The 288358-nt window shown below is 41.2% G+C and overlaps 1 protein-coding gene and 1 pseudogene across 1 annotated transcript; one reads left to right on the top strand and one right to left on the bottom strand.

The window, feature by feature from the left end:
* Nucleotides 1–46490: 46490 nt before the first annotated feature.
* On the bottom strand, nucleotides 46491–281635 carry TMEM232 (transmembrane protein 232). Its single transcript, XM_055430649.2, has 12 exons — nucleotides 281553–281635; nucleotides 274958–275063; nucleotides 272892–273049; nucleotides 267959–268058; nucleotides 265676–265830; nucleotides 255916–256070; nucleotides 240540–240663; nucleotides 239016–239268; nucleotides 196336–196514; nucleotides 174346–174593; nucleotides 49901–49994; nucleotides 46491–47788 (listed from the first exon to the last, which is right to left on the bottom strand). The coding sequence occupies exons 2-12, from the start codon at nucleotides 275034–275036 to the stop codon at nucleotides 47522–47524; spliced, it is 1812 nt and encodes a 603-aa protein (XP_055286624.2). The 5' UTR covers nucleotides 275037–275063; nucleotides 281553–281635; the 3' UTR covers nucleotides 46491–47521.
* On the top strand, nucleotides 275878–277321 carry LOC148777009 (solute carrier family 38 member 6 pseudogene; annotated as a pseudogene).
* Nucleotides 281636–288358: the final 6723 nt, after the last annotated feature.

The following is a 288358-nucleotide window of genomic DNA, read 5'->3' as shown; positions in this document are numbered from 1 at the left end:
CTTTGACACATTGTGTACTTGATTTGTATTTCCAGTCTTATATTTTTCTTCATAAAAATCCCCCAAATTGAATAAGCTTTATGACTCACATCCCGAGATCCCTCTTGAAAGAATTAAAACACTTCAGAGGGCAATTCTTTTAGATCAAGGAATCATTTGGGCAGACACAAGGTCAATCCTACATGGAGTCTGTATCAGACGTGCTTTCTTACTCATCTCTCATCTTCTCTGCTCGCTTCCATCCCTCTTTTTTCACTCAAGAGAAAGAAATAGCGAGAAGGGGAAGAGATCATATAGCAAAGCAGAGCAGAGTCAGAAAGCCAGGGAGAAGCGCGTTGGGGGAGAAGACTTGGGGAGGATAGTAGAGAAAGAGAAACAGTTGCGAGGTGTAAGTTAGGCCTCTAGCAGATGCAGACTAAAGTCATCTCTTAGGTTCGCTGTGTTCCTTGTTGGAAACATAAAGATGGCACGGTGGCAGAGGGGTGGGGAGGGAGGCAGCCCGCAGGGAGTGTGATAGAGCGGGCTGGGGAGAGGACGCTGAGGGCGTGGACACCGGGCGAAATCAGCCGGAAAGCTGACTGAGAAGCACTTCCCCCAGCCCACAGCCCACACACCTTTCGGTCTTGTAACTGAATCTTCCTTGCCCTCCTAGCTCCCAGGCAGAGGACTTGCTTAAAGGGATAGCCCTGCCCCGGATCAACACACTCCCCACCGCTCACACTTTTTTCCTTCACCCCCACCCTGCCTCACACACAACTGCAAGTCTGTTTAGAGATCTCTTCAGCTCCCCCAGGCTGCCCGTGGAATATTTCCCACCCACCAGAGGATCTGCTCATTACAATCTAGCAGATGACATCCACGGTCTTTAAATTCTGCAGCCTTTTGATAAAGAAACATGAGTGGACTCACTGTGTGCTTCTGACACCTTCTCCACAGATTGCCTTCGTGGATATAAAGACATATACTGACAGCCTGATTTCTCACATAGGTTCTGACACCCCCGTGTGAATAGAAAAGGATCAGTCTTGGTATTTCAGTCCCGGAGAAAATTGTAGGCAATAAATCTCTTAGATTGTGAGCAGAATTAGAACGCCTACTTAAACTACTATAAGGTAGAGAAATGAATCTAAGTGTTAAAATATTTTTGACAGTTTTGCCTCAATATGAATGGCCCTCTTTACTATTACCCTCAGCTAGATAAAACCTGCTAATCTATGGTGGCCTGGGGACAGAACACTCGTTTTCCCCATAGGATTTTCTGGGATAACTAAGGATGCCCCATATTCTTGTTTTGATCGGTAGCTTCAGCTATCCACAGATTGTCAGAAGCTAAAACGATTGCTTGGCAGAGAGCTGCCAGGGACCATTCACAGCTCAGGAGATTTAAAACTGATATCAGAGGATATCTAAAGCTTGTGAGCTGCAGACTTGCTACAAAGACTTGATAAAAGCAGAGGAATTATTTATGCTGGAGGGAAGAATTACAATAGGAACACATAGGGATTTGAGCTAATGAATTCAAAACCGAGTTGAATTTTGTATATTCTAGGAACCTCTATTTCTTAATGTAATCCAAAAGCCTTTGAAAACAGTAAACTGGAACCATTCCATGTGCAGCTTGGGCCTGTCAAGGGGAGCTGACAGGATCTCTAAACTGACTCTCCGTGGTGGGTGAAGCGGGAAGGGAGTGAGGGTTAGCTGGAAGGAGGGAGTGTGCTGATCAGAATGGACCTTCAAGCGGGCCTCACAGATTCACCTTATGTCTGTCTTCTGTGGAGGGTTAGTTCCCGGACCAGAGATCAAACCCACAGCCCCTGTTTTGGAAGTGAAGAATCAAGAGAAATCAAAGTATGAGGCAGAAAGCATGTTTTATGGCCAAAAATTCAAAAAAAAAATTACAAAAAATATCCATCCACAGACCACAAAGTTTAACAAGTGCCAAGTAACAGGTTCCAAGTAAAATAAAGAAATTGATACCTAGGCATATCAGAGTCAAGTTGCTGAAAGCCGAAAAGAAAGATACAATCTTAAATCACGGGGAGGAAGACACATTCTGTACAAAAGAATAACTGTAAAAATGATAGCTGCCTTCTCATCAAAAACGCTGCGGGGCAAACGACGGTGTGGGGACTGAACCATCCAGACACTGGTGAGGCTGTGTAGCAAATGGAGCCTTTATACACTGCTGGGGTAGGTGTCAAACGACACACCAACTGTGAAAACCTTCAAGTTATTTGTACACAGTGCAACTTTTATTTATCTTTGACCTAGACAATATACAAGGGCTTCCCAGGTGGCTCTATGGGTAAAGAACCCACCTCCATTGCAGGAGACGCCACAGATATGGGTTTGATCCCTGGGTCAGGCAGATCCCCTGGAGGAGGGCATAGCAACCCACTCCAGTATTCTTACCTGGAGAGTCCCGTGGACAGAGGAGCCTGGTGGGCTGCACTCCATGGGTCGCACAGAGCTGGATATACTGAAGGGACTGAGCACACATGCAATATGCTACCAGCTATCTAGCTGGAGAAATGAAAATATTTGTCCACAAAACGTCTTGTACGGTGATGTCCATTGCCAAAGCTGGGAGCAGTGATCAATAGGGGGATGGATAAACAAACGCTTGTTATAATCTCATAACAAGTAGAGCAGAAACTTGAGAAACTGAGACATCTAAGTAAGTCCCCCTGAGCCAGCTGAACCCCGGATGACCTTCAGCTACAAGCACATGACAAATGAGTTGTTTCAAACCACAGAGCTCTGTGACAATGCCCTGCAACCTTATTGTAGCAACAGCTAACCAATAAACTAGGTAACAGAATGTTGCCCTCGCTTCTACTCGTGCATCTTCCTGTTAAGATCTATAATTCACTTTGTTGTTACTTTGCAAACAAACGCGAAGCTGTAGATATTCCTCCAATAATGAACACTTGCTTCACCAACATCCAATTTATGCCCTGCTGTTCTGTTTCCACGTCTTCCCGCATACAATGCTAACCTGTTTCAGTGCCAAATCAGAGCGGAATCTTTTTGAAGAGATTTTACCTAGCAGTGAAAGCCGGTTTACACAGAGCCAGCAACGCACACCGAGAGCAGCCGGCGGGGGCAGCTGATGAGCGCGCAGGCACCGGGAGTCGACCACAGCCGCCGCTGGGCCAACGCCACCGAGAAGTGCCACCAGCCAGAGGACGCGGTCTCATCGCACGACGCTGCAGCGCCAGGCGCGCCTTAGAGTCAGTGGCCAATGACGCGCCTCCGGTCACCGCATTCACAGTCCGAGGTGCTGATGCTGGAGTGGTCCATCCTTGTCAAAGTGCCTGGTTTTAAGAGAGCTTTGAGAGATGATAAATACAAATAGCTGTGAAAAGAAGAGAAGCGAAAAGCAAAGGAGAAAAGAAAAGATATAAGCATCTGAATGCAGAGTTCCAAAGAATAGCAAGGAGAGATAAGAAAGCCTTCCTCAGTGATCAATACAAAGAAATAGAGGAAAACAACAGAATAGGAAAAACAAGAGATCTCTTCAAGAAAATTAGAGATTCCAAGGGAACATTTCATGCAAAGATGGACTCGATAAAGGACAGAAATGGTATGGACCTAACAGAAGCAGACGATATTAAGAAGAGGTGGCAAGAATACACAGAAGAATTGTACAAAAAAGATCTTCACAACTAAGATAGTCACGACAACGTGATCACTGACCTAGAGCCAGACATCTTGGAATGTGAAGTCTAGTGGGCCTTAGAAAGCATCACTACGAACAAAGCTAGTGGAGGTGATGGAATTCCAGTTGAGCTATTTCAAATCTTGAAAGATGATGCTGTGAAAGTGCTGCACTCAATATGCCAGCAGATTTGGAAAACTCAGCGCTGGCCACAGGACTGGAAAAGGTCAGTCTTCATTCCAATCCCAAAGAAAGGCAATGCCAAAGAATGCTCAAACTACCGCACAATTGCACTCATCTCACACGCTAGTAAAGTCATGCTCAAAATTCTCCAAGCCAGGCTTCAGCAGTATGTAAACCGTGAACTCCCAGATGTTCAAGCAGGTTTTAGAAAAGGCAGAGGCACCAGAGATCAAATTGCCAACATCCACTGGATCATGGAGAAAGCAAGAGAGTTCCAGAAAAACATCTATTTCTGCTTCATTGACTATGCCAAAGCCTTTGACTGTGTGGATCACAATAAACTGTGCAACATTCTTCAAGAGATGGGAATCCCAGACCACCTGACCTGCCTCTTGAGAAACCTGTATGCAGGTCAGGAAGCAACAGTTAGAACATGGAACAACAGACTGGTTCCAAATAGGAAAAGGTGTACGTCAAGGCTGTATATTGTCACCCTGCTTATTTAACTTATATGCAGAGTACATCATGAGGAATGCTGGGCTGGAAGAAGCACAAGCTGGAATCAAGATTGCTGGGAGAAATATCAATAACCTCAGATATGCAGATGACACTACCCTTATGGCAGAAAGTGAAGAGGAACTCAAAAGCCTCTTGATGAAAGTGAAAGAGGAAAGTGAAAAGGTTGGCTTGAAGCTCAACATTCAGAAAACAAAGATCATGGCATCTGGTCCCATCACTTCACGGGAAATAGATGGAAAAACAGTGGAAACAGTGTCACACTTTATTTTTTGGGGCTCCAAAATCACCGCAGATGCTGATTTCAGCCATGAAATTAAAAGATGCTTACTCCTTGGAAGGAAAGTTATGACCAACCTAGATAGTACATTAAAAAGCAGAGACATTACTTTGCCAACCAAGGTCCGTCTAGTCAAAGCTATGGTTTTTCCCATGGTCATGTATGGATGTGAGAGTTGGACTGTGAAGAAAGCTGATCGCCGAAGAATCGATGCTTTTGAACTGTGGTGTTGGAGAAGACTCTTGAGAGTCCCTTGTACTGCAAGGAGATCCAACCAGTCCATTCTAGAGGAGATCAATCCTGGGTGTTCATTGGAGGGACTGATGCTAAAGCTGAAACTGCAATACTTTGGCCACCTCATGCAACGAGTTGACTCACTGGAAAAGACTGTGATGCTGGGAAAGGTTGGGGGCGGGAGGAGAAGGGGACGACCGAGAATGAGATGGCTGCATGGCATCTTCGACTCTGTGGACATGAGTTTGAGTGTACTCCGGGAGTTGGTGATGGACAGGGAGGCCTGGCGTGCTGTGATTTATGGGGTCGCGGAGAGTCAGACACGACTGAGCGACTGAACTGAACTGAGAGACGATCTTCTCTGGCACTTTTCATTCCTCTGTCTGCTGAATATCTTTCAGATCCTACTGTGCACTTTCTCTTTCAGGCTTTTGCTCTCTGGTTGTAGCTGAACGATTTGGAGTCAATTTCTGGTGCTGCTGCCATTTATGAACGAGGCAAGAAGACCCCGCACTTACGCTGCACGAGCAAATGCCGCTCTGGTCCTCAGGCCAAGGGCTTCTCTACGGGGCAAGGAGTTGACTGGACTGAAGGGCAGTGGCCGCCTGAAACCCAGACCCCTTCCCCAATTACATGATGCTTCAGGCCTGGGGAGGGTGGCCCATGTCTGCAGCTGTTGGCCTGAGGAGTCAGCAAGGGGGGTCAGTTTGCAGGGTGCAGACACACGGAGCTCCGTGGTGTGACTGACAAAATGTACATGCATTAGAGGCTCCTGGCAGCGCCAGTCAGCGCAAGTGCAAGGCAAGAAAGCAAGAGCGTTCCAGAAAAACGTCTGCCTCTGCTCTGTTGACTACACCAAAGCCTTTAACTGTGTGGCCCACCACTAACTGGAAATGCTTAAAGAGATGGAAATACCAGACCACCTCATCTGCTTCTTGAGAAACCTGTATGCAGGTCAGGAAGCAAGAGTTAGAACTGGACACAGAACAACAGACTGGTTCCAGATAGGAAAAGGAGTACATCAAGTTTGTATATTGTCACCCTGCTTATTTAACTTATATGCAGAGTACATCACGAGGAATGCTGGACTGGAAGAAGCACAAGCTGGAGTCAAGATTGCCAGGAGAAGTATCAAAAACCTCAGATATGCAGATGACACCACCCTTATGCCAGAAAGTGAAGAGGAACTAAAGAGCCTCTTATTGAAAGTGAAACAGGAGAGTGAAAAAGTTGGCTTGAAGCTCAACATTCAGAAAACTAAGATCATGGCATCCAGTCCCATCACTTCATGGCGAATAGATGGGGAAACAGTGGAAACAGTGTCAGACTTTATTTTTGGAGCTCCAAAATCACTGCAGATGTTGACTGCAGCCATGAAATTAAAAGACGCTTACTCCTTGGAAGGAAAGTTATGACTAACCTAGATAGCATATTAAAAAGCAGAGACGTTACTCTGCCAACAAAGGTCCATCTAGTCAAGGCTATGGTTTTTCCAGTGGTCATGTATGGATGTGAGCTGGGACTCCGATAAGGAACACTCGAGGCCCCTAAAAATGATGGAATCAAAAATTTATTCACACTACAATGTACAAAAAATTAACTTTTTAATTTTCTTATAACTAATCTTGTTTTCCCTAGCCTGTATTCACTTAGGTGGCAAAAGATGGAAGCTTTAGAATGTCCATGTGAAGGTGGGTGACGTGGTTTCTTCAGGCAGTGTTGACAAATATATGTTTGAGCCCTCTCTTCCCAATCCCTTTCCAATAATAATAATCACTGACAATTTTGAGGACTGTGTGTCAAGTGCTGTGTTAGGATTGTCATGAGTTCAAAACCATTTAATCCTCAGTGTGAGGTGGGCATTACTATTATTACATCTGAAGTACAGAGCAGTTAATTAACTCGTTCAGATTTGCATAGCTAGAAAGTAGAGAAACCAAAAATAAAAACCAATGTAGACTGAGTTCAGAATTCACAGACTTTCCTTATCATGGTGCTGTTCTGCTTCTCAGGTGACATCTGCAGATACGGTTTCTTGGGACATCAGGTTAGCATCCTTTCTGAAAGCCTCCCAGCCTATAGGAACCCTTCCACCCCTCGCCAGCCCCACACAGGAAAGAGGAAGGAGGTGTCCATCCAGCCCCTTCCATGCAGAAGCTGCAATGGCATCCCTGGCCATGCTGGATAAAGAGGATGAGGCATCTTCCTGAGGGCCCACATCCTTCCCGTCCGCCCCAGGGCAGCTCGCCCTGGTGTGCAGGGCTCTTTCCGTACCCTTCCTACACGTTCTTGTCAGGACACACCCCCAAAGAGGAAACAAGAACACCTGGATTGACCTCTTTTCATATCAGTGCTTCTCTTTTTCTTTTCCAACTTTTCCAGGGGTCGTGGCAAAATGTCTACTTTCTTCCTTTTTCTATCAATAGGAGGCATCCCCTTTCTTTCTCCTTCTTGATTTGATATTCAGCACGCTGTATACAGTGGTAGACATTTGGAGTCCAGAAGGGGCTTCCCGGGTAGCTAAAAGGGTAAAGAACCCGCCTGCAATGCAGGAGAGCTGGGTTTAATCCCTGGGTTGGGAAGATCCCCTGCAGAAGGGACTGGCAACCCACTCCAGGATGCTTGCCTGGAGAATCCCATGGACAGAGGAGCCTGGTCGGCTATAGTCATTTATACATGTAGCCCAGAATTTGCCATCTTCATCATTTTAAGCATACAGTACAGGAATGTTAAGTATATTCACACTGTTGTTCAACAAATCTCAGGGATTTTTTTCATCTAACGAAATCTCTGTACACACGAAACAACTCCCTATCTTTCCCGCCCCTCGGGCCTTGGCAAAAACCATCCTGCTGTTTCTATGACTCTAACTACATTTTTTGTCTCATATGTGCGGCCGTGAGGAGCTACCCCACGTCCAACAGGCGGTGGCTGCGCGGGCGCAGGAGGGCCGAGAGGAGCTACTCCGCGTTCAAGGTCAGGAGGGGTGGCCTTGAGGAGATACCCCTCGTCCAAGGTAAGGTACAGCGGCTGCACTTTGCTGGAGCGGCTGTGAAGAGATTTTCCACGACCAAGGTAAGAGAAACCCAAATAAGACGGTAGGTATTGCTAGGGGGCACCAGAGGGCAGACAAACTGAAATCATAATCACAGGAAACTAGCTGATCTAATCACATGGACCACAGCCGAATGTGGTCCCCTGGAGAAGGGAATGGCAAACCACTTCAGTATACTTGCCTTGAGAACCCCATGAACAGTAACAAAGGGCAAAATGATAGGATACTGAATGAGGAATTCCCCAGGTCGGTAGGTGCCCAGTATGCTACTGGAGCTCAGTGGAGAAATAACTCTAGAAGGAATAAAGGGATGGAGCAAAAGCAAAACCAATACCCAGTTGTGGATGTGACCAATGATGGAAACAAGGTCCGGTGCTGTAAAGAGCAATATTGCATAGGAACCTGGAATGTTAGGTCCATGAATCAAGGCAAATTGGATGTGGTCAAACAGGAGATGGCAAGAGTGAACGTCGACATTCTAGGAATCAGTGAATTAAAATGGACTGGAACGGGTGAATTTAACTCGGATGACCATTATATCTACTACTGTGGGCAGGAATCCCTTAGAAGAAATGGAGTAGCCATCATGGTCAACAAAAGAGTCCGAAATGCAGTACTTGGATGCAATCTTAAAAATGACAGGATGATTTCTGTTCGTTTCCAAGGCAAACCATTCAATATTACAGTAATCCAGGCCTATGCCCCAACCAGTACTGCTGAAGAAGCCGAAGTTAATCGGTTCTATGAAGACCTACAAGACCTTTTAGAACTAACACCCAAAAAAGATGTCCTTTTCATTCTAGGGGACTGGAATGCAAAAGTAGGAAGTCAAGAAACACCTGGAGTAACTGGCAAATTTGGCCTTGGAGCACGGAATGAAGCAGGGCAAAGGCTAATAGAGTTTTGTCAAGAGAATGCACTGGTCATAGCAAACACCCTCTTCCAACAACACAAGAGAAGACTCTACACATGGACATCACCAGATGGTCAACACCGAAATCAGATTGATTATATTCTTTGCAACCAAAGATGGAGAAGCTGTATACAGTTAGCGAAAACAAGACCAGGAGCTGACTGTGGCTCAGATCATGAACTCCTTATTGCGAAGTTCAGACTTAAATTGAAGAAAGTAGGGAAAACCACTAGACCATTCAGATATGACCTCAATCAAATCCCTTATGATTATGCAGTGGAAGTGAGAAATAGATTTAAGGGACTAGATCTGATTGATAGAGTGCCTGATGAACTCTGGACGGAGGTTCGTGACATTGTACAGGAGACAGGGACCAAGACCATCCCCATGGAAAAGAAATGCAAAAGAGCGAAATGGCTGTCTGAGGAGGCCTTACAAATAGCTGTAAAAAGAAGAGAGGCGAAAAGCAAAGGAGAAAAGGAAAGATACAAGCATCTGAATGCAGAGTTCCAAAGAATAGCAAGGAGAGATAAGAAAGCCTTCCTCAGTGATCAATGCAAAGAAATAGAGGAAAACAACAGAATAGGAAAAACAAGAGAGCTCTTCAAGAAAATTAGAGATTCCAAGGGAACTTTTCATGCAAAGATGGGCTCGATAAAGGACAGAAATGGTATGGACCTAACAGAAGCAGAAGATATTAAGAAGAGGTGGCAGGAATACACAGAAGAACTGTACAAAAAAGATCTTCCCGACCAAGATAGTCACGATAATGTGATCACTGACCTAGAGCCAGACATCTTGGAATGTGAAGTCAAGTGGGCCTTAGAAAGCATCACTACGAACAAAGCTAGTGGAGGTGATGGAATTCCAGTTGAGCTATTTCAAGTCTTGAAAGATGATGCTGTGAAAGTGCTGCACTCAATATGCCAGCAGATTTGGAAAACTCAGCAGTGGCCACAGGACTGGAAGAGGTCAGTCTTCATTCCAATCCCAAAGAAAGGCAATGCCAAAGAATGCTCAAACTACCGCACAATTGCACTCATCTCACACGCTAGTAAAGTCATGCTCAAAATTCTCCAAGCCAGGCTTCAGCAGTATGTAAACCGTGAACTCCCAGATGTTCAAGCAGGTTTTAGAAAAGGCAGAGGCACCAGAGATCAAATTGCCAACATCCGCTGGATCATGGAGAAAGCAAGAGAGTTCCAGAAAAACATCTATTTCTGCTTCATTGACTATGCCAAAGCCTTTGACTGTGTGGATCACAATAAACTGTGGAACATTCTGAAAGAGATGGGAATCCCAGACCACCTGACCTGCCTCTTGAGAAACCTGTATGCAGGTCAGGAAGCAACAGTTAGAACCGGTCATGGAACAACAGACTGGTTCCAAATAGGAAAAGGTGTACGTCAAGGTTGTATATTGTCACCTTGCTTATTTAACTTATATGCAGAGTACATCATGAGGAACGCTGGGCTGGAAGAAGCACAAGCTGGAATCAAGATTGCTGGGAGAAATAGCAATAACCTTAGATATGCAGATGACACTACCCTTATGGCAGAAAGTGAAGAGGAACTCAAAAGCCTCTTGATGAAAGTGAAAGAGGAGAGTGAAAAGGTTGGCTTGAAGCTCAACATTCAGAAAACAAAGATCATGGCATCTGGTCCCATCACTTCATGGGAAATAGATGGAAAAACAATGGAAACAGTGTCAGACTTTGTTTTTTTGGGCTCCAAAATCACTGCAGATGCTGATTGCAGCCATGAAATTAAAAGACGCTTGCTCCTTGGCAGGAAAGTTATGACCAACCTTGATAGTATATTAAAAAGCAGAGACATTACTTTGCCGACCAAGGTCCGTCTAGTCAAGGCAATGGTTTTTCCCGTGGTCATGTATGGATGTGAGAGTTGGACTGTGAAGAAAGCTGATCGCCGAAGAATTGATGCTTTTGAACTGTGGTGTTGGAGAAGACTCTTGAGAGTCCCTTATACTGCAAGGAGATCCAACCAGTCCATTCTAAAGGAGATCAATCCTGGATGTTCATTGGAGGGACTGATGCTAAAGCTGAAACTCCAATACTTTGGCCACCTCATGAGACGAGTTGACTCACTGGAAAAGACTCTGATGCTGGGAAAGGTTGGGGGCGGGAGGAGAAGGGGACGACGGAGAATGAGATGGCTGGATGGCATCACCGACTCTGTGGACATGAGTTTGAGTGTACTCCGGGAGTTGGTGATGGACAGGGAGGCCTGGCGTGCTGTGATTCATGGGGTCGCGGAGAGTCGGACACGACTGAGCGACTGAACTGAACTGAACTGATGTGAAATCGTACAGCATTCCTCTTCTGGGTCTGACTTCTCACTGAGCATAGCGTCTTCGAGGTTCATCCGCGCTGCAGCATCTGACGGAATTCCTCCCCTTTTCAATCCTGAATGCTCTTGCATCAGACGCATAGACCTCAGCCGTTCATTCATCATCGACAGACAGCTGGGCTGCTTTCGCCTTCCGGCCGTGTGAATAGCGCAGGTGTAAACGAGCGCGCTCCCTCTTCTCTTTGGGTGTCACACCACTGAAATGATGGTAAAGGAGCATGGCGTGGAGGGGAGAGTAAAACCCACAATCTGTATTGTTCAAAACGGTCGAAATATTATTCTTGCTACATCTTGGGTCCCAGCTCCTTCGTGCTTTGATCTCAGAGCTCTTCAGAGCTTTGATCTCAGAGACACAGAAAGAAGTTGTCAAAAACATATACTCAGTTTTCAAGGATATTCGTGCCTACATGAGAAAGAATGGTATCTGTCAGTTCCTCCCACAGAGGAATATAATTTTAACATTAAAAACACAAGTCAATAGAAGTACTAATTACATTAGATGCTGGAGACATTGTTTTATACTTCTTCTTACAGCAGAAATAATTGGGAATTCAACCCTGAACAATCCCATCTCTTGAAAACATTATAAGAGGAAAATTGATGCCAAATCTAATCAAACCTATTTTCCTTGCCATTGACACGGCAGCTACAAATAAGTGGAAACCCCTGAAACCCCTACATGGGCGCACTGTGAGAGCTCCACTGGGCCCGAGTTCAATTTCCACGTCTCTGCTTGGTTGAAGCAATCATGGCCATTGACATGTCGAAAAGATGCTTTTTTTATTGAGAAGAAAAAAAATCAAGGCTTCTGTATCAGATTCAAAATAAAAATAAAGTGGCCAAACTTTTTTCTGAACAGAAGAATAAGAGTATCTTTCTGTAGCATAAAGCTATGCACATTTCTATTTATAATGCACCCTTTTCTAACAAAATTTTAGCACAGCTGAGGAAATTCTAATAAGTTTTATTAAAGTTTTTTAATTTTACTTTTGACAAGTTAGCTTCATACATTCCATAAATTCCTGAATTTTTCCAATGGAAAGATACTCAAATCCGTTCTTGTTTTATGTTGTAAAGTACTCAAGGCGTAAAGCTGAAACCCTTTCAGCTCCGAAATCATAGTGGAAAGATACTCAGATCCGTTCTTGTTTTATGGTGTAAAGTACTCAAGGCGTAAAGCTGAAACCCTTTCAGCTCCGAAATCATAGTGGAAAGATACTCAGATCCGTTCTTGTTTTATGGTGTAAAGTACTCAAGGCGTAAAGCTGAAACCCTTTCAGCCACTAAATCATAGTGGAAAGATACTCAGATCCGTTCTTGTTTTATGTTGTAAAGTACTCAAGGCGTAAAGCTGAAATCCTTTCAGCTCCGAAATCATAGTGGAAAGATACTTAGATCCGTTCTTCTTTTATGTTGTAAAGTACTCAAGGCGTAAAGCTGAAACCCTTCAGCTCCGAAATCATAGTGGAAAGATACTCAGATCCGTTCTTGTTTTATGTTGTAAAGTATTCAAGGCGTAAAGCTGAAACCCTATCAGCTCCTAAATCATAGTGGAAAGATACTCAGATCCGTTCTTGTTTTATGTTGTAAAGTATTCAAGGCGAACAGCTGAAACCCTTTCAGCTCCTAAATCATAGTGGAAAGATACTCAGATCCGTTCTTGTTTTATGTTGTAAAGTACTCAAGGCGTAGAGCTGAAACCCTTTCAGCTCCTAAATCATAGTGGAAAGATACTCAGATCCGTTCTTGTTTTATGTTGTAAAGTACTCAAGGCGTAGAGCTGAAACCCTTTCAGCTCCTAAATCATAGTGGAAAGATGCGCAGATCCGTTCTTGTTTTATGTTGTAAAGTACTCAAGGCGTAGAGCTGAAACCCTTTCAGCTCCTAAATCATAGTGGAAAGATACTCAGATCCGTTCTTGTTTTATGTTGTAAAGTACTCAAGGCGTAGAGCTGAAACCCTTTCAGCTCCTAAATCATAGTGGAAAGATACTCAGATCCGTTCTTGTTTTATGTTGTAAAGTACTCAAGGCGTAGAGCTGAAACCCTTTCAGCTCCTAAATCATAGTGGAAAGATACTCAGATCCGTTCTTGTTTTATGTTGTAAAGTACTCAAGGCGTAGAGCTGAAACCCTTTCAGCTCCTAAATCATAGTGGAAAGATACTCAGATCCGTTCTTGTTTTATGTTGTAAAGTACTCAAGGCGCAGAGCTGAAACCCTTTCAGCTCCTAAATCATAGTGGAAAGATACTCAGATCCGTTCTTGTTTTATGGTGTAAAGTACTCAAGGCGCAGAGCTGAAACCCTTTCAGCTCCGAAATCATACTGGAAAGATACTCAGATCCGTTCTTGTTTTATGTTGTAAAGTACTCAAGGCGTAGAGCTGAAACCCTTTCAGCTCCGAAATCATACTGGAAAGATACCCAGATCCGTTCTTGTTTTATGTTGTAAAGTACTCAAGGCGTAGAGCTGAAACCCTTTCAGCTCCGAAATCATACTGGAAAGATACCCAGATCCGTTCTTGTTTTATGGTGTAAAGCACTCAAGGCGTAAAGCTGAAACCCTTTCAGCTCCGAAATCATAGTGGAAAGATACCCAGATCCGTTCTTGTTTTATGGTGTAAAGCACTCAAGGCGTAAAGCTGAAACCCTTTCAGCTCCGAAATCATAGTGGAAAGATACTCAGATCCGTTCTTGTTTTATGGTGTAAAGCACTCAAGGCGTACAGCTGAAACCCTTTCAGCTCCGAAATCATAGTGGAAAGATACTCAGATCCGTTCTTGTTTTATGTTGTAAAGCACTCAAGGCGTACAGCTGAAACCCTTTCAGCTCCGAAATCATAGTGGAAAGATACTCAGATCCGTTCTTGTTTTATGTTGTAAAGCACTCAAGGCGTACAGCTGAAACCCTTTCAGTTCCGAAATCATAGTGGAAAGATACTCAGATCCGTTCTTGTTTTACGGTGTAAAGTACTCAAGGCGTAGAGCTGAAACCCTTTCAGCTCCGAAATCATAGTGGAAAGATACTCAGATCCGTTCTTGTTTTATGTTGTAAAGTACTCAAGGCGTAGAGCTGAAACCCTTTCAGCCACTAAATCATAGTGGAAAGATACTCAGATCCGTTCTTGTTTTATGTTGTAAAGTACTCAAGGCGTAAAGCTGAAACCCTTTCAGCTCCGAAATCATAGTGGAAAGATGCTCAGATCCGTTCTTGTTTTATGTTGTAAAGTACTCAAGGCGTAGAGCTGAAACCCTTTCAGCTCCGAAATCATAGTGGAAAGATGCTCAGATCCGTTCTTGTTTTACGGTGTAAAGTACTCAAGGCGTAGAGCTGAAACCCTTTCAGCTCCGAAATCATAGTGGAAAGATGCTCAGATCCGTTCTTGTTTTACGGTGTAAAGTACTCTAGGATTAAAGCTGAAACCCTGTCAGCTCCGAAATCATAGTGGAAAGATGCTCAGATCCGTTCTTGTTTTACGGTGTAAAGTACTCAAGGCGTAGAGCTGAAACCCTTTCAGCTCCGAAATCATAGTGGAAAGATGCTCAGATCCGTTCCTGTTTTACGGTGTAAAGTACTCAAGGCGTAGAGCTGAAACCCTTTCAGCTCCGAAATCATAGTGGAAAGATGCTCAGATCCGTTCCTGTTTTACGGTGTAAAGTACTCAAGGCGTAGAGCTGAAACCCTTTCAGCTCCGAAATCATAGTGGAAAGATGCTCAGATCCATTCCTGTTTTACGGTGTAAAGTACTCAAGGCGTAGAGCTGAAACCCTTTCAGCTCCGAAATCATAGTGGAAAGATGCTCAGATCCGTTCCTGTTTTACGGTGTAAAGTACTCAAGGCGTAGAGCTGAAACCCTTTCTGCTCCGAAATCATAGTGGAAAGATGCTCAGATCCGTTCCTGTTTTACGGTGTAAAGTACTCAAGGCGTAGAGCTGAAACCCTGTCAGCTCCGAAATCATAGTGGAAAGATGCTCAGATCCGTTCCTGTTTTACGGTGTAAAGTACTCAAGGCGTAGAGCTGAAACCCTTTCAGCTCCGAAATCATAGTGGAAAGATGCTCAGATCCGTTCTTGTTTTACGGTGTAAAGTACTCAAGGCGTAAAGCTGAAACCCTTTCAGCTCCGAAATCATAGTGGAAAGATGCTCAGATCCGTTCTTGTTTTACGGTGTAAAGTACTCAAGGCGTAAAGCTGAAACCCTTTCAGCTCCGAAATCATAGTGGAAAGATGCTCAGATCCGTTCTTGTTTTACGGTGTAAAGTACTCAAGGCGTAAAGCTGAAACCCTTTCAGCTCCGAAATCATAGTGGAAAGATGCTCAGATCCGTTCTTGTTTTACGGTGTAAAGTACTCAAGGCGTAAAGCTGAAACCCTGTCAGCTCCGAAATCATAGTGGAAAGATGCTCAGATCCGTTCTTGTTTTACGGTGTAAAGTACTCAAGGCGTAAAGCTGAAACCCTGTCAGCTCCGAAATCATAGTGGAAAGATGCTCAGATCCGTTCTTGTTTTACGGTGTAAAGTACTCAAGGCGTAAAGCTGAAACCCTGTCAGCTCCGAAATCATAGTGGAAGGATGCTCAGATCCGTTCTTGTTTTATGTTGTAAAGTACTCAAGGCGTAAAGCTGAAACCCTGTCAGCTCCGAAATCATAGTGGAAAGATGCTCAGATCCGTTCTTGTTTTACGGTGTAAAGTACTCAAGGCGTAAAGCTGAAACCCTGTCAGCTCCGAAATCATAGTGGAAAGATGCTCAGACCCGTTCTTGTTTTACGGTGTAAAGTACTCAAGGCGTAAAGCTGAAACCCTGTCAGCTCCGAAACCATAGTGGAAAGATGCTCAGATCCGTTCTTGTTTTACGGTGTAAAGTACTCAAGGCGTAAAGCTGAAACCCTTTCAGCTCCGAAATCATAGTGGAAAGATGCTCAGATCCGTTCTTGTTTTACGGTGTAAAGTACTCAAGGCGTAAAGCTGAAACCCTTTCAGCTCCGAAATCATAGTGGAAAGATGCTCAGATCCGTTCTTGTTTTACGGTGTAAAGTACTCAAGGCGTAAAGCTGAAACCCTTTCAGCTCCGAAATCATAGTGGAAAGATGCTCAGATCCGTTCTTGTTTTACGGTGTAAAGTACTCAAGGCGTAAAGCTGAAACCCTTTCAGCTCCGAAATCATAGTGGAAAGATGCTCAGATCTGTTCTTGTTTTACGGTGTAAAGTACTCAAGGCGTAAAGCTGAAACCCTGTCAGCTCCGAAATCATAGTGGAAAGATGCTCAGATCCGTTCTTGTTTTATGTTGTAAAGTACTCAAGGCGTAGAGCTGAAACCCTTTCAGCTCCGAAATCATAGTGGAAAGATACTCATATCCGTTCTTGTTTTATGTTGTAAAGTACTCAAGGCGTAGAGCTGAAACCCTTTCAGCCACTAAATCATAGTGGAAAGATGCTCATATCCGTTCTTGTTTTATGTTGTAAAGTACTCAAGGCGTAGAGCTGAAACCCTTTCAGCCACTAAGTCATAGTGGAAAGATGCTCAGATCCGTTCTTGTTTTATGTTGTAAAGTACTCAAGGCGTAGAGCTGAAACCCTTTCAGCTCCTAAATCATAGTGGAAAGATGCTCAGATCCGTTCTTGTTTTACGGTGTAAAGTACTCAAGGCGTAGAGCTGAAACCCTTTCAGCTCCGAAATCATAGTGGAAAGATGCTCAGATCCGTTCTTGTTTTACGGTGTAAAGTACTCAAGGCGTAAAGCTGAAACCCTGTCAGCTCCGAAATCATAGTGGAAAGATGCTCAGATCCGTTCTTGTTTTACGGTGTAAAGTACTCAAGGCGTAGAGCTGAAACCCTTTCAGCTCCGAAATCATAGTGGAAAGATGCTCAGATCCCTTCTTGTTTTACGGTGTAAAGTACTCAAGGCGTAGAGCTGAAACCCTTTCAGCTCCGAAATCATAGTGGAAAGATGCTCAGATCCGTTCTTGTTTTACGGTGTAAAGTACTCAAGGCGTAGAGCTGAAACCCTTTCAGCTCCGAAATCATAGTGGAAAGATGCTCAGATCCGTTCTTGTTTTACGGTGTAAAGTACTCAAGGCGTAGAGCTGAAACCCTTTCAGCTCCGAAATCATAGTGGAAAGATGCTCAGATCCGTTCTTGTTTTACGGTGTAAAGTACTCAAGGCGTAGAGCTGAAACCCTGTCAGCTCCGAAATCATAGTGGAAAGATGCTCAGATCCGTTCTTGTTTTACGGTGTAAAGTACTCAAGGCGTAGAGCTGAAACCCTGTCAGCTCCGAAATCATAGTGGAAAGATGCTCAGATCCGTTCTTGTTTTACGGTGTAAAGTACTCAAGGCGTAGAGCTGAAACCCTGTCAGCTCCGAAATCATAGTGGAAAGATGCTCAGATCCGTTCTTGTTTTACGGTGTAAAGTACTCAAGGCGTAAAGCTGAAACCCTGTCAGCTCCGAAATCATAGTGGAAAGATGCTCAGATCCGTTCTTGTTTTACGGTGTAAAGTACTCAAGGCGTAAAGCTGAAACCCTTTCAGCTCCGAAATCATAGTGGAAAGATGCTCAGATCCGTTCTTGTTTTACGGTGTAAAGTACTCAAGGCGTAAAGCTGAAACCCTTTCAGCTCCGAAATCATAGTGGAAAGATGCTCAGATCCGTTCTTGTTTTACGGTGTAAAGTACTCAAGGCGTAAAGCTGAAACCCTGTCAGCTCCGAAATCATAGTGGAAAGATGCTCAGATCCGTTCTTGTTTTACGGTGTAAAGTACTCAAGGCGTAAAGCTGAAACCCTGTCAGCTCCGAAATCATAGTGGAAAGATGCTCAGATCCGTTCTTGTTTTACGGTGTAAAGTACTCAAGGCGTAAAGCTGAAACCCTGTCAGCTCCGAAATCATAGTGGAAAGATGCTCAGATCCGTTCTTGTTTTACGGTGTAAAGTACTCAAGGCGTAAAGCTGAAACCCTGTCAGCTCCGAAATCATAGTGGAAAGATGCTCAGATCCGTTCTTGTTTTACGGTGTAAAGTACTCAAGGCGTAAAGCTGAAACCCTGTCAGCTCCGAAATCATAGTGGAAAGATGCTCAGATCCGTTCTTGTTTTACGGTGTAAAGTACTCAAGGCGTAAAGCTGAAACCCTTTCAGCTCCGAAATCATAGTGGAAAGATGCTCAGATCCGTTCTTGTTTTACGGTGTAAAGTACTCAAGGCGTAAAGCTGAAACCCTTTCAGCTCCGAAATCATAGTGGAAAGATGCTCAGATCCGTTCTTGTTTTACGGTGTAAAGTACTCAAGGCGTAAAGCTGAAACCCTTTCAGCTCCGAAATCATAGTGGAAAGATGCTCAGATCCGTTCTTGTTTTACGGTGTAAAGTACTCAAGGCGTAAAGCTGAAACCCTTTCAGCTCCGAAATCATAGTGGAAAGATGCTCAGATCCGTTCTTGTTTTACGGTGTAAAGTACTCAAGGCGTAAAGCTGAAACCCTGTCAGCTCCGAAATCATAGTGGAAAGATGCTCAGATCCGTTCTTGTTTTACGGTGTAAAGTACTCAAGGCGTAAAGCTGAAACCCTGTCAGCTCCGAAATCATAGTGGAAAGATGCTCAGATCCGTTCTTGTTTTATGTTGTAAAGTACTCAAGGCGTAGAGCTGAAACCCTTTCAGCTCCGAAATCATAGTGGAAAGATACTCATATCCGTTCTTGTTTTATGTTGTAAAGTACTCAAGGCGTAGAGCTGAAACCCTTTCAGCCACTAAATCATAGTGGAAAGATGCTCATATCCGTTCTTGTTTTATGTTGTAAAGTACTCAAGGCGTAGAGCTGAAACCCTTTCAGCCACTAAGTCATAGTGGAAAGATGCTCAGATCCGTTCTTGTTTTATGTTGTAAAGTACTCAAGGCGTAGAGCTGAAACCCTTTCAGCTCCTAAATCATAGTGGAAAGATGCTCAGATCCGTTCTTGTTTTACGGTGTAAAGTACTCAAGGCGTAGAGCTGAAACCCTTTCAGCTCCGAAATCATAGTGGAAAGATGCTCAGATCCGTTCTTGTTTTACGGTGTAAAGTACTCAAGGCGTAAAGCTGAAACCCTGTCAGCTCCGAAATCATAGTGGAAAGATGCTCAGATCCGTTCTTGTTTTACGGTGTAAAGTACTCAAGGCGTAGAGCTGAAACCCTTTCAGCTCCGAAATCATAGTGGAAAGATGCTCAGATCCGTTCTTGTTTTACGGTGTAAAGTACTCAAGGCGTAGAGCTGAAACCCTTTCAGCTCCGAAATCATAGTGGAAAGATGCTCAGATCCGTTCTTGTTTTACGGTGTAAAGTACTCAAGGCGTAGAGCTGAAACCCTTTCAGCTCCGAAATCATAGTGGAAAGATGCTCAGATCCGTTCTTGTTTTACGGTGTAAAGTACTCAAGGCGTAGAGCTGAAACCCTTTCAGCTCCGAAATCATAGTGGAAAGATGCTCAGATCCGTTCTTGTTTTACGGTGTAAAGTACTCAAGGCGTAGAGCTGAAACCCTGTCAGCTCCGAAATCATAGTGGAAAGATGCTCAGATCCGTTCTTGTTTTACGGTGTAAAGTACTCAAGGCGTAGAGCTGAAACCCTTTCAGCTCCTAAATCATAGTGGAAAGATGCTCAGATCCGTTCTTGTTTTACGGTGTAAAGTACTCAAGGCGTAGAGCTGAAACCCTGTCAGCTCCGAAATCATAGTGGAAAGATGCTCAGATCCGTTCTTGTTTTACGGTGTAAAGTACTCAAGGCGTAAAGCTGAAACCCTGTCAGCTCCGAAATCATAGTGGAAAGATGCTCAGATCCGTTCTTGTTTTACGGTGTAAAGTACTCAAGGCGTAAAGCTGAAACCCTTTCAGCTCCGAAATCATAGTGGAAAGATGCTCAGATCCGTTCTTGTTTTACGGTGTAAAGTACTCAAGGCGTAAAGCTGAAACCCTTTCAGCTCCGAAATCATAGTGGAAAGATGCTCAGATCCGTTCTTGTTTTACGGTGTAAAGTACTCAAGGCGTAAAGCTGAAACCCTGTCAGCTCCGAAATCATAGTGGAAAGATGCTCAGATCCGTTCTTGTTTTACGGTGTAAAGTACTCAAGGCGTAAAGCTGAAACCCTGTCAGCTCCGAAATCATAGTGGAAAGATGCTCAGATCCGTTCTTGTTTTACGGTGTAAAGTACTCAAGGCGTAAAGCTGAAACCCTGTCAGCTCCGAAATCATAGTGGAAAGATGCTCAGATCCGTTCTTGTTTTACGGTGTAAAGTACTCAAGGCGTAAAGCTGAAACCCTGTCAGCTCCGAAATCATAGTGGAAAGATGCTCAGATCCGTTCTTGTTTTACGGTGTAAAGTACTCAAGGCGTAAAGCTGAAACCCTGTCAGCTCCGAAATCATAGTGGAAAGATGCTCAGGTCCGTTCTTGTTTTACGGTGTAAAGTACTCAAGGCGTAAAGCTGAAACCCTTTCAGCTCCGAAATCATAGTGGAAAGATGCTCAGGTCCGTTCTTGTTTTACGGTGTAAAGTACTCAAGGCGTAAAGCTGAAACCCTTTCAGCTCCGAAATCATAGTGGAAGGATGCTCAGATCCGTTCTTGTTTTACGGTGTAAAGTACTCAAGGCGTAAAGCTGAAACCCTGTCAGCTCCGAAATCATAGTGGAAGGATGCTCAGATCCGTTCTTGTTTTACGGTGTAAAGTACTCAAGGCGTAAAGCTGAAACCCTGTCAGCTCCGAAATCATAGTGGAAGGATGCTCAGATCCGTTCTTGTTTTACGGTGTAAAGTACTCAAGGCGTAAAGCTGAAACCCTGTCAGCTCCGAAATCATAGTGGAAAGATGCTCAGATCCGTTCTTGTTTTACGGTGTAAAGTACTCAAGGCGTAAAGCTGAAACCCTGTCAGCTCCGAAATCATAGTGGAAAGATGCTCAGATCCGTTCTTGTTTTACGGTGTAAAGTACTCAAGGCGTAAAGCTGAAACCCTGTCAGCTCCGAAATCATAGTGGAAAGATGCTCAGATCCGTTCTTGTTTTACGGTGTAAAGTACTCAAGGCGTAAAGCTGAAACCCTGTCAGCTCCGAAATCATAGTGGAAAGATGCTCAGATCCGTTCTTGTTTTACGGTGTAAAGTACTCAAGGCGTAAAGCTGAAACCCTGTCAGCTCCGAAATCATAGTGGAAAGATGCTCAGATCCGTTCTTGTTTTATGTTGTAAAGTACTCAAGGCGTAAAGCTGAAACCCTGTCAGCTCCTAAATCATAGTGGAAAGATGCTCAGATCCGTTCTTGTTTTATGTTGTAAAGTACTCAAGGCGTAAAGCTGAAACCCTGTCAGCTCCTAAATCATAGTGGAAAGATGCTCAGATCCGTTCTTGTTTTATGTTGTAAAGTACTCAAGGCGTAAAGCTGAAACCCTGTCAGCTCCTAAATCATAGTGGAAAGATGCTCAGATCCGTTCTTGTTTTATGTTGTAAAGTACTCAAGGCATAAAGCTGAAACCCTGTCAGCTCCTAAATCATAGTGGAAAGATGCTCAGATCCGTTCTTGTTTTATGTTGTAAAGTACTCAAGGCATAAAGCTGAAACCCTGTCAGCTCCTAAATCATAGTGGAAAGATGCTCAGATCCATTCTTGTTTTATGTTGTAAAGTACTCAAGGCATAAAGCTGAAACCCTGTCAGCTCCTAAATCATAGTGGAAAGATGCTCAGATCCATTTTTGTTTTATGTTGTAAAGTACTCAAGGCATAAGTTGAAACCCTGTCAGCTCCTAAATCATAGTGGAAAGGTACTCAGATCCATTCTTGTTTTATGTTGTAAAGTACTCAAGGCATAAAGCTGAAACCCTGTCAGCTCCTAAATCATAGTGGAAAGATACTCAGATCCATTCTTGTTTTATGTTGTAAAGTATTCAAGGCATAAAGCTGAAATCCTTTCAGCTCCTAAATCATAGTTCTATAATTTGTTAAGTTCTAATTGTTAAGTTCACAGAGTATCAATTCAAAAGAAAGAAATCATCACCCTTTTAACATAAATTTCAGAGCATCACAGATTAGGCTAAGAGTGCTTGCTTGTTTCATCATCCCCTAGTTTTCCATCACTCCCATAACAGTTCCAAATCAGGAACCACAGCTCGCATACTTCTACCTGATCTGGTCCCCATTCACCCAATTTTATCTCCTTCCATCCCTCTGGGATCATCTCTTTTCCAGCCCCATGGCTGACTGAACTTGCTTCACACCAGGATAGGCTGCTGTTCTGCAGCAACAAACTAACTCCACGTCTCAGACCCTCAAGACCCAAGGCTCTGTCTTCTTGGATCCATCATATTTATTGAGGGCCAAGGGACACAGAGGACTCGATCACTTTTCTTTCTGTTTTTAAAATTTCGTTTGTTTGTTTTAGGCTAAGGGTGTTCTTAATCACTGCGGATGCTGATTGCAGCCATGAAATTAAAAGATGCTCACTCCCTGGAAGGAAAGTTATGACCAATCTAGATAGCATATTAAAAAGCAGAGACATTACTTTGCCAACCAAGGTCCGTCTAATCAAGGCTATGGTTTTTCCCGTGGTCATGTATGGATGTGAGAGTTGGACTGTGAAGATGGATGTGAGAGTTCGACTGTGAAGAAAGCTGAGCGCTGAAGAATTGATGCTTTTGAACTGAGGTGTTGGAGAAGACTCTTGAGAGTCCCTTGTACCGCAAAGAGACCCAACCAGTCCACCCTAAAGGAGATCGATCCTAGGTATTCATTGGAAGGACTGATGCTAAAGCTGAAACTCCAGTACTTTGGCCACCTCATGTGAAGAGTTGGCTCATTGGAAAAGACTCTGATGTTGGGAGGGATTGGGGCCAGGAGGAGAAGGGGACGCCAGAGAATGAGATGGCTGGATGGCATCACCGACTCGATGGACTTGAGTTTGGGCGAACTCCGGGAGTTGGTGATAGACAGGGAGGCCTGGCATGCTGTGATTCATGGGGTCGCAAAGACTAGGACACGACTGAGCGACTGAACTGAACTGAACTAAGGGTGTTCTTAAGGTTGGACTTTTCTTTATAGCCACCTTTTGATTTGGTCTTCCCATAGGGACCAGTAAAACAGCTGTTTATAAAGGGAGTTCTCCAAAATTTGCCAGTTTAGAAGTTTTTTCCAATTTAAAGGATCCCTCATTTGGCCACTCATGACTAGCATCTTTTCTTAAAATTTGTATTTTATATTCAGGTACAGTTGATTAAATTGTTGTGTTCAGGTGTACAGCAGAGTGATTCTATTTCAAATTCTTTTCCCATTTAGGTTATTAGCCTGTTGAGCAGAATTCCCTGTTCTGTACAGTAGGTCCCTGTTGGTTATCTATTTTTTAAAAAAAAATTATTGAAGTACAGTTTATTTAAAATGTTGCATTAATTTGGCTATTTATTTTAAATATAGTAGTGTGTGCAGGTCCATCCCAAACTCCCAATTTATCCCTCACTCTACCTTTCCCTTTTGGTAACCATAATTTTGTTTTTCAAGCATGTACGTCTTTCTGTTTGTAAATAAGTTCATTTGTATAATTTTTTTAGATTCCTCTTAAAAGTGATTTCACATGATACTTGTCTTTCTCTGTATTGTATACATTGTCTCCTATATTGAGGTGCTCACATGTTGGGTCCATAAACACCTACAAATGTTACATCTTCTTGGATTGACCCCTTGATCGTCGTAGAGCATCCTTCTTTGTCCTGTGTAACAGTCTTTCTTTTAGAGTTTGTTTCCTCTAGGAGTACTGCTACTGCAGCTTTCTTGTGACTTCCATTTGCATGAAGTGCTGTCTCCCACCCTCCCACTTTAAGCGCGTCTGTGCCCCTGGATCTGAAGGTGACCTTACAGACAGCACACGTGCCATTCAGTCAGTGTGTATCTTTTGGTTGCGGCATTTAGTCCATTTATGTCTAACATACTTATTGATATGCATGTTCTTACTGCATCTTCTTAATTGTTTTGAATTTGTTTTTGTAGCCATTTTTATCTTCCCTTTTTCTTTTGTTCTCTTGTGATTTGATGACTAGTGTTGCATTTGGATTTCTTTTTCTCTTTGTGTGTATATCTATTGTAGATTTTCAGTTTGTGTTTCCCATGAAGTTCTGAAGTAGTGGTCTGCATATAAACAAGATTGTTTTAAGTTACTGGACTTTTAATTTCAAATGCATTTCCAATATCTTGCATTTGTCCTCGTCTCTTCTTGGAAAAGACTCTGATGCTGAGGAAGATTGAAGGTGGGAGGAGAAGCAGATGACAGAGGATGAGATGGTTGGATGGCATCACCGACTCTGTGGACATGAGTTTGAGTGAACTCCGGGAGTTGGTGATGGACAGGGAGGCTGGGCGTGCTACAGTCCATGGGGTTGCAAAGGGTTGGACACGACTGAGCGACTGAACTGAACTGAACTTCTTATACTTGCTGGTTTTGATATCATATTTGTATGTGGATGGTTTCCTCCCATTTCTGTATGCTTACCTTCACTGGTGAGGTTTTCCATTCCTAATTTTCTTGTTTTGTCTGTGCTTAGTCACTTCGTTGTGTCTGACTCTCTGTGACCCCATGGACTGTAGCCTGCTTGGTTCCTCTGTCCATGGAATTCTCTGGGCCAGAATACTGTAGTGGGTTGCCATTCCCTTCTTCAGGGGATCTTCCCAACCCAGGGATCAAAGCCAGGTTTCCTGTATTGCAGGCGGAGTCTTAACCGTCTGAGCCACCAGGTTTGTCTAGTTGTGGCCTTCTGTTTTCTGCCTAGAGAAGTTCTTTTAGCATTTGTAGCAAAGCTGGTCTGGTGGTGCTGGATTTTCTTAGATTTTGCTTGTCTATAAAGTTTTTGATTGCTTCATTGAATCTCAATTAGAGCCTTGCTGGGTAGAGTATTTTGGTTGCAGGTTCCCTTCCATCACTTTAAATATATGATGCCTTTGCCTTCCAGCCTGCAGAGTTTCTGCTGAGAAATCAGCTGAAAACCTTTTGGGAGTTCCCTTGTATGCTATTTGTTGCTTTTAATATTTTAAAATTTATCTTTAGTATTTATCGGTTTGATTATTATATGTCTTGGCATGACCCTCCTTGGATATGTCCTGCCTAGGACTTTCTGTGCTTTCTGGACTTAGGTGACTGCCTCCTTTCCCATGTTAAGGAAGGATTCCCATGGTCTCTTCAAATATTTTCTCAGGTTCTTTCTCTTTTCCTTCTAGAGTCTTGAAAGTACTAGTCACTCAGTCCTGTCTGACTCTTTGCAACTGTCGTCCGCCAGGCTCCTCTGTCCATAGGATTCTCCAGGCAAGAGTACTGGAGTGGGTAGCTCTTCCCTTCCCCAGAGGCTCTCCCCATCCCAGGGATCAAACCCAGGTGTCCCGCATTGCAGGCAGACTGTCTGCAGTCTGAGCCACGAGGGAAGACTTTTCCTTCGAGAACTCCTATAATACACGCGTTGGTTCTCTGAGTGTTTTCCCAGGGGCCTCTGAGACTGTCCTCGCTCCCTTTCACCCTTTTTTCATTCTGCTCCGTGGCAGTGACCTCCCCCACCCTGTCTCCAGCTCACTTCCTCATCCTTCCACCTCAGTTATTCTTCTATCGACTTTGTCCAGTGCGTGTTCCATTTCAGCTATTGTATTGCTCATCTCTTGTTTGTACTTCACTTCAATTTTGCTGAAATCCCTACATGGATCATCCCTATTGACTCTTCCTAAAAGAGTCCTTTCCTCCTTACCCCTGCCTTATTTTTATCCTTCACTTACCCCTATCTGAAATTATATTTTGTTACTGATTTTATGCACACAGACACACAGATTATTATTATTTTTAACGTGTAGAACGCTGTATTTCCTGTCATGTTCACTGTTTCACCGATGTATCCCCAGTGCCCACGAGAGTATCTGGAACTCAGCAGGAAGTCAGTAAATGTTAGTGCGATGAGGGAATAAAGAAGGCAAACATCAGAATGGTGAAGAACTGTTTGGACTACCTCTCCAGCTATATCTCCGTGTTGGAGTGTCTGTTTCACATCAGTGCTGCAGGATATAAATTTTGTTTTGTAAAACATTTAATTTAAAAGTTTAGTTTTTGAGGCTGTGTAAATCCACTTGGATCTCCTTCATGAAGCCTCCTCTACTGGTTATCTTGGGACAGGGCAAAAAACAAAGCTTGTTGCTGTTCAGTTGCTAAGTCGTGTCCAACTCTTTGCAAACCCACGGACTGCAGTCCGTCAGGCCTCCCTGTCCATCACCAACTCCAGCAGTTCACTCAAACTTGTGTCCATCAAGTCAATGACTCCATCCAACCATCTCATCCTCTGTCGTCCCCTTCTCCTCCCACCTTCAATCTTTCCCAGCATCAGGGTCTTTTCTAATGAGTAGGCTCTTCGCATCAGGTGGCCAAAGTATTGGAGCTTCAGCTTCAGCAGTCCTTCCAATTCAGGACTGATCTCCTTTAGGATGGATTGGTTGGATCTCCCTGAAGTCCAAGGAACTCTCAAGAGTCTTCTCCAATACCACAATTGTGTGTTAATCTCTCAGTCGTGTCCGACTCTTTTCGATCACATGGACTGTAGCCCTCCAGGCTTCTCTGTCCATAGAATTCTCCAGGCAAGAACACTGGAGTGGATTGCCATTCCCTTCTCCAGAGGAACTTTCCAACCCAGGGATTGAACCCTGGTCTCCTGCCTTACAGGCAGATGCTTTACCGTTTGAGCAACAGTGACATTTAGTTCAAAAGCATCAATTCTTCAGTGCTCAGCCTTCTTTATGGTTCAGTTCTCACATCCATACATGACTACTGGAGTGGTATTATTTGTATATCTGAGGTTGTTGATATTTCTCCCAACAATCTTGATTAAAGCTTGTGAGTTATTCAGCTCAGCATTTCACATAATGTACTCTGCATAGAGGTTAAATAAGCAGGGTGACAATATACATCCTTGATATACTCCTTACCCAGCTTTGAACTAGTCTGTTGTTTCATGTCTGATTCTAACTGTTGCTTCTTGACCTGCATAACAGGGTTTATCAGGAGGCAGGTAAGTGATCTGGTATTCCCATCTCTTTAAGAAAAACACCAATACAATATACTAATGCGTATATATGGAATTTAGAGAGATGCAAATGATGACCCTGTATCAACTCAGTTCAGTCGTGTCCGACTCCCCGCGACCCCATGAATCACAGCACACCAGGCCTCCCTGTCCATCACCAACTCCCGGAGTACACTCAAACTCATGTCCACAGAGTCGGTGATGCCATCCAGCCATCTGTCGTCCCCTTCTCTTCCCGCCCCCAATCCCTCCCAACATCAGAGTCTTTTCCAGTGAGTCAACTCATTGCATGAGGTGGCCAAAGTATTGCAGTTTCAGCTTTAGCATCAGTCCTTCCAATGAACACCCAGGATTGATCTCCTCTAGAATGGACTGGTTGGATCTCCTTGCAGTCCAAGGGACTCTCAAGAGTCTTCTCCAGCACCACAGTTCAAAAGCATCAATTCTTCGGCGATCAGCTTTCTTCACAGTCCAACTCTCACATCCATCCATGACGATGGGAAAAACCATAGCCTTGACTAGACGGACCTTGGTTGGCAAAGTAATGTCTCTGCTTTTTAATATGCTGTCTAGGCTGGTCATAACTTTCCTTCCAAGGAGTAAGTGTCTTTTAATTTCATGGCTGCAAGGAGCTACCCCACGCACAAGGTCAGGGCGGTGGCTGAGAGGAGCTGTCCCACGTCCAAGAGGCGGTGGCTGCATGGGCACAGGAGGGCCGAGAGGAGCTACTCCACGTTCAAGGTCAGGAGGGCGGCCTTGAGGAGATAACCCTCGTCCAAGGTAAGGTACAGCGGCTGCACTTTGCTGGAGCAGCTGTGAAGAGATACTCCACGACTAAGGTGAGTGAAACTCAAATAAGACGGTAGGTATTGGGAGGGGGCATCAGAGGGCAGACACATTGAAATCATAATCACAAAAAACTAGTTGATCTGATCATATGGAACACAGCCCTGTCTAACTCAATGAAACTAAGCCATGCCGTGTGGGGCCACCCAAGACGGGCGGGTCATGGTGGAGAGGTCTGACAGAATGTGGTCCACTGGAGAAGGGAATGGCAAACCACTTCAGTATACTTGCCTTGAGAAACCCATGAACAGATAACCCTGTATATAAGACAGCAAAAGAGACACAGATGTATAAAACAGTCTTTGGGACTCTGTGGGAGAGGGCAAGGGTGGGATGGTTTGGGAGAATGGCATTGAAACATGTATATTATATGTGAAATGAATTGCCAGTTCAGGGTCCATGCATGATACAGGACGCTTGGGGCTGGTATGCGGGGATGACCCAGAGGGAGGATAAGGGGAGGAGGGAGGTGGGAGAGGGGTTCGGGAGGGAACTCATGTACACCCGGGGCAGATTCATGTCAATGTATGGCAAAACCAACCAATATAATGTTGTAAAATAATTAGCCCCCAATTAAAAAAAAAGAATTTTCCACAGTTTGTTGTGATCCAGTCAAAGGCTTTAGTGTAGCCAATGATGCAGAATTAGATGTTTCTCTGGAATTCTCTTGCTTTTTCTATGATCCAAGGAATGTTGGCAATTTGATCTCTGGTTCTTCTACCTTTTCTAAATCCAGCTTGAACATTACCTTGTTAGAATGTAATGAGCTAGCAATTGTATGGTAGTTTGAGCATTCTTTGGCATTGCCTTTCTTTGGAATTGGAATGAAAACTGACCTTTTTCAGTCCTGTGGCCACTGCTGAGTTTTCCAAATTTGCTGGCATATTGAGTTCAGCACTTTCACAGCATCATCTTTCATGATTTGAAATAGCTCAACTGGAATTCCATCACCTCCACTAGCTTTGTTCATAGTGATGCTTCCTAAGGCCCACTTGACTTCATACTCTAGGATGTCTGGCTCTAGGTGAGTGGTCATACCATCGTCATTATCCAGGTCATTAAGACCTTTTTTGTACAGTTCTTCTGTGTATTCTTAATATCTTCTGCTTCTGTTAGGTCCATACCATTTCTGTCCTTTATTGAGCCCATCTTTTCGCAAAATGTTCCCTTGGCATCTCTAATTTTCTTTGAAGAGATTTCTCAGTTCAGTTCAGATCAGTGGCTCAGTAGTGTCCAACTCTGCGACCCCATGGACTGCAGCACAACAGGCCTCCCTGTCCATCACCAACTCCTGGAATTTACTCAAACTCATGTCCATTGAGTCTATGATGCCATCCAACCATCTCATCCTCTGTTGTCCCCTTCTCCTCCCGCCATCAATCTTTCCCAGCATCAGGGCCTTTTCCAGGGTCAGCTCTTGGCATCAAGGGGCCAAAATATGAAGCTTCAGCTTCAGCATGATGCTGACTTATTGAAAAAGACCCTGATGCTGGGAAAAATTGAAGGCAGGAGGATAATATAACCAATCTGATTTCACTATTGACCATCTGTTGATGTCCATGTGTAGAGTCATCTCTTGTGTTGTTGGAAGAGGGTGTTTGCTATGACCAGCGTGTTCTCTTGGCAAAACTCTGTTAGCCTTTGCCCTGCTTCATTCTGTACTCCAAGGCCAAACTTGCCTGTTATTCCAGGTATCTCTTGACTTCGTACTTACTCAATTTAAAAATTCTCCAAATCTTGGAAATCAAGAGAGCATTTAAATGTTAATTGGTTTCTTTTGGATAATTGCTCTGAATTACAGTACCCCCATCTCCAATTCTCTTTTCCAAGATGCTATTTGCTATGGATGATAGAGCGGTATGACCTCTTCCTTCCACAGAAGGAAGACTGGGTCCTCAGATCTTAACCAGCGTCCTCTGGATCCTCTGTGGCTTCTGCTGTGAAGTGTGAAAGTCACTCAGTCGTGTCCGACTCTTTGTGACCCCAGGGACTATACAGTCCGTGGAATTCTCCAGCCTAGGATACTGGAGTGGGTAGCCTTTCCCTTCTCCAGGGGGCTTCTACTGTAGGTGGATGAAAAGGTGAATGTGCCTGAAGTTGATTTAATCGTCTCTAGCAATTTGGACTTGGTGCACTAACTCCAGATGCCTGCTTTCCCACTCAGCGCACGCCTGCATGTGTCATTAGAGATGACTGTGTACACCTCCCCCCATCTTGCTGGCTGACCAGTCCTGGAGCAGTGCAGGAGTTCATGCCCCTGACCTGGTGTGTTCAGGCTCTTCATCTCTCGGGATGCTTATAACCACTGCCACCCCTCGATATAGGAGTGAGTGTATCGAGCACCCTTAACTCTACGCCTTCTAACCCTCTTGGGAGCCGTACAGTCTCTGCGTGAAACAGGGTGGGGCCTTCTCTCTCGAGACCCTCCTTTTCTCTAGGGACGTAAATCTCATGACTGAGGGATCATGTTGGAGTCTGTAATTAATATATGTGTCCTCTAGCCTTTGCTTTTGAGTAGGAAGCTTTTGGTTGGAAAGTCAAGTGACAAATGAGAACTAGAGATGAATGGGATTCCGTATATCGATATAACACCCAAAATACGCCATTACTTATAATCCCTATAAAAATTCATTTTCTAAAGGTTTTAGTATGCTCACAAAATAATGTATATGTAAAGAAAAAGCACAGCAGACTCTGTTAATGAAGCTGAAGTCAGGTAACCTGTGATCTACATTATGCTTTCTAGAAAACCCAGATGTTTCTGCTTTCTCATAACATGTTGCCTGAGTCGTGTTATAAATACTGGTTTTTATGCCAGGTACAAAGAGGCTACAGTGCGCTTTATTTTGCATATGTTATGAATGTGCAAGCCTTTTGAACCTATAACAGCTATTAAAGCAGCGAGCAGATGGTAATCCCCTTGAGAGCAGGCTCACCATTACAACCACAGCACAACAAAAGGAACCCACTCCTTCAAAATGGAGCTTTCCATCTTTATACAAATATCTCACATACTTTGTAAGGTCGTTCATCCATCCATTCATTCCATCATTTCAGACACACAGTGTTGAGAACTCGCTATGGACCGGACGCTGGTTTAAGTTCTGAGCAACACATGATTGAGAACATAAATTCTTTGCTCTGAAGTTCAGTCTCACGCTGTTCATCATCCTTATGGCTGTTACTATTTTCGATCTTAACTGAACACGCTGATATGGTTGCATACTCACTGTAGCACAGTGCTCAGGAAGGCATGCCTGGGCGTTACATAACGGGGCTCCAAAAAGGCCTGCTTACAAGCTGTCTAACTTTAATGAGTTCATTGGCCTCTCTAAGCACTGACTCATCTGTACAGTCCATGGAATTCTCCAGGCAGAATACTGGAGTGGGTAGCCTTTCCCTTCTCCAGGGAATCTTCCCAACCCAGGGATCAAACCCAGGTCTTCCACATTGCAGGCAGACACTTTATCATCTGAGCCACAAGAGAGGTGAAGTGGTGTTAAAAATTATGAGCTACATTCATGTAGAATGGTTACAGACATAAGAATAGGAGTTTGGAAAACTAAGTTAAAATCCTAGACTTGCCTTTTAAATTTGGGGGACCTCATATCTAACTGCAACTGTTACCAAAACCCTTTTTAAAAACTGATTTTCTCCAATGTTCATATGTGGTCTAGTTGACAAATACAATGTGTCAATGACACAGACTCAAGGAACAGGGAAGTAGCCTCCCTTTGCCTGAACTGGATGACTCTGCAAGACACAGAAGCGGCACGCCCATAACTTCTCACCGGCTACACCTCTGCTTCCCCGGCATAATTCACTCTTACCAAACCACCAGAACCCTAGCTGTGCAGTGGAGTGAATAGCAAGGAGCATCTTAACATGCACTCCTGAATGATCTCTAAAATCAGTCATGATTTCACTTTTCATAAATTGTCAGGCTTCTTAAGAACTCTTCAATTCTTTTGAGTACTCATCTAAAACTGCACTATCAATTCAACTTTGTATACTTCCATTTTTACTTCTGTATTGTGGAAAGTGAAAATGTTTACTCGCTCAGTTGTGTCTGACTCTTTGAGACCCCATGGACTGTCCATGGAATTTTCCAGGCCAGAATACTGGAGTGGATAGCTGTTCCCTTCTCCAGGGGATCTTCCCAACCCAGGGATCGAACCCAGGTCTCCTGGATTTCAGGCAGATTCTTTACCAGCTGAGCCACCAGGGATACCCTCTGTGTTGTTAGCATATGTTCATAAATGGCATTTCATGTTTGGACAGAGTCTCAGAATGGCGTCATGGTATTGCTAGCAGAATGCCAAGCAATGGCCCTGAGCACCATTTCCAATTGCTGCTATTTGGCCAGGTCTCTGAGGGACCGTAGTATGGTGCTTAAGAACCACAGGCCTGCATCATTCCCTTAAGTGGCATTTTAACACGGTGTGCACCTCAGTTGCTTGATCATGTCCTACTCTTCGTGACCCCACGGATTGCAGCCCATCAGTCTCCTCTGTCCCTGGGATTTTCCAGGCAAGAATACTGGAGTGGGTTGCCGTTTCCTACTCCAGGGGATCTGCTCGACCCAGGGATTGAATCCATGTCCCCTGTACTGGCAGGCAGAGTCCTTACCACTGCACCACCTGGGAAGCCCTAGTTTGCTTAACTTCTTAAAGTCTCTGTTTCCTCATGATTCAGCAGAAATAACTATACCTAAGTCACAGTTTAGCTGTATTGAATAAACTAATGAATATTTCATGTTTAGCTTGATGAATTGGAAGTGCTCAATATTCTCATCTGTAAAATGAAAGCATTAGATGACTAATTCTAAGAACTCTTCTAGGACTGACATCTAAGGAGCTATCTTATTCCTCTTGTCATCTCCCTATTCTCATAAGAAAGGGCTCCCCAGGGGTGGTGTAAAATGATTCGCTTTCAAGCTCTTCTTCAAGGGACTTCAAACATTTATTATTTGGTAATTAAGAATAATTAGGTTTTAGTTTTCTTTTCACCCTCCTCCCACAACCAGGTCAGGGGAATGATTGATAGTTGTTTAACTTAATTGAAAGACTATTCCTGAGAGTTGTATTTTTCTTTCTTTGACTTTTGACTGAAGTGAGTCTCCTAGGAGCTATCTATGGTCAGTCTTCCTGAGAACTTAGTACTTATTCAAGTTCAGTTTTCTAATGAAATAAAGTTATGAATGTCCTGAAAAAGAAACTTGAAAGTAGACAGTTAAAGCATCACTGGATTTCTAATAGGACAACTGTGTATTTTAAAAGTTGCACTTGTGATTCTAAAATGTTTATCATTTATCCTGTTCATTAATTCATAAAAGAGGATCTGCCTTTTCCAAAACAGAGTTGGCTTGGGAAAATTCATTGGAAAGGTGGATACCACAATGATCTTCCAACTAAAAAATGCTTTGTAAATTCATTTCTTTTTGTTTATTTTTGGCTTTGCAATGAAGCAGGAATTAAAAAAAAAAAACCAAGGCACTAGGTATTACGTAAACAGCTCCCTTAGCTAGACTGATTGGAGGAAAAAGTGAGATTGAGTAACATTAAAGCCAAATTATCCTTGAAATCTATGTCACTATGAAAAATGCATGTAGCTCAAAAGTAACCAAATCATCAACAAAATTCACAAAGCTGTGTAAGTATAGGAATCTATGTTATAGAAGATGATAATTCAAAATGAGTTTTACTCTACGTTTCCAAACACATGCTGCATGTCAGAGAAAGTGGCTAGAATTAGTATAAGGAGTCTTACAAACACTTTAAGTCTCAAGTGGCCAGCCTAAGGCCGAAAAACACAGTGTGGGTTGAATTTATTACCAGACATGTCTTTTCTACACAGGCATTGGCAGAGCAGGTTTCAAAACTTCCTACCGTTGTTTATACTTAGCCCGCGGGGAAGATGGTAAATATTGTTGATTAATCACATAGAACACAAACAGGGATGCTCTTTTCCAAGTTGCCACTTCAGCAAATGGAGAAGTAGGAGGGATAAAGGGGCTTCATGAGACCCACGGTGACTCTGAGAGTCACTGGCTGACCAGAAGCAGGAGCTCACCGTGCGTGGAGGGGGATGAAGTCCGGGAGCAACCTGCCAACATCACTGAGCAATTAGGCTGCAGAGAGGGAAGCCCAGCTCAGTGAGAGGAAGAGCCTCAGCCAAGAGCAGCGTCGCCCCTCAGGGCACTCGGCTGTCAGGACTCAGTGGACGCGGGGTGGGGCTGCTACTGGTGTCCAGAGCCTGCAGACCAGGGCTGCGGCCAAACAGGTTCCAAACACACAGAATGCCCCCACACTAAATAGTTCCCAGCCCCAGCATTAAAGTCTGACTGTGGTAGAAACCCTGCTCCACACCCTTGTGGAATGAACTCAGTGAGAGGGATAGGATGGCATGTGGGAAGAAGGGACTGTATTACTAATTAAGGAGCTTAAGCAATTCAAGAATCTATAGATGATACACTGTTACTTCCTCTGGACTTTTTTTGAAGTATAATTGATTTACAATATTGTTAATTCCAGGTTCACATCCAAGTGCTTCAGTTACATACATATGTGTGCATATCTGTGTGCGCATTTGTACATATATTTAGCTATTTTTCATTGCAGTTTATCACTTTAGGACACTGACCACAGTTCCCTGTGCTAGACGGTAAACCCTTACTGCCATGCGTTTCATACACAGGAGGTTTCGTCTGTTATGCCCGCATCCCTAACATAGCCCTCCCCCGTCCCTTCCCCATCTGGTAACCATGGTTTGCTTTCTGTCTGTGAGACTATTTCTGTTTTGTATACACACATTTGTGTTTTTTTTAAGTATAGTTCATTTGCAATGCTGGGTTAGTTTCGAGTGTCCAGTAAAGTGAATCAGCCACACATACACACATGCACTCTTTTTCAGATTCCTTTCCCAAATAGGTGAGCACCGAGCACTGAGTAGCGCTCCCTGCGCTATACAGTGGGCCCGTATCAGTTGGCGGTGCTCGTGGCAAGAACCTGCCTGCCAGTTCAGGAGACACGGGGCTCCATCCCTGGGTTGGGAAGATCCCCTGGGGAAGGGCATGGCAACCCACCCCAGTATTCTTGACTGGAGAATCGGCAGGGTGACAATATACAGCCTGGTCGTACTCCTTTCACACTTTGAAACCAGTCCATTGTCCCACATCTGGTTCTAACTGCTGCTTCTTGACCTGCATACAGATTTCTCAAGAGGCAAGTCAGGTGGTCTGGTATTCCCATCTCTTGAAGAATTTTCCACACAGTCAAAGTCTTTGGCACCAAATAAGGAGACACAATAAAGCAGACATAGATGTTTTTCTGGAACTCTCTTGCTTTCTCTATGATCCAACAGATGTTGGCAATTTGATCTCTGGTGCCTCTGCCTTTTCTAAATCCAGCTTGAACATCTGGAAGTTCTCAGTTCACATACTGTTGAAGCCTGGCTTGGAGAATTTTGAGCATTAGTTTACTAGTGTGCAATATGAGTGCAATTGTGCAGTAGTTTGAGCATTCTTTGGCATTGCCTTTCTTTGGGATTAGAATGAAAACTGACCTTTTCCAGTCCTGTGGCCACTGCTGAGTTTTCCAAATTTGCTGACATATTGAGTGCAGCACTTTCACAGCATCATCTTTTAGGATCTGAAATAGCTCAACTGGAATTCCATCACCTCCACTAGCTTTGTTCATAGTGATGCTTCCTTTCAGCATATAAGTCTTTTACCTCCCTGGTTAAGTTTATTCCTAGGTATTTTTTAAATGTGATTTTTAATGGGAGTCTTTTATTTATTTTTTATTTATTTTTTTCAAAAAATGTTTTTAAACTTCCTGAACCAGGGGTTGAACCCATATGTCCCGGCATGAGCAGGCAGAGTCCAATCCACTGTACCACCAGACAAGTCCTGTAGACGTCTAAATAATGGCCATTCGACTGCTTTGAGGTGGTACCTTGAAACTATTATTGGTGAGAGTGTTTCCATTAAGGCCAGGAAAGTAAAATTATAAATAGCTGTGCTTTTTATTTAAATAAAATATTTAAACTTAAAATAACACTGTGAGTTTAACAGACATGCTTTTCAACTTTTCACTATTTTTTTCAGATACTTTAATATGCTAGAAAAATTATCATTAAAATACATAAGAATATTACATAGGGGGATAATTATTTCCTTTTGTCTCAGTCTCCAGTCTTTTAAAATTTATCTTTCTGGCATTTCATTGCTAATATAAATAAATACAACAGATTCTGTGTGTTGATCTTGTCTCCTGATGCCTTAGTGACATCATCTATTAGTTCTAATAACATCTGTGTGGAGACTTTAGGGTTCTCTTCAAACAGTATCAAGTCATCTGCAAATAGGATAATTTTACCTCTTTCCTTTCAATTTGGATGCCTCCTTCCTTTTCCTGTCTGGTTGCTGGGGCTAGGACTTCCAATGCTGTGTTGAATACACATGGTGAGAGTGGGCATCCTTGTTTTGTTCCTGAATTTAGCAGGAAGGCTTTAAGCTTTTCACCTTTGAGTATTACGGTGGCTGTGAGCTTGTCATAAACGGTTTTTGTTATGTTGAGATACGTTCCTTCTATTCCCATTTCGGTGAGAATTTTTATCCTGAAAAGACACTGAATTTTGTCAAATGCTTTTTCTTCATCTGTTAGTGTGACCATGTGGTTTCGGTCTTTTCTCTTGTTAATGTGCCACGGTGATTGATTTGTGTACGCCGAACCACCCTTGTGACCTTGGAATGAATTTAACTTGATCATGGTTAATGATGCTCTTCCATGTATTGTTGGATTCAGTTTGCTTATTTTTATTGAGGATTCTGCATCTTACATTCATCAAAGTATTGGCCTGTAGTTTTCTTTTTGGTACTATGTCTGGCTTTGGTATCAGGGGGATGTTGGCTTCAAAGAATGCCTTTGAGATTGTTCCTTTTTCTTCAGTCTCTTGGAATAGTTGAGAAGATGAGGCATAAATTCTTCTTTGTATGTTTGGTAGAATTCTCTGGCAAAGCCATCCAGTACTGGATTTTGTTTGCAAAAAAAAAGATTTTTTACAGATTCTATTTCAATTCTAGTGATCAGTCTGTTCAAATTATCTATTTTTTTATTCAATTTTGGCAGTCAGTATGTTTCTTGAAACTTGTCCATTTATTTTAGTTTTTCCAATATGTTGGTTGTAACTGTTCATAGTATTCTCCTAGGATTTAAAATTTTCTCTAGTATTAGTTGCTATTTCTTCTCTTTCATTTCTTGTTTTATTTGGATTCTCTCTCTCCTTCTTGGTGAACCCAGATAGTGTTCTGTATAAGTATTCTGTATAAATTTATTTGTAAAGTAAATGTTTATATTTAATAATTAATAATTAAATATATTTATATCATAATACAACTTATTTATTTATTAACATTAATTTATATTATAATTTACATTATAGATTAATAAATACATTTAATAGTTAATAAATATAAAGAATTTATAAATAACATAATATATATTATTTATTATATATAAATATTATTTATATAAAATAAATTTCTTTATTTTATAATTAAAGTATAAATTTTGCTTATACTTACAAAAATCAGCTCTTGGTTTTATTGTTATTTCTTATTGTTTTCTATCTATGTTTTATCTTCTTTCTAATCCTTAATATTTTCTCCTTTCTGCTGAATTACATTTTGGTTGTTCTTCTCATTGTTTTAGGTGGTAGGTTAGATTGTTAATTTGAGATTTTTCTTTCCTTTTAAATTCATATTAAGCACTTATTTTTAATTGAACTATAGTTGATTTACAATGTTGTGTTAATTTCAGGTGTATAGCAAAGTGCTTATATATATGTGGTTATATATCTTTTATTGCAGTTCTTCATGCTCACTATTTTACTGCATCTATTAATTGAACTTATAATTGCTTTTACAATTTTCTATGGTTTTTAAAGCTTTTTTATTGTTTTTTTAAGTGATCTTCAATCCTTTCATATATTTGCTTTTCCTATTCTGATTTTTCCTTTTCTATAGATTCTTGATTCCTTTCTGTATAGAGAAGAAGTTTACTTCTTTTAGGGTGGGTGGATTAGTATTGCTGAATTACTTTGATTTTTCATGGGAATATCCCTGGGTAGCCTGTGTGAGTCCAGTATTTTTGGCTTTTTCTAATTATTTATCCCTCCTTCTATTCTAAATGGTAATCTTTCTGCGTAGAGTATCCTAGGTTGCAAGTTTTTCTCTTTCAAGACTTTGAATATATTTTGCCGCTCCCTTCTGGCCTACAAATTTTCTTTAGAGAAGTCAGATGATAGCTTTATGGAGGTTTGCTTATAACTTTTTTTTCTTGCTGCGTTTTTATCCCCTTTTTAATTTTTGCCATTTTAATTATGGTATTTCTTGGTTTGGGTTCATCTTGTTTGGGACCCTCTGTGCTTCCTCTACCTAGATATCTGCTTCCATCTTTATGTTTCTGATACTTTTAGCCATAATTTCTTTAAATATATTTTCAGTTCTCTTTTGTCTCTCTTCTTCTTCTGAAAATGCTATTATGTGTAGATTGGCATGCTTTATATTACCCCATAGAATTCTTATGTTATTTTCCTTTTCATTTGTCTGTCTGCTGTTCTGATTGGGTAATTTCCATTATTCTGTCTTCCAGATCACTTACCCTTCTGTGTCATTTAGTCTGCTATTCGTTGCTTCTAAATTGGTTTTTATCTCAACAATTGAATTGTCTCATTTTGATTGGTTCCTTCATAGTTCTTCACGCCGAAGAATCGATGCTTTTGAACTGTGGTGGTGGAGAAGACTCTTGAGAGTCCCTTGTACCACAAGGAGATCCACCCAGTCCATTCTAAGGGAGATCGATCCTGGGTGTTCATTGGAAGGACTGATGCTAAAGCTGAAACTGCAATACTTTGGCCACCTCATGCGAAGAGTTGACTCACTGGAAAAGACTCTGATGCTGGGAAAGGTTGGGGGCGGGAGGAGACGGGGACGACAGAGAATGAGATGGCTGGATGGCATCACCGACTCGATGGACATGAGTGTGAGTGAACTCCGGGAGTTGGTGATGGACAGGGAGGCCTGGCGTGCTGTGATTCATGGGGTCGCGGAGAGTCGGACACAACTGAGCGACTGAACTGAACTGAACTTCATAGTTCTACTTGTGTTATATTTATTTGCATTTCCATCAGTAATCTTCCTTAATTCATTTAGCATTTTTAGTACTTTCTTTTTGAACTAAGGATCTAATAGACTGATGAGGTTAGTTGTTCTTTCAGGGGATTTCTCTTATTCTTTTAATTTGGCGTAGCTCCTCTGCTTTTTATTTCAGTTCTTCTGCCTCTATCAATTAGGAGAACTATTTATCTACTCCGGTCTTGAATGGATGGTTTATATGGGAACATCCCTGTGCAGACTGTGTGAGTCCAGTATTTTTGGCCCAAGGACCGGTTTCTGTATGGATACCAGCAACACCTTTCCCCAGAGCGCCCTGGCCGTTATCTCCTTGATAGGGGGCGGGGCTGGGTGTCTAGATCTGACACCGGAAGTGGGGTATGGCTTCTACCCCGTGGCTGTTACTGCTCTGGTGTGGGTGGGTCTGCTCCGCAGTGAAGTAGAAGCTGAGGGTAGGATTTGCTCAGGCTCTGTTGCCCTTGAGAGCACGCCCTGCCCCACAGGAGGTGACCACTGAAGCCCGCGAAGCCCGCGTGGTCAGTGAATATCTGTGCCACCCGTGTGGGTGTCCACAGTTCCACCCAGGCAGCCCAAGGCTGCATCTCTCCGGCATGTTCGTCCCAGACCTCGTGCTGAGCTGTGGCCACAGGAGCTGCAGTGGCTGTGCTGCTGTCAGGGAGCTGGACTGCTCTGCGGAGGACCTTCCCCAGAATCCGTCCATCCTGGATCAGCGCGGAGTGGGCAGAGCTCAAGGGCTCCTACTGGGGAAGGAAATGTTGCACACTCCTGCCCAGGGCAGGTCCAGCCAAGACTTGGTGCCCATAGGTTGTGCTTCTGTGGAGCCCCAGGTGCACGTGCTGACAACGTCTGCTGCAGCTGCCCACCCGCCACCCCCCATGCCTGCTGCTGTGTGCACACTGCAGGGGCCTCCACACCTCCCCGAGGACCACACCCCACCCCCATGCCTGCTGCCACACCTCCCTGAGGACCACGCCCCAGGCCCTCTGGGCTGGTCTCACGCTCCTAGATTGAGTCCTCTTCCCGGGTCTTCCTGCCTGAGACTCAGAGCTTAGCTGCTGTGTGTTCTGTTAATGCTACTGGTGTGAAGGCTGACAAGCCTGCCCCGTTCACTCAGTCACTCCCATGTGTGAGCTGACTATGGTCTCCACGGTCTTGCCAGGATCATACTCAGGGGCTCTGGTCTGTCTGCAAGTAGACGGCTTCTCTGCCCTGATTTCGTGCCAACCTGTAATGTGGAGCACGCGGGGCTGCATTTCCCAGTCCAAGGGTTTCGCCTCTGGGGATCTGGGAAATGTGTCAAGACACCAGTCTCCCTCTGCCCTGCGTGGGCACACTCCTGAGAACAGAGTCTAGGCTTCTCCAGCCCCTCCATCTGCCCAGCGGATTGTTCAGCAGGATAGGGTACGTCCCAGGTCGAGGGTCTGCCTGTGTGGACCTTCTCTCCCTTACAGATCCTTCCCAGGGGACACCAGTCCCATCCCGATCCTTTTTTACTTTCTGTTCTACCTGGATTCATGGAGACCCATCTTGCATTTTGGTTGTATAGGAGGAGATCTTCTGCCCGTTTCTGGACAGTGTTCTGTGAGAACGGTTCCACTTGCAGATGCATTTTTGATGTGCTTGGCGGGGAGGTGAGCCCCACATCCTCCAAGTCGATCGTCCTGATGTCTGTCTCCTTTGAATTTTTTGATATGATAATCTTTTTAATTAGGAAGGTCATTCAAAATCAACTAGTGGGCAATTACAGTCATATGTCCCAGAGAGGATTTTTTCTGGTAAAAGCAGAAGAATCAATTACTTGAATGGTAATTATAAACATACTACAGAGTTTCCCAAATTGTTGCTGTGAATTTCCTTTTAAATTATTATTAAATTACCTCTCTATACCCCTCTCTCTCAAACCACCACTCACTAATGTCAAAATTAGTGACATTAGTGAAATTACCGACATTAGTGAAATTAAATATTTGTTCTGCATATTTTCTTCCTTAAACTTTTTGTCATGCCCTACAAACCTTGAAAATATTTTTATTTTCCTTTTTTAAATGCACTAAAAAAGTGCTTATTTTTATGTTTCTGTTACTGAGAATTTGCTATTCCTCTTTTCTCTCTCCTCCCCAATATATGTCTTTTAATTAAAAACACCCTGGTGAAACTCACTAACACTCCTATAAATGTTTCATTCTCTATGAGGTAAGAGGCCTGTGAGGTAGTCTGTGTGATAAAGAAGCTGCTTTGGCGTCGCTGACAGAGATTCCATAATAAACGGATGCAGGGAGACTTAAATTTGTTCTTTCAAAATAAAAGTCTGCCAAGAGTATAGAGTAGCACAGAAAGGAGGCTAAGCTGGAAATCCTGAGCTCAGATAGGTTAACACTTCCAAACAGGAGACTCAAAGATAAATGAGCGCTGAAAGAGATGTAAAGGGAAGTAGACATGAGTACCTTTCTTGTTATCCTCTTTCTCCAAGTGGGAAGGCTAGGAAAATAAACCACTAAGACTGAACAACACACGAGGAGCTGGAATAATCCACCTGGTGTAAACCCCATCCTGAAACTCATAGAAGCCTTTGTGAATGCGGAGGCAGAATTAATATTGAGCAAACTACAAAGAACCAGTTCAGCTCAGTTCAGTCGCTCAGTCGTGTCTGACTCTTTGTGACCCCATGAACCGCAGCACGCCAGGCCTCCCTGTCCATCACCAACTCCAGGAGTCCACCCAAACCCATGTCCATTGAGTCGGTGATGCTATCCAGCCATCTTATCTTCTGTCGTCCCCTTCTCCTCCTGCCCCCAATCTTTTCCAGCATCAGGGTCTTTTCAAATGAGTCAGTTAAATTTGCTTAAATGAAGTACTTCTTGAAAGGACTAAAGATTTGTAATAAAGATGATGTTGTTCAGTCACTAAGTCATGTCTGACTCTTTGCCACCCCATGAATTGAAGGATGCCAGGCTTCCCTGTCCTTCACTACCTCCCAGAGCTTGCTCAAACTCATGTCCATTGTGTCAATGATGCCATCCAACCATCTCATCCTCTGTTGCCCCTTTCTCCTTCTGCTCTCAACCTTTCCCAGCACCAGAGTCTCTTTTATTGAGTTTGCTCTTTGCATCAGGTGGCCAAAATATTGAAGCTTCAGCTTCAGCATCAGTTCTTCCAATGAGTATTTGGGGTTGATTTCCCTTAGGATTGACTGGTTTGATCTCTTTGCAGTCCAAGGGATTCTCAAGAATCTTCTCCAACACCACCATTCAAAAGCATCAATTCTTCAGGGCTCAGCCTTCTTTATGATCCAACTCTCACATCCATACATGACTACTGGAAAAACCACAGCTTTGACTATATGGTCTTTTGTTGGCAAAGTGATGTCTCTGCTTTTTAATATGCTGTCTAGGTTTGTCGTCAAGATTGCCGGGAGAGATATCAATAACCTCAGATATGCAGATGATACCACCCTTATGGAAGAAAGTGAAGAAGAACTAAAGGACCTCTTGATGAAAGTGAAAGAGGAGAGTGAAAAAGTTGACTTAAAACTCAACATTCAGAAAATGAAGATCATGGCATCTGGTCCCTTCACTCCATGGCAAATAGATGGAGAAACAGTGGAAACAAGAGACTATTTTTTGGTGCTCTAAAATCACTGCAGATGGTGACTGCAGTCATGAAATTAAAAGACACCTACTCCTTGGAAGAAAAGTTATGACCAACCTAGACAACATATTAAAAAGCAGAGACATTACTTTGCCAACAAAGGTCTATCTAGTCAAAGCTATGATTTTTCCAGTAGTTGTGTACGGATGTGAGAATTGGACCATAAAGAAAGTTGAACGCCGAAGAACTGATGCTTTTGAACTGTGGTGTTGGAGAAGGCTCTTGAGAGTCCCTTGGACTAAATGGAGATCCAACCAGTCCATCCTACAGGAAATCAGTCCTGAATATTCATTGGAAGAACTGTTGCTGAAGCTGAAACTCCAGTACTTTGGCCACCTCATGTGAAGAGCTGACTCATCAGAAAAGACCCTGATGCTGGGAAAGATTGAAGTCAGGAGGAGAAGGGGACGACAGAGGATGAGATGGTTGGATGGCATCACTGACTCAATGGACATGAGTTTGAGTGAACCCTGGGAGCTGGTGATGGACAGGGAGGCCTGGTGTGCTGCAGTCCATGGGGTCGCAGTGAGTCGGGCACGACTGAGTGGCTGAACTCAACTAGGTTTGTCACAGCTTCTCTTCCAAAGGGCAAGCATCTTTTAATTTCATGGCTATAGTCATCGTCCGCATTGCTTTAGGAGCCCAAGGAAATGAAATCTGTCACTGTTTCCACTTCTTCCCCATCTATTTGCCATGAAGTGATGGGCCTGGACGCCGTGTTGAGCTCTCAGCCAGCTTTTTCACTCTCCTCTACAGGCTTTTTATTCCTCTTCACTTCCTGTTAGAGTGGTGTCATTTGCATATCTAAGGTTTTTATATTTCTCCCAGCAATCTTTGGAGAAGGAACTGACAACCCACTCCAGTATTCTTGCTTGGGAAATCCCATGGACAGAGGAGCCTGGTTGTCTACAGTCCATGGGGTCGCAAAGAGTTGGACACGACTGAGCGACTAATCCCACAGCATCAGCAATCTTGGTAAAGAATAAATGTAGCACAAGTCTGTTTTTAAGTAACTTACGTTAACTTAAAAGGGAAAACCAGAAGAGAAAAAAAGAAAAAACAGAAAAGAGGACCTAACACGCCAAAGGAAAGCAAGGAATAATTTCATTGTTGGCCCAGTCGGCTCTTGGCATTGAGTTAGCTAGTGCCCTCCGGCTCCTCTCGTCCTTCCCCTGCTCTCTGACGCTGGAGATGGGCGAGCTCGGGCAGAGCTCTAGGGAGCGGAAGGAGGGGCTCACTCCTGTCCTGCTCTTCCTGGCAGCCTGGATTAGCAGCCAACAATCAGTTCAGTGTCCTTTTCACCCCCGTGAACCCCCAGAACTACTTTCCTGTCCCCCTCAGAGGGAGCGGCAAGAGTGGGCCGGGCTCCCCTCAGAGGGCTGAGCCCCGCCGTGCGTCCCCACTCACGCTTCTAGAGTCGGTCACCCAGCCCTCTCCTCTGGTCCTCTGGCTCTAGAGCTGGTAGTAGTCTCCGATTTCTGTGTCATTTTTATGTTGCCTTTTCACTTTCTTAGTTCTGTAACACCTTTTAAAACAATGCCTTACGTTAAATTCTCTCTGTTCAAAATGACTAACAGATCTGTTTTCCTGGTTAGCTTCTGAATGATACTACTCTTTGCATGATTTAAGTTGTAAATTAATCTTTTTTATAAATAACTGAAGCTCAGTTAGGTTCAGTCATGTGCTCAGAGTTTCACAGCTGCCAGGAGGCACTGCCAGAAGGAGTGCCCAGAGCCACAAGCCCCAGTCTCTCCTCGAATTCCAGGACACGGGAGGAAAACCATGAGAGACGTGCGCTGCTGAATTTTAAAGAATAACTTAAGTATAAAAAATTTAGAGACTAATTTAAGAATAAAGGTATTTACCTATCTATCTAGGTGATTAATCACAATCCTTATACCTTTATTTATATATATATTCTTAAATTTATATATTCTTCATTTATTTAAGCATGTGTATATGTATATTCTTTTTAAATTCCTTTCCAAATTTCCACCACTGTGATAGAAAAAGGATTTTCTTAAAAGATATGAATCCATAAGGAGAATAGGTAAAAACACCCTGGAATTCTAAGACAACCGTGGATGTCAGAAAGCAGAACAAGTGGGAAGAGATTAAGCAGAACAGGAAAGAAGCACCCAAGCCTGCAGTTCAGAAGCCTGAAGGCAGGCTAGCCCTTGCCTCAGAACACAAGAATGACTCAGAAATTGCTGGCGCTGGGTTTCTCACAGGTGACTGTGACATGGCAGGATTTTATAAAATTCTTACAAGTAGCCGTTAGATCTCCAGAATCCTTTCCCCACAATTTCCAGCCCAGCGATTCCATCTCTTTACAACCCAGAAGAAAGACTAGATCTTAAACGGCACTTAGAGTTTGGTAATGCTGAGCACAGTGTAGATAGAAGGATGGTGGGAAACTGAGGCCTTCGTCAGTGTGAGCGAGCAGCTTCAGTGAGTGTGGGCCTGCTCAGCCGCGCAGTTGTGGCCGAGTCTTTACGACCCCACGGACTCCACCAGGGGAGCCACCAGGCTCCTCTGTCCATGGGATTTCTCAGGCAAGAACACCAGAATGGGCTGCCATGCTCTCCTCCAGGGGATCTTCCCGACCCAGGGACTGAACCGTGTCTCATGTACTGGCAGGCAGACTCTTTATTGCCAGTGCCATCTGGGAAGCCTGAGAGACTTCTGGGGAGACAGCAGACAGTTGGTGGAGGAAGAGTTTCGATGGGACAGGATTCCGAGAAGAGGGCTGGCTGGCCTTCAGGGAAGGGACTGATGAGATTTCTTCCTCACACGTGAGAAAAGCAAAGTTTGATGAAAGTAATTGGAAAGGTGCCTTGGGAGATATTATTTCTGAGAACTTACATATTCTCTGTGTGAGGAGAGAAGGATGAGGAGCAACATAAGTTTGAATCAACTTTGAAGGAAATCAAAAGAGGAACACCCTTCCCTGCATCCATTTCTATCACACATTATTGTTACCTTAAAGAATGATTTTATAAATTCACATAAAGTAGGTCACAGACTTATGGCCTATGTGTCAAATTTACCCCAAAAGGATGTGATTTTTTTTTAATTGGCTGCCAACACTTTGAAATTTAGTAACTTATATTAAAAAAGCTTGAGAGCATCTTTTTTAAAGACTAGATGATCCTACAACACGTTGCAGAGTGCAGAGAGGTGGTGGCAAGTTTCTTAGATGGAGTAGATATTCTATAGTCTGTCACTAAATATGTGACCTTTCTGACCTGGAAGCCATTTGAGATTCACATCCTGATAAAACATCTGTCTTTTGAGCATGACTAAGTCACTTGTGCAAAACTGTGGTAGGGTTATTTATCATTTTTAGATAAGCAGTGTAAGGTATCATAAGAGCCCTGCTCTGTTACTCTACCCATAGACTGGGAGTGTCGGAAGAAGTGAAACGACATGTGAAAGTGACTCCTGATGGGATGAATCCCTCCAGTTACTGCTTCTAGGACCACGCAAGTCCATTCTTATAACCTCACCTGGCAAAGTAAAATCACCGTCACGCAGAAGGCTCCCGTGGTGTCTCTTGGAGATTACGTCATCCTGAGATGACTGGCCTGGCCAGATTTGTCTGTATACAGCAGCTGATTGCATTCAAGCTTCCCAGATGGCACTAGTGGTAAAGAACCTGCCTGCCAGTGCCGGAGACATACATGGGTTCGATCCCTGGGTCGGGAAGATCCCCTAGAGGAGGGCATGGCGACCACTCCAGTATTCTTGCCTGGCGGGCTATGGTCCAGAGGGTTACAAAGAGTCTGACACAACTGAAGCGACTTAATACACACATACGCAAGCTTCTGACACATGGTTTGACTTGGCATAGATTGACTATGAAATACAAACCCAAGCAGGGGCCTTACATGTTTTATTAGTGTTAGAGTTATTATAGGAGTACTGATTGATGCTCATCCCATTTTAAGAAATAGTTCTTATTTGTGACTCATTAATAATTTGCATAATCATTATATGCAATATATGATTATATGCAATAGTGGTGTCTATCTACTCTTCACTGAATTTCAATACTCTGAGAATCATTATGTGTATGATCATGAGTTGAGAGTCAATTAGCTCTAGCCACATTCTTGAAAACACTTAACTAGTAAAACACGTCACTCGAATGTGATCAGTGCTAACTGTTCTTTTAAGACTAAGCTATGACTATTAAAGGAGATCAATCCTGGGTGTTCATTGGAAGGACTGATGCTAAAGCTGAAACTCCAATACTTTGGCCACGTCATGCGACGCGTTGACTCACTGGAAAAGACTCTGATGCTGGGAAAGGTTGGGGGCGGTAGGAGAAGGGGACGACAGAGAATGAGATGGCTGGATGGCATCACCGACTCGATGGACATGAGTTTGAATGAACTTCGGGAGTTGGTGATGGACAGGGAGGCCTGGCGTGCTGTGATTCATGGGGTCGCGGAGAGTCGGACACGACTGAGCGACTGAACTGAACTGAACTGATGACTATTAAAGAAGCTGCACCAGGATAAACTCCTTTCTAAGAAACTACCTTTAATTAAGAACTTTTTCCTAACCTGTAGCTTTCCTGGTCTCTTTCAGGCAGCGGATTTCTGGCGCGCGGGCCTCAGTTGTAGGGTCATTTCTGGCGCGCGGGCCTCAGGTGTAGGGGTCATTTTCTTTTCTAGGGACGCGTCTTCAGTCCTCGGAGGAAGCTCGTAAGGCTTGGTCTGCTTGTGTAGCTTCTCTCCTCTTCTCTTCATTATTTCTCTCAGGCGGTCCTGCTCCTGTAGCTCCGCATCTTCCCGCTCTTCAGCCTCACATATCGCGTCTTCCTTCTGCCGCATCTTTTGCTCTTCCTGCCACTGTGACAGAGAGAAGGTGTCGTTTACACATGATTTCCCGTGAAAAAAGTGTGTCGGTTCACTCGGGGATTCAGTCATCACACTGCGGAGTAGCAGCAGTGAGCACGGTCCCTGAGTGTCTGCTCAGCACTTCGGTGTCTGTCCTATGCCTTGCACGTCAGGGACACTAGATAAAATTCAGCGGGCTTGGCCGGACACTTAACACGGCAGCCGTGTGTGCTGGCTTATTGTCAGTTCTACAGACTCCTCCTTCCTCCCCCATTCAGGTTTGGAATTTTAAGCCAAGACATTGAGCAATTATGAAAAATTGACCAGAAGAGTATAGTCCAGAGATCTGGATTTGTATGTAGACTCAGTCATTTACCATCTTTAAAACCTTGAACAATTAACTCAATCATAAAGCTACATTCTTCTTATTGGTAAATGTTTACAGACTCGTTGTAAGGATTAAATTAACTACTGTAAGAGCATTTGTAAAGTGTGAGATATTAGTGCAAAGCACTATAGTACAGCTATTTCAAAGGGGATGTGTATAGATGAAAACTGTTTAAACGTGATATTCAGAGAAACTTCGATAAACCTCTACAATTTAGTACTACCAAACTATTATTTGATTAGGCCAGTCACAGATCAAACAATTTGGACCCTATCCGTTCTCAAACATGTTTTCCAGAAAGGATGGCTTTACCCATCTATAGAAAAATTGATGGCAGTTAATGTATGAAAGTGAAAGTGAAGTCGCTCAGTCGTGTCCAACTCTTTGTGACCCCGTGGACTGTAGCCCACCAGGCTCCTCCGTCCATGGGATTCTCCAGGCAAGAGTACTAGAGTGGGATTGCCATTTAGATACAGCTTATACCCTTGGAAGGAAGAAAAGATGATGGCTCTTAGGAGGCATCTCCTAGCCTCCTCTCTATCACTCAAAACAGTGTCCTCTGTCTCTTTAGGCCAATGTGTTTAATCACAGAGTGACTAAAGTCTTTCGACCCTTTCAAGGGTACAGAACAATAAGGCAAAATATTTTTATTCTGTTATTAAAACAACACTCTATATGTGTGTATACATATATCGGCAACCTGATATCTTCTGTAGTATAGTCCAGATGATTTAAGTGAACGGTAAAATTATAGTTGCTGCAACTGATGAACTATTAGGAATTTTTGATAATGCCTTGTACATATAATATTGGTTTAGCATAAATGTTATTAGTGAATAAAATAGCAAAACTATAGCTCTCACTTTGTAATTCTAGGATATCATTCAGTTTCCAAACCCCAATACTTGTGGCTGTTGCTACAGTGGCTTAAGTATTGACTCTGTGAATAAATAACTATTTAGTGGGATCAGTAAATGAAATAATCACTTATTCTTTCTCAAAATGTCACTAATAAAAGGAATGTAGAAAATCAACCATGGAAATGTAAACACAACCTGAGAGATAATACACAACTGGTGATAAAATTAATTTAAACACATTCTACATAGTGTTGAATCCCTCCTATATTAAAAGACAAAACATAAGTATTCTACTTATATAAGTGACTCTATGTACATAATTAATAAGTATATAAGTAACTCTATTCCTAAAAAGAAGCAGTCATAAATGATTTGGCAAGAAATCACTGATTATATATAGTTCAGCGGATTAAAACCTGTCCAATGGCCTTGCCTTGTTACTGCTGGTTTAACTGATACCAAGAACAGAATGATTAAAGTCTTTCTAAAACTTCAGGGGTAAAGAATGATCACTGAAAAAACTGAGTCAAAAGATTTTTGTTCTTTTACGAAAAACACACTACAGAAGAAATCAGTGTTCAGTTTCCAACATCAGATACCTATCACACACTCACAAAAATCAGTACTAATTCAGGAAACAGAATAAGGCTAGTATTTTATAAATGAAAGAAAGCCAAAATTTCTGTAACCCAGTGAAGGCACTGAAGTGTGTAGACACAGTACAGTGAGATATAATTCAATTTGGCAAATCTCAATCAAAACTCAATCTACTTTTGAGTTCCATGATTAGTGTTTCCATCTCAGAATTACACTTTCTGACTAAAAATGCCTTTAAAAACAAAGCTTTTGCTGCTAGTTTAAGAAAATCAAACTTACGTGATGGTCAATGATTCTTGCCAACTCTCTGTCTGCCCTGGTGAAAAAATCCGGATATGGAAACAAAGGAGCTTCTGCCACAGAAGAATATTCCCTTCAAAAGAGCACAGGACAGATCCAATGTCAGATGCAGATACTCTTCCTCCCTGGGATATACAGATTTGCAAATCACCATTGTTAAGCATTTTGATTCTATATTGCTAATATGGACGACTTACTCTGTATATAAAATTAAATATTAGTTTTTAGTTTCTGTAAACCATTTGGGTTATTAGAACTGACAATTTTGAGGGTAAGGTATGGCATACAGAATGAGGACAAGAAGATAATAAAAAGGCAATCTCTCCCAGGAGACATAAACACTTTACTAGTCAGTGGCGAATGCGACGCTGTGAAAGGCTTCAGGAATCCTCAAGCAGACTGGGCCACTGCGGAGATGAAAATGCCCATCCCTGTACACAGCCCATGACCCTGAAAGTTCTGGTGGGATTCTAAGCCTAAGAATTTGACCTTAGATCTACCAAAAAAATGCTACAACTTCAATATTTCTTTCAAGTCTTTATATCATTAAGGGTGGAACGGTAGGAGACTTTAGCAACAGCTCAGTGGAAGTGCTGGCAGTACAAAGCTGGGCCCTCGACTGGTGGAGATTTAGCATTAAACATTCCACATCGTAATTATATTATTGAATTTATTATCAAAAAACTGTTGTGAGTGCAGAAATATGTTATGCAACAAAATGGTGGTAGAGAGTATGGTTTTGAAGGAGAGAAAGTAGGTTTAAAGGCGAAGCTCTTAGGAAAGGGTCTATGGAGAGATATAGCTGGTGACAATTTCCATATTCAAAAAGCCTGATCAGTTTTTAAGACTATAATGTCTAGTAAGCATTTTTTCAAGTTGTTGCCCCTTCCCTTTGTGGCATCCTTCTCTCCTATCACTGGGTTGCTTGATGCTACACTAGACGTTTCTCAAATCCTTCCATTTATCTTCGTCTCCACTATTATTTTCCTTATCTAGACAATTATGTCTTACCTGGACTAAGATCTCCTTGTTTATAATCTCTACATCCACCATGCCTTACTCTTTTTTTCCTTGTCTCTATAGAGTAGCCAGAATTTTTTTTCAAAATACAAAATGGATCACGTCAATCCGTGGCTTCAAACTCTTCAGTAAATCCCCAGTAGCTTTAGAATGAAGATTACATCTCTTGGGACTTCCTGGTGGTCCAGTGGCTAAGACTCCATGCTCCCCATGAGGGAGACCCAGGCTCAATCCCACATGCCGCAACTAAAAATAAGATCCTGCATGCTGCAATGAAGACCTGGCACAGCAAAATAAATAAAACTAATTATATATTTTTTCAAAGATTGTATTTCTTGTTGAAGAAGGCTGAAGTGGACTGTGTGTTTGTTTCAGTGACTTACACGGCTTCTCCAAACTTACTTCTCTCTCTTCTTGGCCAAGGTCCACGCATGCTTAACACATGGGCTTTCTTGCAGTTGCTGCGATGCGTTCTGCTCCACCCGACTACTGTTCATTTGTGAAAGCTGTCGCCCCTTTCTGCAAAGTCCTTTCCCTCCTCCTCCTCTCTGCTGCAGTGCTCAGTGCAGTTCAGTCGCTCAGTCGTGTCCGACTCTTTGTGACTCCAAGGACCGCAGCAGGCCAGGCCTCCCTGTGCACCACCAACTCTCAGAGTCTACCCAAACTCATGTCCATCGAGTCGGTGATCCCATCCAAACATCTCATCCCCTTCTCTTCCTGCCTTCAATCTTTCCCAGCATTAGGGTCTTTTCAGATGAGTCAGCTCTTCACATCAGGTGGCCAAAGTATTGGAGTTTCAGCTTAAGCATCAGTCCTTCCAATGAACACCCAGGACTGGTCTCCTTTAGGATGGACTGGTTGGATCTCCTTGCAATTCAAGGGACTCTCAAGAGTCTTCTCCAACAGCACAGTTTAAAAGCATCAATTCTTCACAGCTCAGCTTTCTTTATGGTCCAACTCTCACATCCATACACGACCATTGGAAAAACCATAGCCTCGACTAGACGGACCTTTGTGGACAAAGTAATGTCTCTGCTTTTTAATATGCTGTCTAGGTTGGTCAGAATTTTCCTTCCAAGGAGTAATTGTCTTTTAATTTCATGGCTGCAGTCACCATCTGCAGTGATTTTGAAGGCCAAGAAAATAAAGTCAGCCACTGTTTCCACTGTTTCTCCATCTATTTGCCACGAAGTGATGGGACCAGACGCCATGATCTTAGTTTTCTGAACTTTGAGCTTTAAGTCAGCTTTCTCACTCTCCTCTTTCACTTTTATCAAGAGGCTTTTTAGTTCTTCACCTTCCGCCATAGGGGTGGTGTTATCTGCATATCTGAGGTTATTGATACTTCTCCCGGCAATCTTGATTCCATCTTGTGCTTCATCCAGCCCAGCGTTTCTCATGAGGTACACTGCATATAAGTTAAATAAGCAGGGTGACAGTAAACAGCCTTGATGTACTCCTTTGCCTAGTCTGTTGTTGCATGTCCAGTTCTAACTGTTGCTTCCTGACCTGCATACAGCTTTCTCAAGAGGCACATCAGGTGGTCTGATATTTCCATCTTTCAGATTTTTCCACAGTTTATTGTGATGCACAGAGTCAAAGACTTTGGCATAGTCAATAAAGCATAAATAGATGTTTTTCTGGAACTCTCTTGCTTTTTCGATGATCCAACAGGTGTTGGCAATTTGATTTCTGGATCGTCTGCCTTTTCTAAATCCAGCTTGAACATCTGGAAAGTCACGGTTCACGTATTGCTGAAGCGTGGCTTGGAGAATTTTGAGCATGACTTTACCAGCGTGTGAGATGAGTGCATTAACTAGCTGCAGTGCTAGTTAATGCTTACTTATCCTTCATCTTCTCAGTTCAAGCCCAGTAACCACAGCTGTCAATCCACCATGGGCCTCTCCTTCATCATACTCATCTCAGTTATCCGTGTGCCTCTATGAGTTTTATTTTCTTGACTAAACATGAGCTGCGTGATTGTGGACACTATTGCTTGCTAATCGTTGTCTCCACAGTGCCCAACCCAGGCCGTAAAGGTGAGTTTACCACATCACACTCTGTGTCAGCAGAGCAGTGCCCAGTACAGCGAGAAGACTGCAATCTCAGGAGGTAAGCCAGAGTAGAGCTAATAACAGGGACTCACAGGAAGACAACTCGTGTGACAGGTGACCGGGGAAAATACACGGAAACCTCCCCAAACTCATAAGATTCACACGTATTGTGGAGCAGAAGAGCAGTGAGCTTCCCACTTCATGTAGGATAGAGGCCCTCATCATTCTATTGAAATATTAAAGGAAAATGTGATTCTAGAATACTGGTGAGTTAGAGGGAACCTGGGGGCTTAGACCTGCCCCCAGAGCTTGTTAACTTTATCCAATAAAATCTGGGCACTTCAGATAGTCAAAGAATTGTGCTAAACGCTGTGAAAACATAAATGAAACAAAACTTTTAAAATCGTTAAGATTAAAGGCACTCAGGTAAGTTACCTCAAATTCCTTCTTGGATTATAACAGTTTTAAAATAAAGAGATGCATAACAATATCAGCAATGTTAGAAAGTCTTTAAAATGGGAAGATTAGATGAATATGCTGTGCATCTGTGGTTTCTAGTTACCTCAGTTGAATAGCTTGTACTAGGAAAGAAAAATGCATAAAAAACTATAATACAACATGAGAGAATACAATGCAAGTCAATGTGAGAGATAAGGGAGATAAATATTCAATGATATAAACAGAAGAATGCAGCAAAATTGTTAAGAAACAGGTTCTGCCCTCAGATCTCTAGACAAATTTTCATCTTGCCACTTAATATTATTTAATCACTCTGTTCCTCAGTGTCTCCATTTTTAACATAAAAAAATAGTGCCTTCTTTTTATGTATTATTAAGATTAAAATGGAATAATGCATCAAAATGCATGGAACAAATAGTAAACAAGTTTTGGCTATATGATTCTCTGATAAGGTCATTAGCATTATCAGAAAAATTGAGAGGACTAAGCCATGGTTTTTCGATGATACTGAAAGAGACAAGAATAAAATAAGAGAAAAAGTAATGGAAGGTAAAAAAATTAGTTCACTTCAGTTCAGTCACTCAGTTGTGTCTGACTCTTTGCGGCCCCATGGACCACAGCACACCAGGCCTCCCTGTCCATCACCAACTCCAGGAGTTTACTCAAACCCATGTCCACCGAGTCGGTGATGCCATCCACCATCTCATCCTCTGTTGTCCCCGTCTCCTCCTGCCTTCAATCTTTCCCAGCATCAGGGTCTTTTCCAATGAGTCAGCTCTCTATATCAGGTGGCCAAAGTACTGGAGTTTCAGCTTCAGCATCAGTCCTTCCAATGGACACCCAGGACTGATCTCCCTTAGGATGGACTGGTTGGATCTCCTTGCAGTCCAAGGGAACTCTCAAGGGTCTTCTCCAACACCACAGTCCAAAAGCATCAATTCTCTGGCGCTCAGCTTTCTTTCTAGTCCAACTCTCACATCCTGACTACTGGAAAAACCATAGCCTTGACTAGACAGACCTTTGTTAGCAAAGCAATGTCTCTGCTTTTTAATATGCTGTCTAGGTTAGTCATAGCTTTTCTTCCAAGGAGCAAGCATCTTTTAATTTCAAGGCTGCAGTCACCATCGCAGTGATTTTGGAACTCCCCAAAATAAAGTTTCTCACTGTTTCCATTGTTTCCCCATCTATTTGCCATGAAGTGGTGGGACCAGGTGCCATGATCTTCATTTTTTGAATGTTGAGTTTTAAGCCAACTTCTTCACTCTCTTCTTTCACTTTTATCAAGAGGCTCTTTAATTCCTTTTTACTTTCTTCCATAAGGGTGGTGTCCTCTGCATATCTAAGGTTACTGATATGTCTCCTGGCAATCTTGATTCCAGCTTGTGTTTCTTCCAGCCCCGTGTTTCTCATGACGTACTCTGCAGATAAGTTAAATAAGCAGGGTGACAATATACAGCCTTGATGTATTCCTTTCCCCATTTAGAACCAGTCTATTGTTCCATGTCCAGTTCTAACTGTTGCTTCTTGACCTGCATACAGGTTTCTCAAAAGGCAGGTCAGGTGGTCTGGTATTCCCATCTCTTGAAGAATTTTCCACAGTTTGTTGTGATCCACACAGTCAAACGTTTAGCATAGTGAATGAAGCAGATGTAGATGTTTTTCTGGAATTCTATTGCTTTTTTCCACGATCCAACCGATGTTGGCAATTTGATCTCTGATTCCCCTACCTTTTCTACAACCAGCTTGAACATCTGGAAGTTCGTGGTTTACATACTGTTGAAGCCAACTTGGAGAATTTTAAGCATTACTTTGCTAGCGTGTGAGATGAGTGCATTTTTGCAGTAGTTTGAGCATTCTTTGGCATTATCTTTCTTTGGGATTGGAATGGAAACTGTACTTTTCCAGTCCTGTGGTCACTGCTGAGTTTTCCAAATTTGCTGGTATATTGAATGTAGCACTTTCACAGCATCATCTTTTAGGGTTTGAAATAGCTCAGCTGGAATTCCATCACCTCCACTAGCTTTGTTCGTAGTGATGCTTTCTAAGGTCCACCTGACTTTGCATTCCAGGATGTCTGACTCTAGGTGAGTGATCACACCATTGTGATTATCTGGGTCATGAAGATCTTTTTATGTACAGTTCTTCTGTGTATTCTTTCCACCTCTTCTTAATATCTTCTGCTTCTGTTAGGTCCATACCATTTCTGTCCTTTATCGAGCCCATCTTTGCACGAAATGTTCCCTTGGTATCTCTAATTTTCTTTAGGATTATACAGTGGAAGTGACAAATAGATCCAAGGGATTAGATCTTGTAGACAGAGTGCCTGAAGAACTATAGATGGAGGTGTGTAACATTGTACAGGAGGCTGTGATCAAAACCATCCCCAGGAAAAAGAATGCAAAATGGTGAAATGGTTGTCTGAGGAAGCATTATAAATAGCTGAGAAAGAAGAGAAGTTAAAGGCAGAGGAGAAAAGGAAAGATATACCCATCTGAATGCAGAGTTCCAAAGAATAGCAAGGAAAGATAAGAAAGCCTTCCACAGTGATCAGTGCAAAGAAATAGAGGAAAACAATAGAATGGGAAAAACTAGAGATCTCTTCAAGAAAACTAGAGATACCAAGGGAACATTTAATGCAAAGATGGACACAATAAAGGACAGAAAACAATTAAGATGAGGCTTAAGTGAGATGTATACTTCAAATGTTTGGAATTTAATGGGAAGTACTGAAAAATCTTCCTGGAATCAAGGTGTCTTGAAATCCTAAGCTTGTCAAAACAAATTGGAATAAATTGGCGGTCTTAAAATTGGCATTTTCTCTGGTATACTTCATGGCATCTGGTCCCATCACTTCATGGCAAATAGATGGGGAAACAATGGAAACAGTGACAGACTTTATTATTTTGGACTCCAAAATTACTGCAGATGGTGACTGCAGCCATGAAATTAAAAGATGCTTGCTCCTTGGTAGAAAAGTTATGACCAACCTAGACAGCAATATTAAAAAGCAGAGACATTACTTTGTCAACAAAGGTCCACCTAATCAAAGCTTTGGTTTTTCCAGTAGTCATGTATGGAAGTGAGAGTTGGACTATAAAGAAACTTGAGCGCCGATTAACTGACGCTTTTGAACTGAAGCTTGTGTGGTGTTGGAGAAGACTCTTGACAGTCTCTTTGACATCAAGGAGATCCAACCAATCCCTCCTAAAGGAAATCGGTCCTGAATATTCATTGGAAGGACTGATGCTGTAGCTGAAACTCCAATATTTTGGCCACCTGATGCGAAGAACTGACTCATTTGTAAAGACCCTGATTGGGGGCAGGAGGAGACGGGGACGACAGAGGATGAGATGGCTGGATGGCATCACCGACTTGATGGACATGAGTTTGAGTGAACTCCGGGAGTTGGTGATGGACAGGGAGGCCTGGTGTGCTGCGGTTCATGGGGTTGCAAAGAGTCAGACACGACTGAGTGACTGAACTGAACTGCTATACTATATTTTCATTTTGATGTTCAGCCTGGATAATGATCTTCAAAAATGCATGGATATATGACCTTTCACTGATTCCAAACTTGTTCCAAGTAATTGTATATTTTTTTCTTTTTGGAAGTTGAAAGTTTAATTATTTGATTCCTAGAGTACTCTTTAACCAGTTCCTTCCTCAAAGACTTCCTCAGTTCCACTGAAGTTTCTTCTTTCTCTTTCAGCTTTATTGAGATATAATTGACATATAACAGTGCATAAATTTAAGTTATACCACATAATTTAAGAAAAATTACATTACAAAATGATTACAACAATAAGGTTAATTAACACCTGCATTATTTCACATAACTAACTCTTTTGTATGTGGCTAATGCAGATGACACCACCTTTATGGCAGAAAGTGAAGAGGAACTCAAAAGCCTCTTGAGGAAAGTTAAAGAGGAGAGTGAAAAGGTTGGCTTGAAGCTCAACATTCAGAAAACAAAGATCATGGCATCTGGTCCCATCACTTCACGGGAAATAGATGGGGAAACAGTGGAAACAGTGTCAGACTTTGTTTTTCTGGGCTCCAAAATCACTGCAGATGCTGATTGCAGCCATGAAATTAAAAGACGCTTACTCCTTGGAAGGAAAGTTATGACCAACCTAGATAGTATATTAAAAAGCTGAGACATTACTTTGCCAACCAAGGTCCATCTAGTCAAGGCAATGGTTTTTCCCGTGGTCATGTATGGATGTGAGAGTTGGACTGTGAAGAAATCTGATCGCCGAAGAATTGATGCTTTTGAACTGTGGTGTTGGAGAAGACTCTTGAGAGTCCCTTGTACTGCAAGGAGATCCAACCAGTCCATTCTAAAGGAGATCAATCCTGGGTGTTCATTGGAAGGACTGATGCTAAAGCTGAAACTGCAATACTTCGGCCACCTCATGCGACGAGTTGACTCACTGGAAAAGAGTCTGATGCTGGGAGGGATTGGGGGCGGGAGGAGAAGGGGACGACAGAGAATGAGATGGCTGGATGGCATCAGTGACTCGATGGACATGAGTTTGAGTGAACTCCGGGAGTTGGTGATGGACAGGGAGGCCTGGCGTGCTGTGATTCATGGGGTCGCAAAGAGTCGGACACAACTGAGTGACTGAACTGAACTGAATGAGAACACTTAAGATCTACTCTCTTGGCAAGGGTCAAGTATTTAACACAATATTGTTAACTATAGTCACCAATCTGTACCTTAGAGCCTCAGAATGGGAGCATCTTAAAATTGGACGTTTGTACCTTTGACCAACACGTCCCATTTCTCCCTTCCCCATCCCTGAACAAGCTCCTCTGTTTCTGTGAGTTCTGCTTTTTAAGAGTACACATATAAATGAGATGATACTGTATTTGTCTTCCTCTGTCTGACTTATTTCACTAAGCATAACATTCTCTAGGCCTATAAACCTTGCTGCAAATGGTAATATTTCATTATTTTTTATGGCAATGGCACCCCACTCCAGTACTTTTGCCGGAAAATCCCGTGAACAGAGGAACCTGGTTTCAGTTCATGGGGTCGCAAAGAGTCGGACACGACTGAGCGACTTCACTTTTCACTATTTTGTTATCCATTATTTTGCTGAAGGACACTTAGGTTGTTTTCATGTCTTGGCTGTTGTAAGTGATACTGCAATGACCATGGGAGTGCAGATACCTTTTCGAGATATTTATTTTGTTTCCTTTGGATATATACCCAGAATTCAAACTGCTAATTACATGTTAGCTCTATTTTTAATTTTTGCAAAACCTCCATACTGTTTTCCACAGTGGCTTCACCAATTTACATTTCTACCAACAGTGCACAAATGTTCCCCTTTCTCCACATCATTGCCAAGACTTCTCTCTTTTGCTTTTTGATAATAGCAAAAGCCATTCTAACAGGCGTGAGGTGATAGTTTATTGTGGGTATTAAATGCATTTCCCTGATGATTAGCAATATTGAACACTTCTCTATACCTGTCAGCCAGTTGTGTCTCTCTGAAATAATGTATATTCCAGTCCTTCGCCATTTTATAATTTGATTATTTGAATCTTTGCTATTGACACAAAAGAATTCCTTATATATTTTGAACATTAACTCCTTATCATACAGACGGTTTGGGAATATTTAATCCCGTTCCATAGGCTGCCTTTTTATATTTGTTTCTTTGGTGTGTAGAAGCTTTTTAATATTTTATTTTAGTGTCAACTTCATAAAATCATTGCTAAGACCAATGTCAAGATGCTTTCCCCCTATGCTTTCCTCTAGGAATTTTACAGTTTCAGTTCTTACATCTAAGACTTAAATCCATTTCAGGTTAACTTTTGTGAATGGTATGAGATAGGGGACAGATTGCATTCTTTTACAAGTGAATATTCGGTTTCCCCAGCACCAATTATTGAAGACACTGTCTTTTCCCCAGTGAGTATTCCTGGCTCCCTTGTCAAATATTAGTTATCCATATACAAATGAATTTGTTTCTGGGGTCTTCATTCTGCCCCACTGGCCTATGTGTCTGTTTTATGCCAGCACCAAACTACTTTGATTACTTTGATTACTGTGTGTTAGTTGCCCAGTCGTGTCTGATACTTGAGTGGGTTGTCATTTCCTTCTCCAGGGGAACTTCCCAACCCAGGGATTGAACCCAGTTCTCCTGTCTTATAGGCAGATTCTTCCCTGTGTGAGCCACCAGGGAAGCTTGATTACTACAGCTTTATTATACATTTTGATATTGGGAAGTGTGATGACCGCAGTTTCATTCTTTCTCAGGACTGCTTGAACAGGTCTTTTGGGGTTTTATACAAATTTTAGAATTGTTTTTTCTATTTCTGTGAAAAATGTCATTGAAATTTTGATAGGGATTACACTGAATGTATAGATCACTTTAGCTTGTAGGGACATTTTAGCAATATTAAAATCTTCTGATTTATGAGCATACAATATCTTTCAGTTTATTTGTGTATTCAATGTCTTTCATCACTAAACTCAAGTGATGACTGCACAGAACTGTCATCTCCTTCGTTAAATTTATTCCTAAGTATTTTATTCTTTCCGACAGTATTATTAAAAGATTGTTTTCTTTATTTAAGTTAGATCATTGTCAGGGTCTAGAATAGCAGCTGATTTTTGTATGTTGATTTTTTTTTTTTATCCTGCAACTGTACTGAATTCATTTAGCAGTTTTAACTTGGTGGGCTCTTTTGGGTTCTCTATATGTAAAATCACATCATTTGCAAAACTATTAAATTCTTTCTACTACCTAACTGCTATCACTAGGGATTTCAGTACTACGTTAAGTATAAACAGTGAGAGGGGGCAACTTTCTCTTATTTCTAATATCAAAGGGAAAACTTTCAGCTTTTCACCACTGAGTAAAACGTTAGCTGTGGGCATATTATTTATGTCCTTTGTTATGCTGAAGGGTGTCCCTTCCATACCTAATTTGTTGAGAGCTTCTAATTATGAAGATGTAATATAATCACATCTACTGAAATAATCATATTGTCTTAATCTTTCATTCTATTAATGTGGTGGATCACATTTATTGATTTATGTATTTTGAACCACACTTGCATTCAAGGGGTAAATCCCACATGATTATGGTGTATGATCCTTCTAAAGTGTCCATTTTTTGAAAATTTGCATTTATTTTTAAATTTAAAAAAATATATTGATATATTTGATGCACCATATTATATAATAGGTTATAACAGATTTATAATTTTAAAGGTATACTCCCATTTGTAAACATTGATATTTCCTTTATTAGATAATATATCCTTGCTGCTTATTCTATACAAATTAGTTTATACCTCTTTATCCCCTATTCCTATCCTGCCCCGCCCCCTTCCCTCTTCCTATTGGTAACCACTAGTTCATTCTCTATCTCTGTAAGTCTCTTTCTGTTTCGCTATATACACTAGTTTATTGTATTTTTTAGATTCCACAGATAAGTGATAGCATAAAGTATTTGTCTTCCTCTGTCTGACTTGTTTCACTTAGGATGAGACCCTCCAAGTCGGTCCACGCTGCAGATGGAAGTCTCACTCTTTTTGCGGCTGAGGAGTACTCCACTGTACATCCATGCCACACTTGCCTTATCCATTCACCTGCTGATGGACATTTTGGTTGCTTCCGTATCTTGGCGATGGTAAATAACACTGCAATGAACACTGGGGTGTTTTTTAATTAGTGCTTTTTCTTGTTTGGATAGGTACCTGGGAGTGGAACTGCTAGGGCATATGGTAGTTCCATTTTCAGTGTTTTGAGAAATTTCCCTACTGTTTTCCACAGTGGCTGCACCAGTTCACATTCTCAACAAAGGTGACAGCCGTGAATGAGGGGGCCCTTTTCTCCACATCCCTGCTAACATTTGTTATATGTGTTCTTTTTGGAGAAAGCCATTCTGGCAAGGGTGAGGTGATACCTCATTGTGATTTCAATTTGCATTTTTCATATGATTACTGATGGTCAGCATCTTTTCATGTGCCTGTTGGCCATCTGTGTGTCCTTTTAGTAAAAACACCTATTCAGATCTTCTTCCCTTTTTAGAAACAGAGCTGTTTATTGTTTTTGATGTTGAGTTGTATGAGCTGTTCACAGATTCTGGATGTTAACCTGCTATTGGTCATACCATTTAGAGATATTTTCCCCCATTTAGCAGGGTTTTTTTGTTTTGCTTTGTTGATGGTTGCCTTTTTCGGTGTAAAAGCTATTAAATAGGTCACATTTGTTTACTTCTTTTGCTATAGCAGAAAGATCCTCCCAAAATGTCCAAACAGGTCAGCCTATGTATTGCTCTAGGAGTTTTTGGTCTTACATTTAGAACTTCAATTTTTACACTTAGGTGTTTAATCCATTTTGAGTTTATTTTTGTATATAGTGTGAGAGAATGTCCTACTTTCATCCTTTTCCCTGTAGCTGTCCATCTATCCCAGCAATACTTTTTAAAGATACTTTATTCTCCATTGTATATCCATAGCTCTTTGTCATAGATTAATCTACTGTAAGTGTGTGAACATTTCTGGAGTCTCTTCTGTTCCATTCATCTGTGTATCTGTTTCTGGGCCAGAACCATACTAATTTGCTTATGAGGCAAAGCTTCTTTTCTCAAGATTATTTTACCTTTTGGGGATCTTTCGTGTTTCTGTATACATTTTTAAATTATTTGTTCTAGTTACGTGAAAAATGCCCTTAGTATTTTGATAGGATTGCCCTGAATCTGTAGACTGCCTTGGGTAATTTGGCCATTTTAATAAAATTAATTCTTACAATCCAAGAACACGGTTTATCTTTCCATCTATTTATGCTGTCTTCAATTTCTGTCATCACTGCCCTAAACAGTTTTCTGGCTATAGGTCTTTTACCTCCTTAGGTACGTTTCTGTCTTGGTATTTTTTACTCTGATGTGATGGTAAATGGGATGGTTTCCTTAATTTCTCTGCTAGTTCATTGCTGGTGTATAGCAATGCATCATATTTCTGTGTATTAATTTTGTATTCTGCAATGTTTATCGAATTCATTGGTGAGCTGTGGTGACTTTAGAATTTTCTATGTATAGTACCATGTCATCTGCAAACAGTGATGGTTTTGCTTTCCAATGTGGATTCCTTTTATATTCCCTCTGATTACTCTGGCTAGGGCTTATCGTCTGTGTATCTACTGTAGGTTTTTGTTCTGTGGTTACCATAGGACTTGTATAAAGCGTATCATTATTATAATAATCTAGGTTGATAACCTTACCTGAATTGCATACAAAAATTGGCTCTTAAATAGAACTGTCCATTAATACTCCAGGAGCATTTTTCCCAATTCCATTTTAATCTATTCTTAGGAAACATAAATCATTTTTTTAGGAAACATGGATCATTCTGGAAACTGTATGCAGCATGTCCCCAGAGACACATTTAAACATAATTTTCATACTCATAACCCAACTTCGTCATATTAAATGTCGTAAATCTTTAAAGCAGGAAGTTTAAAAATAATTTTCTGGGTACATGAATGAAAAATTTTTAACTCAGTGTTAATTTTTCATTTTGGAAGAGTGACTGTTTCAAGTGTCAAATTGCATCTGAGTGTGCTTGGACTATTATTTTTGTTTTCTTTCACCATAATTTGCTTGCCCAAATAGCAGAGCCTCAAGATCACAGCTTCCTATAAGGGACAGGATTTAAAGCACAGATATTTACAAGAAAGTTTTCCAAAATTAAAAGAAAAAAAAACAACTAACATCAAATAAATCTCCTTGGCTACTTTTAAAAAGTAGGTTAGTAAAGAAAGAGTTTGTTCTCAACTTGACTATAACCATTACTTGGGCCCACATTAAAAATATGTGGAACCTATTGAATTTCTATTGCTTTGTAGTTCCTGCATTTTTAAATACCCTATGGATATTGTCTGCTCAGTGAGAGTTTTAAAAAAAATTGTTCTGCTCTCAGCCATCCAACACTTTCATCCCGGGTAATGATCCTGTTTCTTCCAGGCATGAAGAACTGCCCGTCAAGGAAGCCTGCAGGGTCCTTAGGCTTCTGCCATTCCCAATGATATTGTCTGCCTCAGACATCAGATTCTGCCACATCAGTCTCATTTTCCCTTGTCAGCCAGACATTGATCTAGTGGTTCCCATACACACTGAATGCTAGAAAGTTTTAGGTGTCACTTTCACATTGAATGACTTCCCTGGTAGCTCAGATGGTAAAGCGTCTGCCTGCAATGTGGGAGACCTGGGTTCAATCCCTGGGTTGGAAAGATCTCCTAGAGAAGGAAATGGCAACCCACTCCAGTATTCCTGCCTGGAAAATCCCATGGACGGAGGAACCTGGTAGGCTACAGTCCATGGGGTTGCAAAGAATCAGACACGACTGAGCCACTTCACTTCTTCAAGTTCACATTGAATAGAGCTTACAGTGCAAGTAAGGAACTCAAAGTCATGGATTTTTAATTTCTTTTCAGTCCAGTGAGTTAAAATGGACATGCTCACTAAAACAATTCTTCCTTCATTTCCAGATTCAATATTTTGCAGAATATTGAGCCATGGATGGCCCTCTGCTACCCCAGTATTGTAGAATCATCTTCTATTTCAACTTGTCTGTTCAGTTCAGTTCAGCCGCTCAGTCATGTCCAACTTTTTGCAACCCCATGAATCAAAGCACGCCAGGCCTCCCTGTCCATCACCAACTCCCGGAGTTCACTCAGACTCATGTCTGTCGAGTCGATGATGCATCCAGCCATCTCATTCTCTGTTGTCCCCTTCTCCTCCTGCCCCCAATCCCTCCCAGTATCAGAGTCTTTTCCAGGGAGTCAACTCTTCGCATGAGGTGGTCAAAGTATTGGAGTTTCAGTTTTAGCATCAGTCCTTCCAAGGAACACCCAGGACTGATCTCCTTTAGAATGGACTGGTTGGATCTCCTTGCAGTCCAAGGGACTCTCAAGAGTCTTCTCCAGCACCACAGTCCAAAAGCATCAATTCTTTGGCGCTCAGCTTTCTTCAGAGTCCAACTCTTACATCCATACATGACTACTGGAAAAACCATAGCCTTGACTAGATGGACCTTGGTTGGCAAAGTAATGTCTCTGCTTTTTAATACGCTATCTAGGTTGGTCATGACTTTCCTTCCAAGGAGTAAGCATCTTTTAATTTCATGGCTGCAATCAGCATCCGCAGTGATTTTGGAGCCCAAAAATAAAGTCTGACACTGTTTCCACTGTTTCCCCATCTATTTCCCATGAAGTGATGGGACCAGATGCCATGATCTTAGTTTTCTGAATGTTGAACTGTAAGCCAACTTTTTCACTCTCCTCTTTCACTTTCATCAAGAGGCATTTTAGTTCCTCTTCATTTTCTGCCATAAGGGTGGTGTCGTCTGCATATCTGAGGTTATTGATATTTCTCCTGGCAATGTTGATTCCAGCTTGTGCTTCTTCCAGCCCAGCGTTCCTCATGATGTACTCTACATATAAGTTAAATAAGCAGGGTGACAATATACAGCCTTGACGTACTCCTTTGCCTATTTGGAACCAGTCCGTTGTTTCATGTCTAGTTCTAACTGTTGCTTCCTGACCTGCATACAGGTTTCTCAAGAGGCAGGTCAGGTGGTCTGGTATTCCCATCTCTTTCAGAATTTTCCACAGTTTATTGTGATCCACAGGAGAAGGCAATGGCAAGCCACTCCAGTACTCTTGCCTAGAAAATTCCATGGACAGAGGAGCCTGGTAGGCTGCAGTCCATGGGGTCGCTACGAGTCAGACATGACTGAGTGACTTCACTTTCACACATTGAAGAAGGAAATGGCAACCCACTCCAGTGTTCTTGCCTGGAGAATCCCAGGGATGGGGGAGCCTGGTGGGCTTCCGTCTATGGGGTCGCACAGAGTCGGACACGACTGAAGTGATTTAGCAGCAGCAGCAGCAGCATTGTGATCCACACAGTCAAAGGCTTTGGCATAGTCAACAAAGCAAAAATAGACGTTTTTCTGGAACTCTCTTGCTTTCTCCATGATCCAGCGGATGTTGGCAATTTGATCTCTGGTGCCTCTGCCTTTTCTAAAACCAGCTTGAACATCTGGAAGTTCACAGTTCACGTATTGCTGAAGCCTGGCTTGGAGAATTTTGAGCATGACTTTACTGGCGTGTGAGATGAGTGCAACTGTGCGGTAGTTTGAGCATTCTTTGGCATGGCCTTTCTTTGGGATTGTAATGAAGACTGACCTTTTCCAGTCCTGTGGCCACTGCTGAGTTTTCCAAATTTGCTGGCATATTGAGTGTATCATTTTCACAGCATCATCTTTTAGGATTTGAAATAGCTCAACTGTAATTCCAACACCTCCACTAGCTTTGTTCGTAGTGATGCTTCCTAAGGCCCACTTGACTTCACATTCCAAGATGTCTGGCTCTAGGTGCGTGATCACACCATCGTGATTATCTTGGTCGTGAAGATCTTTTTTGTACAGTTCTTCTGTGTATTCTTGCCACCTCTTCTTAATATCTTCTGCTTCTGTAAATCAATTTAGTCACTAGAGTCTTGTCATCAATCTAATTTTAGACACTTAATCTGTGTGGTTATCACAACAGGATCATGATGTGATTGACTAAAAGTTGCCAAGAGACATAGTAAAACAAGATTAAAATTCTTTAAGGATAGCTTACAGAAACTTATGGAGATGATTTCACAAAGCAGGGGAAAACACAGCATGCCCCAAGGCAAAGGGAGATTCCAGAAAACCTTTAAAACCAATCTGGAAGGATGAGTATTAGTGTAGTGTGATTTAGAATAAAGTTTCCTAAAACTTAACTGAGTCTCAGAGAGCCCTTTCAGGGACATAGGTTGGATGGAGAATAAGTGATGACTTCAGTTTTGAAAATGTTACATTTAAGTATCTTCTTACACCAGCTGGAACCTGCTAGGCTCCCATCACAGTCATCCTGGGAATACTCCTGACCATTGTTCTCTGTTAGGGCCAGTGTTTTCTGAATTCACTGTTGTCTGTTTCTTACCCTTGATTTATCCCTTCATTTTGGAGGAGACTCTTAAGACAATGAATAGAAGGTAAATAATATGAAAATGCATTTATTCTACCCTTATAGTTAATACTGTAACCCCATGGACTGTAGCCTGCCAGGCTCCTCTGTCCAGGAAAATCTTGCCAGAATAGTGGAGTTGGTAGCCTTTCCATTCTGCAGGGGATCTTCCCAACCCAGGGATCAAACCCAGGTCTCCCACATTGCATGCAGATTCTTTATGGTCTGAGCCACCAAGGAAGCCCAGATATTTAATAAGTTGAGGCAGGGATAAATTCATATGTCATTTGTTATTTGAACTCTTCCCAAACTAAATAACAGCATACAGTTAGATAAAGTTTTATATGAAATATTATCTATTTCCAAACATTATAAACCAAATATATTTAAATACCAACAGATACTTATTATTCTAGAGTAGGTGTTATTGTCCCTCAGTGCACTGGGGGAACTGCTCCACTGCCTTCTAGGCTCTGAGGCTTGTTTTCATGGCATCTGATGCCATCCAGATTCCCAGGCATTTGTGTAGCCTGTTTATTCTTTCTGAAACTGTATGATTTATTTACTGCTAATTTTCTCAAATTTTTTTTTTCTCAACAGACAAATGCTGAAAGCACAATTAACAAAACAAAACTTCTTGCTTCCATAAACTCTGATATAATTCATTAGGAGTTCTCCATCTGGTGACCTGGGAACTCAGGGTCTTTCAATTATGTAATGCCACCATCTCAATATGTGGCTTTCAAGTTCACGTTGACAGAGAAAGACTTGAAAGGAAAGATGCTAGTTTTTAATTGCTTTGGCAATTAAATTAAATCATGTCACTTCTGCTCATGGTACTTGGCAAAAAACAAGTGATTCAAACCCAGGGTTTCTAAATTTTGACCATATTGACATTTGGACTAGATACATTATTTTGCTGGGCTGGGGTTGGGGGGGCGGTGGGGGTGGTTGTCGTGCACATTGTAGGATATTCAGCAACACATCTGGCTTTGTCCACCAGATAGCAATGACACTCTCGACTTGTGACCAACGTCTGTTAACACTGTCAGGGTCTCTTGGGGGCAAAAATCACTCCTGGTTAAGAGTAACTACTCATCTAACTCAAGAAAGTCTTCTGGGAAAAATAAAGAAACACATGAAATGTTTTATGACTGCTAACGGTTCTCTCTCTCACAGGAAGCTTTAGGCTTCCTTTTTCCTGAGTCTTTCAGTTTTCACAAAGAGTGTGACAGATTTCAGAGAAGGTCCCTGTAGTCTCCACCTCCGAGTACCTGTGCCTCATGTGTCTCTCTCTCGAGTATGCAACCGATGCAATGACTTGTTTCTAACCAACAGAATGTGACAAAGGTAGTGGGATATCACTCCTAAGATTAGATGTGACTTTTGTCTTACTAGAAAAGTCTGTTTTGCCTTCTTGGCATTTATGCTTTGGCAAATCATGTTGCCATATTGGAGAGGTCTACAAGACAAGAGCTAAGGATGGTCTGTGTCCAGAAGGCTGCAAGTTGTTGAGATGCTCTTCGAGTAACCCACAAGGAACTAAATCATGCCTAATTTGTGAGTAATCTTCCAAGGTGAGTTTTCCCTGCTTTGCCTGCAGATGACACCCTAGTCTTGATCAACACTTTGACTGCAGCCTTGTGAGAGATTCTGAAACAGTAAGCCCAGTTAAGTTATTAATATGTCTGGATTCCTGACCCAATGAAACTGTGAGAAAATGTATAGTTTTGTTTTGTTTTTTTCATAGTATTTTATTACAGAGCAATGATAACTAATGGGCTTCCCAGGTGGCACTAGTGGTAAGTAATCTGCCTGCCAATGCATGGGATATAAGAGACACTGGTATGATCCCTGAGTCAGGAAGATCCCTTGGAGGAGGAAATGACAACCCACTCAGGTATTCTTGCCTGGGAAATCCCTTGAAGAGAAGCCTGGTGGGCTACAGTCCATGGGGTCACAGAGTCAGACACATCTGACCACCAGTGATAACTAACATGGGCTTCCCAGTGGGTACTAGTGGTAAAGAACCTACCTGCCAAGCAGGAGACATAAGAGAAGGAGGTTCTCTCCCTGGGTCAGGAAGATCCCCAGCGAGGGCATGACAGCCCACTCCAGTATTCTTCCCTAGAGAACCCCATGGAGAGAGAAGCCTGGTGGGCTATAGTCCACAGGGTTGCAAAAAGTCGGACATGACCGAAGCAACTTAGCCTGCAAGCAATGATAACTAATACAAAATGCCTTATGGTAAGTCTTTTCAAATTTACTTTTTGAGCACTATTTGGGCCACTTAAACGTGTAAACGTGGGTTTAATTTTCAAACTTCATTGATAAATCAGTCCCCTTCATCTTCTTTACGTCTCCTCCATGCTCAGGACTCCCTTTATTCAAATGTCAGGCCTCCGGAATTGTGTGTTTATCTTCTTGTTCCCATTTTTCCTCTTTGTCTTTATTATGCTTTCTAGAGATCCCATAAACTTTATCTTCCAAACCTTCTGTTGAACTTTTAGCTTCCATTATTACATTTTTAATTTCTGAGAATAGTTTCTTTCTCATACTGCTCTTTTTCTATAGCCTTCCTTTTTCATGGATGAAAAGATTTTCATTTATTTCTCAGAAGATAATTATTATAGATTAAAAAAAAATTTCCTTCTATCATTTTGCACTGTTTCATTCTTTGAGTGACTTTACAAAGTCATTCTTTGAGGTGACTTTACATTTTATTTATTTCAGTCCCTGTCTATTATACTGGAGTTTTTCATATATTTGGTTTATCTTATATATCTACCATATTTTAACAGCTTTACTGAGGTATAAACAGCAAATAACAAGGTGTGTGTGCTGTGTGTGTGCTAAGTCACGTAAGTCGTGTCTGCCTTTTTGCACCCCCATGACCAACCTTGATAGTATATTAAAAAGCACAGACATTACTTTGCCAACGAAGGTCCGTCTAGTCAAGGCAATGGTTTTTCCCGTGGTCATGTATGGATGTGAGAGTTGGACTGTGAAGAAGGCTGACCGCCGAAGAATCGATGCTTTTGAACTGTGGTGTTGGAGAAGACTCTTGAGAGTCCCTTATACTGCAAGGAGATCCAACCAGTCCATTCTAAAGGAGATCAATCCTGGATGTTCATTGGAGGGACTGATGCTAAAGCTGAAGCTGCAATACTTTGGCCACCTCATGTGACGAGTTGACTCACTGGAAAAGACTCTGATGCTGGGAAAGGTTGGGGGCGGGAGGAGAAGGGGACGACGGAGAATGAGATGGCTGGATGGCATCACCGACTCTGTGGACATGAGTTTGAGTGTACTCCGGGAGTTGGTGATGGACAGGGAGGCCTGGTGTACTGTGATTCATGGGGTCACGGAGAGTCGGACACGACTGAGCGACTGAACTGAACTGAACTGAACTTGGACTCTAGCCCACCAAGCTCCTCTGTCCACGGTGATTGTCCAGGAAAGAATACTGGAGTGGGTTGCCATTTCCTTCTTCAGAATAATTTGATGCACTATGATATATATGCAGAGTACATCATGAAGAACGCTGGGCTGGAAGAAGCACAAGCTGGAATCAAGATTGCCGGGAGAAATATCAATAACCTCAGATATGCAGATGACACCACCCTTATGGCAGAAAGTGAAGAGGAACTCAAAAGCCTCTTGATGAAAGTGAAAGAGGAAAGTGAAAAGATTGGCTTGAAGCTCAACATTCAGAAAACAAAGATCATGGCATCTGGTCCCATCACTTCATGGGAAATAGATGGAAAAACAGTGGAAACCGTATCAGACTTTATTTTGGGGGCTCCAAAATCACTGCAGATGCTGATTGCAGCCATGAAATTAAAAGACGCTTACTCCTTGGAAGGAAAGTTATGGCCAACCTAGACAGCATATTAAAAAGCTGAGACATTACTTTGCCAACCAAGGTCCGTCTAGTCAAGGCAATGGTTTTTCCCGTGGTCATGTATGGATGTGAGAGCTGGACTGTGAAGAAAGCTGATCAAGGAAGAATTGACGCTTTTGAACTGTGGTGCTGGAGAAGACTCTTGAGAGTCCCTTGGACTGCAAGGAGATCCAACCAGTCCATTCTAAAGGAGATCAATCCTGGGTGTTCATTGGAAGGACTGATGCTAAAGCTGAAACTCCAATACTTTGGCCACCTCATGGGACGAGTTGACTCACTGGAAAAGACTCTGATGCTGGGAAGGATTGGAGGCGGGAGGAGAAGGGGACGACAGAGAATGAGATGGCTGGATGGCAACACCGACTCGATGGACATGAGTTTGAGTGAACTCCGGGAGTTGGTGATAGACAGGGAGGCCTGGCATACTGTGATTCATGGGGTCGCAAAGAGTTGGACACGACTGAGCTACTGAACTGAACTGTATATATATATATATATATATATATATATATTATGCCCATGGAACCATCACTATTTTTGAAAAAATTAACCATCATTCCCCAAATATTCCTCATGCCCCTTTTCTCAATTATTCATGACGAAAGGCAAAGTAGTAAAAAGACAAGGGGAAGCTACGGATGGGTTGTTGAGGCTTATTAATCAATGGGCCTCATCATGGAGGGATTGCGAAGTGATTATATTAAAGATCTGTTACTGAATAACAAATTACCCCCAAATAAGCAGCTTAAAGCAACAAACACCCATCATTTCCCTTTTTCTAGTTCAGGGATTTGGACCTGGTCTTTGGCTCAGGGTCTCTCAACAGGCTGCTGATCAAGACGCTGGCAGAGGCTGCAGGAAGTTCCTGCAGGGGGAGGGTCCACTTCCAAGCAGATTCTTGCAAGGGCTAGTGAGCCTCAGTCCTCACTGCTACTGGCTTCTTGACACTCAAGACGCTCACTGGGACAGCGCGGTAGTGCATTCCCCTCAGGGTTACTGAGCGTGAGAGGGAGTCTCTAAGACAGAAGCCCCTGTCGTTTGTAACGCAATCTTGGAAATGACATCTCCTGACGCGACGCGATTGACGCCGGCCCGGGCGCAACGAACCACGCAAAGAGGTGCGGCCGTGAGGAGCTACCCAACGCCTGAGGCCAGGGCCGGCGGCCGAGAGGAGCTACCCCACGTCCAACAGGCGGTGGCTGCGCAGGCGCAGGAGGGCCGAGAGGAGCTACTCCGCGTTCAAGGTCAGGAGGGGCGGCCTTGAGGAGACACCCCTCACGCAAGGTAAGGTACAGCGGCTGCACTTTGCTGGAGTGGCTGTGAAGAGATTTTCCACGACCAAGGTAAGAGAAACCCAAATAAGACGGTAGGTATTGTTAGGGGGCACCAGAGGGCAGACAAACTGAAATCATAATCACAGGAAACTAGTTGATCTGATCACATGGACCACAGCCGAATGTGGTCCCCTGGAGAAGGGAATGGCAAACCACTTCAGTATACTTGCCTTGAGAACCCCATGAACAGTAACAAAGGGCAAAATGATAGGATACTGAATGAGGAATTCCCCAGGTCGGTAGGTGCCCAGTATGCTACTGGAGCTCAGTGGAGAAATAACTATAGAAGGAATAAAGGGATGGAGCAAAAGCAAAACCAATACCCAGTTGTGGATGTGACCAATGATAGAAGCAAGGTCCGGTGCTGTAAAGAGCAATATTGCATAGGAACCTGGGATGTTAGGTCCATGAATCAAGGCAAATTGGAAGTGGTCAAACAGGAGATGGCAAGAGTGAACGTCGACATTCTAGGAATCAGTGAATTAAAATGGACTGGAATGGGTGAATTTAACTCGGATGACCATTATATCTACTACTGTGGGCAGGAATCCCTTAAGAGAAATGGAGTAGCCATCATGGTCAACAAAAGAGTCCGAAATGCAGTACTTGGATGCAATCTTAAAAATGACAGGATGATTTCTGTTCGTTTCCAAGGCAAACCATTCAATATTACAGTAATCCAGGCCTATGCCCCAACCAGTAATGCTGAAGAAGCCGAAGTTAATCGGTTCTATGAAGACCTACAAGACCTTTTAGAACTAACACCCACAAAAGATGTCCTTTTCATTCTAGGGGACTGGAATGCAAAAGTAGGAAGTCAAGAAACACCTGGAGTAACTGGCAAATTTGGCCTTGGAGCACGGAATGAAGCAGGGCAAAGGCTAATAGAGTTTTATCAAGAGAATGCACTGGTCATAGCAAACACCCTCTTCCAACAACACAAGAGAAGACTCTAAACATGGACATCACCAGATGGTCAACACCGAAATCAGATTGATTATATTCTTTGCAACCAAAGATGGAGAAGCTGTATACAGTTAGCGAAAACAAGACCAGGAGCTGACTGTGGCTCAGATCATGAACTCCTTATTGCGAAGTTCAGACTTAAATTGAAGAAAGTAGGGAAAACCACTAGACCATTCAGATATGACCTCAATCAAATCCCTTATGATTATACAGTGGAAGTGAGAAATAGATTTAAGGGACTAGATCTGATTGATAGAGTGCCTGATGAACTCTGGACGGAGGTTGGTGACATTGTACAGGAGACAGGGACCAAGACCATCCCCATGGAAAAGAAATGCAAAAGAGCGAAATGGCTGTCTGAGGAGGCCTTACAAATAGCTGTGAAAAGAAGAGAGGCGAAAAGCAAAGGAGAAAAGGAAAGATATAAGCATCTGAATGCAGAGTTCCAAAGAATAGCAAGGAGAGATAAGAAAGCCTTCCTCAGTGATCAATGCAAAGAAATAGAGGAAAACAACAGAATAGGAAAAACAAGAGACCTCTTCAAGAAAATTAGAGATTCCAAGGGAACATTTCATGCAAAGATGGGCGCGATAAAGGACAGAAATGGTATGGACCTAACAGAAGCAGAAGATATTAAGAAGAGGTGGCAGGAATACACAGAAGAACTGTACAAAAAAGATCTTCACGACCAAGATAGTCACGATAATGTGATCACTGACCTAGAGCCAGACATCTTGGAATGTGAAGTCAAGTGGGCCTTAGAAAGCATCACTACGAACAAAGCTAGCGGAGGTGATGGAATTCCAGTGGAGCTATTTCAAGTCTTGAAAGATGATGCTGTGAAAGTGCTGCACTCAATATGCCAGCAGATTTGGAAAACTCAGCGCTGGCCACAGGACTGGAAGAGGTCAGTCTTCATTCCAATCCCAAAGAAAGGCAATGCCAAAGAATGCTCAAACTACCGCACAATTGCACTCATCTCACACGCTAGTAAAGTCATGCTCAAAATTCTCCAAGCCAGGCTTCAGCAGTATGTGAACCGTGAACTCCCAGCTGTTCAAGCAGGTTTTAGAAAAGGCAGAGGCACCAGAGATCAAATTGCCAACATCCGCTGGATCATGGAGAAAGCAAGAGAGTTTCAGAAAAACATCTATTTCTGCTTCATTGACTATGCCAAAGCCTTTGACTGTGTGGATCACAATAAACTGTGGAACATTCTGAAAGAGATGGGAATCCCAGACCACCTGACCTGCCTCTTGAGAAACCTGTATGCAGGTCAGGAAGCAACAGTCAGAACTGGACATGGAACAACCGACTGGTTCCAAATAGGAAAAGGAGTATGTCAAGGCTGTATATTGTCACCTTGCTTATTTAACTTATATGCAGAGTACATCATGAGGAACGCTGGGCTGGAAGAAGCACAAGCTGGAATCAAGATTGCCGGGAGAAATATCAATAACCTCAGATATGCAGATGACACCACCCTTATGGCAGAAAGTGAAGAGGAACTCAAAGGCCTCTTGATGAAAGTGAAAGAGGAGAGTGAAAAGGTTGGCTTGAAGCTCAACATTCAGAAAACAAAGATCATGGCATGTGGTCCCATCACTTCATGGGAAATAGATGGAAAAACAGTGGAAACAGTGTCAGACTTTGTTTTTTTGGGCTCCAAAATCACTGCAGATGCTGATTTCAGCCATGAAATTAAAAGACGCTTGCTCCTTGGAAGGAAAGTTATGACCAACCTTGATAGTATATTAAAAAGCAGAGACATTACTTTGCCAACCAAGGTCCGTCTAGTCAAGGCAATGGTTTTTCCCGTGGTCATGTATGGATGTGAGAGTTGGACTGTGAAGAAAGCTGATCGCCGAAGAATCGATGCTTTTGAACTGTGGTGTTGGAGAAGACTCTTGAGAGTCCCTTATACTGCAAGGAGATCCAACCAGTCCATTCTAAAGGAGATCAATCCTGGGTGTTCATTGGAGGGACTGATGCTAAAGCTGAAACTCCAATACTTTGGCCACCTCATGCGACGAGTTGAGTCACTGGAAAAGACTCTGATGCTGGGAAAGTTTGGGGGCGGGAGGAGAAGGGGACGACGGAGAATGAGATGGCTGGATGGCATCACCGACTCTGTGGACATGAGTTTGAGTGTACTCCAGGAGTTGGTGATGGACAGGGAGGCCTGGCGTGCTGTGATTCATGGGGTCGCGGAGATTCGGACACGACTGAGCGACTGAACTGAACTGAACTGAACTTCTGCCGTACTCTGTCCGTTACAAGTGAATCACCAACTGCAGTCCATACTCAAGAAAAAGCAGCAGGAACACTCACGGGCTCTGATGGCGGCCGCCGCGTCTGAGCGGGGGCTGGCTGCCACTGCGGCTGCGGGGGCTGCAGGGCCTGCGTGGGGCTATGGAGGCTGCGTCGGCTGCGCGGGCCTGCGGGGCCTGCGTGGGGCTATGGAGGCTGCGTCGGCTGCGCGGGGCCGTGTCGGCTGCGTGTGGCTGCGTGGGCTGCGTCGGCCCCTCATCGTCCGCCGCAAGTCGCAGGTCCGTCTGCGGGTTCGTGCACGTGAACCGGAAGCCTGTGGAGGGCTGCCGTTGTGTCTGGCACGCTAGGTGACCCTGGATTAAAATTATCATGAGGGAAAATAGGAGGCAGGAGACAAGAGGCGTAGAAGGACTCGAGGGAACCTCCCCTCAGGAAAACTCCAATCTCACGACTGACTTTTGAGGACCCACTGACCAAAAGACTCAGAGCCCGCTACAAAGGCGTTCTGCGGACGAGTCAATGCGGCCTTCTGAGCCCCGCGGCCCCGCAGCCCGGCGTCTGACGGCAGGAGGAGGAGCCCTCAGCGTCCCGCTCGGAGGCCGCGGGACTCGGGCGGAGCTCCAGGGGCTGCGGGCAGAGACTCCACGCTGGGGGAGCGCGCGGCTGTCACACACGCCGGGACCAGGGCAAAGCACCGGGACGCCTGAGGGGCCGCGGCTGAGCCGACCGCAGAGCCTGGGGTTTCTCCAGGACAGGCAGGCGTCCGCGGTGGCTCACTGTGAGGCAAGGAAAACAGCGACGGAGGCCCCGCAACATTCACCTGCGTGAGCTCGCCTGGGGTCACCACTTGGGCCCCACCCAAAGCCTGCACGCTCCAGTGCTGGGATGCCTCAGGCCGAACAATGAACCGGGTGGAACCACAGCCCCATCTACCAGCAGACATGATGCTGTCCTGACCCCACAGCCGCCTATAAACACATCGCTAGACACTGCCCTGCCAGCAAAGGAACGCTCTCGTGCCTCTGCACGTCCATCAGTAACTGGGCAGCCGCTAGTCCCTCCCGCCAGGACGCCTGCACAAGCCTCTGGAACAGCTTCACATACCAGGGGGCAGACAGTGCAAACAAGAACTGCAGTTCTGCAGCCTGCGGAGTGGAGACCACAAACAAAGAAAGTTACACAAAAGGATGGCAGACAAATATGTTCCAGATGAAGGACGAAGATGGAACCCCCAAAGAACAACTAAGTGAAGTGGAAATGGACAATCTATCTGAAGAAGAATTCAGAGTAATAATACTGAAGATGATCCAAGATCTTGGAAAAATAATAGAGGCACAGACTAAGAGGATACAAGAAATGTCAAAGTCCCTGGTTCAATCCCAGGTTTTAGCAGCTGTGTTTGGGCATCCCTGGTGGCTCAGATAGTAAAGAACCTACCTGCACTGCAGGAGACCTGGGTTCCATCCCCGGGTTGGGAAGATCCCCTGGAGAACGGAATTGCTACCTACTCCAGTATTCTCGGTTAGGAAATCTCATGCATGGAGGAGCCTGGAGGGCTATAGTCTATGGGGTCACAAAGAGTTGGACACGACTGAGAGACTAACACACACAGAAGCTTTAAAGAACAAACAGAGATAAACAATAACTGAAATGAAAAATACACTAGAAGAAATCAATAGCAGAATAAATGAAGCAGAAGAACAAATAAGTGAGCTGAAAATAGATTGGTGGAAATCACTGCTGCATGACAGAATAAAGAAAGAAGAATGAAAAGCAATGAGGTCAGTCTAAGACCTCTGGGACAACATTAAACTCACCAGCATTTGCATTATAAGGGTCCCAGAAAAAGGCAAGAGAGAGAAAGAATCTAAGAAAATATTTGAAGAGCTACTAGAGGAAAAGCTTCCTAACATAGGAAAGGAAACACATACAAGTCTGGGATGCATGAGAGTGCCATACTGGAAAAACCCAGCACACCTGTTAATCAAGCAGACACATGTTATCAAATTGACAAAAAATAAAAACAAAGGCAAAACATTAAGTAACATACTAGGGAATCTCCATAAGGTTATCAACTGATTTTCAACAGAAACTCTGCAGGCCAGAAGGGAGTGGCACAATATATATTTCAAGTAATGAAAGGGGAAAATCTATAACCATGAATACACCTACCCAGCAAGGTTCTCATTCACATTTGATGGAGAAATCAAAAGCTTTACAGACAAGCAAAAGCTAAGAAAGTTCAGCAGCACCCAACCAGCTCTCCTAGAAATCCTAAAGGAACTTCTCTAGGTGGAAAAGAAAAGGCCACAACTAGAAACAAGAAAATTAAGAGTGATAAAGGAAACAGTAAGGTTAGGAAATCATTCACAAACAAATATGATATCATATTTAGCATACAGTGAAGTAAGACAGAGAAGGACAAATACATGATATTACTTATATGTGGAATCTAAATAACACAAACTTATTTACAAAATATAAACAGACTCACAGATTTCAAAGACAACCTTATGGTCATGAAAGGGGTAAGATGGTGGAGAGGGAAAAATTAGGAGGTTGGGATTAACATATATACATTACTATATAAAGTAGATAATCAACAAAGATCTATTGTATAGCTCAGGGAACTCAACATAATACTCTGTAATAACCTAAATGGGAAAATTATCTGAAAAAGAATGGATATGTATATATGCATAACTGAATCACTTCGCTGTACACACAAAACTAACACAACATTGTAAATCAACTACAACATAAAAATTTTTAAAAAAGTAAAACAAAAAAAAGGAATATACAAGGGCATAAACATCAAGAAGCAGGGACCACTGGAGACTATTTTTAGGCTCTGTCTAGCTCAAGAGTAAAGTCATTTCCTTGGGGGACCCCCAGATATATAAAGGCCTTTTCCTTAATATCAGACAGGGACATAGCCCAAACTCCTACCTGAGGTGTCATTCTGGCTCCTAGAGAGAGGGAGGAAATAACAGATGGAAAATAAGGGCTCTGAATTTCTCCCTTCTGTGTGAAGACATTACCTTCATTCATTACAACATCCTTGCAGTCTTTGAAGGCCTTTAAGCAGTGAAATAGTATGATCAAAATTCTGTTTCAAAGGTATTACTCTGACAATTGTGCAGACTGAAAAAGAAATACTTAATGATGTGGGACTATTTCAATAGGTATTGAAACAGAATAGTCAGAGAATATGAAAGGCTGGAAGAGGTGTCTTACCAGAGGAGCAATTGATTTCCATAGCAACATACAGATGTGGGGATGGGCTACTGGGGAAATATGAGATAGCATATTTTTTCCCTCTTTTCTGCCTCTGAATGACTCAACTGTGGCAGGTTAGAAAAGTTAATAGGATAGGACTTTAGGCTTGAGGCTAAACTACTACAAGTAAAAGTGAAAGGCGCTCAGTTGTGTCCGACTCTTTGCAACCCCACGGACTCTACAGTCTGTGGAATTCTCCAGGCCAGAATACTAGAGTGGGTAGCCTCTCCCTTCTCCAGGGATCTTTCCAACCCAGGGATTGAACCCAGGTCTCCTGCATTGCAGGCAGATTCTTTACTAGCTGAGCCACAAAGGAAGCCCGTTTTAGTCTAGAAGTTCTCAACTATGGTTTCTTAACATGCTGGCATGTTTACATAATTGTGAGGTATATTACAAATAATTTGCTCTTCAGTCAGTTCACTTGCTCAGTTGTGTCCGATTCTTTGCGACCCCAAGGACTGCAGCACACCATGCCTCCCTGTCCATCACCAACTCCCGGAGTTTACTCAAACCCATGTCCATTAAGTCAGTGATGCCATCCAACCATCTCATCCTCTGTCATCCCCTTCTCCTCCCACCGTCAGTCTTTCCCAACATCAGGGTATTTTCAAATGAGTCATCTCTTCCCATCAGGTGGCCAAAATATTGGAGTTTCAGCTTCAGTATCAGTCCTTCCAGTGAATATTCAGGACTGATTTCCTTTAGGATGGACATGCTGGATCTCCTTGCTGTCCAAGGGACTCTCAAGCATCTTCTCCAACACCACAGTTCAAAAGCATCAGTTCTTTGGTGCTCAGCTAGCTTTCTTTATAGTCCAACTCTCACATCCATACATGACTACTGGAAAAACCTTAGCCTTGACTAGATGGACCTTTGCTGGCAAAGTAATGTCTCTGCCTTTTAATATGCTGGCGGCTGCTGCTGCTGCTGCGTCGCTTCAGTTGTGTCAGACTCTGTGTGACTCTGACAGCTCCCCTGTCCCTGGGATTCTCCAGGCAAGAACACTGGAGTGGGTTGCCATTTTTAGGTTGGTCATAACTCTTCTTCCAAGAAGTAAGCATCTTTTACTTTCATGACTGCAGTCACCATCTGCAACGATTTTGGAGCCCAAAAATAAAGTCAGCCACTGTTGCCACTGTTTCCCCATCTATTTGCCATGAAGTGATGGGACCAGATGCCATGATCTTAGTTTTCTGAATGTTAAGCTTTAAGCCAACTTCTTCATTCTCCTCTTTCACTTTTATCAAGAGGCTCTTTAAGTCTTCACTTTCTGCTGTAAGGGTGGTGTCATCTGCATATCTGAGGTTGTTGATATTTCTCCTGGCAATCTTGATTCCAGCTTGTGGTTCATCCAGCCCAGTGTTTCTCATGATGTACTCTGCATATAAGTTAAATAAGCAGGGTGACAATATACAGCTTTGACATACTCCTTTTCCTATTTGGAAACAGTCTGTTCTTCCATGTCCAATTCTAACTATTGCTTCCTGACTTGCATACAGATTTCTCAAGAGGCAGGTAAGATGGTCTGGTATTTCCATCTCTTTCAGAATTTTCTGTAGTTTATTGTGATCCACACAGTCAAAGGCTTTGGCACAGTCAATAAAGCAGAAATAGATGTTTTTCTGGAACTCTCTTGCTTTTTCTATGATCCAGCAGATGTTGGCAATTTGATCTCTGGTTCCTCTGCCTTTTCTAAAACCAGTTTAAAAACACCTGGAAGTTCACAGTTCACGTATTGTTGAAGCCTGGCTTGGAGAGTTTTGAGCATTACTTTACTAGTGTGTGAAATGAGTGCAGTTATGCAGTAGTTTGAGCATTCTTTGGCTTTGCCTTTCTTTGGAATTTGTTATTAATAATAGCTAAAAGGACCAAATTCTGGAAATGATTCATATCTTTAAAATACACTAATGCTAGTTTTCCAGTATCCCTAAGCACCAAAGAATTGATGCCATCGAATTGTGATGCTGGAGAAGATTCTTGAGAATACCCTGGACTGCAAGAAGACCAAACCAGTCAAGAAATCAGCCCTAAACATTCATTGGAAGGACTGATGCTAAAGCTCCAATTACTTTGGTCACCTGATGCAAAGAGCCAGCTCATTGGAAAAGACCCTGATGCTGGGAAAAGTTGAAGGCAGGAGGACAAGGGTGGGGGACAGAGGATGAGATATTTGGATGGCATCACCGACTCAATGGATGTTAGTTTGAGCAAACTTCAGGAGATAGTGAAGGACAGGGAAGCCTGGCGTACTGCAGTCCATGGGGTCACAAAGAGTTGGGACGACTGACTGAACAGCAACACTCTCATTCTAATCCATTATAATATATTCTTGATTGGGATATGATCAGGGAGGATACAGAAAAGTGGAGCCCAACCCTGCGTCTATATCACTATGAGGCGAGCTGTGGTGACATGCAAGTCATTGGAACCCGATTTCAAAATGCAAGCGAGGACCCACCAGCACTGTTCGGATGGAAATAGAGGGAAGTGCTCACGTGGAAGTTGACAGTCCTCAGTCTACAATGGTTTGCTCCCAAGGTCTTTACCAGCCACCAGTACAAGCACTGATTTTTGCAGCACTTAGAGAAAGGCACTTTTCCTCTACCCTTATCATCTCTCCCTCCCATACATACAGTTAGCTCCTGTAGATCACACACAAAAAAAATAATAATTTAAAAATTGATGGGCAGGATTATATCATATCCTATGAAGTTTACTTACCACAAATGAAATTCTACTGGGGGCAAGGGTAAAAGAATCTTGCAGATTTGGGAAGGGCCCTGCTTCCCAAACAGACTGAGGACAACAGCACTATTTAGAGATCTGAGATCCAGGTAGAATGGATAGGAAAATAAGCTCCTCACATTCCAATATAGCCTTGTTAGAAAAAAGTCTGTTGGAGACTGGGAACCATGCTGGCACTCTGGCTATCAATGTGCCACCAAGCTATGGATCTTGGAAGTAAGGGCTTCCACTAGCACGCAGAAGTATAAAGAGGGACACCAGGATCATCTGTAAATCCGGTCTGTTGGGAGACGCCAGTCCCATATAGAACTCTCTTTAATACACGGCAAGTAGAAGAGACCTTCCGAAAGAATCTCTGAACTGTTGGGAGGCAAGAAGAATGACGCATCATCCCATATATGCAGAAGAAACAAAACTTAAATTATTTACTGCAGGAATCTGAAAGAAGATACAGAGAACTGCATGACGCCGAGTAGGATGTGAGCTCGTGCTGGTGGGAAAGAATCCGCCTGCCAATGCAGGAGCTATAAGAGACACACTCAATTCCTGGGTCAAAAAGATCCCCTGGAGGTGGGCACGGCAACCCCTCCAGTATTCTTTCCTGGAGAATCCCATGGACAGAGGAGCTTGGCAGGCTAGAGTCCACAGGGTCGCACAGAGTTGGGCATGACTGAACCAACTTAGCATGCACACACATCTATAAAATAGGAGTTGAAAGTCATAAAGGAGGTTAAAAAAAAATGTGAACGAGGAAGAGTGGTATGAAAACAAAGTGCCATTGTAAAAGATCAATACATAGCAAAAGCAGTTTAAAAAATGGAACATGTTATAAAAAATAAGTGCATGAAATTAATATTAATTGTGCTGTGCTGTGCTTAGTTGCATAGTCGTGTCCCACTCTTTGGGACCCCATGGACTGTAGCTCCTCTGTCCATAGGATTCTCCAGACAAGAATACTGGAGTGTATTGCCATGCACAACTCCAGGGGATCTTTCTGACCCAGGGATCAAACCCAGGTCTCTTGGATCATCCTGACCCAGGGACCGAACCCAGGTCTCCCACATTGCAAGTGGATTCTTTACCAGCTGAGCCACCAGGGAAGCCCAAGAATACTGGATTGGGTAACCTGTCCCTTCTCCAGGGGATCTTCCCAACCTAGGAACTGAACTGGGCTCTCCTGCATTGCAGGTGGATTCTTGACCAGCTGAGCTATCCAGGAAGCCCAATCAATTACTTGGTTATTATCAATTCAAGAAGGTTTCCAAAGCTAAAAGGAAAAGATAAAGTGAAAACAAAGAGAGAAGAGACAAATAAAAACGAATAAATAAAATGTCATTCAACCCAAGAATTATTAATTTTTAAAAAAATCAGAAAACTATTATAAAGCTGATAAATGAACAAAGTATATGTATTGAAATGAATTAATTTTGTTTTCAGGAGTTTTAAGATTGTTAAGAATAAATCCCTCCTTTATACTTTCTATACTAAGGACAATATACAACGGACACTGCTGCTACTAAGTCGCTTCAGTCGTGTCTGACTCTGTGTGACCCCATAGATGGCAGCCCACCAGGCTCCTCTGTCCATGGGATTTTCCAGGCGAGAGTGCTGGATTGGGGTGCCATTCCTTTCTCTGACAACGGACGCTACAGAAATACAAAAAAATCTCAAGAGACCACTACAAGCAACTATATGCCAACAAAATGGACAATATAGAGGAAATGAACAAATTCTTAGATAGGTACAACCTTCCAAGACTGAATTAGGAAGAAATGAAAAATATGAACAGATAAATCACAAGTATTGAACAGATTTTAAAACTTTCAACAGATGAAAGCACAGGACCAGATGGCTTCACAGGTGAGTTCCATCAATCATTTGCACCAACCTATCTTCTGAACTGTTCCAAGCAACTGCAGTGGAAGGAGCCCTCCAAACTCATTTTATGAGGCTACCATCACCCTGATATCAAACCAGACAAAGATTTCACAAAAAAAGAAAATTACAGTCCAATATGATTGATGATGAAGGAGTACGTCAAGGTTGTATATTGTCACCCTGTTTATTTAACTTCTATGCAGAGTACATCATGAGGAACGCTGGGCTGGAAGAAGCACAAGCTGGAATCAAGATTGCTGGGAGAAATATCAATAACCTCAGATATGCAGATGACACTACCCTTATGGCAGAAAGTGAAGAGGAACTCAAAGGCCTCTTGAGGACAGTGAAAGAGGAGAGTGAAAAGGTTGGCTTGAAGCTCAACATTCAGAAAACAAAAATCATGGCATCTGGTCCCATCACTTCATGGCAAGTAGGTGGGGAAACAGTGGAAACAGTGTCAGATTTTATTTTTTGGGGGCTCCAAAATCACTGTGGATGGTGACTGAAGCCATGAAATTAAAAGATGCTTACTCCTTGGAAGGAAAGTTATGACCAACCTAGATAGCATATTAAAAAACAGAGACATTACTTTGCCAACAAAGGTCTGTCTAGTCAAGGCTATGGTTTTTCCACTGGTCATGTATGGCTGTGAGAGTTGGACTGTGAAAAAAGCTGATCACCGAAGAATTGATGCTTTTGAACTGTGGTGCTGGAGAAGACGCTTGAGAGTCCCTTGGACTGCAAGGAGATCCAACCAGTCCATCCTAAAGGATACCAGCCCTGAATATTCACTGGAAGGACTGATGCTGAAGCTGAAACTCCAGTATTTTGGCTACCTGATGTGGAAGAACTGACTCCTTTGAAAAGACTCTGATGCTGGGAAAGATTGAAGGTGGGAGGAGAAGGGGATGACAACCATGGTGATGCCATGGTTGGATGGCATCACCGACTCAATGGACGTGAGTTTGAATAAACTCCGAGAGTTGGTGATGGACAGGGAGGCCTGTTGTGCTGCAGTCCATGGGTTCGCAAAGAGTCAGACATGTCTGAGTGACTGAACTGACTGATCACTGTTGAACACAGAAGCAAAAAAAAAGTACTCAATAAAATACTACAAACCAAACCCAACAATACATTAAAAATCATATATCATGATCAAGTGGTATTTATCTCAGGGATGCAAGGATTCTTTGATATCTACAAATCAATCAGTGTGATATGCAGCATTAGCAAACTGAAGAATAAAAAATCATATGATCATCTGAAAAGAAGCATAAAATGCTTTTGATAAAATTCAACAGCCCTATTATAAAATGAACTCTCCAGAAAGTAGACTTAGAGGGAACATAACAAAATAAAGGTCATATATGACAAACCCATGGATAACATCATTCTCAGTGGTGAAAACCTGAAAGCTTTCCCTCTAAGATCAGGAACAGACAAGGATGTCTACCCTTGTCAGTTTTAGGCAACATAGTTTTGGAAGTCCCAGCCATGGCAATCAGAGAAGAAAAGGAAATAAAAGGAATTCAAACTGGAAAAGAAGAAGTCAAACTGTCACTGTTTGCAGATGACATGATACTATACATAGAAGATTGTAAAGTAGTTACCAGAAAACTACTAGAGCTGATCCATCAATCTGGTAAAATTACAGGATACAAAATTTATACACAGAAATCTCTTGCATTCCTATACACAAACAACCAAAAATCAGAAAGAGAAATTAGAGAAACAATTCCATTCACCATTGCAACATAAAGGATAAAATACCTAGGAATAAACTTACCTAAGGAGGCAGAACTGGACATGGAACAACAGACTGGTTCCAAATAGGAAAAGGAGTACGTCAAGGTTGTATATTGTCACCCTGCTTATTTAACTTATATGCAGAGTACATCATGAGGAACGCTGGGCTGGAAGAAGCACAAGCTGGAATCAAGATTGCTGGGAGAAATATCAATAACCTCAGATATGCAGATGACACCACCCTTATGGCAGAAAGTGAAGAGGAACTCAAAGGCCTCTTGATGAAAGTGAAAGAGGAGAGTGAAAAGTTTGGCTTGAAGCTCAACATTCAGAAAATGAAGATCATGGCATCTGGTCCCATCACTTCATGGCGAATAGATGGAAAAACAGTGGAAACAGTGTCAGACTTTATTTTTGGGGGCTCCAGAATCACCAATTGCAGCCATGAAATTAAAAGACGCTTACTCCTTGGAAGGAAAGTTATGACCAGCCTAGATAGCATATTAAAAAGCAGAGATATTACTTTGCCAACCAAGGTCCGTCTAGTCAAGGCTATGGTTTTTCCCGTGGTCATGTATGGATGCGAGAGTTGGACTGTGAAGAAAGCTGATCGCCAAAGAATTGATGCTTTTGAACTGTGGTGCTGGAGAAGACTCTTGAGAGTCCCTTGGACTGCAAGGAGATCCAACCAGTCCATTCTCAAGGAGATCAATCCTGGGTGTTTATTGGAAGGACTTATGCTAAAGCTGAAACTGCAATACTTTGGCCACCTCATGCAACGAGCTGACTCACTGGAAAAGACTCTGATGCTGGGAGCGATTGGGGGTAGGAGGAGACGAGGACGACAGAGAATGAGGTGGCTGGATGGCATCACCGACTCGATGGACATGAGTTTGAGTGAACTCTGGGAGTTGGTGATGGACAGGGAGGCCTGGCGTGCTGTGGTTCATGGGGTCGCTAAGAGTAGGACATGACTGAGCGACTGAACTGAACTGAACTGAACTGAAGGAGGCAGAAGACTTGTACTTTGAATTCAAACTATAAGACACTGATGAAAGAAATCAAAGATGACTCAAACAGATGGAGAGACACGGCATGATCTTGGATCAGAAGAATCAATACTGTCAAAATGACTTTACTTCCCAAGGCAATCTACACATTCAACTCAATCCCTATCAAATTGCCAATGGCATTTTGAATAAAATATTCAGAACTAGAATAATTTTTTTTTAATTTGTATGGAAACACAAATGACCCCAAAGAACTAAAGCAATCCTGAGAATGAAAAGCAGAGCTGGAAGAATCCCACTCTCTGACTTCAAAAACTGGCACAACACTGTAAATCAACTATGTGTATATAAAATTTTTTTTAAGATAGACAGGGATGTCTCTGGTGGTCCAGAGGTTAAAAATCTGCCTGGCAATGCAGGGGATGCAGGTTCAGTCCCTAGCTGGGGGTCCAGGATCCTACACGTCTGCTGAGTAGCAGCTGAGACTGCCACCACCATCAACATTTACGTGCCACTGTGAGAGACCCCGCGTGACAACACAGATCTCGTGTACCACAGCAAGACCCACTGCAGCTAATAAATGAATGCCAATCAGTTTTAGAAGTTGGATAAAATTAGAATGCTGCTTAAAGAGAAAATATTCAGTAAATTTAAATAGTCTTATGAAAGTGAAAGTCGCTCAGTTCAGTTCAGTCGCTCAGTTGTGTCCAACTCTTTGTGACCCCATGGACTACACGGTCCATGGAATTCTCCAGAACACTGGAGTGGGTAGCCTTTCCCTTCTCCAGGGGATGTTCCCAACCCAGGGATCGAACCCAGATCTCCCACATTGCAAGCGGATTCTTCACCAGCTGAGCCACCAGGGAAGAATTATATGGATCTCAAAATACACATCACAGTTTTAAAATGTGAGAAAGCTAAGTAAAAAGAAGTAAAAGTGTGTCACATTCTCCCTCTCATACAGAGTAGGGAAATGATCAAAAGGGAGATATGATACAAAAATATATTTTATTATTGCCTTTGGTAACCTTTGACATATAGCATTTCTTGAGAACTGTGAATGTACTAGTGAGAATAATTAAAGCCAGAATACATGCCTTCCTAATAATTGAGGCAAATCAAAAGAGAAATAACAGACTCTAAATAGTATAGAAATAAAAAGAAGACAGGACACCCAAACTAAAGATCACTAGTTCTATAGAAGCCAAGTAAGTGAAGTCACTCAGTCGTGTCTGACTCTTTGTGACCCCATGGACTGTAGCCTACCAGGCTCCTCTGTCCATGGGATTTTCCAGGCAATAGGACTGGAGTGGATTGTCATTTCCTTCTCCAGGGGATCTTCCTGACCCAGGGATTGAACCCGGGTCTCCCACATTGTAGACAGATGCTTTACCGTCTGAGCCACCAGGGAAGTTCAAGAAAAAATTAAATGTAGTTTACAAGAGACTATTGAAACAAAAGGATATTAAAATTAAAAGGAATAAGAATGATTTGTTAGGAAAATCCAAGCATTAAAATATCAGGAGTTTCAGTCCTATTTTCAGACAAAGTAGAATTTAGGCAAAAATCATTATACAGTTAAACAAAGGTAATTTTATATTGCCAAACAGTGCATTTGACAACTGATGCATTTTCCACTGACTAGTTCCATATAGTTAAAGTAACCTTAAGGAAATATGCCAAATTTAGCAGCACTTATTTCAAAGAGATGTGATCATAGACAATTTGTACTTTTATGATATATACTGTTTTATTTTCATGTCCCTAAAATTTCATTAAGAAAAAAAGTAAAAACCATTTACAAAATTGTTAAAAAAATACAACCGGTTTTTAACCTCTAATTGTAAAGTGAAATGATTATTTTTTGTTCTTAACAAGTCCATGTCATAGAATGTGCCTAACTAGCCCCTTTTAAAAATTCTCTATTTGGAGACATTTTTTTCTCTGTTCAGAGACTTTATTTTTTCTTTCCATTTTCCCTCTTCCATCTGCTGTGTTTATGCTTTCTCTGAATTTTCTTCCCCTCTAACCACAGGGATTGTTCCAGAGTTTTCTCTGCTTGATTCACTCCATTCAGTGTAATCATGGAGACTTAATGACACTTCTACCTAAGAGGATTTGCAGCTAATAAGTGGACATCTCTACTTGCACATTTTCAGTCAGTTCAGTTCAGTTCAGTTCAGTCGCTCAGTCGTGTCCGACTCTCCGCGACCCCATGAATCACAGCACGCCAGGCCTCCCTGTCCATCACCAACTCCCGGAGTTCACTCAAACTCATGTCCACAGAGTCGGTGATGCCATCCAGCCATCTCATTCTCCGTCATCCCCTTCTCCTCCCGCCCCCAACCTTTCCCAGCATCAGAGTCTTTTCCAGTGAGTCAACTCGACGCATGAGGTGGCCAAAGTATTGCAGCTTCAGCTTTAGCATCAGTCCCTCCAATGAACATCCAGGATTGATCTCCTTTAGAATGGACTGGTTGGATCTCCTTGCAGTATAAGGGACTCTCAAGAGTCTTCTCCAACACCACAGTTCAAAAGCATTGATTCTTCAGCGATCAGCCTTCTTCACAGTCCAACTCTCACATCCATACATGACCACGGGAAAAACCATAGCCTTGACTAGACGGACCTTGGTTGGCAAAGTAATGTCTCTGCTTTTTAATATACTATCTAGGTTGGTCATAACTTTCCTTCCAAGGAGCAAGCGTCTTTTAATTTCATGGCTGCAATCAGCATCTGCAGTGATTTTGGAGCCCAAAAAAATAAAGTCTGACACTGTTTCCACTGTTTCCCCATCTATTTCCCATGAAGCGATGGGACCAGATGCCATGATCTTTGTTTTCTGAATGTTGAGCTTCAAGCCAACCTTTTCACTCTCCTCTTTCACTTTCATCAAGAGGCTTTTGAGTTCCTCTTCACTCTCTGCCATAAGGGTAGTGTTATCTGCATATCTGAGGTTATTGATATTTCTCCCAGCAATCTTGATTCCAGCTTGTGCTTCTTCCAGCCCAGCGTTCCTCATGATGTACTCTGCATATAAGTTAAATAAGCAAGGTGACAATATACAACCCTGACGTACACTTTTTCCTATTTGGAACCAGTCTGTTGTTCCATGTCCAGTTCTGACTGTTGCTTCCTGACCTGCATACAGGTTTCTCAAGAGGCAGGTCAGGTGGTCTGGGATTCCCATCTCTTTCAGAATGTTCCACAGTTTATTGTGATCCACACAGTCAAAGGCTTTGGCATAGTCAATGAAGCAGAAATAGATGTTTTTCTGAAACTCTCTTGCTTTCTCCATGATCCAGCGGATGTTGGCAATTTGATCTCTGGTGCCTCTGCCTTTTCTAAAACCTGCTTGAACATCTGGGAGTTCACGGTTTACATATTGCTGAAGCCTGGCTTGGAGAATTTTGAGCATGACTTTACTAGCATGTGAGATGAGTGCAATTGTGCGATAGTTTGAGCATTCTTTGGCATTGCCTTTCTTTGGGATTGGAATGAAGACTGACCTCTTCCAGTCCTGTGGCCAGCGCTGAGTTTTCCAAATCTGCTGGCATATTGAGTGCAGCACTTTCACAGCATCATCTTTCAAGACTTGAAACAGCTCAACTGGAATTCCATCACCTCCACTAGCTTTGTTCGTAGTGATGCTCTCTAAGGCCCACTTGACTTCACCTTCCAAGATGTCTGGCTCTAGGTCAGTGATCACGTTATCGTGACTATCTTGGTCATGAAGATCTTTTTTGTACAGTTCTTCTGTGTATTCCTGCCACCTCTTCTTAATATCTTCTGCTTCTGTTAGGTCCATACCATTTCTGTCCTTTATCGCGCCCATCTTTGCATGAAATGTTCCCTTGGAATCTCTAATTTTCTTGAAGAGGTCTCTTGTTTTTCCTATTCTGTTGTTTTCCTCTATTTCTTTGCATTGATCACTGAGGAAGGCTTTCTTATCTCTCCTTGCTATTCTTTGGAACTCTGCATTCAGATGCTTATATCTTTCCTTTTCTCCTTTGCTTTTCGCCTCTCTTCTTTTCACAGCTATTTGTAAGGCCTCCTCAGACAGCCATTTCGCTCTTTTGCATTTCTTTTCCATGGGGATGGTCTTGGTCCCTGTCTCCTGTACAATGTCACGAACCTCCATCCAGAGTTCATCAGGCACTCTATCAATCAGATCTAGTCCCTTAAATCTATTTCTCACTTCCACTGTATAATCATAAGGGATTTGATTGAGGTCATATCTGAATGGTCTAGTGGTTTTCCCTACTTTCTTCAATTTAAGTCTGAATTTTGCAATAAGGAGTTCATGATCTGAGCCACAGTCAGCTCCTGGTCTTGTTTTTGCTAACTGTATACAGCTTCTCCATCTTTGGTTGCAAAGAATATAATCAATCTGATTTCGGTGTTGACCATCTGGTGATGTCCATGTGTAGAGTCTTCTCTTGTGTTGTTGGAGAGGGTGTTTGCTATGACCAGTGCATTCTCTTGACAAAACTCTAGTAGCCTTTGCCCTGCTTCATTCCGTGCTCCAAGGCCAAATTTGCCAGTTACCCCATGAACAGTAACAAAGGGCAAAATGATAGGATACTGAATGAGGAATTCCCCAGGTCGGTAGGTGCCCAGTATGCTACTGGAGCTCAGTGGAGAAATAGCTATGGAAGGAATAAAGGGATGGAGCAAAAGCAAAACCAATACCCAGCTGTGGATGTGACCAGTGATAGAAGCAAGGTCCGGTGCTGTAAAGAGCAGTATTGCATAGGAACCTGGAATGTTAGGTCCATGAATCAAGGCAAGTTGGAAGTGGTCAAACAGGAGATGGCAAGAGTGAACGTCGACATTCTAGGAATCAGTGAATTAAAATGGACTGGAATGGGTGAATTTAACTCGGATGACCATTATATCTACTACTGTGGGCAGGAAACCCTTAGAAGAAATGGAGTAGCCATCATGGTCAACAAAAGAGTCCGAAATGCAGTACTTGGATGCAATCTTAAAAATGACAGAATGATTTCTGTTCGTTTCCAAGGCAAACCATTCAATATTACAGTAATCCAGGCCTATGCCCCAACCAGTAATGCTGAAGAAGCCGAAGTTAATCGGTTCTATGAAGACCTACAAGACCTTTTAGAACTAACACCCCAAAAAAATGTCCTTTTCATTATAGGGGACTGGAATGCAAAAGTAGGAAGTCAAGAAACACCTGGAGTAACTTGCACATTTTAGTGACACCAAAAGCTCAGCATATCTAAAACTGAAGTAATGTTTACAATTTGTCATTAATTAAAGGAATATTTCTGGAGCACTTACCAGCTGCTCAGCTCTGTATCAGATTCTGGAACCACAAAGCAGATTCTTGCTTTGAAAAGGCTAATGAGCTGCTAACATGGATCCCTTTTCCTTGTTGCCTGTTTTCACGAAAGCGCCACCCACCTCTGAACCACCTAGACTCAACCTCGCGGGCTTGCTCTGGTTACTCTTCGACGTGTCCAAATGGCTTCCTGAAGCTGTTTCCAGCGTTCTGCTCGGTTTTCATCGCTGCTGTCCGCGGTCTGACCACGTCTGGCACGCTCACGTGTACTTTCTGTCACCGCCACAGCCCTGAGCCTTTGGTCCATCCTGTAACCTGGCGCTTGTCCAGGCTCGCTAAGGGAGATCCCCTGCGTTCACCCTCTCTTGCCCTCACAAGCGCAGGTGGAAACCCATCAAGACTCAACGACCGACGGGCGCGAGCCCCCGCCCGTAAGGACGGGGTCAGACGGGGTCTAAGCGCGGCGGTGGAAGCGCGAGACGGAACCAGCGCACCGGCCGCCTGGCCAGACCGGCGCCGGCAGAGGCTCCGCCGGGCCCGCAGAGCTCACCGCGCGGCCGCGGCCGCCGGGTTCTCCTCGGACTCCCCCGCCCGGGGCCACCGCGCCGGGACGCGGAGCCGGCGGGCCTGGGGCAGGAGCGCACGGGCGGCCCGCCTGGGAAGGTCGCCGCGGCGGGCTTTGATGGAAGGGAGGGCCGGGCCACTGGCCATTCGAGGGCTTCGTTTCTGGAGCTGAAAGTGTCCTCTGACAGCATTTTCTCCTCTGCTCCTTCCCACCCTGCTCCGTCAACCTCCGCAGGCTTTTTACTTGCACGTCAAATGGCAGCCCACTCCAGTACTCTCGCCTGGAGGATCCCGTGGACGAGGAGCCCAGTGGGCTACGGTCCCGCCGGGTCGCAGAGTCGGACACGACTGAGTGACTTCACTTTCTTTTCTATGTCTTCCTTTAAACTCAAAATCCCTTGAGAGCAAAGATACTCCGCTTTATCTCCAGAACATAGCATATTTTCCTTAAGTTAAAGATAACTTGAAAATATACCTTTTAGATAACGCTTTTATGACTAAATCCTGTTATTTTATGATGTGTTTCGATAGCCCTAAAACGATGGCTCCTCATAGCTTACAAAGCAAAGTTGGGGAGGGGGGTTCTGCAAGGATCACCATTATCTGGCCATAGCAGTCCTGTTCTACCTCATCTTCCATTTTTTCCTCATGCAGTGAGTGCCTAAATTTTCTAGTCACTGTTTGCAAAAATTCCTGTAATCCTCTGCTTCAATGAATTTGTTTATACTGTTCTTCTCACATACAATTTTTTCCCCATGTTCAAAATCTGTTTCCTCCTTAAGGCCTAAGTTAAGTGACTTACTATCAATTAAACACTTCCTAATTTCTTCCAGCATGAATTTTTCTTTCCCTTCCAGGAACCCATATCCCTTTACCTTGCTAACAGAATTACTATTTTAATACTTAACATTATAAGCATTTATGAACAGCACTTATTGCACATTTGGTATTTTAAAAGCTTAATAACGTAATATATTTCCAACTATGAGATCTTTTTCTAAATACAACGAGAAATATACCTTTTTATAGTTCAGCAATTTACTTAAGGGAAAATGTGTTTACAAGCAAGTGCTGAAATACTGAGGGAAGTTCCAACTGCTATTTTTGTTGAATCTGGCTAAATAGCACAGCATGTTCTAGCAAAGTAAACTACTATAGACTCCTATTCAATTTAGATTGATTCTTTCACCTCTTACTTCTAAAGTAAAGCTGGCTACAGAATTTTGGCTCTAAGAAATAATCTGGTACAACCTTTACAACTGGAGTAGAATAATAGCTATCCCTCTTGCCACAAAAAACAACGTATACTTAAAAGAAATATAATGCTATCTGATTTGATTTTTTGGCAATCACTGCAGATGGTAAAAAGTAATAATTAGACATTAGGTGGGGCAAAATGTATCTTGCATCACAGACAACCGATGCAACTTTTGACCAGTTGGTGCATTGAACTCTTCAGCTTCTTAGTTTCACCTCAGTGCCCTCTCAGTTTTGAACAGTACAACCCTGAGTACACTTTTATTTGAAGAGCCCATCCAGGCTGCTTAAATTTCCTTGGGATTGATTTTGCAGTATCTGAAGCACAGGGAGCAGTAGCTTCTGTGTGCTCACAGAAAAAAATCTTGAATTGATTTAAAATAAACCAGGTCAGTGTAGATCAATTTAGGCCATGACAACCCATGAGGAGATGTAAATTAGGATTCTCCTACTGAGACGGAAAATAGATTCCATCAAATCTTCTCTGAGAAGATTCTGAAAATGTATCTTAAAAGGGACAGCTATAAAAATCTCAAGATTCCTGTAGCATTTTGAATAAGAGGAAATGAAAGAAAGGGTAGCGGATAAAAAAACATTTCAACAACAGATTTCCCAATACATAGCCTAGTGTATTCATTTTCTGTATTAATCTGTTTAGGAGGAAAAGCAATATTGGAAGAGCAAATTTAAAAAGCAATGTACTAATGACTTTTTGACAACTGCATTTGTCAATCATAATTTCTCCTGCAAAAGTGATAAAGGACAGTGTTCATTTCCAAAAAGAATGGAAAGCACTGTACTTGAATTCATGCATATACTCTTTTTGATGTGTGACATGCTTACTAGACAACTTGTTAGTCAAACCTGTAAAACCAAAAAGTAACAGCAAATCCATGAAGCCAGTGTGCCAAAACCTGGGGCTGACTTTGAGGGTCCCACTGCTCCTGCAAAGTGCCTGCTTCACTGATGTCCTAAGAACTCGCTGTGCCTCGTCAACAACTTCATCTTAGAGAATATGGACAGTGACTTTACAACTTCTTTTGATCCACTTCCCTTCAGCACAATGAGCTGTTCACTGTAATTTCTCTTACCAAACAAAAGTGAATTCCCCATTCTGAGGAGCTCAGGAATAAGCGACCTGACTTTATGACTCTACTATGTAACTTTAGGACCATTAGATTGTAAGGAGCTCATTCAGGGCAGATCCTCTGGCAGACTGCTTTTCAGTTTGCGTGGAACTAGAGATTACCCAGGATAAGGACGTTAGCCTGGCTCTGCAACTAACCACTGGGTGTCAGACGGCTTCTCAGGCCTCGGTTTCCTCATCTCAGCCTCGCATTTGAGCCTCTGCTTCCTTGTCTGAACTCACTGAGCCCTGGTTTCCTTACCTGAATTATTCATCATAGTCAGCCTGCTCAGTTCTTTCACTGTTTCACTTTATAACAATCAACGCTCAGTTTTAATTCCATAAGCCAACAAATAAGGGCCAACGTTATAAAACATAAATACCTCGGGCAATGTGACATAGACTTCAGGGCAAGGAATATTAGCAGGGCTAAAAATAACATTACAAAATAATGGAAAAAATCAATTCACGAAGAATAAAAAACAATCCTAAATGTCTGTGGCCCTAAAAGCTGTACTTGAAGCAAACAATAATGGAAGTGAAAAGAGAAAAAAGATAAACTCATAATTTGGATTTGAAGTATCCATAATACCTAGGCATTTTAGCAATTCTTTTTCAGTAATTATTATAACAAGTAGACAGAAAATCAATAATGATATCAGCGCCTGAAACAGCACTATCAACCAACTTTATATAATTAACACAGTATTTGCAGATGATACCACTCTAATGGAAAGTAAAGAGGAATTAAAGAGCCTCTTGATAAAGGTGAAAAAGTTGGCTTAAAACTCAACAATTTAAAACACTAAAATCATGGCATCCTATTCCATCACTTCATGGCAAATAGACGGGGAAAAAGTGGAAGCAGTGACAGATTTTATTTTCCTGGGCTCCAAAATCATGGCAGACAGTGACTGCAACCGTGAAATTAAAACACTTGCTCCTTGGAAGAAAAGCTATGACCAACCTAAACAGCATATTAAAAAGCAGAGACATCACTTTGCCAAGAAAGGTCTGTATAGTCAAAGCTATAGTTTTCCCAGTAGCCATGTATGGAAGTGAGAGCTAGTCCATAACAAAGACTGAGCACTGAAGAATTGATGCTTTTGAACTGTGGTGCTGGAGAAGACTCTTGAGAGTCCCTTGGGCTGCAAGGGGATCAAGCCAGTCAATCCTAAAGGAGATCAACCATGAACATTCATTGGAAGGACTGACGCTGAAGCTCAATACTTTGACCAAATGATGCGAAGAGCTGACTCCTTTGAAAAGACCCTGATACTGAGAAAGATTGAGGGCAGGAGGAGAAGGGGGCGACTGAGCATGAAAGGCTGGACGGCATCACTGATGCAACGAACACGAGTTTGAGCAAACTTCTGGAGACAGTATAGGGCAGGGAGGCCTGGAGCGCTGCAAAGATTCAGACACCACACTGACTGAGCAACAAGATCGGAAAAATAATAAACAGCTTATTCTAAGTTAAATCATTCAGTCATGTCCGACTCTTTGCAACCCATGGACTGTAGCCTACCAGGATCCTCCGTCTAAGACTACCAAAGTAACCCTTAAATTAGAAAGCAGCAGCAAGGATATCTAAAAAATCTCCGAATACTTAGAATGAAACTATATACTTATAAAGAATCCATGAGTCAAAAGAGGCAGTCACATGGGTAATTTCAATTGAAAACAAATAAAATGTGTAGAATGCAGTTAAAGCAGTGCTTAGAGGGAAATGTGTAACATTGAGTGCTTATATCAGAAAGCAAAATGTCTCAAATTGATGAACTAAGCTTCCACTTTAAGAAACAGATAAAAGAAAGGAAAAATTAAACTCTAACAGGTAAAAGAAAGTATAAGTATATGCACAATAGTCAATGAAATTGAAAGTGGAAATAACACAAGAGTAAATGGAAACCAAATGCCTTGTGTTCTTTGCAAAGATCAATAAAAATGATGAACCTCTAGCCAGACTCACCCAACAAAAATTAAAATAAAAAATGGAAGATACAAATTGGTAACATCAGAATGAAAAGGGAAACATCACATATTCCACAGCAATAAAAAGGTAACAATAAAGTATTACAAAAAATTTAACAGCTGAGATGCAAAAGGCAAATTCCTTGAAGTCAAAAACCATAAATATCAAAGTTCATTCAAGAAGAAATGAGTACAATATGACTACTCAAATAAACGCAAAGGAATGGAATTTCATAGTTAAATTTCTTTCAAGAAAGGAAACACCCAATGAATGAATTAATTAATTCTCTCCAACCTTTAAGGAAGAAATAATGCCAGTTCTACAGAAATTCTTCATGGAATTATCATTTCCTCATTTATATTACAATGCTAGGGCAGTGAGCCTGGATATGACCCCCCAGCTTATGTAGGCTGCTCTCACTCCTTGATGTCCCCAGTGTAACTAAACCCATGGGAGTCCCTACCATGCTGAGCTTCACTCACTTCTGTTCATTTCTTCTGTGGTTTTGATTTATGAATATGCTTTTCTTGGTTTTTTTTTTAGTATAAATTTTTTATTTTAAAAACTATTTTTATATACTTCCTATGTGTTTGGAGAAGTTAGAAGAGATGACATGCTCTGGATCTTAAAACATGACCTTGCTGTACTGGCTTGGTTAGAAGTCTTGTATATAAAAACTCTGAATAAACGTTTGCTAGACTGACTTGTATAAAGTCGCATCTGATGTGAAACACTATAGTTATTCTACTGAGTTCTTTTCCCCCACTCACTTTCAGCTTTGCATCGAATCAAAACGCATCTCTCTGTGAGAGTAATAATTAATTTAGAGGCAGGATCTTCAGGCATCTGAGTAGACAGAATTTCATGGCATTTGTGGAAATTGATCTTGGCACATTTCTTTTCCAGTCTTGTTATTTTGTTTACATATGTCCCTGTATCAAATACAGATGTCAAAGACCACAATTTATGCCATGGCCTTGTAAATACCAACTTTTTCCCGTTCTCAATTGGATCAGTTGTATTTCTTGCCTCCTGCTGCTAGGCAAGGTAAAACTCTCTTTAGATTACATGAGTCAACTCTTATTTGCACTAAATAAAGCTTTTATTCTCTGATCCTTTAGAAGGTTGATGTCTCTTAAGGTAAAAAGGTACAAAAAGCTTCAAAATACATAGCACTGAGTTTGATCTTAAAAATATAAAATCAAAGTATTTTTAAATCTTAGGAATAAGTCCTGCTTTTCATCTAATATTAGTAATTTAAAATATTACCAGCTCATGCCTCCTGGCCACTGATACTAAAAATAAGTGGCTGTGAAGTGGGGCTCCCAAATGTCTTTCAAAGTACTTGTCTTGGTAAGTCCCCATGAGTCCTTGATTTCTTAATGGTTTCTAAAGATAATTTTCCACTAAAAGAAGATAGGGTTCCTTGAATAAATAGTTAACTTCAGAAATGGGGCTGGAAAGATGTAAGATGAGAGTATTTTGTTCCAGAAAGTATAAAAACACATTTTAAGAATTGGGATGTATAAAGATGACATAGAAGCCTAACTGAAGGAGCTCCTTTGGCAATACATGCAACTGGGCAGTAATGAGGGTGGTATTAACAGATTAAACTGAAGAGAATGAGAATCAATGAAACCACAGTGATACAAATAAATGAATAAGTAAATCAGTAAACATGAGGGGAGGGAAGGCTTTTTTGGAAGAATGCTGACTCGTAAATGTGGTAGAAATGGTAGAGGTAGAAAATCACAATTTTGCAGCCGCTGCAGCTAGGCAAATGATATCAATGGATACTTAAACTAGTGGGTAAAGTTTTAAAAGGGAACAAGACATTTGGATAGTATCAAAATGTTTTCCCATAACTTAAATAATGCCTAACAGAATGTAGTCTAGTCAAGGCTATGGTTTTTCCAGTGGTCACGTATGGATATGAGAGTTGGACTATAAAGAAAGCTGAGCACCAAAGAATTGGTGCTTTTGAACTGTGGTTTTGGAGAAGATTCTTGAGAGTCCCTTGGACTGCAAGGAGATCCAACCAGTCCATCCTAAAGAAAATCAGTCCTGGGTGTTCATTGGAAGGACTGATGTTGAAGCTGAAAGTCCAATACTTTGGCCACCTGATGCGAAGAGCTGACTCATTTGAAAAGACTCTGATGCTGGGAGGGGTTGGGGGCAGGAGGAGAAGGGGACGACAGAGGATGAGATGGCTGGATGGCATCACCAACTCGATGGACATGAGTTTGAGTGAACTCTGGGAGTTGGTGATGGACAGGGAGGCCTGGCGTGCTGCAGTTCATGGGGTCGCAGAGAGTCAGACATGACTGAGCAAATGAACTGAACTGAACTGAACAGAACAGAATGTAGAGTACCTCTATGGGGGAGAAATCTATTAGACACTCCCTTCACCAGATGAAAATTAAAATCACCAATAAGGGAATAAGCTAATATCATCGTTAACATGACAAACTGAGAAGCACACATTATGTCTGTGCTACTCTTGCTAAAGAATGAACAACCTGAAGCTAATCATGAGGAAAAAGTAAACTCAAGTTGAGTTTGGTTTTTCCACAGGGTAATTTCCTGGAGTCTGTAAAAATGTTAAGATAAAGAAACAAAGAATGGTTCTAGACTAAGGGAGACAAAAGAGACATGACAGTTAAATGCAATGCTTGAACCTGGACTGGATCTTGAATCTAGGGGGGAGAATAGCTATAAAAGAAATTATCAGGACAACCGGAGAAATTTGACTATGAATTGGGAATTATAAAATAGCATTGCATCACTTTCAAATTCCTGATTTTGATCATTGTTCTATGTTTATATAAGAGAATATTCTTGTTTGGGGAAATACACTGAAGCGTTTAGGGATAAAGGGGCATGATGTCTGAAGTGGTCTCTCAGATGGTTTAGTAAAAAGATATATGCATGTGTAACATACATACATCACATGAGTGTTCCTTTGTGTGAGTAGATGTATGGGTGGGTAATAGCAGGGACTGAAAGATCTGTGATCTAGAAAAAGGATATATGGGTTCCCTTTGTGCTACCCTTGCAAACTTTCTTATATTTGAAATTGTATCAAAACAAAAGCTAACCCCCAAAGTACCTGCATTAGGAGGATAAACATTTATTCATAAATATTACAAAAATATCATTCCTTTTGCTAAAATCATTTTTTAAATATTTAAAAAATTTATCTCTAAGGTTATTTTGCCACTTCTCACACACAAATGCTACTATGCATATCATAACTGAATGTTCAGTTCAGTTCAGTTACTCAGTCGTGTCTGACTCTTTGCGACCCCATGAATCACAGCACACCAGGCCTCCCTGTCCATCACCAACTCCCGGAGTTCACTCAAACTCATGGCCATCGAGTCGGTGATGCCATCCAGCCATCTCATTCTCTGTCGTCCCCGTCTCCTCCTGCCCGCAATCCCTCCCAGCATCAGAGTCTTTTCCAGTGAGTCAACTCGTCTCATGAGGTGGCCAAAGTATTGGTATTTCGCTTTAGCATCAGTCCTTCCAATGAACACCCAGGACTGATCTCCTTTAGAATGGACTGGTTGGATCTCCTTGCAGTCCAAGGGACTCTCAAGAGTCTTCTCCAGCACCACAGTTCAAAAGCATCAAGAGATACCTTAAATTTTGTATGTCCCAAGCATATTATTTTTGCCCAGTTAGCCCCATCTTTTCCCTGATCTCATTCCAGACCATTCTTATTTTGGTTAAATGACAGAATTCTTCCTGTTGCTGAGGTCAGACACGTGGGACTCATTCCTAAGACCTCTTTCTTCCGCCCATTCTGAGTCCCCGATTCATTGGTGGGCACTGTCAGTCCTGCCTTCAGAACACGCCGCACTGTTTCCTCCCGGCCCCTGCTGCGCTCCATCAGCCCCGCCTCCGCCCGCCTTGCCCGCGTCTCTTCTTGCCTTGACTTCTCCAGTCACCCGGCCTTCCTTCCGCCCTTCTCATGGGCCAGGCCGCCCAGTCCTCACCCGGGGCCTGGGCGCTTGCGCTCCGAAGCAGGCATCCTCCAGGCCTTAGCTCCAGTGATACCTGTCCTGACCTCCTACACAAGGAGGGAAGCCCCAGTCTGACCAATTTTCGAGGGCAGTATCTGAACTCTCTTCATGGAACTTAGGACTTCCCTGGTGGCTCAGACTGTTTGTAATGCGGGAGACCCGGGTTTGATCCCTGGATTGGGAAGATCTTCTGGAGAAGGAAATGGCAGCCCACCCCAGTACTTTTGCCTGGAGAATCCCATGGACAGAGGGAGCATGGACAGTCCATGGTGTCGCAGAGTCGGACTTGACAGAGCAACTTCACTCACTCACTCATGGAACTTAACTACACGTTGACTTATGATAATATAGATACTTGATCCCCCGTTAAAAGAGCCATAGAGGAGACACTCGCCTCTTTAATCTCTCTCAGCAGAGTACAGTGCCTGCTGAATTGCATGCGCTCAATAAGAATTTAGAAAGTGACAAATGAACAAAAATCTACATGGAAAATACAGTCTTGTAATGTCGTTTCTACTAAACAGTGCTATCTTACTGCTCAGCGCGTGTGACGATGTTGATGCTGACTGAATTGTGAAAGAGCCAGGGCGAGGAGTGCAAGGGAAAACCCGCGAGGCTGCGTGAGCTGTCAAGCGACCAGACTGAGTCTGCGGTCCAGACTTGGGCTGCCAGTTTGCTCCAAATGCCGTTCACCGACAGGCGGCTGCAAACGGAAGCCTACGGCAAGTGATTTTAAACGGATGCCTGGGAGTCCAGCCCTCCCAGCACTGCGGATGACCCTTAAGCTCAGATGTGTGCAGGTGCGCCTCAAGCATCAGTCAGGATATACAGTTCTCACATTTAGGGACATCGTCTTTATACAAGAGAAATCATTCCATATAAAAGTAATTGAACAAAAGAAGTGACTGAGATCATACGAATCACCATAGCATTTGGAAACACCTGGGAGCTGAACCTGTGTATGCCAGGAACTAACAGAATACTATATACCATGAGCCTACTCTAAAATCCCTTGCTTCCAATATAACTGCAAGTGTTTGCCAAGGACCTTGGGATGACACAGCAAAAGCGGAGCCCGCTGGTGCCTGTCCGGGTAATGCTCATGCAGGAAGCCAGCAAAAGCCTGGGCCTGGCTGGCCCAAGTCAGTACACCCTTATAAACAGACAGCTGTCCTGAGAAAAGTGAGGCCATCTAACAGATCACAGCAAGGAAAGCAGTACCAATGTAGATGCAGAGTGAAAAGCTGTCTTTTTTTTTTTTTTTTCCGTGACTGCATTAGCACACTGTCAAATGAATATGCTAATAGCAAAGATGGGCAAATCCAGGTCAAGATCAGCCTGCCGGGGAAGCTGTCTTGATAAAATGTTGTATCAGTGAGGCATCAAACTGGGAGTTCCCCGGAGCTGTGGTCTTGTCCAGCTCTCTATTTGTCACTGGGACCTCCACCTGACAGCTGTCACACTCAGCTTCTTAAATCACTCCATCAGGGTCATCTGTGATTGGTGGTTAATGTCATATGACAAAGCAGAGTCCATGAGAGGGCAGTCTGGAGCCCAGTCCCTTTACCAGCCTGAAGTCAGCCTGCCAAGCATTTCAGATAGGTCCAGTTTCAGTATAGGGGTCTGAATGTACCAGAATATCATGTTCTAATCCTCCCTAATATATCATTTATTTAATGAAATAGCGGTGGTGGTTGTGATTTAGTCGCTAAGTCGTACCCAACTCTTGTGACCCCATGGACTGTTGCCTGCCAGGCTCCTCTGTCCATGGGATTTTCCAGGCAAGAATTTAATGAAGACTTCCATATTATTCATTTATTATTGACTGGCATCTCAGTATTCTGGCATATAAGTAAACATTTAAACTTCTGCTTCAGCAGTCTGACAATTCCAAAAATTTAACACATATACACAACCATTAATTTAGTAACTTGAACTAAATAAAAAAATAAAGTGTGCCCAATCATGTATCTACAAATTCATTCATTACTTCACTATTAATAAAAGTAAAATATTTGGAAATTAACTAAATGGCCAATGATAGAGAATTGATTAAATGAGCCATGATTCCTATATGCCATACGATACTCAATACTATTTATTGATTACATAAAGAATAGTTCACTTATTGACATATTTCCCCAATATTTACTGCATCAACTTTTGCTCTAGTAACGCAACAGGCCAAAGAACAGACAGAAAAATCCCTGCTGTCATGACGTTTTCATTCTAGAGGGGTTTGATAAGTTGAGAAAAAACTTAACATTATATAAATAACCGAAAAGAGAAGATCACAAAATATATATACAAAATAATCTCAGTTATGTAGAATAATAATCTACTTAGTAAGTGAATACTGCTATTTGAATAGAAAACATTTGTGGAGAGATTGGGTGTTCCCTGAGACAAGACAATAGTTCCTGACAGATCACCACAATTTTGTTACCTCAAGGCTTCCCTCATAGTTCCCTTGGTAAAGAATCCACCTGTAATGCAGGAGACCCTGTTTGATTCCTGGATCAGGAAGATCCGCTGAAGAAGGGACAGGCTACTCACTCCAGTATTCTTGGGCTTCCCTGGTGGCTCAGCTGGTAAAGAATCCACCCGCAATGTGGGAGTCCTGGGTTTGATCCCTGGGTTGGGAAGGTCCCCTGGAGAAGGGAAAGACTACCCACTCCAGTATTCTGGCCTGGAGAATTCCATGGACTATCCAGTCCATGGTGTCTCAAAGAGTCGGTCACGGCTGAGCGACTTTCACTTTCTTTCACTTTCAGTATGTCTGAGACACAGCAGGTTAGATCTATGCAGGAAAGTTGATCACTCTCTCATATAAACTGATACAAGACAAATTTTAAAAAAATAGATGTACAAAACAGAACGCCAAGTTATTGATTTAAAAAGAAAACTAATTTAGCAACATAATCTTTTTTGGCAAATGCACACATAAAATCAGTTTTTTTTAAGTGTGTATATGAGCAAAAGATCAGAGCAAAGGAAAATAGAAGACAGTTGATTTCTTTAGTGCTAACTTTTATCTGCTTCCACTGATGATTGGCCTCCTAAATTTATATCTTCTTTTTAGTTGAAGTACAGTTGATGTATAACAAGTGTACAACACAGTGATTCGCAATTTTTAAATGATACACTCCATTTATAGCTACAAAATGTGGGCTGTAACCCCATGTTGCATAAGATAGCCTTGTAGCTTAGTTTATACCTAATAGTTTGTACCTCTCAGCATAGGGATAGGGGATTAAGAGGTACACATTTGTTCTTTAGATGAGTTTATTCACTCAGAGTTAAATAACTTGATTGAATGAGGATCTTTGGGTATGTATAGTGTCTCTCCGTATCCATTAACGTGTACTTATTTCTAGGTTTTGAAGCTTCTAGGACAATGGTGACATCTGAGTGTTGGTTAAGGTGTGGTGTACGTGTCGCTACTGGACAAACTACCCCCAGGAAACAGGTCTGAAGGGGACATGCTTAAGCAGTGATGATGATTACCTAAGGTTGCCAGGAGAAGTGGTCATTGAGGGCATGCTTCTTTTTCCCAGTTTTTATGAAAAATATGTATTATGTTTATAACCAGAGTAACAGTTAAAGAAGGTCAGTGACAGAACAGTATTCTCAGCATGAAGGTGGGGAAACAAGCTTGAATCGTCCACCTGCTGCTGCTGAAACAATGAAAACTGCATGAGAAGGAACAGGCCCGTAGGGAGGGGGGCTGACCCCGCGTATACACTATTTTTCCAGGTAATCTGTCAACTCTGAGCACAGATGTAGAGACTAAACATCTAGGTTTAGCCTGGGTAGATGCCTACTGGTGGGGCGGGGGTGGGGGGGCGGGTAGGCAGGGGCAGAAAAACGAGGAGAACTTTTGGTGGTCTTCTAAGACTGGAGAGAGAAAACAGAGTAACTGATGGGCTTCGAAATCCAGCCAGTTCTTCTCTAGAGGTATTGCCAAATCCCCGAGCTATGCAGAAGGCGAAGCTCACACACCAGCAGAAAGCCCGGAAAGTCAGAGCAGCATCTGCAGCCTGGTTTCAAAACTATGAAAGCCCTCAGTTCCACACCTCATGAACTATTTCAAAAAGCTTGCAAACAAAAAGTAAGGTAAATACAAAGAAAGTAATACACAGGCCGCTGCTGCTGCTGCTGCTGCTAAGTCACTTCAGTCGTGTCCGACTCTGTGTGACCCCACAGACGGAAGCCCACCAGGCTCCCCTGTCCCTGGGATTCTCCAGGCAAGAACACTGGAGTGGGTTACCATTTCCTTCTCCAATGTGTGAAAGTGAAAAGTGAAGTCGCTCAGTCGTGTCCGACTCATCATGTTAAACCTGGTGAAAACAAAAGATGAAAATCTCCAAATAATATTTGTATTCATTTGCTGGGGTTGCTATAAAAACATCATTGCCTCTAAGTGGCTTGAGCAGTCTAAGTTTATTGTCTCACAGTTTGGGAGGTTAAAGACTAATCAAGGTGTCCGTGGGATTGTTTACTTCTGAGAGCCATGAGGGAGAAATATGTTCTGTGATTCTTGCCAAGCTTCAGTGGTGTTCTGGCCATCTTCAGCATTCCTTGGATTTGGCTGTATCATGTGATAGCTGCCTTTATCTTCACATGGCATTCTCCCTGTGTGTGTGTGTATGTGACCAAATTCTCCCTTTTTTTATAAAACCATTAGCTCTACTGGATTACAGGCCCACTCGACTTCAGTATGAACTCATCCTATCTAATTCTGTCTGCAATATCCCCATTTTAAAATAAAATGCTTAGTCCTCACATTCTGAGTACTAAGGGATAGGGCTTTGCCATATTAACCTGGGGGAGAAAGAAGTGTACTTGTACTTCACACATGGTGCAAGTGGTCAAGAATCCATTTGCCAACGCAGGAAACTTGAGACATAAGAGACTTGGGTTCAGTCCCTAGATTGGGAAGACTTCCTGGAGGAGGACACGGCAACCTATTTCAGTATCCTTGCCTGGACAGAGGAGTCTGGTGGGCTACAGTCCATAGGATCACAAAGAGTTGGCCACAACCACAGCGACTTAGCACTCACGCACAAGTGAACTCATAACAAATGATGCCTTAAATAAATGTATATCTTTAAACATTAATATAGCAAATAAAGACTAATAATAACAATATTCCTTATGAACAAGGATATAATAATGCTAGTGAAACATTAGCAAATCTATTTGAGTGATATATAAGAACCAAAATATATCATGGTCATATGGGTGTAATATCAGAAATATACAAGTTTGATTGATCAGAAGTCAAAAGTCAATTTAACTCAATTCAACGGAAAAAAGAAAACTATATGATTTTTTTGATACATGCATTACATGTTTGAGAAAGCCCAAGATCTTTTCATAATAAAAAAGTCTTAGTAAATTAGGAATAAGAGTTACTTCTTAACGTGATAAAGATGATTTTCTAAAACCTGAAGCGAGTCCTACACTTAATGGTGATTTGCTGAAAACTTTATCCATGGAACTGGGAAAGAATTCAGGAAATGCATACTATCATCACTTCTATTCAGCGATAAATTGGAGGTCCTAGCTGATGTAATGAGAAAAGACAAGCGCATACAAACCATAAGAGCTGGGATGGAGGAAAGAAGAAAAGCAGCATTATCCTTAGCAACTTTTTTTGGCGGTACCTCATGACTTGCTTAGTTGCCTGACCAGGGATTGAACCCAGGCCCACAGCAATGAAAGTGCCAAGTCTAACCACTGGGCCACCAGGGAACTCCCTCTTGGTGACTTTTATGCATGGAAGATAAAGATATCCACAGATAAGTTTTAGACTTAATATCTATATTTAACTAGCCAGCTGTATACACAGCCAATGTACAAAAGCATTGTCATTTATTTACAACAAATAGCAAATGAAATTTTGAAAAGATACCATTTACAAATATAAAAAAATCAAATGTGTAGACATAATGCTAACAAACAATATTTCAGACTTCTACACTGAATATTATCGGAAGTTAGGGAACATCTCAATAAATTCAGGAACATACTATGCTCAGTTCAGTTCAGTTCAGTTCAGTTGCTCAGTCATGTCCGACTCTTAGCAACCCCATCCCTGTCCATCACCAACTCCCGGAGTTCACTCAAACCCATGTCCATCGAATCGGTGATGCCATCCAGCCACCTCATTCTCTGTCGTCCCCTTCTCCTCCCACCCCCAACCTTTCCCAGCATCAGAGTCTTTTCCAGTGACTCAACTCGTCGCATGAGGTGGCCAAAGTATTGCAGTTTCAGCTTTAGCATCAGTCCTTCCAATGAACACCCAGGATTGATCTCCTCTATAATCTCTATAATGGACTGGTTGGATCTCCTTGCAGTCCAAGGGACTCTCAAGAGTCTTCTCCAACACCACAGTTCAAAAGCATCAATTCTTCGGCGATCAGCTTTCTTCACAGTCCAACTCTCACATCCATACCTATGCTCATTCTCTAGTAATTCCTATATTCAGCATTCATAAACTGATGCTAAGACTTGTGCAGAAATTAAAAGGACCTGAAAAGCCTTCAGGCAATCCTGAAGTAGAAGAGTAGATCTGTTAATCAAGATGTATTATTCAGTTACAGAAATTAAAAAGACATTAGTTAAAGATACTGAGGTCGACCAGTGGAACAAAGCACAGTACAGATGATGACCACCTATCCGCAGTTATTTGATTTACGACAAAAGTGACCCCACAGGGAGGAAAAGCTATAATTTTTCTCCTTTTTTCAATAACTGCTTGGATTCATTCATATACAAAGAAAAATTTTGATACTTATGACACCATTCACAAAATTCTTCTCCTTATAGACTGTAGATTTTAATAAGAATGACAGCTTCCAGGCAAGATGAAGTAACAGGCCTTTATTTATACTCTTACCTAAAAAATTGTTTTTTAAAGCAGGAGAAGAGTATACCTATAGCTATAGTTAAATAGATATACTTAAAACATGAGCGTCAAACTACGACAGGCAGTTACACCCAAAGACAGGAAGCTGATGAAGGCCAAGTGATCTAACTTACTGCCAGCGAAAGTCAGCAAACGTCGGTGTCGGAAAGGAGAATCCAGACAGGACTCGGCGGTTTGCTGAATTGAGGAGATGGAGCGGGCTGTCCGTGAAGACCAAAAGTGTTAGAGTTCACACGGCAAGACACCGGAGAAGAGAGAGCTAACAGAGACAGAGCTCTGGAGACCTCCCGAGGACCCCGGCGTGGTGCTGATTAGCACATGCATTTAAGGGCACCATCAGTTCAGTTCAGTTCAGTCGCTCAGTTGTGTCCGACTCTCCGCGACCCCATGAATCACAGCACGCCAGGCCTCCCTGTCCATCACCAACTCCCGGAGTTCATTCAAACTCATGTCCACAGAGTCGGTGATGCCATCCAGCCATCTCATTCTCCGTCGTCCCCTTCTCCTCCTGCCCTCAATCCCTCCCAGCATCAGACTCTTTTCCAGTGAGTCAACTCGTCGCGTGAGGTGGCCAAAGTATTGGAGTCTCAGCTTTAGCATCAGTCCTTCCAATGAACACCCAGGATTGATCTCCTCTAGAATGGACTGGTTGGATCTCCTTGCGGTACAAGGGACTCTCAAGAGTCTTCTCCAGCACCACAGTTCAAAAGCATCAATTCTTCAGCGATCAGCTTTCTTCACAGTCCAACTCTCACATCCATACATGACCACGGGAAAAACCATAGCCTTGACTAGACGGACCTTGGTTGGCAAAGTAAGGGCACCATCAGAGACTGGAAAAAAATTACAGAAATCAATCCTCGGTGCTCAAACTGGATCAGAAATAGGACAAAACTCGTGTTTCATGAGCTTCACATCAAGTCCTCTTGCCTCAGTAGAGGGACAAAATTAGCCCCAGTTTAAAAGCGGGTTCAACATCTTCCCTGACAAAGCTTAAAACTGAGACACAAAGGCTTCCCTGTGGGCTCAGTGGTAAAGAATCCGCCCGCCAGTGCAGGAGACCTGAGTTCTCTCCCTGATCTTGGAAGACTGCACATGCCACAGAGCAGCCAAGACCAAGCGCCACAGCTGAGCCCGTGCTCTAGTGCCGGGGAGTGCCGACCACTGAAGGCCACACACCCCAGGGCCCGGGCCCCGCAACAAAAGGAGCAACCACAGTGAGAAGTCCACGCACTGCAGCAAAGGACAGCCTCCACTGCCGCACCTAGAGAAAAGTCTGTGCAGCAGCAAAGGCCCGGCACAGCCCCAAATAAATAAAGTCATTTAAAAAATAAAATAATATTGAGGATCAAACTTCAAGTAACTTAACTGTACCAGAATAAAACTTAAGAATAAAATAAAATTTACAATTTCTGGCATCAAATAAAAAAAATTATGAGGCATGTACACAAGCAGGAAACTAGATCCCATTATAAGGAGAGAAATCGATCAAAACTGATCTAATAATGACACAGGTTATAGGATCAGTAGACAAGGACATTAAACGCTACTGAGACTATATTCCATATATTCAAGTTCCTGGAGGAAACAATGGACATACTACAGAGAAACCTGGAAGATAAAAAAAGACCGAAATCAAGCTTCTAGAAATAAAAAGTCAAATGATTTGAAAAGCCATTTTCTGGGATTAATGGGATAATAAACACTCTAAAAGAGAAGATTTAGTAAATTTAAAGATTTATCAATAGAAACTTAACACAGAAACACAAAGGGGAAAAAAGACAAAAATGAACACAGCTTCATTTCTATACACTGTGGAAAATTTTCAAATGGCTGAACATGGAGAAAAGGAGAAATAGAGGGGAAATAAAAATAAATAATGGCCAGATTTTTTTCCCAAATTGTTGAAAACTACTACTGACTGACTGACTAATCCAGAAATCCAATAAGCTCAAGAAATCCTAAGCAAAGAACTATAAAATTCACCAAAGCAAACAAAATTATGCCAAGGTGTAACACCTTTGCAAATCACCTTGCAAATATGATACACATGATATGTAAATACGTAACACACCTTGCAATATGCCCTGCAAATCACCAAGGCGTAACAAAATTACTGAGAAGCAGTGATAAAGATACTAAAAGCAAAGAAAACATACACAGTATGTACAGAGAAACAAAGGTAATGACCACAGTGGGTTTTACTGGGACGGGGGAGCCTGGTGGGCTTCCGTCTATGGGGTCACACGGAGTCGGACACGACTGAAGTGACTTAGCAGCAGCAGCACACAGCTCTAGCAAAACAGAAAATAATGGAAGACAGAGTCAGTGGAACATCTTTAAAGCCCTGAAACAAAAACCCAAACAAACAAAGCCCTATCAGCAAAGACTCTTTACCCACAGAAAATATCTTTCAAAGTTTAAGGCAGAATAAATACATTTCCAAACTTAAGAAACTTTAAAGAATTCATCACCAGCAGGCTTGCCTATTTTGCATCACAAGAGATATAAAAAGAAGTTCTTCAGGTAAAAGGAAAAGGATGCCAGACAGAACCCTGGATTTCACAAAGGAATTTCGAGCACCAGAAACTGCAGCAGCATGGGCAGATGCAAAATCCGGCAGTCCTCGGTGGGAGAAACCACCAGCTTGTGGCCAGGCACCACGATAGTAAGGAATCCTAACGTCTAGACAAAGGTCAGTGTGAGCAGGGCACCAGAGGTCAGCGCATCACCCACGTTCTTCCTCTCTTCCTTTTCATTGCTCCGCTTTCATGGTTGGAACTGCAGCAGGCAGTGATCGTGTTTTCATCTTTTGTTATAACCCACACTATATTTTGGCTATTGTGTAGAAGGAGCCTTCCCCACTGATGGGGCAGGATGCTCAGAGCCGAGGTTCAAGAGGCCACTGTCTCCACAATAGCATCTAGTCTGGCCGCACCCAACCCACGCCGTCAAACGATGATCCAAATGGAACAAGACGCTGACATTTTACCAGGATAGTACCTGTCTACACACTGTAACGTACGCTCTTTCAGTAGTGAAGGGTCTGCCTGCCAATGCAGGAGCCTCAGGAGGCCCAGGTTCCATCCCTGGGTCAGTAAGATCCCCTGGAGGAGGAAATGGCAACCCACTCCAGTATTCTTGCTTGGAGAACAGAGGAGCCTGGCGGGCTACAGTCCATGGGGTTGCAGACAGTTGAACACAGCTGAAGCTACTGAGCATGCATGCAGGACAGCATTCTTTCAACAGCCTTACCTGGGAGCAGGGAAAGAGGCTATTGTTACAGTTTTTGTTGTAATTAAATTCCTTTATCTTGTTGATTGTCAGAAGGCCTAGTTAGCACATCAAAGGATGCTTGAAAGCAAGTTTCTTAGTTAAAAGAAAGGTGCTTTTATTTAGAAAATACATTTCAGGACTTGACCTTTTATTTTCAAATGAGAATTTTGAAATTATTTAAAATGAAATTGGCTCTTGAGATAAAGAATTATTTTTGTCTAGAAATGCTATTGCGCGTATAAATGCGTTAATGATAGGCACTATTTCGTGAAACCCTTATGTGGAACACACAAAGAAGACAGGATTATTCCGATTTCATATTAAGAAACTGAGTTTCTGAGGTAACAGATCTGCTGCTTAAACATACATAGCTAAGAAGTGATTGAACTAAAACTGGAACTAAAGTTTTTCAATAATAATTAAACTATCATTAATGCTATATTGCAGCTACTCCATGACATATATTGCTAATGAATTTAACTGAACAATTGACCCTTATGTGAAAATCATTTTAAAAATTATAATCCGGGGAGAAGAAACAAGATGGCGGAGGAATAGGACGGCGAGACCACTCTCTCCCCCACAGATTCATCAAAAGAACATTTGAATGTGGAGTAAAGTCCACAAAACAACTTCTGAATACTGGCAGAGGACATCAGGCACCCAGAAAAGCAGCCCATTGTCTTCGAAAGGAGATTTTTTTAAAACCCACAGATTACCCGGCAAACGGTAACTCCCAGCGGAGAAGCAGCGCAGACGCCTGCATCCACCATTAGCAAGCAGGGGCTGGGCAGGGAGGAGCCAGCTGATCTGCTCAGAGAGAGGACTGGGCATGAATGCCGCGAGAACAATCTGAGAGAACTAACTGGGTAGAGCAAAGCAGACTGGGATAGCTTCCCCACGAAAAGGCGGAAAGCTCTAACCTATGACTCAGCCAGCCCCGCTCACAGAATAAAGGACTGAGCAGAGCGAGCCGGCTGCGGTCGGCCCATCCCCCATCCCCCGCCGAGACAGGCAGGGAGCACAGCCAGAGCCGGAGCGGGCAACCGCGGCCCCAGAAAGGCATCCGATACAAACTGCAGACAGGCTTGTTGCTAATCAGGACTTCTTGGGCTCAGGCCGGTCGATATCCCCTTGAACGTGCGCCGGTTGTACACCCAGAAAACTGAGTGGCAGGGACTGGGGAGGCGATAAGTCGCAGCGACCGCGCTCGCCAAACACCTGGTCACCTGAGCTGCTCAGACCAGGGAAGGCACAAAACGCAGGCCCAACCAAGTCTGCGCCTTTGTGGAGTACCTGAGAACCTGAACTTGAGCCGCTCAGACCTGGGAAGTGCATACAACCCAGCGCCGACCTCGGACAGTTCCCGGCAGAGCAACCTAGAGCCTGTGCAGTGTAGACTGGGACAGCACACGTGCTGTGAGTGGGGGCAAACCCAGCGTGGCCGAGACGCTGCGAGCACTCCCCACAGACGCCAGAGATAATCGACTGCAGCGTTCCTCCCTTCCCAGAACAGGACTGAACAACTGAGCCTTAAAAAGTGTCCACCCACCCCCTAGTATCAGGGCGGAAATTAGACACTGAAGAGACCAGCAAACAGAAGCTAAAACAGAGGGAACCACCTTGGAAATGACAGATAGAGAAGTCTAGAGGCTACTCCAAGAATAAGACCAAAAACCAGAGGCAAGAGGCTTAAGTCCGAATCCTGAGAACACCAGAGAACTCCTGACTCCAGGGGACATTAATCGATAGGAGCTCATCAAATGCCTCCATACCTACACTAAAACCAAGCACCACCCAAGGGTCAACAAGTTCCAGAGCAAGACATACCACGAAAATTCTCCAGCAACACAGGAAAATAGCCCTGAGCTTCAATATACAGGCTTCTCAAAGTCACTCCAAACCCACTGACATCTCATAACTCATTACTGGACACTTCATTGCAGGCTGCTCAAAGTCACTCCAAACCCACTGACATCTCATAACTCATTACTGGACACTTCATTGCACTCCAGAGAAAAGAAATCCAGCTCCACCCACCAGAACACCGACACAAGCTTCCCTAACCAGGGAACCTTGACAAGTCACCCGTCCAACCCCACACACAGCGAGGAAACTACATAATAAAGAGAACTCTACAAACGGCCAGAAGAGGGAAAGGCCACCCCAAGCAAAGCAATATAAGCAAGATGAAGAGGCAGAGAAATACCCAGCAAATAAAGGAACAAGATAAATGCCCACCAACACAAACAAAAGAGGAAGATATAGGGAATCTACCTGATAAAGAATTTCGAATTTTGATGGTGAAAATGATTCAAAATCTTGAAAGCAAAATGGAGTTACAGATAAATAACCTGGAGAAAAGGATTGAGAAGATGGAAGAAAGATTTAATAAGGACTTAGAGGAAATAAAAAAGAGTCAATATACAATGAATAATGCAATAGATGAGATCAGAAACACTCTGGAGGGAACAAACAGTAGAATAACAGAGGCAGAAGACAGGATAAGCAAGCTAGAAGATAGAATTGTAGAAATAAATGAAACAGAGAAGAAAAAAAAAACGAATTAAAAGAAATGAGGACAATATTAGAGACCTCTGGGACAATGTTAAACGCCCCAACATTCGAATCATAGGAGTCCCAGAAGAAGAAGACAAAAAGAAAGACCATGAGAGAATACTTGAGGAGATAATAGTTGAAAACTTCCCTAAAATAGGGAAAGAAATAATCACCCAAGTCCAAGAAACCCAGAGAGTCCCCAACAGGATAAACCCAAGGCGAAATACTCCAAGACACATATTAATCAAATTCACAAAGATCGAACACAAAGAACAAATATTAAAAGCAGCAAGGGAAAAGCAGCAAATAACACACAAGGGTATTCCCATAAGGATAACAGCTGATCTTTCAACTGAAACTCTTCAGGCCAGGAGGGAATGGCAAGACATACTTAAAGTGATGAAAGAAAATAACCTATAGCCCAGACTACTGTACCCAGCAAGGATCTCATTCAAATATGAAGGAGAAATCAAAAGCTTTAAAGACAAGCAGAAGCTAAGAGAATTCAGCATCACCAAACCAGCTCTCCAACAAATGCTAAAGGATATTTTCTAGACAGGAAACACAGAAAGGGTGTATAAACTCGAACCCAAAGCAATAAAGAAAATGGCTACGGGATCGTACTTATCAATAATTACCTTAAACGTAAATGGTTTGAATGCCCCAACCAAAACACAAAGGCTGGCTGAATGGATACAAAAACAAGACTCCCATATATGTTGTCTGCAAAAGACCCACCTCAAAACGAGGGACACATACAGACTGAAAGTGAAGGGCTGGAAAAAGATATTCCATGCAAATAGAGACCAAAAGAAAGCAGGAGTAGCAATACTCATATCAGATAAAATAGACTTTAAAACAAAGGCTGTGAAAAGAGACAAAGAAGGAAACTACATAATGATCAAAGGATCAATCCAAGATGAAGATATAACAATTATAAATATTTATGCACCCAACATAGGAGCACCGCAATATGTAAGACAATTACTAACAAGTATGAAAGGGGAAATTAACAACAATGCAATAATAGTGGGAGATTTTAATACCCCACTTACAACTATGGATAGATCAACTAAACAGAAAATTAACAAGGAAACACAATCTTTAAATGATACAATAGACCAGTTAGACCTAATAGATATCTATTAGGACATTTCACCCCAAAACAATGAATTTCACCTTTTTCTCAAGCGCACACGGAACCTTTTCCAGGATAGATCACATCCTGGGCCATAAATCTAGCCTTGGTAAATTCGAAAAAATTGAAATCATTCCAAGCATCTTTTCTGACAACAATGCAGAAAGATTAGATCTCAATTACGGGAGAAAAACTATTAAAAACACCAACATATGGAGACTGAACAACACGCTGCTGAATAATGAACAAATCATAGAAGAAATCAAAAGAGAAATCAAAATATGCATAGAAATGAATGAAAATGAAAACACAACAACCCAAAACCTCTGGGACACTGTAAAAGCAGTGCTAAGGGGCAAGTTCATAGCAATACAGGCACACCTCATGAAACAAGAAAAAAGTCAACTAAATAACCTAACTCTACATCTAAAGCAACTAGAAAAGGAAGAAATGAAGAACCCCAGGGTCAGTAGAAGGAAAGAAATCGTAAAAATTAGGGCAGAGATAAATGCAAAAGAAACAAAAGAGACCATAGCAAAAATCAACAAAGCCAAAAGCTGGTTCTTTGAGAAGGTAAATAAAATTGACAAACCACTAGCCAGACTCATCAAGAAACAAAGGGAGAAGAACCAAATCAATAAAATTAGAAATGAAAATGGAGAGATCACAACCGACAACACAGAAATACAAAGGATTATTAGAGAATATTATCAGCAATTATATGGCAATAAAATGAATAACCTGGAAGAAATGGACTAATTCCTAGAAAAGTACAACTTTCCAAAACTGAACCAGGAAGAAACAGAAAATCTGAACAGACCCATCACAAGCACGGTACTAAAGGCTGTAATTAGGAATCTTCCATCAAACAAAAGCCCAGGTCCAGATGGCTTCACAGCTGAATTCTACCAAAAATTTAGAGAAGAGCTAACACCTATTCTACTCAAACTCTTCCAGAAAATTGCTGAGGAAGGGAAACTTCCAAACTCATTCTATGAGGCCACCATCACCCTAATCCCAAAACCTGGTAAAGACCCCACAAAAAAGAAAACTACAGGCCAATATCACTGATGAACATAGATGCAAAAATCCTTAACAAAATTCTAGCAATCAGAATCCAACAACACATTAAGAAGATCATACATCATGACCAAGTGGGCTTTATCCCAGGAATGCAAGGATTCTTCAATATCCGCAAATCAATCAACGTAATACACCACATTAACAAACTGAAAAATAAAAATCATATGATTATCTCAATAGATGCAGAGAAAGCCTTCGACAAAATTCAACATCCATTTATGATAAAAACCCTCCAGAAAGTGGGAATAGAAGGGACATACCTCAACATAATAAAAGCTATATATGACAAACCCACAGCAAACATTATCCTCAATGGTGAAAAACTGAAAGCATTTCCCCTAAAGTCAGGAACAAGACAAGGGTGCCCACTCTCACCACTACTATTCAACATAGTTCTGGAAGTTTTGGCTACAGCAATCAGAGCAGAAAAAGACATAAAAGGAATAAAAATTGGAAAAGAAGAAGTAAAACTTTCACTGTTCGCTGATGACATGATCCTCTACACAGAAAACCCTAAAGACTCTACCAGAAAACTACTAGAGCTAATCAATGATTACAGTAAAGTTGCAGGATATAAAATCAACACACAGAAATCCCTTGCATTCCTATACACTAATAATGAGAAAATAGAAAGAGAAATTAAGGAAACTATTCCATTCACCGTTGCAACGAAAAGAATTAAATACTTAGGAATATATCTACCTAAGGAAACAAAAGACTTGTACGTAGAAAACTATAAAACACTACTGAAAGTAATCAAAGAGGACACTAATAGATGGAGAAATATACCATGTTCATGGATTGGAAGAATAAATATTGTAAAAATGAGCATACTACCCAAAGTAATTTATACATTCAATGCAATCCCTATCAAGCTACCAACGATATTTTTCACAGAACTAGAACAAATAATCTCACAATTTGTATGGAAATACAAAAAACCTCGAATAGCCAAAGCAATCTTGAGGAAGAAAAATGGAACTGGGGGAATCAACCTGCCAGACTTCAGGCTCTACTACAAAGCCACAGTCATCAAGACAGTATGGTACTGGCATAAAGACAGAAATATAGATCAATGGAACAAAATAGAAAGCCCAGAAATAAATCCACGCACCTATGGACACCTCATCTTTGACAAAGGAGGCAAGAATATAAAATGGAGAAAAGACAGTCTCTTTAACAAGTGGTGCTGGGAAAACTGGTCAGCCACTTGTAAAAGAATGAAACTAGAACACTTCCTAACACCATACACCAAAATAAACTCAAAATGGATTAGAGAGCTAAATGTAAGAGCAGATACTATAAAACTCCTAGAGGAGAATGTAGGCAAAACACTCTCCGACATAAATCACAGCAGGATCCTCCAAGACCCACCTCCCAGAATATTGGAAATAAAAGCAAAAATAAACAAATGGGACCTAATTAAAATCAAAAGCTTCTGCACAGCAAAGGAAACTATAAGCAAGGTGAAAAGACAGCCTTCAGAATGGGAGAAAATAATAGCAAATGAAGCAACTGATGAAGGATTAATCTCCAAAATATACAAGCAGCTCCTGCAGCTCAATTCCAGAAAAATAAATGACCCAATCAAAAAATGGGCCAAAGAACTAAACAGACATTTCTCCAAAGAGGACATAAAGATGGCTAACAAACACATGAAAAAATGCTCAACATCCCTCATAATCAGAGAAATGCAAATCAAAACCACAATGAGATACCATTTCACACCAGTCAGAATGGCTGCTATCCAAAAGTCTACATGCAATAAATGCTGGAGAGGATGTGGAGAGAAGGGAACCCTCTTACACTGTTGGTGGGAATGCAAACTAGTACAGCCACTATGGAGAACAGTGTGGAGATTCCTCAAAAAACTGGAAATAGAACTGCCATATGACCCAGCAATCTCACTGCTGGGCATACACACCGAGGAAACCAGAAATGAAAGAGACACATGTACTCCAATGTTCATCACAGCACTGTTTATAATAGCCAGGACATGGAAGCAACCTAGATGTCCATCTGCAGACGAATGGATAAGAAAGCTTTGGTACATATACACAATGGAGTATTACTCAGCCATTAAAAAGAATGCATTTGAATCAGTTCTAATGAGGTGGATGAAACTGGAGCCTATTATACAGAGTGAAGTAAGCCAGAAAGAAAAACACCAATACAGTATACTAATGCATATATATGGAATTTAGAAAGATGGTAACCTTAACCCTGTATCAGTTCAGTTCAGTTCAGTCGCTCAGTCGTGTCCGACTCTCCGCGACCCCATGAATTACAGCACGCCAGGCCTCCCTGTCCATCACCAACTCCCGGAGTACACTCAAACTCATGTCCACAGAGTCGGTGATGCCAGATACAAGACAGCAAAAGAGACACAGATGTATAGAACAGTCTTTGGGACTCTGTGGGAGAGGGTGAGGGTGGGATGATTTGGGAGAATGGCATTGAAACATGTATATTGTCATATGTGAAATGAATCACCAGTTCAGCGTTGATGCATGTTGCAGGATGCTTGGGGCTGGCGTGCGGGGATGACCCAGAGGGAGGATAAAGGGAGGAGGGAGGTGGGAGGGGTGTTCAGGAGGCAGAACTCATGTACACCCGGGGCAGATTCATGTCAATGTATGGCAAAACCAACCAATATAATATTGTAAAATAATTTGCCTCCAATAAAAAATAAATAAATTTTTTAAAAAATTATAATCCTTTAAATTTAAAGGGGAGTAACAGAGAAAAATTTTGGCTTGTTCAGTATTGATTTTAATGTCAGAATCACAGTCTCTATTTAACTATCAAACTATTTCAGTTTTCCAGACATGTTAACCTAATTGGGTTGCCATCCATTAAATTTAATCAAAAGCACTGGGGAAAACATTTTTCATTCTTGTAAAGACTGAAATCATGATTCAATGGCTCATTCTTTCAAACAAATTTGCTCCAGTATGATACGTCTCCTACTTTTTCAAAATAATATAAAGTACTTCGAATTATAATTACTTGTATCCTTAAAGGAATCATTTTTCCCAAGAGTCCCAATTTAGCCCTATTAATAAATCAATTAGAATGCTTGTTGAACATTTATTTCCAGATTAATGCATAAAACAGGAATAAAATATATTATCCTAGGTCTCAACAGACTGACAATCTAAAGTTGGATATAACATAAGGGAAATATTGGCTTAAAAGGGTAAGGTGATAATAAAGAAAAATTGACTTTGAACAATAAGGAGTAATAATAAATAAAAGGTAATAAAATTATCAGCATACAAGGCATATTAAAACATTCTAGGTCTAAACTATAGAACATGAACGGACATGAATTTGAGCAAACTCCTGGAGATCATGGAGGTCAGAGGAAGCTGGCATGCTCCAGTCCACGGGATCACAGAGTCAGAGATGACACAGCAACTGAACAATAACAACAAAACTACAGAACTATAGTTAAAAGTAAGTGCTATAAGGTTTCTGAGTGGGGAGAATTATGGGGGCTAGGATATCCAGCAACCATCATGGACTCCAGGAATTACTATTCAAATGGACATTACCAGGGTGACAGATAAACTGGGTCTTTTTTTAACCCTTGGATAGAGATATTCTTATTACCGTTGTAGAGATCTGTAACATGTCAAGATGCCCTCTACTTCTCTACTCAGGAAGAAAGGGACTCCTCGTTGGTAAATCGTTCATTCAGTGAGGTAAAACATGAGGTTAACAGTGAAGCACAGCCTGGTTAGACTACCAGGATAAAAGGGGATGATGACTTGGGCTTGGCAGCAACAGCAGGGACGGACACATATGGATGTGCGCTACTGTATTCTGTATAGAAGTCTGCTGCTGAAGTGAATATACTGCTAAGGAGAAAACCTGAAGAGGAAAATCAACATATATTATTTAGCTGTATTGTTCATTTGAGTAATTCAAGTTTCATAGCTTCAAATAGCAAAGACCTTCCTTTGTATATTTCTTCATTTTCCCCCTTCCATTTGAGTTATAAGTAAAGAAGACTGTTAATTATTAGCAGTTTGGACCAGAGACAAAGTTTTAAATATCTTATAGTTAAGGAAGCTTATAGTTAAGGAAGCTACAGAATACCAAAGTCAGGATTTGGAATGTACCAAAAAGAGGAGAATAAAAAAGGGGGAAAGCCTCAGGATCAATAATCCATCAAATAAAATTCATAAAACCTAAAGTCAATTTTAAATAATTTTAAGGTACTTATTGGAGAAGGAAATGTCACTCCACTCCAGTATTCTTGGCTGAAAAATCCCATGGACAGAGGAGCCTGAAGGGCTACAGTCTATGGGGTCGCAAGAGTTGGACACAACTTAGCAACTAAACCACCACCAATGTACTTATAAAAATCAATATAGAAATTTAAAATAATTAGTTCAGTTCAGTCACTCAGTCGTGTCCAACTCTTTGTGACCCCATGGACTGCAGTACGCCAGGCCTCCCTGTCCATCACCAACTCCTAGAGTTCACTCAAACTCATGTCCATTGAGTCTGTGATGCCATCCAACCATCTCATCCTCTCTCGTCCCCTTCTCCTCCTGCCTTCAATCTTTCCCAGCATCAGGGTCTTTTCAAATGAGTCAGCTCTTCGCATCAGGTGGCCAAAGCATTGGAGTTTCAGCTTCAGTATACATCCTTCCAATGAACACCCAGGACTGGTCTCCTTTAGGATGGACTCGTTGGATCTCCTTGCAGTTCAAGGGACTCTCAAGAGTCTTCTCCAGCACCACAGTTCAAAAGCATCAATTCTTCAGTGCTCAGCTTTCTTTATAGTTCAACTCTCACATCCATACATGACTACTGGAGAAACCATAGCTTTGTCTAGACAGACCTTTGTTGGCAAAGTAATGTCTCTGCTTTTTAATATGCTGTCTAGGTTGGTCATAGCTTTTCTTCCAAGAAGCAAGCATCTTTCAATTTCATGGCTGCAGTCACCACCTGCAGTGATTTTGGAGCCCAAGAAAAAAAGTCTGTCACCGTTTTCATTGTTTCCCCATCTATTTGCCATGAAGTGATAGAAGTGGATGACATGATCTTAGTTTTCTCAATGCTGAGTTTTAAGCCAACTTTTTCACTCTCCAAGTCTTTCACTTTCAGCAAGAGGCTCTTTAGTTCTTCTTCGCTTTCTGCTATAAGTGTGGTATCATCTGCATATCTGAGGTTATTCTAAAATAATTATTTAGAAAAACTAAAATTTTGTGAAAATTATACAATCTCTGATCAATTTTGCTGTGAATCTAAAACTTCTCTAAAAATGTATTATGAAAAAAATTAATAATATGACCCAGAATCTAAACAATCAGTTTACTCCTAACAAAAATATGGAAGGTATGTTTGGAGAGGAAAAAAATTAATTTAATTTTTAAATTATATTAAGTTACAAATAGGATAGGTACCGGGAGTTGGTGATGGACAGGGAGGCCTGGTGTGCTGTGATTCACGGGGTTGCAAAGAGTAGAACACGACTGAGTGACTGAACTGAACTGAATAGGTATTTAAAACAGCTATCATTTATTGAGCTTTTATTATATGGCAGGAACTATTTTAAACACTTAAACTTCTTAAGTAGTAACATCTTTTAAATGTTCTTCAAAAAAATTAAAGAAAAAGGTTTTAAATACTATAAAACTAAAAATTCACTTAAACAATTTGGCTTTAAAAAATTATGAAAATAATAAGAAAAAGATCATATTTGATTCCCCTAAAGAAGAAAAAATATGCTGGCTACTAAGTTTTTCTGTGTCACTCATGGATAAATATTATTATATTTTTTGCATTATTTCCTCCTATCAATCTGTCTAATGTCATTTAATCTTTCGGCAAGCCAGAAGAACCTGGAAAGGAAGAGGAGAATTTTTTCTTTCTCCAACTGGTGATGGAGATGAGATCAAGTTTACTGCTTGGACACCACCTGCCCCAAGCCTGCTGCTGTTAAAAGATCCTGGGACATCTGACAAAAGCAGAAGGTGAGGATTCTTATCAAATCATCTCCAGGATCTCTGCCTGCAGGGTATGTTGGAAACAAGATGGTAAGAGCTCTTCTTCCCTGTCCTCAGTTTAGTTGGCAGGAGAAAAGATTTGCAAGGCTAGCTCCTGGGGTGAACGACTCTTGGGAAATTTGGTGGAGCACTCTTGGTCTGTTGCTCTGTTGCTTCTCAGAAATGCTTCCTATTTTCCTTTGTCTCTGTCTATTGTGTCATTTGTCGTAGAAAGAAATTCCATAGGGTAAGATGCAGGCACGGGTTTAAAAGCCTGTTGTCTGCACCCTCCCCGCAGACTGGTGAGTTTGTGGGGGTCAGCATACCAGCTTGCTGTGGTTAACATAGCATGAGGTAAAAAGCTGTTTCTAAGGGATATGCTGGAAGCCACAGTCGCACCATCGGTGGGCACAGATGAAGGATTTAACAGTCACTGGAGCACTTGCCATCTTAAAAAGGCACCCATTAAAGGACAGAGTGGTCACAGAATACGTTAGATCACCCTAGGTCACTCACCAACCTCAAAATCTCCAGGCAGTGAGGCACTCTCTAAAGCATCACACGAGCTTCAGCCTCCAAGCCCGGCCCTCTTAGGTGCTCGTTTAGCTGAAAGGAGCCCGGAGTCAGGGCTGTCTGCCATGAGGGAATAACCCCTTAAGGGTACTTTCTGCCCGTTCAGTGACAGCCTTTCTTTCTTAGACTGGCACTGGGAGTGAGCCCTCTGGATCTGGTGAGCGCTGCATCCTTTGCCCTCTCTTGCAGGGAAGCCTTTGGCATCTTATTCATTAGAGTGCTATTAAGGTCCTAATTGTCGATACCCAGATGATGGATCCTTTGAAGTGGGAAAATCTTCTAACTTATTGAGACAAATTTTGAGAGAACTCTCATCCTAAACAATTGTAACCACTTTAAATGGTAGGCACAAGCCCCAGACCGTTTCAAATTCCAAAACAGCTTCATTGAGAACTGTCAGGAAAGCTTATGAAAAATTAAAAATATGAAACGTACCAAAGCACAACAGCACACGGCTGATGTATCTCCTGTGGCTCTGCTCTCTCCTCCTTCATTTGGGTGCTCATTCCAGTAACCTGTTTGGATTTCCTTTAAATTCTGAAGTGACAATTAAACTATTGACTTTGGAAATGGGATCACCTGAGGTTATATCCTATTCTCTTCAGGCTGAAGGCTCAACCAAGGTGATAATTTTAAAATTTCCTGGACAAGATGATGTAACAGAAGGATGTGAGCTCAGCTCTTCTTACAAAAACACCAAAAACACAAAAGTGGAAGTGAAAGTCACTCAGTCATGTCCGACTCTTTGCAATCCCATGGACTGTCCATGGAATTCTCCAGGCCAGAATACTGGAGTGGGTAGCCTTTCCCTTCTCCAGAGGATCTGCCCAACCCAGGGATTGAACCCAAGTCTCCCACATTGCAGATGGATTCCTTACCAACTGAGCCACTAGGGAAGTCCATGAATACTGGAGTGGGTAGCCTATCTCTTCTCCAGCGGATTTCCCAACCCAGGAATCAAACTGGGGTCTCCTGTACTGCAGGCAGATTCTTTACCAGCTGCACTAACAGGGGAGCCCTCCAAACACCCAGCTTACTGCCAGACAACCATGAAGAGCAGGATTAGCAACACACCGTGCTGGAGCCTACCAGAAGGACACCCCACAGCCAAAGACAAAGAGCAGGCACAGTCATGATGAAAGCAAATCCCGCACCTGTCAGGAGGGCAGTGTGCAGGCTGGAAAACAGTTACACCACAGAAGTTCTCCTGAGCCCCACATCAGGCTTCCCAGATTGGGGTTTGGAGATGGAGGAGGAGCCCCCAGAGAATCTGGCTTTGAAGACCAGCAGGGTGTGATTGCAGGAATTCCATAGGACTGGGAGAAACTCTACTCCTGGAGGGTGCATACAAGGTCTTGTGCATACCAGAACCCAGGGCAAAGCACAGGGACCTCCTAGGAGCCGAGGGTGGCAGTAGAGGGTCTCCCGTGGAGGCAACACGCAGCTGTGGCTCGCTGCAGGAACAGACTCTGGCAGCAGCAGTTCTGATTACTCACTGGTGTGAGCCCTGCTGGAGATCAGTATTTCCTCGCCGAGACCTAGGCCCATCCAACAGCCTGTAGGCTCCAGTGCTAGGACACCTCAGACCAAACATCCAACAGGGCAGGAGCACAGCCCCACCATCAGCAGGCAGACTAGTAAAGTCTTCCTGAGCACGGCCCTGCCCACTGAGGGACAAGACCAGCTCCACCCACCCGTGGGCAGAAACTGCCATCAGGAAGCCTGCACAAGCCTCTTAGACAGCCCCATCCACTAGAAGGCAGATAGTGGGAGCAGGAACTACAACTTGGCAGCCAGTAGAAGAGAAAACATGCTCTCAGAAAGTTAAGACAAAATAAGATGGCAGAGGAGTATGTCTGAGATAGAGGAACAAGATAAAACCCCAGAAGAAAAACTAGTGAGGTGGAGACAGGCGATCCACTGGAAAACGACCTCAGAGAAATGATGGTAAGGATGACCCTGAGTCTTGGGAAAGAGAGGCGAGGGTCAAGAAGAGGCAAGAAATGTTTCACAAAGGACTGGAGGAAATAAAGAACAGATGAAAAATACATTAGAAGGGATCAGTAGCATAGTAACTGAGGCAGGAAAACAGGTAAGCGAACTGGAAGACAGAACAGTGAACACCACTGCTGTGGACGGAATACAGAACAGAAGGAAATGAAGACAGCCTAAGAGACTTCCGGGACAACATTAAGTATACCAACCTTCCAGTGACAGGAGTCCCAGAAGGAGAAGAGAGAGAGAGAGAGAAAGGCCCTGAAAACATACTTGGACAGGTAATAGCTAAAAACTGCCCTAACATGAGAGAAAGGACATGGTCACTCAACTCCTGCAAGTGCTGGATATAAATAAACCCACGGAGGAACACATCCAAATACACAGGAATCAAAATGACAAAAATTAAAGACAAGGAAAAATAGTAAAAGCAACAAGGAAAAAGAAACAAATAATATACAAGGGAACTCCCATAAAGTTATCAGTTGATCTTTTCAGCAGAAATGCTGCAGGCCAGAAGGGAGAGGCACAGTATACTTCAGGTGATGAAAGGGAAGGGCCTACGGCCGGCAATATTCCACCCAGCAAGATTCTCACTGAAATCTGACAGAAATCAAAAGCTTAACAGAAAATCAAAAGCTAACAGAATTCAGCATCACCAGACCAGCTTTATAACAAATGCTGAAGGAACGTCTCTAGGCAGAAAAGGCCACTACTAGAAAAAAAAATTATGAATGGAAAAGCTTACCTATAAAGACAAACATAAAGGAAAGGTAGAAAATCACCTGCATACAAATATGATATCAAGACCAGCAATTGTGAGGAGAGCACAAAAGCAGGATGCTGGAGCTGCATTTGAAATTAAAGGGACAGCAACTACAACTATTTTGTTTTCATACAGACTAATATAGGGCTTATTCTTTGACTCAGGAAACTATATCAGTCCAAAATGGCATCAAAAATATACAGAATAGTGAGACTTTAGAAGAAATCTCCTTCTGCTTTTGAGAAAAAGGTAAGATCTCATTATCCTAACTTTTTTCCAAGATAACCTAGACATCCTAGTGTAGACAGAGGTAAAGAAATAAGTATATATATAATACTGTTATTTATAGGTTATATGATGTATGCCTAGACATAACAAGAGAATCCACCATCTATCAAGACTATTAAGAGAGTTTAAATATTTTATGGGAATAAAATACAGAGGGATCAATAGTTTAATGCAGTATCTAGCAAGAAGTGCTTTAAGAAATTTATATAATTTCATTGAAGAATGAAAGATCTAAATAAAATAGAGACTTATCATGGAGATCAAAAATATTCTTAATTGATTGACAAACCCATTACAAGTCAAATAAAATTTCCAACAAGACTATTTGTAACCTAAACAGATATTTCTCCAAAGAAGACATACAGATACCCAACAAACACAAAAAGATGCTCAGCATCACTCAATATTAGAGAAATGCAAATCAAAACAACAATGAGGTATCATCTCACGCTGGTCAGAATGGCCATCATCAAAAAGTCTACAAATAATAAATGCTGGAGAGGGTGTGGAGAAAAGGGAACCCTCTTATACTGTTGGTGGAAACGTAAATTAACACAGCCACTATGGAGAACAATATGGAGGTTCCTTAAAAAACTAGGAATAAAACTGCCATATGATCCAGCAATCCTACTACCAGACATACACCCTAAGAAAACCGTAATTCAAAAAGACACAGGCGCCTCACTGTTCACTGCAGCACTGCTTACAGTAGCCAGGACAGGGCAGCTAGATGTCCGTCAACAGATGAACGGATAAAGAAGATGCTGCGTGTGTAGATAATGGGATGTTACTCAGCCATAAAAAGGAACACATTTGAGTGAGTTGAACTGAGGTGGGTGAACTAGAGCCTGTGATACACAGTGAAGTAAGGCAGAAAGAGAAAAATAAATATTGCATGTTAACACCTACATATGGACTCTAGAAAAGCGCTGCTGATGAATCTATTTGCGGGGCAGAAGTAGAGATGGAAATGTAGAGAAGACTTGTAGACACAGTGGGGGAAGGAGAAGGTAGGATGAGCCGAGCGAGTAGCGTCGATAGACATACACCGCTCTGTGTAAAGCAGCAGCCAGTGGGAAGCGGCGGTGTAACACAGGGAGCCCAGCCTGACGCTGTGATGACGGGAGCGGTGGATGGGAAGCGGGTGGGAGGGAGGCTCACGAGGGAGGGCATGTATGTATACTTATGGCTGATCCATGTTTTTCTACAGCAGAAACCAACACAACATTGTGAAGCAATTATCCTCCAATTTAAAAAACAGACTACTTGTAGGACTGGACAAATTGATCCTAAGAGCCACAAAAGAAGTGAAGAATCAAGAAAAGACAAAATGTTCTACAGGAAAAACTAGAGAAGAGGATTTGTCCTACAGACTCAAAGACTCGTTACTAAGCTATTAATATGATCATTAAAGCAGTGAGTATTTCAGAAAGAAACAGAAAAACAAAGGACTAAATAGATAAACAAACCATATGTGTATGGTATATGACAGACACAAATCAGTTGCAAAAGAATAGACTATTCAATAAACGATGCCAAGACGATTTGCATTCCATAAGGAAAAATGATGAAAATAGATCCCTTACACTGTGCACAAAAATAAAATATTCCAGATGGGTTAAAGACCAAAATGTGAAAAACAAAACTGTGAAAATTTCTCAAGAAGATACGGGAGAATATTCTTAGGATATCAAGATAGGGAGGGATTTTTTGAATAAGATACAAAAATGCAGAATTATAAATTGAATTGAATTATAAATTATAAATCGAATACACTAAACTTAGAAAATTTAATACATGAAAAAATATTCTAAAAACATTACAAAAAATGCATATTTTTGTGAAATATCTGAGCAACATTTAAATTTAAAAATTGCATTAATGAAAAAAATTCAAACAACAGTAGCAACATGATGCAGGCTATGGTCATGTTTTTTCACCGAGGAGGATTCAAAGTAGCTAATCAACCTATTAAGGCTGCACCACAGAAGGAACAGCAGGAGAATGCAAGCCAGAGCAACACTGGGACGCCATTTATCACACTAGGAGAGAAATCAAAATCTCTTTTACTTAGGTTTTGGCAAAAATTTGGATTAGCATGAATTCTTACACACCCTTCTGTAAATTACACAATCACTTTGAAGAATAATTTGGCAATAGCTGCTGCTGCTGCTAAGTCACTTCAGTCGTGTCCGACTCTGTGTGACCCCATAGACGGAAGCCCACCAGGCTCCCCCGTCCCTGGGATTCTCCAGGCAAGAACACTGGAGTGGGTTGCCATTTCCTTCTCCAATGTGTGAAAGTGAAAAGTGAAAGTGAAGTCGCTCAGTTGTGTCCGACCCTTAGCAACCCCACGGACTGCAGCCTACCAGGCTCCTCCATCCATGGGATTTTCTAGGCAAGAGTACTGGAGTGGCTTGCCATTGCCTTCTCTGTGGCAATAGCTGGTAAAGAAAATAAAGCACACTTGTGAACGTGTTGGTTGCTTGGTCAGGCCCAATTCTTTGCGACCCCATGGACTGTAGCCCACCAGGCTACCATGTCCATGGAATTCTCCAGGCATGAATATGGGAGTGGGTAGCCTTTCCCTTCTCCAGGGGACCTTCCCAATCCAGTGATCGAACCCCAGTCTCTTGCATTGCAGGCAGATTCTTTACCATCTGAGTCACCAGGGAAGCTTCCTTACCCGGGTGGGCAGAGGACAAAGGAGCCTGGTGGGCTCTAGTCCATGGGGTCACAAAGAGTCAGACACAACAGAGAAATCCACACTTGTATGACTCAAGGATTCCTTTTCTACCTATGCTCTTACTCAGGGAAGCTCTGACTCATGTTCCCAAGAAAGCGTGAGCTGGAAAATTCATCCTAACATCAGTTGGAATTGAAAAATAAAAAAGTTGGAATTACCTAACTATGCATTTTTAACAGAAGAGATGATCTAAGGTTTAGTCACACACTTGTATACTAGACAGCAATTAAAATGAATGAACTAGATCCATGAACAACAACATAGGTAGTTCTAAAGTTTATAATGGTAGGGGAAAAGATTCCCATGTTACTCAATTTCAGAAACACAATATTGAGTAAAAAACCATATTGAAAATACATAGAAAATTTTAGAAATTTAGAAAATTTTTAATAAAAATTTAAAACCCTACAGAAAGTAAGTAGATTGCTTATTAATATCTAGAATAAGTAATAGACACTTGGACATGAATAATGCCCTGAAATAGAATAATGATTAGTTCTGAAGAAAGAAGGAAGGTAAATAGATGGAGAATGTACTTGCGACTATAAAAATTTTTGTTGTTAAAAAAAAGAGAGAAAGAAATAATATAAACAAGGAGAATAAAATGCAGAAAAAGCTCACGTGTCCTCAAGCTGGGTACACTCGTGTGCGTGTTCTGTTATCTTTAACACTTAGTTCACGTTTGGCAATTTTTTATACATATATATTTTTTACTCTTTCAATAGGCTACTTTATTCATTAAGTCAATTTTACTTTTCTTTTTTTAAATTGAAGTTGGTTTATAATGTTAATTTCTGCTATACAGCAAAATGATTCAGTTATACATATATATACTTTTTAAATTTTATTATTTAATATTTTAAATATTTAATCTTTTCCATTCTGGTTTATCTCGGGATATTGAATATAGTTCCCTGTGCTATACAGTAGGGCCTTGTTGCAATGCTTTAATTACATTTAGATTTCAGATTTAAATATATTAATAAATATAATTGTATAAAGGTAAAAAGAGCCTTCTAATTTTGATACCAAAGACAGAAAAAACTGCAGGGTAATGATGACTCATTTGACTAGAGAAAAATTGAAACTTAAATGTCTGTATGGCTAATACAACAAGAAAGACATTTAAATATACAGCTGATGCTTGAGCAGCCCAGGTTTGAACTGCATGCATCCACTTACAGGTTTCTTTCAATAGTAAATACTACAATACTACACGGTGACACAGTTGAATCCTTGCATTGGAACCAAGCACACGGAGAAACCACATATAGGGAAGGGTGATATGCAGAGTACATCATGAGGAACGCTGGGCTGGAAGAAGCACAGGCTGGAATCAAGATTGCTGAGAGAAATATCAATAACCTCAGATATGCAGATGACACCACCCTTATGGCAGAAAGTGAAGAGGAACTAAAGAGCCTCTTGATGAAAGTGAAAGAGGAGAGTGAAAAGGTTGGCTTGAAGCTCAACATTCAGAAAACAAAGATCATGGCATCTGGTCCCATCACTTCTTGGGAAATAGATGGGGCAACAGTGGAAACAGTGTCAGACTTTATTTTTTTGGCTCCAAAATCACTGCAGATGCTGAATGCAGCCATGAAATTAAAAGACGCTTGCTCCTTGGAAGGAAAGTTATGACCAACCTTGATAGTATATTAAAAAGCAGAGACATTACTTTGCCAACCAAGGTCCGTCTAGTCAAGGCAATGGTTTTTCCCGTGGTCATGTATGGATGTGAGAGTTGGACTGTGAAGAGAGCTGATCGCAGAAGAATTGATGCTTTTGAACTGTGGTGCCAGAGAAGACTCTTGAGAGTCCCTTATACTGCAAGGAGATCCAACCAGTCCATTCTAAAGGAGATTAATCCTGGACGTTCATTGGAGGGACTGATGCTAAAGCTGAAACTGCAATACTTTGGCCACCTCATATGACGAGTTGACTCACTGGAAAAGAGTCTGATGCTGGGAAAGGTTGGGGGCGGGAGGAGAAGGGGACGACGGAGAATGAGATGGCTGGATGGCATCACCGACTCTGTGGACATGAGTTTGAGTGTACTCCGGGAGTTGGTGATAGACAGGGAGGCCTGGCGTGCTGTGATTCATGGGGTCGCGGAGAGTCGGACACGACTGAGTGACTGAACTGAACTGAACTGAACTGACTATAAGTTACACAGAAGTTTTGACTTCAAGGGAGGTCAGTGTTCCTACCCCCCTCATTGTTCAAGTTTCAGATGTAAATGATTATCAGAGGAATATAATATCAACATATGGAACAGTTTAAAATTTTTAACATATCAAAAGAATTGTGAATCAATTAGAAAAAGATATATAGACTATCTTTTTAAAAAATGGCCAAAAGACAGGAGGCTGTGGCCAATAAAATTAGAAAATGAAAATATCATCATACAAATCAATTAGCAAAAATGTCACGCTTGCAGCTCCATAGTAATCAGAGATACACAAATTTTGACAATCATTATGCCATACTTTGTACTTTAATTTTGGAAAATAAGTTAATAATGCTGTGCATTAAAAGTTAATAATGCAGAGAGTGTGGGGAATGGCACACGATTTACTACTGGTGGGAGGGACAAATTGGTGAATGGTTTCTGAATGGTGGTTTGGAAGTACTTAACAACTATTAAAATACATGCCCCTCTGGGAGCCCTCCTACACTGTTGGCGGGAATGTAAACTGATGCAAGCACTACGGAGGTTCCTTAAAAACATAAAAACAGAGTTACCATATAATCCAGCAAGGCCACTCCTGGGCATATACTGGAAAAGATAAAAACTCTAGTTTGAAAAGATACACACCCCCCAGTGTTCATAGCAGCATTATTTACAATAGCTAAGATATGAAAACAGGTAAATGTCCATTGATGGATGAATGGATAAAAAAGATTCAGCATATATATACAATTATACAATACGAGTGTATTATCCAGCTATAAGGTGCAATGAAATAATGCCATTTGCAGCAACATGGGTGGACCTAGAGATTATCATACCAAGTGAAGGAAGTCAGATAAAGAAAGACAAATATCATTCGGAATCTAAAATATGATACAAATGAACTTATTTACAAGATAAAGAAAGACTCACAGGCAGAGAAAACAAGATTATGGTTAAGGAGAAAGGAGGGAGGAGGGATAATTGAGAGTCTGAGATTAGCAGATGCACTATACTGATAAATGGCAAGAATCTGACTGTACAGCACAGAACTCTATATTCAGTATCTTGTAATAACCTATAATGGGAAAGAATCTGAAAAAGAATATATATAAAATGGACTTATTTTGCAATAAACCTGAAACACTGTAAATCAACTATACTTCATTAAGTTCTTCTTAACTGTGCATCTCTCTGACCACAAGTCCATGCTTATTACACTCTTGTTCTAAGTAATAAAGAAAGATGTTCATTACCTATTCTTTATAAGGATATTAACTTCAGCAAACACTAATTTAAACATGTATGAATTTAACAAAATATAAATGGCCAGCAACAGGGAAATAGTTAAATGAAATGAGTAACTAATCAAGGGTTTTTTGAAGTAATTACAAATAATGTTACAGAAAAAATACTTGATCATGATATATTGATAAGCGAAAAATGCACATATACATGCTCAGTCATGTCTGACTCTGAGACCCCATGGACTGTATGTAGCCTACCAGGTTCCTCTGTCCTTGGTATTTTCCAGGCAAGAATACTGGAATAGGTCGCCACTTCCTACTCCAGGGGATCTTCCCCACTCAGGGATCGAACCCGCGTCTCCGGCATCCCCCACATTGGCAGGCTGATTCTTTTCTACCGCACCACCAAGAAGGCAAGCTGTAAAACTAAAACAGTGTGTCAAATACAGCCCCACTTTATATATGTACGGACTTGTGGTGAGTGTAATTCACTGTGTATATTTAATCGTGTGTTATATTCGGCTCGTGTGTGGGCATTTGTATACACAATGTTGAAAGAACAGAATTCTGCACGGTGCTATAAAAATATAGCACTTTAATTCCCTCCGGGCACCCCTTTCCAACCGGGTTTTAGTTGGATCTAGATCTCTCCGATATCTTAGATGAAATCTCGGTCAGGCCAGATCTAGTTCATTATGTTCACTTCAGAAAAACATTTCTTCATTCCCTTTAGTTTTAGCTTCAGTTATTAAAACAGCCAAATTTAATGGACAAACTTCGCTCCATTACTACCGCTCGGCTTGGGAACAGTGCCAAGGACGGCGGGCACAGACGGCTTCGCTCGCTGCGCCGGGCTCCCTCCAGGGCGGCGGCGGGAAGTACCGGGGGTGCGGAGACGGGGAAGGGCGGAGAGGCGGCCGCTGCCCGCCTGCGCTGCCGGCACAGCTGCCCCGGCCCGGCCGGCTCTGCGCCCCCGGGCTGCGGCCCGCCAGGCGCCTCTGTCCCCGGGCTCCTCCAGGCGGGAACCTGGAGCGGGCAGCCCTGGCCTGCTCAGGGGATCCTCCCGTCCGCGGGCTCCTCCAGGCGGGAACCTGGAGCGGGCAGCGCTGCCCTGCCCAGGGGATCCTCCCATCCGCGGGCTCTTCCAGGCGGGAACCTGGAACGGGCAGCCCTGGCCTGCCCAGGGGATGCTCCCGACCCCGGGAGCGAAGCCCGGACTCCCGCGTTGCAGGCGGGCGCGCGCTTTCACTGTCCAGCCGGCAGGGAAGCTCCCTGGGAGCCGCAGGCCTCACACGCGCTTCCTGGAGCTGCTCCAAGGGCAGGGCCTGCGCGTGAAGCGCGGCTCCCCCAGCTCCCCGAGCCCGTCGCTGCTCCCCGCGCCCGCTGCCTCCTGCAGGCCTCCGCGCCGCATGCCGTCGCCCCCGACGGCCCTTCTCCGGACCCTGGAAAACACTGACGCCTTTCACCAAGGGCCAGGACGCCCAACGAGCCTCCTCCCTCCCCTCGCGATGAGACCCCACGGACGAAGGGACTTCCCAGGGAAAAACACTGAGTGGGTTTCCATGCCCTTCTCCAGGGGACCTTCCTGACCCCCAGGGACTGAACTGGCATCTCCTGCGCTGCAGGCGGATTCTTTACCACTGAGCCACCAGGGAAGTCCAGTCCTTGGCGACTAGTAATCAAACCTTCCCTTTAGCTAGGTCTCAGGAAGTCCTGCACAGTAGTTCATTTCAGCATGTACATCCATTTGGAGCCTTGCTGAATCTGAGATGGACTTACCGCCATATTTATATGGATTTAATATACACACAAATTTAAATATACATAAATGTTAGCAGGCTTATTTTACAAATGTTGTTGGCAGTTATCACCAGGAAGCAAAATTATGACTGTTGTTTGGATATTTTAAATTTTTCTTGTTAAGCTGAAGATATAGGTATTTCTTGGTGATGAGTAAAACAGTCCTAAAGAAGGAGGAGAAATTTATGTTCAGAGAACTACGGTGCAGAAAGTGAATAATATAAACACACCTCCTGGCTTGCACACCCAAACTACTGAGTATTTACAGTCTATTTGGAACTAAGTATACGTCAAATGTTCATAGCTCTTCCTTTGCCTCTGAAACTCAGATAGGAAACAAGATAGATGTTTAATGAGAAAGAATGTACAAAACTCCACCTGGATTTCAAGACAGTATAATTTTATTTCCTTTCTATTTTCTGCTCAATGGTTTTGGCTGGTAGCCATGTAATAAAATCTTTCTTAAATCTGTTTGGCAGTCATATTTTAAGATCTGGTTTTATGTACACTAAAGAATAATATTCCTAAGGTGTCTCTCGTCATAATCAAGAGTATTTCTCATTAGCAATAATCTCAGGTATAAAATATCTAAATCACAGCCCTAAATGTACAAGTGACTTGCAAATTATTTCATCCGTTCATCCATGTAACTATCACTTCCTTAATATTTATCGAGTGCCTAGGCCCTGTGGTAGGTTTCAGGTATAATACATACTTATATGAAACATGGTATCTTTTCTCAAGAAACTTACTCCTCATAGGAAAGATAAGAACTAGCATAGAAGGCATTCAATACACACAGAAATACTTTATCAATGTAATATTATGCCGCAATGATACACTTGGGGTTGCAGACAAAGCTTTAGAAGAACAAAAATGACAGATTCCTTTCAACACAAAATCTCTTTTTTCGATGCTTTTTAAAAGATCGTATATTATTACGGTTTTTCTAGCTTCAGTTTTCTTTTTATGTGTAACACTAAAATTCAAAAGAAATCTTATTCGTATGTGTTATGAACCAAACTGTGTCCCCCACATTCATATACTGCAGCCCTGCTGCTGCTGCTGCTAAGTCGCTTCAGTCGTGTCCGACTCTGTGCGACCCCATAGATGGCAGCCGACCAGGCTCCGCCGACCCTGGGATTCTCCAGGCAAGAACACTGGAGTGGGTTGCCATTTCCTTCTCCAGCCCTAAGCCACAGCAACTCACAATGTGACTATATTTGGAGACAGAGCCTTGAAGAGGTAAGTACGATGAAAAAGAGGTCACATAAAGTGAAAGTCGCTCAGTCGTGTCCAACTCTGCGACCCCATGGAGTATACAACCCATGGAATTCTCCAGGCCAGAATAATGGAGTGGGTAGCCTATCCCCTTCTCCAGGGCATCTTCCCAACCCAGGGGATCGAACCCAGGTCTCCCACATTGCAGGTGGACTCTTTACCAGCTAAGCCACAAGGGAAGCCCAAGAATACTGGAGTGGGTAGCCTATCCCTTCTCCAGTGGATCTGCCCAATCAGACCAGGGTCTCCTGCATTTCAGGTGGATTCTTTATCAGCTGAGCTACCAGGAAAGCCCAGAGGTCACATGGATGAGCCCTAATCCAATCTGAAAAAATTCCAACACTCTAAGAGACATCAGACATAGAAGCCCATGTGAGGTCACAATGATAAGTCAGCCGCCTACAAGCCACAGAGAGGACATGCCTTGCTGACCTCTTCATCGTGGACCTGTAGCCTCTGGAGCTGCCCCCCAGTCTGTGGTCTTTTGTGATAGCAGCCCTATGTGGTATGTGATCATAAAAAATAGACTTCATAATAAAATGACCATAAAAAACGGATTTGTGATTAACATAGGAGAAATATGGTTGCGATGATTCCAGATCTTTTCACACAAAGAACTGACAGGTGGGTGGCCTGTGATGCAGTGAACAGCCTAATGACAGGGTATGACCAGGGTCATGAAAGAGTATCTCGGGCTTCCCTGGTGGTTCAGTGGGAAAGAATCCGCCTGCCAATGCAGGAGACACAGGTTCGATCCCAGATCTGGGAAGATCCCGCATGCTGCAGAGCAGCTAAGCCTGCGCACAACTACTGAGCCAGTGCTCCAGAGCCCAGGAGCTCAGCTACGGAAGCCCCCGCGCCTGGAGCCCGTGCTCTGCAAAAGAGAAGCCGCACTGTGAGAAGCCTAAGCACCGCAGCTAGAGAGGAGCCCCTGCTCACCGCAGCTGGGGAAAGCCCGCGCACAGAACCGAAGACCGGGGGCAACCAAACGCAAATAAGTAAATAAGCGAATAAATTTTTGAAATGCTAAAAACATGAGCATCTCAGCTCCCTGAGCATTTTCCAGACGTCACTCTTATTGCACTTTGGCCATGTTGATGTTTTTCCTTAATGGCCTTTCCTTCTGTGGGCTAGATGATTTGTATTTTTATGAAAAAAATAGCTTTTAGCTTTTAAAGTTACCTTGCTTGATGTATTTTGAAGATGAACCTTTTAATTTTCAGATTTGTGGGCCTTATACCACCAAGAGACAGACAATGGTAAGACAGATGGCCTTCAGTTCAGTTCAGTTCAGTCGCTCACTTGTGTCCAACTCTTTATGACCCCATGGACCGTCGCACACCAGGCCTCCCTGTCCATCACCAACTCCCAGACTCATGTCCATTGAGTTGGTGATGCCATCCGACCATCTCATCCTCTGTCGTCCCCTTCTCTTCCTGCCTTCAATCTTTCCCAGCATCACAGGATTTTCAAATGAGTCAGTTCTTCCCATCAGATGGACAAAGGATAGGAGTTTCAGTTTTAGCATCAGTCCTTCCAATGAATATTCAGGACTGGTTTCCTTAGGAGGGACTCTCAAGAGTCGTCTCCAACACCACAGTTCAAAAGCATCAATTCTTCTGCATTCAGCTTTCTTTATAGTCCAACTCTCACATCCATACATGACCACTGGAAAAACCATAGCCTTGACTAGATGGACCTTAGTTGGCAAAGTAATGTCTCTGCTTTGTAATATGCTGTCTAGGTTGGTCATAGCTTTTCTTCCAAGAAGCAAGCTTCTTTTAATCTCATGGCTGCAGTCACCATCTGCAGTGATTTTGGAGTCCAAAAAAATAAAGTCTCTCACTGTTCCCACTGTTTCCCATCTATTTGCCATAGTCCTGTCTGACTCTGTTTGACCCTAAGGACTGTAGCCTGCCAGGCTCCTCCATCCATGGGATTCTCCAGCCAAAAACACTAGAGCAGGTTGCCATGCCTTCCTCCATGGGCTCTTCCTGACCCAGGGATTGAACCTGGGTCTCCTGCATTGCAGGCAGATTCTTTACCACTGAACCACCAGGGAAGTCCCATAGATGGCCTCAGAAATACAAAATGGACTTAAATTTTAAGATAGTCAATAAAAAGAAAAAGGTAAGTGAAATCAGATCTACCTTTGAGAATAGTAAATTAACTTCAGTGATTTGCGTTCATTTAAAAAATTGGAAAAGGTTCTCAAAGCAAACTTGAGGCCTATTTCAAAAGATATAAGGAACAAATATTTTTCTATGGAATATAATATTCTAAACACAGTCAATGGAATATATCCAACTATTTTGTCATTATATATTTTCAAAGAGAAGAAAACAAGAAATTAGTTTTCATTTTCCATTGGGAATAATACTTTGTTTGGCTTAGATGGTTAAGCTTCCATAGGAACCTTTAACCTATCCTGCACAAGGGGCCTTTGTTGTATTATATAGCAGTACTTAGAAATATGGAATGGTGCTGTTATCTAAAGACGTCAGCTGTTTTGCAGTAATCATTATTCAAAGTCACAAACCCAATTTTGTAAATGACTTAGTAAAGCATTCTGAGAAGAAATTCAACTTTCGATGTGTCATTGTGATTTTTTTTTGCTCAAATAATTTTATTTAATTACGATGTTTTACTTGTCAGCAAATTGAAATGTGGAACTATACTATTAACATGACTATTACACAAACCTTTTTTGAGTATGTCAATCATACTGTCCCTCTTTTGTTATATTAACTATTACTTTCTTATGGAAAACCAATCTCCAGCTAGTAAGAAATTTCTATTACCCCTCAACCTGAAAGTTCTTTCCTAAAACATTTATATTTTCTTTGAAAAATTGCCTTAAGAATATAACAATTTCATAATGGTGATAAACCACTGTCAATTTACTACATCAACATACATCAAGTGAATTGATTAGATCTACATGCTCATTTTATATAATAGAAATACAATCACTGCAATAAAACACTGTCATGGGATTAATGTCTTCTACTCTGAAAATGTAAGTCTTGCCTTTGGCTTGGTATTTTATGAAGCAGCAGGAGACCATTATCCTGTGACAACATTTTATTTCACTGACATCTCAAATATATTCTTAATATCCTTTATATTTATGTTCAGTTAAAAATGAGAGGATTAGACTAGGTATTATTATCCTGGAAAGGCATTCATTATGATATTCTGAACAGCATTACCATGTGACAAGTCTCAGCCATAAGGATATCTTGGCAAGCATTGCATCTTTTATCCTTATGCATTCAAAGCAAAGCTGGCTGTATTCCGTGCTGTGAATTTTTCTTGTGTTAATCATAAGTACTGACCCACCTCTGCTGCTGTATGGTACTCACAATATGGAAATCAATCTGATCACTAAAATGTTCAGTTCAATTCTCAGTCGTGTCCAACTCTTTGCGACCCCGTGGACTGTAGCATGCCAGGCCTCCCTGTCCATCACTAACTCCCGGAGTTTACTCAAACTCACATCCATTTAGTTGGTGATGACATCCAACCATCTCACCCTCTGTTGTCCCCTTCTCCTCCCGCCTTCAATCTTTCCCAGCATCAGGGTCTTTTCCAGTGAGTCAGTTCTTCGCATCAGGTGGCCAAAGGATTGGCGTTTCAGCTTCAACAGCAGTCCTTCCAATGAATATTCAGGACTGATTTCCTTTAGGATGGACTGGTTGGATCTCCTTGCAGTGCAAGGGACTCTGAAGAGTCTTCTCCAACACCACAGTCTTCTCCAAGCATCAATTCTTTGGTGCTCAGCTTTCTTTATAGTCCAACTCTCACATCCATACATGATTACTGGGAAAACCATAGCTTTGACTAGACAGACCTTAGTTGGCAAAGTAATGTCTCTGCTTTTTAATATGCTGTCTAGGTTGGTCATAGCTTTTCTTCCAAGGAGTAAGTGTCTTTAATTTCACATCTGTAGTCACTATCTGCAGTGATTTCGGAGCCCAGAAAAATAAAGTCTGTCAATGTTTCCATTGTTTCCCCATCTATTTGACATGAAGTGATGGGATTGGATGACATGACCTTAGTTTTCTGAATGTTGAGTTTTAAGACAACTTCTTCACTCTCCTCTTTCACTTTCATCAAGAGGGTCTTTAGCTCTTCTTCACTTTCTGCCATAAGGGTGGTATCATCTGCATATCTGAGGTTATTGATATTTCTCCCGGCAATCTTGATTCCAGCTTGTGATTCATCCAGCCCAGCGTTCCTCATGATGTACTCTTCATATAAGTTAAATAAGCAGGGTGAAAATATACAACCTCGATGTATACCTTTCCTGATTTGGAACCAGTCTGTTGTTCCATGTTCAGTTCTAACTGTTGCTTCTTGACCTGCATATAGATTTCTCGGGAGGCAGGTCAGGTGGTCTGGTATTCCCATCTCTTGAAGAATTTTCCATAGTTTGCTGTGATCTACTGATGCTAAAGCTGAAACTGCAATACTTTGGCCACCTTATGTGACGAGTTGACTCACTGGAAAAGACTCTGATGCTGGGAGGGATTGGGGGTGGGAGGAGACGGGGACAACAGAGAATGAGATGGCTGGATGGCATCGCCGACTCGATGGACATGAGTTTGGGTGAACTCTGGGAGTTGGTGATGGACTGGGAGGCCTGGCGTGCTGTGATTCATGGGGTCGCAAAGAGTCGGACACGACTGAGCGACTGAACTGAACTGAACACAGTCAAAGGCTTTGGCATAGTCAATAAAGCAGAAGTAAATATTTTTCTGGAACTCTCTTGTTTTTTCTATGATCCAGTGGATGTTGGCAATTTGATCTCTGGTTCTTCTGCCTTTTCTAAAACCAGCTTAAACATCTGGAAGTTCATGGTTCATGTACTGTTGAAGCCTGGCTAGGAGAATTTTGAGCATTATTTTGCTAGCATGTGAGATGAGTGCAATTGTGCAGTCGTTTGAACATTCTTTGGCATTGCCTTTCTTTGGGCTTGGAATGAAAATTGACCTTTTCCAGTCCTGTGGCCACTGCTGAGTTTTCCAAATTTGCTGGCATATTGAATGCAGCACTTTCACAGCATCACCTTTTAGGATTTGAAATAGTTCAACTGGAATTCCATCACCTCCACTATCTTTGTTCATAGTGATGCTTCCTAAGGCCCACTTGACTTTACATTCCAGGATGTCTGGCTCAAGGTTAATGATCACACCATCATAATTGTTTGGGTCATGATGATCTTTTTTGTATAGTTCTTCTGTATATTCTTGCCACCTCTTCTTAATAGCTTCTGCTTCTGTTAGGTCCATATAGTTTCTTTCCTTTATTGTGCCCATCTTTAGATTAAAAAATCTGAGTTAAATTCCCCTATTCCAGTCCATTTTAGTTCGCTGATTCCTAAAATGTTGACGTTCACTCTTGCCATCTCCTGTTTGACCACTTCCAATCTGCCTTGATTCATGAACCTAACATTCCAGGTTCCTATCCAATATTGCTCTTTACAGAATCGGACCTTGCTTCTATCACCAGTCATATCCACAACTGGGTGTTGTTTTTATTTTGGCTCCATCTCTTCATTCTTTCTGGAGTTATTTATCCACTGATCTCCAGTAGCATATTGGGCACTTACTGACCTGGGGAGTTCATCTTTCACTGTCCTATCTTTCTGCCTTTTCATACTGTTCATGGGGTTCTCAAGGCAAGAATACTGAAGTGGTTTGCCATTCCCTTCTCCAGTGGACCACATTTTGTCAGAACTCTCCACCATGACTTGTCCATCTTGGGTTCCAAATAGGAAAAGGAGTATGTCAAGGCTGTATATTGTCACCCTGCTTATTTAACTTATATGCAGAGTACATCATGAGAAATGCTGGGCTGGATGAATCACAAGCTGGAATCAAGATTGACGGGAGAAATATCAATAACTTCAGATACGTAGATGACACCAGCCTTATGGCAAAAAGTGAAGAAGAGCTAAAGAGCCTTGATGAAAGTGAAAGAGGAGAGTGAAAAATTTGGCTTAAAGCTCAACAATCAGAAAACTAAGGTCATGTCATCCAATCCCATCACTTCATGGCAAATAGATGGGGAAACAGTGGAAATAGTGGCTGACTTTATTTTTCTGGGCTCCAAAATCACTGCAGATGGTGACTGCAGCCATGAAATTAAAAGACGCTTACTCCTTGGCAGGAAAGTTATGACCAACCAAGATAGCATATTAAAAAGCAGAGACATTACTTTGCCAACAAAGGTCCATTTGGTCAAGGCTATGGTTTTTCCAGTGGTCATGTATGGATGTTAGAGTTGGACTATAAAGAAAGCTGAGCACCAAAGAATTGATGCTTTTGAACTGTGGTGCTGGAGAAGACTCCTGAGAGTCCCTTGGACTGCAAGTAGATCCAACCAGTCCATCCTAAAGGAAATCAGTCCCGAGTGTTCACTGGAAGGACTGCTGTTGAAGCTGAAACTCCAATCCTTTGGCCACCTGATGGGAAGAGCTGACTCATTTGAAAAGACTCTGATGCTGGGAAAGATTGAAGATGGGAGGAGAAGGGGACAACAGAGGATGAGATGGTTGGATGGCATCACCGACTCAAAGGACATGAGTTTGGATAAACTCTGTTGAGTTGGTGATGGACAGGGAGGCCTGGCATGCTGCAGTCCATGGGATCGCCATGAGCTGGACATGACTGAGCGACTGAACTGAACTGAACTTGATGAAATGTTCCCTGGTATCACTAATATTCTTGAAGAGATCTTTAGATCTCTAGATCACTAAAATATTGCTGCTGCTGCTAAGTCGCTTCAGTCGTGTCCAACTCTGTGTGACCCCATAGACAGAAGCCCACCAGGTTTTCCCGTCCCTGGGATTCTCCAGGCAAGAACACTGGAGTGGGTTGACATTTCCTTCTCCAGTGGATGAAAGTGAAAAGTGAAAGGGAAGTCGCTCAGTCGTGCCTGACTCTTCGTGACCCCATGGACTGCAGCCTACCAGGCTCCTCTGTCCATGGGATTATCCAGGCAAGAGTACTGGAGTAGGGTGCCATTGCCTTCTCCAACTAAAATGTTAATGCAATATTAAAAAGAGAAAGTTTTCTGATTTAAGCCAAAATTATAACCATAAATTCAAATTCTTACTGCACTTTAAAATAGATTCCTTCCTTTCATTTTGAAATCACTGCCCTCAGCACTTTTCCACACTCTGAATTCTAAGGATTTGCCTGTGTACATCAAATACAGAACTATAATAATTATCCTAAAACTCAAACTAAGAGAAATACAACTTCATCTGAAATATTTAGGAACTAAGGCCACTAATTTGGTTTGGATTATTTCAGAAAAATGACTTCAATTCTCTACCATGTTTTGCATGTGTAAATATGGAAGCAGATTCAGATAATAAAATTCAGAGCATTAAATGCAAAGTGCAAGACAGATAAGACCTATTGAAAATTCATTTGGGGGCCTCAGTGTTGAAAGCCTGTAAGCAGAACATAGCAAGTTAACACAATTTTCAAGATGTTAATATCACAAGACAATGTTTTTAATTTATTGAGCTTTAAAGGTACCAAATTTGCCTTGTTTGTGTCAGACCACTCCTGTATTTCACCTAGCTAATGATATTCGAAACACTGTTTTGTCCATGTATTTTATAGACATAGAAGTGTTTTGATTAAGAGCAGATGAAGATGTTGATTTTGTTTTCTCTTCGCAGTTTAAGAATAAGATAGTAAAAAGCCATAGATGATATCCTTAGTTCAGACTATAACTGCCGATAAGTCTATGGTTAGGTCTATAAAGCTGTACTAGAACTAGAAATTCTGAAAAACATTAACTGACTCTAATACACCATGGCCAAACTACATGGCTCTGTGACTTCCCTTTTCTCCTTAAATATACAAGAATTCATGAGTCACAGCAATTTCTTTAAAGCCTAAGGTATTAATTTAACTGATTTATTTTTTAATTAAAAAAATCATCATTTTCTTTAGTTCAACATTATTTTGCATGCAATAATATTCCTTTCATTTTATCATTATATAACATTTGATTATTAATGACTATACCACAGCTTACTTGTCTGATCTCCTAGCAATGAGTATTTTGGATTTTTTTATATTCAGTTCTTATTGGAATAGTCTACGAGTATATTTTGTCATCCTTTATTTAGATCCAAATGCAAGCCTCTGAGCAACTCAGCCTACTAGTGTGAATAATTCAGAGATATTTCTCCTCCAAAGAAAGTAGAGTGAGATAACGAAAATGAAAAGTTACAGAATTCATATTAAGCTACTGACCACACCTAAGTAGAAGATTTCTGTTTGGTTCACTTGTTTTTACGTGAACTTGTTTTAAGGCTGGGAAGCGCTTCCCCCAGCCCCCACATCTCCCTCAGGCGTATAACGCTTTTACTGCAGTGGGAGTTGTCTCTCACTCACTTTGTTTGGGATTTGTAAACTCGCCTTTAACTGGTTGTCTGGAGTATGGTGCGACACGGGAAAAAAAATCACCCTATTTCACAGTAGCATATACACTGTGAGTAAAGTGAGAGTCGCTCAGTAGTGTCCGACTCTCTGAGATCCCCTGGACTGTAGCCCACCAAGCTCCTCTGTCCGTGGGATTCTCCAGGCAAGAATACTGGAGTGGGTAGCCTTTCACTTCTCCAGCAGATCTTCCCAACCCACGGATGGAACGTAGGTCTCCCGCGTTGTAAGTGGATTCTTTACCATCTGAGCCCTCAGGGAAGACACTGTACTTGCACGCAAGGTCTCTTCAGTCCTGTCTGACTCTGTGCAACCCTATGGGTTGTAGCCTGCCAGGCTCCTTTGTTCAGGGAATTCTCCAGGCAAGAATACTGGAGTGGGTTGCCATGCCCTCCTCCAGGGGATCTTTTTCTGACCCAGGGATCAAACTCAGGTCTCTTAGGCCTCCAGCATTGTCAGGCAGGTTCTTTACCACTAGTGCCACCTGGGAAGCCCAGCATATACACTAAGTGTCTTTTCTCTAGCACTGAAGATTGGTCAGTATGGCAAGTTATTAACAGTTTATTTTCATTCAAATACCTGCTTCTTTGATTTGTACTTGTTTTACACTTGAAATTAAAAGGTTACTATATGTCATTTTGTCTTATGTAACTAATTAATATGCATTTAGTAGCTTTTATCTTTTAATTACTAAAAATAACTTAAAATTATTTGGTAAATACATACATCTGTTCTAAGTTGGCACATGGGACTTAATTAATAGTGAATCTTAGACCTTGTATTTGTATGCAAAATTATATCCTTCATGAGATCTCAACTGTAGATTTAAAGTGTTTTTAGAAAGTCATTAGAACTTCATATTTTGCTTACAATATAAGCCTTCCAATGTTAAGTTTCATTGTTTTATATATGAATGGAAAAAAAAAACTTTCCAGATTATTGTTTCATTGGAAAGACCAACATATACCTGGAGGAAAGTAACAGAAGTCAAGAAAGAACCCACCTGCAATGCAGGTGACTCAGGAGACACAGATTCAATCCTTGGGCTGGGAAGATCCCCTGGAGGAGGAAATGGCAACCCACTCCAGTATTCTTGCCTGGAGAATCCTATGCACAAAGCAGCCTGGCCAGCTACTATCCACAGGGTCGCAAAGAGGCAGATATGACAGATCACAGCACAGAACACAGAAGTCAGAAAAATCAAATTCCCATTCTTAGACCTCTTACCAAAAAGCTAAACATTCTTATAGAAAAAACTTTTCTTTCAGCTATAGATTTTATATTTATAATGCAAGACATTGACCACTGGCTTATGGTGATCAGATAAGCTACAGTGTTTCCCCTCCCTATTTCTTGCCAAACCCATGAAAATATATAATAGCCCCCACGACACACACATGCATACAATAAATATGTAATTTTAAGATTTCTGAAAACAAAACGGAATGCATTTTGATCAGTCTATGAACTGTGAAAAGTAGACATTAACAGACTGAAGCAGAAAGCCAGCCAAAGTCCTAGGTTATTGGAGAATACGTTCTTCAGAAGATGGGACTAGCACCTGGTGTGACTGCACATGAGAGTCAGCTGGGAGACGGTCCTCTGAACGACGCCTTCCTCGTCTCCATGGAGGGCGAGCTCGGAGACGGTCCTCTGAACGACGCCTTCCTCGTCTCCACGGAGGGCGAGCTCGGAGACGGTCCTCTGAACGACACGTTCCTCGTCTCCATGGAGGGCGAGCTGGGAGACGGTCCTCTGAATAATACCCTCCTCTTTTAGCACAAAATGGAGGAAAGAAAGGAGCTACTTTCAAAAGGAGGAAAGGAAAGAAGAGCAGTTTTGCCCACTATTGAAAATAAGCTGTGAACTGAAATTTTGTAAGTTATGATATTAATTATAACTTCCATGGCAACCTTGGAGAAAAGAATTTTAACAAAAAACTAAAAAAAATTCAAAGCAAATTAAAAAGTACAATAGAAAAATATCTACTTAACAGAAAAGAAGACAGTAATAGATGAAATGAAGAATTTAAAAAAGACATATAAAAAATTTAAAATGGCAGATAAAAGTCCTACCTTATCATGAATTGTATTAAATATAAATGGATCAAATATTCCAGCCAAAGCAGAGATTGGAAGAATACTTTTAAAAACATTTATCTGCTGTCAATAAGAAACACACTTTTGATTCAAAGTCTTGTAAAATTTTAAAGTAAAAAGATGAAAAAAAATATATCATGCATACAGTAGTCAAAATATACTAATATGAAACTAATAGATTTCAAAGGTATTTTCAAAAATGCTACTGGACGATAAAAGGGCATTTAAAATCATAAAAAGGTCAATTTATCAAGTAATAATTACAAATATGTGTACACAAAATAAGAGACCTTAAAACAGATGAATCAAAAACTGATAAAATTGAAGGGAATAATAGACGATTCAACAATAACAGAGGAGACTTCAATATCCCACTTTCCATAAGGTATAAAACAGCTAGATAGGAATAGAAGACTTTGATAATACTATAAACCATATAGACATAATAATGTCAAGACTACAAGTGTACATGAAATTTTCTTCAAGATAAATCATATGCGTGGACATAAAACAGGTCTCAACACATTAAAAAGGACTGAAATTGTGCACAATTTTTTAATCCTCAATGGAATGAAATGGGAAATCAGAAAGGCCAAAATCTGGAAAATTCACATGTATGTAGAATTAAACAATACATTCATAAATAAGCAACTGAGACATGAACAACTAACAAAGGAAATGGGAAAATATTTTGCAATTGATTAAAAATAAATTACAATATGCAAAAAAGTTTTTTTTAAAGAAAAAAATTCTCAAATCAATAATCTAACCTCCACCTTATATGAAACTAAAAAACTAGCACAAACTAAACCTAAAGAGCCAGAAAGAAGGAAACAAAATTAGAACAGAAATAAATGAAATATTTAGCAGAAAAACAACAGAGAAGTTAGCAGATCCAAAAGTTGATTCTTTGAAAGATCAACAAAAATGAAAAACTTTAGCTATACTGACTGAGTAAAAAGAAGATGCAAAGTTCCAAAATCAAGATGAAAGAGAAGACACTGCTATGACCTTACAGAAATCAAAAAATTTACAAGGGAATACTTTGAACAATTGCTTGCTGATGAAACAGATAACCTGGCTGAAATGTACCTAGAAACTACAAACTTCTGAAAATGGCTCAAGAAGAAAAAAAAACCTGAATAGACCTATATAACAAGATAAAAAGTAGACGCTGAATTAGTGAAAGCAACGCCAAGTCTTATAAACAAAAGTCTGACACTAGATGGTTTTACTGCATTCTATGAAGTCTTTAAAGAAGATTTTGCATTAGTATTTCATAAACTCTTCCAAAAAATAGAAGAGGACACTATTTTATGAGGTTGATATTATCATGATGCCAAAACCAGGCAAAGAAATTATAAGCGAAGAACATGGCAGAACAATACCTCCAGTTAACACAGACAAGAAAACCCCAAGCAAAACACTAGCAGACCAAATTCAGCAAAACAGAAGTAAATTGAATATGGGTGCATTAGGAAAATAAAGCATAATGACAAGTTTGGAGTTATCTCAGTAATGTTAATATCAATACCATTTAATATTATATAACAAATGAAAAGAGAAAAAAGATGACATCTCAATAATGGAGAATACAGCTTGATAAAATTAAATAATTATTCATGATAAGTCATAGTTAACTATGAATTAAAGATTTCCTTGTACTCTGATAAATCATGTTTAACAAAACCTACAGTAAATATCATTCTAATGGTGAAAGTTTCAAAACAATTCCATGCAACTTGGAAACAAAATGCTAATACTGCTTCTATTCAAAATTCAGTGTAACACCAAAAACTGCAGTTAGTCAAGAGAAACAAATTAAAGCCTTAAGGATCTGAAAGGACAATTAAAAAACCTCATTAGTCACAAATTTCATAGAAAAACTCTAGAGTTTTATCGAGAGATTTTAGAAAATTGGCTATATATAAGATAATTACTGTAAAACATATTTACTCCTATACATTTATGACTATTAGACATACTTTTCCTTAAAATACTTTAAAGTCATTATTCATTACTTATAAATGAAATAATATGATGTTAGGATTTTGCCTCAAAATAGTCTGGGGTTGGTGGGAGAGAATGTGGAGTAGGATACATAAAACAAGATTACCATAATTAACAGCTATTGAGGCCAGAGGTTGTGTAAAGGGGGACTAATTATACTCTTCTCTCTACTTTTCTATATGTTTTAAATCTTTCATAATGATAGTTTGCAAAACTATATCCATAATAGTAAAAAAAAAAGTCAAGAATTAAATCCAACAAAAGATGAAGTAATATTTATGCTAGAAATTTCAAAACTTTTTGAAAATTATTCTGAAATCCCTGATTAAATGAAAGTCTATACTATATTCATAAAGGGTATACTTAGTATCATAAAGGAGTAAAATTCCCCAAATTGATTGATAAACAGTAAAATTTAAAGCAAAATCCCTAGAAACTTTTCCAAGAAACATGCCAACTTAATTCTAAAATTTACACAGAAGACTACAGCAAAAGCAAAAACATTGCTGAAGAAGAGAGTAGGAGGAATTGGCTCAAAAAAATGTAAACACTGACGGAATTTGTAGTAGATAACTAAAATGACACATTAACAAAGGGATAAATTCACAAATGGAATAGATCAAAAGGCTCACATAAATTTATTGCCTACATAGAAAATTGATATATGTTTAACATACAGCAGAGCTGATAGTGTGAACAGAACAGAGTCTTTGATAAATGGTATATGAATATTGGCTATCCAAATGGGAAAAAAATCTCTAGATTCCTACCCCACACCATAACCACAGATTCTTTAATGACGTAAATACAAGACTTTTTAAACCTTTGGTTTATGATATAGGTGTGGGGGAGGATGCTGTATTATAAGGAATAAATTCAAGCTCATTAAAATTAAGAACTTATGTTAATCACTAAATAACATAACAAGTATGAAAAAGCAAACTACAGTTCAGCCAACAAAATGTATACTCCAAATGAAAAATGGGCAAATGATAAGAATAGCCATTTCAGAAGTATCCGGTAGATAAATACACAAAAATAAGTTAAAAATTAAACCCATTAAAAATGACTATAGTGAACTTCCGGTCATCTATCGGTGGTGGTGATAGTTCAGTCGCTAAGTCGTGTTCAACTCGTGGACTGCAGCCCATCAGGCTCCTCTGTCCATAGGACTTCCCAGGCAAGAACACTGGAGTGGGTTGCCATTCCCTTCTCCATGGGCTCTTCCAGATCCAGAGACTGAACCCGGGTCTCCTGCATTGCAGGCGGATTCTTTTCCAAATGAGTCACCAGGGAAGTTCATCTACTAGACTGCCCAAAATAAAGAAGTCTGAGAGTAGTAAGTGTTGGTGAGAATGTAAAGCAGAGGGAGTCTTACAACCGAGTACAAATCAACACAACCATTGGGGAGCAGGGAGGGAAACAGCAGTATCTTTAAAATTAGACATGCACAGTATCCCATGACCTACTCCTAGTTCAGTTCAGTTGCTCAGGCGTGTCTGACTCTGCGACCCCATGGACTGCAGCACACCAGGCCTCCCTGTCCATCACCAGCTCCCGAAGTTCACTCAAACTCATGTCCATCGAGTCGGTGATGCCATCCAGCCATCTCATTCTCTGTCGTCCCCTTCTCCTCCCGTCCCCAATCCCTCCCAGCATCAGAGTCTTTTCCAGTGAGTCAACTCGTCGCATGAGGTGGCCAAAGTATTGGAGTTTCAGCTTTAGCATCAGGCACACCCTAGAAAAACAGGCCTGTGTGTGCGCCAGGAGACAGTACAGAGGTGTGCACAGCAATTTTGTTTGCAGTAAGAAGAACTGAAAAGAAGGAATGCTGAATGTCTACTGACAGAGGCAGTGAAAAATGCACAATGTCATTCTCTATCATTCCGTGAAATATACGTCTGTGAGCTCCAGGAACTCAGGACAGTCTCTCAGTCATGTCCATCTCTGTCGGGACCCCATGAACGGCAGCTCACCAGGCTCCTCTGTCTATGGGATTTCCCAGGCAAGAAATATTACAGTGGGTAGCCATTTCCTCGGAGACGGCAATGGCAAGCCACTCCAGTACTATTGCCTAGAAAATCCCATGGATGGAGGAGCCTGGTAGGCTGCAGTCCGTGGGGTCGCTAAGGGTCGGACACGACTGAGCAACTTCACTTTCACTTTTCACTTTCCACTTTCACACATTGGAGAAGGAAATGGCAGCCCACTCCAGTGTTCTTGCCTGGAGAATCCCAGGGACAGGGGAGCCTGGTGGGCTTCCGTCTATGGGGTCACACACAGTCGGACACGACTGAAGTGACTTAGCAGCAGCAGCAGCAGCCATTTCCTTCTCCAGGGGATCTTCCCGACCCAGGGATCAAACCCACGTCTCCAGCATTGCAGGCAGATTCTTTACAATCCGAGCCAGGGAAGCCCATCATATTTATTAGCACCAAAATAAAAGTAGGCTGCTCTTTTTGAAAGAGTGATGACTCTATTCAGTTCAATTCAGTTCAGTCGCTCAGTCGTGTCCGACTCTCCGCGACCCCATGAATCACAGCACGCCAGGCCTCCCTGTCCATCACCAACTCCCAGAGTTCACTCAAACTCATGTCCACAGAGTTGGTGATGCCATCCAGCCATCTCATTCTCTGTCTTCCCCTTCTCCCTCCCTCAACCCTTCCCAGCATCAGAGTCTTTTCCAGTGAGTCAGCTCATCGCATGAGGTGGCCAAAGTACTGGAGTTTCAGCTTTAGCATCAGTCCTTCCAATGAACACCCAGGATTGATCTCCTTTAGAATGGACTGGTTGGATCTCCTTGTGGTCCAAGGGACTCTTAAGAGTCTTCTCCAACACCATAGTTCAAAAGCATCTCTATTATTAAGTATCAATTGAATGAAATATTTGGTCAATTTTTTAAAAGGACAAACATGTGTTCTTTTGCTAGTAAAGAAACAGCAAATTATAATGCCAACAAAGATATAAAGGAATTAAACATTTCAAGCATAGAGGGAGCTATCCTTTTGGCATTATTTTTGAAGTTAGACATAATTATTTGCAATTTAATTCTGTGATTTCTTAATAATACTGCACTGAAAACACAAAGATACAACAAAATATTTTTATTTACCAATTGCTATTGGAAATTTAAGAAGTTTTGTTAAAAAAAAAAAAAACATTTAATCACCTTGATAATTTTGTTTTGTAGTTCATTTTCATTCTTTTTTTTTTTTTGGCCATGCCATGTGGCTTGTGGGATATTAGCTTCCCGACCAAGGGTCAAATCCAGGGCCCCAGCAGTGAGAAGGCAGAGTCCTAACCACTGGACCACCAGGGAATTCTCCCAGATTTTCATTTTTAATGTGCTAAAAATTAGGTGAATACATTTCATTTCCTTGCACCATTTACACTGGTGGTGAGTGCAGTTTTACTTCATAAAAACAATTGCTGCCTTTTTCATACCAGGTACTGAAGAAAGAAGGTACAAATGATTTTCATGAATTGAAGCTTATCATAATGTAACTCATCTCAGTCTTTGGATTAGACGAGCTTAGGTTTTATATATGCAAAGCCTTATGCTTTTACTTCGGCACAGAAATTGATTTAGGATGCCATCCTGTGGTATAATGACTGTGTTCAAAAGGCAGCTGCACTAGAGTGCAATATTCACCTATTATAGCATTGCTACGGGTTTCTTAATAAAATTCAACTCTGCTTAAGAAGTTAAGACAGACATACAGCTCAGAGTATAGGTAAATGCTATTCGTTCACAACCAGGATGCTTCCCTGTCTTTCAGGCCCATAAGGGGAAAGAGGCACTATAAAATATAAGCTGACTAATAGTATTCCTCTTTTCCAAATTTAAGTAATTGGATGAGGCTGTCAGATACTCCCAATCTCAGGGGAAAGATATTGCTATCTCTTTGGAGCTAAAGAATCTGATTCTATGTCACTCTGCCAGTCTAAGAAGAATAACATAGGGGAAGAAACAGAAAAAAATAATCCATCTTTGAGAGTGAATGGGACAGTATCTTTTCCTAAATCTATTGAACGTAGTGTCTTTGGCGGAAAAAGAAATATACAGGTGGTTTAGACTCCTGAGACTTGGCCATTAGCTTACACACTCAGTCACTTTTAATTAACTAAGCTTTAGTTTCCTCATCTGTCAACTAAAGGACTTGGATTGAATATATCTATGATTTCCCCCAAATCAGTAATTCTCCTAAGTTTAACCTTCCCTCACAGTTTTTTTAAATGAATTAATTTCTTTATATGGCCACAGGGCATGTGGGATCTTAGTCCTCAACCAGGGATTGAACCCACGACCCACTCCCATACTGGAAGCACAGAGTCCTAACCACTGGACAAACGGGGAAGTCCCGCCCTCACACTTTAAAAAATCTTATGGCCCACTGTTAATCAACTATGAAAGTCAAAGTGTTAGTCACTCAGTCTTGTCTGACTCTTTGCGACCCCATGGACTGTGGCCCACCAGGCTCCTCTGTCCATGGAATTCTCCAGGCAAGAACACTGGAGTGGGTTGCCTTCCCTTCTCCAGGGGATCTTCCTGACCCAGGGATCAAACCCAGGTCTGCTGCATTGGAAACAGATTCTTTACCATCTGAGACACCAGTCAACTGTGCTCTGCTCTGTGCTATGCCTAGTCACTCAGTCATGTCCAGCTCTTTGTGACCCCATGGACTGTAGCCCACCAGGCTCCTCTGTCCATGGGATTCTCCAGGCAAGAATACTGGAGACTTGCCCTTCTCCAGGATCTTCGCAACCGAGGAATAGAACCAGGGTCTCCTGCATTGCTGGTGGATTTTTTACCAGCTGAGCTGCCAGGGAGCCCCTGGTAAATTGGTATCAGGGAAGCCCAATAAACTATACTCCAATATAAAATGAAAAGTTAATAAATGTCTAAAATCGTTACCAAGATATGGAAATAACCTATATGTCCATCGACAGATGAAAGGATAAAGATGTGGTTGTATATTGTATAAATAATGGAATACTACTCAGCCATAAAAATAACAATATTTTGCCATTTTCAGCAACATGGATGGACTTGGAGGATATTATGCTAAGTGAAATAAGTCAGAGAAAGAAAATTAGTGTATGATATCACTTGTTTGTGAAGTCTAAAAAATACAACACATTTGTGAATATGACAGAAAAGAAGCAGACTCAGATACAGAGAACAAATGGGTGGTTACCTGTGTGGAGGGGGCGGTTACGGGCTTGGGGGGTGGGAGACACAAACTGTCGGGTATAAGATACGTTCAAGGATGTACCGTACAACACAGTGAGTACAGCCAACGCCTGTAACGCCTGCAAATGGACAGCTACCTAAAAAAGTGTGCCGAAAGAAAAGAGGAAAGAGCAAGAAAAAGCTTGCGCATCAATACCAACCGTAAATTATTAAACTGAAAAACTATGGGAGAAATAAAAGATGTTGGGAATTGAAGCACAACTTCTAGGGTACAAAGACAGCAAAATTAAGTCATAAAATGTTTTCTAAGACTATAAATACACAGATTTCTCATTAGGGGAAGATGAACAGCAAAGACTAGAAGACTCTCAGCAGCTTTATGAGGTTAGGAAACTTGAACTGAGCATACACGAACAGATCTGGGTAGGTGTGCCTGGGGTGGCATTCCGAGGGCGTGAGGGGGAGTGTGCTAGTGCAAGAAGAGCCAGCCGTGGAAACAAGCAAGAGACAGACAAGGAGTGTGCACGTGCACTGCCATGGACTGAACGTCTGGGCCCTCCCCTAATCCACATGGCGACATCCCCAGTGGGGTAACATTTGGAGATGGGACCTTTGGGGGGCGGTTAGGTCATAAGGCCAGAGCCCACATGAATGGGATCTATTCTCTTACAAAATAAGCCACACAGGAAACCTTGTCCTTTCTGCCACGTAAGGACACAGTGAGGAACCAGGAAGCAGGCCCTCACTAGACTCTGAATTTGCCAGCATCTTGATCCTGGACATCTTAGCTTCCAGAATTATAGGAAAGAAGCGTTTGCTGTTTAAGCCACTCAGTCTCTCTGGCACTATTACAGCAGTCCAAACTAAGACACCAATCAAACGTGTTTGATTTGACCTGAAGGGTATGTTAATAATCAGGAAATTTCACATAGAAATTCATATTTACAGTTTCTCTTAAAAGTGGAAGTTCTGGCAATGCTGCTCCATAGACTTCCTACATCACAAAAGCTGGTAAGTTTGACCTTTCAGATAACGCATGCCTTCCTCAATTTGCCTCATTCTCTGCTGCTGCTGCTGCTAAGTCGCTTCAGTTGTGTCCGACTCTGTGCGACCCCACAGACGGAAGCCCACCAGGTTCCCCCGTCCCTGGGATTCTCCAGGCAAGAACAGTGGAGTGGGTTGCCTCATTCTCTAGAATTTGCTAATGTTTCCCCATGTTGGCCTAATTCACACATCTATTTTATTTTTCTAGGCCTGCAGGCATTAATTTGTTGACTATGCAACTCCTGGATATAGAGTCATATAAGCCACCATGGAGGGGAAAAGAACAAAAGATAATCAGGAAATAAGTGAAGAATGGGTGCTTTTCGTGTTTAATAACAATTTAAATGTAACTATTTTATGAAACCGAAGCTAAAGACTCTTGAAATGAGCATGGGAAATTATGTAGAGTAGATATAAAATAAGATATCCCCAAATCTAGAAACTTTTAAACTCCCTAATCTGATAAAATAGACTTCATATTAAAACAAGAAGAAAACAATCGCGTCTGCTTTACTCAATAAGCCATGTCTCTATAGACACATTTGATTCAACGTAAGAGTAAGGAAGCTAAGAATGGAACCGATTTAAAAAGACAGCTGATCATCTCACTGCACAGAATTTGTGTATATCTAAATCATATGACTTGCCAAGCCATGTGTGGCTCAGAATCTACCTGGACAGTTTTTATAAGGAAGCCAAAAAAGAATCATTTTTCCAATTCCAGTTCTGGGAATAATGGAGTAGTTTAATCTGAATTCCTCTCCCAAGGTGACAATCATAATAAACTCTGGATAAAATTTAAAATCCTATTTAAAGCCCTAGAGACCAATCAAAAGCAGGCAACTGAAGGAGTTCAACTTTCAAAGGAAAGGGAATAAAACTGGATGGTAGAAACACTATGTTTGTTCTCTTGAGGGCACATTCCAGTTTTCCCAGAGTCAGAATGACTAACGTTCAAGCAGAAACCTTTACTAGCATTGCTGAAGGTGTCAGAGGATGGTGTCTGAGGCTCCAGAGTGGCTGGAAGGTAAAAGAGGAAATCTCAGGAAGCAAGGGATCATAAAGGACAAAGCAGAAAATCTGTGCACAAACCGCCTTGCACTCCTTGGGCTTCCCTGGTGACTCAGCTGGTAAAGAATCCGCCTGCAATGCGGGAGACCTGGGTTCGACCCCCGGGTTGGGAGGGATTGATCCCTGGAGGAGGGAATGACTACCCACTCCAGTATTCTGGCCTGGAGAATTCCATGGGCTGTATAATCCACGGGTCGCAGAGAGTCAGACACGACTGAGCGACTTTCGCCTTCACTTTGGATGACCTGTATGCGTGTGGAAGAGACTCTGTAGAACAAATAGAATGAGAAGCAGCAGATGGAAGGCTGGTGAGCACTGCAGGAGAGAGAGTCTGGGGTCTCCATCCTGCTAAATCTGAGGAACTGGTACAAACCACTACACTCCATTAAACTCCAAAAAGCACACTTCAGAAGTGAAGAGTACGTCCCAGGACTGAAGGCCAAAAGTCCCTCCTAATAATAAAAACCAAACCTTCTCAAGGTCAAGGTGATCAGCCAACAACGAAATTGCTAACAATAACAAAATTAAAAACTTTTTGAAGAAAGTTTCCAGAATGCTCTTCCATTTTACACTAATTGATACAATACTAAGGAGACTTTGATATACTGAAAAGGCATATTAAAGTACCTTAAACAACCATCAAATCATATAAAACTGTGACCCCAAAATGGCCAAAGGATGATATAAAATGAAATAATAAAACATATTTTATTAACACAAAATAGACAGGAAAGGACAAACAGTGGGAAAGCAGCATGCAACATGTGGAAAAAAAACAAATAGAAAATTAATAGTTCTAAATGCAACAATAAAATTTTATATTAAAGTGGATGAAAGATTTCAATTAAAAGACAAAGAATGCTGAACCAGAAGTTTTAAATGACGTAACTATATGCTGTATGCAAAAGATATATTTAAATGAAAAAACAGGAAGATGAAGGGAAAAGAGCAGGAAAAATACAGAAATATATATATGAAAAAGCCAACCATCAGAAAATGTTGTGGAAATATTAGTATTAGACAATTCAAATTTTCCAGATAAGAATGATTAACCAGAAGTAAAGAGGACTATTTCATAATATTAAAAGGGTCAATTCCTTAAGAAAACTTTAAAATGATAAATGTATGTGTGCTTAATAGGAGAAAGTCTATCAAAATCAAGCAAAATTTGGCAATGAAAAGGTGATACAGTCACACCTACAAGTATACTTGGAGACTTTTATACTCCTCTGTCACTACAGGGAGAAAAAAAAATAGTGAAAAAAATTTGTAAAGATGAAAAAGATTTTAATTATATCAACCAGGTTGAGCTAATTTTTCATTTACAGAACACAACACGACAACTCCAGGATTCATACTATTCTCAAGTGCCCTGGAGTGTTTAATAATATAGACCCAGTACTCAATCCAGTCTTAGTAATTTTTAAAATTCAAAATTTAAATCCCTTCTGTAAAACAGGCAGTGAGAACTTGCTGTATGACACAGGGGGGTCACACCCGGGGCAGATGTGGTGGGAGGTCGGAGGGAGGCTCAAGAGGGAAGGGACATGTGTATACCCGCGGCTGGTTCATGCTGATGTGTGGCGAAACCAACACAGCACCGTAAAGCAATTATACTCCAATTAAAAATATAACAGAAAAAATTTTGAAAAAAATCAAATTTTACAAAGTATGACCTCTGTTAATACAGTTAAATTCTATATGAATGATAGTTATAAATTCTTCCACATATTTGGAAATTAAAATCATAGTTCTAAATAACCCTGATTCAAAGAAGAGATTACAAAAATAAGAAGAAAATATTTTGTACTGAGTCATAATAAAAACACAACTTGTTATCTCAATACACTGTATAAAGGAAATCTGTAGTTTTTAAGACATATCTTGGAAAAGAAGAAGAATTTTAAAATCAATGATTGAAGTTTCCACCTACAAAAAGCTTTTAATAAAGGAAACAAAGTAAATACAGAGAGAAAAAATAAAACAGACAATAATCTAAGAAAAACAAACCAAAAAGCCCAACAGTAAAAGGATTACAACAGCAAATCACCATAGTAAGTATTTTGAAAGATAAAGGACAGGCTAGAGTAGAATCTCTATTTAATTTGAGCATAGCAGGTTCGCTGCCCCATCCTGGCACTGAAAAGGCCACTTGGGGAGCTGAAACCTCCAGATAAATGGTGCTGTGAAAATGCAAGGATTTCTAGACATATAAGTAGTTCTTCCACTGTGCAAACAACTTTTGACCACTTTACTAAATCCTCATGAACTGGTCAAAACACAAGATATGGAGTGGTGTCATTTATTTACAAATCTTCCTCACCTGTTTTACAGGATTATGCATTTTATTATGACGCACAAACTGGTGTAATAAGTGATTCCAAACACCTTTTACTTGGTTACTGTGGAACAGAAGAGAAAAATACCTGCCTTCTGTTGTACTCTGCTGTCTCAAATTAAAATGCTAAAGAAGCACTAGAGCTAAAAATAAATCATAATCTAAAGCATTAAACTCTTTGAAGACAAAATATTGACATCTAATCTATTAATTAGCTTCTGTTTGTAAAGGTATTGTGAGAGAAAAGTGGAATGTAAATACCAATTTGTCTTATAATTAATCATCATACAGCTTTATCCTTGCAATAATGTTATATAACCCTTAAGAGGGAATTATGATGACATTTGAAGGATATCACGGATAAAAAACTTTTGAGTGCCTCCATTACAAAGTTATAGGATAACTTTTCATGAGGGAAATTTATTTCAGGCAGGTGTAGCCTTAGGATGAATGCAGCATAAGAGTTCTCATGGCGGGTGTAATTTAAGGAAAGAAAGACCTTCCAGATCCCAAGTAGCTCCACATGACTTGGCTATGTTCCTGGAATTTCCCCCATTAAAAATTCATTCTGTAGGGTCAATAGCTTTGGGGCCTAAAGGGACCTCCATGAAATTTTCAGCAACTGTTGGAAGAAAACCCCATAAGACATTGTAAACTAACATCTCAAAACTCGCTGGCTGGAACCAGCAATGTATACAAGAGGCAGCTGTGAAAAATGAGCGGCATTGGACGTGGGAGAGAGCATGGCCAAGCTGCTCAGGGCTAACAGGCATGGGGACTGACGCAGGGACGGTCTCCGCTTTGTTTCTGAAGGAGCGTGACCGAGAACTAGAGAACACGCTGCTCTACTTAAAACGACAACCAACAAGCACCTCCCGCACAGCACATGGAACTGTGTTCAGTGTTAAGTGGCAGCCGGGACGGGAGGGGAGTTTGGCGTAAACGGATACAGGTATATGCATGACTGAGTCCCTCTGCTGTTCACCTGCAGTGATCACACTGTTACCTGGCTACACCCTAACACAAAATTAAAGGTTAAAAAACGAAACAAAAAAAGCAAACGACAAAAAAAGCTGTACTGAATTATTCTATAGCCAGTAGAATAACCTGAGAGCCTGAAGTGTGACAAGTATGTGTAATATAAAGTGAAATCTAGAATAGAAATCATTATCAAAATGGAAATTTTCCTTGCTTATTGCTTGAAACGTTGTTATAATAGAAGAGAGATGAGTACCACAGAAATGCACAATGCTGTCGTCATTGTTGGGATGCAACCTTCATAGGTATAAACATAAATAGGTGTCAGGATGTAAATTATTTCCTCCATCGTGTGTGTGTGTGTGTGTGTGTGTGTGTGTATCTTTTGTTTATGCTGTAAACCCCCTGTGGTGTGTATACATGTATGATTTTTAAACAAATTAAATGCATGCAAATATCTACATTAAAGCAATATACCTAAAATTAAAGGCCAATTTAAAGAGTCTGACCTTTTAGGATCATAATAATTCAAAACTATCAAATTGTTTCATAAATACGATTCTATTCTTATTGTTATGCCAATCCTGCTGAATGAATTGTTCAAATGTTGCCCTCATCAGGCCAGAAATGGTTTACCAGTGAATTTCTACAATTGCCACGGGCTGAACTATGGCCAAAGGGTTGCAGATGCAAGCTCAGATTCCAGTAAGTGATTGGGAAGGGTTGCTCCCAACAATGAAATTTTCAACGGGCATTGGGTATAAACCTACCTTCCTATTATTTTCAAGACCAGTTTTAAATCTTGAAAAGGAGATAAAAGGAGTAGGAGAAATGTCAATTCAATTCCGTTTTCACCTTCAGATCATAATTTGTTCTTTTTAAAAAGTAAACTGGCTTTATTATCCCTCTGGTTAAAACCTGCTGATGACTTCCTTTTCTGATAGAATAAAACTGGAGTCCCTGATCTGGACATTCAGCCCAGTAAAGTCTGGCCTAAGAGCCAGTTTCCCCTCCTCTCACTGTGCCCTATCAGAGCAGCCACGCCGACCACCCTGAGTATCCACACCGAGTCCTTCCTTCCTTGGTTCAGCTCCCTGCGGGCACCCCTGGCCCCCCGCCACCCACACGCTCTCTCCAGGCAGGCTCCTTCCCCAGCAGGTTTCCACCCAAAATCACCCCCTCAAAGGGTTCCTGCCTGCCTATCTAAAGTGGAACCCTCCAATTCGTTTCAATTTTATCACCCAGTTAATTTGGCTCATGGGATTAAAAGCAATCTGCAGTTACCTCCTTCGCTTTCTGATTTATCTATTCTCTGTTTTGGATGATCCCGTCTCTGAGGTGGGCAGCATATTTGTCTGGCTCCCTACTAAGTCACCAGGACTTAGCAGAGAGCTTGGCCTACAGAGAGATTTCAGCTGTCTAGCTTCCTACTGTTTTCATCATTATTGCAGAGCTTTACAAAAGCCGCTTCCACAGCTAGACTGTCCTTGCCCCTAATGCCAATTTGTTTTCTTCTCTTTTGAATCAGGTGGAAACAGCAGTGAAAGATTTCGGAAATATTTTGAAGGTAAAGACGATCGTGTCTTATAGAATAAGCATGGAATGTGAGTGAAATAGAGACAAAGATGATTTCAAGGACAGATTCAATACAAAGATGAATTTTCTATTTACTGAGAAAATAACGGAAAGGGTAGTCTGGGGTCAGAGGGAGATTAGTTCAATTAAGGATATGCTAAATTTGAGGTGATTATGAGACCATCTAAATGAAAACACAATGGGGGTGGCTGTTTACTTGAGTACAGAATTCAAGGGAAAAATCAGGCTCCTATGGGGCCAAGGGACATGGAACAATGGATTGGTTCCAAATTGGGAAAGGAGTATGCCAAGACTGTATGTTGCCATCGTGCTTATTTAACTTCTATGCAGAATACATCATGTGAAATGTAGGCTGGATGAAGCACAGGCTGGAATCAAGATTACCACGAGAAATATCAATAATCTCAGATATGCAGATGACACCACCCTTACGGAAGAAAGTGAACAAGAACTAAAGAGCCTCTTGATGAAAGTGAAAGAGACGTAAAAAAGCTGTTCAAAGGCATAAAAACTGTTCAGCACAGTTCAAGGCATAAGTTGTCTGGCACTCTGTCTTTTCTATCGTCCTGCTCTCACGTCCATACGTGTCTACTGGACACGACTCAGCAACTGAACAACAAAGGAATCAAGTCAGTCAGTTCAGTCGCTCAGTCGTGTCCGACTCTTTGCGACCCCATGAATCACAGCACGCCAGGCCTCCCTGTCCATCACCAACTCCCGGAGTCCACCCAAACCCATGTCCACCGAGTCGGTGATGCCATCCAGCCAACTCATCCTCTGTCGTCCCCTTCTCCTCCTGCCTTCAATCTTTCCCAGCATCAGGGTCTTTTCAAATGAGTCAGCTCTTCCCATCAAAGTATTAGAGTTTCAGCTTCAACACCAGTCCTTCAAATGAATATTCAGGGCTGATTTCCTTTAGGATGGACTGGTTGGATCTCCTTGCAATCCAAGGGACTCTCAAGAGTATTCTCCAACACCACAGTTCAAAAGCCTCAAGGCACCAAGAGATCAACATAAAAATGACTATAAGTTATGAACCTCACTAACAAATTAATTGTATGAGTTATTTCACTTTCCACCCAGCTGCTTCAGCTATATGCCAGATTGCTCCAGTTTGCCTAGGCTTAAAATCTACAGGATAAATTCAGTCAAGATATTTGTTCTTTTCCATAAGCCCATTATTCTAGCCCTGCAATTTGAAACTACACAGCAGGACCCAATCTTTCCTGCTGAATGCACAGCGCATGTTTCTCTTTCACCTTATCTTCTGCTTTAAAAATACTAATCTTTGTGGCTGTCAAATTAAGTATTGAGTATTAAATGGAGCCATGCAACTTTTTAAAGAGGAAAATGATACTAAGAGTTAAGGAATCAAGTATACAAGGGATCGACTCTTAAATAAGAGTCATGTCCTTATACTCTTGTATAAGAATGTGGGATAATCAATCCTTTATATGTGTCTGTTTTTTCCTTCCTTCTCCCTATTTCTCATTTCTAAGTCGTACACTGCATTCCTTAGACTATCTTGGCAGTTTATAAGTCTAACTCAATCAGGCAGTTTGTAAGCATGAAACAGGGCGCATGTATTCAGCTGTAAATGAAAATAGCTGTTTATCTATCTTTAGATATAATAGTTATTTTAGATAGTACCATTTCAATTATGTAGTGTGGATTTTTACACTAGTTTTCATCTTATAATGTGGACATTTTACTGTCTGTGCTGTGCATGCTCAGTCCTGTCCGATTCTTTGCAACCCCATGGACTATAGCCCGTCAGGCTCCTCTGTCCGCGGGATTTTCCAGGAAAGGACACTAGAATGGGTTGCCATGCCCTCCTCCAGGGGGTTTTCCCAAACCAGGGACCAAACCTGCATCTCTTGTATCTCCTGCATTGGGAGGTGGGTTCTTTACCACTGTGCCATCTGGAACATCTTACTATCCTCTATTAAAATTCTCCTTTGAGATGCAAAGCTATAGAAGACCAATCAGAAAAAATAAGTACAGAGGACACATTTTAATACAGCTTCTTGAGCAGAGGAAAGCAGTTCCTCTAAACTTAAAATGGTGGACTTTCAAAGAGAGATGCTGGTGCTGGGGTAGGGGAAAGCCTAGCTATACCGTCACAGATAATTGAAAAATTGCCACATAAATTTGATGAGGCATTTATTTTCATTCAAGAATACCTAAAGATTTTAGCTCCAGAAATTTAACAAATTGTAATCAAATCCTGTTCATGTGCTCTTAAAAGAGTCTATTTCAACTATTAGAGTGTTGCCACTTCGATAAGAAGGGCTTCCCTAGTGGTTCAGTGGTAAAGAACCTGCCTGCCAAGCAGGAGACGCGGGTTAGATCCCTGGGTGGGGAAAGTTCCCTGGGGGAGGAAATGGAAACCCACTCCAGTATTCTTGACTGGGAAGTCCCATGGACATTAGCTGGTATCTGGGCAGCACCCATCTGTTAACATCTGCCTGTTGACTTCTGAGGCGTTTTAGTCAAGTTGTTACTGTTGTTTGGTTGATCAGTTGTGTCCAACTCTTTGCGACCCCATGACGGCAGCACACCAGGCCTCCCTGTCCATCAGCTAATGACCTGCCCAAGGCTGGGTCACTCCCCAGGCTCCTCTCCCGGCCAGAGATGGCCATTGTGTCAGGGAAGTCGTCTGAGTGCCAGATGGAATTCACTATTCATTGTCCTTCTTCCTATATTTTATCCATGGACAGAAGGTGAGCATTACAGGAATAAAACCCATAGGTTTTTGGGAATTTGTGAGGATAAGTATGTCTTTTTTTTTTTTTTATTTAATGCTTGTCCTTTAGACAGGGACTCCTCAACAATCATACTAGCTGTAATATATGCTATTTAGAGCCCAGCAAGAAAAGACACTACAGAAAGCATTACATGTGGCCTTTTTTTTTTTTTTTTTTTTGCTATAATTCACTTATCACAAGGTTTCACTGCTAGATATCAGTATGCTAATCGGTGGTTGATTTGTCAACTAGCTGTGCTTAGACTTCTGTGTGGCAGTGTTGGTTTGCTTGTATAAATAGTTTAGTAAAATTATAATTAAAGATAGGCTTTTCCCTTTGAATAGCTTGATGCAGGAAAAGATAAAACAGAAAGGGGACCAATTGACATTAGTTCTAACTCGATGAGACTCGGGTTAGTGAACTATTGTGAACAGCCAAGAATTTAGTGACATATCACTTCAGATATGATGGATGCTTAGCAATTACCGATCTTATATTGCAGTGAGAGAGTTGGTGTTGAAGTTGGAAGTTGTTCAGAATGATAAATGGATATGACAATTTATTAGAGACATAAAGCATGATTAGGATTGGATATGGATGCACTCCTTTAAGAAGGAGGCAGAAGATGAAAGAAAAAGAATGAAAGAGGAATTTACAGTGTGAAAACTGAGTTTTGGTAAGGAAACACATGCCACACATACCGGATGTCTGAACAAGTGCAGAAACCTAGACATGCAGCAGCACTGCAGTCCCGGGATAATGGAGACACGTGGGAAACAGACATGTTTCATTCTCTTCACACACCCCCAGCGCCATCTCCCACTCTCCTGACGGGTATCTTCCTGCAGAACACCCAGGACCTGCATGGAGGTCTACCAAACCTTAGATATAGCCAGAGAGGGTGGATGATTTATAACAACTTGAGAAAAATGTACGGACTGTTCTGATAACTAGTATATGCGCGCATGCCCAGTCGCTTAGTCGTGTCCAGTTCTTTGCGACCCTTGGACTGTAGCCCACCAGGCTCCTCTGCCCTTGGGATTATCCTGGCAAGGATACTGGCGTGGGTGGCCATTTCCTCCTCCAGCGATCTTCCCGAACCGGGAACAGAATCCACGTCTTCGAGTCTGCTCTGAGGCCTCTGATCTCCCTGCAGTCCTTGGCATGGACTTCACAGAGTCTGCCTAACTCATTTGGTCTGAGTTTTACTTTCCCAATGGAAAATGGAGGACCTGAAGTCCTGGACCTAAAAGCATGATAAGGAGAAATTAATCTCTTAAATATATAACTTTGTCTTTGGTTGTTGGATAAACTGATCAAAGAGACACACTGCGCCATTGTTCATGATATAAATAGAGCATTAACAAATGTAATTTTTTTTTAAGAAATGGAAAGAGTGGCAAAATTTTTAAAAGGCCTTATAAGCCCATGAAATAACTAGAAAGACCATTAAGATTTGTTTCTAACTGATAACCTAATTATTTCTTGGAATTCTGAAACATGGAAATATTTCTTTAGAGGTTAAAAATCCATTTCTGTCAAAGATATACATATATACAGTTGATGGTATTACTGCCCTTCCTTACCAACAGATCTTGTTTACAAACTTCAAGAGTTCCATGTATTGGTTTGGCACTTACCTTTTTTCCTCATTAGGTGGATACTGTAAGGTCTTTGGAAGTATGAGTCATCAACTGTTCGTAATTCTTTTTGTCATCTATCTGCATTTATATTTTTTGTGTAGTGAGCAGAAAGCAATGCTCAGGGATACTCAGAGAGAGATTCTATCACTGTCTAGGTAGATTATTTTGAAAATTCTCCTCTATCCTTGAAATCAACATCTCCATACACTTAAATTTTTAAAGCATTATTACATACTAATTGGGTTTCCCTAGTGGCTCAATGGTAAGGAATCCATCTGCCAGTGCAGCAGCCACAGGAGACGTGGATTCTGTTCCCGGTTCGGGAAGATCGCTGGAGGAGGAAATGGCCACCCACGCCAGTATCCTTGCCAGGATAATCCCAAGGGCAGAGGAGCCTGGTGGGCCACAGTCCAAGGGTCGCAAAGAACTGGACACGACTAAGCGACTGCGCATGCGCGCATATACTAGTTATCAGAACAGTCCGTACATTTTTCTCAAGTTGTTATAAATCATCCACCCTCTCTGGCTATATCTAAGGTTTGGTTTGCTGTGCATTTTGCTGTCACCCTCTTCCTTCCAGACGTTGACTGGTGGCATGCTCAAAATCCCACCCCAGGCCCTCCTCTCCCTTCACAATGCGCTTCACCACGGCGGCCGCTTGAGCCCGTGACCTTAGTCTTCACCTTCACGCAATGACTCAGCTCAGACTTCGTCCCTGAATCACACAGAGAACTGTGAAACTCTTATCCACTCAAAGAAGTCAAAAGCATGGCTTCCAGGTCAGCATCTTCCCTTACCCCAAGCACACCTTATCTTACCCATCGCCTCTCGCTTCAGTGAACCGCACCGCTAGCGGACTTGGTGTTTAGCCTGGAAAAGACATTTTCCTCCCCACACCTCCTACTACTCTATTCTTTGTAATCATCATCAAATTCTATTACTTTTTCTACCAAACCCCATGCAAATCCATCTTCATCCTTTCCATGTGAATTGCCACCAACCTAGTGTGTGCTATATTGCAAAAGTGACCTGTGCGCTTTTCCAACTTCACAGCCAACAATGGAAATAGTGAAATTGGTTACGCTACATAATCAAGTTAATATACTTAGGGACTTCCCTGGTGGCCCCGTGGGTAAGTGCATGCTCACGATGCACCGGGCCAGGTTCAACCCCTGGTCAGGGACTAGATCCAGCATGCACACCGCAGCTGTTATTAAGAAGCTCCCTACTGTGAAGAGCCCATGAGCCACAGCTAAGATGCAGCACAGACAGAGGAATAAATGCTTTTGAAAAATTAATATATTGATCAACAATATATCAGCATATATATTATATTTATAATTATGCCACTATATATTTATTAATATACTAATAATGAACATTTTGTGGTCAAGTACTATAGGAAGCACTTTTAATTGACTACCTCATTAATTTCTCATCAGCACCAACAAGAAAGGTGCTACAATTACCCTCATTTTCTAGACAAAGACACTCAGACTCAGAGAAGTCAAGCAACTTGCCCAGGGCACATCACACCTGCGAGCATGTCACAACCTCAAATGCAGACGCACACAAACTGCACTCCTCACTCCCAACTGCCACATAACACACATCTGGTGCCTTTGTGTGGCTCCTTAGCTCAAGCTGAAAACCCTGAGCGACGGCCCAGCTTCATCCTCCCTGGTCGCAGTGACCCAGCCACGCCACTGCTCTAGTTCCTCAAACGCTCTGCGATCTGTTTCACTGGCGGAGGCTCGGCACATCCTGTGCCCTTACGCTAGCATTAGTTAGTCGATAATTATTTGTTAAAGTCTAATATAAGTCAGGTATACTGAATTGTGTTGAATAACTGAAGATACAGAAAATAGAAAACTGTGGGTGCAAAGTCCCACATGTCTTTATGGTGGAAATCCAATATGCTAGGAACACAGGCATCGTTCTGAACAGGAAACCATCAATCACACCTCTAAGCAGCGTTTGTCTCTCTTCCTAGTGCCTAACAGTGCCTGCATGCAGAGGTGCCCAGTTGCGGCTTACTGAAGGACTCTGCCGCCTGGGTTAGGAGCTCTGTATTCTCCCAACCATTGAAATCCATACCTAGAGACAGCCTAGGAAAAACCGGGCTAGTTGGGGAGGAACCCGTGCTCTGACAGGTAGACAGAAAGCACCTGTCCTGGGTACTAAGATTTTCAGAGTCATGTGCCTAATCAAGTACTTGATCCTACCAAGGAGACATTTAGAAACTGGGGAAGATTAAACCCTTTAACTGATTGACTTCATATTTTCTGAGAATCTAAAAAGTGGGAAGACTACCCCAATTCGATTAATGTCAAATCCAAGTTTACCTTCTAATTAAAGCAGGTAATACACACTTGCCAACCACTGTAAAGGAATTTCATCATAAGCTAAACAATATTGTTCTTTGAAAACAGCAAAGTGCACATGTAAAACAAAACACACAAAAATCCCCGTAGATTTCGTTTTTGTTTCCTGTTGCACAACTTTTGTCTTCCCATTGGGTTGTCATTTTTTATTCTAGTTGATCTGTATTTGAAACGTAGAATGTTTTTACATCTCACCCAGGTCATCTGAATAACTGCCCCACATTTTAAGACTCTGCATCACATCATATTCCTGTGAATGGAGAACTCTTGGGTTGATTATTGTATTAAAGCTACACACCTGTCTTTTAAGCACAAAGCTACTGCAGTGAAAGTGACTGCTAAAGCTATGGCCCTATTGATAATACCTAAAATTCCTGTTCAGACCAAGGCTCCACTGGAAAGGCAAAAAAGAAGAGGAAATAACCTAAGATAGATGGGGACTGAGCTATCTCCCAGGAAAGACCAGAGGTAAACCAAGTCATATGGAAACAGGTAACACTAAGTACAGTCCCATTACTGGTGATTGGACTTCACTTCCAACAGGGTACTGGACTCATAAAAATCATAAAATAATAAAAACACTTTCAATGAGCTGTCTGAGGGCTTCCCCGGTAGTGCAATGGTTAAACACCCACCTTCCCATGCAAGGGTCATGGGTTCCATCTCTGGTTGGGGACTAAGACCCCACCGGCCTTGAGGCAACGAGGCGTGCATGCCCACAACCCGAGTAAAGCCTTCGTGCCAAAAGGAAGAGCCTGGCGCCACAGTCCAGTGCAGGGGAAAGAGATCAAGCTGAGCTGACCATCCAACCAATATTTTAATGATAAAATATGTCACAGAAGTTCAGAACAGAGGTGCCCATCTCTGAAGACCCACCCCTGCTCTCTACTTTGCTCCCGCTGAAAACTGTCAGCAGCCACGGGAACCATAGAGGTTCCATCCATAACAGGTCTTGGCACTGGACCCTCAACCTGCAGCTATGACTTGTGTTCTAATTCAAAAAGTAGACCCAAGAAGAGAACCGAAACACAGCCCAAAGCTAAAAGTTAAGGAAAGTGGATATTCTCTTTGAAAAGTTGCTAGCAATAATTCATAGCTTTCTGTAAAGTTTTCACTTATTATTTACTACAATTACATTAATGAATATCATATTAGGAAGAAAACAAACGTTTTAAAAATCTACTAGATGAACGAACAGTGGGATAAGGAGCTATGATGCGTCCAGGCTCATTACACACATTCTCTCCTTCTCTCTTAAGGTGAAGCCCGACAAGAACGCACAATTTTCACATTTTTAAAGATTAGCAGCCTTCGGCTCAAAGAAGTTAAGTAACTTACTCTCAGTCAATCGGGGAAAAAAAGGCTCTAAGATAAACATCCCTGATATTCTATAAAGGAGGCACGGACATTTTTCCCCTGCAAGAAGCAGAACTAGACAGATGTGTTTAAGGCATTTCATTTAAGAGTCCTTTGGAGCTCTCCTTTCTAAAATATCTCCCTCTCTCCAAATATACATATATATAATACATACTATATATTTATTTATATAATATCTAATTATATTTATAGAATATACAATATATAAATCAATAAAATAAATATATAAAATAAATTAACATATATTTATTTAATAAAATTAATTAATATACAAATATATTGATAATATATTTAATTCATTTTATAATATATTTCTATATATATTTCCCCCTATCAGCTTTAGCCAAAAATCGTACTACTTAATAGAAAACGCCTCCTCTTTGACACAGATTTCCTAATACTAAGCTAGAGAGATGCAGGGCACAGGTAAAAGCAAATGTTCCTTAGGGCCTCCCTGGTGGCCCAGTGGTTAAGAATCTGCCTTGCAAAGCAGGGGGCACAGGTGTGATCCCTCATCTTGCAAAACCCCACAAGCCACAGGGCAGCGATGCTCGGCACAACTACTGAGCCAGCACTCTGGAGCCTCCAGCCGCAGCTGCCGAAGCCCACGGCCGCGAGCCCGGCTCTGCAGCAGGAGAAGAGGCTGCAGAGAGGCCCACGCAGCCCACCCAGCCCACCCACCCCGGCTAAAGACGGCCCAGTACAGTGACAGTGACCCCACAGAGCTAAGGAAATGATCATTTTAAAACGCTCCTCAATCAAAGTCAAGTGCTTAAAACCAAGTACAGAAACTGAAAAACATATTCATAAGAAGTCTTTTCTTATGACTTATGACTTATAAGTCTTTTCTTATGACAAGATAAATTTTTTGTTTCTGTTGCTGTTTTAACAACAGCTCAAGGGTTTGCCATGAGACGAAGTAAGTCCACACGAGGGGAAGAAATCCCACAGTAGACTCAGGAGTCCGAATGCATTCAAGTTCAGACTTCAGCACTTAACGGTTATACGTGTATGGGCAAATTACTTAATCTCTCAGTAATCATGTCTCAAAAATGGAGGTTTTAACGATATATAAATGGGTAAAATAATCCTGTCTACATCTAAGGGTAGTGCTTAGCATGGTGCCTTGTTTATAAAATGTACTCAGCTAGGGAGGCAAACAGAACTGCCTAACTTTCACACTGGAGATTCATCCTGAAGAGTCCGGCAACTTGTCTACTAGAACTAGGGATTCTAAGAGTCTCCCACCTTGTACATCCAACTTCTGAGGAGCCAAACAGCCTCCTATCACAACCATTAAGAGCACTTCCCAAGGGCCCACGTCCTGAACATCTGACATTTCCAGCTGATGCCCACCCCAGGGGCTTCCCAGGCAACGCTAGTGGTAAAGACTCTGCCTGCCAATGCAGGTGATGTAAGAGACCCAGGTTCAATCCCTGGGTCAGAAAGATCCCCTGGAGGAGGGCATGGTAATCCACTCCAGCATTCTTGCCTGGAGAATCCCATGGACAGAGGAGCCTGGCAGGCCACAGTCCATGGGGTCACACAGATTCAAACACAGCTGAAGCGACTTAGCATGCACGCATGCACACCCACCTCAGATGACTTGGTAACTGAACCCAAATGTTTATCTCTTCCTTGAGAAGCTAATTTTCACTCTTATATTAAAAGGTAGAGTAGCAGTCACGCAGTGTCTCTCCTCTCAAAAATGCAAATCCAGTCGAATGTCCAGCTGTTTCCCCAGACTCGGCATCCCTCCTGGGGACAGTGGGACATGGGGACCAGGTACCCCTCACCGCTGGTAACTCCAGTCAGTCAGTCCAGCGTTCACGACCCCATGGACTGCAGCACGCCAGGCCTTGCCGTCCATCACCAACTCCCGGAGCTTACTCAAACTAACTCATGCTCATCGAGTCAGTGATGCCATCCAACCATCTCATCCTCTGTCGTCCCCTTCTCCTCCTGCCCTCAATCTTTCCCAGCATCAGGGTCTTTTCCAATGAGTCAGTTCTTTGCAACAGGTGGCCAGAGTACTGGCGTTTCAGCTTCAGCATCAGTCCTTCCAATGAACACCCAGGACTGATCTCCTTTAGGGCGGACTGGCTGGATCTCCTTGCAGTCCACGGGGCTCTCAGAGTCTTTACTGGTCTCTCCAGTGTGACACTGCAGCACCCTTCTCTTCCCACCTTGTCTCCATTCAGTAAACGTTAGTTCCTCTGAGTTCCCCTACCTTGGAACTGGCTCCTTTAATGAAGGAGGCTGCAGAGGAAACGCAGTAGCCTTTGGAAGGACTGCTCTGTTCAGGAAGTCAGCTGGGTAAAATGTCCTGCCTGTATACCTATGGATGTTCTCGGCCCATTCTTGTGAGTTTCATCTGGGCTCTCTTCCAGGTGTGGGTCTTATGAATGAAGTCTTCTGATATAAAACTGGTGAGCAAACTAAGCCTAACCAGAGGTAAAATTTTAAGTTAATATTCTCCTAGTCTTTACATGTAAGTGCAAATAATTACTTGTTTGTGAATTTGTAGGGATTCAAGGCAGAAGCTCAGAAAAAATACCTCCAAGAAACCTCAGAAGCCAAAAAGTATAAATGTAGAGACTGGTTTTTGAAAATTTGATCTTCAGAGTTCTGAATTCTCAGCCTTAAGGTAGACTGAAGATAGTTTTACTGACAAAGAAAAGGAAAAAACAACAACTATGTTTTGAAGTAAAAGCATTCTATGCCTCAGTTTTGGGCTGCTGTTTTTATAATAAAGATACATAATGATTTTCTCATTTTTAAAAAAATGCTGAGGGGAAGAAGAGCATGCATCCAACAGCATGCACCACGAAAAAGCAAAACCCCCCAAATTTAATGGACAGAAGCAAAACAATGAATTTTTTATTATTATTATTATTTTTTTATTTTATTTTTTTTAAATCAAATAATCCAATTTTTTTTTTCAAGTTGAACAGACTAAATTTCTTTAAACAAACTTACTTATACTCCAGAGTCCTTTAAAAACTTAATAGCATTTATACATTGAAGGTATTTGATTTTCTTGTAACTAGCACTTCAAATGCAACAAGCATTTGAAGCAACAAGCATTTGACCCAACAAGTAAAACTTTCTACAGTTCATAACTTTTATAAATAAAATAAATTAAATGTACAGTGAATAAGTTCTCTGAAATATTTCAATATTTCTGCAGGTTTAGTAACATCGTAAAATACATTTCAACTAAAATTCACAAATCTAAAAACCTGTTAGGCATTTTTAGGCGTTTTAAGTTGGAAATGAAGACCAATCTTACATCGTAATATGCCAATTACGAATAGTACTTCAAATAGCAAATACTACAGTTTGTCCCAAACTTTAAAAACTATTCATGAACTCAACACTGAACTATTGATGGCTATGAGAATTGTTTCCTAGCCTTTTTGAAAATTTCAACCCATTTACGTTTAAGGTAATTATTGATAAGTACGATCCTGTAGCCATTTTCTTTATTGCTTTGGGTTCAAGTTTATATACTCTTTCTGTGTTTCCTGTCTATAGAAGATCCTTTAGCATTTGTTGGAGAGCTGGTTTGGTGATGCTGAATTCCCTCAGCTTTTGCTTGTCTGTAAAGCTTTTGATTTCTCCTTCATATTTGAATGAGATCCTTGCTGGGTATAGTAATCTGGGCTGTAGGGTATTTTCTTTCATCACTTTAAGTATGTAAAACAATGAATTTTATTTTGAAAAATTTTGTAAAGGAAAGAAGTTAAATCTGTATCATTCAAAGGAATATATATATATATATCTTCTTATAAACATGTAAAGAAAGCATTGCCATTTAGAGAGAATTTTACAGGCTAAAAACACAAGTGAAAAATATTTCAGGAAATAAATTATAGGTCGTCAGATATACTAGACGCTTCAGCAGTAAGGAAACTCCTATTTTCTCCTTCCTGGTAAACATTCACATTTTCACACTGAAATAAGTATACTTTAGGACTCCAAAGCAATAAAGAAACATATGCTCTTCAATTTCCCAACTTCCTACCTCTTAGATGTGCCCCATCTTCTATAGGAGTCCTGAAATGTCGGCCTTCTTAGACACTGCTATTTGATGAAAACACAAAATGGAGATTTCTAGGAATACTTGGTGAGGAACGGACGATATGGCTCTATGCAAGAAGACCTCTCAAGAGGTGAAAAAGAGCTAAGGATGCAGTGGGCTTCAAACTGTGTCTTTGTGATTTACCTCCAGGACAGTCCCTGCATTAATCCGGTCTGCAGACCTGACCGTGGGATGAGGTGGTGACACAGGAGCGATTGCCGCGGAGCTGGGGCCTCAGTGGAGCCCCGAGCAGACGGCAGGGACGACGTCGCCAACCGCAACGTTCAGTGGGCCAGAGCCACTCTTCCCACGCACCGCTGAGAGTTACACTTGTTTTTCGAACACTTCTTTAAAAGCAGGTCTATCCATCCCCGACAGACCCGAAAGCCTACCCGAGCAGGCCTGACGAGCCTTCTTCTGGAAGCCCCCGAGCTGCAGCCCGGTTCCGCGCGCACTGCTGCCCCCGGGCTGCCCACCCCTGACCGGGGCTGGCACGTGCACAACTCCAGGGGGCGCCGCTCCACCGCAGGAAGGTGCGGGGGAGACGCGCCCGTGCCGCCCGGCGGCCTCTTCGAGAGGGCGCGCTGTGGGAACACAGACACGCGAAGGCCGCGGCTTCCACTCCGCCCTCTGCCTCCCGCGCTGGCTCCCAGCGGCGCCGCCTCCCCGCCCGCGGCCGCCTCCCTCCCCGCTGCGCGCTCCCGCCCCTTCGCCGGCTCCTTTGCTGCGGACCTCCGTCACCCTCCTTCCTGCGCCTACTTTTCAGTTCTCGGCTCCGCCCTGTTGAGCATCCCCAGCACGTGTCCCTGCCTCTCCAGCCCCTTCCTTACGGCGTCCCAGCGCCCAGCTCCTTCCGCCTTTCCACTCCCTCTTGACCTTTCCCCTCACTGTTCTTTATTATCCTTTAAAGTAATGTTAGAATTACTTTAGAACATAGAAAAAGAAAAGAAACGGGCATTTCGTATTTGATAGACATTTAACATCTGGAAAAATATTGACGGTAGATAGATTACTCAAAAAACATTGTTGGGACATTGAATAATCACATGGATCAACACTTCACATCAAAGACCAAAAAAAAAATAAAATTCACATGATTAAACTACTAAAGTCATGCTCAAAATTCTCCAAGCCAGGCTTCAGCAATATGTGAACCGTGAACTTCCAGATGTACAAACAGGTTTTAGAAAAGGCAGAGTAACCAGAGATCAAATTGCCAACATCCGCTGGATCATCAAAAAAGCAAGAGAGTTCCAGAAAAACATCTATTTCTGCTTCATTGACTATGCCAAAGCCTTTGACTGTGTGGATCACAATAAACTGTGCAACATTCTGAAAGAGATTGGAATACCAGACCACCTGACCTGCCTCTTGAGAAACCTGTATGCAGGTCAGGAAGCAACAGTCAGAACTGTACATGGAAGAACAGACTGGTTCCAAATAGGAAAAGGAGTATGTCAAGGCTGTATATTGTCACCCTGCTTATTTAACTTATATGCAGAGTACATCATGAGGAACGCTGGGCTGGAAGAAGCACAAGCTGGAATCAAGATTGCTGGGAGAAATATCAATAACCTCAGATATGCAGATGACACCACCCTTATGGCAGAGAATGAAGAGGAACTCAAAAGCCTCTTGATGAAAGTGAAAGAGGAAAGTGAAAAGGTTGGCTTGAAGCTCAACATTCAGAAAACAAAGATCATGGCATCTGGTCCCATCACTTCATGGGAAATAGATGGGAAAACAGTGGAAACAGTGTCAGACTTTATTTTTTTGGCTCCAAAATCACTGCACATGCTGATTGCAGCCATGAAATTAAAAGATGCTTACTCCTTGAAAGGAAAGTTATAACCAACCTAGATAGTATATTAAAAAGCAGAGACATTACTTTGCCAACAAAGGTCCGTCTAGTCAAGGCTATGGTTTTTCCTGTGGTCATGTATGGATGTGAGAGTTGGACTGTGAAGAAAGCTGATCGCTGAAGAATTGATGCTTTTGAACTGTGGTGTTGGAGAAGACTCTTGAGAGTCCCTTGGACTGCAAGGAGATCCAACCAGTCCATTCTAAAGGAGATCAATCCTGGGTGTTCTTTGGAGGGACTGATGCTAAAGCTGAAACTCCAATACTTTGGCCACCTCATGTGAAGAGTTGACTCACTGGAAAAGACTCTGATGCTGGGAGGCATTGGGGGCAGGAGGAGACGGGGACGACAGAGAATGAGATGGCTGGATCACTGCCTCGATGGACGTAAGTTTGAGTGAACTCCAGGAGTTGGTGATGGACAGGGAGGCCTGGAGTGCTGTGATTCATGGGGTTGCAAAGAGTCGGACACGACTGAGCAACTGAACTGAACTGAACTGAAAGTGTTCAAAATAAATCCTTAAAAGTACTAGAAGATTCCATACCCCCACTCCTCAAATTGAGAGGAAGAAACTCCAAGAGTTCAATTTCTATTAAAGTATTGAAAAGATATGCTATTTAATATTATCTCTGCCACATCACCACCACTTTGACTTACCTTCACATCATTAAAACATGTCTGAAAATACAGAAAATATAGACCAGTGGAAGGAAACTAGAGCTGTTAATGAAAATGTGAGAGCCTAAATCAGGGAGTACAAACCATAATCCATGTTTTAAATGTCTCAAACACTATTTGTAAGTGTAGCTTAACTGGAATTAATAGCAGGACGTTAATTTTCTTAAAATGATAACACTAGAAACTCTGGTATCACACAAAGTACCATCATCACCCAGTCCATTTTTACTCAGATACTGATTTATCAAAATAAGGCAGGGTGTCCTGTAGCATTTCCACAAATTTATCTGCAGTTGAAACCATGATTAGGACATGGTGACAACAAGGAATGTTACTTGAAATGTTAGAAAAAGGTTTTCTTAAAAATTTCTAACTAAAATTCAAATGCACCTTGAAAATAACTATTTTTAAGAATAATAACAAAAAGAATAGACGAACAGTTTTGAGGCAATGAATAGACTTACGGCATAAGTGTTATAATGGTTTCCCAACTGCATACTTACCAATTTGTGAGCATTAAATATGTACAGTTTTACACATCAGTCATACCTCAGTAGGCATTTTTTTAAAAAGGGAAAAATAAACACTAGGAGAAATGTGACATTTTAATCTCAAAATGGAAAGAATTTTCCTAAACAGACTTAAAGAAATCCATAAACCACAATAAAAAATGGAGAGAAAATTTAAAATGTAGTCATCATTTCTTATATTAATATTTTATAGACCTTGGAAGGATACATAGTGGTTAATAATAGGGAGAAATAGGGGTAAACCAGCAAATGTAGGTCACTATGGAAGAGAAGCTTTCACTTTAATAAAACGGTGGTTTATATTACACAACAATACCTATTTTAAGCATGAGGAAACACTTTCTGAGAAAGGAATACTTGCTCGTGATAAAATATCTAGAAGGTGATGAAGCCAAGATTTGAATCAAAAAAGGAAAACTGAGTTAAGTAAAGTGGCACATGATTATGGGTAATTTATAGGATTCCAAAATGTTATGTCAGAATAACAGAAATATTTTGAGTAGTGCGTCACCTTACCGTACAGTGAAGCGTAGGACTCTCTTCTTCACGGAATCCTGCGTTTTGTTCACACCCCTCCTTTGATACCGTTTCATCAGTGGTCTTTTCAGAGGAAGAACACAGGCATCGACGGAAGGGAAGAACAGTTTGGAAAGCACGCTGGCAATTCTCCAGCCTATATATTTGCAGAAACTTTCATCCCCTGTATTTGATGAAACTTTTGTACTGTAACTTGTGAAAGGATCAGTTGGGTCATTTATCTCCGCCTGTTTAAAGAAAAGAAAAGTACCGACAAAGAATTAAATGAGAGAAAAAATAATCTGTTATTAAATAAAAGGTAAAATATATATTTTATTAAATAAAAGGTAAAATATATATTTGGAGAAGGCAATGGCAAGCCACTCCAGTACTGTTGCCTAGAAAATCCCATGGACGGAGGAGCCTGGTAGGCTGTAGTCCATGGGGTCGCTAACGGTCAGACACGACTGAGCGACTTCACTTTCACTTTTCACTTTCACACACTGGAGAAGGAAATGGCAACCTACTCCAGTGTTCTTGCCTGAAGAATCCCAGGGACGGGGGAGCCTGGTGGGCTGCTGTCTATGGGGTCACACAGAGTCAGACACGACTGAAGTGACTTAGCAGCAGTAGCAGTAGTAGCAGCAGCAAAATATATATTTATTTTCTTTGACTAGGAAAGAAATATTCTTCCTATTAAATAAAAATAAGCTTTAAAGGAGAAAAATGCATTTTCTCAAAAGATTTTAAAAATCGTAGCAAGAATTTTCAACCAGAAAAACTATTAAGCATGAAGGAAATTAGTCTTGAAATTTTTAAAATGTAATGATATAATTTCTATTTTAAATGTATATACTTCCCATCAAGAATTTCATAAGCATTTATAATATTTACTTAATAAGAAAGTAAGCAATCAGTTGAAGCATTGATAATATAAATGTTTTATTAGGTCAGAATTTCATTTCTCTCTGTGTTAATCTAAACTTTCCTTGAAGTCAACAGAAAATTTCTATAGCATGAAATCTGAATTAAGTAAAATACAAAAAGGGCTTTATAGTTAGCTTGTATTGGAAATGTTACAGGATTTAGATTTATATTGAATTATGTCATTGAATATGCCAAAGCCTTTGACTGTGTGGATCACAATAAACTGTGGAAAATTCTGAAAGAGATGGGAATACCAGACCACCTGACCTGCCTCTTGAGAAACCTGTATGCAGGTCAGGAAGCAACAGTCAGAACTGTACATGGAACAACAGACTGGTTCCAAATAGGAAAAGGAGTACGTCAAGGCTATATATTGTCACCCTGCTTATTTAACTTATATGCAGAGTACATCATGAGGAACGCTGGGCTGGAAGAAGCACAAGCTGGAATCAAGATTGCTGGGAGAAATATCAATAACCTCAGATATGCAGATGACACCACCCTTATGGCAGAAAGTAAAGAGGAACTAAAAAGTCTCTCGATGAAAGTGAAAGAGGAGAGTGAAAAGTTTGGCTTGAAGCTCAACATTCAGAAAACTAAGATCATGGCATCTGGTCCCATCACTTCATGGGAAATAGATGGGAAAACAGTGGAAACAGTGTCAGACTTTATTTTTTTGGGCTCCAAAATCACTGCAGATGCTGATTGCAGCCATGAAATTAAAAGACGCTTACTCCTTGGAAGGAAAGTTATGACCAACCTAGACAGCATATTAAAAAGCAGAGACATTACTTTGCCAACAAAGGTCCATCTAGTCAAGGCTATGGTTTTTCCCGTGGTCGTGTATGGATGTGAGAGTTGGACTGTGAAGAAAGCTGATCGCTGAAGAATTGATGCTTTTGAACTGTGGTGTTGGAGAAGACTCTTGAGAGTCCCTTGGACTGCAAGGAGATCCAACCAGTCCATTCTAAAGGAGATCAATCCTGGGTGTTCATTGGAAGGACTGATGCTAAAGCTGAAACTGCAATACTGTGGCCACCTCACGCGACGAGTTGACTCACTGGAAAAGACTCTGATGCTGGGAGGGATTGGGGGCGGGAGGAGAAGGGGACGACAGAGAATGAGATGGCTGGTGGCATCACCGACTCTATGGACATAAGTTTGAGTGAACTCCAGGAGTTGGTGATGGACAGGGAGGCCTGGTGTGCTGTGATTCATGGGGTCTCAAAGTGTCGGACACGACTGAGCGACTGAACTGAACTGATGTCCTAATACAGAAACACACACACACAGACAAACTCCAGAATACCTAAAAAGCAATTTTTATTCAGGTAAGAGCAATTTTCTGAATTTTCTTATTTATGTCCAATAATATCCACGACTGATTTTTTAATTATACCTTCTGCTGAAACAGCTGAAGGTACATTTTTTTCAAATAAATGAAGATGTAAGTTTCACAATGTCATGTATTGTTTTTTAGTGTTCACAATGTTAATATTAAAAACTCTTTCTCATAACTAAGTTAGGTACTGCCTTCTTTTATTTGTTTTTACAGTTTTATTTATTATTATCCATCTTCGGGCAGCTTATTACTAATCACTCGGGATTCATTTTAAATATCTGTAGATCCTACGGTAGAAAATTAAAAATTAAAAATGTTTTTCTTCATATGAACATCTAAATAACCTCTTTAGGATTCCAAGATTAGGGCTAACACAGTGAAATTACTATTTAAAGACTAACTGGCATTATATCTCAGCTTCCCTGATGGCTCAGTGGGTAAAGAATCTGCCTGCAATGCAGGAGACACAGGAGACACAAGTTCATTCCCTGGATCAGGAAGATCCCCTGGAGGAGGAAATGACAACCCACTCCAGCATTTCTTGCCTGAATAATCCCATGGACAGAGAAGCCTAGTGGGTTACAGTCCAAAGGGTCGCAAAGAGTCAGACATGACTGACTGAATGATTTCATTATTTAGACAAAATCACAGTGGAAAAAATGAGAACAATCTTATGATAAAGACTGAAAAAGGAAAGGCTTAAAGCAATGAGGAAAACAGAAAAAGGCAAAGTAAATAATACAGAAGACTGAAAGGACAAGAAACAATAACAGGCAAAACACATGTAAAAAGGATGTGCTGAAGATCATGCAAGCATGTGAGCATCAAAGTAATGAACGCTCAAAGTAGCCTCAAAGTGCTAGGAAATTAATGCTGCTGCTGCTGCTAAGTCACTTCAGTCGTGTCCGACTCTGTGTGACCCCACAGACGGAAGCCCACCAGGCTCCCACGTCCCTGGGATTCTCCAAGCAAGAACACGGGAGTGGGTTGTCATTTCCTTCTCCAAGGAAATTAATACTGACCTTGAGTATTTAAAGAGGGCTATATTTTCACTATTTCAGAAAAAGAACATTATCACCAGCTTTATTGATATACACCTACTCTTGAATATCTTTGATTTCCATTGTCTCTGGATAGTGAAATAAGCATACAATTCAATTTATACTATTCCCGGTTGTGCATCTTGCTGATTAGCCAGGTCACACTCATGGAAAGAGCATTCATTTGAAACAAGAAATTAAATGTTCGCAGGACATTCAGTAGCTGTTATGATTTTTAGGGCATTATTTCAGGTCTCAAAATCTGCATGTCCCATCGATAAAATGCTAATCACGATACCTGGGCTATTTATTCTGCTCCGTTTCTGTGGATTAATTTTTTCATAAGAAAAGGTAGTTCACAATCAACAACACCATATAGTTGTACAAACATGTTACCAAGAGCTCTTCTGTTGCTCAGAGAATACGGATGAACACACATCTGGGTGAATGGATAAACCAACGAGAACAGTGTCTTCTCACCACACAATCGCTGGCAACTACATCGTTTCCAGGAGCACAGAATCTGCACGCCCTTCTCACTCCCTCTCCCTTGGCTGCACTTTGCCTTCTCCCCTCCTGGACAGTTCATAGACCCAGAGGCCAGCTCCCTCCCAGAGCAGCATGAAGACAGTCCCACAGCCTCCACCGTGCGTGGTTCCCTACTTGAAATGTCAGGTTAGTTTTCCTTCCTCGGTGATTCCCAAGGCATTCAACTTATGGAAATGTAGTTTCAAATACTGATCAAATGCAGATCGGCCTTATCTATAAAAGGTTTTGTTTGCCTTCCTGCAGGAAGAAGTCAGGAAAGAAGATGGACTTTGCCGTTAGAAAGATCTGAAATCAGGTCTAGCTATTCCACATACTAATTAAGCATGCAACTTGCAGAGTTTAGTTAACCTCTCCAGGTCCATGTTTTGGGTTCAGTTTGGTTCTACCGTGTTTTTCATTTGTGATGTAGAGATAATAATAACCACTGGAGAAGGCAATGGCAAGCCACTCCAGTACTATTGCCTAGAAAATCCCATGGATGGAGGAGCCTGGTAGGCTGCAGTCCGTGGGGTCGCTAGGGGTCGGACACGACTGAGCGACTTCACTTTCACTTTCACACATTGGAGAAGGAAATGGCAACCCACTCCAGTGTTCTTGCCTGGAGAATCCCAGGGACGGGGGGAGCCTGGTGGGCTTCCATCTATGGGGTCACACAGAGTCGGACACGACTGAAGTTACTTAGCAGCAGCAGCAGCAGAGCTTTGTGAGGGTTCACTTAGACAACAGAGATAATCTGTGTAGCCAACAGTGAGACACTCAATAGGCACCAGTTATTTCGGGGGTTCCCCAAGATGGACACTGATGCTCGGGCTCTCATGAGCTGCTCCCACCACTGACCCAGAGAAGCCTGATCCACCCTCTGCAGCCAAAGACAAGTTTGTTACATAGTCACTTTTATATTAGCAAATTTATCAAATAGGATTATAATTATACTTCCAGAGTAATCTCTATTCTAAAGAATCTTCTTTCTTCATGAACTAGTATCCTGTTTTTGTTTTTGTTTTTTTTTACCACAATGCACGGCATGTGGGATCTTAGTTCCCAGACCAGGGATCGAACCCATGCCCCTAGCATTGGAAGCACAGAGTCTTAACCACGGGGTCACCAGGGAAACCTATTATTCTCATTTTAAAATTCAGAGACTATGAATTTATTTATGTCAATGATGCATTAGTATGAATCTATACATCTTAGAAGTAAATTTACCCAAAATATTAATGACTACTTTTTAAAGTAGACTCCAAAATCACGAAATTACTACTTAGTCTGCCAGTGAGTATTATCCTAAATTCCTTCTTTATACATTAATATTCTTATCATGTGTCCCTATTTTTTAACAATGCCATGTAGGCTTTAAAATTCAGGATTCTTCTTATTGCATTATTGAAACTTGATACTTTTTATTATGAAACATGGCAATTTTTGATTACCTATGCTAATTTTACTGATTTAGTATTAAAATTGGAAAAGTGGTACTCCTGTAGAATATTTCTCTCACACACAAATTGTAGCCACATGCAAGGTCAGATTTTCATCCTTCTGTCTTTATTTTGGGTATAATGATGGTAAAAATCATGATTCATTTAGGCTGGCAAGAAGATGGATAACTCAGAGCAAGTGAAATTACCCAAAGAATTGTGATGTAGTAGCAACACAAAAGAAAATAAAACCCTGTCCAGAGTTCTGCATTTTCCATCAGTATTTAGGGAACTGTAGTAAACACACTAAAATTCAAGCTAGTTCACACTACCCTTGACATGAGAGAATAAAAGAGAAAGAAATAGGGTGTTAAGGCACTGCTGCATAGTCTGTACCAAATAGCGTCTCCATTTCTTCATCTCTGTTTTTGACCTCCACTTGTCCTTAAGTAGACTCAGAGCTGAGAACATTTAACTTATTTGTGAAAAAATATATAATTTTTCTTCAAAGTTCAAAATTTAAATGAAAGTGACTCACTGGTGGTCTCGAAAGATTATTTCCTCCAGGAGTTATACAATCTCACAAAGGAGGACAGCAGTTACTAAAACTGTGGTCCTCAGACCATTATTATTGTCATCGCCTAGGGGCATGTTATAAATACAGAATTTCAGGCCATACTCCTAAATGTATTAAAGCTTAAAAACCACTATTACAGTAGATTAAGAAAAGGACTAGATGGGAATATCCATTTTCCCACTTTACAGATTGAGTGACCTTGCACAAGTTACTTAACCGCTCTGAGTATGCGTCTTCATCCCTCAAATGGAATAATACTTCCCCCCTTCTTGGGCACTTGTAAAAGTTAAACACGAGGATTGAATATATTTTCTAGCACACTGTCTGACACACAGGTTCTTCAATAAATGCGAGTTTCTTGTTTATATCTAATTTTAGAGGCAGGGTGACACGGAACCTCTGGGTTCAGCTCACTCCTAGGAGCATCCACCGCTGCTCTCTCAGTTTAACCTTGCTTAGACTCAGGTCCTCACCTGTATGAGTGGTGATGGTGCTGGGACTATGAGGTTTAGATGAGCCGTGTTAGGTAACATACTTAGCACAGCGGCTGGTGCATTGTAAAAACTCTGCAAATATTTTTGTTTTCTTAGAACAGTGTGTCTGTTACACTGGAATTCTATTGATAAGTATTTAAAGAAACTATACACTTCCAAAAATGCCCCTCCCTTTCCCCACTCAAGAGTTTCCATTTGTGTCAGAAGAAGAACCATATGTGGGCGGAGAGAAAGAGAGATATGAGGGAATAGAGACGAATAGTGTGTTGCTCTGCTTTGCTGCTTCATAGAATGCATCAGGAGTGTGGAAATGTCATTAAGAATAAAAACAAATTTTATTTTAAAGATCGCACCATGAAATGTTAACCACCAAGTGCTTACCTAATGAGTCAAAGGTACTCTGAATAAAGCCGCATATTCATTTTAGCTGTACATATTTCCTTTTGATATTTTAGGTCATGTAACAGATGGCGGAGAGCATTTACACATGATGACTTTTCCTAGACGTGCCAACATATGCTGCTGAATTGCCTATACAGCGGAGCCTTGCTCATTGCAAGTCTCCCTGGAAGTATTTCAAACAAAGCACATCAATTAACATTTGTTTATTATGCCGCTGTGAGTATATGACAGTTTTTGATTTCTTTCCCAAACACTCAGGCAACAGTTGGGTTTATATTGAATTTGTCAGATAAAGGGCTCATGTTTAGGGATCTATTTAGAAATGTTTTTCACTTCAAATATGCTACTAAATATCTCACTTCTCATCTAACCTCCATTAAGCATCAAATTTTGTGAACAGATATAAAAAGAATTCTAGACGATGGAATATTATGGATTAAAAAAAAGTACAAGATGTGAAACTACACAACACAGTTAGTAAAGGATTTACCAGTGATGTAGATAAATTCAGGTATTAAATATAAACCTTAAATTATTGAATTCAGTAGATTATCATATGAATTGCATATATATTTTTAAAGTGTAAAAAGAGAAAATCTCTCTTAATTCCATAAATACACAAGTATCATCAATCCTTCTGAAATAAATCCTTCCCACTCTAATGTAGCCTATAATTAATACTGTGATTCACCCCGTGTAGGTAATATGATGATTACCTTACATGAAGCAAGTATCTGGGAGCAAGGTATTAGGAAGGAAAGAATAAAGAAAGGTTTTCTATAATCACACTTGTTTGCATTAACTGAAATAAGAGTAGGATAAATATTTTAGATCAAAGCATTTGAGGTGCAAGGCTTCACTGTATAATTTCGTTTTTTTTGATATGTTCTCTGTTCACGTTGAGCAGGGAGGAAAGATCTGAAGACTAACAGAGGTTTCACCACTTGTACAAATAAGTTTCTATTTTATGCTATAGAGTTTCTTCCCCAAAGAGATGTGAAGGTGAAGTGAAAGTGTTAGTCACTCAGCTGTGTCCAGCACCTTGTGGCCTGTGGACTGTCCACTCTTTGGGACCCCATGGACGGTAGCCCGCCAGGCTCCTCTGTCCATGGGATTCTCCAGGCAAGCATACTGGTGTGGGTTGCCATTCCCTTCTCCAGGGGATCATCAAGACCCAGAGATCAAACTGGGGTCTCCTTCATTACAGGTGGATTCTTTACTGTCTGAGTCATCAGGGAAGCCCAAGAATACTGGAGTGGGTAGCCTTCTCTTTTCCAGGGATCGAATGGAGGTCTCCTACACTACAGGCAGATTCTTGACCGTCTGAGCCACCAGGGAAGCACCAGGACAGTAATGTAAGTGGTTCAACAGAATGTGGGAACTAGTGACTAATTTTCTAAAACTAAGGATATTTAGGAATAAGTAATGAACCTTTTTATTTTATTTTTGTAAATGCGTTGCCATTATAGGGCCAAAGAAAAGGAAAGAAAACCTTGATTATACCATGCTTATGTTCTACTGTAAAATTAAACCTATAAAGATAAATTGTGTAGAAAGTATTCAGACAAGACAGTACAATTTTAATAAATTCAAAATATTTGCTCTACATATTACACCTATAGACCAAATGTGCTCATTCTTTTGAAATCATCTCGCTTTGTTTTATTCATATATGTGATTTAGTTGTTTAAGTTATTCCACAGTACCATTATTAACTCGCTTAAGAACAGGCAGACTTTTAAAATACAAAATAAATGAGTATCACTTTCCCCAGAAAAATCAAGTATAAAAGGGAGCTTCAGCTGCAGAATTTAAGGAAGTTAGAGGATCACACAGGAGGAGCGTGAGAACAGAGTGCTGCCCGGGGACGGCAGAGAACACCTGAAAACCGCACAGATGCTCATCACTCCGGGCTCCAGAATCACTGCAGACGGCGATGGCAGCCATGAAGTTAAGAGACGCCTGCTCCTTGGAGGAAAAGCAATGACCTCGACAGTGTATTAAAAAGCAGAGACATTACTTTGCCTGGAGAGGTCTGTCTAGTTAAAGCTGTGGTTTTTCTAACAGTCACATATGGATGTGAGAGTTGGACATTTTAAAAGGCTGAGCACTGAAGAACTGATGCCTTTGAACTGTGGTGTTGGAGAAGACTCTTGAGAGTCCCTAGGACTGCAAGAAGATCCAACCAGTCCATCCTAAAGGAGATCAACCCCAAATATTCACTGGAAGGACTGATGCTGAAACTGCAGCTCCAATACTTTGGCCACCTGATGCAAAGAGCTGACTCGTTGGAAAGACCCTGATGCTGGGTCTTGAAGATTGAAGACTGAAGGGGATGGCCGAGGATGAGGTGGTCATATGGCATCACTGACTTGATGGACATGAGTTTGAGCAAACCCTGGGAGATGGTGAAGGATGGGAAACGTGGGGTGCTGCAGTCCACGGGGTCGCATAGAGTTGGACATGACTGAGTGACGGAACGGAACGGAAACATATAAAGCAAATGTTAACAGACATAAAGGGAGAAATTAACAATACAGTAGTAGGAAGAAACCTGGACATCGCACTTACATCAATGGACAGAGATCCAGACAGAAAATCAATAAGAAAACACTGGTCCTACATGACATATTAGACCAGTTGAACTTAATATAGATATTTCAGAACATTTCGTCCAAAAGAGTCAAATACATACTGGATTCAAGTGCATATGGAAAGTTCTCCCAGACAGATCATGTACTAGGTCTAAAAACAAGTCTCAACAAATTTCAGAGGATAAAAGTCATATCAAGTATCACTTTTGACCATAACAAATGAAACCAGAAAACAATTATAGGAAGAAAAATGGGACAAACACAAACATGTGGAGACTAGGCTGCACTCTAAATGCTGACAAAAAACAGTAGCTCAACCAGAGGTCAAAGAGACAATCAGAGGACACCTTCAGACAAACGAAAATCAGGACAGAACTTCCCCAAATCCACAGGACACAGCAAAAGCACTTCTAAGAGAGAAATTTTTAGCAATAAGGCCTAATTCATGAAGCAACACAAATCTCAAATAACCTGAATGAGCATCTAAACAAATTAGAAAAAGAACAGGCAAAGCCCAAGGGAATCAGAAGAAATAAAATAATAAAGGTAATAAGAAAATAAATAAAATATAGACCAATAAAACAACAGGAAAGATCAATGAAACCAAGAGCTGACTTTCTTTTGAAAAATAAATGAATTTGATAAGCCTGTAGCTAGGCTCATTTAAAAAAAAAAAGACAGGATACAAATAAATAAGAAATGAAAGAGGAGAAATTACAAATAATATGAGAAAAAGACATAGGAGAATACTATAAATAGTTAAATGTCAACAAATTGCATAACCAAGAACAAAGGGATAAACCTTTAGAAACATATAACCTGTAATCTATCAAGATTAAATCAGGAGGAAATAGACAATCTGAACAGACTGATTACTAGAAATTAAATTGAATCAGGAATCAAAAATCTTCCAAAAAATTCCAGGAATAGATGTATTCACAGGAAAATTCTACCAAATATATAAAGGAGATTTAATACCTATCCTCAAACTATTCCAAAAAACTAAAGAGGAAGGAACACTCCCAAATTCATTCAACAAGGCCACCATTACCTCATATCAAAACCAGACACCACAAAAAAGAAAAGTACGAGTCACTGTCTTTGATGAATATGGATGTAAGACTCCTCAACGAAACACTGGCAAACTTAATTCAACAAACGTAAAAAAGACCATACACCGTGAACAAGTGAGATTTTGTTCCAGGAAAGCCAGTATAGTTCAATTTAAGCATCTCAATCAGCGTGATACCCCATATTCACAAGATGAAGGATAAAAATCCCGTGATCATCTCAGTAGGCACAGGGAAAGCATCTGACACAATTCAACACCCATCCATGATAAAATTTCTCAACAAAGTTGGTATAGAGGGACTATATCTCAACAAAATAAAGGCCATTTATGCGAACCCATAACTAACCTCATACTCGATGGTTAAGAAAAGGCCTCTCCTCTAACATCGGTAACAAGGGTGCCCACTCTCACCGTCCCTATTTAACAGAGTACTGGAAGTCTTAGCCATAGCAATCAGACAAAACAAATAAAAGGCCTCCAGATCGGAAGGGAAGAAGTGGAACTCTATTTGCAGGTGTTGTTGCTTAGTTGCTAAGTTGTGTCTGACTCATTTACAGATGATACAATACTATATATAGAAAAACCTAAAAGTACACATTTGAAAAGACCTTGACCCTGGGAAAGATTGAGGGCAGGAGAAGGGGCCGACTGAGGATGAGATGGTTGGATGGCATCACCGAGTCAATGGACATGGGTTTGAGTGGACTCCGGAAGTTGGTGATGGACAAGGAGGCCTGACATGCAGTGGTTCATGGGGTCACAAAGAGTCGGACGTGACTGAGCGACTGAACTGAACTGAACTGAAAAGTACACATACACAATTAAAACTAATAATTAAATTCAGTAAAGTTGCAGGTTCTAAGATTAATATATGCAAATCTGTTACTTTTCTATGCACTAATGATGAACTATGTGAAAGAGAAATCAAAAAAATAATCCCATTGAAAACTACATCAAAAACAATGAAATACCCATGAATAAACTTAACCAAAGTGGTGAAAGACCCATACTCTAAAAACTATAAGACACTGGTGAAGGAACTTAAATATGATATGAATACATAGAAAGATAGCCTGTGCTAATGGAGTGGAAGAATATTGTCAAAATTTCCATCCTACCTACTCAAAGCAATCTACAAATTTAATCCAATACCTATCAAAATATCAGTGATATTTTTCACAGAATTAGAACAAATAATTCCAAAGTTTGTATAGAACCATGGAAGACCCCAAATGGCCAAAGCAATCTTAAGAAAAAAGAACAAACCTGGAGGTATCATGCTTCCTGACTTCAGATTATACTACAAAAATGTTTGTCACTCAGTCGTGTCAGACTCTGCGACCCCATGGACTATAGCCAACCAGGCTCCTCTGTCCATGGGATTTCCCAGATAAGAATACTGGAGTGGGTTGCCATTCCCTTCTCCAGGAGATCTTCCTGACCCAGGGATTGAACTGGGGTCAGTAATCAAAACAATACAGTAATAGCAAAAAATAAAAAAAACAGACATACTGATCAATGGCCAGAATAGAGAGCCCAGAAAGAAACCTATGCACAGATAGTCAATTAATTGATAACAAAGCAAGCAAAAACATGCAATGAGAACAGGCAGTCTCCAAAAGAAGTGGTGTTGGAAAAACTGAACAGGTGCATTAAAAAAATGAAATTTGAACATTTTCTTACACCATGTTCAAAATAAACTCAAAATGAACTCTAGACCTAAAATGTAAGACTAGAAACCACAAAATCTCCTAAAAAAGATATAAGCAGTACATTCTTTGATGTAAGTCTTGGCAATGTTACTTTGGATCTCTCTCTTCAAGCAAGAGAAACAAAAGCGAAATGAAAAAATTGACCAAGTTACACTTTCACGCGTTCGCAGAGCGAAGACAGACAACAACAAAACAAGAAGACAGCCGGCTGAGGGAGAAGCAACCGGTACACGACGCGTCTGAGCGGAGCGAACACCCGAAACGTGCAGAGTCCACACAGCTCAGCGTCAGGAGAACAGCTCAGTCAAAGAGCGGGCAACAGGTCTCATCAGACATTCATCCAAACGCACACGCAGGTGGCCAGTAGGCGCGTGAAAAGGTGTCCAACATCGCTAATCACGGGGAAACGCAAACCGAGACCACAATGAGACACACCTCACACAGGTAGGAGCGGCTGTCTTCACAGAGGCAAGACGTGAACACTGTAGAGTTGTGGGAAAAAGGGAACCCCAGTATGCTGTTGGTGGGAATGTAAAGTGATAGTCACTGTGGAAAACGGTATGAAGGTTCCCCAAAATATGAAAAAACCACTACCTACGGTCAAACAATTCCAATCCTGAGTATATATCCTGAGAAAACAAAAACACTGATTCAAAAAGGTATAGGTATTCTAATGTTCATGGCAACATTACTTACAATAGCCGAGAACCGGAAGCACCCTAAGTGTCCATCAACAGATGAACGGATAAAGATTATGCATATATTATATATTTTTTTCAAAGTGAAGAAAGACAACAGCAAAGCAAAAAGTCAAGCTACTGAATGGGAGAAGATATTGGCAAGTGATGTGTCTGATAGGAGTTAACATCGAAAATATGCAAAGAGTTCACACAACACAGTATCAAGAAAACAACTCAATTAAAATATATATTATATATAATACACATATATGTATTAGTTATATAAAAGAATGAAATTTTGCCATTTGCCACAACATACATGGACCTGAAGGGTATTATGCTTAGTGAAGTAAGTCAGAGAAAAACGAATACTGTATATTTTCACTTACATATGCAATTTAAAAATTAAAACAAATGAATGCATATAAGCAAGCAAACAGACCTATAGAGAATAAATGAGTGATTTCTAGTCAGCAGGAGAGTGGGGCAGGGGCAAGAGGGGGAGGCTGAATAAGAGGTTTAAACTACCAGGTATAAAATAAGATACAAGGAAAATTCACAGCATGAAGAATATGATCAATATTTCAAAATAACTTGAATGGAATATGATTTATAAGAATATCGATCACTGTGCTGCATACCTGAAGTTAATACAGCGCTATAAATCAAATAAACGTCAATAAAGAAGAATGGAATTGAAAAGGGGGGGAAAGGAGAGCCAGGAAGAGGAAGTGAAACTAGGATAGTAAATAATAAGATGCAGCAAAAAACACAAATACATTCTAAAGGCACTAAGTGAAAACAGAATAAGGATTCAAATGCAAGGTCAATAATTTTCAAGTTAAAAAAATACTGCTTCTCTAAAGATATATGCATATAAGGATTCAGAGAGCTTGAAATTTAAAAAAAGGAAATAGATACTCCATGCAAATACTAACCAAAAGGACCCTAATAAAAGAAAGGTATAGTGGTTATATTCATAATAGAAAGATACAGTTTTTATAAGGAAGAACATTTCATCATGATGAGACTATTGTCCCTGAGCATATAATTAAACCAGAAATCAAAAATCATAAACCAAAAATCTCCAAATACGTAGCCATTAAAAAATCTTCAATAACCAATGGTTCAAAATAGAAGTAATAAGTATCAGTATCAAGAGAATGAAGACTTGTTTTTCATAAACTCTTGGCACAATAGACTAAAGCGAGAACAAAGGAGACCTCGTCATGAGAGGCTCTAAATATGTTAACTGTCACAGAAGGATATCGTGAGCAACATTATAAAGTATCTTTAAAATGGAGATGGCATAGATAGATTCTTAGGGAGGAAAAAGACAACCAAAACTGAAGCAAAGGAAAATAAAGTCTAGGCAGGCATACCAAGGAAAGCTTACTCTACAAATTAAAGCCTTTCCTATAAGTATCCATGATCAAATGTCCTCACTTGGAAATTCTACAAAACTACTAAGGAAGAAATCATGACAATACGACAAAATTCTTCCGAAGAATAGGAAAAAAAAAAAAAAAAGAATAACCTCTTCCAAATACATTGTATTAGTTCAGCATAACTTTGATACAAAATTTTATATTATAAGAGAAACATTATGGGTGCAATATATTAAGCAAAATACTATCAAAGCAAATCAGTTCAGTTCAGTTCAGTCGCTCAGTCGTGTCCGACTCTCCGCAACCCCATGAATCACAGCACGCAAATACATCCATATTAAAAACATTACTACAGCATCAACAAGTGTTTTTCTTACAGGAATGCAGTGACTATTCAACATAAGAAAATCAAACAATATAATCTGGACCAATATCCACAGTCAAGTTACTTTACCTTTTAGGAAGCTTAACTGTCCTTATTTAATATAACAATTTCCTCATCAGTAAAATCAAGATTCAGCTCAGTTCAGTCGCTCAGATATGTCCAATTCTTTGCAACCCTATGGACTGCAGCACACCAGGCTTCCCTGTCCTTCACTGTCTCCCGGAGTTTGCTCAAACTCATGTCCATTGAGTCAACGATGCCATCCAAACATCTCATCCTCTGTCGTCCCCTTCTCCTCCCACCTTCAATCATTCCCAGCATCAGGGTCTATTTCAGAGTCAGTTCTTCACATCAGGTGGCCTAATATTGGAGCTTCAGCTTCAGCATCAGTCCTTCCAGTGAATATTCAGGGCTGGTCTCCTTTAGGATGGACTGGTTGGATCTCCTTGCAGTCCAAGGGACTCTCAAGAGTCTTCTCCAACACCACAGTTCAAAAGCATCAACTCTGCAGTGCTCAGCTTTCTTTATGGTCTAACTCTCACATCCATACATGACTACTGGAAAAACCATAGCCTTGACTAGACAGTCCTTTGTTGGCAAAGTAATGTCTCTGCTTTTTAATATGCTGTCTAGGTTGCTCATAGTTTTTCTTCCAAGGAGCAAGCATCTTTTAATTTCATGGCTGCAGTCACCATCTGCAGTCATTTTGGAGCCCCCCAAAATAAAGCCTGACACTGTTTCCACTGTTTCCCCATCTATTTCCCATGAAGTGATGGGACCGGATGCCATGATCTTAGTTTTCTGAATGTTGAGCTTTAAGCCAACTTTTTCACTCTCCTCTTTCACTTTCATCAAGAGGCTTTTTAGTTCCTCTTTACTTTCTGCCATAAGGGTGGTGTCATCTGCATATCTGAGGTTATTGATATTTCTCCCGGCAATCTTGATTCCAGCTTGTGCTTCATCCAACCCAATGTTCCTCATGATGTACTCTGCATATAAGTTAAATAAGTAGGGTGACAATATACAACCTTGACGTACTCCTTTTCCTATTTGGAACTAGTCTGTTGTTCCATGTCCAGTTCTAACTGTTGCTTCTTCACCTACATACAGATTTCTCAAGAGACAGGTAAGTTGGTCTGGTATTACCATCTCTTTCAGAATTTTCCACAGTTTATTGTGATCCACACAGTCAAACGCTTTGGTATTGTCAATAAAGCAGAAGTTGATGTTTTTCTGGAACTCTCTTGCTTTTTTGATGATCCATCAGATGTTGGCAATTTGCTTTCTGGTTCCTCTGCCTTTTCTAGATCCAGCTTGAACATCTGGAAGTTCTCATTTCATGCACTGTAGAAGCCTGGCTTGGAGAATTTTGAGCATCACTTTGCTAGCGTGTGAGATGAGTGCATTTGTGCAGCAGTTTGAGCATTCTTTGGCATTGCCTTTCTTTGGGATTGGAATGAAAACTGACCTTCTCCAGTCCTGTGGCCACTGCTGAGTTTTCCAAATTTGCTGGCATATTGAGTGCAGCACTTTCACAGCGTCATCTTTCAGGATTTGAAATAGCTCACTGGAATCCCATCACCTCCACTAGCTTTGTTCGCAGTGATGCTACCTAAGGCCCACGTGACTTCACATTCCAGGATGTCTGGCTCTAGGTGCGTGATCACACCATCGTGGTTATCTGGGTCGTGAAGATCTTTTTTGTACAGTTCTTCTGTGTATTCTTGCCACCTCTTCTGAATATCTTCTGCTTCTGTTAGGTCCATACCATTTCTGTCCTTTATCATGCCCATCTTTGCATGAAATGTTCCCTTGGTATCTCTAATTTTCTTGAAGAGATCTCTAGTCTTTCCCATTCTATTGTTTTCCTCTATTTCTTTGCATTGATCACTTAGGAAGGCTTTCTTATCTCCCCTTTCTACTCTTTGGAACTCTGCATTCAGATGCTTATATCTTTCCTTTTCTCCTTTGCCTTTAGCTTCTCTTTTTTTCTAATGAATTCCCCTGGTCTCTTTTTTTCTCATAAACTCTTTTTTTCCCCACTTCTCTTCTTTTCTCATTCTTTTTGAATCTCCTCTTTTCTCATGAACTTCTTCTATCATGAACTCCCCAGGTTGGTAGGTACTCAATATGCTACTGGAGAATAGTGGAGAAATAGTTCCAGAAAGAATGAAGAGGCTGAGTCAAAATGAAAACAACACCCGGTTGTGGATGTGACTGCTGATAGAAGCAAGGTCCGATGTTGTAAAGAGCAAGTATTGCGTAGGAACCTGGAAAGTTAGGTCCATGAATCGAGGCAAATTGGAAGTGGTCAAACAGGAGACGGCAAGAGTGAATGTCGACATTTTAGGAATCAGTGAACTAAAATGGACTGGAAAGGGTGAATTTAACTCAGATGACCATTATATCTACTACTGTGGGCAAGAATCCCTTAGAAGAAATTGAGTAGCTACCATAGTAAACAAAAGAGTCCAAAATGAAGTACTTGGATGCAATCTCAAAAACAACAGAATGATCTCTGTTCGTTCCCAAGGCAAACCATTCAATATCACAGTAGTCCAAGTCTATGCCCCAACCAGTAATGCTGAAGAAGCTGAAGTTGAATGGTTCTATGATGACCTACAAGATCTACTAGAATTAACACCAAAAAAGATGTTCCTTTCATTATAGGGGACTGGAATGCAAAAGTAGGCAGTCAAGAATCATTTGGAGTAGCAGGCAAATTTGGCCTTTGAGTACAGAATGAAGCAGGGCAAAGGCTAATCGAGTTTTGCCAAAAGAACGCACTGGTCATAGCAAACACTCTCTTCCAGCAACACAAGAGAAGACTCTACACGTGGACATCACCAAATGGTCAACACCAAAATCAGATTGATTATATTCTTTGCAGCCGAAGATAGAGAAGCTCTATACAGTTAGCAAAAACAAGACCAGGAGCTGACTGTGGCTCAGATCATGAACTCCTTACTGCCAAATTCAGACTTAAATTGAAGAAAGTAGGGAAAACCACTAGACCACTCAGGTATGACCTAAATTAAATCCCTTATGATATACAGTGAAAGTGACAAGTGAGATTCAAGTGATTAGATCTGATAGACAGAGTGCCTGATGAACTACGGATGGAGGTTCATAATTTTGTACTACAGGTGCCTATCAAACCATCCCCAAGAAAATCAATACTATAACAACTTATACGTCATATGAGGCTTTTTTGCGGATTAAATAATAAATGCATGTAAAGTGTTTAGCACATGGCACACAGTAAATGCCCAACAAATCTTAGTTATTACTACTAGCGCCTTTTAAGAAATAATTATGAAAGGAGACTTCCCTGGGAGTCCAATGATCAAGAATCTGTCTTGCAATGCAGAGGAAGCAGGTTCCATCCCTGGTCGGGGAACTAAGATTCCACACACTGTGGAATCACCAGGCCTCCCCGCCACAACTACTGAGCCCACGCGTTCTGGAGCCCATGCAGAACAACTAGAGCGTCTATGCTGCAACGACTGAACCTGCGTGCCACAACGAGAGAGTCCATGTGCTGCAACGAAAGAGCCACTTGACTCAATGAGATCCCATATGCCACAACTAAAACCCAGCGCAGCCAATAAAATAATTAAATACTAAAAAGTAAGTATGAAAGAAATAACATTTTCACTGAACACTGTAGAAGATCAAAATCTCATTTATTTAGTGCTCAATTAGAAAAGTCCTACTACATAAAAAAAAAATCACTCCAAAACTTAAAGGCTTAACACAAACATTTGCTTAGTTCCACGGTGCCAAGGTCAACAATCAGAGCTTGGCATGGCAGAATGTGTCTTCTGCTCTCATGTATGTGTCTGTGATGTGTTTTAGGTCAGGTTGTTGTTGAGTCGCTCAGTAGTGTCCGACTCTTTGCAACCCCATGGACGGCAGCACGTCAGGTTTCCGCTCATTCACCGGCTCCCAGAGTTTGCTCAAACTCATGTCCATGGAGTCGGTGATGCCCTTCAACCATCTCGTCCTTGTCATCCCCTTTTCTTCCTGCCTTCAATCTTTCCCAGCATCAAGGTCTTTTCCAGTGAGTTGACTTTTCACGTCAGGTGGCCCAAAGGGTTGGAGCTTCAGCTTCAGCATCAGTCCTTCCAATGAATATTCAGGACTGATTTCCTTTAGGATTCAGTGGTTTGATCTCCCTGCAGTCCAAGGGACTCTCAAGAGTCTTCTCCAGCACCACAGTTTGAAAGCATCAGTACTTTGGTGCTCAGTCTTCTTTATGGTCCAACTCTCACATCCACACATGACCACTGGGAAAACCAGCTGACCAGGGACCAGCTAGTTTTGAGAAGGGGACGCTGAAAAACTAGGATGGCTTGTCTCTCTGCCACATTGTCGCTCATCTACCTGGTTAACTCTGACTTATTTACATATCAGTTACAGGGTCCCAGAAAACAAGAAAGGGCAAGCACCAATATATAAGCATTTTTCAAATCTCTACTTATATAACATTAGTGTTGTTTAAATTAGGTCACCTGGCCAAGCCAAGAATTTGAGTGTGGAAAGGATATGATATAGGGACCCTTGAATAAACTGGGGACAATTACTCTAACAGTGTACCACAAGTTCCAAAGCAAAATTACCAAACCATTAAAATCCAGTAAGACCAACCTATTTTCTCCTCAAACTGTTTTCTTAAGATCTCCAGTTTTATAAAATCATCCTTTAGTCCCTAAGACCTCACCTTGGTAACCCAAACATACCTTTCAAATTTAATGCCTAATATTGCCCAATCCAAACTTTCTTCTTCAACTAGAGAAAGTAAACCAGTGACTTTCTCTTAAAAGGTCCTGATTTATTCTCGGCTCATACCATTTCCTTATATTAAAGACATCCTTTGACCCTCCTCCTTTCGATCATTTCATGTAACTCATCATTTGCGTTTCCAGCTCAAATACTACTAAAACAACAATTTGTTCCTCATTAATATAAGAAAAAAGAGACCAAACATTTATGTGAACTTCCATTTATGCCATGAACTTTTACGGAGCCAGTCACATATAGAATATTCCTTTTGTACTGCCCCTTATCTTTCTGAAGAATAGGTCTTCTGGATGAAACAGTAAAATTTACTGTGTAAAGGTTATTTATTGGACATCCTTGCTTCTTCCATAGAATTGAGTATGATAAAATAAATTTAGTAAGTACTCATATTTGCTTCATATTTTTTACTGTTCTTGGTGAGAACTTTTATATAATTTCTCACTTTATACACTCATATATCTCAATATTAAGTAAGAGAATCAAACTAAATTAAGTGATATTTAACCAACTAGACATTTTCTAATTTATCATTTATATCATTGTTTATATTGCTTAATAATTCAAATATAACCAGCTCTCTCTAGCTAACCTGTATATGAAAACATGTCTATAGTAAATTAATAATTCAAATATATCCAGCTCTCTCTAGCTAACCTGTATATGAAAACGTGTCTGTAGTAAATTGTACCTTTTGTTAGTTCACCTAATACAAATTAAGCTTGTTTTATATTAAATATGTATTATACATAAATTGATATAACTGTTTTACAAATTTTTAATTTCAATTTTTCTGTAAGGAAAATTTGCCTTCCTCACACACTGACTATTTAAAATGAATGAAAGCATCCCTTGGAAGTCTCACTAAGCACCGAAAACTAATTAGCACATCTAGTGGTTAAGCTTTTGTTTATTCCCTTATTCTCAGAACTGACTGCTTGAGTAATAAGGTCTTCACTTGGATCCAGCATCTAAAAAATATTTGCCATGTCTGATTAACTGACTTATGAATTTCAAATGTAATTATCTATAGAAATTTAGTAAAATTTTGAAGAAAGAAGCTAGCTTACACCAAGTGATTGGCCTTGAAAACAGCATATAAATAGAATTCTAATTACAGAAATGACAAATCTGAGTTAGCCTATTTATGTAGTTATAATATAATCCACTTGAGATATGAAATGGCATATGAAAATAGGTACAAAACCAGACAATAACATAAATAATTGAAAGAATCATGGAAGCAGGAAAAAAAGAAAATAATAAGACTGAATAAGATGAATTAATCATCCTCTATTTCTCTTAGAAAATGGCTAAAAATTTGACTATTTTTTTAAGCTTCAGCAAGTAGCTTATACAAAATGAAATCAATAATAAGGTTCAGAAAGTACATAGAGGATTTACTTCCTATAACCCAGTAAAGAGAGTGCCGGGTGATATAGTGGTCATCACTATAATAGGTACAATGATTTTCTTTGTTTTTCTTCTCTTTTTTCTGTTTTCCTCACTCCAAAACCAAGAAAAAGCTGAAGCAAACTGCATAAAATAAAGCCCATGAAATCCAAAACAATGTAGTTTAAAAGGGCAGCAATTTGGTTGTCTTTTTCCACGAAAAAAAAAAATAGAAATCTAGAGAAAAGAATGGACTACATGTTTTCATATTGTCCTCCCTAAAGACCATTACTCCAAGTCATATGTATAATTCAAAAACAGAGCTTAAGGTTTTGTTTTCCACTAAGGATCTGAAGTGTAGATATTCTGTATTGCAATAATGGCCTACCCATACACTTGGACAATCAATTAAGCAGAGTGAATCATTTGCTCTTCTTGTTAACATCAACTCACACCCTTAATTATTAGGAAACAGGATATTAACATTGTTAGGATAATTGCATCTGTGAAAGCTAGTATACAGAAAAACAGTATACTTTAGGATAACAAATTAACCTGTTTGAAAATAAGACATGAAGAGGGGGAAAAAATTGATGGAGTTTTGAAATACATAGGTATCACATGGATTAAAAAAATCACTGGAAAATCATATTTGTATTTTATGAAGAATGGATAGCTAGTTTCAAAATGATTTTACATATATATTCAAACAGAATGGACAAACCAAGAATTTGTAAAATATATTTTTAACTTTAAAGAAAAAGACATTAGATGTAGTGAGTCCAAGTTTGTGACTTATATTGTCTGATGCTGGAAAGGTAAACTTATAAATTAAGATAACTAAATAATTTATTAACCAAATTGAGACACTTTTAAGAATGAATTAATCCACTACTACTAAGAAAACTGGAAAATTAGGCACAGACCAGGCTAACCTCGACAAATTAGAAAGCACACTCAGCCTAGTCAGAGATGTGTCTTGAAGTCACAAGCCCAAAGCAGAACAATTACGCTTCCCCAAAATTAACTCCTTTCTTGAAGCTGCTCAATCAGAAGCCTGCCAACTCTCTCCTCTAACTGAAATCAGGTCAGTGTTAAGTTCTAAACTTGTGTCCTCAGTTGTGAATCAGCAACACACACTGATCTGGATTCAGAGACAGAGGGTGCGTGCTTCCTGGGGATAAAATCTCCTACTGACCACGCAGCGCGCCACCTCACCTGAGCAATGTTTACTGCGTTGCGGACTCGTCCATCTTTCTCACGATCCTTCGTTTTCTGTAACATTTGCCATATTTTGTTTCTAAGTCCATCCTGCTCTTTATCTCCCCGAAGTTCCCATGACATTTTCACCAGGTTGTACAGTAGGCCATAGCGTCCAGCCCATTTCACTTGGTGACCTGTTTAAAAAGAAATATTTGGGGGGAAGATATTTTATTCATCTTACTAATGTATGGTATTGTGAAAAAAGAAGATACTTGACTTTACTAATATTTCAAAGTTTTAAATTCTGAGCTTTGGAATTTTTTTTCCCATGATTAATTTTACTCCTTTAATTTTAAAACATCTCACAGATGATTTAAAAACTTCTAACCATATGAAAAGTTACTTACACCTAACTAATATTATACCTCATAAATTAAAAAGTTAAAAGATAAACTCTTAACTATGTACTATAAACACACTTTTGGAATTCAAATAAAGAGGAATTTGTTTAGGGCAGTATAAACATAGACCACCATGATGAATTTTTATAATAAATCAGAGAAATAGGAGAAAAATCTTGCCTGTTATAAAAATGATCAAACTCCATGAAATATGGCATCTTAACCAAGAAAAAAGCTTTAAAAATAATGTGAGAGCACACAAAAACTACTGATGTAATTATAAGCTGGGAGATTTTTTTAAATAATAGATACATAAATCAAATGAAATAGGGGAAGGGAGTAATTAATTCAGAAGAGGTTTTTTAAAAGTCTAATATACTTCTCCTTCTAAAAATTATATACCAATTAGCAATTTAAATAAGTTACCAAGTTCTACTTTTAAAATATGCATTTCTCTTACAGAAAAGAGGATGAAGTTTTTCTTTATCTTAATTATATCTTACCTAGATGATACACTGCGATACAATACTATTTAAGAAAAGAGAACTCTAATTTAGATAGTGATGGGATAAATAAACTCAGAGAACAATGCACGTCTCAAGTGGTATATGAGCTTAGGTTAGCCAGAGAGCACGTGAGGGTACTGGCTCAACGCGAAGCAAGAAACAGGACTGAGAGGAAGAAACGTTCAGAGAGAGATGGAAGGTGCTCCGGAGAGAGCCAGTCTGACTCTGAAGTCGTCAACGCCCTTCTTGAGCAGAGAGACACACTCGAAAAATCACAGTCTTCAACTTTTCCTAATTCAATCTGGGTTTCATAACCAGGTTAATAATTATTATTACTGTTATGATAAATAGAATACCTGGGAGTATGTGTCCATATTCCAGTTACTCATTACAATCCTGCTATGAAGATTATATCATACTTAGAATAACAGAAGGGAACGTAACACATGAGCCTCAACTTGCATAAAAATTCCTGTAGCATCACACACAGGCTGTATATTGTCACCCTGCTGACTTAACTTCTATGCAGAGTACATCATATGAAGTACTGACCTGGATGAATCACAAGCTGGAATCAAGATTGCTGGGAGAAATATCAACAACCTCAGATATGCAGATGACACCACCCTTATGGCAGAAAGTGAAAGGAAACTAAGAAGCCTCTTGATGAAAGTGAAAGAGGAGAGTGAAAAGGATGGTCTGAAGCTCAACATTCAGAAAACTAAGATCATGGCATCCAGTCTCATCACTTCATCGCAAATAGATGGGGAAACTGAGAGACTTTATTTTTTTGGGCTCCAAAATCACTGCAGATGGTGACTGTAGCCATGAAATTAAACGATGCTTGCTCCTTGGAGAAAAGCTATGAGCAACCTAGACAGCATATTAAAAAGCAGAGACATTACTTTGCCAACAAAGGTCCGTCTAGTCAAGGCTATGGTTTTTCCAGTAGTCATGTATGGATGTGAGAGTTGGACTGTGAAGAAAGCTGAGCACCAAAGAATTGATGCTTTTGAACTATGGTGTTGTAGAAGACTCTTGAGAGTCCCTTGGAGAGCAAAGAGATCCAACCGGTCCATCCTAAAGGAAATCAGTCCTGAATATTCATTTGAAGGACTGATGCTTAAGCTGAAACTCCAATACTTTGGCCACCTCATGCGAAGAACTGACTCTGGAAAAGACTGAAGGCAGGAGGAGAAGGGGACGACAGAGGATGAGATGGTTGGATGGCATCATAGACTCAATGGACATGAGTTTGAGCAATCTCTGAGGGTTGGTGATAGGCAGGGAGGCCTGGTGTGCTGCAGTCCATGGGGTCGCAAAGAGTCGGACACGAACTGAAACATAACATCTCACTGAGCAGATGCAACATTAGTCTTTTGCTCAAACGTCTATCATTTAATCTGACCTCATTTATCTTTCGTTATTTCACCTTACCCATTTCTCAGATGAACTCTCTAAGGTAGCTCCATTTAAGATCCCCTCTGTTCTCCTCTCTTCTTATAGCTCCCTCTCCGCTTAGGGTCAGTTGACCTGTTACTGGGGGACCTAACTGGGCCTGGTTCCTGCGGGTCCCTGAATGGGTGGCAGCATCTCCAAGATTGCGGTGAAATAGAGCTGGAGCTGGTCATGGGACCAGGGCTGGGCCCACAGGTCTCAGGCCTGTTATCAAGTACGAATGGATTTAGCTCCTCTAGGTCTGCGCTCATGCTCCTGCTAGGTCCCTGGGTGGGTTCCTGGGCGCACAGAACTGCTTCTGGACCATGATAGAGTGAGGCTAGAACCAGGTCTCAGAGAAGCTTCAGGATTCACAGTCAGGCCTCAGCCAGTGGGCCTGGGACTCAGGGCACGGCAAGCACGGGTCCCCTCGAGCCCTCTGGTGGGCGGGGCTAGCTGCAGGACTGCAGACAAGCAGGGGAGGAGCTGAGTTCACAGGAAGACAGCAGTGCTTCTAGGTCCACAGTTAGACCACTGTTGGCAGGCCGGCCACCTAAGTCCAGCCTGCCTTCTTGAAGAGGCTCTCCTGAGTCTCGGATTGCATTTGTGTTTTACAACCTATTACTTGGGTTCCGAGGTCCTCCCAAAGGTGCTTTTGTTCACAGATGTTTGCCAAGCTATTTTTTTCTGTGAGAGGATGAAGGCCAAGGAACTCCTATTCCCCATCTTACAGACATGACTTCCCATATATAATTTCAACAACTGTGGTACACTGATTTTAATTGGCAAAATTCTTATGAGGGGAAAACTGTATTTTCAGAAGAATCTGCTGCTTAACTTAGCCTCTTGATTGCAACTTACACCTTCTCTTCTCAAATATCAATTTTAGGTAGAAGCCTTCCTCCTCTCACCTCTAATCTCATTTCTTTTCTGTGTTCTCGTACCTTCTACTGCACCTTCCTTTCCTATGAGTGCAACAGAAGGCGAGGTGATAAAGAAAAGGACTTTTCTGAATTGGAGAGGCCATGCTTCCTGGAATAAGATTATTCCAGTCTTCACCTGGCTCTCATCAGCAGTGTGATGCTGCTGTTGTTCAGTCGTTAAGTCACGTCTGACTCTTTGTGACCTCATGGATGGCAGCATGCCTAGGCGTCCCTGTCCTTCACTGTCTCCCAGTGTGTGCAAACTCATGTCCATTGAGTTGATGTTGCCATCCAATCTTTTTCACTCTCCCCTTTCACTTTCATCAGGAAGCTCCTTAGTTCCTCTTCACTTTCTATCATAAGTGTGGTGTCATCTGCATATCTGAGGTTATTGATATTTCTCCTGGAAATCTTGATTCCAGCTTGTGCTTCATCCAGCCCAGCATTGCTCATGATGTACTCTGCATAGAAGTTAAATGAGCAGGGTGACAATATACAGCCTTGATGTTCTCCTTTCCCGATTTGGAACCAGTCTGTTGTTCCATGTCCAGTTCTAACTGTTGCTTCTTGACCTGCACACAAATTTCTCAGGAGGCAAGTAAGGTGGTCTGGTATTCCCATCTCTTGAAGAATTTTCCACAGTTTGTTGTGATCCACACAGTCAAACGCTTTGGCGTAGTCAATAAAGCAGAAGTAGATGTTTTTCCAGAACTCTCTTGTTCTTTCGATGGATGCTGGCAATTTGATCTCTGGTTCCTCTGCCTTTTCTAAATCCAGCTTTAACATCTGGAGTTTCATGGTTCACGTATTGTTGAAGCCTTCTTGGAGAATTTTGAGCATTACTTTGTCAGCGTGTGAGATGGTATAATTATGCAGTAGTTTGAACATTGTTTTGTAGTGCCTTTCTTTGGGATTGGAATGAAAACTGATCTTTTCCAGTCTTGTGGTCACTGCTGAGTTTTCCAAATTTTCTGGCATATTGAGTGCAGCACTTTCACAAATCATCTTTTAGGATTTGAAATAGCTCAGCTGGAATTCCATCACCTCCACTAGCTTTGTTCATAGTGATGCTTCCTAAGGCCCACTTGACTTTGCATTCTAGGGTATCTGACTCTAGGTGAAGGATCATACCATCATGGTTATCTGGGTCATGGCGTTCTTTTTTGTATAGTTCTTCTGTGTATTCTTGCCACCTCTTCTTAGTATCTTCTGCTTCTGTTAAGTCCCTACCATTTCTGTCCTTTAATGATTATACCAAAGAAATTCTCACACTGTTAAGAAATGTTACGTCTATTCAAGCAATAAACTGGGAAACCAATATGGGAGTTTAATGAGGTCATCCAGGGCTTTGCTGTCATGAGCAGTAGGAGACTGCAGAGGAAAGGGCAGAGCTAAGAAGTCATGGAATAGATCTCATAAGACTTCTATGCTATGGAGGAGAAGGAAACGTACATGTTCACACTCAGGAAACAAACAATAATGAAACCACTTGCAGAAACTGGATTACAGAGAAAAGCCAGTTTGGAGAGAAAGGAGATAAATTAATGTAGCATGATGGGTGAGGGGAATCTGATATTCAGTGTTCTGTAGCTTGTTGTAAAAACAGAGCTATAATTCAAGTAAAAGAACAGAATTGAAATTGTGGATTTGTGAGTCATTAGCATAAAAATAAGGTCTGAACTCAATATAAGTAGAGAAATAATTATGAGCTTATAATTAATGCTTCTGGAAGTATAAACCTCAAATAAAAAAACAGTTTTTTAGCAAGATGATAAAGTATCCTGTAGATTTTAACCCATTTATAAATTTATTTCTAAACTCCTAGATTCTTTACATTAAGCACAATGGTCGACAGAAACACATGCAGATTACCTTCCTTCATACATTTTAAATTATTATTTTTTTGAGAAACAATGTTTCAGAACCCTAAAATCTCTGAACTGAATATGGTGTGTTTCCACAGAGACAAACCATGAAATACATTCTGATAACTGTGCTCTCAAAACTCAGTTTTCAAATGCCAATGATGACTTTAAAAGTAAGCTGTTCACCTGTTGATTTAAACAACAGTGAAGTGTTGCTTATAGATATTTGTAGGGGGAATCGGTGACATCCAAATGACTGACAGTTAATGAGAAAAAAGTTCTTATCAAGACAGATGGGGTGTGCTACAGCTGTTACGAAAAGCAGAATGCACTCTCACATGGATGCTTACACCCTGGCTGAGAAGCACGCCTGCTCTGAAACTTCTCATCCAAGGACAAGAGCGCAGCACAAGGCACTTTTCTGTTCTGCTTTGAGTGACTATGTGGCAGCTATCAAAGATGTTGCCTTAAATGAGAGAAAATGTATCTGTGTCTGCAGCTAAGCAGACAGTATGCTAGGAAATTAAACTGAAGCAAAACAAAATTCTTAATAAACCTTGAAAAATTGAGAAATTATACCATTTGAAAACCAATATTTTATGAACCTTTCTTTGTAGCAATGCTTTATTTCAGTGTTTGAACTCTTTGGAAGCCTTTAACTGCAGTCTAGATATTTATATGTCACATATTCAATGAATATGAAATATGAATATTTCTACTCATATGAATGATTATAAAAGAATACAGCCTTTGAAATTTTGACAAATATAACTTGGCACCACAGAATCAAATGTACCACTGTAGGGCAAACTGAATGCAAGATGTAGTTTAAAACATTATCTTTATGAAATGCCATGTAGCGTGGAAGGAGCTAGATCAATGCCCAGAAACAATGGAAGAACCAGTGAGTAAGCCAGTCACTTGTTTAATATGTATTCACTGAGTCAATGCTATGTGTTAACACTGCTCTCTGTACCAAAGATAAAGACAACGTTACTGCTCTAGGGACACTTAATTCTAGTGGAGAAAGACAGATACTAAAAAAATAAACAGAACAATATTATTGTAAAAATAACAGATGCTAATGAGACCAACAGTGACTAGGAAAAGAGAACTGCTGCTGTCAGAGTGAGAGAAAGACCTCCATGAGGACACAATATTCAAGCTAAAATGTGACGGAATAAAGAAAGATGAGCTATCCATCCAAGCAGCTGGGGGAAAGCGTTCCCAGCGGAAGAGACGGAAAGTGCAGAAGCTACAGACTTGGAATAGCTTGGAAGTTTAGAGAAACTGAAAGAAGGAAGGACAGAACGGAGGATGAAATGCCAGAGGTTCCATAGGACAAGACCAGGCCAGGGAGGCACACCCTTTGAAGAGGCACGCTCTCAGCAATCACGGACAATTTGTAAGCCACGGAAAGGAGATTGCATTTAATTCTTAGTGCAATAAAAAGCTAATAAAGAATTTAAGGGCAAAAAGGGAAATGACCCACCTTATGTTTAAAAAATCTATTTGGCTTCTTGGTGAAAAGGAGTATAAGAAAGGCAGGAAGATGTTTACCTTTTTGCAGTTAATCTATGGGCTTCCCTCATGGCTCAGTAGTAAAGAATCTGCCTGCAATGCAAGAGACCGGGGTTCAATCCCTGGGTAGGGATGATCCTCTGGAGAAGGAAATAGCAACCCACTCCAGTATTATTGCCTGGCAAATCCCACGGAGAGACGAGCCTAGCACGCTATAGTCCATGGGGTCACAAGTGAGTTGGACATGACTCAGAGACTAAACAAAAACAAAGTTAATCTATAAGCAAAGTGACAACTGCACAGACTTGAGATTTGTAAAGTTGTACAATGATCTCTCCCCTTGGCTTCTGGGAGGTCACCTCTAATACCTTGGAATGTCCTGTCAGATAAGAATTTTTTTGTTAAACTGGGAGCTTTAAGCCATTGTTATCAACTTGGTCTTTGGAAGGGTCAGAGACTGGAGACGGCCAGGTGTATGTAACTGAATTTCAATAAAAATTGTGGATACCAAAGCTTGGTGACCTTCCACAGGTGACAATATTCTATGCAAATTGTCATACACTGTTTCTAGGAGAAGTAAATGCTATCCATACAACTCCCCTGGGAAAGGACAACGGCTAGCTCTCTGCTTGGAACTCTCCTGAGCTCTGCCCTGCACATCACTTCCCAAGCTGATTTTAATCCTTTTGCTATTTTAAACCATAAAATGAGTGAAGTGGCTGTGCTGAGCTCTGTGAGTTCTTCCACAAATCATGGAACCTGAGGCTTGTCTTGGGGACCTCGGAACTCACAGGTAGTTTCAGAAGTGTAGTCTTGGCAACTCCTGAACTTCAAAGGAGTTAAAAGTAGAGATAGAGATGAGGAGAAAATTTGAGATGTATTTTGGATGTGTGGTAGAATAAATAGAAATTCTAGACTAGCTCTTTCTTTTCAGGATGCTATATTATAATAATAATGACAATGATGTGTCTATCACTTTAAACACACGCACATTAAATATGCTTGTATGTGTGATCATAAGTGAAGACACAGACAGGATATTGGAGCAGAAGGACAAGAACTCATGTCTTCTTACAGAAACACCAAAATCACAACTAAATGCTGAACATCCGTCAATGGCAACCACAAAAGCTGGAATAGCTGGAACCTACCAAAAAAGATGTCCTATATCCAAAGACAAAGAAACCATCCCATACATACCAGGTGGACACCCCACAAACTGGAAAATATTTATACCAGAAAACTTCTCCCACAGAAGTGAAAGTTCTGAGCCCCTATGGGTCTGGCATGGGAGGAGAAGGAGCTTCCAGAAAATCTGGCTTTGAAGGCCAGCAGCATTTAATCACAGGAATTCCACAGGATTGGAGGAAACAGAAACTCCACACTTGGAGGGCACACAAAGGTCTCATAAGCATCTGGATGCAGGGAAAAAGCAGTGACCTCCTAATACTCTGGGATAGACCTAGCAGCTAACAATGGGGGGTTTCCTGAGGAGGCAGGGGCATCTGTGGCTCGCTGTGGGGATGAGGACACTGGCTGAAGTAGTTCTGGGGAGTACACATGGTAGTGAGTCCTCCTAGAGGCCACATTTTCTCATCAAGACCTGGCCACACCCAACAGCTGTAGGCTCTAGTGCTGGGATACCTCCGGCCAAACAACTGACAGGACAGGAACACAGCCTTACTCATCAGCAGCCAGGCTGGATAAAGTCTTCCCAAGCACACAGCTGCCCAGTAAACACAACATTTGACACGGGCCTGCCCATCAGAGGGACAAGGAACAACCCCACTCACCAGTGGGCAGGAACCAGTCCCTCCTAAGTGGGCACAAGCCTCTTAGACAGCTTCATCCACCAGGGAGTAGACAGCAAACGCAAGAACAACTACAATCCTACAGCCTGCAGAATGGAAACCACAATCAAAGAAAATTAGACAAAAAGAGACAGCAAAATATATGTCCCAGATGAAGGAACGAGATATAATGCCAGCAGAACAACTGAGACAGACAATCTACCTGAAAAAGAATTCAGGGCGACGACAGTGCAGATGGTCCAGGATCTTGGGGAAAAACAGTGGCAGGGCTCAAACACATGCAAGAAATGTGTGACAAAGACCTTGAGGAACTGAAGAGCAAACAAACAGAGACGAACAACACAACAGCTGAAGTGAAAAATACACGAGACGGAATCCGTAGCAGAATAACAGACAGAAAACTGGGTATGTGAGCTGAAGACAGAACGGCGGAAACCACTGTTGCAGAACAGAAGGAAAAAAAGTAAAAGATAGGAGGATAGCCTAAGAGACCACTGGGACATTAAAAGAACCAACAGCTGCATAACAAGGGTCCCAGAAAGAGAAGACAGAGAAAAACGACCTGAGAAAACATTTTAAGAGACACTGATCAAAAACTTCCCTACTATGGGAGAGGGAATGGTTGCCAAACTCCAGGAAACACAGAGAGTCCCAGGCAGGATACATCTAAAGGAGGAACATACCAAGACTCAGTAATCAAACTGATAAAAATTAAAGACAAAGAAAAAATATTAAAAGCAATGAGAGAAAGGCAACAAATTACATACTAGTGAATTCCAATTTTTCCAGTGGTCATGTGTGGATGTGAGAGTTGGACTGTGAAGAAAGCTGAGTGCCGAAGAATTGATGCTTTTGAACTGTGGTGTTGGAGAAGACTCTTGAGAGTCCCTTGGACTGCAAGGAGATCCAACCAGTCCATCCTAAAGGAGATGAGTCCTGGGTGTTCATTGGAAGGACTGATGCTGAAGCTGAAACTCCAATACTTTGGCCACCTGATATGAAGAGCTGACTCATTGGAAAAGACCCTGATGCTGGGAAAGATTGAAGGCAGGAGGAGAAGGGGATGACAGAGGATGAGATGGCTGGATGGCATCACTGACATAAGGACATGGGTTTGGGTAGACTCTGGCAGTTAGTGATAGACAGAGAGGCCTGGCGTGCTGTGGCTCATGGGGTCACAGAAAGTCGGACACGACTGAGCGACTGAACTGAACTGACTGAATTCCAATAAAGTTATCATCAGATTTCTCAACAGAAACTTTGTAGGTTAGAAGGGAGTGGCATGATATATTTAAAGTGATGAAAGAAAAAAACCTACAACTAAGACAAGTTTACTTAGCAAGGCTCTCATTCAGATTCAATGCAGAAATCATAAGCTTTATGAACAAGCAAAAGCTGAGAAAATTCAGCACCACCAGATCAACTTTACAACAAATACCACCAAAGGAATGCCACCAACTCTGAAGCAAAGGAATCTCTCTAGATAGAAAGAAAAGGCCTCAACCTGAAACAAACAAATTATGAATGGAAAAGTTCACTGGTAGAGGCAAACATAGAGCAAAGGTAGGAAATCATCTACACACAAATATATCATCAAAACCAGGAATGGGAGAAGAGAGTATAAATGCAGCATATTGGAAATGTGATGAAAATTGAGAGATCAGCCACTTAAAGCAATTTTGTTTATATGCAGACTGCTACATCAAAACCCCAAGGGAACTAAAAACTGAACATCTACAGTAGACAGCACACAAACAGAGGAGAAAAAGGAATAAAAGCACTGAAGTTAAGTCATCAAATAAAAAGAGAACGAAAGAAGAAGGGAAGAAAAAAGGCCTTCAAAAACTAATCCAGAACAATTAGCGAAGCGGCAATGAGAATACACATAGTGGTAATTACCTTAAACGTAAACGGATTAAGTTCTCCAGCCTGACACAGACTGGCTGCATGGAGACCAAGCAGGACCTGCATACGTGATGACCGCGGGAGACCCACGTCTCATCGGGGACACACATACGTGATGTGACCGCGGGAGACCCACGTCTCGTCCGGGACACGCACATACGTGATGACCGCGGGAGACCCACGTCTGGTCCGGGACACGCACATAAGTGATGACCGCGGGAGACCCACGTCTGGTCCGGGACACGCACATAAGTGATGACCGCGGGAGACCCACGTCTGGTCCGGGACACGCACATAAGTGATGACCGCGGGAGACCCACGTCTGGTCCACGCACATACGTGATGACCGCGGGAGACCCACGTCTGGTCCGGGACACGCACATACGTGATGACCGCGGGAGACCCACGTCTGGTCCGGGACACGCACATACGTGATGACCGCGGGAGACCCACGTCTGGTCCGGGACACGCACATACGTGATGACCGCGGGAGACCCACGTCTGGTCCGGGACACGCACATACGTGATGACCGCGGGAGACCCACGTCTGGTCCGGGACACGCACATACGTGATGACCGCGGGAGACCCACGTCTGGTCCGGGACACGCACATACGTGATGACCGCGGGAGACCCACGTCTCGTCCGGGACACGCACATACGTGATGACCGCGGGAGACCCACGTCTCGTCCGGGACACGCACATACGTGATGTGACCGCGGGAGACCCACGTCTCGTCCGGGACACGCACATACGTGATGTGACCGCGGGAGACCCACGTCTCGTCCGGGACACACACATACGTGATGTGACCGCGGGAGACCCACGTCTCGTCCGGGACACACACATACGTGATGTGACCGCGGGAGACCCACGTCTCGTCCGGGACACACACATACGTGATGTGACCGCGGGAGACCCACGTCTCGTCCGGGACACACACATACGTGATGTGACCGCGGGAGACCCACGTCTCGTCCGGGACACACACATACGTGATGTGACCGCGGGAGACCCACGTCTCATCCGGGACACACACATACGTGATGTGACCGCGGGAGACCCACGTCTCGTCCGGGACACACACATACGTGATGACCGCGGGAGACCCACGTCTCGTCCGGGACACACACATACGTGATGACCGCGGGAGACCCACGTCTCGTCCGGGACACACACATACGTGATGACCGCGGGAGACCCACGTCTCGTCCGGGACACACACATACGTGATGACCGCAGGAGACCCACGTCTCGTCCGGGACACACACATACGTGATGACCGCAGGAGACCCACTTCTCATCCGGGACACACACAAGTCGAAAGTGAGGGGATAAAAAAGGCATGCTTCGCAAACGTGAATCAACAGAAAGCTGGAGTAGCACACTCTTATCAGACAAAATACTTTCCAAGAGAGACTGTTACAAGAATCAAAGAGGACACTATGTAATGATGAAGGGATAAACCCATGGAGAAGATGTAGCAATTGTAAATATATATGCACCCAACAGAGGCGCACCTCAATACACAAGGCAAATGTTAACAGCCATAGAAGGAGAAATATACAGCAACATAATAGTGGGGGGCTTTAACAGTCCACTTTCAACGATGGACAGATCATCCAGACAGAAAATCAATAAGTAAACACAGGCTTTAAAGGACACTGCAGACCAGATGGACATAATCAATATGTAAAGAGAATGCCAACCAAAAGGAGAAGATACATTCTTCAAGCACACGGGAAACATTCTCCAGGACTGATCACACGCTCAGCCACAAAGCAAGCCTCAGTAAAGCTAAGAAAATCAAAAACCAACTCCAAGGGCTTCCTTGGCGGCTCAGTGGGAAAAGAATCTGCCCGCAATGCAGGAGAAATCAACTACAAGGGAAAAACTGTAAAACCCACAAACATAAGAAGGCTAGACAATACAGTATGAAACAACCAATGGATCGGTGAAGAAATCAAAGATGAAACAAAAATACCTGGAAACAAGGGAAACAAAAACATGACAATGCAAAATCGATGGATGCAGCATAAGCACTTCTAATAGGAAAGTTGAGAAAATACAGTCTTACCTCAGGAAATAAGAAAAACCTCAAATGAGCAACCTAAACACAAAGCAACTAGAGAAAGAAGAACAAATAAAACCCAAAGTTAGTAGAAGGAAAGAAATCATAAAGGTCAGAGCAGAAAGAGAGATGAAGAAAACAATAGAAAAAGCAAATGAACTAAAAGCTGATTTTTTGAAAAGAGACAAAATTGATAAACATTTAGCCAGACTCATCAAGAAAAGAAGGAGAGGACTCAAATCAATAAAATTAGCAATGAAGAAGAAGAAATCACAATGGACACTGCAGAAATACAAAGGATCATGAAAGACTACAAGCAACTATATGCCAATAAAATAGACAGCCTAGAAGAAATAAACAAAAGTACACCCTGGATCAGAAAGAAACAGAAAACTTAAACAGACCAGTCATGAGCACTGAAATGGAAACTCTGATTAAAAGTTGAAAAAAAGAAAAAAAAGTCTCCCAACAAAAAATAAAAGTCCAGGACCAGGTGACTTCAAAGGCAAATTTTATCAAACATTTAGAGAAGAGCTAACCCTGATTCTTCTGAAACTATTCCAAAAAATTGCAGAGGAAGGAACAATCCAAAACGCATTCTATGAGGCCACCATTAACCTGATATCAAAGTCAGACAAGGATACCACAAAAAACAAAATTACCTGGTCAATATCACAGATGAACATAAGACACAAAAATTCTCAACAAAATACAAGCAAACTGAATCCAAAGTGAAAGTGAAAAGCACTCAGTCGTGTCCGACTCTTTGCGAACCCATGGACTGCAGCCCAATAGGTTCCTCTATACTTGGAATTCTCCAAGCAAGAACACTGGAGTGGGTAGCCTTTCCCTTCTCTAGGGGATCTTCCTAACCAAGGGATCAAACCCAGGTCTCCTGCACTGCAGACAGATTCTTTACCATCTGAGCCACAAGGGAAGAACTGAATCCAGCAATACATTAAAACATTAAAAAGATCACACATCATGCTCAAGCAGGAACTATCTCAGGAATGCAAGGATTTTTTCAATATTCACAAATCAATCAATGTGATACACCACATCAACAAACTGAATAATAAAAGACATATCATCATCTCAATAGATGCAGAAAAAGCTTCTGACAAAATTCAAACCCGTTTACGATAAAAGAAAAACTCTCCAGAGAGTAGGCATAGAAGGAACCTACCTCAACATAATAAGGGCCATATATAGCAAACCTACACCACAGTCACTGGGAAAAAGCTGAAAGCATTTCCTTTAAGACAAGGAACAAGACAAGGATGTCCACAGTAATTCAACATAGCTTTGAAAGTCCTAGTCAGGGCAACCAGAGAAGAAAAAGAAATAAAAAGAACCCAACTTTTAATCCAAGAAGTCAAACTGTCACTGTTTGCAGATGACATGACACTATACATAGAAAATCCTAAAGATGCTACCAGAAATCTACTAGAGCTCATTCATGAACTTGGTAAAATTACAGGCTACAAAATTAATACACAGGAATTTCTTTCATTCCTATACTCTTAACAATGAAAAATCAGAAAGAGAAATTCAAGAAATAATCCCACTTAACACTGCATCAAAAAGAACAAAATACCTAGGAATAAACCTGTCCAAATAGCAAAAGACTTGTACTTCAAAAACTGTAAAAGTTGATAAAAGAAATCAAAGATGACACAGATAGAAAAATATATCACATTCTTGGATTAGAAGAATCAATATTGTCCAAATGACTATACCACCCAAGCCAATCTACAGATTCAACACAATCCCTACGCAAATACCAATGGAATTTTTCATAGAACTGGAACAAAAAAGTTTTAAATTTGTATGGAGACACAAAAATACCCCAAAGAGCCAAAGCAATCTTGAGAAAGAAAAATGGAGGTAGAAAATCAGGTTCCTTGACTTCACACTGTACAACAAAGCTATAGTCATCAAAACAGTATGGTACTGGAACAAAAACAGAAATAATTAGATCAATGGAACAGGGCACAAAGTTCAGAAATAAACCCATATACCTATGGGCAATCAACCTACAACAAAGGAGGCAAGACTATACGATGGAGAAAAAACAGTCTCTTCAGAAAATGGTGTGGGGAAACTAGGCAGCTACATGCGAAATAATAAAGTTAAAGCATTCTTTAATATCATACACAAAAGTAAACTCAAAATGGATTAAAGATCTAAATGTAAGACTAGATACTATAAAACTCTTAGAGGAAACTATAGGCAGAACACTCTTTGGCATAAATCACAGCAAGATCTTTTTTGACTCATCTCCTACAGTAATAGAAATTTTAAAAAATGGCAAACTCAAAAACTTTCGCACAAAGGAAACCATAAACGTAATGGAAAGACAATTCACAGAATGGGAGAAAATATCTGCAAATGATGCAACAAGGGGTTAATCTTCAAAATATAGAAACAGCTCATGTGACTCAACAACAACAGAAAACAACCTAACCCAAAAATGGGCAAAAGACCTATGTAGACACTTCTCCAGAGAGGATACACAGATGACCAAGAGGCATGCGAAAAGATACTCAGCACTGTTGATTATTAGAGAAATGCAAATCAAAACTACAGAGAAATATCACCTCTCACCAGTCAGGATGGCCATCATTAAAAAAGGCTACAAACAATAAATCCTGGAGAGGTTGTGGAGAAAAAGGAATCCTCCTACACTATTGCTAGGAATATAAATTAGTACAGTCTCTATGGAGAACAGGGAGAAGGTAATGGCACCCCACTCCAGTACTCTTGCCTGGAAAATCCCATGGACAGAGGAGCCTGGTGGGCTGCCATCTATGGGGTTGGGAAGAGTCGGACGAGTGACTTCACTTTCATTTTTCACTTTCATGCATTGGAGAAGGAAATGACAACCCACTCCAGTGTTCTTGCCTGGAGAATTCCAGGGACTGAGGAGCCTGGTGGGCTGCCGTCTATGGGGCTGCACAGAGTCGGACACGACTGAAGCGACTTTGAAGCAGCAGCAGCAATGGAGAACAGTATGGAGGTTCCTTAAGAAACTAAAAATAGTAGAGCCTGAAGTCCAGCAGGTTGATTCCCCCGGTTCCATTCTTCTTTCTCAAGACTGCTTTGTCTATTTGAGTTTTTTTGTATTTCCATACAAATTCTGAAATTATTTGTTCTAGCTCTGTGAAAAATACCATTGGTAGCTTGATAGGGATTGCATTGAACCTATAAATTACTTTGGGTAATAGACTCATTTTCACAATATTTATTCTTCCAATCCATGAACACGGTATATTTCTCCATCTATTAGTGTCCTCTCTGATTTCTTTCACCAGTGTTTTATAGTTTTCTATATATAGGTCTTTTGTTTCTTTAGGTAGATATATTCCTAAGTATTTAGGTGAATAGAATTGTTTCCTTAATTTCTCTATTTTCTCATTATTAGTGTATAGGATTGCAAGGGATTTCTGTGTGTTGATTTTATATCCTGCAACTTTACTATATTCATTGATTAGCTCTAGTAATTTTCTGGTAGAGCAGGGTTTTCTGTGTAGAGGATCATGTCATCGGCGAACAGTGAGAGGTTCACTTCTTCTTTTCTAATTTGGATTCCTTTTATGTCTTTTTCTCCTCTTACTGCTGTGGCCAAAGCTTCCAAAACTATGTTGAATAGTAGTGGTGAGAATGGGCACCCTTGTCTTGTTCCTGACTTTAGGGGAAACGTTTTCAATTTTTCACCATTGAGGATAATGTTTGCTGTGGGTTTGTCATATATAGCTTTTATTATGTTGAGGAATGTTCCTTCTATTCCCGCCTTCTAGAAGGTTTTTATCATAAATGGATGTTGAATTTTGTCAAAGGCTTTCTCTGCATCTATTGAGATAATCATATGGTTTTTATTTTTCATTTTGTTAATGTGGTGTATTACATTGATTGATTTGCGCTATTGCAGAATTCTTGTATCTTTGGGATAAAGCCCACTTGGTCATGATGTATTATCTTTTTAATGTGTTGTTGGATTCTGATTGCTAGAATTTTGTTAAGGAATTTTGCATCTATGTTCATCAGTGATATTGGCCTGTAGTTTTCTTTTTTTGTGGCATCTTTGTCAGGTTTTGGTATTAGGGTGATGCTGGCCTCATAGAATGAGTTTGGAAGTTAGCCTTCCTCTGCAATTTTCTGGAAGAGTTTGAGTAGGATATGTGTTAGCTCTTCTCTAAATTTTTGGTAGAATTCAGCTGTGAAGCCATCTGGACCTGGGGTTTTGTTTGCTGGAAGATTTCTGATTACAGCTTCAATTTCCGTGCTTGTGATGGGGCTATTAAGATTTTCTATTTTTTCCTGGTTCAGTTTTAGAAAGTTGCACTTTTCTAAGAATTTGTCCATTTCTTCCAAGTTGTCCATTTTATTGGCATATAATGGCTGATAGTAGTCTCTTATGATCCTTTGTATTTCTGTGTTATCTGTTGTGATCTCTCCATTTTACTTTTAATTTTATTGATTTGGTTTTTCTCCCTTTGTTTCTTGATGAGTCTGGCTAGTAGTTTGTCAATTTTATTTACCCTCTCAAAGAACCAGCTTTTGGTTTGTTGATTTTTGCTATGGTCTCTTTTGTTTCTTTTGCATTTATCTCTGCCCTAATTTTTAAGATCTCTTTCCTTCTACTAACCCCAGGGTTCTTCATTTCTTCCTTTTCTAGTTGCTTTAGGTGTAGAGTTAGGTTATTTAGTTGACTTTTTTCTTGTTTCTTGAGGTATGCCTGTATTGCTATGAACCTTCCCCTTAGCACTGCTTTTACAGTGTCCCATAGGTTTTGGGTTGTTGTGTTTTCATTTTCAATCATTTCTATGCATATTTTGATTTCTTTTTTGATTTCTTCTATGATTTGTTGGTTATTCAGCAGCGTGTTGTTCAGCCTCCATATGTTGGAATTTTTAATAGTTTTTCTCCTGTAATTGAGATCTAATCTTACTGCATTGTGGTCAGAAAAGATGCTTGGAATGATTTCAATTTCTTTGAATTTACCAACGCTAGATTTATGGCCCAGGATACTGGCATAAAGACAGAAGTATAGATCAATGGAACAAAATAGAAAGCTCAGAGATAAATCCACACACCTATGGACACCTTATCTTTGACAAAGGAGGCAAGAATATTCAATGGAGAAAAGAAAATCTCTTTAACAAGTGGTGCTGGGAAAACTGGTCAACCACTTGTAAAGGAATGAAACTAGAACACTACCTAACACCATACACAAAAATAAACTCAAAATGGATTATAGATGTAAATGTAAGACCAGAAACTATAAAACTCCTAGAGGAGAACATAGGCAAAACACTCTCCGACATAAATCACAGCAGGATCTTCCATGACCCACCTCCCAGAATATTGGAAATAAAAGCAAAAATAAACAAATGGGACCTAATTAAAATTAAAAGCTTCTGCACAGCAAAGGAAACTATAAGCAAGGTGAAAAGAAAGCCTTCAGAATGGGAGAAAATAAAAGCAAATGAAGCAACTGACAAAGAATTAATCTCAAAAATATACAAGCAACTCCTTCATCTCAATTCCAGAAAATTAAACGACCCAATAAAAAAATGGGCCAAAGAACTAAACAGACATTTCTCCAAAGAAGACATACAGTTGGCTAACAAACACATGAAAAGATGCTCAACATCACTCATAAGCAGAGAAATGCAAATCAACACCACAAATCAAAACCACAATCAGGTACCATTTCACAACAGTCAGAATGGCTGCTATCCAAAAGTCTACAAGCAATAAATGCTGGAGAAGGTGTGGAGAAAATGGAACCCTCTTAACACTGTTGGTGGGAATGCAAACTAGTACAGCCACTATGGAGAACGGTGTGGAGATTCCTTAAAAAACTGGAAATAGAACTGCCATCAGTTCAGTTCATTTCAGTTGCTCAGTCGTATCCGACTCTCTGCGACCCCATGAATCACAGCACGCCAGGCCTCCCTGTCCATCACCAACTCCCGGAGTTCACTCAAACTCATGTCCACAGAGTCGGTGATGCCATCCAACCATCTCATTCTCTGTCGTCCCCGTCTCCTACCCCCAATCCTTCCCAGCATCAGAGTCTTTTCCAGTGAGTCAACTCTTTGCATCAGGTGGCCAAAGTATTGCAGTTTCAGCTTTACCATCAGTCCTTCCAATGAACACCCAGGACTGATCTCCTTTAGAATGGACTGGTTGGATCTCCTTGCAGTCCAAGGGACTCTCAAGAGTCTTCTCCAGCACCACAGTTCAAAAGCATCAATTCTTCGGCGCTCAGCTTTCTTCACAGTCCAACTCTCAAATCCATACATGACCACTGGAAAAACCATAGCCTTGACTAGACGGACCTTTGTTGGCAAAGTAATGAACTGCCATACGACCCAGCAATCGCACTCCTGGGCATACACACCGAGGAAACCAGAATTGAAAGAGGCACATGTACTCCAGTGTTCATTGCAGCACTGTTTATAATAGCCAGGGCATGGAAGCAACCTAGACGTCCATCTGCAGACGAATGGATAAGAAAGCTGTGGTACATTTACACAATGGAGTATTACTCGGCAATTAAAAAGGATACATTTGAATTAGTTCTAATGAGGTGGATGAAACTGGAGCCTATTATACAGAGTGAAGTAAGCCAGAAAGAAAAATACAATACAGTATAGTAATGCATATATATGGAATTTAGAAAGATGGTAACGATAACCCTGTATACAAGACAGCAAAAGACACAGATGTATAGAACAGTCTTTTGGACTCTGTGGGAGAGGGTGAGGGTGGGATGATTTGGGAGAATGGCATTGAAACATGTATACTATCATATGTGAAATGAATCACCAGTCCAGGTTCGATGCATGATACAGGATGCTCAGGGTTGGTGCACTGGGATGAACCAGCAGGAAGGGATGGGGAGGGAGGTGGGAGAGGGGTTCAAGATGGGGAACACATGTATACCGGGGCAGATTCATATTAATGTATGGCAAAACCAATACAATATTGTAAAGTAATTAGCCTTCAATTAAAATAAATAAATAAACTAAAAATAGAATCACCATGTAATCCAGCAATTCTACTCCTGAGCATAAATCCAGACAAAACTATCATTCAAAAAAAAAACAACAATGCGTGTACCCCTATGTTTATAATAGCCAAGATATGGAAACAATCTAAACACCCACCAACATTTGAATGTATAAAGAAGATGTGCTACATATATACAATGGAATATCACTCAGCCATTGAAAGGAATGAAATAATGCCGTTTTCAGCAATACGAATGGATGTAGAGATTACTAAGTGACAGAGACAGATATATGATGTCGTCTGTGTGTGTGATCTAAAGAAATGACACAGATGAGCTTATTTACAAAACAGAAACAGACTTAGAGAATGAACTTACTGTTACCAGAGGGGAGAGGGACAGACTGGGAGTTTGGGGTAGACACACCCACACTGCTACATTCAAAATCGATGGCCAGTAAGGACCTACTATACAGCACAGGGGAATCTACTCAATATACTGTACTAATCTACATAGGAAAAGACCTTGAAAAAGAACAAATGCACGTATAACTGAAGCACTTTGTTGTACACCATAAACTAACACAACATTTTTAATCAACTATACTCCAAAATAAAATAATTTTTTAAGTATGTGACCTATAAGCACAGAGGCTAATACAGCAAACAATAATAGAAACTTAGAACATATCTGGTCATGCACGTCCTTCAGCACATCTTCCACAAGCCCCTCAAGCAACAAATGGCAACACCAGTTTATAAATAAAATAACACTGAAGGTGGAGGTGGTTTAGTCACTGAGTCGTGTCGGACTCAGCATCCCCGTGGACTGTGGCCCCCCAGGCGCCTCTGTCCACAGGATTCCCCAGGCAAGAACACTGGAGTGGGGTGCCACTTCCTTCTGCAGGAGACCTTCCCAACCCAGGGATCAAAACCACATCTCCTGCATTGCAAGCAGATTCTTTACTGCTGAGCCACCAGGGAAGCCCAAATAAATTTAGATCAAAGAATTATTTTATATCATTACACATTTTAAGCAAGTATCCAACAGAAGAAACCAAAGAGAACCAAAGTATTACTAATATGCCCTCTTTTGTTATAAGTATGCTTAAAAAAACACAAAGCTAAAGTTAGCTTTTGCTTTTATTAGCATGTGATAGTTAATTGAAACGTAATGACAAGTAGGATGCCAAAATGTTGACAAATACTTAAGGAACTGATTAGAACCTGTCTTCCTGAAATTTCATGATCTTTTCCCATAGTCAATTATAGAAATATTTCATTAATAATAACTGTCTTCTGGAGTTACAATCAGGAACCAAAGAAGAAAGTAGTTCATTTGTTTGTCAAGAACATTCATGATTCATACAATTAAAGAAATATCAGACTTCTCATTCTTGGACTCATTTTCAGTTGCATTCAATTAAATGGACTATCTCAATGGAAGTAATTAATCCTCATAGGTTTTTTTTTTTCTTTTTTTTTTCATGTTTTAATAAACACTTCGTCTTTTTGTATTGCTTTTTTTTTTATCACAATAATAGAAATATAACATCATATATCACTGTAAAACACATTTCCACATAAATGCTGATGAGCACAAAATATTTTTCATCATTTACATTTTAACTGTAATAATATATGGCAGAATTAAAGCTGCATCCATCATGTGTCTAACTCACCTTGCTGCAATGAATTTTTAAATGTAATGGTTTCTGTCGCAAAGTAAAATCGTACATAATGTCTAGTGACACAGTACGCTGGTGGATGGGTGGATTTGGAAAATGGAAATGCAACTTCATTTTTAATTAGATTTATAAACTTCACCACCTCCACCTCCAGCCAGCTTCCCAACCCTCCCTCCCACCACCATTATTTTTTTATTTTTTTAAAATGAGGCTTTTAATTAATGTTTGACAGAGCTGATTCAGGTTGAATAGACTAAATTTCTTTAAACAAACTTACTTATACTCCAGAGTCCTTTAAAAACTTAATAGCATTTATACATTGAAGGTATTTGATTTTCTTGTAACTAGCACTTCAAATGCAACAAGCATTTGAAGCAACAAGCATTTGACCCAACAAGTAAAACTTCCTACAGTTCATAACTTTTATAAATAAAATAAATTAAATGTACAGTGAATAAGTTCTCTGAAATATTTCAATATTTCTGCAGGTTTAGTAACATCGTAAAATACATTTCAACTAAAATTCACAAATCTAAAAATCTGTTAGGCATTTTTAGGCGTTTTAAGTTGGAAATGAAGACCAATGTTACATCGTAATATGCCAATTACAAATAGTACTTCAAATAGCAAATACTACAGTTTGTCCCAAACTTTAAAAACTATTCATGAACTCAACACTGAACTATTGATGGCTATGAGAATTGATTTTGTATCTGAAAGGCAACAACAAAAAAGGAAGAAAACAGCAAAGATCTTTTTTGGAAATAAGAAATAATGACAATGTTTCTGAGCATATTACATGCAAACATTCTTAAAATCCGTAATATTTAAGGAAACTAAGATTCTAGGAAATAAATCAGGCTACCTAAGGTCATCTAGAAGTTGACAACTGAGCTGAGAGTAACCCCAAATATCTGACACCAAGTCTAGACCAGTGAACTTTTATTCATCTGCAACTGAACAATTTTGGTGCTGTTTCCCCTAATCTTCTAAATCTCTCACACTTCACTCCATATGGGGACCTTTTATAACTCTTTCCAATAAGCAGCTACTTCAGATGTCTTGAATGAAATAACTACTCACTCAAAACCTTTAAGAAATATCTGGACCTCACACAGAATTAATGTGTTAGATTAAATCAGAGATTTCTGTACCCATGAACATACTATCAGGCTGCTCTTGATGGATGAGAGAGTTGGGTGAAGAAGAAAGTGACTCTAGAGTATTAGTATCTCTGGACAAGATTAAATGATAGAAAAAAAATGGTCTCAAGTGCTCTGGAAGATCTTAATATAATTCTAACTGCTACAACCAAGGACGTTATACATACCTAGTATTCTTTTTACATTTTTATTAATGTATATACATTTGCTTCCTAATTAAATTTGGATAAGAAGCTAAAATCTATCCTTTTTTTATCTTCTGCTAAGATATATTATTACAAAATTGATTTTTAAGATGGTACATTGGAATGTATTTTAGCACCATGAACATTTTTGAAAATATTGTATTATTTCTAGTTCATGGGTCTTTTGCTACTATTTTCAGCTACAGATGGATCTTAAACCACTGGATTGAACTGAATACATCTTTGTATTTATGATTTTAAAACGTGGGAGATGTTTCCATGAGAGTCTCAGCAGCTTTATTTGGACAGCTAACGAGTTTTACATGGCCAAAGGTTTTTGATTAAGAAGTCCAGTGCATGTTTTAGCCTGTCATGACCAAAAGAAACAGTAGCAACCATACTAGGGAATAAGGAGAATGATACAGTAGGAATCTTTTAGTTACAGATACAGAACTAAATGAAGATACATTTGTAGAAATGAGAGCAAAATTTCCTGAGAAGAGCAATAACACGTTTTAACTTTCAAAAAATTACGATAATGTTTTATTATATTTGGGGCTTTATGAAGATTCTCAAGCAAATTTAGAGGATGAGGTCTCACTTCCACAATGAATTATTTTCTACAGTCCCTACTGATTAAGCTTTGATTGCCAGAAGCAGTGTTGACAAGGAAGAAAACGGTTAGTTTTCTCCATCTTTATCTGGTATTATCTTAAATTACGAAATATAGCTCATATCTGAAGTTTGCAAAACGGACACACAAGTAGAAGCACAAGTCTCAGAATACTGGATTGCAGGGACCCTCCGTCTCAGACCTGAGCTCTCTCCCTCTCCCCCGCTCCCGACAGAGGCCACCCCCGCCCCTGCAGCGGCCCGGCCGGACGCAGCGGGAGCAGGCGGGCTCAGCGCGGGTCCGGGAACCTGTCCCCGTGTCGTCCGCTCATCGCCACCTTGAAGCACTAACGTGAGAGGGAAAACGGAGAGCACCCCGCTGCACCCGAGAGCTCTGACTTCACGCTGCATGGGCAGACATTTCCTCTGAGAACATCCGTAGCTTTAGGAGACTGTGTTTGAAGTTCCAAACTATGGGTTTACGTGATAATCACAAGGGAAGGCAGCCAGGGAAGGGAAAGAAATGCAAGATTAGACTTAGTCTCAGTCCAGTTGTGGCCATCTAACGAGTTCTGAAACCGCTGACAACGGAAGATGGCAACAGCGATGACAAATGATATTTCTTTTTATTGTTATGTCTATTTCATGTGGGCTTCCCTGATGGCTTAGTGGCAAAGAATCTGCCTGCAATGCAGGAGACCTGGGTTCGATCCCTGGGTTGGGAATATCCCCTGGAAAAGGGAACGGCTACCGACTCCAGTATTCTTACCTGGAGAATCCCCATGGACAGAAGAGCCTGGTGGGCTGTACAAATATCATATATATCTGTATATTATCCTATATAAGTATTAGTATTATAGATTATATATTATATAAATATTATCTATTTTATGTAGTTGTCTTCCTATCATGACTTTTATGATTTATGACTTCCGTGATGTTTACCAAATGCTTTCCTGCTTGAAAGTTACGAAACTACTACACTGTATTTTCTTCCAGTTATTTTAAAGGTTTTAATTCATGTGGAAATTACTTTTTGAACTTATTATGTGAGATTATGGTATGCAGTACTTGAACTTTTAACAAGCCAAGTGTGTAATTATTTATCAAAACATAATTTGTTGATAATTCATTCTTAACGCACCTTACCACGTCACCCCATCACTGTATTTATACAAACACACACACACATAAACGCACATACTTACACAAATGTATAACAAGTATTTTTTAACATCAAAAACATTCTTTTTTTTTTTCCCAATTTTATTTATTTATCTTTTTCAAGTTGAACAGACTAAAATTCTTTAAACAAACTTACTTATACTCCAGAGTCCTTTAAAAACTTAATAGCATTTATACATTGAAGATATTTGATTTTCTTGTAACTAGCACTTCAAATGCAACAAGCATTTGAAGCAACAAGCATTTGACCCAACAAGTAAAACTTTCTACAGTTCATAACTTTTATAAATAAAATAAATTAAATGTACAGTGAATAAGTTCTCTGAAATATTTCAATATTTCTGCAGGTTTAGTAACATCGTAAAATACATTTCAACTAAAATTCACAAATTTAAAAAACTGTTAGGCATTTTTAGGCGTTTTAAGATGGAAATGAAGACCAATGTTACATCGTAATATGCCAATTACAAATAGTACTTCAAATAGCAAATACTACAGTTTGTCCCAAACTTAAAAACTATTCATGAACTCAACACTGAACTATTGATGGCTATGAGAATTGTTTCCTAGCCTTTTTGAAAATTTCAACCCATTTACGTTTAAGGTAATTATTGATAAGTACGATCCCGTAGCCATTTTCTTTATTGCTTTGGGTTCAAGTTTATACACTCTTTCTGTGTATCCTGTCTATAGAAGATCCTTTAGCATTTGTTGGAGAGCTGGTTTGGTGATGCTGAATTCCCTCAGCTTTTGCTTGTCTGTAAAGCTTTTGATTTCTCCTTCATATCTGAATGAGATCCTTGCTGGGTATAGTAATCTGGGCTGTAGCGTATTTTCTTTCATCACTTTAAGTATGTCTTGCCACTCCCTTCTGGCCTGAAGAGTTTCTGTTGAAAGATCAGCTGTTATCCTTATGGGAATCCCCTTATGTGTTATTTGCTGCTTTTCCCTTGCTGCTTTTAATATTTGTTCTTTGTGTTTGATCTTTGTTAATTTGATTAATATGTGTCTTGGAGTATTTCGCCTTGGGTTTATCCTGTTGGGGACTCTCTGGGTTTCTTGGGTGATTATTTCTTTCCCCATTTTAGGGAAGTTTTCAACTATTATCTCCTCAAGTATTCTCTCATGGTCTTTCTTTTTGTCTTCTTCTTCTGGGACTCCTATGATTCGAATGTTGGAGCGTTTAACATTGTCCCAGAGGTCTCTAATATTGTCCTCATTTCTTTTAATTCGTTTTTCTTTTTTCCTCTCTGTTTCATTTATTTCTACAATTCTATCTTCTAGTTCGCTTATCCTGTCTTCTGCCTCTGTTATTCTACTGTTTGTTCCCTCCAGAGTGTTTCTGATCTCATCTATTGCATTATTCATTGTATATTGACTCTTTTTTATTTCTTCTAAGTCCTTATTAAATCTTTCTTCCATCTTCTCAATCCTTTTCTCCAGGTTATTTATCTGTAACCCCATTTTGCTTTCAAGATTTTGAATCATTTTCACCATCAAAATTTGAAATTCTTTATCAGGTAAATTCCCTATATCTTCTTCTTTTGTTTGTGTTGGTGGGCAATTATCTTGTTCCTTTACTTGCTGGGTATTTCTCTGCCTCTTCATCTTGCTTATATTGCTTTGCTTGGGGTGGCCTTTCCCTCTTCTTGCAGTTTGTGGAGTTCTCTTTATTACGTAGTTTCTTTGCTGTATGTGGGGTTGGACGGGTGACTTGTCAAGGTTCCCTGGTTAGGGAAGCATGTGTCGGTGTACTGGTGGGTGGAGCTGGATTTCTTCTCTCTCCTTTAGAAGACAATGGGCTGCTTTTCTGGGAGCCTGATGTTCTCTGCCAGTATTCAGAAGTTGTTTTGTGGACTTTACTCCACGTTCAAATGTTCTTTTGATGAAATTGTGGGGGAGAAAGTGGTCTTGCCATCTCATCCCTCCGCCATCTTGTTCCTTCCTCCCCAGAACACTGGATTCTTATATTCCACTTGGTCGTGGAGTATCTCTTCCCAGCTGCTCCAGCAAGGCGCAGCCGCTGTACCTTACCTTGGACGAGGGGTATCTCCTCAAAGCCGCGCCTCCTGCTTTGAATGTAGATCAGCTCCTCTCGGCCCTCCGGTGCCCAAGCAGCCACTGCCTCCTGAACGTGGTACAGCTCCTCTCGGCCACCGCCCTAACCCTGGGCGCGGGGTAGCTCATCTCAGCCACGATTCTGCACGTGGTCGGTTGTGCCGGAGCCGGGCGTCTCCCGCGCCTGCGCCGCCGGAGCCGGGCGTCTCCCGCGCCTGCGCCGCCGGAGCCGGGCGTCTCCCGCGCCTGCGCCGCCGGAGCCGGGCGTCTCCCGCGCCTGCGCCGCCGGAGCCGGGCGTCTCCCGCGTCTGCGCCTGCGCCGCCGGAGAAAAACATTCCTGATATGAATCAGACACGGGGAGCCAAAAGCCAGAGATGTTTAGCAATGATTTCATTTAAAGACAGAGCACAGCAACACAAAGCAGTCCAGACTTTCACATCCTATTAGCAGATTTAACCAAAATAATAAGAATTTAAACCACATAAGCAGAGGTAGAATTCATGTTATTCCTCATAAACGTTTATATTTAGATTTATCACTGCTATTGCCCAAGGCTCAGAAGCATTGGGATCAAGTCTAACATTATAACATCCTCCAAAGAACACAGTAATTGAGCTTCTGAGTGACACTTTTTTCTAAAAATCAACCAGGAAAATATGAACTTGGAGCAAATGAAAAAGCAAAACAATTTCATTGGTAAAATTGTAAAGTTATCATAAAAAGAGAAATTGAAAATATAGTACTAGACAAATATAACTGAAGTTGTTCAGTATTCCAAAAAAAGACAACTCATGAGTTTTCAATAATAAGGACAGAAGTTATCAATTAATTTAGAGGATCAACATAAAGAAAGGAGCTTCATATTTGTTAAGAATGTATGTACAACATATTTGGGTCAAAACAAAAATAGCACAAAATATTCAAGTAAATGTAAGAGCAATATATTTTACAAGGTTTTTACTAATGTGAAACAAACTAATTTTCAACGTTTATAAATACCAAACAAATACAAAGACCTTCTGACGTTGGATCTGTAACCAAACAAGACAGTAAACTCAAAACAGTAGATACAACTATTCAAATTGCTAACACTGTGACTGTAAAAATTTACAGATGATAAAATAGTATGTTGCATTGGTATTCAGTGCTGACTACACAGACTTGCCACCTTTCCTACTTTCTAAGAAAGTCATCAGATAGTTGCATGCCTCCCTACGTGCTATACCTGGCAACCCTTCCTTAAAAACAGACCTATGTTGTACCCAGATCTTGGGAGTGAATTCTCATGAGCCATTATAAATGTCTCTCTCCCTACCAGATATTTACTCTGCCAACCCTTCTCGTAGCTAGTGGTGACAAGGGTACCCAGGCCTGACAATTCCACACACGGGCTAGTCTTCTGACGTCCTTCTAGAAATCTTTCATTTTATAATAAGGTAGACGAACTCTAGAAGAGAATCAGCATCATTCCATTTTTTTCCTTTTACTTTGCATTTCTCTGTGGGCCTGTGATGTCTACAGCTCAAATGCCACCTTTTAATAATGAGGTAACAAGCATAGGAATGAAAATCCAACATCCTGAGCTGTCAGAATACAAAGATGTCAAGAGACAGAATCTTGATGACATCTTTGAGCAATAAAAGCCTCCCTTTTCTTAATTAAGATAATAAATCCATAAAAATTTTACTTTTTTTTTGCAGCACCATATGGGATCTTAAGTTCCCTGACCAGGGATCAAAGCTGTGTGCCCTGCAGTGGAAGTGCAAAATCTTAAACACTAGACCACCAGGGAATTTCTAATAGTTTGCATCTTGCTACGTGATATCTGTTTATCCCAGTCTAATGCAAACACTGAATGAATGAGAAAGGAATGAAATTACAGTTGTACAAGTACTGCCCAGCTCAGTTCAGTCGCTCAGTCCTGTCCGACTCTCCGCGACCCCATGAATCACAGCACGCCAGGCCTCCCTGTCCATCACCAACTCCCGGAGTTTACCCAGACTCATGTGCATCAAGTCGGTGATGCCATCCAGCCATCTCATCCTCTGTCATCCCCTTCTCCTGCCCCTAATCCCTCCCAGTTCAGGGTCTTTTCAAATGAGTCGGCTCTTCACATGAGGTGGCCAAAGTATTGGAGTTTCAACTTCAGCATCAGTCCTTCCAATGAACACCCAGAACTGATCTCCTTTAGGAAGGACTGTTTGGATCTCCTTGTGGTACAAGGGACTCTCAAGAGTCTTCTCCAGCACCACAGTTCAAAAGCATCAATTCTTTGGCGATCAGCTTTCCTCACAGTCCAACTCTCACACCCATACATGACCACGGGAAAAACCATAGACTTGACTAGACGGACCTTTGTTGGAAAGTAATGTCTCTGCTTTTTAATATGCTGTCTATGTTGGTCATAACTTTCCTTCCAAGGAGTAAGCATCTTTTAATTTCATGACTGAAATCACCATCTGCAGTGATTTTGGAGCCCCAAAAAATAGTCTGACACTGTTTCCACTGTTTCCCCATCTATTTCCCATGAAGTGATGGGACCAGAGGCCATGATCCTAGTTTTCTGAATGTTGCCCAAGTATTGGACTATTAAGGAAACCTGGCTTCAAAACAGAAATTGTTGAGAAGAGTATGACTACCTGCCAAACTAACCAGCAAATTTCTACCCTTAGATGTATCAGTCAATAAGGCATTTAAAGGAGAGATGAGTGAGACAAATAAATGCTTACTCTAATTTTTAAAGTGAGAGTATAACAGAAGAGACCCACAATACTACTAAAATTAGTGTGTGTTGAGTGTCACCGAGGGGAGAAAAACAATTGTTTTTTTTAAAAAAAACAGAATTGTTCTTAAATGGAATTGGAGATGTCCTCAATAGTAACAGGCCTCTTCAGGGATCACAGCCTTATCACAGTGAAGAGGCTTGTGTAGCTCAGTGAAGCTATGAGCCATGTCATTCAGGGCCACCCAAGATGGACGGGTCATAGTGAAGAGTGCTGACAAACCATGGTCCATCCACTGCAGGAGGGAATGGCAACCCACTCCAGTACCCATGCCTGGAGACCCCCTGGACAGTATGAAAAGGCAGAAAGATACGACACCGGAAGATGAGCCCCCCATTTTGGAAGGTGTCCAACATGCTACTAGGGAAGAGCAGAGAGCGATTTTCAACATAACTCCAGAAACAGCGAAGTGGCCGGGCCACAGGGGAAAGGACGCTTGGTTATGAACGGGTCTGGTGGTGAAAGTAAAGTCTGATGCTGCAAAGAACAATACAGCATAGGAACCTGGAATGTTAGGTCCATGAATCAAAGTAAATTGGATGTGGTCAAGCAGAAGATGGCAAGAGTGAACATCAACATCTCAGGAATCAGTGAACTAAAACGGACAGGAATGGGCAAATTCGATTAAGATGACTGCTATATCTACCACTGTGGGCAAGATTCCCTTAGAAGAAATGGAGTAGCCCTCATAGTCAACAAAAGAGTCTGAAATAAAGTACTTGGGTACAATCTCAAACAAGATAAAAGGATCTCACTTGATTTCTGAGGCAAACCATTCAATATCACAGTGATCCAAGCCTCTCCCCACCCACTGATGCTGAAGAACCTGAGGCTGACCAGTTATATGAAGACCTGTTAACACAACACCTTCTAGAACTAGCATCAAAAAGGTGTCCTTTTCATCACAGGGGATTGGAATGCAAAAAAAAGAGAGAGAGATAACCAGAAAAACAAGCAAGTTTGGCCTTGGAGTACAAAATGAAATAGGGCAAAGGCTAACAGAGTGCTGTCAAGAAAACATGCTAGTTGTAGCCAACACCTTTTTCCATCAGCACAAATGACAACTCTACAAACAGACATCACCAGATGGTCAATACCAAAATCAGATAGATAATGTTCTTTGCAGCCAAAGATGTAGAAGCTCTACAGAGTATACAAACCTGGAGCTGACAGTGGCTCAGATCATGAACTCCTTATTGCAAAATTCAGGCTTAGAAATGAAGAACGTAGGGAAAACCACTAGGCCATTCAGGTATGATGTAAATCAAGCCGCTTATGATTATACAATGGAAGTGACAAATAGATTCAAGACATTAGATCTGGTAGAGAGAGTGCCTGAAGAACTATGGACGGAAATTTATAACATTGTATAGGAGGTGGTGACCAAAACCATCCTAAAGAAAATGAGATGCAAGGAGGCAAAGTGGTTGGCTGAGGAGGCCTTACAAATAGCTGAGAAAAGGAGAAGGAAAGATATACTCAACTGAATGCAGAGTTCCAGAGAACAGCAAGGAGAGATAAAAAGGCCTTCTTAAATGAACAGTGCAAAGAAATAGAGGAAAACAACAGGCTGGGAAAGACTACAGATCTCTTCAAGAAAACTGGAGATACCAAGGGAACATTTCATGCAAGGACAGGCACGATAAAGGACAGAAATGGTAAGGACTTAACAGAAGCAGAAGAGATTAAGAAGAGGTGGCAAGAATACACAGAAGAACTGTACAAAAAAGGTCTTAATGACAGATAACCACAATGGTGTGGTCACTCACCTAGAGCTGGACATTCTGGAGTGTGAAGTCATGTGGGCCTTAGGAAGCTTTATTACAAAAAAAGCTAGTGGAAGTGATAGAATTGCAGCTGAGCTATTTCAAATCCTAAAAGATTAAAGTGTTGCTAAAGTGTTGCACTCAGTACATTAGCAAATTTGGAAAACAGGACTGGAAAAGGTCAGCTTTCATTTCAATCCCAAAGAAGGGCAATGCCAAAGAATGTTCCAACTACCATGCAAATATCCTCATTTCACATGCAACCAAGGATATGCTCAAAACCCTTCAAGCTATGCTTCAGTAGTATGAGAACCAAGAACTTCCAGATGTACAAGCTGGATTTAGGAAAGGGCAGAGGAACCAGAGATCAAATTGCCAATATTTGTTGGATCATGAAGAAAGCAAGGGAATTCTGGAAAAAAATCTACTTCTGCTTCATTGACTACATGAAAGTCTTTGAGGATCACAACAGACCATAGAAAATTCTTAAAGAGATGGGAAAATTCTTACCTATCTCCTGAGAAACCTGTATGCCAGAAACCTCAGGAACCAAGAGTAGAATGGGACATGGAACAGTGGGTTGCTTCCGTATCGGGAAAGGAGCACACCTCACCCTGCTTATTTAACTTACACGCAGAGGACATCATGAGGAACGCTGGGCTGGATGAAGCACAAGCTGGAATCAAGATTGCCGGGAGAAATACCAACAATTTCAGCTATGCAGATGATATCACTCTTATGGCAGAAGGGGGAGAGGAACTAAAGAGCGTCTTGATGAGGGTGAGAGAGGAGAGTGGCAAAGCGTCAAAGAGCTAGGATCACGGCACCTAAACAGGCGCCACAGTTAGAGAAGCCACGCACCTCCATGAAGAGCCCCGTGTGCCATGACTAATACCCACAGCAGCCAAAAATACACAAAGACAGTCAAAACTGAAGTCAGAGTCAAAGGAAAACCTGACTTGGTAATATATCTCTTCACTGAACAACCAAGCAAATAATTCCAAACAAAAAAAAAGAAAAATCTCCAGAAACAAATCTCAGTGAGACAGCACTATATGATTTACCTGACACAGAACTGAAAATAACTTTCATAAAGATGGATCACCATGAACAAAGGACCTCAACAGATATACAAATGTTCAGTAGGTAAACGAAAAAAATAAAAAAGCTCAATGTTAGGAATCATCAGGGAAATGCAAATTAAAACCACAATGAGATACTACCACACACCTGCCAGGATGGCCATTATCCACAAAAAGCAAATACAACATGTGTTCACTCCAATGGGAAAAAGATTATTGCTGGTGGGAATGCAACATGGTACCTGTTCAGTTCAGTTCAGTTGCTCAGTTCTGTCTGACTCTTTGCGACCCCATGAATTGTAGCACATCAAGCCTCCCTGTCCATCACCAACTCCCAGAGTTTACCCAAGCTCATGTTCATTGAGTCAGTGATGCCATCCAACCATCTCATCCTCTGTTGTCCCCTTCTCCTCCCGCCCTCGATCTTTCCCAGCATCAGGGTCTTTTCAAACAAGTCAGTTCTTCGCATCAGGTGGCCAAAATATTGGAGTTTCAGCTTGAACATCAGTCCTTCCAATGAATATTCAGAACTGATTTCCTTTAGGATGGACTGGTTGGATCTCCTTGCAGTCCAAGGGACTCTCAAGAATCTTCTCCAACACCACAGTTCAAAAGCATCAATTCTTTGGCACTCAGCTTTCTTTAGAGTCCAACTCTCACATCCATACATGACTACGGGAAAAACCATAGCTTTGACTAGACAGACCTTTGTTGGCAAAGTAATGTCTCTGCTTTTTAGTACGTTGTCTAGGTTGGCCATTGCTTTTCTTCCAAGGAGCAAGCATCTTTTAATTTCATGGCAGTCCACTCCAGTACTCTTGTCTAGAGAATCCTGTGGATGGAGGAGCCTGGTGGGCTGCTGTCTGTGGGGTCACACAGAATCAGACACGACTGAAGTGACTTAGCAGTGGTGGCGGCAATCACCATCTGCAGTGATTAGCCATGAAGTGATGGGATCCAATTTCATGATCTTAGTTTTCTGAATGCTGAGTTTTAAGCCAGCTTTTTCACTCTCCTCTTTCACTTTCATCAAGAGGCTCTTTAGTGCTTCTTTGCTTTCTGCCATAAGGGTGGTATTATCTGTATATCTTAGGTTATTGATATTTCTCCTGACAATCTTGATTCCAGCTTGTGCTTCTTCCAGCCCAGCGTTCCTCATGATGTACCCTGCATAGAAGTTAAATAAGCAGGGTGACCATATACAGCCTTGACGTACTCCTTTTCCTATTTGGAACCAGTCTGTTGTTTCATGTCCAGTTCTAACTGTTGCTTCCTGACCTGCATACAGGCTTCTCAGGAGGCAGGTCAGGTGGTCTGGTATTCCCATCTCTTTCAGAATGTTCCACAGTTTATTGTGATCCACACAGTCAAAGGCTTTGCCATAGTCAATAAAGCAGAAGTAGATGTTTTTCTGGAACTCTCTTGTTTTTTCGATGATCCAATGGATGGTGGCAGTTTGATCTCCAGTTCCTCTGCCTTTTCTAAATGCAGCTTGAACATCTGGAAGTTCTTGGTTCATGTCCTGTTGAAGCCTGGCTTGGAGAATTTTGAGCATCACTTTACTAGTATGTGAGATGAGTGCAATTGTGCGGTAGTTTGAGCATTCTTTGGCATTGCCTTTCTTTGGGATTGGAATGAAAACTGACCTTTTCCAGTCCTATGGCCACTGCTGAGTTTTCCAAATTTGCTGGCATATTGAGTGCAGCATTTCACAGCATCATCTTTCAGGATTTGAAACAGCTCAACTGGAATTCCATCACCTCCACTAGCTTTGTTCGTAGTGATGCTTCCTAAGGCCCACTTGACTTCTCATTCAAGGATGTCTGGTTTTAAGTGAGTGATCACATCATAGTGATTATCTGGAAATGAGGATCTTTTTAGTACAGTTCTTCTGTGTATTCTTGCCACCTCTCCTTAATATCTTCTGCTTCTGTTAGGTCCAGACCATCTCTGTCCTTTATCGAGCCCATCTTTGCATGAAATACCCCCTTGCTATCTCTAATTTTCTTGAAGAAACATGGTAACAGGTGCTATGTAAAAGTCTGAATGTTCCTCAAAAAGATAAAAATAGAATTACCATGTGATTCAGCAATCCCACTTCCAGCTATGTATCCAAAGGAAAGCATGCACAGTTCTTACATTTAGTACAGAGATGTTTGCTCTTTAGTACTGTGCTGCTCACAATAACCGAGAGATAGGAGCAACTTTAATGTCCATCAGGAGATGAGTGGACAAGGAAACTGTGGCACATTTCTGCAGTGGAATACTATCCAGCTTTAAAAATGAAGGAAGCTTTGCCATATGTAACAACACACATGAATCTTGGGGACATTATGTGAAACAAAGTAGGTCAGTCACAGAAAGACAAAATACTGCATGATTTCATTTATAGGAGGCATAGAAAATAGTCATATTCATAAAATCAAAGAATGAAAGTGTGGTTTCCAGGAGGCAAGGGAAAGGAGACATGAGGAGTTACTAATCAAGAGTCATAAAGTTTCAGTCAAGCAAAGTGAATAAGCTCTAGAGAACTGGTTTACCACGCTGTACCTATAGTCAACAATAACACACTGTATATGTAAAATTCTAAGAAGGTAGGTATCATGTTAAGTGCTTTTCCCACAATAAAATTAAAAATACAAATAGATACATCTGTCTAACTGCCATATATATATATTAATATAAGCAGTACTATAATTATAATTTTATATTTGTTTGAATTTGATGGCTAACCTGTACTTGGGTTATTAAAGTAGTTAAATACTTTCCATGTATAAAAACACAATTGTATTACTGAGTATTTTTGTGGATAACCTTCACCAAGGTAAGAGGTATATTGAAGATTTAATAGAGTATCATTAAAAGTTTCAATTGGCTCTAAGATTCCAATTAACTTTCATTTACTTTTTAAAAAGGAAATATTACTCTGTGCTAATGTTTTTTCCCTAAGTTAAAATGAATCAAAATGAAGCATACAAGGTTATTTTACAACTGTGACATGTAGTTTCATTCACTATCATCACTGTAGAACCAACTTAAGAAAATAATCCTCAACAAAAGAATGAAAGGCAAAAATGTCATATTTACTTTTTTCCGTTCTGAGACAACATTGAATGGAAAAATACTTGGGACCTACCTGTCTTCACCTCATACTTTAAACTAGGATAAATTACAACAAATTCAGACAAAATTAACAACACTACCACCTCCCAGCAAACGTATGTTAATTATAAACCATATTTAACATACGCCTTTCATTCATTACACAAAGTTAACACAGGAACTTGGCAGTAAGCAAAGACACAGGATTTGATGAGAGAGTGGAGATGGAGAAAGAGAACCAAAGCAATTATCCTCAAATATCTGAAGGGCTTGCATGTGAGGAACGGAATAGACTGTTTTTGGTTGCCTCTGGGGAGCAATGGAGAAGGCAATGGCAAGCCACTCCAGTGCTCTCGCCTAGAAAACCCCATGGACGGAGGAGCCTGGTAGGCTGCGGTCCATGGGGTCGTGAAGAGTCGGACACGACTGAGCGACTTCACTTTCACTTTTCACTTTCACACATGGAGAAGGAAATGGCAACCCACTCCAGTGTTCTTGCCTGGAGAATCCCAGGGACGGGGGACCCTGGTGGGCTGCCGTCTATGGGGTCGCACAGAGTAGGACACGACTGAAGCGACTTAGCAGCAGCAGCAGCTGGGGAGCAAAATTTAAGCAAACGTTTGGAAAACATGGAAAGGTAGATTTCAGTGTAATATAAGGAAGAGTCCTTTGCAGGGTTCAAAAGTGGAGTGACCCGTCTGGGGAGACAGGGAGTCCAAACCTCAGCTGAGTTCTGAGCAGAAGGTGGCCACGCACTGTGCGCACATGGTCTCACGTTCACGGGGTGAGAACGGCACGGTGAGAAGGCTCTTCCTACTCCGCGGCGTTTTCATTCTATCGCTCCCTGTCGGCTTCTCCTATGAGACACACTGGACCCGGGTCTGCTGCCCGTTTCTCACCAGATAGATCATCTTCAAGTTTCACTTTCACAGAACAGATTTCAGATACTCAAGGCTTGTTAAAAAGCCACTCTCTCATCACTCTAAAAACCAAAGCCGAACACAGAAGATGGCATAAATAGTGCATACGCCATACACTATATTCAAACACGCTGTGTAACACAGAGCTGCGTCTCCCTCTGTGATGTTAGATACAAAGCGAAAGCTGTAAGGACGAACTGCTGCTAAGTCGCTTCAGTCGTGTCCGACTCTGTGTGACCCCACAGACGGCAGCCCACCAGGCTCCCCCGTCCCTGGGATTCTCCAGGCAAGAACACTGGAGTGGGTTGCCATTTCCTTCTCCAGGACTAACTGGTTGCATACATAAAAGTCTGTAACAAGTAAGAAAAGCATTTTCCTCTGATGAGGACATTTTACCACCTTGTCATGGACCAACAGACTGGTTCCAAACAGGAAAAGTAGTCCGTCAAGGCTGTATATTGTCACCCTGCTTATTTAACTTATTTGCAGAGTAGATCATGAGGAACGCTGGGCTGGGAAAAGAACAAGCTGGAATCAGTATTGCAGGGAGAAATATCCAGAACCTCAGATATGCAGATAACACCACCCTTATGGCAGAAAGTGAAGAGGAACTAAAAAGCCTCTTGATGAAAGTGAAAGAGGAGAGCGAAAAAGCTGGCTAAAACTTAACATTCAGAAAACTAAGATCATGGCATCCGGTCCCATCACTTCATGGAAATAGATGGGAAAGCACTGGAAATAGTGTCAGACTTTATTTTTCTGGGCTCCAAAATCACTGCAAATGGTGACTGCAGCCATGAAATTAAAAGACGCTTACTCCTTGAAAGGAAAGTTATGACCAACCTAGACAGCATATTGAAAAGCAAAGACATTACTTTATCAACAAAGGTCCGTCTAGTCAAAGCTATGGTTTTTCCAGTGGTCAGGTATGGATGTGAGATTTGGACTATAAAGAAAGCTGAGTGCTGCAGAATTGATGCTTTTGAGCTGTGGTGTTGGAGAAGATTCTTGAGAGTCCCTTGGACTGCAAGGAGATCCAACCAGTCCATTCTAAAGGAGATCAGTCCTGGGTGTTCATTGGAAGGACTGATGATGAAGCTGAAACTCCAATATTTTGGTCACCTGCTGCGGAGAGCTGACTCATTGGAAAAGACCCTGATGCTGAGAAAGATTGAAGGCGGGAGGAGAAAGGGACGACAGAGGATGAGATGGTGGATGGCATCACTGACTCAATGGACATGAGTTTGAGTAAACTCTGGGAGTTGGTGATGGACAGGGAGGCCTGGCGTGCCGCAGTCCATGGGGTCGCAAAGAGTTGGACATGACTGAGTGACTGAACTGAACTGAACATACAGCAAAATACATAGGCTATATTTTCTCAAAATACAGTGTCAGAAGTGGTTTACTAATACAAATTATTCCTGGATTCTACTTTTAAGATTTTCAATCCAAATTTCTGAAACAAGGTCCAGGAGTTTATCTTGGCCATAAGGACTCACACAATAGAAAGTCTGAAAATGCTTTTGTAATGAAACTCCAATACTTTGGCCACCTCATGCAACGAGTTGACTCACTTGAAAAGAGTCTGATGCTGGGAGGGATTGGGGGTGGGAGGAGACGGGGATGACAGAGAATGAGATGGCTGGATGGCATCACCGACTCGATGGACATGAGTTTGAGTGAACTCCGGGAGTTGGTGATGGACAGGGAGGCCTGGCGTGCTGTGGTTCATGGGGTTGCGGAGAGTCAGACATGACTGAGCGACTGAACTGAACTGAACTGAAGCATTGCTGTAGAACAAGGACTGTCAGACAGAAGTTCTCAGTCATCTTTTTCATATTCTTCAACAAGCAAACGGATTTTTTTTCCCACTTCACACGAAAGGTCAAATAGCATAGTTAGCACAGCACAGTGAGGTAGCTATTAGTGCAGGTTCTGAAGACAGACTGCCTAGGTTGACCCTCACTTGTGCCTTTTACAAACTAAATTTCCTTGGAAAAATAAACACGTAGTGCTTCGGCTTTCTTATCTATCAAAAGGGGATACTACAAATATCTACAATCCAGTCTTGTTATAACGATTATTATGTTGGGTGATGCATGCTATATGCCCAGAACAATGTCTGACACAGTAAGAGCTTGGCAAATATCCATTAGGATGATTACTTTGTTACCCATCAGGACAAAGTGTTTTTCAAAGTCATAATTTCAACAGGCAAAAATTCTGTGTGTTTAAATAAATTAACATTTTTCAACTTCCCTCATAGTTTTCCAGTTCAAAACTATCTTTTCTAGGTATATGCTGCTGCTGCTGCTAAGTCACTTCAAAAACCTTTTTTCCAATAATGACCTTCAAACTTGCCAACAGCTGAACACCATGGGAAGTGCATCAGTCTGCCTGGGCTGCCATAACGAAGCGCCGTAGACTGGAGGTCTTAAACAACAGAAGATTACTTTCTCACGGTGGTGAGGGCTGAGATGTCTGAGATCAAGGTGCCGTCTGACTGTATACGGTGAGTGCTTTCTTCCTGGCTTTGGGACGGTTTGCTTTCTCACTGTGTCTAACCCAGCGGAGAGTGAGCTCTCCGGTGTCTTTCCTATAAGGACACTAGTTCTACCACATCAGGGCCGCACCAGCATGACCTTATTTAGTTACCCCCTTGTAGGCCCTATCTCCCAAATACACTCACGTCGCAGGTTATGATTTCAGCATATGGATTTTGAGCAGGTGTAGAGGATGGTCCTCCATGAAGGGAATCCTACAAGTCAGACACCTGGAGTTTCCACCAGATGTTAAATCCAGAGGTGGTATTTATAACCAAACACAGGAATTTCTATTAAACCCAAATCATGAAAGCTCAGCACTTCTGTCACTGGCCAGAGACCTCAGTCTAGAATTAATAGATATCTGACTCTATGATAAGTGTGTCTGACATAAAACCTTAGAATAAAGAAGGTACATGCTAAGTAGTCATCCATTCCTCTAAATTTTTCAGGTTCTGCACCTGCACCAAGTAAGACTGACAGGAAATTAACTTAATGGAAGTTATTAGTTTCCTATAAGATTGTCTTCATAAAACCATGATTTGAAGAGTTTCTTTATATTAAGGGCTTTACACAAAAATGACCCATAAGAATACTGCCTGATTGATTCATAAAAGGGCTATTGATAATATTCTTAAATGTTTTCCAGTGTCATTTATATCTTTTAAGTAAATAAAATAGAATTCCCAGATGGAAAGTGTACAGAGGAGTGAGCATTAGGGAAAAACCCTTCCTCATTGACTTCTCAACATCACTAACTACGCTAGCAACTGAAAACCTATTAACATCCATTGGCCCTTTACTATCCATGAGTTACTATGCCGAGTATGTATAGGTTTCCATAGTGTTTTTCTTATAAAAAGTCTCATGATAAGAATAGTATTTGTATCTTAATTATGGAGCAAAGAAATCCAAGATTAGATCATTTGTCCTAGAATTTTGAGATACAAGTGATAGAATTAAAATACAAATCTGCATGAGTCCAGACTTGATTCTTTCACTAGAATTTTGAGATACAAGTGACAGAATTAAAATACAAGTCTGTATGACTCCAGAATTGATACTTTCACTCTAAACAAAAAAATATACTTACTTGAAGGGAAAATTATGAGAAAAATCAAGTTATTTTCAATTAAATAAAGAGGCAGTCCTTGTTCTCTGTGTCACTTTCCAAAAAGACAGTCCCAGCCTCTCCAGTGATCACGCTGACAAGGTCTGCACAGACGTCACTTTTGGAGGCATCTATTTTCAGTGATCTGAGAAGCGATCATTATCGACGATCATGCACATAGGACAGCCCAGACAGAATCATTTCCCACTCTGGGAAAACCAATCAATGACGCTACAAAGAATCAGCTTATAATGAAACACATCCACAAAGACAGTAAGCCCGATCTACCCCTTGGCGAAATATTGCATATGAGCAGTCGCGTAAAGCGACGACTTTTCGCCATGCTGACCGATGCAGGAAGAGCAAAAGTTCAGTGCAAGCACGAGGAGGAGCCCTAAACCACGTGTCCAGTAGAAGCACGCCCTCTGGTTCCGACAGAGACGAAGAAAACTGCAGAATTTCCTGACACTCTTGAGACAGCTTTAGCAAAACAATCATCATCAACTCACTTTAAACACTCCCCACAAGAAATCACAAAGACACTTTAAGTATTGATGATTTCAAAATACTCAGAATCGTTAATGAGGCAAACACCACTGGTATTATTTATGGCTTGTACAACTTTGATGCCAAAGAAAATGTATTGACTTTTGACTGCAGAGGAAGCAACTTTGGTATGTCTCTCCTTTTTACTGCAGATAGAATCTTTAAAGGTATTCCACAGATCGAAACATCTATTTTCCCACTTGGGTTGAGAAAATATCGATAAGATGCTTTTTAATTATTTCAAAGCTAAGTTCAAGTATAAGCATAAGAAAAACATCAATGAAAGCAGAAGAGTCACCCATGGCCTCAGGGCACCTCCTTCGGACAGCAGTCTGTTAGAAACTGCCTTCTCTCTATTTATTGCCATTCAAGAATAAAATGCTGACTCCATGTGATCTGTAGGGAAGGCTCTTTGATCCATAACACTACAGAGGATAGATTCACATTGTACATTATACCAACAATGAATTTTAGAAATTCCTACAGGAGTTATGCAGCACGTGATTAAAATATATACCTTCATGAGATTATCAGTTACAGCACAGGTATCCAGGCAGCGATGTCACCTAGGGACGCATGTCAGAATCTGCTGTTTCTTGGATGTCATACTTTTCCACTGGTTTGAGTTCATACCAACCAGAAACAAGTGTGCTCATTCAGATTTATAAAGAAGAGAAAGCAATGACCAAGGATGACTAGACCTTGGCAAGTCCAAGCTCACAGATCATTCTCTATAAGTGCTGCTTAGAAGGAAAAAAGCACAAATAACTGCCAAAAAAATTCTCAATAGGTCTGCTCTTGGCAGAGAAACAATTATGGGGGACGTGACCAATCTTTGAGCTAGGAAGACTTGGGGTGTATTGTTCAGGGGGATGAGGAATATGAAGCTCTAAATAATAAAAGGAAAAGCAAAAATCTCTTCCAAGAAGTCACCCATATTCTATTCCTATGATATAAAAGTCATCGGGAGATGATAAGAAGCTTCAAAGAAAGATCAACAATGAACAAATAAATGCACTGAAACCATCAATCTGCTGAAAAAAAAAAATCAGATTGCTAAAAAGAAGAAAAATTCTAAGATCCACAGAAACACACAACGGTATCATTGGGAGGTTTTATCAGAGCTCAGGGGTCATGGTCAGAGGGAGGAGGCCAAGAAGCTTCCAGGAGCACAGATCCTACACACGGAAGGCTGTCTTCTGGACCCATCACTGAGCAGAGCAGTGAAAGGGCAGAAAGAACTAATTCCACACAGCTGGGAAAAAACTGAAGGCCCCAAAGTTTTACATGAATCTGTGCAGCGGCAAGTTAAAAATCATTTGTTGAGCTGCTGCTATATAGGAAGACTTCTGACCATTCTAAACATCTGAAAAATTTTAAACAGTGAGAGAAGTGAATGCCTGTTCACTTGATCAATACTGTAAACAAGGGAGAAGTATAATTTACCTGTTAACTAAAAATCTATTTAAAATGGGGACTAGTAAAAAATAAGCATCATCTTCTTAAAAAGTGGGCAAAAGTCAAGTAAATTACATTTCAAAGTAACTTTCGATCTACTGTTTAAACCAGAACTACATTGAAAGTACTTTTAAAACAGCAAGCAAGTTCTTGAGAAAGAAACTGTGACTAAGGTCTTACTGTTTAAAATTATATTCACACATGTTCAAAATCAATGAATTTGCCTCCTTATCTTGCAATTATCTTTGAAATTCAGTGATTTATTTAATAACATAATAATAAACTATCATTATTGCCCACCAACTATGTGCTAAATGCCATGGTAAATACTGGGTTAATACAAATATAATTCAGACCCGACTCTCCAGCCTCAGTTGTCGCAACACTTAAAGGGAGTGGGAGACACACACCTAAGAGACTGTAATGACACACAGACCACAGACGACATGATACTCATGAGGGAGGAAGAGTGCTAGTCAACCTGGAAGAAGCCTTCTGAATTACATCGTCCCTGGCGTGCCCTTTCCAAAACAGAAGGGCATGCACAGGCAATAGTAGAAAAATGAACTGCATTCTTGAGACACAAGTCAGGTACACTTTGAGCATAAAATGCGAGATGTGAAGAATGTACTATAATATCTGATTAAAGAGAAGCACTCTGGGGTCTGGGAAGGACAAGAGAAACGGTAAATGAACATGGATACGACGGATGAGGAGGCCTGCTGGAACAAGAGCAAATCAAACTTCACACACAGTTTAGGCGTCTTCCTAAGGGCATCTCCTGTTTCCAAGGAATACAACTTGAATCATAAGTCAACAAACTCTAGGGTACATTTCAGCTGTTTTAAAATTATTGATCAAAAATTTCCATCTTATAAAACAGACTTCCTAAATTTGTAGAAAATTCTAGCAAATTTGAAATTTACCTTCCCACTTCAAAATGTTAACTTTTTGTACATAAAAAAAGCTTATTATTATATATAGAGAGATATCTTAAAAATATTTCTCAAGTTGAAAAAACAATTTACTTACAACAATCTGATGTTTCTGAAGAGAAATATTCCAAAAGACCTGAAATACTTGTTTCCCTCAATTCTGGCTCTTCTTGTGATTTGTCCACAAGTAAAATATCTTTCTGTGAACTTTTACAGTCACAGAAACCAATTAAAGCAGTCTTTCCCAAAACAGAATTGGCCGCATATAGGCAGATTTCTGCAAGAATTTTTATGTATATGGAGACTACATTCTGGGCCCAGGAAAAATCATCTACCTCGTAGCTTTTATCCTAAAATGAGAAAACAGCTATTAGAGAATCAAAGTATGTTCTGTCATAATGAGAACTACATACCATACTTGTAAGAAATATCTTCAGTTTTTATAGAGTTGTTAAAAGACCATAATCAACTAATATTTCTAAAATGCCCCCATTAAAAGCAAGTTTTCCATGGGTAGATTGCATGAGACAAGGTTCAAAAAATAAAAAATTACTAAAAAGTATATAAAGTGCAACATTTCAATTTCCTTAGTAATCAATGGATTGTCAATTAATCCAATGAGATACTATTCTCCATTTCATATTGTAAAAGAATCTGTTTGTATAAAGTGCAATTTGTATGTACATTTTTATACATTTTTTCATAGGAAAGCAAGGAAGTTATATCTTCTGGAAAGGAATTTGAACAGCTGTTGTAAGAGGATTAAAAGAAAGTATATAGTCTATCATTTGGTAATAAATCTATTCTAAAGAAATATTCACAAATGCAGGTAAAGATTTTTTTGTATGAGAATATCAGTTCAATATTATTTGTAATTAACTGTGAATTGGTGTTGGTGATGGACAGGCAAGCCTGGCGTGCTGCAGTCCATGGGGTCGCAAAGAGTTGGACACGACTAAGCGAATGAACTGAACTGTGAATAATGCAATTAACTGAATTAGAACTAAGCTCAAAGTTCAGCAACAGAGAAACAGTTACCTCATCCTCAGTAAAATGTATTAATAAATCTTCATAATATGGAACGACAAAAGCTTTTTCAATAGGAAACTGAACCATGACTACCTGATCCCAGGTTTGCTGATGAAATTTAAACCTCCTCCGGTGTGCATGCATGTGCGCGCGTGAGTGTCATATGCTGTTTCTGTGTCTCTATCTATCTGTTTACACTGGGATGTATAGCAAACATGCTTTACTTTCACATTTAACTAAAATTATTATTACAAAGTCAGGCTCATTATAGGGGCTTCCCTGGTGGCTCAGGCAGTAAAAAATCTGCCTGCAGTGCAGGACACCTGGGTCTGCTCCCAGGTCGGGAAGATCCCTGGAGAAAGGAACGGCACCCCCTCCAGTGTTCTTGCCTGGAGAACCCCAGGGACAGAGGAGCCTGGTGGGCCACAGCCTATGGGTCCCAAAGGCTCAAACACAGCTGAGCGACTAACGCTTTCACTTTCTTTCATGATCGTTATAAGTCCTAATATAATGTACAATTAAAATAGTGTCAGAGTAAAATCTGTTTCAATTTAGGTCTTTTTGTATACCTTCATTAACAATATACTCTTACCTGATCTTGAACAGACATAATGCTTAACAGAAAATCTCTCATTAGGTCCATGAAAGCTTTCAAACAAGCTATGTTTAATCTGGCAGCCTCCCCAAGGACCAACAAAGCCAAGGCTGAATCCAACCTGGAAATTTTATGAACAAAACAACAAAGACTTTAGTTTAAAATAATACTAAATAATCCTTCAATGAAAAAGGTAATAGGCCAGAAGAAATGACTGCTGTGGACGACGAGATACATTTGTTTTCTGCAAAGACTAGTGCTCTTTGCCATTGGTAGACGCTTACAGAAAAGGGCCACATTGGGACAGATGCTGACTTCACAGTAGTGCTCTGACAAAACCTAGAGTAAAAAAGATTACAAATGATCACATCTCTTTACAGATCCTGCATAGCAAGCAATCGAAGGCACTGGTGTTAGAGTGTCCCCAAGATCTCACAATAAGTTTTGACTTTTAACCTTTTACAACTGATTCTAACAAGTGAATTTCAAGAGAGTTTTACTCCCAAAAGAGAGAATTTAAAAATGGTCTTTCTAAATACTCTGAAAGCTCAGCATTTTTATAAAAAGTGCAATTTCTCAAAATAAATTTTTATTTCACATTAAATGGAACACTGTCAAGATTTGAAATAATTATACAACTAGGACGGCTTCCCTGGTGACTTGGATGGTAAAGAATCTGCCTGCAATGCAGGAGACCTGGGTTCCATCCCTGGGTTAGGAAGATCCCCTGGAGTACCCACTCCGGTATTTTTGCCTGGAGAATCCCATGGACAGAGGAGCCTGGCAGGCTACAGTTCATGGAACCACAAATAGAGATGACTGAGTAACTCAGCACATGCACGCACGCACACACACACTCACACACACACACAACTGGGAAATCATGTAAGTATTCATTAACCGAAGGGTACATATATTCTAACAGTTTCAGGAAATTATACATTTAGTGTTATTGTTATAATAATGTAAATATAAAATTATCTCTGCCTAGAGCTACTTACTGCCTTGATTCATAGGCCACTAATCCGTTAAATCATCCCACATAGTCAACAAAAGAGTCCGAAATGCAGTACTTCTGTGCAGTCTCAGAAACAATAGAGTGATCTATTTGCCCTTCAGGGGATCTTTCTGACACAGGGATTGGGCCCTGCATTGGTCTCCTGAATTGCAGGCATATTCTTTACCATTGGAGCCACCAGGGAAGCCCCTACAGTAATCCAAGTCTATGCCCCAACCACTATTGCCAAAGAAGCTGAGATTGACCGGTTTTATGAAGACCTGTAAGACCTTCTATGCTTCCCTGGTGGCTCAGAGGTTAAAGTGTCTGCCTCCAATGCGGGAGACCCGGGTTCGAACCCTGGGTCGGGAAGATCCCCTGGAGAAGGAAATGGTAACCCACTCCAGTATTCTTGCCTGGAGAATCCCATGGACGGAGAAGCTTGGTAGGCTACAGTCCACGGGGTCGCAAAGAGTCGGACACGACTGAGTGACTGAACGGAACGGAAGACCTTCTACAACGAACACCAAAGAAAGGTCCTTTTCATCACAGGGGATTGAATGTAAAGTAGGAAGTCAAGAAATACCTGGAGTAACAGGCAAGTTTCGCCTTGGAGTACAAAATGAAACAGGGCAAAGGTTAATAGAGTTTTGCCAAGAGAATATAGCAAACACCCTCTTCCAACAACACAAGAGAGGACTCTACACATGGATATCACCAGATGGTCAATACCAAATCAGATTGATTATATTCTTTGCAGCTGAAGATGGAGAAGCTCTACACAGTCAGCAAAAACCAGACCAGGAGCTGACTGCAGCTCAGATCATAAACTCCTTATTGCAAAATGCAGGCTTAAATTGAAGAAAGTAGGGAAACCCACTAGACCATTCAGATATGACCTAAAGCAAATCCCTTATGATTATACAGCAGAGGTGAAAAATAGATTCAAGGGATTAGATCTAGTAGACAGAGTGTCTGAAGAACTAAGGATGGAGGCTGGTAACATTGCACAGGAGGTGGTGACCAAAACCATCCCAAAGAGAAAGAAATGAAAGAAGGCAAAGTGGTTGTCTGAGGAGGCCTTACAAATAGCTGAGAAAAGAAGAGAAGTGAGAGGGAATGATATACACAACCGAATGCTGAGCTCCAAAGAACAGCAAGGAGACACAAAGTCTTAAGTAAACAAGGAAATAGAGGGAAACAACAGAATGGGTAGAGATCTCTCAATAAAGCTGTGGACACCAAGGGAACATTTCATGCAAAGATGGGCTCGATAAAGGACGAAAATGGCAAAGACCTAACAGATGCAGCAGAGATTAAGAAGATGTGGCAAGAATACACAGAGAAGTGTTAAAGTGCTAATCGCTCAGTCATGCCCAACTCTTTGTGACCACATGGACCTTAGACCACCAGGCTCCTCTGTCCATGGGATTTTCCAGGCAAGGATACTGCAGTGGTTTGCCATTTCCTTCTGCAGAGAATACACAGAAGACCTATACAAACAAAGGTCTTAATGACCTGGATAACTACAATGAATGTGGTCACTCACCTAGAGCCAGACATCCTGGCGTGAGAAGTCAAGTGGGCCTTAGGAAGCATCACTACGAACAAAGCTAGTGGAGGTGATGGAATTCCAGTTGAGCTATTTCAGATCCTAAAAGATGATGCTGTGAAAGTGCTGCACTCAACCTGCCAGCAATTTTGGAAAACTCAGCAGTGGCCACAGGACTGGAAAAGGTCAGTTTTCATTCCAATCCCAAAGAAGGGCAACGCCAAAGAATGTTCAAACTATCAAACACTTCACTCATTTCACATGCTAGCAGGCTAATGCTCAAAATCCTTCAAGCCAGGCTTCAACTGTATAAGAACCAAGAACTTCCAGATGTACAAGCTGGATTTAGAAAAGGTAGAGGAATCTGAGATCAAATTGCCAACAAGCATTAGATCATAGAAATAGCAAGGGAATTAAGAAAAAACTCTACTTCCGCTTTATTGAGTACACTAAAGAGTCCGACTGTGTGGATCACAACAAACTATGCCAAACGCTTAAAGTGATGAGAATGCTGTCCACCTCGCCTGTCTTCTGAGAAACGTGTGCGCAGGACAGGAAGCATGGTAGAGACGGACGTAGAGCCATGCACTCACTGGCTCACAGTCGGGAAAGGAGCACGTCAAGGCTGCGTGCAGTCACCCTGCTCGTGTGACTCCTATGCGGAGGACATCATGCCACTGCCGGGCTGGAGGAAGCACAAGCTGGAATCAAGACTGCCAGGAGAAATATCAGGAACCTCAGGTATGCAGATGACACCGCTCCAATGGCAGAAAGCGAAGAGCTAAAGAGCCTCTTGATGAAAGGGAAAGAGGAGAGTGAAAAAGCTGGCTTAAAACTCACCATTCAAAAAACTAAGATCATGGCCTCCAGTCCCATCACTTCATGGCATATAGAAGGGGAAAGAGTGACAGACTTTATTTTCTTGGGCCCCAAAATCACTGCAGATGGTGACTGCAGCCATGAAATTAAAAGATAAAAGATGTTTGCTCTTGGAAGAAAAGCTATAACAAACCAAGACAGTGTATCAAAAAGCAAAGACATCACTTTGCTGACAAAGATCCACAGAGTTAAAGCTATGGTTTTTCCAGTAGTCATGTACAGATGTGAGAATTGGACCAAAAAGAAGGCTGAGGGCAGAAAAATTGATGCTATTGAACTGTGGTGTTGGAGAAGAATCTTGAGAGTCCCTTGGACTGCAAGGAGATCCAACCAGTCCATTCTGGAGGAGATCAATCCTGGATGTTCATTGGAGGGACTGATGCTAAAGCTGAAACTGCAATACTTTGGCCACCTCATGCGACGAGTTGACTCACTGGAAAAGACTCTGATGCTGGGAAAGGTTGGGGGCGGGAGGAGAAGGGGACGACGGAGAATGAGATGGCTGGATGGCATCACGGACTCTGTGGACATGAGTTTGAGTGAACTCCGGGAGTTGGTGATGGACAGGGAGGCCTGGCGTGCTGTGATTCATGGGGTCGCGGAGAGTCGGACACGACTGAGCGACTGAACTGAACTGAACTGAACTGATCATTTAAGTCTTCTCCCACCTATGTGTTTTTCCTATCTTTTCAATTTTGCTTTTCTAAGCCATTATTTAAATACTGGAGAAGGACATGGCAACCCACTCCAGTGTTCTTGCCTAGAGTATCCCGTGGACAGAGGGTCGCACAGAGTCAGACATGACTGAAGCGACCTAGCAGCAGCAGCAGCGTTTAAATACATTAATATGTAACCTCAGTATTACAGTGCTGCCTATCGCACACCTAGTTTCATTTGTTTCCTTCTTCCTTTCAGAACTAAACCTCAATTGTGTTCAAAATGGCAAAATTATCAGTGAATATTGCTTCAACAAGATGGAAATCTTTTACATCTCGATTGGGGTAGTCATTACACAGGTGTATACATCTGTCAAAAGTCATAGATCTGTATGCACAAACTGTTTTAATTTTGTTATATATAAATTATACCAAATACATCTAATTTTTAAAAAAAAGACTCCCCAGACCCCTTTGGAATGGCGTTAAGTATAGGTTTGGTCAGTGAGATACAAGAGGAAGCACATTATGAAAGCCTTCCGTAAAGGCTAATAGTGGTTTTAAACTCAGATAACAGGGTCTCCGCTCTCCTTCGCTCATCCTTTTCCTGGGAATTCGCACCCGACCCCAGAAGGCAGAGCAGCCGTCTTGCAACAAGGAGGATGAGTCACTCACGAAGGACGGAGTGAAAGGAAGCTAGGGAGGCTTGGCTCCCGAGGACCCCTGGAGCGTTTGTCTACTTGCATGTGTAATCGACAACGCCCTGTTTGGTGATGCAACTGTAGTCAGGTCGCTGTCACCTGCAGGGGGACCAAAGCCTAACGGACACAGTCAAACAATATCTATAAGCATGAAATTCAGAGCAGAAAAGCTGGAGATGGACTCTTAGCTCTGTCACTAACTAGACACACGGCACAGGGCAGCAGTCATGCCGCAGCTGAAGCTTAACCTGCTCGTCTATAAAGTAAATGCAGCAACACTCACTTTTCAGAGACTATTATGAAATTTAAGGGAAATACTCTACATAAAATGTCTGGATTCAAAAGGCTGAGCTGAACTGAATTACAGCAATACTATTATTTCAAAGTCAATAGATATGAGTTCGGTAACTTTTTTTTATCTGTCATGACTGAAGGAAAAGGTCTAGATGCTCTCCAAGATGAACAGACTGAGTCCTTCCCCAGAGTACTCATGGCCCCTGCTTCAAATAAGGTCAAGTGAAGGAGGGGATAGTCTCAGATTTCACAAAACTCTACCCAAGAATAGACCTCACAGTCAAACGTTTTGTTTCTCCTGTTCCCTTTTAAGTCTGGGAAACTGTAGCTAACCTGGGACAGTTTCACTAAAATACAAATTGAAGAAAGATTCATCATCAGTGTCAGCCACCTATGGTTAAAGAAAAAATGTTTTACCAGAAACATACTATTTTCAATCAATGCTGTTGATCGCAAAATATTCAATAAGGGGAAATGCCTTTGACAAAAATAGAATAAAAGCAGCAAAACTTATAAATTGAAGTTTGTTAAAAAATCAGAACTGAAAACTGATGCACATAGAAAATTTCCGAATTGATTTAGGTTAGACATTTAAACACAGCACCAGCTTTTTGTGAACTCATTGCAGTACACCAAGTCTCATAACCAGTACACTGACTCACTTCCACAATACCATGAAATTAAACATGGATAAAGCAATTTATAAATATAAATGTCCATCTAAACATGTAAATAAAGAAACGGAGGCAGAAGTTTACTGCCTTGTCTAAAATAACATAGTCACTTGATTCATTTTACTTTCTAGCTTTTCTTTTTCAACTTTTTTCCTTCCATTTTTAAATTTTTTATTGGAATATAGTTGATTTACAACGTTGTGTTAGCTTTTAAAATTAATGTTTAACTACACAGAGTTAACAATGACCAGACCGGTACTGGACTTCAGTGACTCTGACTCCAGTCCAGTTTGCCTTTTAGACTAATATAAACCAACTAACATATAATAACCAGAGACTTCTTTAAAAGACACACATCTGAATACCAGCTCATAGAAAGGTTAGAAACATCAGCATTTGAATTTTTGCCTAGGTTCTCCTTATGCTTCTATGACCAAGTTATTATTTTAAAGGAGACAATCAAAATGTCTCCATGTTGCAGTCCTTACAAAGAGTTACTTGAAACTTTCAACAGATATTTCAAAAAACACTGACGATGTCAAAAATCCACCCAACTCTGAAGATGGGGAATGAAAAAGATGTCACTATCTTACAGGGAACTTCCTAAAGATGTAAAAAACCATAAAATTGATGGGGCTGGAATAAGAACAGCAGGAAGGTATAGCCACACACTGCTTCACGAAACTCGGCAGTTCTGATTCCCGAAAGTAAGTTAAAAGAAAAAAATTCAGGACAAACATTAACTGTACTTTCTATCACGTTTTTCTTGGAAATAGGAAACGTGCAGCCAATCCGATACTTGGAGATGCTGAATTTTAAAGGAGTTTGCATTTCTATGCTTTTTTAGCCTCATCTCTCTGTGTTTATTCAGAGATAGCAACCTTCAGAAGACGGAAAGTATAGAAAACAGTGCTCCTGGGGATACGTGTGTAGGACAGAGGCATGGAGCATGCTGTGAGTGCATTGTCTCCTCAAAGGTTGAACAGAAGGGAGCAGGAGAATGCAAGGGGGTCCCTGGTGACATTTGCCTTTAACCTCTGTAATGTGTATTGTGAATACAACCTCTTGTTTTAAAAATAACAAATTTACATAATTTTGTCATAGTTCTGAGATAAGTAAAATAGAAAATGAAAGAGGAGGCCCTACCTGAGACCTTACATTACAGCAAGGGCTAAAGAGAAGATCAGTCTGAATACTAAGGGATGATCATGCTTCTGAAAACGATTTCTTACGGGAGCCAGAAGACAATTTTACAAGACCCTTTAGGCATCTTTAATAAAGCCTAGGAAGAAACAACAATGAAAAGCCTTGATACTGAGGTGAAAGGTGGAATAGTTAAAAAAAAAGAGAGTGCCAAAAATTAAAATTATAAAAATATAATTCAAATTCATAATGAAGACAGTTAAGCACCAAAAAGGAAAAAAAAAAGGCACTTAAAAGGGAGCAAACTTGAAAATTTCTTCAATAATTTAGAGGAAGACAACCCCGGGCAAATTGAGATCCATTAATATCAAATTCCTATGGAAACAACCAGACGAAAAGAAACAAACATCTGTAGTACCATACACAAAAAAGAGAAACTTTAAGGAATTTAAAGCTATGAAGAAAACGTGACCCAAATGAAGGAAAATGTCTCCAATGCCAAGAGGCCCAAAATTTGATTTAAAATGTAACGGTAGGCATATATGTGTGAAAGAAACGCCCTGGGCAGAGAGAGGAGGGCGCTAGGAACAGATGTAGGAGCAGATGAAGATGAGTAATCAGTGGAAACCCTCCTGAAGTGCAGGCCAGCAGCCACAGCTTCACACAGCGGGGGCGTCTCGCCAAGGAAAGCAGAGAATGGGCCCCGACAGCGTCCTACGGTGCTCAGTGAGACATCAGAGGAGGCATCCACCTCCTTGCTGCAAACCACAAAGATATTCCTAAAAGGTTCTGGGTTGAAAATAAAACAGACAAAACAAAGGGAGGCAGACTGGCTTTGACCATCTCATAACAACGATAAGGCAGGAATCACATAGCAACATTTAGACATTTCAAGAGGGGAATTAAAAAAAAAAAAAAAGAACTATGAGCAAAGTAACTTATTGCCACACAAAATGTACTTACACTTCTTAGGGGGAAAAATAGTGGCAAATGTTACTCAGCCAAGGGCTGCATGTAATCAGGGGCTCTCCTAAAGAAACAGGTCACCTATCCAACCAGTCCATTCTAAAGGAGATCAATCCTGGGTGTTCACTGGAAGGACTGATGCTAAAGCTGAAACTCCAATACTTTGGCCACCTCATACGCAGAGCTGACTCACTGGAAAAGACTCTGATGCTGGGAGTGATTGGGTTCGGGAGGAGATGGGGATGACAGAGAATGAGATGGCTGGATGGCATCACCGACTCGATGGACATGAGTTTAAGTGAACTCCGGGAATTGGTGATGGACAGGGAGGCCTGGCGTGCTGTGATTCATGGGGTCGCCGAGAGTCAGACACGACTGAGTGACTGAACTGAACTGATATCCATACTGAGAACTTTACTCAAGCCATCCAAGAAAGGAATAGCATTTAACAGCTTAAGAATGGAAAATCCTAGAATTAAATGACTGACAGTGTGTGGGAAGGACACATTTTAGTAAGTCAACATTATTTTATAAATAGGATCTGAAAATTAAATACATACACCATTCTTTGAGAAAAACAAACATTTTAAGTAGTGACTGAACCATAACGTTATTGGACACTAAAGACCACATTAACGGGCTAAGATGGGGAGCATTAGCATAAACAAAGCAGTCTCATCTTCACCGCACACGGAAAAGACAGCAATCAGAATTTCTCTCCTGATCTTGACCACTTAGGAAAACTTGTTTACAGAACACATTTCTCTTGCCGATGCCTGATTTCTGATACTCAGAAGAGATGAGCTACAGAAAGATCCGGCCTTTAGCCTGTCTGCTAAAAGGGTTCTTTCTTCTGCACACAGAGCTGCAGTCCTGGCAAGCTGGGGAAGGAAGTCAGGGGAATGAAGGGACGGGCTGTCGGCAGACCGCGACGGCTATTTCATCCGAGCACCGAGGTGCTCCCTAATTGCCTGCTTCCATCCAGTCGGTCAGACACGTGGTCTGCCGGTGTGACCGGCCGGGGGTAATTAATCCCAGTAGAAAGATCTTTCTTTCACACTTTGCGTTTGCTCTTGTTTTCTATTTTTTATTAAGCATTGCAAATTAAGAGACCCTGTTTGGAGCTGCAACCCCTGTGCCATGTAGAAACAGTCCTTATTAAATAATTTGAAGCTGAAGAATGGTATAATCATATTTATGTTGTAACCCTAGCAGCGGAGTATGACAGATTGCTGAGGAGAACACACAGGCGAAGAGACCAGTGAATAAGCTAGCAGAGTCGTGACAGTAAGGGCCTGAAGCCCAGTGTCACAGGGGCGGGGAGAGCATGGGAAACGGCCCTGAAAGGGAGTCTGGCGTCCGATTTAGTTAACTTCAGGAGAGCACATGTGTCGGGCATGGAGACAGAAATTCGGTAGGCAGGAGTCTGGGAAAAAATTAATTCAGATCTGAACTAGCAGGAAATGAAGGATTAGGGGGAGACTCGGTATAAAAGTGTCTTCACGTTACTTACCTTTCATTGTGATGGCTATTACCTCTGTTTAACATGAACAGACTCTGCTCATGGGGGTTATGTGACTCAATCAAAATTAGACAGGTAGCCAGAGAATAAAACTCAGGCCTTACGATTTGAAGCTGAATGCTTCTCCCCCTGCACCATTAGGGAGCGAAGCATAAATTGTTTATTTATCCTTGATACAGATAAATGTTTATATTTAGCTCAGAGGATAAAAGGATCAATAAGAAACCCAGGAAATGAATCAGAAGACTGAGGACCTAACCTGACATCTCAGCTCATGAAGAATGAAGAGGATTAGTGGTGAAAACTTGCATCTGGTTGGTTCTGGTTAGACTGTCACATGACATTATAATTACCAGGGTTCAGGGAGACAGACATTGTGGAGGTCAGCAACGAGGCCAGAATTAAAGGCCTTGCTGGGCAGGGCTTTCTTTGTTCAATTTATTTCGATGCAAACACGAACACTCTACGTCTGGAAAACACTTGCCATGTCAGTGTAATTTTAAATTGTCAAGCATTTTCAGAATACGTTCACAGTGCGATTAGATCAGCTATTTTGCTTTGGGAGGTATAATTTTATAGGTTACATCGCTCTTTTGAAATGCCATGCTGCATTTCTCAGCAGTCCTCGTTGGCTAATAATTCAATTATAAACACAATTCATTATTTTCGTGTTGGATGAGAAAGCCTTTTGTGCAGGCTTGAGCTATCTCCCCAGAGCAAGTGGTGCAGCTTGTAAAAGGCCAGACCACAGGGTGGAGCATTCAGAGTAAGAAGCGTCACGCGACGTTTAAGCGTGGAACGCTGCCTTACAGCAGCTGATCTGCAGCACAAGTCAGCCTAACTTCCAACGGGAAGGCTGGTGTGGGGCACGGGAAGGGGCTCACGCACCCCCGTTTCCCTCCTGCTTCACCCTGCTTTACACTCTACCATTCTGCGTGCGTGTCCCTTCCTCAGTTTTCCCCTGTCCCCCACAGATAGAGGTTGCTCTAATTCTGTGAGTCTTTCCTGGGGCCTTTTCACACATCTTGGAACTGCTCTTTTCCAGCCTCTGCTGAAACCACTCATTCCTGTGTTTTTCCTTTTGTGTGGTATGATCTTATAAACGGGGTGATAAGAAGTCAGGTGGGAACATATGGGATGAATTACCTGTTGATGGACAGCATCAGAAATGCGCAGATGAGAACCACTCACCTGTACTGGCCCGAACACTTTTGCCACAATTAATTAAGAAATTTCTTCTGATCCATCAGTTAAATGGTCTCTGCATTTTAAATCTCTGGTCATTTTTCTACTGTGTGATACTGTACAGACATGCATGGAAAATGAAATCGCTTGAGTTACTCCTTTTAATAGTCACTTGCCACTGAATTTCAGGCCCTAACCAAAGATATCCTCTACCAAGAGTCACAGTTCTAAGGTCCAGCAAATCCTCAGGTCAGCTCAGTCGTGTCCGACTCTTAGCGACCCCGTGGACCGCAGCACGCCAGGCCTCCCTGTCCATCACCAACTCCCGGAGCTGGCTAAAACTCATGTCCATTGAGTCAGTGATGCCATCCAACTATCTCATCCTCTGTCGTCCCTTTCCTAACAAAGTCTTAATTTACTATCAGGGTCTGAAGCCTCAGTATCTTTGCATAATCCTAAATACATTTAGTCCATTTTTAAAATGTTTCACATGTACCTAAACTTCGGAGTACACAAAATGAATAATAAAGTTTCTCCAGAAATACAAAAACATTTCTGGTTTGATTTTGGTGATTATATCACAGTCTGTTTGGTTTTGTCTGGAATTATAACTTCTTGAAAACTACAAAGGTGGTCACATAAACAACTTAAATACTTTTAAAAAGAAAAGTTTTTTTTTTAATATGTGGTATAATGTTATCATTATAATTAACAGAAAACTTGCCTAATAGTCAAATTGCTAACTTAAAAAGACAAAAATTTTTATGTCAATGGGTTATTTCTGTTTACTAGAGACATCAATACAAAGAAAGATTATTTTCTTAAAAAAGCAATAAATGGGACTTTCCTTGTCATGCAGTAGATAAGAATCCAGCTGCCAACGCAGGGAGCAAGGTCAGGTCCCTGGTCTGGGAGGAAAACACACGCCACGAGCGAATGAGCTTGGGGACCTCAACCACTGAGCCACTCGCCGCAGCCACCAGAGCCTCAACATCCTCCCAGCCAGACTTCGGCCACCTGTGAACCAAGAGCTCCCAGAGGCTCAAGCTGGATTCGGAAAAGGCAGAGCAACCAGAGATCAAATTGCCAACATCTGCTGCATGACTGAAAAAGCAAGAGAGTGCCAGAAAAACATCTATTTCTGTTTCACTGACTATGCCAAAGCCTTTGACTGTGTGGATCACAACAAACTGTGGAAAATTCTTAAAGAGATGGAAATACCAGACCACCTGACCTGCCTCCTGAGAAACCTGTATGCAGTTAGAACCACACATGGAACAATAGACTGGTTCCAAACTGGGAAAGGAGCACGTCAAGGCTGTATATTGTCACCATGCTTATTTAACTCACATGCAGAGTACATCATGAAAAACGATGGGCTGGATGGAGCACAAGCTGGAATCAAGATTGCTGGGAGAAATATCAATAAACCCAAATATGCAGATGACACCACGCTTATGGCAGAAAGTGAAGAGGAACTGAAGAGTCTTGACAAAAGTGAAAGAGAGTGAGAAAAAGATGACTTAAAGCTCAACATTCAAAAAACTAAGATCATGGCATCCGGTCCCATCACTTCATGGCAAACAGATGGGGAAAAAGTGGAAATAGTGACAGACTTTATTTTTGTGGGCTCCAAAATCACTGCAGACGGTGACTGCAGCCATGAAATTACAAGGCACTTGCTCCTTGGAACATAGACAGTGTATTAAAAAGCCGAGATATAACTCTGCTGTCAAAGGTCCATCTAGTCAAAGCTGTGGTTTTTCCAGTAGTCATGTATGGATGTGAGAGTTGGACTATAAAGAAAGCTGAGCACCAAAGAACTGATGCTTTTGAACTGTGGTGTTGGAGAAGATTCTTGAGAATCCCTTGGACTGCAAGGAGATCCAACCAGTCCATCCTAAAGGAGATCAGTCCTGGGTATTCATTGGAAGGTCTGACGTTGAGGTTTAAACTCCAATACTTTGGCCACCTGATACAAAGAACTGACTCATTTGAAAAGATCCTGATGCTGGGAAAGACTGAAGGCAGGAGGAGAAGCGGACGACAGAGGATGAGATGGTTGATTGGCATCACCGACTTGATGGACATGAGTCTGAGTAAACTCGGGAGTTGGTGATGGACAGGGAGGCCTGGCGTGTGACGGTCCATGGGGTCACAAAAAGTTGGACACGACTGAGGACTGAACTGACTGAAGCCTGTGGCTCAGAGCCCAGGGGCCACAATAAGAGAAGCCATAGGAGGATAAACAGTGGAAACAGTGTCAGACTTTATTTTTTTGGGCTCCAAAATCACTGCGGATGCTGATTGCAGCCATGAAATTAAAAGACGTTTACTCCTTGGAAGGAAAGTTATGACCAACCTAGATAGCATATTAAAAAACAGAGACATTACTTTGCCAACAAAGGTCCGTCTAGTCAAGGCTATGGTTTTTCCAGTGGTCATGTATGGATGTGAGAGTTGGACTGTGAAGAAAGCTGATCGCCAAAGAATGGATGCTTTTGAACTGTGGTGCTGGAGACTCTTGAGAGTCCCTTGGACTGCAAGGAGATCCAACCAGTCCATTCTAAAGGAGATCAGTCCTGGGTGTTCATTGGAAGGACTGATGCTAAAGCTGAAACTTCAATACTTTGGCCACCTCATGCGACCAGTTGACTCACTGGAAAAGACTTTGATTCTAGGAAGGATTAGGGGCGGGAGGAGACGGGGACAACAGAGAATGAGATGGCTGGATGGCATCACCGACTCGATGGACATGAGTTTGAGTGAACTCCGGGAGTTGGTGATGGACAGGGAGGCCTGGCGTGCTGTGATTCATGGGGTCGCGGAGAGTCGGACACGACTGAGCGACTGAACTGAACTGAGGACTGAGAAGCCCCAGCACAGTTGGAGAGTGGTCCCCATTCTGCACCTACAGAAAAGCCCCCATTGCAACGAAGACCCAGTGCAACCAAAAATAAAATTAACAAATTAATTTTAAAAAGCAGTAAATATAAAAAACACAGAACGCCTTGGCAGTGTCCTTTAAAACAATTGCCCTTTGCATTCCATCACCGTCTCTGCGCCTTACTATTTTTTTCAGTGCACTCTTCTGCTCATTCAGCACTGTCTGATTGTTACCCTGCCCTCCCACACTTGATTTCCACAATGTCCTCCCAGAAAAAGAAAAGTCATGATTCAGTGACACGACGCCTCAAAACAGTCCCCTAAGTAAGGCAGCCAGAATGGAAGCAGGACGATACGCCAAAAAGAGTGCGGTGCTGGGCCCTGAGATCCGGTTCCTGTCAGCACGAAGTCGATGAACTTGGCCTTGGCTGCTTCATCTGTAAAGTAAGGATAATTGTGTATAATCCCCCAACCCCTAAATTCATAAAATACTAAGTTTTTAAAAGAATCTTAAAGAGAAGTCCCTGAGGGCTTCCCTGATAGCTCAGTTGGTAAAGAATCCAACTGCAATGCAGGAGACCCTGGTTCTATCCCTGGGTCAGAAAGATCCGCCAGAGAAGGGACAGGCTACCTACTCCATCATTCTTGGGCTTCCCTTGTGGCTCAGCTGGCAAATAATCCGCCTGCAATGCGGGAGACCTGGGTTAGATCCCTGGGTTGGGAAGGTCCCCTGGAGAAGGGAAAGGCTACCCACTCCAGTATTCTGGCCTAGAAAATTCCATGGACTATTTAGTCCATGTGGTCACAAACAGCTGGACACAACTAAGCTGCTTTCAAAGACAAATCACTGAAAAATTAAATTAATCAATATTGACAATATAGTAAAAATGAAAATTGGTAAAATAAATAATTGCTTGACTTTCAAAATTAGATTCTTAATCAGCCACTGCACTTATCTAAACATGTTTATTTGGTAATTATTAGAATATTTTGAAAATAAACTTGACAATGTTATGCAATATTTACTTTTATATTGAAATATAATTTATTTTTATATCAAGTTAGAGTCTTCCAAGACTCTAAAATAGGCTATTTCAAGGAAATTAGACAAGCTCTAAGTTATTCTCCAGAAATCTTTACTTGATCTAGAATCCCCAAAAACATCCAAATGAAACTGGGAAAATAGTTTTTGTCCATAAGAAATGGACAAAATTTGTACAAATTGGTTGATGCAGAATTGGCTTGCCAGAGGCTTAAAAACTGTAATTAATTTTAAGAAAAATATATGAATTTGCAACTTGCTATAGCATTCCATATTATTGATTGTTAGTAGTGGGAAAATAATTCAAATTCTCTGATCATCCTCAAATACTGAAAGAGATATTCTCTGATCAGTTTCCTCAGAAATACTCCTTTAAAATTCTTTCCTCAATTGAACTCATGCCCTCTTTCATAGTAATTTAAGACTTTTTTTTCCCTTTTCAAATTACCATATGTATAGGAGGGAACTAACACTTAAGGGTCATTTCTGTTACGCTTTACAAACAAGGCAAGGGAAACAAACAGAATCATAGTACATTCCTCCATGGATGATAATCTGTAATTCACTGTTGTTAAATAACTTGAAAAGTAAAAGATGCTTAAAAATGTGGGAATGAAGTTATCAATAACAAATTTCCTTCGATAAAGACAAAAGACAATACAAGTAAGCTCATCTAGCCAAAAAAATGTGAGAACAATTTATTGATGAAATGAACTAATACAAACTATAGAAACTGCCCTTGTCTTTGGAACTGAGATTATAAATTTTTTTCATAGTCAACTAAGGTGTGATTAACATTTAAGTACAAAGGTTATTTAACATTTAAACACAAAGGTTTCTCCATGAGTTACTCTGGATTTATAGGATCCCACTTACCAGCATTTCTTTTGAAGCTGTGCTTTATGAGAGGTGAGATGTTCAAGCACCTTATTTAACTGGGGACTGTTCTTCTGAACACAAGTCCAGGCAGAAACACAGTGCCAGAGCAGGTGGCTAATTTCATATCCTTTCTGACGAAGTTGCAAATGTTCCTGGAAGCGAAATATTATAATATGTCTGAGAAAGAGTACTTTGACTTGAATAAACATGGAAATAAATTTTAAATGCTTTTCTCTACATCATGTTACACCAAGTGGAACAATTTACTCAAACACATTTTTATATAAGAATATATAGTTGATCTGAGCTTTATATGTTTATTTTCACATGGATCCCTAGCATACAATGTTGTTCAGTCGCTCAGTTGTATCTGACTGTGACCTCATGGACTGCAGCACGCCAGGCCTCCCTGTCCTTCACCATCTCCCGGAGCTTGCGGAAACTCATGTCCATCGAGTCAGTGATGCCATCCAACCATCTCATCCTCTGTCGTCCCCTTCTCCTCCCGCCTTCAATCTTTCTCAGCATCAGGGTCTTTTTCAATGAGTCAGCTCTTCGCATCAGGTGACCAAGGTATTGGAGTTTCAGCTTCATCATCAGTCGTTCCAATGAATATTCAGGACTGATTTCCTTATTGACTGGTTGGATCTCCTTGCAGTCCAAAGGACTCTCAAGAGTCTTCTCCAGCACCACAGTTCAAAAGCATCAATTCTGCAGCACTCAGCTTTCTTTATACTCCAACTCCCACATCCATACATGACCACTAGAAAAACCATAGCTCTGAGTAGACAGACCTCTGTCAGCAAAGTAATGTCTCTGCTTCTTAATATGCTGTCTAGTTTGGTCATAGCCTTTCTTCCAAGGAGCAAGTGTCTTTTAATTTCATGGCTGCAGTCACTATCAGCAGTGATTTTGGAGCCCAAGAAAATGAAGTCTGTCACTGTGTCCAGTGTTGCTCCATCTATTCCCATGAAGTGATGGGACCTGATGCCATGATCTCAGTTTTCTGAACGTTGAGTTTTAAGCCAACTTTTTTCACTCTCCTCTTTCACTTTCATCAAGAGGCTCTTTCTGCCATAAAGTTGGTGTCATCTGCGTATCTGAGGTTACTGATATTTCTCCCGCAGTCTTGACCCCAGCCTGTGCCTCATCCAGCCCAGCGTTCCTACGATGTACTCTGCATGGAAGTTAAATAGGCGCTCTGTGACAGGCTGACGGTGGGATGGGGAGGAATGGGAGAGAGATACGGGAGGGAGGGGACGTGGGTGCACCCATGGCTGATTCTTGTCGATGTATGACAGAAAAACAAAAGTCTGCAAAGCAATTACTCTTCAATTAAAAAATTTATATATATATATATATATATATATATATATATAAAATGTGTGCCGCAATTGGAGAGTCTGTGTACCCCAACAGGAGGAAGATCCCAATGGCCACAGCTGAGACCAGACTCAGCCAAATAAACAAAGAAATATTTTTTAATGTGTATTTTCACTCTAAGGACCAAAGTATTGCCTAAATGGACATGGTCAATGTCTGCTAAGAAACTATGTTCAGTTCAGTTCAGTTCAGTCGCTCAGTGGTGTCCGACTCTCCACGACCCCATGAATCACAGCACGCCAGGCCTCCCTGTCCATCACCAACTCCCGGAGTTCACTCAAACTCATGTCCAACGAGTTGGTGATGCCATCCAGACATCTCATTCTCTGTTTTCCCTGTCTCCTCCCGTCCCCAATCCTTCCCAGCATCAGAGTCTTTTCCAGTGAGTCAACTCAACGTATGAGGTGGCCAAAGTATGTTAAACACCTGCAAACTCAGAATGCAGGACTGAATCAGAATGAACTATTTTTTTCTTAAAATGCTTCCTAACAGTTTCAAAGATTTAATTGATCTACTAAAGTAATTGGTACAAAGAGACAGTTTTTGTGTGTGTGTGTCCGTTTTTTATTTTTTTTAATATAAATTTATTTATTTTAATCGGAGGCTAATTACTTTACATTATTGTATTGGTTTTGCCATACATTGACATGAATCTGCCCCGGGTGTACATGTGTTCCCCATCTTGAACCCCCCTCCCACCTCCCTCCCCACCCCGTCCCTCAGGTTCATCCCAGTGCACCAGCCACAAACATCCTGTATCATGCATAGAACCTGGACTGACGATTCGTTTCACATATGAAAAGAAAAAGTTTTTAGACATAGCACTCCTATTGAATTTTTGTCAACAGTAAAGATTCAAATACACATCCTGTGATATGTACTCAAATCACTAATTTAGCCAGTATTTTATTATTTTATGCACCAAAAAAGCACTTAAAGAGATTCCAAATAGTTTTAATTGGAAATAACATCAAGACTACAACTTAAGTATTCATATTGTGCACTCATAAGAGAGAAGGCCAGAAGTTCATACATAAATTTTATTTATTTATTTAATATAAATGTATTTATTTTAATTGGAGGCTAATTACTTTACATTATTTATTGGTCTTGCCATACACTGACATGAATCCGTCCCGGGTGTACATGTGTTCCCCATCTTGATCTCCCTCCCACCTCCCTCCCCATCCCATCCCTCTGGTTCATCCCAGTGCACCAGCCCCGGGCATCCTGTCTCATGCATCGAAACTGGACTGGTGATTCATTTCACATATGATAGTATACATGTTTCAGTGCCATTCTCCCAAATCATCCCACCCTTGCCCTCTCCCACAGAGCCCAAAAGACTGACTTTAAAGGAAGACGTTTTAGTCTAGTCAACTGTTAAGTCTCACAGATGTGTACTGATCTACATTACGTCCGGAACTCGGGTGCTGGCAATCAAGGCGGGAGCAAGACGCAGTCTCTGCACTAGGGTACTGACTCAGGGAATCGCATCCACAAGAGCAAGTGGAGACCAGTTGATGTTTAGAATAATAGAATACTCCCCAAAAAGCCTGTTCTGTATTAATGTGAGACATCAGACTAAGATGTGCAGACTTCAGTTAATATATATATTTCACCCAAATAACTCAATTTTCTGCTTTGTGGTAGCCCACATAACTGAAATTCTTTTCTCAAATCACTCTAGAAGTCTCAGCCTGGACGCCTGACAACCCTCACATGTCAAACACTCTGAATATGTGAATCAGTTCAGTTCAGTTCAGTTCAGTCGCTCAGTTGTGACCAACTCTCCGCGACCCCATGAATCACAGCATGCCAGGCCTCCCTGTCCATCACCAACTCCCGGAGTTCACTCAAACTCATGTCCATCGAGCTGGTGATGCCATCCAGCCATCTCATTCTCTGTCGTCCCCGTCTCCTCCTGCCCCCAATCCTTCCCAGCATCAGAGTCTTTTCCAGTGAGTCAACTCGATGCATGAAGTGGCCAAAGTATTGAAGTTTCAGCTTTAGCATCAGTCCTTCCAATGAACACCCAGGACTGATCTCCTTTAGAATGGACTGGTTGGATCTCCTTGCAGTCCAAGGGACTCTCAAGAGTCTTCTCCAGCACCACAGTTCAAAAGCATCAATTCTTTGGCGATCAGCTTTCTTCACAGTCCAACTCTCACATCCATACATGACGACGGGAAAAACCATAGCCTTGACTAGACAGACCTTTGTTGGCAAAGTAATGTCTCTGCTTTATATGTATATAGGCAGATACATTTTGAAACTTGCGGATGGTTTGATGAATAAAAACAATCAATACTTTGTTTTGCTTTTTCAAATCATGTACATTGTGTGGCTACAAAGACTATTCAATTAGGTCAAAAATTCTCTTTAACAAACTTATGGACCATCACCAGAAGAAATTTGCAAAAGCTTTTGGTAAAGAAATGATCAGGATTTAGATCCTGGAGAAGATTTCAGCTTGATTTTCCATTTTATATGACATCATTTTTACTTATCACTAAAAATGAAAAAAGAAGCCTCTGCCTTCTGGAACTGAGCTGACATCAGTATGACTATAAACTGGTCTGCGGCTCACAGGCAGGTCATTTTATTCTGCTGGACGTGAGCTCAGAGTATCCACCTCAGACAACACTGCTCTGATAAATAAACAAGTCCACTTGATTTTTTTTCTTTTCTTTTTTTTGATGGGGCAAATACACTTTATTCAGTCCTGGCGTAAGTCCTGCTGTGGGTGCCAGCGACCCAGATTAGAAGGACCCCTCCCTTGAGCTACGAGACTAGTTCTCCAAGACCACAGACAGTGACATCTCTTCATTCACATGACGTTTTCTGGGATTTTTCATTGTCCTCTTTTTTGTTGTTATTTTGATTTTTTTTTTTTCTACGCACACACAGAGTCACTGTGCCCCCTACAAAACACCCAACCAGAACTGCCCCTATTTCTGGCAGTATCAAATCTGAAGGGAACTCCTGTTTCTTTAGTGCCTCCCCCAACCTGCCATACCTGAGAATTTTCCAGATAAGTAAGGCTTATCTCTTATCCTTATGTGTTAGATCCTTCTATAATTCAAGCATTTACATGAAAATCTTGCTAAAGTTTCTTCCCTGTTTTTTACTTTTTTACAAAAGGAAAAATGTATTTGCCAAACTAGAATGGATTAATATGATGATGATGAGATTTAATACTATCATCGTGTATGTCAACAACGCAGCAGACGAAGAGGAAGCAGTGCTCTGAGAGCCATGGGTGGTGCAGAATTCTTCACTTTTGAACCAGATCAGTCCCACCCAAGGCGCGGTTGGCAGATAAATCCCATCTGCAAACAAACTGCTAACTAGAGTACATAAATAAAAATATGTATTTTAAAATATAAAATTTGGCTGTTAATTTTATTTTCAGTCCAATAAGAAATTAATACCTATACATAGATTTCTTTTTAATTTTTATAATTCATATTATTGTAGTTTTAAAAAGTATCAAGCATGGAGCACAGCATTAAATGATTCCCAGAGAATTGGAACTTATTCTCTTTTGGGGTCAGTGTGGTTTTACGGCCACTTCCTATAGCTCCTTCATTTCCCCCTGCCCTGCTGCCCAGCTTTGGGCTACGCTGGTTTGCAAACTAGCCCCCATACCCAAGGACAAGGGGAGGGATACTTGAGAGGGAGGCCGGCCCCTGCAGGTGGGCAGGTGGCAGCTTTAATGAGTAGGGAAGCGTACATATGAGGCTCCCCTTAGGAGGCTGCGCAGATCTCCACACCTGCCCTCCAGAACCTTATGGTGAGTACGTCCCTGAGGGTTAAGAATCCACCCAGCAATGCAGGGAAGGCAGGTTCGATCCCTGGTCGGGGAACTAAGATCCCACACTCCACAGAGCGACTAGGTCATGTGTTGAGTCCGCATCCCCCAGCTACAGAGCCCCTGTGCGCTAACTCCGGAAGCCTGTTCACCCCAGAGCCCCACCACAGCCAGTCCGCGTCCGGCAGGGAGAGGTTTCACGTGCCACGACTCAGACCCAACTCAGTACAGATATAAAGCCCACCTGCCAAAGTGCTGCCACCATGCTCTTGGCTGAGAATTCAGATAACCACATCAGCTTGAATTTTGTGCAAATCTGAGAAGCTCTGAGTGACCAGACTCTGATAACAAAAATGAACTCTGAAGCACGGGCTCTATTGTGACTGCTCAAAGACAGCATTTGGAGTTTCATCATTGCTTTCATGCATTTGGAAGATGGCTATCATTGCCATGAAAGGACCTCTCTCTCAATACAAGTGTGTTCCCTGAATAACAGGACGTGAATCACAGGGTAATGCTCCTAATTTTAAAGAACCTGTGTTTCAGTCTAACCCAATTCCTAGAAACCATTTATAATTACAGTACAACACAGAATGTTCCAAATTTAGATAATGCTTTTGGCTTACTGAGTACTTAAAGCCCTGGAGGATGAGACTGCTAACACATTTGAATGTAAATCCTGTATGTTTCCAAGGTTTCGAAAAACTATTTGTGCTTTAGGGTGGATGCACCTAGTTAGTAAACGGTCTGCTGCATTTCAGTTGAATTTGAATCTACCTTCTCCAAAGAACCATGTTGTTATTATCATGTGACAACTGTGCTTAACAAATTCAGCTTTGCTGGTTAGCAAAGGACCGAGTGGAAAACTCAATCCAGTGTTCTGGCTCTGCAATCCACAGAGCCAATTAAAGTGTACCATTTGTCAAAGTCAATGGAAGCCCTGTGTCTGGATCAGCTTGAAAGAACATTAAAAGGAGAAACAGGTTCCAGCAGCAGGGAAATTTCCTATTTTTATAAAGAACCAACACCCATATCATATGTATCCTAATGCTTATATCCCACAGAATTCCTTTTTTAAGTGATTTTATAATAGCACTTCGAAAACAAATTGTTTCTACTCCAATGCTTATAAATATATTAAAAATAAAGTATTTTACAGTGGCCAAAATATGCTGTCATGGGCCCTGTAGCCTTACTGGAGGATAAGAGCGGTAGAAACAACTCCACAAATCCTCTGCTATAGCATATGAATAATGAAGAGAGACAGGATGGATACAGATGTCATCTTTTATATTCCCAGTTTTCTCCCTTCTTCCCCCCTTTCGTTCCCCAGAAGCTGAGACAGACGGGTGCTGAATGGGCAAATACTCAACTGAACTGGGGAGGCTCGGTTAAACTTACTCTAGAGGAAGTGGGCGGAAACTGGGCAACAACGTTAAAGTACCCGGTCAACCACCGAACCCGCTGAACCAGCAACTCTCAGCAGCCCTGTGGCTTCATTACCTTTCATATTCTTTACATCGGGAGGAAACGGGAGCAGGAAAAGGAGGGCAATCAGTCTGATAGGCTAAAAGCTGTGATAATCTCTGCATAGAATCTCATGCGTGGAGCTGAAATAGTATTTGAAAAGACTGGAACTGCGCCCTCTGTTCTAAAGTGTGGAAGAGCGCAGAGGTCCAGAGACTTGTCCCAGGGTAAGCGTTCTTTCCATGTGCTGACAGTCTTGCCGCTTCAGTTCATCGAAAGCTGGGTCTGAACTGTCTGAAAACAGTATGCCTCCATTCCCCTGTTGTGTGTGCCTGCCGAGACCGACAAAAACAGCCTGATTTAAGGAAAAGCAGCATCGACCCTGACAGCCGTGCACCTCATGGCTGTAACATGCAGGCTGTCAAGGTTTCAGTCTCTTGTTTGATTAAAGGAAAAACACTCAAATCACCACCACATTAGGTTTAGCACAATTAACTACATAACTAAGCACAATTATTGTCAGCATAATCATGTCCTTAGATGAGAATTATTGTATTTAACTGCCTAAGTGAGTTCCTAAGTATATTTTTCAACATTTGCATGGCTCTTACTAATTTATAAGCACATGCTTTTTTGCAGTCTTCACAACAGCCCTGTAGATTAGTTAGGGCAAATATGAGAAAATAATATGTCCTTTACTTTTCAAAGGTACGCAGATGGGGATTTACAGAGTTTAATGGACTACGCTGGACCACACGGTCAGCTGGTGAGAGGTCCTTCCTTTCCATAGTCAGTACTTTCTCTGTTGCTCAATATCTTAGGTTACACATTTAAATTATTAAAATATATTTTAAACTGTAAAACAAGCTCCTTAGTAAGAATAACCAAATGATTCAAGGGGCTTAGTGTATGTCACTGTTTCTATAAATGGTCCTCCACCAAGTCAGGAGCCAAAGAGAAAACACTAACTCCTAGAAAATCGCAGATAGATGTGCTTGAATGTTCTTACTTATACACTTAATTTTTAGGTAGTTTTAGAAAGGAATCAAAGGAAGCATGGGGAAACTATGAGGCGACTCACAAGCAAAACTATTACAAAATTTTTTTAAATTTCCTTTGTTGTTCCAACTCAGTTCAGTTCAGTTCAGTTCAGTCACTCAGTTGTGTCCAACTCTCCGCGACCCCATGAATCACAGCACGCCAGGCCTCCCTGTCCATCACCAACTCCCAGAGTTCACTCAGACTCATGTCCACAGAGTCGGTGATGCCATCCAGCCATCTCATTCTCGGTCGTCCCCTTCTCCTCCCACCCCCAACCTTTCCCAGCATCAGAGTCTTTTCCAGTGAGTCAACTCGTCGCATGAGGTGGCCAAAGTATTGCAGTTTCAGCTTTAGCATCAGTCCTTCCAATGAACACCCAGGACTGATCTCCTTTAGAATGGACTGATTGGATCTCCTTGCAGTCCAAGGGACTCTCAAGAGTCTTCTCCAGCACCACAGTTCAAAAGCATCAATTCTTCGGCGATCAGCTTTCTTCAGAGTCCAGCTCTCACATCCATACATGACCAAGGGAAAAACCATTGCCTTGACTAGACGGACCTTGGTTGGAAAAGTAATGTCTCTGCTTTTTAGTATATTATCAAGGTTGGTCATAACTTTCCTTCCAAGGAGTAAGCGTCTTTTAATTTCATGGCTGCAATCAGCATCTGCAGTGATTTTGGAGCCCAAAAAATAAAGTCTGACACTGTTTCCACTGTTTTTCCATCTATTTCCCATGAAGTGATGGGACCGGATGCCATGATCTTTGTTTTCTGAATGTTGAGCTTCAAGCCAACCTTTTCACTCTCCTCTTTCACTTTCCTCAAGAGGCTTTTGAGTTCCTCTTCACTTTCTGCCATAAGGGTGGTGTCATCAGCATATCTGAGATTATTGGTACTTCTCCCAGCAATCTTGATTCCAGCTTGTGCTTCTTCCAGCCCAGCGTTCCTCTTGATGTACTCTGCATATAAGTTAAATCCAACTAGCATTATGTTAAATGTATTTTTCTCCTTTTTAAGAATTAGAGAAACAGAATTTCTATTTATAAATTATAAAATAATAGGTATATATAGCAAAAAAGAAAAAGAATCAAGGTCTGACGTGTCCACTGCTTTCTTTCGGAATATATGTGGGGAAGGGAAATAGAGGCATTGCAAGTCACACAGACTGAAGTCTGTCTCTTGAAGTACGTCAGTCTAAAGGGACAAGAGCACTGGTTCTGTTTGCATAATACATAACTCATCACATACCAAGGAATTACATACAATTGGGACAGATGGTTTTTCCTAATGTTGATCACTAATTTCTGAGTTGGAAAGTAAAAGTTTTGTCATGTACCAAGGATTATTTTAATTCCTCAATTTTGAACCATTTAAAAACTTTCAGTTGGTTTTAATAGTATATTAAATGTTATTACACATGAATTATGGAGCATAAAAGTATTACACTTGCTTTCATTAACAGCCTGCACTTTACACACTCTCCCTTTAATAAAAATGTAATACCATAAAATGTTCATTTAAAAGTCAATCTAAATTAAGTTGCACTTTTTAATTAATCAGCTGAGATGGACTCTATAAGGAGGAAGGTACGAGGCCTCCCTCCGTCTAAAGCAGCAGTGGTGGATGCTGGCATCCCGCCGCTGTCCTGACTGCTGTCTAGGAACCGTGCCTGGGGCTGCATGGCTTCAGTGTCTGCACTGTTTACTCCTCTCCCCAGCTAAGCCCATCTTCAGCTGTGCTGCTGAACCGTCAAGCGGTGATTTTCAATCACAGTACTGTGGCCTGATGTGCCACGGGCTGAGACATACTTGGGCTTCCCAGGCAGCGCTCGTGGCAGAGAACCCGCCTGCACCTGCCAATGCAGAGACACAGGCAACCTGGGTTCGAACCCTGGCTTGGGAAGATCGCCTGGAGGAGGGCACGGCAACCCACTCCAGGATTCTTGGGAATCCCACGGACAGAGGAGCCTGGTGGGCTGTACAGCCCACAGGGTTGCAGAAAGTTGGGCACGACTGAAGCAGCTTAGCAGTTAGCAGGCACAGGATATACTCACCATTCCATAATCTGTATTCTTGTCTTTCACAGGGCTAAGAATTGATTCAGAAGGGAGGTCTCTTTTACATATAACTTCCATGATTTTCAGAATGCACTGCACATTGGAAGAGATGTTTGGATACATGCAATATAATTCTTTGGAGCAAGAAAGTGCTAGCGTAAGAAAAATAATTTGTGAGAAATATTTCATTAACATCTCACACTGCGTTTCATTTGTCTTTTAGCTATTAAAATATAATTAAATTCAGTACTGAGAGGCTGAAACTGCTGTGTATTTCCCCAACTACTGAAGATTAACAATGTTATGTGTGACCCCTAGTGGTATAATAGAAAACTACAAGGTAAATAATTCATACATAAGAGTTCACATAATTCAAAACAGCAATTATATAATGGTTGAATGCCCAATTAAGTATAGTTACTATACAACAATGGTGGGAACTTCCAGCTGAAAATGAATCAAGTCAGAATTTACACTCTTCATAATGGGTATTTTGAAATTGTAATCGATGTCACTGCTTTTAAACCAATATTCCAGTTTAATTCTTTTCAAGATGTTGTTGTTATTAATTTTTAAATTATATAGTTTAATGACAGCAATGATTATGCCATTTCACATAAGACGATGTGGTATTTAACAGAAATATCTTTGTGCTGTTCTTTTTACGAACTTTTAAACCACCTTTGAGTTTCAATCCATCAACACAGTGGAAAAATTAGTAATAACCACTCTTCCGCTGGATGGCGATGTGGGTAGAGAGAGGGGATGCTCTCCTTTCCCGAACCAAAGACGGTGGTTTTTGAGACAGAGCAACAGTGCCAAGCTGATGGAAGAACGTGACGTTTCACAGAAGAATTGTTCAAACTGTATTTGCCACAAATATCTGGAAGCTGCGGAATCACTGCGGGGGCCTCTGGGAGGAGTCAAGAGATTCACAGCGTAATGAAGAAAGCAGAGCAAGCGCTGCGAGAGACACGGGTGCCTGGACTGCCGGCCAGTCCACAGCTGCGCGCGCCTCGCCCGCGCAGCCTGCATCCAGACGCTGCCCTCTACTCCCTCCTGCAGGCCCTTCCCATCTGACTCGACTCCCTTTCTTGTACCCTGGGTCTCCTGATGTCTTATCCTACAACTAGTGATCTCCTCTATTGACCGTGTTTTTCATCCAAACCACTGACACATTTCTTCTTCTTTCACAGCTGAGCTTTTCAAAGCGGCTCGCCACTTTGTCATTACACTTAACTCTCTCTTCACCCCGTTTCCCTCCAGTCTGAGCTGCGCTGCCACTGGGGACGGCTCCCGAGAACGATGGCTCTCTGACTGTAGAAACGCACCACCGCTTTCAGAGCTCCTGTTGTTTAATACTTTTATATCTCTCAATAACGGTGCACTTCCCGAATCTCTCCCGTTTTGATTTCTATATCACTCCCTCCTGCTTCTCTTAATTCTCCTCTCCTAGTTGACATCTGTTACTCCAATGATCTATTAACTGTTTGCACTCCCCAAGACTTTATTCCGCGAATAAGTGTCTCCCCACCACCACCGCCCACTCCCGGTTTATCTCATCCACATTAACAGTGACGACTGTTAAATGATCCATGTCAATACCTCTGAAATAAGGGATTCCCAGGCTTGACTTATTTTCCAATTTCAAACATGCTCCCAACTGGGTATATACACCTGAGTGACCTCCAAATTCAATATGTCCAGTGTTTCTCCAGAATCTCTTCAGTTCAGAGTACCATTATCTTGACCTTACTAGTCAATATGTAACACTTGAGATTCATCCTAAATTGCTCACTTTCCCTTATACAGCTTAGAGCCAAGTGATCACCAAGTCCAATTTTTCTTTATCTTCTAAATACTTTTCAAAATTATTTTTCATTATCCATCCCCATTGTAGCAGCTCACACCTTTAATCTCTTGCCTGTTCTAACATCACAGCTCACGGACCCCTGCGTCCACCCTCTGCTTCTCCAGTCCGGCATCCACACCACCACTAGGGTTACCTGACTAAGATACGAATGTAACTTTCGAAATCCAGTAAGCCAGATACTATTACAGATGAAAACAGTGAGTCACAGACAAGGTCAGACGCCGAGTTAAGTAGGAAATTTAAACATAAACCCTGTGCAGTCTTGCCCAGAAGCTGTGCTTTCAAAACTGCACCTATCACCTTTCACAAAAAATAAAATACAGCTTATACTCCTTACAGTGACAGTCTGAGCTTCTCAAAATATAGCATAAAACATTTATAAGTATCGAAAATAAAAGACAGCCTACCGTATAAATATGGTTGAAGCCTAAGTAAATGTTGTTTAAAATTTTCCAGGTGACCGTGAAGGAAATGTATAAAAAGTCGTAAGAAGACCAAATAGCCAATCTGTCAAAAGAGAAAGAAAAAAGATTTTTGTGTTACATCAATAAATGTTTAAAAACCATAAGGAAAATAAACCATTTTATTATTGCCATTGCTTTTGATGAAACAATTTCAAATTCACTTGAGATCATGTCCTTTTGAAATAACTTTAAAACATTTATACCAAGGGTGAAATACCGGCTCAGCAAAAAAAAAAGGTTACAAATCATTTCTCCATTATATATAATGACCAATACTGAATGCTCTTTTGTTCTATATCCTTTAGAACAGTATCTTTCAAATTGCAAGTCATGCCCCTTAAGTGAGTCATGAAACCAACGAAGGGGGATTTTAAAATAAAAGAGAAAACACCCTGGCACACTACACAGTGCCTTGTTTCTGTCCACACATGAATGTGTACCGTGTGTGTTCCGGACTGTGACAGTTTCGAGAACTACTCTGCCTGTGCAGACTGTGACCCCTCATAACATCACACACACACAATGCATTACTAAATGAACAATTTCGTACTTTACTTCTGTGAAGTTTAAAAGACATCTATAGCTAAAACTGTTTTACACAGACAACAGAATTGAAATATCTACCAAAAAAATGTAAGATTTCATGAAAAGTAAGACTATAGTAATAAATGGAATATAAATGCTTAAATTGTTAAATCATAAGATTACAGGAAAGGACCAAATAACAATAACTACCCCTATATCACTATCAAAATCGTATATCAAAATCCTCTTTGCAATGATGCAGGGCATTGATCTACATGTAAAAAAATAAAATTAAACTCAAAAGATGATCCTAACAAGTCTCAGTGCGTCACACAAGATTATTAAGCAAATGAGCAGCATCACTGGGTTTTGAACCCAGGACTGTGTGTATTGCATCAAAACACATAAACTTTCAATTACAGCAGTGACTTACCAATATTTTTATCAAAAATTTCAATCATTAAAATAAATTTTGAGAATGCACCATGAACGTTTATAAATGTATCCATAACTTACAAACATGCATGATTTACAGTACATGTTCATAAATAAATATTTATGTCATGCCAAGGGATCTCTTCATATAAACTACTCTGATACAGTACTATGCTTCTCCAAAAGACTGAAGTTAGGTACGAAGGAAGTGGAAATCAACAGACCATTCAAAAGAATACTGCAATAGTCTAAGTGAGAATATTAAAGTCAGAAATAATAAATTCACCAGAAGAAGAATAATTTAAGTTTTGAAGGGACCAGAGAAGGATACTGAAAACAAGACTTTAAAAATTGAGCATAGGTCAAAAGAGAAAAATACGTGATCGACAAACATATCAGCTTGCATAACTGCTGGATTATATAGCAATTTGATCATGTGTTCCCCTGATCCCAAAGCAAAACTTTATATGACTACACTTGAAAAATGGGTTTTAAAAGCTTTCATCTGCAATATTTTGAAAAGCTAGGCTTTTACTGAAAAAGTTGCCATTTCTCTCTCTCTCTGAAGAGTTCTGAACTCTCCGTGCGTCTGCCCTCATGTTTCACTGGTGTCCATGCTCTCTCTGCAGCTTGACCACTTAAGCTTTGCCTCCTAGAGTAAATGTCCACCTGTCAGTTTGCCTCTCTGCCTGCCATCTCTCCTTCCTTTGCTCTTTAATCCCCTTTCCTTCTCTTTCCATCCCTCGTCGTCATTTCTCTGACTGCTACCTAATTGTGAAAGAGAAACGGTGGATAACATTCATCATGTATCACATTTTAATAGTTGGGTATGTGTTCCGTGTGCTTTATAGAAAACTGAAGAACACTGTTCAGAGTCCTATCTAAAACATTTAAAATGGACGCTCCTGGGGGTCCAGCGGTTAAGAACCCACTTGCCAATGCTGGGGATACGGATTCAATCCCTGGTCTGGGAAGATTCTGTGTGCGCGGGGGCAACTTAGCCCAGGCACTGCAACTACCGAGCCCACATGCCACAAGTACTGAGGCCGATGCATCCGAGAGCCCTTGCTCTGCAACAAGAGAAGCCTCCACGACGAGAAGCCTGCACACCACAGCCAGGGAGTAGCCTCCACTCAGCACAGCCAGAGAAAGTCCGTGCAGCAGTGAAGACCCAGAGCCAAAGGGGAAGTGTTAGTTGCTCAGTTGTGTCCAACTCCTTGCAACTCCATGGACTGTAGCCCCTGCCAGGCTCCTCTGTCCATGGATTTTTCCAGACAAGAATACTGGAGTTGGTTTCCATTTCCTACTCCAGAGGATCTTCCCAACCCAGGGATTGAACCTGTGTCTCCTGAATTGTCAGGCAGACTCTTTACCGTCCGAGCCACAAAGAAGCCCAGAACCAACATACCCAAAAACAGACAAATAGCAATTATGTGAAAAAAACACATTAAACTATAGTTTACGTATGGTTTATATATATGTATGTAGCTTGCATATATATTAAACCAATGGTGCTTTAATAAGTGGACTCCAGTAGTTAAGAGTCCACACTCAGATGAGGGAAGAATATGCACAAAATGTGAAAATAAGTAACATTAGGAATTGGGTATTTCTGTCTCTTCCCAAGCGTGAGCTGTGTATTTGTCAAAAGAGAAGCAGAACGCTGTGTATGAAGGTGAGCAGTGACTCCACGGCAATGCCCTCACATACGCCGTTCTGTCAACAAGAAAAAATCAAAAAGGAAGCGTCCAACTGACTAGTGGACATATAATGAAATCCCTGCAAAGAAAAGGTGGGTAACTGAAATGGCTTCTTGCCTGAAATCAAAGGCACTTACAAAGCTTGCTGATCTCTACGAGCTAATCTGTATTATCTAGAACAATGAAAAGCAAGCATTCAACTCAGTAAGTCTGATAGGTAGGTAGCTTTAGTTGCTCACTCGTGTCTGACTCTTGTGACTCCATGGACTACAACCTGCCAGGCTCCTCTGTCCATGGAATTCTCCAGGCCAGAATACTGGAGTGGGTTGCCATTCCCTTCTCCAGGGGATCTTCCCAAGCCAGGGGTAGAACCCAGGTCTCCCACATTGCAGGCAGATTCTTTACCAGCTGAGCCACCAGGGAAGCCTAGTAAACCTGGGAGCCCAGGTAAATGAGTAGAATCATGGCTGACAGTCCGTGGGATCCTGGGTTTCAAAATCTTCTCTGTTGAGATCTTGGGTAATCAACTTAGAGTCTCTTTGCCTAGCCTGTGGAATGGTGGATCATAATAGCACCTACCTTTTAGGATTATTGTGAAGATTAAACAAGTGATTATGTCTAATACATCTAAAGCACCACTTATCGTGCAATGCAAACAGTCTAACCACTCAGAGGAGAGGATATAGGAATATTTTAAATTAAATGAATCCATGGTATATGTAAATTATAAGCAATATACACAATGACTAAAACTTCATTTTATAGCCATTTTTATTGCTGGCAGAAATATAAAAAGCAAGAAATGGGAAAAGGTCACCAAAGAGGATGAGAAGGAAAGGAGAAAAAAGTGACACACACTTGATCTGTCTTTCCACTCCACTCCTTTTCCATCATAAACTAGCCCTAATGTTAACCCTTTTTATATAAGTAATACACATACTATATTTTGAAATCCCAAAATAATTATATAAATAGAAGCTCTTAGGTATTGTTATAATGAACAGTTTGGGAAATAAAGAAGAAAAGGCCATTGTAATTTTACTTGTCTCTTTGCCCCCAGCTGTTCTATGCAAAGCCTCAGTTCTTTGCATGTTCAATTTCTATTATGTTCTGTTTCTTGCCTGGTGTCCATAAATCTTTTACCCCCAAACATATCAGAGAGGATCTAGACTTAATTTATGAGGTCTGAAATACAGTGTCTTCCAAAATGCCCTGGATGACTCATGAATATCTTCATGCCCACTTTCTAACATAATCAAAATTAAAGAAGGGAAAATATATTTTTGCAAATAATACCATACTTTATTTCAAATGCTATGTATATACATATATGTCAACTAAAATATATACATAGATACATTTTCTTTATTTATAAATTAAACTGGAAGAAATTATTCTTCCAGTTTTTCTTTGCAATAAAACCACTGCTGCTGCTAAGTCGCTTCAGTCGTGTCCAACTCTGTGCCACCCCATAGACGACAGCCCACCAGGCTCCTCTGTCCCTGGGATTCTCCAGGCAAGAATACTGGAGTGGGTTGCCATTTCCTTCTCCAATGCATGCAGGCATGCTGAGTCGCTTCAGTCATGTCTGACTCTGTGCAAACCCATGGACAGCAGCCCATCAGGCTCCTCTATCCATGGGATTCTCTAGGCAAGAATACTGGAGCGGGTTGCCATTGCCTTCTCCAATAAAACCACTAGTTAAGCTAAATTTCTTTGACTGATAATAAATTTTGCAGCAGGCAACCTGATCATCACAGGAAGTGTAACGCTCTGTCTTCTAGGCCCTTATGAAACGTGAGCTACATGAATGTAGTTTCCATCTTACAGCTCTAAAATGACATAGAACACTGAGATAACTATCTTCTCAAATCGGGCAACATTTTAAGAGTATATCAGTCAGCATTTTTTAATGGAAAACTGGCATACAGGAATCCTTAAAATATGAGAAAGCTATATACATTCAGAAATAAGTACAAACTTGATTCTTAATTGTTATTTTCTTACATAGTTGGCAAAACTGTATTTTCTCCAACTATCTCTATTTGCATATCAAGTAATAATGTAGTGTCCACATTTAGAAATTAAAATAAATTACCAAACAGAATATTCTGTAATAAAACCAAATGGCCTGTTTAGATCCTGAAACAGGTATCATGTGGCCAGATGCAGTGCATGTAGCAATTAAAACACACTGGAATCACCTGAAAACGTACCTTTGCCAGCTTGATTTCAACTGAGTATAAGTATGCCTTTTGGAATGCATCACAGCAGAGTCTGTATAAAACTGATTCCGCAACAAAAAATAAGGCAGGCAGATGATCACAATCAAAGGCAGCATGGTCCAGGGAAGCATAGAGCATGTTTAAAGCTTCTGCAACATTAACAAGTAGAAACATAATTTATAAATCATGCTGTTTTTCTATATGCTACAATTAAGTCTTATAATCAGTCACCAAAACCACATTGTGGCTTTGAAATATTCACAGTCTTGGACACCCGTCCCATCAAGAGGTGAGGTCTACGCCCCCTTCCCCGCGAACCTGAGGCCTCGTGACTGCTTCAACCAACAGTAAGGGCCACTCAGTGACGCTGTGTGACTAGCAAGGCTAGGTCAGAAACGGCAACCAAGTCGCCCCCTTGCGACTACAGAGGAGCGGGAGGGCGGGAGAGAGGCGAGGAAAGAGAGAGAAACGCGCTAGACGGCGTTCCAGCTCTTCCAGCCAACAACCGCAGCTCAGGGCACGTATATGCGCTCGCGCAGCCGCTGACCCCTGCCCAGCTGCTTGCAATCCCGTGGACTGCAGCCCGCCAGGCGCCTCTGCCCATGGGACGTTCCAGGCCAGACACTGGAGTGGGTTGCCGTGTCCTCCTCCAGGTTTTCTTCTTGACCCAGGGATCAAACTCGCATCTCCTAGTCTCCTGCATTGGCAGGCAGGTTCTTTACCGCCAGCATCATTACATAATGGTGGGGAGATCGGACAGAACTGGATGACAAAGAAGTGTCAACGGAAGTGCTATAAACAGAAAAGCAGAGGGAATAAGGCCGATGGAGCTGAAGGAGGAAGAATGTAAAGTTAAGGCCCCACAGAAAACTGCACCTCACGGCACTACAGGCGTACTTCATTTTATTTCTTGTGCTTTGCAGATATTGCAGTTTTTCTTTTTTTTTTAATTGAAGGTGTTTAGTAATCCAACATCTACCAAGTCTAGCAACTGCCACTTTTCCAAAAGCATTCTTTTTTAATTAAGGTATGTGCATCTTTCAGACAAGCTACTGCACAGTTCATAGACTGTAATATAGTATAAATATAGCTCTTACAAGCACCATGAAGCAAAGAACTTCATGTGACTTGCTTCATTGAAATATTTTCTTTATTATGGGGATCTTGAACCAAACTCACAATTTCTCCAAGAATGTACCTGTACAAAGATTTTGAGCAGCTATTACGAACAAAACTTAGGTTAAATGACAAGGAAGAGCAAGTGGTTGCTGGTGACTAAGACTGCTGACCTCAGGATCATTGAAAGCATTTCATAGGGCCAGGCTGTGGACAGCGCTGTGACAAAGGGCCATAAAGGCAAGTTCGATACAGAGTCTTTCCTATTCTCCCTGCCGCTTGAAAGCTCCCAGAAAGCACTACAAACCCCAGTTTACGTGGGGAAATACTCTCTGACCTCATCTGGATACCATTCTAAACTCATTTTAAAAGGCATACACATAAAAGTTAGGTTAATGATAGAAGGAACTTTATTTCCTGAAAAATAATGTTTCTTAATTTCTTTTTTAGATTGGTTGGGGGAGGGTTAAAAGGCGATACGGAAATAAGAAGTGATAAATGAAAAGGTAATGAGTAAAATGGCTGTTTAAAACAAGTGAAGAAATAAATGGCCATGTGGTTAATGTTTTATGAGTAAGAGTTATAAAATACCGAAACAAGTTTCTCTAAAGTATAATGCCTATTGTAATTGAAAATCACTAAATGACATTTTATATTACTTTTTAATTAGTTACTAATTTTAGGAAAAAAGCAATAAGGACTCTGCTGAGCAAAAGTTTTTAAAACAATTTCGTAATTAGAAAGTTGAGCAGCCAAATTCATAAATTCAAAATTACAAAAGGAACTTTCATAATGAAACATTGTCAGATATTTCAATACAAGAAAGGCAAAGTTTCCTTGGCTCCTGCACAGTTTCTACATATTACAGCTACCAAATTACGCCTGCACTGCTAATCAAAATCACTTAGAGTGGCTGAGAAGAGCTCGGTCAGCGGACTTACCATCCTGGACTTCTCCTCTGCACTGAGCCAGGCACACCACTTCGGTCCACGCAGCAGGGAGATGGACGTGCCTCCCCATCCCTAAGGTCCTGAGACCCAGTTTTCTCTGTTATTGGGAAGATCAAAGAAGGAAACAAAAGTATGCAGCTTTTACATTTTAATACAGGCTTATTTTCACTGTCACATTTTACTGATTTATTCATACTTTATCATTTACTTTTATCGAAGTGTAGTTGACTCACAATATTCTTTTCCTTTCAGGTATGCAGCCAAATGATTTGGTTACACATAGGTACATCTCTCAGCCATGAAATTAAAAGACGCTTACTCCTTGGAAGGAAAGTTATGACCAACCTAGATAGCATGTTAAAAAGCAGAGACATTACTTTGCCAACCAAGGTCCGTCTAGTCAAGGGTATGGTTTTTCCACTGGTCATGTATGGATGTGAGAGTTGGACTGTGAAGAAAGCTGAGTGCGGAAGAATTGATGCTTTTGAACTGTGGTGCTGGAGCAGGCTCTTGAGAGTCCCTTGGACTGCAAGGAGATCCAACCAGTCCATTCTAAAGGAGGTCGATCCTGGGTGTTCATTGGAAGGACTGATGCTAAAGCTGAAACTCCAATACTTTGGCCACCTCATGCGATGAGTTGATTCACTGGAAAAGACTCTGATGCTGGGAGGGATGGGAGCGGGAGGAGACCGGGACGACAGAGAATGAGATGGCTGGATGGCATCGCTGACTCGATGGACATGAGTTTGAGTGAACTCCAGGAGTTGGTGATGGACAGGGAGGCCTGGCGTGCTGTGCTTCACGGGGTCGCAAAGAGTCGGACACAACTGAGCAACTGAACTGAACTAATTTGTGGGTTTTTTTAAGATTCCACACATAATTGTTATTGTAAGATATTTGTCTTTCTCTGCATGACTCAGGTGAGAATCTCTAGGTCCACCCATATTGCTGAAAATGGTATTACTTCATTCCTTTTTATGACTGAGCGAGTTCACTTTCACGCATTGGAGAAGGAAATGGCACCCACTCCAGTGTTCTTGCCTGGAGGATCCCAGGACGGGGGAGCCTGGTGGGCTGCCGTCTATGGGGTCGCACAGACTCTGACACGACTGAAGCGACTTAGCATCTAGCAACACTCACAGTCAAAGCAACGGAGCTCACACGCAGAGGCCCGGGGCACCCGCTGGGCTCTCAGCGTCCCGTTCGGAGGCGCCGGCACCGGGGCGGCGGCCTCGGCTGGGCTCTCGCTGCGGCCACTCGGCGCCCTTGCGCTCGGCTCCTGCTGCTGACGGTCGCTCTGGCGGCTTCTCACCGAGTTCACCTCCTCCCGAGTCTGCGTATTCAGACCGCGGTGACGTCTTAGGAAGATCCTGGACTCTGCATTTGGATTACCTGGAAAAGTGGTGCTGCCAAGCGCCAGGGTAATTGAGAACATTTTGGAGCTGTGTCACCTTCTCTTTTAATCATTAAAACAGCTTCCTGCTGCTATTTCAGAATTTTTATCTGGAGACCCTGCTGGGTCTTGGTATCTTGATGGAGACACATTCGTGTTGCCATGGTGTTCCCCCTTGCACTTCTTCCTAAAATAGGCCTTCTTGGCTACACAAGTAGTTTATCATTTTTCTTCCTGGTGTCCTTTGCTCTTGTGGTAATAATTTAAAATGCTCCACCCCTTGCCCTTTAACATTAAATTATGTAGAACAGTGCTACAGATGATTGTAAACCAAAGCTCTTTCATTTCTCCAAAGAGAATGCTTACCAACCGTGACTTTTTCATTCCTCTGCACACCTCAATCCGTCCATATGCTGTGAACTTCAAAGCCCTTCTAAGAAACGGATGCAGGATGTAACCTGTACAGCGACTGCTTTAAGTTTTCTCACTTACTTTATACCTGCACTCTTTGGGTACCTCACTTTTTATGACGATGTAGCATCAGAATTACAGTAAATACTTGCCACGTGATGTTGTCCTTATGGCCTTGAAGTTACACGTACTATTTTCCGTGCTTTGGACGATCCCTCTAACCCACTTCCCTGCAAGGAAAGCTTTAATGATACTGCTCCCCAATCTTCCGTTCTCCAGGATTCCCAGCTCTTCAAGCACCCTGGCTCTCAATATTGTCACCGTTCCACTTGCAATATGTGTTCCTGACACTGGGAACTCATTTGCTATAGCTGGTTCCAGTACCTCCGTGTGTCTGATCTTTGTGCTCCCAGGACTCTTTTTCTCTTAAAATGAGCAGAGAGGATTTCCTCTCATGCAAAAAGTTGGGGACCTTTGTCTTGCTCATCTTTGGTATTTTGGTGGGTAACTTTAGTTTAGCACGCATTATTTTTAATCGGATTAATAACTGAAGGAAATACTTTCCCACTTTCTATGAAGAATACTTTACCTCATACGCAGAAAGGAATTACTCTGGGAGGCACCTTGGATTACTCCTCTTTAGAGAAGGCAATGGCAAGCCACTCCAGTACTATTGCCTAGAAAATCCCATGGATGGAGGAGCCTGGTAGGCTGCAGTCCGTGGGGTCGCTAAGGGTTAGACATGACTGAGCGACTTCACTTTCACTTTTCACTTTCCACTTTCACACATTGGAGAAGGAAATGGCAACCCACTCCAGTGTTCTTGCCTGGAGAATCCCAGGGACGGGGGAGCCTGGTGGGCTTCCGTCTATGGGGTCACACAGAGTTGGACACGACTGAAGTGACTTAGCAGCAGCAGCAGCAACACTTTTGTAAACATCAACAGAAAAGCAGGACAAAACAGGAGTGGGCAAGGGAAAGGAGGCGCAGCAGCTTCAAAATAAGAAACAAACTCAAACTGCCCCTAAATGTGTTGAATACCTTTTGCTCATGAGTTTAATTTTTGGAATCAGCAAGGTAGTTTTAATGCTTACAGAGATACCTGAGCAGAAAGTACAGAGTTCTCATGTATCCCCTCATTCCAGCACAACCAGTTTCCCATATTACTAACAGCTTGTTTTAGTAAGGTGCATTTGTTATACTTGATGGGCCAATATTGATACGTTACCATTAACTGAAGTCCATCCTTTACATTAGGGCTCACTTCTGATGCAAGCATTGGCAACCTCTGATCTTTTTACTGTCTACATAAAAACCATGAGCCTTTTCTAAAGTGCTGTTTGGTGGAATCAGGCAGCATTGAACCTTTCAGACTGGCTTCTATCACTTAGAAAAACGTGTTTAAGTTTCCTCCGTGACTCTTCATGGAGGAAGACAGCTTCATAGTTCTTTTTTGAATCACTGGTAACATTCCATTGTACGGATGTACCACATTTTGGGGCTTCCCAGGTGGCGCCAATGGTAAAGAATCTGCCTGCCAATGCAGGAGATGTAAGAGACACAGGCTCAATCCCTGGGTCCAGAAGATCCCCTGGAGGAGGGCACATGGCAACACTCCAGTATTCTTGCCTGGAGAACCCCTTGGACAGAGGAGCCTGGCAGGCTACAGTCCACAGTGTTGCAAAGAGTTGGACATGACTGAAGCAACTTAGCAATTTATATATACACATATAAGTATATATATACATAGTACACAAATATATCACATCTTTATCCATCCATCTGTCAATGGACACTTAGGTTGCTTCTATGTTTTGGCTATTGTAAATAGAGCTGCTATGAACACTGGGGTGCATATACCTTTTTTAATTAGACTTTTCATCTTTTCCAGAGACATGCCCAGGAGTGGAATTGCTGGATCATATGGTAACTCTATTTTAAGGTTTTAAGGAAACTCCATACCATTTTTCACAGCGGCTGCACCAATTTACATTCCTACCAACAGTGTAGAAGGGTCATTTTCTTCCACTCTCTCTCCTGCATTTGTAGACTTTTTGATGAAGATCATTCCAACCAGCATGAAGTGATACCTCATTATGGTATGGATTTGCATTTCTCTCATAATTAGTGATGTCGAGCATCTTTTCATGTGCCTGTTGGTCATCTGTATGTCTTCTTTGAAGAAAAGTCTAGTTCGATCCCTGCCCATTTTTTGATTGGGTTGTTTGGTTTTTGTTTTTGTTTTTTAATATTGAGCTTCATGAGCTGTTTGCATATTTTGGAAATTAATCCCTTGTCAGTTACATCACTTGCAAATATTTTCTCCCAGTCTGTAAGTTATCTTTTTCATTTTATGAATGGTTTCCTTTGCTGTGCAAAAGTTTTCAGGTTTGAATAGGTCCCATTTGTTTTTGTTTTTCTTTCTATTGCCTTGGGAGACTAACCTAAGAAGATACTGGTACAATTTACTTCATAGAATGTTTTGTCTGTGTTCTCTCCTAGGAGTTCTGTGGTGTCATGTCTTATAGTTTAGTCTTTCATGTCTTATATTTAAGTCTTTAAGTCATTCTGAGTTTGCTTTGTTTATGGTGTGCTTTTTTGGGCTTCCCTGGTGGCTCAGAGGTTAAAGCGTCTGCCTCTAATGAGGGAGACCCGGGTTCGATCCCTGGGTCGGGAAGATCCCCTGGAGAAGGAAACGGTAACCCACTCCAGTATTCTTGCCTGGAGAATCCCATGGACGGAGAAGCCTGGTAGGCTACAGTCCACGGGGTCGCAAAGAGTCGGACACGACTGAGCGACGGAACGGACGGACGGAACTTTGTTAATTTACACATGGCTGCCCCGTATTTTCAACACACTTGCTGAAAAGACTGTCCATTCTATAATTATTGCCTCCTTTGTTGAAGGTTAACTGTAGGTGTGTGGATTTACTTCTGGGTTCTCTCTTCTATTCCACTGATCCATATGTCTATGTTGCAAATAACACACTGTTTTGATTACTGTAGCTTTGTAGTATTGTCTAAAGTCTGCAAGGGTCATACCTCTAGCTTTGTTCTTTTTTCCTCAGGATTACTTTGGTAATTCCAGGTCTTTTGTGGTTTCATATCAATTTCAGGATTTAGTTCTAACTCTGTGACAAATCTCATGAGTAATTTGATAGGGATTGCCTTGTATCTGTATATTGCTTTGGGTAGTATGGCTATTTTACCAATACTAATTCTTCTAAACCAAAGCATTGGATACTTTTCCATTTCTTTGAATCATCTTCAATTTCCTTTACCAGTGTTTTATAGTTTTCAGCATGCAAGTCTTTAATCACCTTGGTCATGTCTATTCCTAGGGTAATTGTTTTTATAAACAATTTTAAATGGCTTTGCTTCTTTTCTTTTGCTTTCTCTTTCTGATATCTCCTTGTTAGTGTAAAGAAAGGTAACAGATTACTATATATTAATCTTGTATCCTGCTACCTTGCTGAATTCATTTATCCATTCTAATAGTTTTTGTGTGGCGGCTTTAAGGTTTTCTGTATAGAGTATCAGGTAATCTGCACACAGTGACAGTATTATCTCTTCTCTTCCAATTTGGATACCTTTTACTTCCTTTTCTTGTCTGATTGCAATGTCTAGAACTTCCAACACTATGCTGAATAGAAGTGGTAAGCATGGACAACCTTGTTGTGTTCCAGAATTGAGCAATAAGGCTTTGGTTTTTCACCACTGAGCATTACACTGACTGTGAAAGTGAAAAGTGAAAGTCGCTCAGTCATGTCTGACTCTCTGCAACCACATGGACTGTAGCCTGCCAGGTTCCTCTGTTCATGGGGATTCTCTAGGCCAGAACACTGGAGTGGGTAGCTATTCCCGTCTCCAGGGGATCTTCCCAACCCAGGGCTCGAACCCGGGTCTCCCACATTGCAGGCGGACTCTTAACTGTCTGAGCCACCAGTGGGTTATCATAAATGGCTTTTTAATATGTTAAGATATGCTCCCTCCATACCCACTTTGGTGAGAGTTTTAATCATGAATGGATGTTGAATTCTTTTTTCTAATCAACATTTTTCATAGATTTTTTTTTTTTAATTTTAAACATATGGTAAACCACGAGTAAAATACTGGGAAATAACTGTCACAAAAAAGATGGCTTAATTTATTCATTTGTTTTGTGCAGTTTTTATTTCACCAGTCATTTAGTATTATAGCAAAATCGTGTGCATATTATTTCTCCATCAAAACTTAAATGGTATCTAATTAAGAAAAGGTAAAATAAAGATTTACTTTACCTTCTATTCTGTTTTTATATTGTTTGAAAATTTGTGAATTAATGATATATTCTTAAAGAATGTATTTAACAGGTCAGGTGAATAGTTTGTTACAGAGAAAGAACAGAGTACCCTGTGCATGTATAGTGAATGTTTAGGAGGCCTTTCCGTCCTTTTTTAGAAAAAAAAAAAGATATGTTTGTTAATATTTTTTCAGTAAAATGTAGAATTTTCATAAATAAATATTTATTTATCGGCCTTTGATATTTTGATGTGGACTCTTGGACTAGTGTCAACAGCTGTATTCCCCAATAACTTATGAATAATTTTCATCCAAAAGTCATCTGACATTGAATGATTTGGTCATAAGCTTTAACTTTAATTTGCATTTAGTATTTTAAGCTATGTCTACTTATAACTAAAGAAATATGTATCCTTATTTTTTCTTTCAATATTTTAGAACATGTAATCATCCACCAACTGGAAGAGAAAGTTCACATACTAAGTAATCAAACAGCCATTACCTTACATTTGATAATGTTTTTTCTAGCTATGTCCAATAGTTCTTCCTTCTCTTTTGGATTTTTTGTTTGATTGAATCTCAAGATGAATTCTCTTGTGATTGAAAATGGTGACCTAAGCCAAAAAAAGAAAAAAAACAATAATTACAGCTATGACTTCCAAATTTCAATTAATCAAACTTCCAGTGCTAAGTGTTATCTATTGCCTTTAAAATTACCTTATTGAGAAAGTTTCACACACACAAAAAAATCAGTAAAATAATATATGTATGTAGATGCATATATCTCCAGGCCTCCTAGATTAATCTTATCATATTCTTGGTTGAGAAACATAATTCTCATGATATCAAAGAAATTTTAGCCCCTTGAAAGAGAAAAAACTGTGTCATAGTTGCCAGAAGTCATATTGGTATATGTCTTCTTTATAGGTAAAATCCAGCATTGCTTCATTATGCTTAAAATTGATTTATCTCCTCACATATTTCAGTGTTGGTTCAATTTAAGCTAAAACATTATTCCCTCCAAGAAAGTATAATCAGACTAACTATGGCTGAAGAAAAGCAGGCAGGAGAGAAAAGATACATGTAGTAAGGTCAGAGAGGTGACAATGAGCCAAATTAACTCTGGATGAGACAGGAAGCTACTGCAGGGTTTTGTTAAGAGGAATGGCATAATCCAGCTTCTGTCTTAACTGGCTCATCCTGATGCCGTGCTGAGAGCTGGCGTTTGGGCAGGCAGCAAGGGTGAGACCACACACAAACTTAGCTGAAAGGCAATTTGACTTGGGTCAGAATTAGAGAAAATAATTAAAGGGAAGAGTCCAGATAATGGGTATATTTTGACATTAACTCCAACCAGACTGCCCACGAATTGGAGATAGGCATAAGAAGAAACATAAAAGGAGTCATGACTGAACTGAATAACTGAAAGGACGAACTGTTATTTACCAAGACGGGAAAGGTTGCTGGAGGAACAGATTCGGGGTGAGGGGAGAGAATGCGTTCAGCACTGGACGTGCTTTGAGGTGACCATGGCCATCCGAACAGAGATGCAGAGTAAGAAGTAGACAGAGGAGTCTGACCTTGGGGAAAGGTTCAAGCTAAATGTATAAACTTTGAGTCATTAGCACACATCAGGTATTTAAAGTCTTTTGAATGGGAAGCATCCCAGGGTAAAGTGTAGAGAAAGTAGAAAGTAGACAAGTATTTTAAAAGAGAAGTGAGGAAAGTTGAGGCTGTATGCAAAAGAATGAATCAAGTGATTATAATGATGTATCACAGAGTTTAAAACAGCATGGGATCAAAGTGATATCAGAGGAACAGAAAATTGATGGTAGAATCAGTGAGTTGCTTGTGTGATAAAATAATTGTTGGAGTCATGCTATTAAAAGCACTGATCTGAGAGAATAAAACACATTTTTCAACAACTTACTGTATTTATAATTTTCTGAATTAATTGCTCTGTGGGATATAGAAAAAAACAGGAATAAAAATCAGATTTTTGCCCCTGAGTGACTCACAGTCCTATTGGGAAGACAGATGTATGTGAAAGTAATCACAGTGTTACACAATCACAGGATAAGCAGAGACAAAAGCATGGTGCTCTATAAACTAGAACCAAATAGACAAACCAGTGAAGAACAATTAAAGTAATGACAAACTCTTTAACTACCACCCTAAAGTATGCGTCAATCAGTAAGCATTTACTGTCTCTAGCGCCTAGTTTCAGGCACTAACCTTGGAACTAGGGTACATGATGAAACCAACGAACAACCTTGCCCTCAAGGAGCATATAGTAAAACAGTGGGCGAGTTGAGGCGTTAGAACTCACAAAGTCTGCTAGAATTGGGCATTGGAAATGAATAACTTCACACTTGACTTCCTGTTCTCCTGCTCTTGGAAATATGTGCTTCGATGGATAAGGTAAAGGTTGGCTGAAAACTCTCAACAGTCATCTGGGATGACACGTCTTTGACCAACATACTCTGCATGAAGAGTCCAAAATAGTTTTAATCTTCCCCTTTGTACAAGGGGTATGGGGATAAAAATAAGATAGTCCCTTTATCCATTTAAATTTTTCTAAATTTCATTAGAAATTAGATTTTTTTAAAGTATCGATGCAATAGTGCTATTTATAACAAACCAAATATTCACGGGGGCCTGCCAACAGTACCACATCCAACTCTACCCATCAGAAACAGCCAAGATCAACGCTCACAAACCAAGCTACGTGAGCTCTTTTTAACAAAGAGAACCATGTAAGCAGCACTGTAGCATGCTTTCTTCATTAAATTTTTCAGACATTACTCAAGTTCAACTGATCCTTATATGCAGTAACATGGATGTACACAACAAATAACAATGTCTTTGACAAATCCCCATTCCTTCCATGCATCAGTTGATGCTGTAATTTCTTAAAATTCTTTTACAAAAGCCTGGTATTTAGTAGTTGCACACTATTCTGAGTTATCAATCTCCACACTATTTTCAATAGTTAACTATTTGATTACCACCTCTACTTGTAAGCATATCTATATAGACATCATGAGAGTTAAAAGGCAAAATGTCAAATGGTAGAACATATTTTCAAGACATGTAACTGACAAAGGTCTCATATCCATAATATAACCAGAATACAAAAGGAACTCTGCTTCTGTACTTTGCTTGCTGCTCATAAAACCAAAGTTACTCCATTTTAGATAAGGTTGTCTTTAAGTAAAGATTCCTAAAATTCTTTTTGAGTAAGGCTGTATAAAGATCCCTGGATCAAACTCTACCCACGGAGGAAGATTCCTCCATTTGAACAACAGAAAAGGGGGGAGATGTTAGGAGCCCTAACATCTGAGTAGCCAGGATAGGCCTGAGACCTTGCTTAGGCCTAAGTTTCAATTTCCTGGAGACAGGGTGGAGGCTAAGTTCACAGAAACTCCTTCCTAAGAAGATCCCGCTGGCACCAAAATTAAGAAACTCCTCCCTAGAAAAATCCCGCCGGCGCCAAAATTGGGCCAATCAGAAGAAAAAGGGAAATCCCCCAGAGAAAACCCCACGCGTGTATAAACTGGCCAATGAGCTTCTGCGCGTGCATGAACTGGCCAATGAGCTTCTGCCAGCTTGATCTTTTGAACAGAAATAGGTGCTTATGTAACCTGAGACTATAAAAACCACTGTGACCTGGGCTCGGGGCTCTTGTCCCACTCCACTGCGCTGGAGGAGGCATGAGCCCTAGCTCGAGCTAGAAATAAACCCCATTCTTGCTTTTGAAAAAAAAAGAAAAACAAAAGGAACTCCCAAACAATAAAAACAGAAGTCTTAAACAGGTAACTGACAAGAGAAGAAATCCATAACTATGTGAAACCATGGTTAACATCGTAAAATAGGGAAACTCAAATTAAACCATCTCATTTAAGCAGATTTCCCTACCAACAATCACAGAACCACAAACACACACATAGACAGTATCCAAGGGTTTCAAATACAAGTTAAAAATATATTTTTTGAAATTAGATATTTATCTCACCTTTTATATAGGCTCTGAGGAAAATGCATTTTTATAATTCTATTTCTAAAGCAGAGTAAAGCCTCAGCATGAAAATATCCAATTCAATTTCTATGCTTAGATTATGCTTTTAATTAATTTTAGTTTTATCAACTGTTTTTCAATATGGCTGTGGCCTGTAATGAATCATTAAAAATATGGAAAGCTAATGCTTCCCAGCTTTCTATACAGATATTGAGTACTTTAATTGGTCTCCAACAGCTCATGTCAATTAATATTTAATGGGAAATAAATACAACTGTTTTAACTATTTCTTTTCCCATTACAAATAGAGGTTGTTATACAAACAAATGCTTATTTAATGAAGCACAACCCATGATAAGAAGCAAAAGAAAACTTAATAAATAGGGGCATTTTAAAGGAAAATATATCTTAGTTTCATACATTCCAATTTCTTCAAAACATCAAAGGATTTCACAAAGACAAATGTAATTGACTGTAAGTGTGTAAGCGCAGTCCTGTGGAACAGGTTGTGAGTAAGGTCATCATGCCAATTTTCACATAAACATACTGAAGTCTTCAGACTGCATGGATAGCCAATCCAAACGATTCTTCATTTACATTATCTGTGAATTTAGAACTTTTTTTAAGTTGACAGTTCATTTGTTCAGTAAACATTTAACGAAAGCCTCTCACATACAAGATATTTCGCTAGACACCACGAGTGCTAAGAGAAGAATCAGGCCTCAAGAGTTCACCACCCAGAAGGGAGCTGAGACAGATCACAAACGACGCCACATGAAGGAGATGCCCCGGACTCCACTCAGGAGATACGGTTCTGAGTGGGCCTCAGAAGTACAGATCATGATTCCAATACCCCTTGTTGACATAATCTCTACTTAATCATTTACTCTGTGTGAGCTATAGCTTTCCATCTGTGGAAATAAGGACAAGACTGGTAGAATTTCGAAAAGCGTTAAAGTGGAACACATTGTCTAGTTCCTGGCACAGAATCAGCTCTGGATAACTATTAGTTATAAGAATCATCGTTTGGGTTGAATGTTTAGAATGAGCTTCTTTGCAGAAAAGGCAGTTGAGCTACCTTGATGTGCAGATGGGTACCGGAACATGACAGAACAGAAGCTGTCTTTTCAAAATCTTGTCTATGCTTCCTCCTGGTCAGATGACCGTCCAGCTAGCATCTGTATTCCCAGTCCTTCTGGCAGCTGGGTATGGCCACAGGACCAAACCAGCAGGTGGTAAGCAGATACAACATAGGCAAATTTCAGGTCACCTCTAACTTAAAGACAGGCTACTTCCCCTAGAATAAACCATTCCTCCCCTTCCGGTGGACTAGAAGACAAAAATGGCGCTGACTGGCTTTGATTAGGAAGAGGAACACAACCATGAGATAAGAGGGTCCTGAGTTTCTCACTGACCCTAAAAGCAGAGTTATCCAGTCAGCCTAGACCCACTGGTTCATACGTCATATAAAAACACTTCTATCAGACTTGAAGCTCTGAAATTAGAGATTTCTTTTAATAGTTACTTCAAACTTACCCTAACACAAGTAGAAAAAAAAAGAATGATCTGAACCTAGCAGAGAGAGACAGAATGCTTAAAATCAAGATAGGTAATGAAGATGGAAATGTTAGGTTGAGACAAATATAAATGACATTGAATGGAAGTCTGTGGCAGACTTACAGCCACCTAAATCAACGTCTGTTCTCTTTCATACAGTTTGATATACTCATATGTCTAGGGTTCAACCAGTGAAAACAAGTTCTGGGAAGCCTCTTGAAAATGCATACAAACCCTGCCTCTGCCCTTCCTCTAATCTGGCCGCATGAAGCACAGCTGTGATCACTGGAGTCTCAGCAGCCACAATAGAACATGAAAGGCCCCTAAGAGTAAGTCATATGCACCAGACCAGCTGGTTAAAAGGAATCTAAATTCCAGACCACCATACCAGCTCTAGACTGACAACATTCAGGCAAACAAACTTCTGTCATTGCTATTTTAGATTCTCTTAGTTGCAGTGGGTACCAATTCTGTATTTTACAGTTTTCTGAATCTTATCTGACAAATAAGAGGACTATCCAGCAGAAGAGTGAGGAGATCACAGCAATGCTTTAGGATGACTAAACTGAAAGTTGAACCTTGTATGGTGTGGAGTGAGGAGTGGCTACCGGTAAACAGCTGGGCAATTATTTCAACAATTTAAATAAGAAGTAATAAAGATCGAACTGCAGTCTGGGAAACAATAATGAGGAAAACAAGTGCATGTGAGAAATGAGTTGGAAGTTAAATCAAAAGGGCTCAAAGACTCACAAGACGTGAGAAAAGAAACTTTGAGGTTGGACATAGAGATGATCTTAAGGTTCCGAGTCAACACAATTAGTAGTAGTGAGTTGGGATCAAGATAATTAGATGGAAACATTTGGGCAAATAGCCTGTGCATTCTGGACATATATTCTCTCTCCTGTGGGACACCAAGTGGAGAGGTCTATAATACAAATGAACTTGTGAGGCAGGCTTTAGGAAGCAGATAAGATCTGGAAATAAAGACTTTAGATTCACCTATGCATTCAAAGCCATGATGTTTCAAAAGATAGAGTACTGACGGAAAGAAAAAGAATCAAGGGAGATCTTTGAACAAATCCCACGGGTGGGAGGCAAGAGGGAAAGAATGGTATATGTGATAGGAGATTCAGGGAAATAGTACAGTGGAATTCAAACAAGTATACAACTTAGGGTGTAAACTCTATGAGAATTGTTCAGTACTCACAATCCCTGCTAAGCCAGTGGGTCTAATTTCTGCATTAGACCATGGTTCTATCCTCCCCTGCCCTGGCCTTAGCTCATAGAGTCACAATAGATATTTGACTCTCGCTAGGCCAACTGAAGGGCTTCCCCAGTAGCTCAACTGGTAAAGAATCAGCCTGCAATGCAGAAGACCCCAGTTCGATTCCTGGGTCAGGAAGTTCCCTGGAGAAGGGACAGGCTACCCACTCCAGTATTCTTGGGCTTCCCTCATGGCTCGGTCGGTAAAGAATCTGCCCACAATGTGGGAGACCTGGGTTCCATCTTTAGGTTAGGAAGATCCCCTGGAGGAGGGCATGGCAACCCACTCCAGTGTTCTTGCCTGTAGAGTCCTCATGAACAGAGGAGCCTGGCGGGCTAGAGTTCATGGGGTCGCAAAGAGTCGGACACAACTGAGCGACTAAGCACAGCACAGGTCAATTAAACTCTCTCTCCAGGGATTTAGAGTAATTAGATAATACCTTAATCAGCTGATGTCAGAGCTGAAAGTT

The sequence above is a fragment of the Moschus berezovskii genome, chromosome 8 (genome assembly GCF_049115385.1).
Source record: "Moschus berezovskii isolate FMDL1 chromosome 8, NW_MosBer_1.0, whole genome shotgun sequence".
Lineage (NCBI taxonomy): Eukaryota > Metazoa > Chordata > Mammalia > Artiodactyla > Moschidae > Moschus > Moschus berezovskii.
The sequence above is the reverse complement of the archived record's forward strand: the minus strand, read 5'-3'. Positions and strand labels throughout refer to the sequence as shown.

Excerpts from the sequence above, each read along its gene's own strand:
- TMEM232 (XM_055430649.2), bottom strand. The coding sequence starts at position 275,036 with ATGGGGAGGCACGTCCATCTCCCTGCTGCGTGGACCGAAGTGGTGTGC. Across the intron at positions 240,664-255,915 it reads CAGCTTCAAAAGAAATGCTG|GTTGGATTCAGCCTTGGCTT; the intron begins GTAAGTGGGATC and ends TAAAATTTCCAG. Across the intron at positions 47,789-49,900 it reads CAAGAATCATTGACCATCAC|TGGCAGGAAGAGCAAAAGAT; the intron begins GTAAGTTTGATT and ends TCTCTGTCACAG.